A 270,560-nucleotide genomic window follows, 5' to 3' on the forward strand; every position below is an offset into this window, starting at 1 on the left:
CTTCTTTGCCTCAGTCTTTAGCGGCAAAAGCAGGTGCTCTCTGGATACCCAGTACCCTGAGCTGGTGGAAGGGGATGGAGAGCAGAATGTGGCCCTCACTATCCGTGAGGAAATGGTTGGAGACCTGCTATGGCACTTGGATGTATGCAAGTCAATGGGGCTGGATGGGACTCACCCAAGGATACTGAGAGAACAGGCGGAGGAGCTGGTCAAGCCGCTTTCCATCATTTATCAACAGTCCTGGCTATTGGGGGAGGTCCCAGTCGACTGGCGGCTAGCAAATGTGACGCCCATCTACAAGAAAGGCCGGAGGGCAGACCCGGGAAACTATAGGCCTGTCAGTTTTACCCCAGTGCCAGGGAAATTCATGGAGCAGATTATCTTGAGTGTCATCGTGTGGCACTTGCAGGGCAACCAGATGATCAGGCCCAGCCAGCATGGGTTTATGAAAGGCAGGTCCTGCTTGACAAACCTTCTATGGCTCCTTCTGTGACAAAGTGATGTGCTTGGTGGATGAGGGAAAGGCTGTGGATGTGGTCTACCTTTACTTCAGCAAGGCTTTTGACACCATTTCCCACAGCATTCTCAAGAAACTGTCTGCTCGTGGCTTGGACTGACGTACACTTTGTTGTGTTAAAAACTGGCTGGATAACCGGGCCCATAGAGTCATGGTGGATGGAGTCAATTCAGTCACTAGTGGCGTTCCCCAGGGCTTGGTACTGGGGCCAGTCCTCTTTAATATCTTTATTGATGATCTGGATAAGGGCATCGAGTGCACCCTCAGTAAGTTTGCAGATGACACCAAGTTAGGTGCGTGTGTCAATCTGCTTGAGGGTAGGAAGGCTCTGCAGGAGGATCTGGATAGGCTCCACCAATGGGCTGAGGTCAACTGCATGAAGTTCAACAAGGCCAAGTGCCAGGTCCTGCACCTGGGGCGCAATAACCCCAAGCAGAGCTACAGGCTGGGAGAGGAATGGTTGGAGAGCTGCCTGGCAGAGAAGGACCTGGGAGTATTGGTGGATAGTTGGCTGAATATGAGCCAGCAATGTGCTCAGGTGGCCAAGAAGGCCAACAGCGTCCTGGCTTGCATAGGAAGCAGTGTGGCCAGCAGGTCTAGGGAAGTGTTTGTCCCCCTGTACTCGGCTCTGGTAAGGCCGCACCTCGAGTACTGTGTTCAGTTTTGGGCCCATCGCTACAAGGGAGGGTGCTTGAAAGAGGACATCGAGGTGCTTGAAAGAGTCCAGAGAAGGGCAACAAAGCTGGTGAGGGGTCTGGAGAACAAGTCCTACAAGGAGCGGCTGAGGGAGCTGGGTTTGTTCAACCTGGAGAAAAGGAGGCTCAGGGGCGACCTTATTGATCTTTATAAGTACATTAAAGGAGGCTGTAGCAAGGTGGGGGTTGGTCTGTTCTCCCACGTGCCTGGTGACAGGATGAGGGGGAATGGGCTAAAGTTGCACCAGGGGTATTTTAGGTTGGATATTAGGAAGAACTTCTTTACTGAGAGGGTTGTTCGGCATTGGAGTGGACTGCCCAGGGAAGTGGTGGAGTCACCATCCATGGAGGTCTTTAAAAGATGTTTAGATGTAGAGCTTAGGGATATGTTTTAGTGGAGGACTTGTTAGTGTTAGGTCAGAGGTTGGACTCGATGATCTTGAGGTTTCTTCCAACCTAGACAATTCTGTGATTCTGTTATCTTTGTGCCTGATCAATGGATTGAGACCATGTATCTCATCAAAAAGTTTTGCTACTCTGGTGTTAGCACATAAAATAGGCTGTGATTTAGTCCACGCAGGCCCAGGAGCAGCCTGATCAGAGGCCATTTTTCCATAGTATCAATCAATGGAAAAAGTCTGGAAGTGGGAGAGGTTTGATTCCTACATCTCCATCCAAAGGCAGTGAACACTGAGATGACTAAATCTACTGTCTGGTGTATTCCAGCTTTTCAGTTAGCTCTTCTCAGCTGAAACTCAAGAGCAGAACAGTGTCACTTGTGTTGCCACTTGATTTGAAACTGTTCCACTTTCTTCAGAGTGGGCCCAGAGCTCACAGGGCAATTGGCTCGTCCTAGCTGGGAACTGGAAATGTATAGCTGGAACATGACTTAGACAGCTGAGCTGTCTTACACGTGAATGTGGGGTTTGATGCTGCACATGAGCACCTTACAATTAACACAGCAGTTGAACAGAGAGCTTAGGTACTCTTTGTAGGCCTGGCAGGCTTTTGGTTCTTTGGGAAGTGTGAACTTCCTATAGTGCCTGAAAACATGACCTAGCTAAAGCCAAGAGTTTTGAGTGCTGAATAGTTGCTGGGTCTGATACCTGGCCTCAACCCAGGCCAATGTGAATATGCCCTTATTAGTGTGGTTTGACAGGAATCCATCCTAGTCTCTGATCTCTGGTCTCAATACACAGACTCTCTAGCATGGAAAAACTCAGCTCCAGAAGAGCAGATTAGGGAAAAGTGTCAGACAACTGCTCATCTAGTAATATTAGCTTGTGTTCCTACGCTATTTTCTCTGTTCTGCACATGTTCATGACAGAAGCACAATAAACTATATGGATAAGCAGAATATGAGTGGCTAATTCAAACCTATTCACTGTATTTAAAGATACATCATTGCACAGGACATACAGACTCTGGCTGACTGGAGATATGTTTTCCCTTTGTTTCAATTACAGTACGTGGTATCCTAATTCTACAGTTAGAGAGGAGGCAAAAGATCATGCCATCCTGGCCAACATAAATCAAGTTTTAGGCCCTAGACATTTCCAGTTGCAACACTGAATGCCACCCATCCCCTGTCCTCCTAGGTCTTGTGAGTAGTCTGGAAATATCTGTAGTAGAATTATTCATACACACTCGATTCTGTCCTAAGTCACCTGAAGCCTTACAAATTCTGGACAAAACTGCAAGGCAGAAGAAGATGAGAAGAAAAAAAAACTTTGTAGACAAGGGATCCCATCTTGAAGGTGGTCTAAGGGTGCCTTTCAAAATGTGGTGGAGGAACATCAGTTTTCTGGTTCCAAATACTGCACTGCTGTTTTCTATCATTGGTAAAGGCAGATTCATTTTTACCCTAGAGGGTGGGCTTCCATTATTTTAATTGCAACAGTTCATATGCTACACAGAGTTTTATTTTTAACATATGTTCCCTGGTTCATCAGTCAGAATGAATTACACTCCTTTAAAAAGTCATTTGACTCAGTATGGGACATTTCTTTTTATACTAGTTGTTTGGAAATGTTAACACTCAAATGATCACAAGTATCCTTTGAAGTAAACACTGGCCTGGAGATCAATTGCTGAAATTAGCACCTTGGCTGTTATTGCTTTAGTGTGTCTGATTGAGGTCTCTACAGGACAGGAGTTGATTGCTTTACAGCTTGGAGGTTATCTTTGACATCTAAAGGGCCAACATTTTCTTCACAGAATTTCTAGGTTGGAAGAGACCTCAAGATCATCGAGTCCAACCTCTGACCTAACGCTAGCAGTCCCCACTAAACCATATCCCTAAGCTCTACATCTAAACGTCTTTTGAAGACTTCCAGGGATGGTGACTCCACCACTTCCCTGGGCAGCCTGTTCCAATGCCTCGCAACCCTTTCAGTAAAGAAGTTCTTCTCTTTCCTTTCTTCCCACTTGGGGCTTGGAAGTAAAGAAGCCCTCAATTTTGAGAATCTCCAAGCATCCCTGACAATTTTGATTGTAGCAGTTTTGTCACAGAGCTGTGACAGACGTTTCAGGCTTAGGTAGGAAATGAAACATGGAGGACTCTGAAGCACCAAGATTGTGGGTTATCTGCTATACAGTATCACCAATAAACTGTGCTGGAAATTGATGTAAGGGAAGGCTCTAGTGAGTTTGACCGCCTGTCTATGAGGTTGGCTAACACAAGGCACCAGCGAGGCTGCTGTTTTCAGACAACACCCTAAGCCCTAGAAATCAGACCTCCTTATGGAGTCTCAAGGCACCTACAGTCATCAGTCACTTTACAAAAAATCCTGACTCCTGTTTAGATAAGGCTTAAAGGATACTGCAAGGTTATTTGCTTTCTTGCTCCCTGCTCTTAGAATAGAATATGTTCCTGCAGAGCTTAATCTTATGGAAAAGCAACGTGTTTGCTGGGCTGCAGATCGCTCTTCAGACAATTCATACGCACCTTTTCAGGAAGCCAAGAAGGAATTTTACCCCCCACAAACATTTTCCTTCTTTTGCTAAGAATATTTTTTAATCATACCTGTGTATATACAAGAAGAAGTAAGACACACATACTTCACTGTGAAAGAGACATTAAGGAACTTGGGGTGTGATCTATTTCCTGCATATGTAACACAATATTCTATGAACTGTGTCCATTTTCTCATGCTCTGAGATGATGGCAGCCTGTGCATGCAAGAGCAATTAATCAATAAACCTTTATCTGGAATGCAGCAGGGGATTTGCATACAACAGTTTTGTAAATGTGTCAGAAAAGACAACTTTGTGAGAAATACAAAATATTTTCCCAAAATAACAGAAATGAAACCCGCTTAGTGCACAAATGGAAAGATTCCTTAGGATGTGTCTAAGTTCTTTCAAATAACATGAGGAGATGTCTAAATTTCTGGCAAGTTATCAGTGTCAGAAAACCACCACAAATTGTTCTGCAGAAATACCAGGTCCAAAGCCTAAAATAAAACTGACCTGAAGAGACCATCAAAGAAAGGTGTGATTACTCCATGTTCTGAGATAGCAGGAGGGAATGCAGATTATTCATCTGCAGTAGTTTGAAAGGTTTTAACTTTCTGCTAAAGCTTGTGGAGCTTTTTGGTATTGACAACAACCACTTTAGTTTTCCTGTGACTCTGATGCATTGTGTCCTTGGCAACAGTTAAGGAAAAAGGACTCATGACTCATTTGAAAGCTCTTCTGAAGGACCCTGATAGAGGAAAAGACTTTCTACCATTGCACTAATGCTGAGATTTTTGGAAGGGAGTTGTGCAGACCTGCTTAGCTTTTTTACTTCCTGGGCTTAATGTTTAATGAACAAGGAAGGAGCTTTTCTTGTGATTGCGTCCCTCTAGAACAGATTTGTTGCACTTGAACAGTGCCTCTGGTCACCATTGGAAACAAGATGTGAGCAGGATGATTCATGGAGGCAAAAATCTTTCTCCATGTGTTGCACTGCTGTGTTTATATGTAGGTCATACAAGAGGCAGTGGTGGCTTGGTTTTGTTGTACAAAACCTTTGCACAGGATGCAGCTAGCTAAGACCAGGCCAAAACTCCAGAAATCTTTAATTTACCAGTCTTAGAAAAAATATATATAAAAATAAGGGGAATGATTCTCAGGTTTCAAGCTCTCTGAGCTGCTCTTTGATTGTTAATTGACTTTGGTGGGACTAAAACCAGGCAAACACTCAAAAATTTTGCTGAATAAGGGTCTGAGGAATGTTAAACTGCCAGCTGGTTCTGATCTGAATTACTGACTTAATTAGTCATTCAATTAATTTGGCATATCTAAAAGGTGTCCTCACTCAGAGTAGCTTTCTTTTTCTTTTCACTGGCCTCTGTTTCTCAGTCCTCCTCCGCAGTTTAATCTGTTCTTCAAACATTATTAACGCACAAATGAAGAACGCTCTGCCCTTGTCAAGACTGAACCCTGCATAATTTTCCTCCCTTCCTGAATCATCCTTTGGAAGGATGTGAATCTAGGAAGTTATTTTTAAAATATTATCTCTGTGATGGAATATGGCATTTTTGATGTGGGTGACCCATTCAAAAAATACATTCTGCTGGTAAATTTTTAAGCCTCTCATTAAAGTTTAATCGTGACTTCGTGATATAGATGTCAATACACTTTATTTTAAGTTAAATGTCATAGATGGTTTAAGAGTTAGAAAAGTAGCTGACATTTCAGTGATCACATGTAACTGTTCTGGAAGAATAAAGCCTCAATGTTTTATTCTTCCACTATACAAGATTATGGTGTAACATCTGAGTCCTTTTCCACAAAACTCTACATGCATACATCATTCATGGGGCTGGCACAGGAAGGACACATTCTGTGATGACGGGAGGGTCTATGTCTTGTTCTCTTGCGACCCTGGTGAAAATCCTATGTGATTCATTCCAAGTCCATTTTTATTTTTGTGCCTTGTGAGCACTTGTACATCCCTGAAAATTTCAGAAGGCTATGACATAGGTGGGATTTGTTATGCAGTTAGATGAAACTATTCAGAGGACAAGGTATAGGAGAGATGAAGCCAGACTCCAGTCGTTTTCTCAAACTGTTTTTCTTAAAAAATCATGACGCCATGGATTCATGATCTTTAATGATTTCATGATGACCTATACGAACTGCTTAGCACAAGTCACAGAATTTATTCAATCAAAAAAAATTTTTTTCTTAAGCATGCAACTCAGGTGTATCTGTCTGAAGGACTATGGTAAAAAACTTCAAGTAGGAGAGAATTCATGCAAATATTCCTGTACAAATTATTCAGGTGGATAATTATAACTGCTGTTTTGGCTAAAGTCACATAGTTAATTTTTAGGAGAGATTTTTCTGTTACTGGGTACATGCAAACAGTAGGCTGAGGAGACCATGTGTGAGTTTCCAGTACTGTGTGGTCTTTCCTGTGATGCCTGACCTGATAGACTGTTTTGAAGCTGCCTTTTCAGTTTCATTCAGTAAATCCTCTAGGTGAAATATATGGTTACAATTCATTACTAGGCTAACTTCAGACAAGTAAATGGAACTGCACTATGAATAAATTTTACCCATTGTTTAGTTTTTAAAAACTTACTCCTCTTTTGATTGAGTACAAAGTTCACAAGGTTGCGGCAGTTCCAGAAAGAGCAGAGGCTGAGATTCCTTATGTTGTCAAGTGCCATGGATCCTGCAGTTGGAAGACAGCTTAATAATATATATTATGTTTTGCAAAAATCCATTTGTTAACTCATTTATCATCAGTTGATCTCTACTACAATTTAACTCGTGAGTCTTAACTGAAACTCTTTCCTAATGTTCCCTTATCTCCATCAGTTTTGGACTTTTAGCCTATGTGGCCAAATTTAAACAGAGAGGCTCAAAAGGAAAATAGTTTAGTTAGTAGATTAAGTTAACATGCAAGAGTAGGAGGAAGCTGTCATTTTATTTTGTATTTTTAATTTATAGCCATATCCTCAAGAATATAACCTAGGTTTCACCAATAAACTCATCTGGGGTACATGTGTAAGCAGTTAAAAAAGAATGCAGGACTTTGGCAGCACAAAAGTCCTAAATAGTCAAGCAACAGATTAGAAGTTGCTTTTTATTATTTTTTCACTACAAAACTTTTAAGATGAGAGCCTAAGAAGAAAAAAAAATCAAAGTTTTTAACCATATAAATGAGTTAAATTTCTACTGAGATTTGTAATCCCAAAAGTCAGAGGAACAGTCAGAATATAAATCATTTTAAATCTGCTTTTCCCCTCAGTCACATTGACAGCTCAATTTCCACAAAGTCACCTCCAAATGTACCATTTGAAGTAGAACTACATTCAACAGAAATCTAGGTACTTGGAGCTGTCCTGTAATTTTTCAAAAACATGATTATTATTATTATTTTTTTAAATAAAGACAACTTTATTACTGTTATATACTTATAGGAAACAAAAACAAACAAACAAACAAAAAACCAGCCATGATCCTGGAATAAGAATGAATTTTACTAGATTAGAAAAGCATCCACATTGAAGGACAAACATTTAACTAATTCAGATCACATTTTGTTTGTGCTTTTTTATTGCACTGGATTTTAATTGACCTAAGTTTGTGCTGGCTGCTATGTATTCAGATGGGTGTTTAATGGAAAAATAGTTTTTTTATGAAGACACATGACATTTCTCTTTGGATTACTGTTGACACTTGATAATTAATGTTTTCTGTTTTTATTCATCTTTCTAGTGTTTTATATATATATATATATATATATATATATATATATATATATATATATATATATATATATATATATATAATATTTTTTTTTTCTAATGCTGGCTTTGATTGTGCACCCCAGTAAGGAGGAGTTAAAATAGGAAATTTCTGTAGTTTGGGGTGGGGGTCAAAGGGCTTTTCATGTGATTCTTGTAACATTTATTCACAAACATAGAAGAAAATTCCATTGACAATTCTGAAAAAATCCCATCACATGAGAGAGAGACAGAGAGAGCATGCAAATGACATAGAAGTCATTTACTAAAATATACATTAAGATATTGATAAACCTTAGTCAGCTCCTTATAAAAAATGTTTTAGCAGCCAACATCACTGTGATTCACTGAGCTACCAGTTTTCTTTTTGCCTGCTTAAACCCAAGTGTGTTACCATGTTCTGGAACCAGGAGTGATTTTTGAGACACTTTTCCCTTGTACTCGTTAGAGTCAGTTTTTAGTACAGGAATTGTATATACTTACATCAAAACAACTTGTTGGATAATTGGGTTAGAAGGATAGAATCACACAGTATCCTGAGTTGGAAGGACCCACACAGCTCATCGAGTCCCATTCCTGGCTCCACACAGGAGCACCCGAAAAAACAAACCAAGTGTCTGAGAGCACTGTCCAAATGCTTCTTGAACTCCAGCAGGCTTGATGTTATGATTATTTCACTGGGGAGCCTGTCCCAGTGCCCGACTATGCTCTGGGTGCAGAACCTTTCCCTAACCCCCAGCCTGACCCTCCCCTGTCCCAGCTCCATGCCGTTCCCTTGGGTCCTGTCACTGTCCCCAGAGAGCAGAGCTCAGCGCCTGCCCCTCCGCTCCCCTCCTGAGGGAGCTGCAGGCCGCCATGAGGCCTCCCCTCAGCCTGCTCTGCTCTGGGGTGAACAAACCAAGAGGCCTCAGCTTTTCCTATATGTCTTCCACTCTGGACCCTTCACCATCTCTGTAGCCCTCCTTTGGACACTCTCTAAGAGTTTTATCTCTTTGTTATACTGTGGCACCCAAACCTGCACACAGTACTCAAGGTGAGGCCGAAGCAGCGCAGAGCAGAGCAGGACAATCCCTTCCCTCAACCAGCTAGCAGTTCCGTGCCTGATGCACCCCAGGGTGCGGCTGGCCCTCCTGGGTGCCAGCCAAATGGCTGGTTGAAGGAAATGACTGTGCCTTTACCTTGTCCTTTGTGCAAATGCAGAAGATTGCCTCTGCATTTCCTATGAGGTGGGAGAGGCCAGCTATTGTTTAGAATTGAAAAGAGTTTAAAAAGTCAAAAGCTTTACAGCATGAAACCTGAAGGCATCTGTGAGTCAACAGTGGTTACCTCCCTGTTTTCAGCTGTGTTCAGTGGAGTTTTAAAGGCCTTTCTTTTGATGGACACTGTCTTCAGTGCAGGTTTCCCTCTAACAGGTACTCTACCTTAGCGATGCCTTGGGAAGGACTGTCATTGAAGTCATTAAAATCTCAGAGCTGTGCTGAAAAGACCTGTGAATAATTTCCTAACATCTGATAGTAGCTACCTGATCTCTTGCTACTGCTAATCAGTTGTCCACATGGAGACAACTTTTATCATTGCCATCTATAGCATTTCTTCTCTAGTCTGAATACTTTGCAGGCTGCATCAAATAGTAAACAGTGTAAAAGCAGGTATCTCCCATTACATAGCAGGTACAATCTCTTTCAAGCCTCTACAGTCTGTACATGTGCTCAGACAAATCAGACTTATGTACGTTGCTACAAGTACACGAGCATTTTTGGCCAGGTTGCTTAACAGGAATGTGTTTGTCAACTGATTCTGTCTTCTCTTCTGTTTGAGTTGTCTTCTCTTCTGTTTGAGTTAAAAAAAAGTCCCATCCCCGTCCCGCGTCCCCCCCCCCCCCCCCACCTTTTTTTTTTAACTTGGAGAAAACAACACAAGAAGTCACCCTTTGTAACATCTGCTTGTCTAGATAAACATCTCAGTGACTCTGGCTGCTTTGCTCTGTCTGCTGGGCCTCTGCTGCCACCCACTGTGGGTTGTGGTGGAGAAGCTCCTGGTGTGTGGTCAGCTGGAAGTCTTTTGTATCTGTTATCCGGACAAATTGCAAAATGAATCACCAAACGATGTGATTTACTCAGCATGCAGAATTTTGCAATGGAAGAATTGTTTCTCTATATACAAGTAAATCTTCAAATCTTTTAAAGGGCTGTTTGCATTCAGAGGGGTTGCTGGATAATACTGTTTAAATCCTGTTGAAATAGAATTTGAAACCTTCTCAGCTAAACTTGAATGATGATCTCTGGAAATATAGGTGAACAGAGGCCAACTTTTTCTTACATTAGTCTCTGAGATAGCATAGGCATCTTTGAAAACATCATTCTGTGGTAAACTCCCATCAGTTGTCCCTGTTACATATGGAGCTGATATAAGTCACCACTCTGCTGTGATGTGACACAGGACTTTTCAACTTGAAACAAGTTTGGGTAATGATTGAAAACCATTAATGTCCAATAGTACTGAGACAATTACATTAGTTCCTGAATTATTAACCCTGTGGTTGGGGCCAGCCTGTTCCTCAGAAGTCACACCTCGTTTGTCATTAGTGGTATTCATGCTCCCCGTGTCCAGCTGAGCAGGTGACAGCTTTCACCCTGCCTGCGGTGAGCCTCTGTGGTGAGCCTCTGAGGCTGCTGGGGCCAGGGCGGGCTCCTGCACCACTCTGCAGACACTGCTCTCGTGAGCAGGTCTCTTCAGAGCTGTTCCCACGGCAGCTTTCCCAAACAGTAAATTCCTCTGACATAAAACAGTGCCGTGCAAATTTTATTATCTTGTGTCACTAGCACATGCCAAAACGGTGTTAGTGATGAATCAGTTAACAAAATCCTTCACCCTTTCCTTTTAGTGTCCCATCTTCCATGTAATGTTTGGGTATATGGGCTTTTTAAAGGCTCCGGTGATAACTTGCATGAGCATAGGTTTGTGCACAACCTTAGATACATGTGGCAAGAGAAGGTCACTGGCATGCTGGGAAAATATGCTGTCTCTTCACAAAGGGCAGTCCAAAAATAATATCCTAAATGGTTTGTATTAACTCTTTAATAACTTCATCCCTTCTCTTGTGCATATGCTTGGACTGCCTAGATCAAGTGAGCGGATATCCTGTTTTCCCCTGGAATATCTCAGAAACATGTAATCTGTTTTCTCATGGCTTTCAGCATGTTCAATTACACACTGAAGTGCAACCCTTGATGAAGAGCCACCAGAGATGATACTGCGGGAAGGTGAGCTCTGAAGTATTCATGCTTTAAATTCAAACACCTTCATAGAGGTCAGAGTCCTCTAGTGCCCAGAAAGAGGACAAGGAGAAGAGAGATAGGACTCCTGGGTAAAGACCTGCACCTTTGGGCAATGGCTCTTTCTGTCTTAATGTCTTACACACCCATAGCTAGGAGAGAGGAACAGCAATACAACTGCACACCACTAAGGTCTGCCTGGGAGGTGACAACAAACATCCTGTTGAGGTTGGCACAGCTCTACTCTTTGATGAGTTCACCTTAGGCAAATGTGATCCTGGCGTCAGGGAAAGGAGCTCCTCTAGGCAATGCAGGGCAGGAGTGTCACATTGCAGGCATTTCTCAGGACAAGGCATCGGCTTTCCTTTGATTCTGCCCCCATATAGCCTTGTTGCACTGCTCTGCAAATGATAACTGATGTCTCTGAGTGTTAGTCATAGGAGAACCTATCCAAATAAAGTGGACCCAACCTACACCCCAGTGCTGTGCTACATGCAACTGGTAATTCAAGTTTCCAGCATTGCAGATGACCCATTTTCAATTTCAGTGTGAAATATTTTCCCATCAAAGACACCTTCAGCAGCATCTGCATTTCATCTGATAGAGTTGGGAGAAAGTAAAACCTTTTTCCCCAGACTGTCTTGAGAATGCAAGAGAAATGCCCAGCTCCACTATGAGTTGCCTCATTGTAGATGTGAGGCACAGATTTCTGGCTGCTGCTTCTTGCAAAACTTCTATTTGGCATCAGAATGACATAGGGCTGAGATGGCCAAATTTCCTCTTGGTGGAAACAGGTACTTTGATCTGTAGCTAAAGGGAGTAGAGACACCCAAAGTAGTGTAAGGTAACATTAAGATCACAGATTAATTTTTTCTGATATAAGTTGTGAGGAGGGTTTACCATTAACCTTGCTGTATCCCCTGTAGGCTCTACAGAGTGGACGTGATCACGTATTTCTCAAACGGCTGCTAACAACAGCTCTGTTAAACAACAGATACCTCGCAGCACAAGCTGTTACTGTGCATGCTGAACTGAGAGAATGAAGGTCACTTATGTAAAAAATGCACAGTAATGCATACTTATTGATAAGTTGCAGACTACCACACAGACCAGTGAAAAGCTTTATGTGCTACTAGCATAAAACAGAGTTTTCAATCCAGTGACAACATTAACTCTTCTGAAACCCCTCTGGGTCAATCCTGTAAGTGTGTCCTCATATGCCCAGGATTCGTGTCTCTCTCCATCTGGCTCTTCTCTCAAAACAGTTTTATATTGTTGTAATGACTGCAATGCATATATCTCCATGGGAGTGGAACTGAGACAAGGGACTTCAAGATGAACCTAGTAACATTTTGAGTGAGACCAGGTGACAGAAAATCACCTAAAAATTAGCATTTTAAAGGGACATAGGGAAGGAATTTAGGTGTAGAGGAAAACGGTAGTGAAGCATACAAAAATAAATAGTTCTTTTGAGGATCCTGAATTAAAACATTATGGAGAAATGTAAAATTGTTTCCTTAAAAATGATTCAGAGCACAAAAGCAAGTGCTTGTGGTTTACAACTTTTAGGTAGGAAAAAGGGAAGTGATTTATCTAGGATTGCTAGAGGGCTATTAACTGTGGTCATTGAAAATGGGCTACTACTGATCATTTAAAAAGCTGGATGGACTTTTTGGATGTGTTAACCCAGAGATTGACTCCATATGAGTGATATGTGAGTGACAGTTTGTTGATTCCCTTCCTAGATGTGTATGTGACATGGTCTCTCATTGCCTTTTTACCTTTGGTGCACTTGGAGCTGTTAACTGTATTAAAATGTGGCATAGAGCATAGGGAAACAAACTTGTGTCTACTATCCTGGGAGCCTATCAGTCTGCATTGTATTGACACTCTCAAAGAAAGAGCTTACACAGAGTTTAAGATCTGTCATATACAGAGATAGCAGGAAATGGAGAGAGTCCATGAAAGCCGGTGATACCTGTGTTATGTTGGTCTAATGTACCTGGGGGCATTTGGATACAGCTCTGCTGTATGATGTCTACATACATAGATACAAGATGCTGAGCTCTGACATTTAAAAGAAAAGGCTTTTTGTCCCACTGTGAAAGCACCCAAATTCTGTCCAGGAGCCTTTTCTGTCCTGGCTAAAACTCAGTTCTGTGGTTTTAAGGTGTAAACCTGCAGAGCCAAAATCACCAACCATGATGTTGCTGTTTTACCTGTGGGTGGGCAGAGGTGGGCTCTTTGGGCAGGGCAAACACTGAATAGCAAGGGATGTGGGCTTTGATATGGTGGAGAAGGGCTCTGGAGCTGTCTTCTGAGAATAAGATCACCACAAGCCTGAGCAAGAGTTGCTTTTCAGCCAGTTGGATGTTAATAACTGATGATAGTTCAGTATGCTGTTTAAATTTCACCTCCCTTTCTTTTGCTACCTGGTTTTAATGAAGGGGGAACCAGAAAGTGCATATGAATTGGGATTCCCTGTGTGTGGACCTGATCAGCAGTTTTATACTTGAAATTTCTTACCACCTGGATGACTAGGTATTTGTATAGTGGGTATGTCATTCATCTGGATATCTTTTTCTAATTTTAAAAGTCCCTTCTAGATTACTGGTTATAACAGACACATTACAAAAAGGACCACCATATAGCTACCCATAATCATTTCACACCTATTCTGTCCTGAGGGTACCTTCCAGCCCCCAAACTCCAGAAACTCAAATTTCTTTATGAGTCTTTTACAAGATAATCAGTTATCTGCATTGGTTGCATTTTCTAATCGAGTTTTTGACCAGGAAATAATACTAACATTTTGAACAGGGGAGCAAGACACGGCTGTGATCCTGTATGAGACCTTTGGTGCCTGTCTGCCCAGATGGTAGGGAGCCCCTTTCTACTGTTGTATTGCATTCTTTTTGGAGAATTCTCCTTTTAGTTTAGAGAGGGCATATTCCTGTCCTACAGAGAATGGTGGTAAATGGAAGATGTTCACAGTGCCATCATGGTGCCATCAAAATGGACCCTCACGTTTGTTCATCCTGGGGGCAATGAAGCAAATCCTGCTTGACTTTTGTAGCAGTGGTGCTTGTGCTCTCATTGCCTCCCACATGAGCACAGCGATTCTCAGTTGGGTACAGCATCAGATTGCAGTGGGGTTAGCATGTGGCAGCAAGAATGATGCTGGGAGGCCTGAAGAAGGGAGGGCATTGCTCTAATTTTAAAACACCGATCTGGCAGCTTCATCTTAGATCAGCTTACCCAGTCTCAAGGGATATCAGTATGATCTATTTAACTGAAATTAACCTCTACTTATACGAGGCAATTACATTCCAAAGTCAGTGGTGAACTTCTGCTAATCAGACCCCATTTGACACTGTCCCTAGGTTTAAGAGCATTACTCTCAAGCTGTGAGAACAGGTTTTTAAACCTAGCTTCAGGGCTTCCTGAGTCCCAGCCAATTTGTGTACATCTGAGTGTGTGTTGTGCAGTTTTGAATCGAACGTATTCTGCCACGAGGTGGTTTGTCAGAGCAGACTGAGCCTGGCTTGTGACAGCTCACCTGGCTTCTGGGCACTTTTTGTCCTCAAGAGGGAGGAATAAGGTAAGAAACCTCCTTGTGTGTCCTCTTCTCATGTGCTGTGAGGTCACCCATGACCTCTCCCATGTGTAGTACTAGTGCTCGCGTGGCCTTCGCAGCCATGCTTTAAAAGAAGAGAGGAAGAGACTAAGTGAGGCCAGCACTAGGGACACCTACTTCTGGAAAAGGGCTAAACTGGCCATCAAATCAATTCAGGTTCACGGGTCATGAACAAGAACATAGGAGGAAATAGGAAACTGCCTTCTTTACATCCTCATTGAACAATGACTTACGGACACAGGAGAGGAAACTGTTATAGAATGTTAACAGCAGATGCCAAGTCAGAGTACTCCACTGCCTGAATAGGTGATACCCAGGGTTATCTTCAGAGGGTGGAAGGATGTCCTAGAAAAAGACAAAGGAGAAGATTAAGCAGGTCTGCTTGGCTCCTGAAAACCTTTCCTACCAGCTCCTGTAAAGAAACCTTCCTAAAGAGTAACATTGGACATGAGGATGTCTGGTCACCCTACAGTACCGTGGGTTTGAAGAATCAGGCAGACTTCTTGATATTTATCTAGATCTACCTGCCTGGAAGCTCCCAGTTTAGTTATTCATCTGGGGACAAAGGACATGCTAGCACCCACATGACCTCGTATTTTATGGTAATGGTTTTCCATTATCTTCTGGGGATAATTTTGGACTCAAACTATGTTTTACCTCTACTAATGATCACATTGCTGTGATTCTTTTCCTTATGTGTTTATTTATTTATTTATTTTTAATATCTCATGATGATAAACAAACTTCAAATTTTCTTTAAGTGGCCTTAGAGTCTGTACAAGTATTTCTTGATGTGTCTTGTTTTCTTATTCCCATCAGTGGCATTTCTTAAACTGTAATTACTGAGGGCTTAGTGCAACAAACTGTACTGTACTTTCAAGTAAAGACCTTCAAGTAAGTGACTATAAGGGAAGATGAATGAGAGGAGAAGATAAATATTGGCTGCTTGAACTTTCTAAGTGCAGCTGAGTTGCTAAGCTATTTCCATCTCATCTCCATGCATATCACCTTCACTCTCACCATCAAACCTCACTGGTATCGTGGTCAACGTGTGGTGGCCAGTGCTTTGCAGGGTTCTCTCTGGGTTGCTTCAAATCACTTGTTCTTCATCTTGAAGTTTCCTATGTGTTTCCTATGTGAGAGCCACTACAAAGTGGGGCTGAGCAGTTCTGCTTGTGTCACTTTATGTCCAGGGCTCAGGCTGTTTCCACGGGCAGCTCAGCATCTTACATGCCCCAGCTCATATATAGAGGAAAGCAGCTTTCTGAAGTCAAGACCAATAACCAGACCTCTGTATTTCTATTGAAATAGGAATGATGTAGGAAAAGATCAGTCTTTGTTTATTCAGGGCTGAGAAAAGATCCTGTTATGGCTGAGACATAAGGCAGCAGGATATATACATCTAAATGTAATGCTACTAAGGTGCTTGTAGAAGCTCAGTGCTGCCAAGCGTCCTGATTGCATTCTAGTGCCTAAACCAAACAGAGTGGAAAAATGCCTCTGTGCTTTAGTGACCTTTCCCGGGGTCATGTTCTAGTCCCATTCATTTGAGGATTGAATCCTTTTTTTTTTTTTTTTTCTTTCTTTCTTTCTTTCTTTCTCCCTTCAGCAAATGTTTAAATGTTACTGTTCATTGTGAGCCTTGGATGAATTTCTGCGCCCTTCCCAAAGCCCTCTGCAGCACCCCCACCTCTCTGCTCCCTGTCTGCTGACGCTGACCTGCTACATACGTTATTTTGTATGAACTCTCAAACAGTGCCAGTTTCAGGCTGCCTGCTGATCTGCTGATGTTCACCAAGAGGAAAAAAAAAAAAAAAAGCCGTAATAGTCACAAGAGCCTGAGTAAATATAGTGGAACTATTGCTCTTGCAAGATGGGATTCTCATGTTCTCAGCCCAGTTTGCTTATTGACTCGTTGGGTGACCTTGGAGAAAGTGTACTAGAACAGGGATTGACTTCATCCGGCTAGTGACTAACTCATCTCAGCCTTGTACGGGTAAAAAAAGGGCTTCTGTGTCAAAGAGATACACCCCCCACACCACCTCCCCAGTCCTATTCAGCTATTTTTACTGTTCATTGGGCTTTACTCTGAGTTTTCTTTGAAGAAAACAATGCCATCTTTTATGGATGAGAGGAGCAGAGTTTGTCAGAACAGAGTGATATAAGAGAGAGGTTTCCATCTGCCAAAGATTCAATCCAACATTGATGGGAAAATCTAAAAGCAGCTCCTCCAAATGTTACTGATTCATGTTGTAATATTATTTGAAAACAGAAGTATCTGCATGTTCGTCTCTCTGCATGTTCATAAAGGACTACCCTGAAAGGCTCACATCTCTTAGCCTTCATTATGAAAGAAATATCTAGTAGCTCTTTTCTGTGCTATATTTTGATAGTGAGCTTAGAGAGTGTTTGCGTTGGAAAAATGCCCAGAGAACATTTTATTGGTCACATTCAATTTTAAAATGGTTTGTATCTCCCCAAACCCCAGGTTTACAGTATTTAATATTACTAATGGGATGGTAAGATTGCCAAGCATTTATCAGCATAGAGATATCAGAATGGAAATAGTAAAATGACACATTAATCTTTGAGCTCTCAATATGTCGCCACAGAAACACCCGCTGTCCATTATCCAGCTGTTATGAAAATACCAAGTTCTTAATAACAGACACTTTGGAAGAGAGGTACAAGTGCCGGGGAATGAATATTGCAGTTGGCTTAAGCCTTCCTTTTCTTGCTCATCTTCAGTCACAACCAGTTTGGTCTCACAGGCAGCACTGCCTGCCTCCCATGAAGATAGGTCATTGCCAGGCTATATTTAAAAGGGGAAGACAAGAGACAGTTTGTATTTTTTTTTTTTTTTTGGAATATAGCCACACTAAGTACTCCTACACAGGGCATTTGGTCTGTAATGACAGCAGAGCTCCCACTGGCTTCAGCTGGCAGTAGATGAAACTTTCAGGGACCTGACATTTGCACACAGTGGTTAAAGCTTTAAAGGTGGGCAGGGGACAAAATCTCAGTCTGCCTGGTGGAAGGGCTGTGATTTTGCAGCTAACACCACTTCTAGGCTTGGGTGTCCCCCCTCACTCCAGGTCCTGACTATACTCATAGCCTAGTCTCTAAGGTATGAATGTGAAACTGCTGCATTCAAAATTCCTGGTGGCACATCTTTATCTGATGAGAAGGGAGCTAGCATCAGCAGCATTTTCAGCTGAGCCTGTATGAACCTAGATCCTTCTGCCTGCTCAAGCTGCTTCCTGCAGGCTTTATTGGGTAAATAAAGTTTAGTTAACTGGTACCTCATTAAAAAGCCTTCTTATGTCTGGATGGTAGAAGAACTGGAACTGAATAATGCAAGCGTGAAGGTGCTTTTGCCCTTTACTACTAGCAAAACTGATTGGTCTCTGTAGTAAGCAAATCCAAAGAGAATTTTCTCCCTTATGACTGGGGAAAAAAACTTTGTCTGGCATCAGATCTTTTTGGATATATCAATTGGTAATCTTTCTGTAGAAAGAGGGCCTCTAGCACATTTTCTGGCATACTAAGGAACAGGCAATCCAGTGTAGTAGGTTAAGGTCTTTTTGGCTCAGTTTACTCCTTCAAATCTGTGTTTAGTGAAGGAGAAGAAACAACTGTTCCCAAACTAGGGTCAACCCCCTGCCCTTGCTTGACTAGGAACTGTGCTGGAAAGAGTAGTGCAGTGCGCTGGTGGGTGGCTCTGGGTTGGAGCAGCATCTCATGCACAGGGTATAGTACCAGTATTTCCCAGAAGCTCTTAACAAGCAGTAAAGTTGCTGCTTTATTGTCTTCATGCAAGTGGCAGTGATTTTATTTGTGGAATAGGCAACAGGGTAAAACAGAGATTCCCTCTTTTTATCCAAATATTTTCAGAAATAGAAAGCAAAGAAGGCTGTACCCGAGTTTTGTCTGCTTTAATATGCAGCCCCATTTTTTTTTTTTTTTTGTGAGAAATGTGCACATGCACTTTCCCTGATGAACAAGGGATTTGATATTAACTGGTACATATGCAAGCTTACAGTTCTTTGGCATGCCTTTGTAATAGCACTCTTGGCCCATCTCTTCCAAAATCAGATCCCACGTGCAAAAGTGTGTTTAAGTCAAACTTTCTCTGTGAGACACTTATTTTAAGCTCCACAGAGGCTTTGCAGGTGTGTCAGAAATAACCAGAACTCACATAACTGCAGGGAAAATAAAAAGCTCTGTTTATTCACTTAGTGATCTGGCTGCTTGTGTCATCCACAATGTCAGACAAAAAGTCAACACCTCTGTTTAACTCATGTTTCTACTTTTTATGGACCCGATATCCTTAAGTACAACTGATACCTGCTGTATATCTTACAAGGAGTTAGGCATGTCTGAAAATCACAGCAGCAGTTCTACAAACGATCTGAGCATTTGTACAGTGCCTGTGCATTAACGTTACCACTCTGGGGCTATTCCAGACTAGCATGTGTACAGATAGTAATGATTCTTTGGGTGCATTCTAGAATGGAAAAAAGCCCCTTCTACCAACCTTGTAGATTCTTGGATGTGACTAGCCCAGAGCTTTTATTCAAGGATAAACACAGTGTCTGGTGATGACCTAACAGAGCACACTGTGGGGGAAATCACTAATGCCCACACATTTGTTCTGTTGGGCACTGTGACCTAAGAATAAAAAGTCATCTGTGGTGATGCATGTGCACTTTGCAGGGATTAGCCCATCTGTATCTTTCCATTTTTTTATTTATTTTTATTTTTTATAAAATGCCAGCTTCATGAGTGTTTCTGCACTCGTGATGATTACTGTATTGTGCATCTGTTAAAACAAATGATGCAAAGAATTTCCGAAGTTCAAGCACTTTCCTCATTTATGAAAGCTCAAATCTAGAACACTTCTGGGAACTGAATGAAAATTTCCAAATTAAATTAGTATGAAAATTGAATTAGGAGCTGTTTTTTGTTGATGATGTTGTCGTGTTGTGTTTTGTTATTTTTTTTTCATGTCTTCTATGAAATGAGAATTAAATGTCCTACCACAGTAGGATTACACATAGTAGACAAGAAATAGTAATAATTCAGAGGGAGGTAAATAAAAGGCTTGATTTCTGTTTACTTCTGCATGCACAAAATGAGTCAGTGCCTCATCTTCTCAATGATAGGAATTGAGTTTGTTTTTTTGTTTTAGTACTGTGGATATGGTATCCACTAGGTAATCCACTCCAGTTGTATATATGTATTTATTTAATAGGGATTAAACTTCAATTCTAAGCTTACAGCCTTGTCTAGATCTGTCTGTAATGAAGGACCAGGCTGCTCTCACCATCTCTGTGGTCAGCCCAATTTGTTTTCCTGACCTGATCACCTAACATAAGCTAACTGCAGAGGTTGACTGCAGCAAGGCGTCTATTTCAGCAGAGGGCTGGCCAAAGCAAGGAAAGTACTGCATACTGAGGTAGTGCATGGTTTGTGTTGCACTCCTGCTCTGCATTAACTCCCCATGTCAGTGTGCTCAATGAGCAGATGGTATGGAGAACAACTCCACTCTGAAAATACCAAACACATCTGGCTTTGAAAGCGAAGGTCTTTCCTTGTGTTGGCAACTGCAGGGTTGCAGTAGTGCTGATTTTTCTTGGTAAGAAAAAAGTTATTGTCCCCCACCACAGTACTCTAGAGCAAACTTTAGTCATCCATCAGCTAACCATTATGGCAGGTGTGGCCTGAAGATCCCAGATTCTGTATCTGCTTGGCTGCTTTTGAAATCAAATTCCTAGTCCAGAAAATCCCCTAATTTCCCAGTCTTAGGAAAGTTTAAAATTGAAGATTGCTCCAACTCTTAAGGGAAGGCAGTCTCCCAGTGAGCTGAGAATGAGACCAAGCTGGGTTGGACAGGTTTGACGGAGCACCTTACACACCTGCACAGAGGAAGTGATGTCAGCCACTGTAATTGCAGTTATATGATCCTCTCTAGTTAATACTGTCTTGCAGAGGCTCAGACACAGCTGGATAAAAAGAGATTTTGGCTAGGGATATCATTTGAAACTTTAGGAACAGTTGCTGAATAAAAGGCATTCCCAAATACTTTGTTTTGCTCCGGTGAGTACAGTGCACCGGCACAATCATCAGAAGTAAATTCCCTGTGTCCTTAACTTCTCCTCTTCACTTTCTATTTCATCCTTAGCTTTTGGCTTTCCTCTGCTTACCCACATCTGTGTCTATGGCAGCACTAGAAAAACTGCATGTTTGTGCCTGGAAAATGGTGGAACTGCAGCCTGAAGTATCTGAAGGTAAAACTTGCTCATTTGGGAAGCTAATGCTGTTTCACTCTCCCTCCCCTTCCAATATAGTAGTGGAAAGTATATCTGGTGAAAGAAGCTTGACAAAAGAATTAATCATTGTCTTAAAGTATTCACTCTTCTGACCTATAAGTCCTAATTAAAGAGGATCCTGAAAATATTTTCTGTGGGAGTATAGTCTTAATAATGTGGATTTTCCACTTAGGTTCAGAAGTACATCTAATGGCAGCAGGGACAAAGCTGAGTAATAACAAATTTCTGGATCATGCCCTAATAAAGAACAAGTTTGGGAACAAGTTTGCGCTACATTTGGGCACATCTGAACTGATGTGTTGAGACTGTCATGGTACTCCCTTGTCTCTAATGAAACAGCTTTTCCAGTCCTCTTGGCAGAAGAAATATGTGAAGGATCTTAAGGCACAGTGTCTTAAGGATCTTAAGGAGCAGTGTCTGTGGCTTGGCTTCACCTGCTCAGAGGTGTCTCACTAACACAACTTTATTCTGCCCTGACAGTCAGAAGCATAGAAATTATAAGCAATATCTTATCAAGCAGCTTAAAAAGAAGACCAGGACTTTCAAGACCTAAATAGGACGCTGAATGGAGATTAGCCATGCTATCTCCAGCCTCACAGGCATTGCTGCAGATAATTTGTTCATCTGCATTTCCGAGCTTGTGGCACACACATTTTTAATGGTCTAGGTTGCATTATGAACCGGACATCTGAACAGAAATGCAGACTGGCATGTTTAACAACCGCTTAGCACCAGACAGTCGTGCCCCTGTTCCAGAAGGCACGCAGCCCTGTGGTTGGAGGTGGCCACGGTGTCTCTGCGGACTACCTCAGTAGCAGGCTGCCACGTGGGCAGAACAGGTGGTTGTGGGTGGCAGTATCACTTACCCACTGCTATTGGGATGCAGTCACCACACCACACAGTGAAGTGCTTTAGTAGCAGGTGTCTGCCCAAGATTATGATCCACACAGGCATGGGATTAGAGCAGATTGCTGGTCACAGCCAACCGAGGCCGTAAGCAATTGCTGCTCATATGAGGAAATAGGAATTTTCCTGTGTTAGGAAATAGGCTGCTGTATCTTGTATTTGGTATCTTTCACTTAGCACAGTGCAACAGAATGCAACAGCTAGTGATCAAGAAACTTAAGGAAATGCTTTTAACATAGTAATAAATACATATACTGCCAAGAGGACATACAAGGAATTACAGGGCACAGATTGCTCTGTGAATGTCTTTAAGCAAACCAAACCTGAAAATATTTTCCATATAAAATTCTTTAAAGGTAGAAGGGAACAGATTAAATACATCTTTCCTGCAGGATGGAGCACTGTTCCATATATTTCAGCATAGTGCAGCCTTCTGTTCACTGCAGATATAAAGGCAAAGTTGGTGGATGGGATATGGCAAGCTCTGGATCTGCACTGGGCAGGCGTAGATGTAGCCTGAGAGCAAGAGACAGTGGAAATACTTAGTGCTGCCTGATCCAGTGCAGCTCCTTGCTGGGTACATCAGCACTGTAATGTAACACAAACATGTGGACAGGTATATGTGAGGCCAAATCTGTTCACCTGACTTCTCAGAAGATATGGGTTTAGCAAACACTCTCAGCTTGTAGACTCATCTTTCCACCTCCCAGAGTGCTGGGGACACTCTTTTGAGTCCTGTAAACATAACCTGTCTAGAGAAGGTCAATGGGAAAAGCTAACATTTAAGGATCAGCCTATATGGATTTGCTGTGAGCAGGGAATCAGTAACTACATTTCTCTTGGGTCTGAGGAAAAGTGACTGTTTCATTAGGAACCATGTGATAAGGCACAAAAAGTTCCCTTTAAATGAGGCTTAGGAGGTATGTGTACAAAACCGTGGAATAACTTTCATTATCTTTGAATAGTACAATACAGATTTCAGTTCACAGGTTTAACTTAATAATTTTCCATAACGAATTATAGAAGAACCACTTTGACAGGTAAATTCAACTTTGCTTTATTCCTTTTTTTTTTTTTTTATATATATATAAAAAGATCAGCACTTAAATTGCTTTTCATAGGAGCTGCATTGTACAAGGGATTAAGAATCTCTGTCACATTATTTAATGCTATCAACTCTGTACTTTTAACTACCAGTTTCCAGTACATAGGCAAGACCTTGCAGAATTCAGCTCAAAATAAATCTTACCAGAGAATACAGCATATTGTCTCTGAACCTGAAATTTCTGTGAATTTTTGCTACTTTGAGGAAACAGAAGTATGCTCAGCACCTTCCATTACTGAACATTAAAAAAGTGTCTGGACAATTCTGTAATAAGTGTTTCAATACCACAGTCTTTCTCTACTAGAGGTTAAGGATATCGAGTAAATTGCAGAACTGACCATAAGCATGGATTTATTTCATAGTGTCTTAAAAGAGATTGGTAACATACAATCATAGAATCATAGAATGGCTTGGGTTGGAAGGGATCTTAAAGATCATCTAACTCCAACCCACCTGCCATAGGCAGGGATGCCACCCACTAGATCAGGTTGGCCAGAGCCCCATCCAACCTGGCCTTTAACACCTCCAGGGATGGGCCATCTACAACCTTTTTGTGCCAGCCTGTGTATGTGCCTCACCACCCTCTGAATGAAGAAATAGAAAACAATAAATAGTAACACCTAACTAGTTTGCTTGTTTCCTTGCTTACTGCAAAAACTATTTCTAATGTACACTTACCTTAATTTATTTGTTCCTAAGGTCAACACACAGGTAGGTACAGTATGTCCATTAATGACACTTCTCAAACATATTTTCTGCTGTTTACTTTTGCCTCATCTGGATACTGTCTCTTTTATTAATGGAGATCCACAAGAGAAAAGCTCTTCAAAACCAGCAGTGGTCTTGCAGCCTCTCTTTCCATTGTAGGACTGCATGTCTGGTTTCTCCTGCTGGCACAGGTAAAGATCACAACAGGGCTGTATGCTACCCTTGGATAAATACTCTAAAAGCTAAGACAGTGACATGCAGGTGACAAAATTGCTTGACGTTCAACAAAGCTTCCATGGTTAAGCTAAAAGATTTTCTCTTATTTACTTGTGGTAGGGAGTACATATGAGGATAACTACAAAATGCAGAACATATGCTGGCATTTAAATGCTCTGATTAGATCTCTCTTTTAATTCTGGCCCAGGTGAGAAGCAGATCTGTTGCTATCTCAGTATTCATGTCTTAACAGCAGCAGAAATACACATAATGCACAGAAACCTGTCATGTTTTGCAAGAGTGGTGTTAATTTTGAAGGCTTTTGTGATTTCTGAGAACTTCCAGAAATAAAGCACTTCAGATTCCAAACTGCTGCCTTTGCTCTCCATTTATTATAGATGTGGAGGGCCAAATTTGGAACTGATGCAACTCTCCTGATTTTTTTGTGATGTGTCCGAGATAAACTTTGCCCTTTTAACTCTTGTTTTTCTTTCCAAGCTGTGTTGAAATACTTTATTTCTGTGTAGGTTTTTGTTACAAGGAAAACATACTTGTTCTGCACTTCTTCATATCACCATTTTGATGTGCCAAATCCTTCTTTTCTCTCTTCAGGCAGTCTCTAGAGTGCCTGGAAGAGCGTAACAGCTCATTGACTTGCAATGTGATTAATCCTTGGATTAGTCAAAATATGATGCAAACAGATCCTGACCCAGTGCTGAATGTTGTTCTTGCCTGTGCATGCAGTGTTAGGTACCTTACAACTGTCTCGAATTGATCAGGACATCCGGATTTTGTAACCTCATTTTATAACTGTTCCTCTCTCTCTAATTCCATCCTGTGAAGTTCTGAGGATATGTAACAAGAAGCCATCCAGTTACTATTCCTTGCAGCTATCAGCCAGTGTCACCTGCTTCTTTGGCATCATCATGCAAGCATGCACTGTCACACTCCCTGCTGGAATCTCAGCTCGCGGGTTGAGATTCACACCATCACTCAGCCTGACGAGAGTGTTGACTCCTGGAGCCAGAGCTGTGTTTGGGAGCACATAAAAGCACCGGAGTCCCCTACGTCTTGGCAGGACTTCAAGGACTATCCCAACGAAGCGATCTTGACAGCATAGTTGTAAACTCCACAGGCCCCAAGGGCTCAAACACCATGATATTTATGCTATGGACTGGATTGCCAAGATAGTATTGCTGTTTTGCAGACATTAGTCTCTGGGTAAGAAGTAGCATTTCTCACACCTGTTAATTGGCATTTGAAAAAATTGAGACTGACAGAAGTGGGCAGCATGGCTGAGAAAGACAATGCATGCAGAGGCTGTATCCGGTGTTTCTTCTGTGCTCTGTTCAAAGGGACTTCAGCTGCATGGGTACCACAAATATTTGTGAAAGCCAGTATTAACATAATGCATTATTGACATTCCTGATATATTTAGGACTGTGTTTCTATGGTCCTTTCAGTCTTTATTACAGCCTCAATCTATTAAAAAAAAGTGTTTCAGAGATTTTAAATTAAAAACAGGTTTAGGAAGCAGCTAACTATATGATAAACTGCTGTGAGATTTTAAGATTACATGCAAGCTTTCAAATTAAGCATAACCTAAGCAAAATACTTTTCTGAACTGTATCCTCAGTGGTAATACTACCTCTAAGTTAGCTTCTCCACAATGTTTCACCAGACTGATATGATTGTAGTAGTAAGCTCAGGTATCTTTGTGTTAGAAACAAATAACTAAGCATTAAAGCCAGAGAGGTGGAGTTGGATGCTTTTTGGCAGGCAGTGCTGCTGGCACTTCAGGTACTGCCAGGTAAGCAGAATTGCTGACTATTTCTTCTAAAACAACTAGCACTGAAATTAGTTCATGAAGTTAGGTATTGACAGCTGATTTCAGACTCATCCTGTTGAATTAAATAGGACAATTATCACCTTTGAGAACTGCCTTCTAAGTTCATTTGTTGGTAAAAGCCCTTAAGATCTTCAGAAGATATCTTTGCATTACTCAGCTGTGAACTCCAGTATCTGTTCCTGAGAACAGCAAGGGTTACATATAAAAAAAGTTGGATCATGGAGGGCATCATTCTGTGACCCATAAGATCCTTCTGTAAGCAGAAAAACAGAACACACAAAATCCTACTCATAATACTATTTTTCTAGCTTAAAGACCTGATTTTTTTTTTTTTTTTCTGAATAAACTCATTTTAATTTGGAACAATTCCATTCCTTCTGAACAAGCTATAATGAAAATACAGTCCGTGTCGGTAATATGAGAATTTCAACCAACGGGAAATCAAACCCCAAACCATCTTGAAATTATTCAGTCCTATGTAAAATATCTGAAGTGCTCTCATCAAACAGTCAGCAGCAATTCATCAGATTCCTAGGAAAAAATCCCCTCTAATGAATGTAAGAAAAATGAGAACAAAGAGTAATATTTTTGTAAGATAGAAATAGCTGAAAGCAGACATCTTAAAACATTCCATAATAAAACTGCTCTGGTTTTCTACTAGTGTGTCTCTACTTTTAATGAGAGATGAGAAAACAGCAGTTTAGGCTAAACTCAGACCTGTTGTCATGCTCGAGCACCCCTCCATCACCGCTCTGACTTTTTGCTCTTTTATCTGCGTTGTGCAGTGTCTACCTTTCCACCCTTCTCATATTCTGTATATATATATATATATACACATGTATATATGTTTTTTTTTTTTTTTTTCTATGTCTCCCACCTCATGTAACCTTCCGTCTTTCAGAGTGACCGGCTTCAGCTTTTGAAAACGGCACAAACAGGAGGAAAACGTGCTCAGGAAGCGGGATTTGGGGACAATTCCTCGCTCCAGGACGAATGAGCCCGGCCGGCCGGGGACCCGTCCAGCCCCGGCGGGGACCGCGGGCCAGCGGCACCCTCTGGCGGCCGGCGGGGCACGGTGCCGATCTCTGCCGCGGGCTGCCTCCAGGCACGGCTTGCAACTGGCAGACACAGCCTCGAAGCTCTGCTGCCGTCTGGCTCGAGGGCTCAGAGCCTTAGGGAGGTTTTGGCCCCCCCCATCATAACCATGGGTGAGGGCAGAGCTGCTTGCAGGTCTCTTTCAGCAGCTTCAGTGTAATGGCTTTTGGTTGTCAAACTCATTTTAGGCTTCTTCGTTAAGTCCAGTACTTACCCTGCGTTATATAAGCGCCATGAAAAAATGTTGGCTGTGTTAGGGGCCAAATGCCTGACATCAGAATTTAAAGTGCAAAAACGTTTACATGATGTGAGCCTACTATTTCAGCTGATGCTATTTTAAACCTACAAATCCCTATTTATTGACTGAATATTCTTGCCACATACACTTGTGTAGATTTTACAAAGGCGGGAAGTGCTAAGAGCCTCTGATCAAAGCTGTACTCAGTGCAACCCAAATTCTGAATGCTGGTTTGAATTTCTTAGGCAGCTCGTATCTTTAGAAATTGCTGCAGGTTTGCACTGAGCCAAAATTTCAGACATTGAACGCGGGAAATGTTGACCTTGATTGGGATATTTGCTCCTGGGCTTCTTTGTCTGGCAATAAGTCAACACGGAAGTTTTCAGCCTTTTCTGATATATGGGTCCTTTCACTTGTGACTTAAAACCATTGGCAACAGTCCTGTTTTCCTTAGAGGTCTTTCAATGAACTGCAAGCCTGAACTCCTGCACTTGCTGTGGTTGAAGTGATCTTATTGAACAGCCAGGCCTTGTTGCTCATCCAAATTATAAACCTCAACAGGTTACAAGTTTTGATATCTTAGTAGTGCACAGAACCACTTCTGTGATTCTATGATTCTACTTCTGTTTCTTCCAAGCCACTGTAAGAGAGCTGTTCTTTTCCATTCTTGCTGAAGCTTTGTTAGCTTGAAATGCCCTCTGCACAGTACTATAAGAAAGGACCTTGCTGTAGTTATTTGAATTCATCTCAGAGTTGAACATAAAATATTAGAAGGATTCCTTTAGCAGTGTTGAAATAGCATAAGTGGGCATATCCTATGCTGACCATGCATGTGATATTCCCAGCAACTGACTGACATACCTTCAAAAGATCAAATTCAGCCTTCCTTGCATGGTATAAGATAAAAATCTGGCCTAGGATTTAACTGTACCTGGTAATTAAGTTTAAAGAACAATAATGCCTCGCAAACCTCTCCAGGCCTACAGTAAGCATGCTGGAATCTTGGTTGCCATTTCTGCAAACTGTTTACAATTCACATACCTCTACAAATCCAGTCCCGATCTCAAATTGCTGCTCATAAACAACATAGCAGGGATTTGATGTATGAGGGCATGTTCTGAATTCCCCTTCCATAGCAGTAGCATGGCTAGCTTCTAGCATTAAAAAACCTCTTATGTCTTTTCTTGTTACAAGCAGTGCTCCATTAACTACTTGAATACATCTCGCGGCCAATTTTTTTTATTTATTTTTATTTTTATTTATTTTTATTTTTATTTATTTTTATTTTTATTTTTTTGTGACTAGTGGCAAGAAGGCAGATATAACATTTTATTCCCTTCTGAGACTGCTAGCTGTCTACAAATGAATATTTGTCACAACTGGAGGCAGCGTAGCCTCTGTTAACCATCCCAGAATTTATCTGGGATGAGTCCAGTAAAGCCAGATGTTGTTAAACTTCAAAGCATGGTACAAAAGTGATCCTTCAGGCTGTGTTCTTGATTAATTTTAAAGTATCAGTATTTCTTAATGAACCTCAGTAGTGCAATGTTAATTAAAACTATCAGGTAAACTACTGTTTCATGTGCATGTGTGTTTCACTGTTAAGTTGGGTGGAAGTTCTTTGTAGGACATGTTCAAGTAATGAAGGAATAAATTGTTTGTTTGCATTTACTTGAATTACACAAAATTAAGGGCTCTATCCCCAGTTACTAGCTGTTTCACAAGGGCACACAAATATGGTCCCAAGCCTGTCAATATTGAACAAGCATTTGGACAATGCTCCTTGATATGCAGTTTAACTCTTAGGTTACTCTGTGTGGATCCAGGATTTGGATTCAGTGATCCTCAAGAGTCCCTTCCAGCTCAGGATATTCTATGATGTTATGATGCGTTACCCCGGGGAATTCAAGAATTTGCAGAGGTGAAGTTTGAGCTGGTTTTAAAAGGAGCTGCTTGGCCACTTTCCATCACCTATCAATTGCCATGGTCATCTAGAGACTTCCCAGATGACTGGAAACCTACCAATGTGACACCCACCTAAAAAAAGGGTCATAAAAAGGACTTGAGGAGCCTGTCAGACTGTTAGCCTGAATGCAAGTCCCGCCTCACCGACCTTATCTCCTTCTATGACCCAGTTACCCACCTGGTGGATGAGGGAAAGGCTGTTGATGTAGTCTACCTAGACTTCAACAAGGCCTTGGACATGGTCTCCCCCAGTATTCTCCCGGAGAAGCTGTCACCCATGTTTTTGACAGATACACTCTTGTCTGGGTTAAAAACTGGCTGGATGGCTGGGACCAGAGAGAGATGGTGAACGGAATGGTGTTTCCCAGGGGTTGGTGTTGGGGCCCATCCTCTTTAATATCTTTACTGATGATTTGGATGAAGGAATTGAATGCACTCTCAGTAAGTCTGCAGGCAACACCAAGTTGGGGAGAAGTGTTGATCTGCCAGAGGGTAGGAAGGCCCTGCAGAGGGACCTAGACAGACTGGAAGATAAGCAGAGGCCAATGGGATGAGGTTCAACATAGCTAAGTGATGGGTCCTGCACTTTGGTCACAACAACCCTGTGCAATGTTACAGACTTGGGGCAGGGTGTCTGGAAAGCTGTGCAGAGGAAAAGTCTCTGGGGGTGTTGGTTGATGCTCACCTGAACATGAGCAGGCAGTGTGCCCAGGTGGCCAAGAAGGCCAATGGCATCCTGGCTTGGATCAGGAACAGTGGAGCCAGCAGGACGAGCGAGGTGATCGTTCCCCTGTACTCTGCTCTAGTGAGGCCGCACCTCAATTACTGTGTTCAGTTTTGGGCCTCTCACTACCAGAAAGATCTCGAGGCCCTGGAGTGTGTCGAGAGAAGCTAGTGAAGGGCCTGGAACATGAGTCCTAATTGGAGTGGCTGAGGGAACTGGGGTTGCTTAGCCTGGAGAATTGGAGACTCAGGGGAGAACTTATTGCTTTCTACAACTGCCTGAAAGGAAAGTGTGGGGAGGTGGAGGTCAGCCTCTTCTTGGAGATAACTAGTGATAGGACAAGAGGGAATGGCCTCAAGTTGCACCAGGGGAGGTTTAGGTTGGAAATGAGGAGACATTTCTTCTCAGGAAGAGCAGTCAGACATTGGAACAGGTTGCCCAGGGAGGTGGTGGAGTCACAGTCCCTGGGGGTGTTTAAGGAAAGGTTGGAAGTGGTAGTAGGGTGATGGTTGGACCAGATGATCTTGGAGGTCTTTTCTAACCTTAATGATTCTATGATTCTATGAAATATTCTAGAATGCTATGCTAGACCATAGTATATGTGTCCACAGAGATACTTGCTTGAGGATGACTGAGGGGGACAAATGATTCTTTATGATTCTATGATTCTATGAATTGTGTTTGAAGACAGCTTTAGGGACAGGAGAAGTGGGATATACAAGACTGAAAGAAGAATTATGTAAGGTCAAAAATGGGACCAGGTGTCTCTCATTTTACCTTGTTCTCATTTACCTGTGTTTAACCCGAGGTGCTTTTCATGAGTTCACAGAAATCAGGGGAAAAGTTCCTGTCCCTAGCTAGGGTTGTTCCCAGTGACTATGAATTTGATGACAAGTTATTTCTAAGAGACAAGTACTGGGAGCCTTAATGGGATGAGAGATTATGTACATCAACTATGTATTCAGTTAGGAATACCTTTCATAAATGTAGCCTGGATACCAGCTGTAAAAGCCCTTTGTCTTTGTCAGTGTTCTTAGCTTGTTATGTCTCCCAAAGGTGGCTTTTCTCTTGCCTGGGGCAACTGCTATGGATTGGGGACAATATAAAAGATTATGACAGAACAGGCAGCACAGGCAACTCACTGCAAAATGGCCTTTATTTTATTTCTGGTTCACAAGAATTGTGCTATAAAGACAGAAGTTTTTCATCTTCATTATTCTTCTCATGTTCATTTAAAATTGTTTTAACCTTTAATTGGTTAACTTTTTCAGTGGAACAAAATTGAGGTCTATGTTTGCACATCCTTGGGAAGTGGGTAATTAACCCTTCATGAGATATGTATATCTAGTATTTGGGAAATACATTAACAGGTCATACTTGGCTGGCACAGGAGCTGAGGAACAACAGACAAGTAAGTCTTAGTAAGTCTTACTTTAAAAATTAGTAGGAACTGCATTTAAAGAGAAGAGAATTATGTGTATAAAGGATGTGTGTGCAGAGAAGGATAGGCATAACTTTACAAAAACTAAATAATGCTTCAGGAATGTGTTGGAACTCTTTGAAGAAGCTCATGGTAATGTGATCATGTTAAATTCCTGCTGACTTCCAGAAGACTTTTCACAAGGTTTCTCATAGAAGTGCCCTAGAAAACCCCAATCTGTGACAGAACAAATTAAAGTTTCTTCATAGATCAATAACTGACTATAGGTAGAAACAAAGAGTAGGAATAAAAGTCAGTTTTTAGTTTAGGGAAGTCACCACTGGAGTCCTCTGAGGATCTGCCCTAGGCCCTGTATATTTTGACATACTCATAAATGTTGTAGAAGAAGGAAATGAGAAGGGGGGTGACAAAGTCTGCTTGTGATAATAAATTACAAAGGGCATTTGAAACTACAAACAGCTATGGAGGATTACTTGCCTTGCAGGAGGACCTCATGCTGGAGGGTACAATACCTAATGAAATCCAGTGCTGCCAAACATGAAATGATGCATATATGGAAAAAAAGAAGGCAAAAAATACAGGCACAGTGATGGAATTAGTACCAGTTATTAACTCTCAGGAAAGAGATTCATCACATTTCTGTAAAAATGTCAGCTCACTTTCTAGAGTCAATTATGCATAGGATAGTAAGAATTACAAGGAAAGAAAAAATATTCAAAAAAGGAAATAACTGTTATGCTACTACAGAAACCTGAACTGTATCCTAACCACTGTTTCCAGTTCAGAACTTCTGTCACTGACAAGACTTAAAAGAACAAAAATAAAGTATTTCAAAGGGCAGCAAAGATGACCAAGGATTTGCAACAACATCTGTACAAGGTTAAACTACCCAGACAAGTACTGTGCTGCCTGCAAATGTAGATACTTTAGAGAGGGAGAGGAATGAGATGACTATAAAACCATGAGAAGTACAGAGAAGGTATACAAGGAGATGGTCCACTTTTTTCATGATAATACCAGAACTGGGAGACATTAATGAATCAAGGAAGGTAGTGTCAGATTTGAAATTGAGAGGAGGTAGTTCTTCACATACTCTGAACATTGACATGTCTGTGAATGCTGAAAGTTAGTGTGGATTCAAGCATATGACAAAACACTGGAATAGAAGAAAATGAAAATTTTTCATAACAATAATATTTTTACTAAATAATTCATAAAATTTTCAAGAGCTGTTTGACACAAAGTAACATCTTTGCCATAGGTGTTTCTGAGCCAGAATCTGCTAGAGGCAGGGAAAGTACTGTGGGAAGGCCTGTAACTCTTCAGGGGCTGTTGTTGGAGATGCTGAGTGGGGCAGATCCACAGTGTGACCTACAATAGCATACTGACATCCTTGTGGCAAAAAGAGGTAGCAATGGTAACAAGGAAAAGGTGAGCTCAGAGCATGGGCTATGAAAGATCCCAGTAACATGCTGAAATTGTCAGCCCATGCAGACATCTGGGTAACAACATCGTGTAACAACAGACAAGATTACTGCTTGCAGAAGGAATGTATCACTGGTATTATCTCCTGGTTATTTTTTCCTTGTATTAGTGTATATTAGTGACCGAATATCCATGACAATAGCCTTTTTTTCCCACTAGATGTCACACAAAGCCCGGAATTGCAGTCATGCTGCTCAATTTGCACTTCTTTCAGATACAAAGCTTTAATAATTGCCTCTACGATGAAGAATTTTATTAAATATTAATGCCTTTTTTTTTTTTTTTTTTTTTTTTTTCATGTATATGCTGATATTTGGGGTAGTACCACATAGTATGCTTAATATTTATTTATCAATCTGGATTTCATTAGAATTTAGTGTTAGAAGCTGGAATTTCTTCAAGGATCCAATTCAAGCAGATTATCAATGTCTCACTGGGCCACAGTGGATATTACTGAACAAACCAGATTAGGAACTGGTGCTTCTCAGGCTTTAATGCAATTCAGTGCTGGGATTCTTTTTACAGTCAGTCACAACATGTTATTTTTAATGATGTTTTTGTTGTTGTTGTTTGTTTGTTTTGGAGGGTTGTCTTTGTATGGAAGCCTTTTGCTTTCAGACTTTCAATTCTTCTCTCTAAACATATATAAGATCTAATATAAATATCCTCTCTTGCTTGCAAGCTACCCTGCTTGAAGTGGAGTGATCTGCTCATTACCTTTTTCACTGATAGCCAAGAACTGCTGACTCTGCTTCAGGAGAGATGTCAGAGCTGGATGCACAAGATAAAAGCCGTCACAATTACTGACTCTATAATTACCATAGTGTCCTGGAATTCTCTTTCTATGGTACCCAGGCAGAAAATTTTGGGAGCCCCTGCTCTGAAATTTGGTAAGTTGTATTTGCAGTTAAAGGGGTTTTGGTACTGTTTTTGGTTTTTGAATAATTTAGCTTTACAGCAGCAATGCTTCTCTAGAAATTGCTTCCCTCCCCCTCCCCCCCCCCCCCCCCCCCCCCCCCAATAATATGGCAGATGGCCACAAAAACATTTCATTTTTTCTCCTCTGCAATACAGACCAGAGTTACAGCCATCCAATTGGTAATGGACCTATTCTGAAAGTCCTCTAGATCTGTTGAGTGAAGTGCTTGTTTGGCCAGAAGTGTTTTGTCCTAATGATTAATCATCATCACCATCTCAAAAGAAAAATTAAATTTCTTACTTGATTGATTGATTGATTTTGCATGAAAGATATATAAACAGAAAGTTTTGCATCTCACAAGTTCAGATTTTGCCTCAGTATGGCTAGACATGATGGTGAAGTAATATCATGCTGTCTGGAGAGCCTGGGAGATAGAGTTGGGGTGCTCTGCTGCTTGTTTGGGGCTCTGTCACCTTTGCTTGTGCAGAATATCCCACAGCCAAGCATAAGATGTGGAGGTCTTTGACTTGGTCCCTGTAAAATAAAATCAGCTAACTATATAGACCAAGGAATTCATGTCTTAGTTTCTAATTTTAAAGATAAAAGATTGCTCACCATAGAAACCTGCCACAGAGTAAAGCCTTTTCTCACACAACAAATTTAGGAACATTTAAAGGTAGGACATAGCAGTTTGGTGCAGAAAGTGGGAACACTTGGGTTATGTCCATGGAGTGCAAGCACAGGATGAGAGCCACATCTGGGTGCAGCACGTTGGGGACCATTCTGGTCAATTTTCAACCTGGAGGAACAAAGAATATGGGATGCTTGTGCAGCAGTGCCTTTTCAGTGCTGGCTAAGTTGAGGGTGCTGCTGCCAAAGTAATAACAAAACATACTGAAGTGGATTCAAAAGGAGTAATGCCAGATGGGATGACATAAACAATTCACTCACTTCCCTGGATAAAACCTTTTTTCTGCTTGAGTTGTGTCATAGTTTCTAGGAAGATACCCAATCTTCAGTGATAAGTGCAAATCCATTGTGATCATTTATGTGTTGTTCTGGTAACTGATTACCTTCATTGTTAAAATGTATGTTCTTCTCCACATTGAATTTGTCCAGCTTTATGTAGACACTAGACAGAATCACAGAATCACAGAATTTCTAGTTTGGAAGAGACCTCAAGATCATCGAGTCCAACCCTCATTATGCCTTTCCATGTATGTCTTTCTATAGACAACCAGAACCAATATTAAGGCCTAGGAATAAGGTAAATGTATGTGGTCTACAGGGTCACAAACTTCAAGAACTATCAGTGTACATGGTAGAAGTTTATAGAACAACACAGAATAGAGAGCCTGGAAACCAAATTTGGATTACTAGGAAGAAAGCTTTATGTTCAAAACTTTTGATGATTTTCTCTCCAAGTGTCTGTTCAATTTGAGTTTGAGAAAATAATATGAAAAATATTTAAAGTAGTATTTATTCCTATTTATTCCTTAGGTGGAAGAGGAAATCTCTGTATTTTCACTGCCCTGCCTGGTAGAGCTTTTGGTAAAGTTCAGGTGAAGAGAGTTATCTGCTCTATTGTATCTTTATCTGAAATTTTATTTATTTATTTATTTATTTATTTATTTATTTTCCCCCAAGGGTGATGGTGTCTGTGTAAGCCCATGTAACCAGATAAATCCAGGTAATCCAAAATATCTGTCCAATAACTTGTATGTGTTTCACAGCTTTAAAATAAACTAGACTAACAGCTTTCCATCCTTGCTGTTGGTTACAAGATTTTTAGTGCTCCCTGTTTTTTCCAGGGCCATCACAAAGTTGTCTTCCCTCTGGAGAATGAAAATCCACACATATTTTCAACTTGTTCTCAGCAGCTGCTGCCAAAAATCTGGAGTTCTTTGACTTCGTATTTTTGCTTATGCCATATCTCAGGGGAGGCTTTCTAGCAGGCCTGGGGTGAAAGAAACATCAGGGACTGTAACAATACAATATGTACTGAGGGGAGATTTACCATGTAGTGGCAAGAAAACTGTTGAGAAAGTGCTTTAGATACTGGCCTTCAAGCTAGAAAGGAGCAAAATCTGAGAAGGCAGAAGGAAATGTAGAAAAGTGTGTGAAGAAAAGAGCTTGTGAAGGATATTTGAGACAGGAATGGAAAGACTACTGTCTTGAAGTTTTGAAGGTTTTGAAGATACCTGAGTGAGCTGATGTGTTCAGAAGCACTTTGGGAAGGTGGGATGATGTCTGGAAGGGGCTTCCCCACTCAGTAGGGTTCCTGTGGGACACTATCTCACTTAATCTCAGTCCAGCTGTATTTTGACACTATTCTTGCCTCATGTCCTGTTGGAGGACTTGCTCAGACATTTTACTCCTTTGTTGATTACTAATGTTCTCTTCAGTTTCACATTAAATTTGCTCTGACCCTGTTTGCAACCTTTTTTTTTTTTTTTTTTTTTTTTTTATATATTAGCCCTGCCCTTTATTTAAAATAGCTTTTTTTTTTTCTCTCCCTCATTTTTTCTATGGCAATATAACCACACACAGAAATCATTCTCTTATTGATTTTCTTAAAGTGTTTAGTTTGCACTCTCTATTCTCTTGATCATCCATAATGCTGTCAATTATTTTATACTTTTGTGTCTTTATTTTCAATTTTTGGATTCATGTTCTTGCATCTTTCTTAAATATTTTCCTAAATTAATACATTCACAGATGTTTGAAAACCATTGCTGATTATCTGTGAATCACAGAATCACAGAACCATCTAGGTTGGAAAAAACCTCCAAGATCACCGAGTCCAACCTCTGATCTACCACTAACCAGTCCTCCACTAAACCATATCACTAAGTTCTACATCTAAATGTCTTTTGAAGACTTCCAGGGATGGTGACTCAACCAGTTCCCTGGGCAGCCCATTCCAATGCCTAATAACCCTTTCAGTAAAGAAGTTTTTCCTAATAACCAACCTAAACCCCCCTGGCGCAACTTTAGCCCATTTCCCCTCATCCTGTCACCAGGCATGTGGGAGAATGGACCAACCCCTACCTCACTACAGCCTCCTTTAAGGTACCTATAGAGTGCGATAAAGTTGCCCCTGAGCCTCCTCTTCTCTACACTGAACAATCCTAGCTCCCTCAGCCTCTCCTCATAAGACTTGTTCTCCAGACCCCTCACCAGCATAACATATTTAAGAAGAATTGGGGCTCTACTGTTGTAATTTTAAGTACCTGTAAACATATCTATTCTGTCAGATAGACACCAAATCTACCCCATGCCTTTGTAAAGTAGATTTTAAAGCAGGAGTAGGTTAGCTTAAGGACAGTGATTTTACCACTGGTTCTTATTCTACATTCTGTCCTCTATTCAGGTATTTTGTTTGTTATTTTCTACCATTACAGACTGTTCTTTTTCCATCTTACGTGGAGGTCCTGAACTTCCGTATCAGAAAAAAAAAATGCTTAATAGAAGTATTGTGTCAATTACTACTGCTCAACTACTGCATTTTGCATTTCAGAAGAACCTAATAGTTTTTTTTTTTTTTTTTTCTCCAGAGTTTGTTTTGCAGATTGAAAATGTATAAATGTATTTTCTTCACAAAATGACACCTGAGTAAAAAGTGCTAGGAAAATATCAAGTTTCCAGAGTTAAAAGAGTTTTTCTGTTCCTTTGGTGATTTGTTGCCATTGTTGAAAAAGGCCTGTTGGGGTTTTGTTCTTTTTATGTAGAGATATAGATTAAAAAAAAAAAAAAAAAGATGAATATTCTTGGTTTAATAAGTACACTCAAGCCTGATCCAATACACTGTGAAAGCAGTGGGAAGAATTCCATTAGCTTTTATGGGCCTGATTTGATGCCCTTTAAACATTAGCATATCCCCTAGTGCAGCAGTTGATAAACTGCTGCTGATTGTAGCCTTTGAAAATGCTGTATGTCAGGGTTTTTACAACTTCCAACAGGATTCTACCAAGTTAATCATTATGCACCAATATCCTTTTACAAAGCTAAGCAAGAGAAACATTTGCTCTATAGCGTGTTAGTTATGTTTTTCCTTTTGCTGGTACCCCTTTAATTGCACTTTTCTTTTCCTATTTATTATTTATCCCTGTAATTGTATTCTTTCAGCATGCATAACCTACTGGGATATAGTTTGTATGAAAGACATCATAGGAAATAAAGTTTTATAGCATAAGGAATTGTTTTTAAATGTTGGACATATTGGCTATTGATTTCATTTTTATTGCACTCCAAAATCATAAGCTACTTCAACAGCAAATTCTCATATCCTTAACAGCAAATAACCAAGGAAGAAATGAATAATACATTTTATTTATGTTGCTTCCTGCAAGTTCCATCTAAGCCCATCGGGTGAAGATTTAATTTTCATTGCACTGTGTAGCTAGCAGTCACACATCCATAATCTACCACAAAGTAAATAAGATATTTGTATTGCTGCATTAAAAAAATAAAAAAATAAAAAAATAAAAAAAGTGAGGAACTGTGCTCCCATTAAATAAGGCCCTTCTTTTTGTTTTAGAGTTCAGTTTTTACCTAGAGATCTCACTATGGCCAAGTATGATGAGCTGTTTGTTCAAATGGAGGTGGAGAGTGTTAAATTGTATTAAAGAAATGGCTTTGGATAGTCATACCATTAATTTAGGTATCTGACTTAACTAGCTTTGAAAATGAGGGTTATGTGACATCTTTGCAGGTGAGGTACATGTGCTAGAACAACCTCTTCCTTACTGCTATCACAGTCATTGGAGCATGTACCAAACAAGTCTTAAGAATTCTCTTTGACTATTACCAGCATTCTCATAGTTATCTGGATGGTAGTACAACTGAGTTACCAAAATAGTCCCTTTCCAATTCAACATTATTTTCCATAGCTCATTTCTTCCATTCTTCTTGCCAGCAAAAGGATCCAGTGGTAATTTGAGCTGTTTCGGTGTGTTTGTGCATGTTTTTAAACAAACATGGTCCTATCTACCCTTCATTGCCTTTGCTGAAAAGAGAATTTTTTGTTTTACTATCTAAATAGTAAAATATAGAGCATAGTCAATTAAAAAAAAGAAAAAAAAAAGAAAAAAAAAAGAAAAAAGTCAGAAAAGGGGACACAGGTAGGATCAAGATAATGGGTTAAAATACTGTTTTTGTGACTTTTCAGTCAGTAGAGACCTTGCAGTAAGCTACAGATCTTGAAGAACCCAAATACTTTTATTTACACTTTCCAATGAGTGTTTTGCTTTGAGTCTACTTGTGCTAAAGATGGAGAACCCAATGCAACAAAGAACAGGTTCTGAGGTGGCCTTTTTGATGCCTGGAACCACTCCTGTAGCACAGATGGGGCTGATGGACTTATGAGCTGGTGAATAATACCTGGTGTATAAGGTAGCTCATACTCTTCATTAATACTGTTTCTGGATATTTGTATCAGTTACTTCCATACCAAGAAGGTCCCAAAGACCTGGGCTCTACTGAGTAGCTCTGACCCTGCAAAGTTACTTTTCATTTGGAAGCTCACATCTCTAGAGCTCAGTTTTGTCAACAGCTATGCTGGTGTAACAGTCATGGCCATCCTTGTAAAACTCTTTCAGCCCCACTGGCAGCGATCTAAGAGCTAGGTACAGCCAGTACCATATCATCATAGAATCACAGAGTCATAGAATATCCTGAATTATAAGGGACCCACAAGGATCATTGAGTCCAAATCTTGGGTCCCCAAAGGAACACTCCAAAAATTAGACTGAGAGTATTGTCCAAATGCACTACCAGTACTGTGGGAATCAGAGCTTTCTTTGTTGCCCAGTATTTGTATATTGAAAAATTGTAAATGGATCATATAATCATAGAATAATGAAGGTTGGAAAAAAACTCCAGTATCATCTGATCCAAAAGTCTCCCTACCACCAATATCACCCGATATCACCCAATATCACTAGGGCCTCGTGAACTCTTTTTGTCCTACAACACCTTGTGATGCTTTTTCCAGCCATGTAAGGGCTTCCACTGAAGTATAAGGTAGCTCATACTCTTCATTAATACTGTTTCTGACTATTTGTATCAGTTACTTTCAGTCATGTTCCTGAGTTTTCCTTCTGATGGCATAGGGTAAGAACTGAGTACTCTTCAGTGTAAGCTGCACTGTTGGGTTAATCTCATGGTTCCAGCACATGTGGCTCTCAGTGTGGGATGGTAATGTTTCTAATAATGGGTTGAAGCAGACACTCGTGAAGGAAAAATGAAGATCAGATTAATTCGTATTACATTTTGGAGCAAGAAATTTCACTGATTTATGTGTTAACTAACATGATTCCTTCACCTGTGTTCACTCCTTGCTAACCATTCTTCCAATTTCCTTCTTTTTAACCATAATTAGTATACGTGTAAATGTCTCGCCTGCAGTTTGAAATAAATTCAAAGCTCAGATCTTCCCTCACAACTTCCTTGTCTTTGTGCTCCACTGCCGTTCCAAATCCCCACCGGGTTCCTGAGCCCATTGCTATGGTCAGCTGTTGTCTTTTCCCCATCTCTCACAGAAAACATTTCTACAGACTTAGTCAGTCTTAGACTTCCCTAGGTAAATGCCTTCTCAGCGCAGACATGATGTTCACAGAAAAGGAAATTAAAACTCTGAATTATTCTAGACCTTCCTGCACATTATTTCCTTAGAATGGCATTAACTTTGCTTCTTGTACAGGATTCTGTCATTCACCAGCTCTTAAGTCATCAGGGATTTAGCTGAAATATGTATTTCCCTTGAATATTATAGCAGAATTTAGGATACAGCTTTGCTGATCAAGCAGTGATATTGAAAAACAATAGCACCACACATGATCAGAAGTATTTTTCCAGCCAGAAGCTCTTGGCAGCACAATGCCCCCTCTCATCGTGCGATGCCTATGGATGTACAGAACACAAAGTCAGACTGTATGCAGGAGCTGTTTAACAGAACAACTCTATGCATTTTACCAACTATAGGAGACAGCGGAAAGGGGAATGGGGCATGGAAAGTCAGACTGAGAACAAAACTTAGTTCTTAGATAGGGAGCCCAAATCTTGAAACAGCTAAACTCAGCTTGCAAAGACCTGTTCAGTTAGAGCTGCTGCCCCAAAAATGCATTACAGGAAGTACTCTGACATGAAAAGAATATATGTATATCCTATTTAGAGATAGTAAATCAGATACAGCACATCTTTTGATCCTTCTGCAGTAGAGAAGCCCTGTGCTGTAGGAGAAAGAATCACTGAATAATGTCTGTGCAGTGATTTCTGAGAAATTGGCTCTAGATGGATAGCAGGATACAGAGCTGTGCAGAAGTGCCTTCCTCAGCAAAGGTGATTGATCCATGGTATATGCAGGGGTATAATATAATGCCCATATTTGACAACAGGTTTCTGCACCTATTCCACAGAAATTGCTTTTGCCTCTTCACCAGAGCTGCATAAATCATGTGAGAAGAGAGATGCATTTGGGAGTCTCCTTATTTTTTCTCTAAGCCGGGGCAAAAGTCTGAGACAGAAGACCTCAGAGGGACCATTCTTCATAAAAAATGCTCCTAAATTATTCTTAGAATTTGATGACTCACTTTCCATGTGAGAAATGTGGAAAAAGGGACAGTTAACTCAGAGTACAAGAAAGTTGCCAGCATATGCAAAGAAAAATTCAGGAAGGCCAAAGCCCGAAATAAGCTCAACCTGACCACTATGGTTAAGAATAACAAAAAAAAAGTTTTCACAAATATACTAACAGTGAGGATGCAGGGGGGAACAGGACTACTGAGGATGAGGAAAAGGCTGAGGTTCTATCATCATCTATCAGCCTGTCAGACTATCAGCCTGACCTTGGTGACAGGAAAGGTGATGGAACAAATCATCTTGAATGCAATCACAGAGCATATGTGGGACAACCAGGAGACTGGGCCCAGTCAGCATGGGTTCATGAAAGGCAAGTCCGGCCTCACCAACCTCATCTCCTTCTATGACCCGGTTACCCACCTGGTGGATGAGGGAAAGGCTGTTGATGTAGTCTACCTAGACTTCAACAAGGCCTTGGACATGGTCTCCCCCAGTATTCTCCCGGAGAAGCTGTCACCCATGTTTTTGACAGATACACTCTTGTCTGGGTTAAAAACTGGCTGGATGGCTGGGACCAGAGAGAGATGGTGAACGGAATGGTGTTTCCCAGGGGTTGGTGTTGGGGCCCATCCTCTTTAATATCTTTACTGATGATTTGGATGAAGGAATTGAATGCACTCTCAGTAAGTCTGCAGGCAACACCAAGTTGGGGAGAAGTGTTGATCTGCCAGAGGGTAGGAAGGCCCTGCAGAGGGACCTAGACAGACTGGAAGATAAGCAGAGGCCAATGGGATGAGGTTCAACATAGCTAAGTGATGGGTCCTGCACTTTGGTCACAACAACCCTGTGCAATGTTACAGACTTGGGGCAGGGTGTCTGGAAAGCTGTGCAGAGGAAAAGTCTCTGGGGGTGTTGGTTGATGCTCACCTGAACATGAGCAGGCAGTGTGCCCAGGTGGCCAAGAAGGCCAATGGCATCCTGGCTTGGATCAGGAACAGTGGAGCCAGCAGGACGAGCGAGGTGATCGTTCCCCTGTACTCTGCTCTAGTGAGGCCGCACCTCAATTACTGTGTTCAGTTTTGGGCCTCTCACTACCAGAAAGATCTCGAGGCCCTGGAGTGTGTCGAGAGAAGCTAGTGAAGGGCCTGGAACATGAGTCCTAATTGGAGTGGCTGAGGGAACTGGGGTTGCTTAGCCTGGAGAATTGGAGACTCAGGGGAGAACTTATTGCTTTCTACAACTGCCTGAAAGGAAAGTGTGGGGAGGTGGAGGTCAGCCTCTTCTTGGAGATAACTAGTGATAGGACAAGAGGGAATGGCCTCAAGTTGCACCAGGGGAGGTTTAGGTTGGAAATGAGGAGACATTTCTTCTCAGGAAGAGCAGTCAGACATTGGAACAGGTTGCCCAGGGAGGTAGTGGAGTCACAGTCCCTGGGGGTGTTTAAGGAAATTTGGATGTGGTGCTTAGGAACATGGTTTAGTGGTTGATATGAGTCTTAGGGTGATGGTTGGACCAGATGATCTTGGAGGTCTTTTCTAACCTTAATGATTCTATGATTCTATGAAATATTCTAGTAGGCTATGCTAGACCATAGGACAGTCATCCACAGAGATATTTGCTTGAGGATGACTGAAGTGGAGAAATCCTGGCTGCAGGGGACCACCCTCAGGAGTCCTTGCTTGGTGTGTTCATGTGTTGCCTTCTCTCAGCTGCCAGACTCCTTCACGATGAATACGAAAGAGCCATCTGTCCTGTATATCCAAAAGCCCACTGAATATCCGGTCTGTCAAAGAAACTTTCATTTCTGGAGGCTGGGTTTCTATGTACGTTTTTCTTTGTTTCTTATCATCACAGTGTAGTAGCAGCTGCACACAGCAACAAATTCAGCCTCCCTGCATCCATGTGCAGGAGGGCAGGACCCTTCTTGTGGGGCACAGAGATGAGGTCCCAGGATCACGACCTGTATTTTTAGGGGAGCATCAGGGTGAGGAGATAGAGCAGATGTTGCATCAGGTACTGAAACTACTTTTCACATCCTGGTGCCAGTACTTACACTACGTGTTAGCAAAGTGTATTTAAATGACTGGAAATTCAAAGAAAATTAGAAGGATGCACTGGCAAGGACATGACTAATGGTTGGGTGAGTCAGCTGGAGACAGTACTATGAATGCAGGAAAGTAGTTTCATCCTTTTTTTGCTATCATAGGTTTTTGCATGTGTGTTTGTGTGTGTGTGTATTTTTTAACTTAGCTTGGAGGTAGAATAAAACTAACTTCATTCCCTTAAACAAAAATATTAACCATCTGTGACAGCAAGTATACGTTCAGCAATTGCATTCCACATCTATTTTCTTTACTTTTTAAATTATTTATACAATTATACCACCCACAGCTTCCTGGCCCTTTGCACTCAATGAAAGTTTCTCTGTGGCTAGGATTCACTCTTTTGTCTCTGTCTCACCCACTGTATGTGGGAATTGAGGAATCCAGTATATAAAAATACAGTGCAATAACAAAAGAAATGACAATCAATGTTATGAGACATATGAGATTTATATAGCATGAATACTTCAGTGGAAAAAAATAAAAAGAGTGAAAAGTTCATTTCAGGGGTAGGGGAAGGTAAAACAGAAATAGAGAATAAGTGCTAATAAGGGCTGTAATAAAACAGACAAGTGGAGCATGTTCCTAGTCTCACTTTTCTGATTAATTCCTAATAAGACAACACATAAGTTTTTCTAGCAATTTAAATCCAATTGCTCTGTTAATTGTTCATCACTTATGAATTCAGACTTTGATGGCCTGAATTTGAGAGAATTGTGGAATATTCACACCCAGCATCATCTTGCTTAGTGAGACAGGTGATGTTCAAACACTGAGCTTAACCACACTTGTAGGTAATAACACAATTCTGAGTCTGCAAAGTTTTCCAAGATTTGCAAGGATACCATCAAATTTTGGATTGCTGCTGGTAAATCTGTCCTTGAAGGGCAAGTCTTTACCTCTAGTTGCTATCAATCCTCCTTCAGAAATGCACCTTTGGACTGAAACATTTTACTTTAAATTGATGTTTCCTTGTACAGTGATAATTAAATGACAGCCTGAGTTAAAACAGCTATTCCAAAATAAGCATTGACATTTTAAGATTAAGTATTTTTGGCTAGTTTCAAAATGTTGTTTTGGAAAATTGAAGTATTTTCTCAAAATTTATATTTTCCTATGGAAGGGAATTCTTTACGTTAGCATATGCAGAAAAACTCTCTTATAGTAATTTATCTACCTGGCCTTTGAGAATGAAGCTGAGGCTGGTATTTGAAAGAAAATTGAATGGCTAGAAGGAAGAATAAACTCTAGTCTGCACAGCGTTATTTCATACTGCACATTTTCTGCATTTTTATGAGCAGGATCCAAAACAGTGTTACGGATAAGGATATCCTGATTTTTGCCTCAAAAAGGACAAGAATCAGAACTGTTTTGTGCAGTGAAATGCAGCATTTAATGTGCCAATGTATAGGGTTTCCACCCATGACCAGGTCAGGTAGCTTAAAACACTTATGGTAGCCTTCTTTTTTTTTTCTTAGTAATAAGAAGAAAGTCCAAGGAAGTTCTCCTTCTCTATGGTATGTTCCAAGGTGCTGTAGTTGTAGCTGAATCCCTCATCTGTGTCATAGAAGTAAAGGCTAATAAATTTCATCTCTCCCTTCAAGACCATAACTTCTCTGTGCTGAGTCCAATATTCTGAAGGCTTTCTTGAGGTGAAAAGAATTCATGCTCCAGATGAGCTCAGTCTCCTTGTCCTGGATCCAGAGCTAATACTAAGCTTGCTAAACATAGGAGCTCAGCTATGATGTCTGGTACAGCAAACTGGTCTCATACTGCTCCATTTTCATAGAGTCATGTAATGGTTTCCATTGGAAAGAATCTTAAAGCCCACCCAGTTCCTACCCCCCTGCCGTGTGCAGGAACACCCATTGCCCTCATAGTAAAGACTTTCTTCATAATATCTGATCTAAATCTACTCTATCTTAGTTTAAAGCCACTCTCTCTTATCCTGCCACTACACTCCCTGATAAAGAGACCCTACCATCTTTCTTGTAGGCTGCTATAAGGTCTCCCTGAAGCCTCTTCTAGGCTAAGTAACCTAGAGAAGCCTCTCAACCTTTCTTCATAGGTCAGGTGCTTCAACCTCTTTCATAGGTAGAGATTGAAAATTTAACCTTAGATGATGATTTTCATCTGGAGGAACCACTTCTTTCATCTGGATGTGCTAAGGACACCCCTGAGATGAGCAACAGCAGCAAGATGAAACTGGTAATGACTGCCAGACAGAGCTGTGCCACGCATTAAATCACTGTCCCAGCCTTTGTGGCGACAGTGAGATACAGGGATTACCCTTGTAATAAGGACTGCACAAGGGCTGTCTATTTTAAAAATAATTCATTAATTTACAGGCTTACTCAGCCCTTTCCAAACCATACTGTCCTCTTCCTCACCTCTCCCTAGTTCTGACTTAGCAAAGAGATGTGGGCAGCCATCAAATGTGGCTTTCCAGTCCACTCCCACCACACTGCTCCGGGACCTGCAGCAGGCCCAACTCACAGCACAGGCAGCATGTGCTCTTGCTCCATCCTTGAGGCCATGTAGGTCAATGATTTTGTGTTTGTGCCTGCAGCCCTTTGGGAAGCCCAGCTCACTTCTCACCCATGGCCACCCAACCTCCATGTGGTGAGCAGGAACCATGGTGCCAGAACCACAGTGGCAACAAGATGTTTCTCTCCCTTTGTAAAATGACTCTGCAGCCATGTGCTTACTTTGGAAGAGGGGGGTTCACAAGGACAGGAGAAAGGTGCTGTCTGGGCACAGGCCAGCAGAGGCTGTTACACATGGTGTGGCATTATTCCGCTGATCCTTCCTTGGAAATGAGTTTGCTTCCCAGCTGTCTCTCACAGTTTCTGCCCCACTGCCAGTGCTGTTCTTTTTTCCATATCCTGCATTGTGTTCCTCCCTCATCCCTCCTCATTTAGGCTTTAATCTCTAACTCTTTCCTCACCCTGCTTTTTGGCTCCGTGACCACTAAGCCTGAGCAGGCTGATAGGAAAGCACAATATAGTCCCATATAACACGCTTCACTGGCCACTACTGCCAAGTAGCCAATAATGACTCTGTAGTGCATAGGAGAACCCAGATTTCCCCTGGGACCATATGCATCTTTCCTTCGGGTGTTGGTTTACAGGCTTTGCACTGTCACAAAATGAAATAACACATCTGAACCTTAATTTTACTCTTTATTAGTAGCAGTTGATGGTGGTAGCCGAGTAGAAAATAAAGACTGTTACCCTGAAATACACCAAGATGCAAACAGAATTGACAGTTGCTGCAGATACCCTGAGGTACCTTCTCATTTTCTCAGGGAGTGGGAGAAGGTTCATTTGTCAGTGCTTTGCTGTCATCTTGCCCTGTGAGTGAAAGCAAAGTGCAGACACCTGCAGATGTGCAGGTGCCAGGCAGCTCTCGGGGCTCCGTTGCACATGTTTGGTGTGGCACTTGGACATCCTCAGTCTTCCTTGCTTATTCTCTTTCAACAGCTGATGGTGCAAACATCTCCTTGTGAAGCCAAAAGGGCTCCCGACTTGCTGGTAAGCACTAAGTTATACTGCATAGGGCACAACCTATTCAGCAGGTCTCAGTGCTTGTGTGAACCCCCACTTCCTCCCCAGTATAAGTTTGTATGCGGCTGTCGTATTAAAAGGGTATTCGTTTTGCTCTTCTCATGCAGAACTTGTCACTGTCAGCATGTTAAAAAGGCATTTCAAGTACTGGTGAAGCAAGAAAGATATTTCACGTATAAGGATGATCTGCACTACTTTACACATTTCAAGATGCTTCTTCAAATAGTAATTTACATGTACAATGAGAAAGTCCCTAAATTTCTTGAGGAACACACAGATAATCTGTAAGTAGAAAATAAATTTACAGGCATTTTAAAATCTAGAAATATGTATTAAATTATGGGATTACCTGTATAGATTTTAGATTTCATTTGCTGCCAGAGAAAGACAGCTATTAAAGTTTACCAGGACAAGTAATCTGAGACTGGCCTTACAGCTAATATTAAAATAAATATCTTGCTGGGTGTTTTACTTGATCAAAGATGAAGAACTTGAAAACTCAGTTTACATTAAGATAGCTCTGGTGTTGAGATCTGCCAGTTACACTCTCCTCCAGATGGCACTACTTATTTGTTTTACTCACAAGACACCAATGAGTGTTTAAAAAAAAAATTGCTTTTAAAGATTTTTTTTTTCTAGTTGGTGTTGTGTTGCTTTTACATATCCAATATTTTTGTATTTTACCAGGCTAATTAATTTAAAATGGTTTTTTTTGTTTGTTTTTGTTTGTTTGTTTTTGTTTTTTTTTGTTTTGTTTTTGTTTTTGTTTTTGTTTTTGTTTTTGTTTTTGTTACAATGTGAAACACAATTAAACTCATTTTTATGGCATAAGGTGAGGCTGCTGCAGCCTTAGCGGGACTGTTAAGGAGTATAAACAACAGCGCTGGAGGTGTTTCTCCTTACTCTTCTTTATGACTGCCCTCAAAGAGCGAGTAGGCAGGAGGGGCTATGAATGTTCAAAAATAATAACATTGACTTGAAAATCATGTGAAAAATACCCCAGATAACTGTTTTGCTTCTCACTGATTGCTGTTGGATTCCTCAGGACTTGTGCATAACATTTTTTTCCTCTGATTGAAACTAGAGCAAATGTGTTTTAAAATGAAATCCTTTATAAATAAATGAAATTGCATAACTCCAGGAGCTGGAGCTTTGCAATGGACATGAAAAAGTAGGGTAAGCTGACAAACAAACAGGGTGGACTTCATTATAGAAAGGTAAAATCTCTTCCATCCTTTCCAGACCAGGCAGCAGCACACTGAGACAGCAGCCCCCGGTGACCAATTGGTCTCTGGTTTGTTGCTGAAGCAACACAGCTGTCTGGTGCTTCCTACCCAGGAATAAAGTGAGAGTAAAATGGGAGCCCAGAAAATGGTGTATTACAAAAGCTGTTATTAGATTGGTGCATAAGCGATGTTAGAAAAGGCTCCCACAAAGAGTCTGTTGTCTCTCTACTGAGTATTATGGTGTGGAGCAGCACTGAGCCTTTCACTGTACCAAAATTGCTCTTGTCTGGGTGGTTAATAACCCCCTTCTCCTACCCCAAACAAGCCACTCTCTCTTCCCATCCAGATTGATCTCACATGAACTGCTGGATGCTGCTCTCTTCAGTAAGCAAAAAAAATCACTTCTAACAAAATCTTTAATGGAAAGTGAGAGAAGTATTAATTCACTGCACTGCATGTATTCCATTTCTTTGCTGAAATATATATTAATTCCACACCTTAAGTCACTTTGGTATTCAGGCTTTATGGTTTCCTTTAAATGTTTCCTTTAAAAATTGAGAGATCCAGAGCCCCTGTAGCTTTCTCAAGAGAACTGTAGTTCTGAGCTGGTTCCTTTACTCTCATCTTTTACTTCCTATCTTTTAAATCTAATTCAGAATGAATGTTTCTTTCTAGCACACTCCCTGATCCTGTTCAATGTCCTCTGACCTTACATACCCTGCACACCTTTGCCCTGGAGTTTGCTCTTCACTGGTCCTGTTCCACCTGGCACTCACTTCCTCTGTCTATCAGGATGCATCCTCTTTTCAAATGTGCCTCTCAAATCTTCCTGTTTATGGTTATGCTGAGCACATTTCAGGACTGTACCCAAATACTTCCACCTTTGCCTTGCAAACAGAGTGGATTTTCTCTCTTCTACTGTTGCCTTTTTTTTTTTTTTTTTTTAAATTGCCTCTGTTTGCACAGTATATCTGTGTTTATATACCATGCTAAACTGACTGTTTTTCATGTCTGTCTGACAAACATTTTCTGTCTCTCTGGGAGATAAATACCACATAAGTGTAACTATAGTATTATGTTGTGGATGTTAGCACCATTTTCTTGCATGCATCCATTAGTGGTATTTTTTATTTTCTTTTCTCCTTGCGATTCATGGTGGGTATGGAATTACCTTGATTGTGCATTGGCCATGCAAATTGTTAATTAGGCATATTTGCATGCGCTATTTTAGCAACCGTGCATATTAATCTTGCTTTGCAGTGACAGTTTCACTGTTTAATAGATTAACTTATTACATTGAAGATCATGTCATTCAGTCACTAGAAGTGATCCATTGCACATCTCCACCAGCTGAAAATACACCCATTTTTACCAAACAGTAATAATCGAACTACACACATTTCTAATGGATGAAATGGAGACTGTCTTCCAGGTGAGATACCATACAAGTAAGTCAAAATTAACATGGCTAAATTGATGTCTAATCAAAGTCCTGGTCCTCCCTTGTTCTGGGGAGGAAGAGAGGAACCCTACTGCCACTGCTGGCATAGAAGTATTTCTCTTTAGCAATCCCTTCAGTTCAAAAGGGAAAAGTTTAGCTGTGGTATCCCATCTTTGACCATCCTTTCTCTGCCCATAGCACAGGAGGAGCAGCTATCACAATGGGTTGTTTATATCTTAGACTTGGTTGCAACACTCTGGGTTGGAGGTCAGGATGAAGGACAGCATCAGCTAAGCCTACCAATTGGTGCCAGATCATGAGGGAGGGGGAAATTTGTAACTTTCCCCATTAGTTTATTTACACAGATAGGAGTGAGTGGATGGGTCAGTCGCTTTGCTTATGAGAACTGCTTTTGAAAAGGCAGATGTCCCAGGTGCCTGCAGCTGTCCAACAATTTTGCTGATTATCCATGTGCATTTTCTCTTTCTCTCCAGTGTATTTTCTGGGGTTTATTTCCTCAGAGTTTTCCAGCCTTATTATCCTCTCCAAGATTTTCCATCAGAGAGACTAACTGACCCATCAAACCCAGGAAAAGAGAGCAGTCCCTAGGGCTGGATTGTGAATCTACAGTGTGGACTGACCTGGACAGGAGGAGGAGCAGAACTTTGGGTGGAGATCAAAGTGTAGACTTTAGCCTTACTTCCTGCTCCTCCCTGTGCTCTGGAAAAGCACATATCTATATCTCTCCTCTGTGTAATTCTTTCCTCTGTCTGTCATCAGCCCTCTACAGTGGCTGGTATGCTCAGGAATGGGAGCAACTCATTTTCCTCCATTCTCTTGCTGCCACTTTTTTAGATAAGTGGGACACAACTTTCCTTTTCATGGTACCAGAAAGATGTCTTCTTATTTACTTAGCCCACTAAGTCAAGGCCATGATGATTTGGTTCTCAAGCAGCATGTCACACTAGAAAATAAATAAACAGACAGAAACAATCCCCTCCAGCTTTCAGAGACCCGCACACTCCGGCATTCTGATTTCTGAGGCTCTTGCTGCAGCTAATTGAAAAGTTCTGTTTATAGTTTCACTACTAATCACTCTGCTTGACATACAAACTATCTTGTGTACATGGAACATAGGTAGTGAATTTAAATGCTTATAACATGTCTGGGTACACATAAGTGTACATGTGCCCATACTCCCACTGCATCCCATTTTTCGTTTGAAATCCTTCTTGTTCAGAAGACAACAACTAGACAATATTTTTATCCCCTAAAACAATTTTTCTTTTTGTTTCTCTAGCATTCATAAACAATAGGTTTGCAAATAGCAAGAGAAGTGGTTACAGCATGTGATTACAACCAGCTGCAAAGCATGTCTGGAAGGATTGCCACAGCCATAGTGACACCAAGTCTATCACACTTGAAGGTCATAGTCCTGCCTTTTGGGTACGGATGTCCACACTATTCCAGCTACTTCAAAGTTTGGGGCATGACTGCAGAACAGTTTGCTATCTTGTGGATATGTTTGTGAGAAAGCTGTGGGTTCTCTGGTGTGGGTTCTGGGCTCTGGCAGCGAGTGGTGCTGCAGGATGGCTATGAGCTGCAGCTTGGAGTGAAGGGTGGTGCAATGCCAGAGCATCCTGGGGAGATGAGAGGAGGCAGGGCGCTGTAAACACCCTCCTTCTGCTACAGCTTTCTGGTTGAGCTGGACGTAAAGTAGGAGTTATTTTAGAAGTAAAGTCTGGTTCAAGTTAGTATCGGTTTAATAGTGAGTGGAAAGGTTACAGTATTGGTTTTCAGCAGTAAATATTGATGCAATACCTCTTCAAACGAAGATGAAACCATGTTAGGCTCCCAATTATGTGCTACATGGGCAACACCCAACAGATCTGTTTAGTCAAGATCTGGAGGAACTGACAGGCTATGGAAGAGGAAGGCATATACAGCTTGTTGGACAGGAAGGTTAGAACAGTGACCCTGGAATAACTGGAATATTATTGCATGTATAGAGGACAGCATTAGACAGATCCAAGTATCTCTCTCAACAGAAAATAGCACAACTTACTTACACAAATAGAAATAAAGAAAAATGTTTCCCAGAAAGCTGTAGAACTATATTCTTGGGGGAAGAGACCTCATTATGCCATCAGCAAAACAGGGTTCAATACATTTTAAATTGGCTTCATCCAAGAACCAGCATGATGCCTCACAGATGTGATACAACAGATGCAAGCCTCTATCTATTATTTCTGCTAACAAAGTGCATCTGGAAGCCTGTAAAGATCTGACAAGTTTTATGGGCTTAAGTTTGTTTTGTATTTCTTTCTTCTGAAAATAAGTCTTTCTTTTTTTCTGAAGGTAGGTGAAGGGAGTACAAACATGCATATATTTTTTCTCTGTAAAGTAAAAAGTCAAAATAGTTTGTAATGTTAAATATCACATGAGAACATTAGAATGCTTTTAAATATTAAGAAGACATGGTCATCATTGCCTTTCACCTCGATGAGGTGAGAAAAGAAACCTTGAGGATTTTGAGGAAAAGTTTGGAAAAGACAAGCAACATCAACACCAAAATATTTTTTCATGTATAGGCTGTTGATTTCTAGTCCCCACATTGCTGTAGGCTAATGTGCTGAGTTCAAACCCCTGGTCACTGCAGAATACTGTTTTTTGTTTGTTTGTTTGTTTGTTTTTTGTTTTCTGAAGTTGATGTGGTCTCCAGGGAGCTGTCCTGGCATAAACCTACAGAGGATCTGGCTTAATCATAGAGTCATAGAATCACTGAATGGTTTGCTTTGGAAGGGACTTTAAAGATATCTAATTCCAACCCCCCTGCCATGGGCAGGGACAAGTCCTTCTACACAATGTTACCCAAGGCCCCATCCAACCTGGCCTTGAACACTCCCAGGGATGGAGCATCCACATCTTCTCTGGGCAACCTGTGCAAGTGCCTCACCACCTACAAGGTAAAGAATTTCTTCGAAATATCTAATCTACATCTACCCTTCTTCAGTTTAAAATCATTCCCCCTTGTTCTATCACTTCATCCCCTGACAAAGAGTCCCTCTCCATCTTTCCTGTAGACCCCCTTTATGTTGCAGGAAGGAGGCTACACAGTCTCTTCAGACCCTTCTGCAGGCTGAAGAGCCTCAGCTCCCTCAGCCTGTCCTCACAGGAGAGGTGCTCCAGCCCTCTGATTATCCTCACGGTCCTCCTCTGGACTCGCTCCAACAGGTCCATGTCCTTCTTATGCTGGGGACCCCAGAGCTGGGTGCAGAACTCCAGGTGGGGTCTCACAAGAGCAGAGCAGAGGGGGACAATCCCCTCCTTTGCTCTGCTCGCCACGCTGCTTTTGATGCAGCCCAGGACAGTGTTGGCTTTCTGGGCAACAAGAGCACATTGCCGGCTCACATTGAGCTTCTCACCAACCAGCAGCCCTCAGGTCCTTCTCAGGGGTGTTCTCAATCCATTCTTCACCCAGCCTTTGTGATTGAGATCACCACAGCCCAGATGCAAGACTTGGCACTTGGCCTTGTTGACATCCATGAGGTTCCCAGGCCCACCTCTTAAGCCTGCCCAGGTCCCTCTGGATAGCATCCCTTCCCTCCAGCGGTGTCAGTCACACCACACTGCTTGGTGTCATAAGAAAACTTGCAGAGGGTGCACTGAATTCCGATTAAACAGATGTTAATATATTACAAAAGACAGCATGGTTCATGTACAGAGGACATACATTTATATCCTTATTGGCCATCTGTCTGTTCAGCAGCAGCAGCAATGCTGACATAAGGAAAGGTAGCTGCCAAACAAATATATCTGTGGTATTTATTGCTATTGCAGGTTTAGATGAAGCCACAAACTGGAGAGTTACACAGCAAAATGTGACTTGGTATCTCCTCTTAACAACATCCTTAGAATTCTTGCACGCAGTGGCCATGAGATTTGACTTATTTATGTGAAGCATCCTTTTGTAAAAAAATAAAAATAATAAAAACTAAAAAGAGTATAATAGTGCCATCTAGTAATTAGAATTCTGAAAATAGCTCAGTTTATTGTGCTTAGTCTGTAGTTATTTATATGATCTTTGTTATTTATATTGCTCTTTTTGAGACTGATTCTGAACTGAAAAATGGTAGTGTAAATCTAGAATAACTCCACTGATGTAGTTACACATGGATAGATTATTCTGGGTATAAGCTGTTGTATTTTCATTTTTCAAGCTTTGTAAAAGTCTGTATTTATTTCCTTCTTCAAAGAAGGTCATTTATCTAATTTTTGATAGAACTAATCACTTACTAGAACATAAATGTGAAGTCGACTGTTACTAGATATAGTTAAAGCAACCATTGGTCTGTGTTTTCTTGTTCTATCTGGGAATTTTGTTTGGGCAATATTTAAACTTACTGACTTTTTCTAGGATTCCTGGGTATCAGCTCTAATTTAGCAGGCTGATTAGGCTGATGTTATCTTTTTGAATTTCAGCAGCTTTGATACTGTGTCGCAGTATCCCTCTGGACAAAATGTCCAACATACAGCTAGAAAAATACATAAGATGGGTAAATGATTGTTTCATGGATCAGGGTTCTAGTAAATGGGGTAACAACAGGCTAGTGGATAGTCACTAGTGGGGCTCTGCAGGGCTCAATTTTGGGGCCAGTTGTCTTTAATGTTTTCATAAATAACTTGGATACAGGACACAAATGCATATGAGGTATGTCTATGGACAACACTAGAATTGGGAGGAGCTGTTGAGTCCCTCAGTGGAAGAGAATGCTTACAGGGAGGTCTTAACATGACAGAGGGCTGAGCAATCACCAACAATATGAAGTTTAACAAGAGCAAGTGCCAGATTCTGTTCCTGGGATGGGTCAACCATAGCTATACATACAGGCTGGGGGATAAGAGGCTGGAGAGCAGCACCACAGAAAGGGATATGGGGGTTCTTGTCAACAGTTCAGCATGAGCCAGCAGTGTGCCCTGGCACCCAAAAGGGCCAACTGCACCCTGGGGTGCATCAGACACTGCATTGCTATCTGGTTGAGGGAAGGGATTGTCCTGCTCTGTTAGGTGCTGGTGTGGCCTCACTTTCAGTACTGTGTGCAGGTTTGGATGCCACAGTATAAGAAAGAGATAAAACCGTTAAAGAGTGTCCAAAGGAGGGGTATGGGGAAGGTCTAGAGGGGAGGATGTATGAGGAGCAGCTGAGGTCCTTTGCCAGAGGCCCAAAAAGAGCAGGCTGAGGGGAGGCCTCATGGCAGCCTGCAGCTCCCTCACGAGGGGAGCGGAGGGGCAGGTGCTGAGCTCTGCTCTCTGGGGACAGTGACAGGACCCGAGGGAACGGCATGGAGATGGGACAGGGGAGGGTCAGGCTGGGGGTTAGGGAAAGTTTCTGCACCCAGAGGGTGGTCAGGCACTGGGACAGGCTCCCCAGGGCAGTGGCCACATCACTGAGCTGCTGGAGTTCAGGAAGCATTTGGACAATGCTCTGAGACACTTGTTTTGTTTTTGGGTGGTCCTGTGTGGAGCCAGGAGTTGGACTTGTTATTCCTTGTGGGTCTCTTCCAAAGTGGGATATTCTGCGATTAAGTATCCATATCACATCTAGTACATATACTGTTTGTACAAGCAGAAAGCAGGCACTACACAATCCACCTGCAGATGTGTTTCTGAAAAGAACGCTTGGAAAAAAATCAACATTACCAGTGAAATGATTATATTATTTAGTTGTAAAACAAAGTATTTTTGAAACGTGGCATATTGTAAGGAGATCCCTCTCAGTTCCTATAATATGCAGTCTTAAAAGAGAAAAAGAAAAAAAAAAAAAGGAAAAAAAAAAAGAAAAGGAAAGAAAAAAGAAAATATTTTCCCCCTTTAATCTTTTATTTTAGTCAGTATTACAGCTGGTTTAGTTCAGCTGTCTTTACTGTGCTTGTTGCATATCTGTGCAGATTTTACAGTCTATAGGAGAGCCTATTAATCAGGCATGTACACCTGAAGAACTGAACAGGGCAGTGTATAGAAGCTCAGATCATAAGCTTCTTGTTCTCTATCTCTCTCTCTCATCTTGATAAGTTGAAGCATAATTTGTTGCTCTTTAACTTTTTATTAGGAAGTAAATTTCATTGGTTCTCTTTCCAGCAGAAGCTGTTGAGAGCAAAGTAGTTCAGAGACCTTCATACTTTTAGGTAGCTACATATGTGCATAGATCAGAAAATGGGAAAGGAAGTTTCTATATTACAGCAGCTGCCCTTTCTTTTCAACTGCAATAGGAGCAGAATGGTTGCAGCTTCTTGTTGTCACAGTCAGAGGGGTGTCATAAATTATGCCCCGAACACTTAACATCCACTTGACAAATGCAAAGTCCACTGAAGTCACTACAAGTCTTTCCATTGACTGCACCAGCTTTGGATCAAGCCCAGTAAGGCTATTGCATTAATAAGGTCTACAAAACTATGTACTCTGAGTTACAAACAATGTGTCTTTTTCATATTGGATCAATAATAACAAATACTAATTCAGAGAAAGGAAGAATCCATCTTCAAATTACAAGCTGAAAATATATTTCTGTCCATTCTCTCTGGCAGAAAATAAATCAGCAGGTTCAATATGATGAGCCAGAAAATGGGATATCTGGCTTATCATGTCTGTCCTCTTATCTTCACTTGGTGAGAAAGTTGTCATCTCTGTTCTGTGGCATCATGGTCTGTTGTGTGGGACAGGGATAGGCAGCAGTGTGATACTGGGAAGAGACTGCATATTCTGGAATTCCAAACATAACTTTTAGTTTAAAACCACTCTTTCACAGTACCTTTACCCCTGCACTTAGGATGCCATGTTTCTCAGCAGTGGGCAGCAGAGAAGCTAAGATTAGGAAGCTCAACAGTGAAACTGGGCTGTTAGGTTTTGTGGAAAATGAGCTCAAGATACATATGGAAGCAGTAGCACACTGTCATACACCCCACTACCCCACACCATGATGGGGAAATTGAGTAGAAATTCATGCCTCAAAACTGATCCTTGGCATTAGACACCTGTGGTGGAAAACCTCTGGCCTTGTATTTCCAAGGTTGAATCAAAAGAAATTGAGACAAAAAAACAGGCCAGAGGGCAGCACAGCTAACCAATACTTGATGTATATTTAAATACACTAGACTGGATATTGCACACAATGTGAGTACAGCTGTTCTGTAAAAATAAAATAAAATAAAATAAAATAAATAAAATAAAATAAAATAAAATAAAATAAAATAAAATAAAATAAAATAAAATAAAATAAAATAAAATAAAATAAAATAAAATAAAAATAAAAATAAAATAAAAATAAAAATAAAAATAAATCAACCAGCTTCAAACTTATGATTAAACTAGCAAAATAGTACCATGATCTTTGGAAATGGTGCACAGACCAGTACTATTTTCCACATAGTGTTTGGCAACTTCTTGTAACTGGTGAGACCTGAAACATGAATCCACTACATAGTCATTATGAATAAAAGTGAAGCTGGATGATGTTTTTTTCATAGCCCATACAATCTTCTGCTAAATGGCAAAGGTTTGTTAGTGGTCTTATGCTACATGGGAAACAAAGAATCTCCTGGCTCTTATATATTAACAGCCTGATCTGTTCATGTGCCAGCAATTGCATGCAAACAATTGTTTAATAACCATATATGAATGATTCTTTCCCTCAAGAATTTGGTGAAATTGGTATTAACCTATGTAAATAAAGCAAGAAGAAGTACTATATATATTTTGTAAAACATCTTTTGGCCCAAAGAACCATGACTTTATGATAAACTGAGTGTCTCCTTATTATAGAATCATAGAATCATTAGGATTGGAAAAGACCTCACCAAGATCATCTGGTCCAACTATCTTCCTACCACCAATATTAACCACTAAACCACTAAACCCTAAGCGCCACATCTAACCTGTCCTGAAACACCTCCAGAAACGGTGACTCCACCACCACCCTGGGCAACCCGTTCCAATGCCTGACCGCTTTTTTTGAAAAGAAATGTCTCCTAATTTCCTACCTGAACTTCCCCTGGTGCAACTTGAAGCCATTCCATCTAGTCCTATCAGTAGTTATCTGTGTGAAGAGGCCAATCCCCAGCCCTCCACACCTTCCTTTCAAGGAATTGTAGAGAGCAATAAGGTCTCCCTTGAGCCTCCTCTTATCATTAGCTCACTAGTTTCATATTTACATATGTAAAGGGCTTTTCTGATGCCAAGAAAAGGATAACATTATTTAAGTTAGTCTTACGAAATAAATAATGCAACTTTCTTGTGTATTCTTGGCCAAAATTGGAAAAGTTAAAGGTTTCTTGATTTCTTTACTGTGTAATCTTGTCTTGGTGCTGCCAGTATCTTAATGGCCTATTGATTGGATCTTGCTACCTGCTGTTTTTAAAGTATTATTACTCTGTTAGGGCAAACATGAAAAACTACTTTTAAGGATCTTTTAAATTTTTGTTTTTTCAAAAGCTCCTTATAGAGGCTTATCAAAATTGAAGATGGCTGAAGCTACCTCTACAGTATTCCCTTTGTCTTCATTTCTGACAGAATGAATTAATCTGTGGCAAATAAACTTTTCAGTGATCTTTGGGAAGAGACATAGGAGGAACGTCTGAGATGAATCAGTAAAAAAAAATTAGTAGGAGACCTCTTATCTTTCACATTCATGCAAGCTGGGAGACCATCTGATGCCTAGAAGTTTTTTAAATGTCAACCCTTGGAGGTGAGCTGGTGTGTGATGGAGTGTGTTGCATACGAGGTGATCTCACATTCAAAAATGGAGGCATCATGAATATGACTGGGCTCCCACAAAGTACTTGTTGCTCATTTTGAAGTTTTTGTCCTGATTCTCCAACTTAGAAAGAAAATTCAATTTCTTCAAAATTTATCTATTTCCTCCAGCACAACAGCACCCTGTTGAAGGAGCAGAAGAGGCTTCCAGAGTCTGTTCTAGAGACGAGAAAAGACTAGGCCGAAAGGTCTTGTGGCCTTCTGTTTCTCTTTCAATGGCCTTGCTAGGAACAGCATTCCTTCTGCAAATTCATCCATTACCACTCTTTCCTGCAAGCCCAAGTGGTGAATTTCAGAATATGAAATGGAAAATCAGGTAATTCCTTGGGGCACAATGAATTAGTGAATAGGTCCCACAAATGAATAAGGAAAATGAAGTGGCATACATTTGTTCTTGCTACCCTTTGCCTCTTAGAAATGGCATCAGCATAAGAGGGGAGTGATAAAGTGGGAGCAGTATTCTCCCCTTCAATCTTCATTTTTCCCTAGCAGAGATTAATGAAAATGATATTCCTTCTACACGTAAAGCGGAAGCAGACAATAGAGCACTTGTCTCTAGTGTATGGGTACTCCTTCCAACAGAATGGAAATTAACAGCCAGGTTGAAAAAAACATGAATTCTGTTACTTCTCATGACTTGTTTCTGCAGAATCTATCATCTCTCCCCCTTATTAACTGTAAATAAACTATGCAAGTCCAAAGATTTATGGTGTTCTTTGTAAAATCTGGATAAGTTTTTTGTGATCTGTCTCTTCTTTCCTCATTCTGATATCCTGATCAGGAAATCAGAGAAAATACCCCTAGGAGATTATGTTATAAACACAAGCTGTGTACCTGTCTGTGAGACTGACACGAGAGGACAAGAAGTGCATACATATTACATTAAATAGAAAAACAATGAAAGTAACTCTTTGAAGGTTTTTTTTGTTTGTTTGTTTGTTTGTTTGTTTTTGTTTGTTTTTTGTTTTTGTTTTTTTTTGAGAGCAGCAGTAAGACTGCAATGGGAAAACAAATACAAAGATGATGTTCTGAACTCCCCAAAGCACTGTCGATCGTTCATTTTTCTTTATGTCATGATCATAAACTGAAAAGAAATAAGAAAATAAGCCTATATTGGGCAATGCATCATTTGCCCAACACCTCCCAGACTTCCAAATACTGAACGTGTAATATTTGGTGCAAACAAGTTTAGGGAGTGTCTAAAGTAATGCTTATGTTTGTGAAAGAGCTCATTTCTTCTTTTTGATGCTTTTCATTACATTTACCGTAGGTCCCAAGTCTGGCAAGAATTCATTTGCTAACAAAAAGAATGTGCTCCATTAAATCACAATGAACATAACTTGTAAATAATTGACCTGAGATGAGATGATGAGAGAGATTTATAACAATACACTTAGATTCTTAGGTGACAAATTTTTGTAATTTGGGTCTTTGTGCTTCTGTTGGTTCTTTGTGAGATGAGTAAGTGACAACATAGACAGTTTTCTGAGCTCAGAACAATGTATTCTTCACCTTACCAAAACCAAGCAATAGAAGATAAAAGGAGAAGGAAAACACTTAGTAAAACTGGAACCTATAAATCCTCAAACAACACTGATAGAAAGAATAACTCAACAAATTTCTTATAAACCACGAGTGTAAGATTTGGCTTTTACAAGCTACTCATGTTGCTAGCCTTATTGTAAATGAAATGTCTCCTTGTGTTTATTGTTATGCCCATCCTGAGGTTAAATTTGTTCATATTGGGAGATGTTTGGAGCTTATATTTGAGCATTTTTAGCATACTGGCATCATAAACCATGGCCAAAGTACTGTAAAATAACTTGCTATACAAGTAATGAACAGAACTATTTATAAAAATGAACATGCGGGATAAAACTTCAGTATTTGAACACATAGACTACAACATACTTCTGGAGTCCCGGCACAAAGGAGTGATTGTGGTCACTGCTCATTACATTTAGTTTAAACTATAAACAAAGTAATAAAGTGGGGGCACAAGTGGAAGAAAGGAGCATTTAATGTTTATCCAGTATAATATTGTTGTTTTAACAGTATAATGCATACTAATTCTTAATTATAAATACACTATTGATGCTTGACAAAGCATCATCCTATGACTAATAAAAATATATAGCATGTTAGTAAAGAACACTTTATAACATGATAACCAATAATGTGATAATCACTAATGTATATGGGAAAAACTGAAAAGGAGTGAGGGCTGAAGAGTGAGATAATAAGGAACATGATAGCTTATAGTGGCCAGGTAACTGCAGGCCTATAAATATTAATCTGTTTGCTTATAATCTTCTCATTGCTCCTTTGTATTCTCAGCATTTACTGGCTGCATTGTCTAAAGTTTTGGGCACAACAAGGATATTTACATTATCTATTTGTTTCTGTGCCTATAACTACCAATCTTGACTGTAATTTGTAAATCTTGAAAAAGTAGAAGTAACCAGGGACATGTGGTTAGTAAGAATAGCCTGGAATATAGTAGGAAGCAGGGAAGCTCAGGGGCAGAGCTGAGAGCATAAACAAATCAAGGGACAAAAGACTGTAAAGACTCTCATCTGATGCAGATGTGGTCAGTAGAAGCCTTTTTCTGTATTCCTTGCAAAAGTATGTGATGTTCACATGAACTGAAATTCTGGCTATGCCACAGGCAATCTATATGAGAGGCAATGGAAGAAGGAAAGACTGAATGCTGGGAAGGTGTAATGGGCTTAAACTGCCACTATAGTGAGTAAATGTGTGGCAAATATTTATTTAAGAGTGGAAAGACAGAAAAATGATGTTTCTTTGTTTTTGTATATTCACCATTTAACACTTACAAAAGCGTAGTATGTCTCTGATATATAATCATTTTTATACTAATAATGGCAGGCAAAGTTTGGTTTGTGCTCTTCCTTCCTTCCTTCCTTCCTTCCTTCCTTCCTTCCTTCCTTCCTTCCTTCCTTCCTTCCTTCCTTCCTTCCTTCCTTCCTTCCTTCCTTCCTTCCTCTCTGTCTCTGTCTCTGTCTCTGTCTCTGTCTCTGTCTCTGTCTCTGTCTCTGTCTCTGTCTCTGTCTCTGTCTCTGTCTCTGTCTCTGTCTCTGTCGCTCTTCCTTTCTTTCCCGAATTAACTAAGTCTAGTCTCCACAGTTTCATGGAAAATAGTGAGGGAGAGAACAAGAAGGCTCAGTTCAGATCCAGATCTAAAATAATTAAATGGTGTCAGAAGTTAAGAACCTAATAGGATAAACTCATCCCTTTCACCGTTTGTAGTTGAAATTTACATTTGCCTCTATGTGTTTCCTACTAATATCCTAAGAAGGAAGCCTACGAACTCTGCAGGGAAACTGGTGTTTCCACAGCCCTCACTCCTAAAGTTTGCAGGGCAGCTTGAAATCCATTCCTGAACAGTTCAGCAGTATGCTGGCTGTAGTGCCACTTTCCCCTCTGGAAAAAAAGCTGAATTTTGGAGGCACTCTATATATGTGTTATAGACTTCTCTGGTATTCTGGACAAGAAAAAGTGCTCTTAAATACTCTCAATTGCTATCCTGTGTACAAATCAGAAATCTTTCTATCCAAGACACTCTACTTAGTTAAGCCAGAGGGAAATTGTATGCAGAAGAGTTATGACTTTAGATGGCATATTGTAATATGCACTCTACACGCATCTATGACATTATGTAAGTGATAAATGAAATAATAAATGTAAACAGCTATTAAATTTCAAGCTAATGAATTACTTATTTGTTTTTTTACCAGTTAGGCAATTATTTATTATAATGATTAGTAGAAGCAACAAATATATATATTCATGAAACATTACTGTTTTCTAATTGAATTATAATAAGATACAAATTACTGTGATTTGTTTGTTGTTGCTATAAAACTAAACATGAGCTGCTAAAATAAAGTTTGCTGGTTTTAACTGACATTTACATTTATCATGTTTGTATATGAAAAACTGGTAAGTTAATGGTCCTTCTATTTTCCATAAATTTACCAAGTTGCTAAAGTCATAAAAAGATCCTCAAATCTATATAATTCTATATATCATTATGTATGTATCATGATATAGTCAATATCTCATCCTGGAATTAGTAGCAGAATGGTAAAATAAGTAGAATGACCTTGGCACACTGAGAAGACCTTGGAAGATCAGGAGGTAAAATTTAAACAGGAATCTCTATGCAAATGACATAAAAACATCCTGTTTAGATTGTGATACACTCAGAGAATTTCATTTGGCAGGTTCCAACACAACTTTTAGAAACTCTAATCACAGTGGAGAGATAAGTAAAAGGAATAGAAAAGCTGCAGTTTGGAAGGAATGGGAGAAAAAATCTGTGAGATAAATGACTAGTTTACCTATAAGCAGAAAATGCATCCACCGTGTCTGAACTGGCTTGCTTTATGTTAACCTTTCTGACTTCCTATCATTTGCAAAGTCTAAGAGACTATGTATGCATGGTGAATATTTCCTAGGGTCTCTAAGAGTTTTATGTACTTCTTTTAAGAGAGATCTATGAAAAATTCCTGACAAAAATATATAGTGGATTATGGTTGAAGAGACATAATTTTATGTATTCTGAATTCACCTTTTCAAAATCTGTAGACTATAAAGAAAAAAAACAGAAAAGAAAAAAAAAAAAAAAAAGAACACCAAAATTTTTGAGCCTTTAGTTGAAGAGAAAAAAAGATCCATAATTTGTAATTAAGAAGATGCACAGACACATTATTCTTAATTTACTTAGCTGAGCCCTCCATTGCCATAATGAAAATGTCTAGATACATCTCCTATTTCACCATAGGTGCTTCCATTTCTGTACTTCTATTTCAGAAGACTTCTTCACTGATTTTCTTTTAATCTTATTCCGGACTAATGTGTCCACATATGGAGTTACTCTGGAAAATGCTATAAATTCATACACTCCTTTTATCCCAAATATCTTTCAAGTGAAGACAAGCCCTAAAGCAAAGACATATTTGTTTCCCTATGAATCACAATGGAAAAGCCTGCTAACCCCACTGGCCAGACTCCTATTCTCTGCAGCTCCCAGTCAGCTCACTTAACTTCCTGCACTTTTACCAAATAGTTTTTGGGTAGAAATCCTGCTTTAGCTCCTTTAACAGCAAACTGCTTTGTCAGTGACTTATTGTAAAATTAGTTGAAAATAATTGTATATGTGTGTGTGTATATATGTATGTTATTATATATGTATATATTGTGTATATAAAGCATATATATATAATGTATACATATATGATTTATAGCGATATATATATATATTTAATATATATATTTTACTGTGAATGAATAATGGTATAGGTCATTGCTAAAAACACTTTGTGTCATCATGAGACTTGATGTGCCCACTCTGATGTTCACAAAAATAATAAAGTCATGTTGCACCAGACCTTCAAAAACTGCAAGAGGATCTATTGCCATGTTTGAACATTTGGTGCCTTACATTCATTTTATTTTTATCTCTTACTTCTTCAAAGAACAGGGGTGTCTCTTGATTTCAGCACTTGCAAATTACATGTGACATACCACTGCAATGCAATTGCAAGCTGAAATGAGTCAGCTGTTCTAGACATAGAGAGCATCAGGGTACTCAGAAGTATGAGTGTTTCTTCTGCCTGCCCAGGCTGCCCTCAGACATCGTTCCTTGTATTCCTGTTCCTTTAGGCACAGAGACGTGTTCCCTCTTAGAGAAGAGATATGGGAGAAAATCTCTGTGCACTGTGTTTATCTCCTTACTTCCTAGAGTAAGACACTATGTAGACTGGAGCCTGGTTCCCTCCCATACGTACGGCGTGGAAGAAAAGAAATGGGATATCTCACCTGAACACAGGTCTAATGTACCCAGATTAGTGTGCTGATTTAGAGTCTTTCTGGTGGAGTATGTTCATTAGATAATGATGAAAAACCACTTCCACTCCCACCACTGGACTCCTGGTGTTACACACCCTTGAAAGGTTGTGTCTCAGTCCTTATCAACTATATGCAAATGCTGGTGAGCATGTGGTGAATAGTTTACACATCTACTTTTTCTTCATGGGAAAAAAAAAAAATAAATCTCATCACTGTCATGGAGATGGCTCTGAAGATAGATCCAATTGCAGACTATTGGCTAAAGTTGAATGCAGATGAAACAGAATTTCAGATAAGGACAAGGAGAAGCAACGATGCCACCACGGTGTGTCATTCCTGATAGCTGCACTTCTGTGACACAGCAGTCCTCCACAGTAAAGGCAATGTTTTTGTCTGTAAGTGGATGATGTATCTCAGAAAATGGGTTCAAACTGGCAAATGAATTCCTCCTAAAGCTCAGGGTCATCAGATGTACATGGTACACTTCTCTCATCATGTCTTCTCTGAGATGGGTGAGCAAGGTATATATTTGTCTTCTAAATCTAATTCCAGGTTTTAGTTCTAGATACTGCACTAAGACTTTTCTTCCTCTGGAGAGAGGTTGCAATAACCAATCTATGCCAAGTGTTAGTCATGTATGCTACTGGAAGACAACCAGTGACTATGCCAATGAGGACAGAGTAAAACCTTACCAGTGAGAAAGCCACTGGGAATCTTTATGTATTTTGGAGGAAACTCAATAAGCTTGCAGTGGATTACCTTTGTTGGAAGGATTTTCCACAACAGTAACTGTCCATGAACCCAAAACTGAATATTCCTCTTCCTTCTAGTAGAAGGCAAGCTTCCAGCATGGCTGCAGAGATAATCTTCCAAAGCTGTAATTAAAATTAAAAAAATGGCTGAATCTGACAACAGCCTGAAACTCAGAGGTATGAACTTTTGTAATATTTAATTTAGCCTCACTACGTCCAGCTGTTATTTTATCACAGATTACTTTTGGTAGGTAGGCGTATGTGAGAAAGAAGACAAACTACAATAGCAGCCAATATGAATGCTGCATGAGAGGGAAGAAGACACCAGAAAAAAGAGGAGTGAAAGAACTACAGATGGAGTTCAAAGAAGAAGAAACACGGAAGTAGCAATGACAGTACACTGTACAAATGCAAAACAATTGCTTGGACACTATATAAAGGACAGACTTAACTTTTGTCTATGCCTTGCCATGACCTCTTTGCTGCTGCTTGCCATGATTTCTTTGCCCTTTTTGACAACAAGTTAGCAATCACATGCAGCTTCTGGACAGACGTGGAGCCCTGAGTTATTTTGTGCCTTATGAAGTGCAGGAACAAAATGCAGTGCAGTCTGTGACCCAGCTGGGAATTCCTGCCATGGGCTCTGCACTTCTTGAACATGTACTGATTCCTCCAGCCCTGCAAGGCAGGCTGATAAGGGTGTGAGAGGAAAACCACTGGCATCTCAAATACGCTAACAGAACTATTCCTCAGATGTAAGTCCTACGGCCTTGAGCATGGTCTCCTTATGGAGATCTTTCCAAGACTGCCCTTTCCAGGAGGACCAAGCTTCTGTCTCCTTGCCTTGTCCCCGGGGAACACAAGGTCTGTCCTCTCCACTGTCTCCGGTGGGGACTTTGATTTCGCCCTTAAAAAACTTCTTGAGGTTCTGAGAGTGTTTTTACAGGATATGGGCTCCAACTCCCTTCCTCTGATCTTTTGTCCAAAAGGACTTCATCACCATTTCCTTGTCTTCTCTCGTACCCTGAGAGGGTACAGCTTTCCATATTTTCCTGTCTCAGCATTGTTCCTGCAGAGAGACAGTTTTTATTCTGATCCCCCCCTCCCCTCCACACCCCTCCCTATGCCATGCCATAAAATTAGAGCCTGAAACTCACTGAACAGTGTCAGTGTTATGAATTTAATAACACTCAGAAAGGGACTGTATAAATATGCATAATTTATATGGACATCAAAACCACTTGCAGCTATCAAAGTGAACAGCAAAACAAACAAATGAAGTTCATTTCCAAAACAAAGCCCACACAAACCCTGAAGACATAACAACTCTGATGTCTCGGGGTTTAAACTGATCTCTAACTAACCGAGATTAGGATGAGACCTAAAGCCGGGGGGCAGGCTTTTTTTTAATCCTGTGTCTGCCTAATGCGAAGTTTCTCGCACCTTCACTCTGTCTGTTAAATTTCAAAGAAGAGATACTGGGTGTGAGTTTTTGTCCCACCAACATTATATTGCTCCGAAGGGATGCTTTGGGTTGCTCCTGGCTCAGCCCTTCCTGTTTTTTTTTTGGGATCCTCGAACACCATGACTTTCCCTTGCCTTCCTCCCCCCATCCCCTCCAATCTTCACCGAGCTTCTATATTAGTCTGAGTGGCCGGGATAGGTCTCAGCCTCCATCTGGGGCGATTAAACTCACTTCATCCTCTTAACTCAGCAACAACTTCCTCACCGAATCCTCTCCCCGCCTTGCCCCGGGCTTGGCTTCCACCCCGGCCCCGGCCCTCCCAGGGGAACCGGGGAACAACTCCGGAGCCCCCCACCCGAGCTTCAGCTCCAGCGGGACGAGGGGCAGCCGATCCCAGGGTGCCGGGGACCGGGGGGGGGCCGAGGACACCCCAACCTCAGCGGGAGGGCAGGGCCGGGGGGGCGGCACCGGGGGCTCCCTGCGGGGGGCTCTGGGCGGTCCGGGGCCGCCGCCCGCCCCGAGGGGGGCTGTAATCCCATCAAAGCGCCGGACCCAGCCGCCGCCTCCTCCTCCTCTTCCTCCTCCTCTTTCACCTCCTCCTTCTCCGCTTCCCTTCCCGGCTCGGTAAAAGCCCCGCCGCGCCCGCCCCAGCCCCGCTCCCCGCCCGGCTGCCGAACACAGGGGGGACGCCGGTCCCGGCCCCCAGCCCCCGGCCCGGGGGGCGGCGGGGGATCGCGGAGCACATGGAGGTGCCGGGACCCTGTCCCTGTCCCTGCCGCCGCCTCTCCTCCTTGCTGCTGCTGCTGCTGGCTTCGTGCATCGGCTGCGCGGCCGCCCCGCGGCGGAGCATCCCCCGCCGGCAAGGTAAGGCGGGGGGAAGGGGGGGGCGGGGGGCGGATTTGGGGTGCCTGTTCTCCCAGGTGCTCGCTTTCTTCGGGAAGTTTTGCCACCCTTTAAAAGCAGAGTCGCCCCCCTCGGAGCACCCTTTCCCTCTCGGAGCGTCCTCGCCTCCTGGAGCATCCTCCCCGCCGGGACTCCAGCGGGGCCGTGCGGGAGCGCACGCCGGGGATAAATTTCTCGGACTTGTCCGTCTGTCCGTCCTGGTCCGTGAAGCACCGGGCAGGACCTCTGGCCTCCGTGCCAGCCTCCGGTCTCGGCAGCGAGGCTGCGGCGTGGGTAGCGAAGGATGCAAGGCAGGGAGCAGCAAATGTGGGAGAAAGCGCCAAGGAGGCGAGAAGTGCACCTAAACCCGCAGGTACCCCGAACCGAGGCATCCCAGCCGGGCGGTGCGCGGTCCTCGGCGAAGAAAAGTTAAAAGCCTAGACCCTGGGCAGCCGCCACAGCCCCTGCAGCCTGTGAGACGGGGAGGTTAAACCGAGGGGGGACGCGGAGCATGGTGAAATTTGGGCTTCCTGCACTTCCAGAAATCGCGGTGCGCAGCGCCAGGGACTAAACTGGGGCTCAGCGCTGGTTTGTGTCGCTGCCTTCAGCGGGATCAGACCAGTGGAAAGTTTAACAAGTTTAAGTACGTTTTGCCTTGGCTGTCAAAACGTTTGCAGGATGAGACCCTGTCTGTGATAAAACGTTTCTGTCGCTGTTTTTTTTTTTTTTTTTTTTTTTCTTTTTCTTGCTCTCGGGGGAAAAAAATATGCCCATACAGTTGGAAACTTAATACTTAAATGCAGCCTGAGCTTAAAGCCCTCACTGGACAGATGGCTAATTTTACTGGTCTGACCTTGTCTCCTAGGGATCTAGTCCCATGATCCTTGGTGATCATAATAGCCACAATTAAGTGCTTGAGGAAATTAGGTGGACAGTAGTTGTGAATGAGATGATTAACTGATTGCATTAAAATACTGGATTTGTGGAGTTGGGGGTAGAAAAGTGTAAATATTTTTAGAGATTTCTTTAATGTACTGGTCTACTTGCTTCACACCAGGACAAAAATGGTGGAAACGTATTCCTGTGCATTAAATTATAATAGTTTAAAGCTTGGAAACAAATTAGTTGAGGTACTGTGGAGGAGATGAATTAATACACTTGTGCTGTGTGTACCATACTTTTGTTAGCTACATATTATTTTTTTCCTTACTTATGTTCTTTCAGGTTTTGATTGATTCAATTATACATTTTCTTTCTCTTTTTCCATATAAGTAGTCAGTTTTATCTGGAAGCATTTTTCAAAACCTGTGCAAACATTTTAAAATCCACTTGTAGCAAGATTTGAAGAAGGAAGTCTCCCAGAGAGCTTCTGTGCAGCAGTGTATAATTTAAATCCCATCTGCATTCTGCCAAGGGCTATTGGAATTGCAGGCTCCCCAGAATCCCGTGGCTGGGTCTGTGCTGTGTAACGTCGTTGTCAAAGCACCGAGAACAGGTGTAGCTCAAGGTAACCCACATCTCTGTCTTGTTCCTGCAGCTTGTCATATGCTTGACAGCCAAGAGCAAGAGGGAACCGTCATTTACTTGCACATCCAAAAGTCGTGGATGAAGAAGAGAAACAATACTAAAAAGTTCTTTTAAATGTTTCTTGTTCCCCTTTCACTTTGCCTTTTTAATAGCACTGGAAGTTGGTCTTGCACAGAAGTTGTATCTGAGGTGCAAGCAAAAGGTCGTATTGAGAGAAAAGCAATAAAACCAATTTCCAATAATGGGAGCTGGCTGGCAGGTCTTGTGCATTGAAAGAAAAAAGGTAGCCTAATGCATCTCAATTTTTCCAAATTTTTCATTCAGAGCGCAGCTTACAAAGATCAATTTTGTAATTCCAAGAAAGCAGCAGAGTGAAAAATGTATTAGTGAAGTTAAAAATAAATAATATAGGAAAATTGCCATAAATGCAGCTTGTTAAATTCAGGAAAAAAAGCTGTTGTACTCAAATTTGAAACATCCTGATGACTGTTAAACTCATTTGAACATTTATTCACAGTTACAAGATACATTTGCTGGAGACAAGGAAATGGTATGCCAGACACTTTGGGAAGGGCTTAAAACAAATCCTTAGACACCGTGTGGTGAGCAAGGTAGTTGGGAACAGATTAGGCTGGGATTCTCTAAATCTTGTTCTCCCAGAAGCTGGCACTCATGCTGCTGCTTTTAAATTGTTTTGTTTTCCTTTTTTTTTTTTTTTTTTTTTTTTTTTTTTTTTTTTTCCTTTTGCCTTCCACAAAGCCACGGATTTTTCTGTTTTAAGTTTCTATCAACTGATTGAACGCTGAAAAGCCTAAACCTAGCCTGCAATGTGTAACACTACTACTGATATAAACATATATCATTGAATCTTAATGGTTCTATAATTTTAGGGAATTATAGAGGAAAGAGCCAACTCCTTAAGTGATTTCCCATGGATGCTCATTGCATGAACTTGTTGCACTGTGCTGTGTTAATACTTCTTTAGTATCAGAGTGTAAAGTTCCAAAGCCCTATAAAATATTAAAACCCTTGAGTTGGTCTGCATGGAGTAAATAAGATATTCATATCTCATGCTTTGGGATTTGTTGTTGTTGTTATTACGCTTACCAATCAATATAAACATAGATCGGACTTGAATTGCCTAGCTTGTAGCAGTTTCCCAGATGACCATACTGGTAGACTTGGTGTGTAAATGCAGGAAGAATCAGACCTATTAATGTCTGAAGAAGACTTTACAAGAGTGTAGCACTGAATATAAAGGCCAGATTTTCAAAAGGGCTCAGCTCCCAGGTCAGCAGTACAGTATACAACTTTTTTTCCAGAGAACTTGGCACTGAAGTAGTTGAATTCTTTAGAAAATCTGGCTATAATAAGAGCTGCTGGATATGGAACACTTTTGAAAATCTAGCCCTATTTAGATATCAAAATAGGTCAGGCTACCCTGAAAATCAGGCCTACACACACGGAAAATGTATCTGTCTTTGGGAAAGAAGGTTTTTATTTTACTTTTTAAAATATAGTAAATTTGGGGGAACAATACTAGAATGGGTTGTAAATCTCCATCTTATTAAATCTCACATGTAAAGCATGTAAGGATAAGGCTGACCTGCTGCTGAATCCAAAATCTCTTTAAGAAAAGGAATGAGTTTGAAGAAGGGATGATTCCTGATGCTAGGGCTGCAGCGCTGACAGAGACACTGTATATCTGCGACATAGAACCAATAAAGAAAACATGAAAAATATATCTGGGGGGAGATTAATATAATTTTTTTATTTTTCCAGGCATAGGTCAACATGTGCTATCAGAACACACTGTTCAATGTCTTGAATGTCAGTAAATTCAACAAACAGTAACTATGTATGGATTTGGTGTTGTTCGTCATGTAAGAGTATAAGTAGTGTCACAACATTGTGTGACATTTTCATTTTGCTTGGGCTTGGTGTTATAACTCTGTGGCCTGTATTCTGGTAATTGTTGCTAACTTTGATCAATCCCACCAGCACCTTGTGAAGGTGTTTCTTTGGGAGCTACCAGCATTCTCTTAATGATCTCTGGGAAAGAAAATAACCTTTTATCTGGGAAAGCACAAAATTATTTCACTTTAGCATGTTACTTCATATGCCACTGTTAGTCACTCATTTTGAATTATGTTTTCTGATTTTAGTTAATCTTATTCACAGCACAGTGTGTTCAGTTCTGTCCATCCTGAAGTCATTATCTTCCACTGTACAAGGAAACTTTGGCTAAGTGTGTTTCTTAAGCAGCATTTTACTGATGCCACCTCCAAAACTACAGTACAGCCTTCCACCACTACTCAGAAAGGTAAAACTAGGTAACAGAATTTTAAAAATTGGTGACATTATACCTGTACCAGAGGTTGAGTTTCCCCCAACCTTAGGAGAAGAGGGGTGATGTGGGAGATAAAGGTGCTAGAGTGAGCCTTGGAAAATCATCCTGTCCTGAGGCTGCTACAGACTTGCTTTGAGGCTTTGCCAGTCCTTCTCAGGCCAGGCTTTCTGTTTTAAAAGTGGAGTTAGGCTGGTTTTGTACTTTTATCCTTTTCCAGTCATGCCACATTAAAGTGTAGGAAGACTTTTATATGCTGGTCAACACAGCTCAATTTAGTCAAGGCTGATAGGCTTAATTAATATTATTACCTTACTAATATTGTGTAGGTGAGTGTCTCCGTATCTTGCAGTGTGTCTTGCAGAAAAAAACTCTCCTTTTCTCTGGACGATGCATGGTAATTACACTAATAACAGATATATTGGACTAGGCAGGGCACATTATATAGCCTGTATATCTCTTTATGAGTGAGCACATCTAATGCTCAAATTAATGTTTTTAAGGTTAAACTTAATGTGAAGGATTCTGAGTACTGGTCATCTGAGAGATCAGAAGGAGCAGGAGAAAACCCTGTTTTCTTAGCACAGAAAATTTCAATGGATGAGGTCTCTTCAGTGCTCCACAAACTCATCAGTTAGCCCAGAGTATTCCTGGGAGTTTCCCATTCCTTAGATCAAACTTATATTGGGCTCAGCCTATAACTGAGGGCTTACACCCCTTTGAAGTGGTTAATAATTTGATTATTTCATACATAAAAGTGCACAATTTGGTCCCCTGTTTGTTGGTGAATATGTAGCAATGCTCTGTGATTATGTAATAAAAGACTTCCTAAACCACAGGCATGCAGGAGACTATGTTAACTATGTGATCCTGATTCAAATTTCCTATTTTTTTTTTTTCCTGTGCAAACAAATGTTCTTTCTGGAAATAACAAACAAACAAACAAATAAATAAATAAAAAGCAAACAATACCTAAAACCTGTTCTTCATAATTAATTCCAACTGGAAGGAAATACTTTTGGCTAAGAACAGGCGAGAATTGATTTCCGCTTTATTTTTAGTAAAGATACTTACACATGAAAACCAAACTAGTTCTTTCATATAAAACAAAATCCCTATACCTCCTAAATGTGAACAACCAAGACACAGAAAATGTGAATGTTCTTTTTTTTTTTTTTTTTCTTCAGACTTTTCAGGGTCTCTGAGCTGAGAACAATCACAGCAGAGCTCATCTTTGAAAGAAACTGCTTCAGGATGGCATAAGCCACTGAAAATTGGAGGCTTAGGGGGAAAGCTCCATTGAAGCAGTTAGCTAACCCAAAGGTAGCTAATGATACGGTGTGTGGTGATCCATAAAACCCTCCAGGTGAGAAGTGTGTAGTGTGAAATACACTAGGTTCACAGCAGTTCTTCTACAGAGCACTGTGTAATTACACTCAGGAGTAAGGACTGCACATGGGGAATGCTCTTAAGGATTTTGGCCTTGAAATGAAAGAGATCCACACAATATTGACCCAGGGAACATTTTATCCAACAGGAAGAGGACCACTAGCAGGCTGTGGGGAAAACCATTTCTTCTGTTAGTGACTTGCTGGACATGTAATTGGACAATCAGAAGACACTGGCTTTGTTTTCTTAAAAAAGATCTTTCATTCAGGCATTGCCAAAAGTTATCCTGGATAATTTTTAGACCTGGAAGAGATGAACCATGACAAGGTGCTATCACATTCTGGCTTTTTGTGATTCATATGCCAAGTGTTGATAGATTATCTTCTAATATACCTTGCTGTGTTTTGAAACAGTGCAGACAACAGTTGTGTTAAAAGCAATAGCCCTGAAAAGGGAACAATGAGTTCCCAGTGTACTCAGAGGATAGTGAAGCTGGTGTAACTCACAGAGAAAGATCTCCAAGGCTGGAAGAATCCCAAGGCAAATTATCCTGCACACCTCTCATGATTTTTAAAGTCACTTAAATTTTCTGACACCTGTGAAAATTATGGTGCAGTCAAATATCAACATCTGTGTATGTTTTGAACTTGCAATTTGAATTGCCTTTCTAAAATGAGGGGAAATGAGCATGTTGTGAATGTTGAGCATGCACCTTTCAAATACAGAAATTATTCCAATTTTTCTGATGTGTCGGAGGCATTATTGCACATTATAAAGTTATAAACTGAGACCAGCTTTGTGTTGCTGGTCTTCTGAAAATAAATTAAAAAAAACCCTAAAGGCAAAGATTATAGAGAATTTCACTCAGATTATTCCTGCTTACATGACAAATTTCAGCCAAAAGATCATTTTAGGAAAAAAAATCGAACAAAGCCCATACACTGCAAATGATTGAAAATTAGGATCCAAACTTTTGTGATATAATAAGAGTTACCAGAAGCCAGAACTTGTTACTTGGAACAGAAATGTTAGTTCTGTTTCATATCCTGCTTTCTAGATACTCACAGAAGGCAACATCTTTCTAAAAATAAGCAGGCTTTTTACAAAGATAGCTGTTTTAAGAGGTGATGGTTTTGCAGCTGGTTCTCCAGTCATGTACATGGAGACCAGCATCCTGCTGGCATTTTTAGTTCACGTTCTTGTTTCCTGACATTCCTGTTCCTACATGATCCCATTTCATGCAGGTTGCTGCTGTTTTCATCTCAACTGCACAGTCATGCTAGCAGCACCATGGTATGGGGAGGTGTATGGTCAAGAACTGCAACTCTGTTCATATATACGTGTAGGTTAATGGACTTGGCTTGGTAGCTTGAGATGAGAATGTCTGAGCCATCTACATCTGTGGAGTAGTAAGACATATAAGAACAGTGAAAAAAGAAATCTGCAATATATTAGGGGAAGAAAGTCACAAAGGACTGGGCAATGCTTAAAATGATCAGAAATGGGTAAAGAAAGATGCATTTGAACCAGATAATGCCAAGAGAAGGACACAGCTTGTGTGGTGAGGCAGCTGCTCTGGTGAGGTTTAGGGCCAAGGACTTGAGTATAAAAGCTGTGGAAATCACCAGAACAGGGAACACTTTGAGAGGAGCTGGGAGTATTAGATATTAGCTCTGTTGGTATTGTGGCTGTGCATGGGTCATTTGCTGTTTGCTTTTGTAGCCAGTCTCTTCTTACACTGGGATGTATTTCCATGTCTCATTGTCTTGCAGCAAAGGTTTTTTCTCTCACTGTCACTCTCTCTGCTTCCACATACCAGTTCTTGATTCTGGTTCTTCTGATATATGGCCATGTCCTATGCTACTTTAGTGCAGGGATTCAGGTTTAAAAAACAAACAAACAAACAAACAAACAAACAAACAAAACCCTTCTATTTCTGTTACATATTATTTTCAAATAATTTTATTTTACTTATACATATATATATATATATATATATATATATATATATATATATATATATATATATATATATATATATATATATTCCTGTTAGAAATAGTTTACGGAGAGACTCGCTGTCTGCAGAAGATAGTGGAATTGTCCTAATCCTTATGGAGGAACTGATGTGGAGAATAATTTCCTGCTCCTTGAGAAGATGCCACATTTGTTCCCTGACCTGTCTTCCTGTAGCCTTTAATAAAACCACAGTTGCATTTGTGCTGGCTTCTCCAGTCATGTTAGGATCATTATACAGTGCTATCTAACTATGACTTTCTGTCAATGCACAGAAGTTATGGTGTAGGTTTAGTGCCATAAGTTAGTATGTTGTTACATAACTCTATTCTTGTAGAAACTCAGAAATTTCTAGTCCTTGTCTGAGTTTGCTTTTATATCTATGAGACCCTCTTCCAGAGTAGAGGGCTGGCTCCACCTAAGTGGTGCAAAAGCATCTTTGCCATTAGGTTGGATGTACCCATGAGTAGGGCTTCAAACTAGGAATGACAAAGGAGAGAAGATGCGACCCCACAGTCAGGCGAGGAAGCAAAGGGTTGGGTTGACAAGAAAAGCAAATGTGGGACCCTGAAACCAGCAACTTGGGAATGGGTCCCATCCCAAATGTATGTACACCAATAAAGAAGTGCAGACAGGACATCATTGTAGTGGAAACTTGCATAAAAAGAAAACATACAAGATGTGGAAGCAGGGTAAGGTGACCCAGGAGGAATACAGACTGTGTCTGAGCATGCAGTATTGGGGTTAGGAAAGCCAAAGTTCAACCTGGTAAGGGACATGAAGGGCAACAGGAAGACTTTCTGCAGTTGTCTCAGCAGCAGGATGAACTGTAGGGAAAATGCAGATGGAAAGAGAACTGGTGACAAAAATCATGCAAAAGGCTGAGGTGCATATTGCCTTCTTCACCTCAGTTTTTACTGGCAACATCAACTGTTAAATATCCTCATGAATGACCTAGGTGGTGGGACAGTGTAACCTCCACAAATTGCTGAAGATACCTAACTGTGAGGAGCTGGGTGATACATCAAAGGGTGGAGTCTGCCATTCAAAGAGACCTCAGCTGGATGGAAAAATGGTCTGACAGGAACCTCACTGAGTTCAACAAAGGGACATGTAAAGTCCTGCATCTGGAGAGGAACGGCCACAAACACCAGTATGTGCCGGGGGCTGACTGGCTGGGTAGCCGTGGTTGATGTGCCCTGTCCTCAGCCCACACATTTTTTGCTTGTTGTATGGCCAGCTTTGACCTCTTTGTACCTTAATCTTTATGTATGAGTGCCGCTGTGTGTGTGTACATAATACACTTGTGTTTGTGAGGTTTTTCTCTCTGAGAAATTTCAATTTTTCCAGAAGCCCCCCTTGAATTTTGTTTCTTGTACAAAGTGAACTACTCCTTCGAGAGTTCACTTTTGCATTTTGTATCTAAGGAACATTGAGAGAGAAATTTTTCTTAGGTAAAGCAAAGAGATTAAGAGACATCAAGGAGAGTATTTTTCAAGTAGCATGAACAATTTTGCTGTGGTTCCAATTGAAGATAATAAGCTTTGGATAGTAAACTCCTGAAAAAATACAGCTTTAAGTGTTATTTATTGATGGGAAAATAAAATTTCAAGTTATTTATTTGGCATTCTCATAGTTTAATAGGCCTTTATACATACATATATATATATATATATGAAGCTATTTTTTTTTTTATAATTAATATAGCCTTTGATATGTAGCCTTTGATATATTAATTTGATAATTAATATAGCCTTTGATATGTAGTTACCCTATACATTTACCCATAAGGACTAAGAAAAAAAGTAACAGTCTGATTTTCATCCTTATTTTATCATTTTATTTCAGAATAGTAAAAGTCTACTTAGTATGGATTATTTTTATCAGTAATGCCTAAGAGTTGTTTATGAGCTTTAAGCACTGAGTGATCAGCTTTGCTCATGTTCTCTGGTTTCTGCTTTTGATATAGTTTGGAGGGCCATATGTCTCAGTGTGGCTTATGGCAAACATGCTTGCCATAAACATGAAGAAAACTTCTTAATGTTTAGAATATTAGACTAGACTGAATATTATCAGTGTGGATAAATACTAAACCATTGTAAAATTTAATATAAGCTTCTTGTGATAAAATATAAAAGGAAAGAATAATAGCAGGAGGAGTGACCTGCTCAATTTAGGCACATAATCCATTTTTAATCTTTACGGTCAATGAAACAGTTTTGCTAAAGCAAGCTCCCAAATCTTCCGTGTATTTAATCAGTAGTGGGCACCTGTGGAGAGGTTCCCAGTGCCTGTTACTTAAAGAGGGAGGTGGGCACTTCAACCAGAACATCTGTTTAGAAAGGGTCCCTATCCCACCTGCTGTCTCCTCCCACGTCCTGGTGTCCTGTCACTTGCCCTGTTCTGCTTCTGGAGCACATCTCACAGTTGTGCTCCTAACATCTCAGTTACATATCCCACAAGAGAACAGAGAATAGCATTTTTTCTTCCGTGGAAGTGGGTTGAGTTCCATCAGATAACACCCAAGGCAGCACAGAAGGTGAGGGTGCAGCAAGGTGTCTGCCAGGCTGGTGCAGCAGAGACATCAAGAATTGTGGCAGCCTGCTCCAGAGCTGGGGCTTTGACAGATGAAGTGCAAGCCTGGATTTAGGATGTAAGTGTTAGATTTTGGCTCAGGCTTCCAGAAGTACACCTGATGTTATGCATCCTGAGTGTCTTGGTGGGGCTTTTAAAATGTGTCTATACCATGTCTGTACTGGAAGTAGGAAACACTTCCATTCGGAGAACTATTTCAATTAGTATCTTATATGTGGTTATAATTCATGTAATTATTTTAGCCTTCTCATCAGTAATTATCAGAGACAAAAGGTTGTAAGAGTTATGTGGAGATTGCCCTGTCTGTCCCTCCTCACAAAGGCAGGATAGGTACAAACCAGACCTTTATCTGGAGATAATGCTTTACCCTGCTTTTAGCCTTCAGCACCAGGAATTCCCCACAAAGCTGTGCCAGTGCATAACTAACCATGGGTAGACTATTTTTTTCTTATATCTAAGCTCTTCAGAAATTCTTTAAAAAATCAGTTTCTGATTCTTCTCACAGCTGGAAGGCTGGGTCACTGTGCACCATGCAGAGCTGCTGGCAGCAGAGCCTGGCTGGAGGAGCTCAGGGAGGCAGTGGGGCTTCTCTTCTCTGGCCTTCTTTCCTGCAGTCTCCATGGTGAAGGCAAACCAGGAAAAGCCATGATGAAGTCACCACTGACGTTGTGCCTTCTTGTTTTTAATAGGATTCCCTGTGTTGTACTGTAACTTGTTGGGAGCTTTGCCTCTTTTCTTCCTTTTCCTTGGGTTATAAAAACTCCCAAGAGCATCACCTCAAGTGTACCTGGGGCGGATAACAGACAATATATACTGCAACAGAAAAGCATCGTGTGGGTCCAAAACTGTCATTATGTTGATGTTGAGGTTTTCTGCTGGTTTTATTACAGTATTTTAAAGAACTGAGCAAGATGGGGCTCATCACTCCAAAGGTTTGTGCAGTGCAATCTGGATTGCTGAACAACCGTGCTGCCCCTGTAGTGCCATAATATCTGCGGTGTGTGCACTGTTGCTTATGGTGACGACGTGTAGGTGATCCAGTGGGTCTCCTCATGTCAGGATCCCATGGGTTAGCAGTGGTGTGAGGATACACGCTGTGCTCTGATCTGGGCTCTGCCAGGACTGTGACCGGGAAAGGAACCAACTTTCTGCCCCATGTGCAACATCCATCCCCTCTTGCATTACTCTCCAGTAGGCGACTCATGCAGAGCAGTGACCATCAAGATTACTGCATTTTCTGATGCTTTCCATGTTGGTGCTGCTGCTCAGTGCACCACGAGCAGGATCAAGAGGGACCATCTGAGATTCCCTTATTTCAGTCATCATCTTTTGTAATTATTGCGGTTGGGAGATTCTTGCTTTCTTATGTACCCAGCAGTGGGAGCTGGAAAATTCTACAAAGAGATGAAAAGATGGCACATTTTTTTCATTTAGGATTTCCTGACCTTTTTTGGTCTGTCACACTGTCTTCGTGCAGCTGTGGTGTTTACGTAACCAAGTTCAGTCTGTAAAAAGCAGAGAAAGGAAAAAAGACCCTATCATCATTTCAGTGGGAGAGTGTATTATGGGCCACAATACACTTTGTTTCAACACTAGGAGTAGATAGAAGTTTTTTCTCAAAATCAACTTTTCATGATTAAGTACCATTTCAATAAAAATCATTTTTTGATGAATTAATGAAATTAATTAAGTAAAGCTTGAAACAAAAAGAATTTCTCTTTCTGGAGAAGATTTGTTCTGAAAACTTCATTGGAGAATTAGTTGGAACTGTCTTGCATAAGGTTTTTATTCCTGTTTCCTTATTTCACGATGTTTGTAGTGACAGCCAGCATTTCAATTGCAAATTTATCTTGTTTCATGGGACACACATAGAAGGCACATCAACCCAGAAAATATAATCCTTCAGTCAGTACCTCTTAGCAGTTATCCAGAGAAATTGACAAAAAAAAAAATAATAATGAAGAAACCATTTCATTTTATTGACCCATAGTCTAAAGATTTTTTTTTTTTTTTTTTTTTTTTTTTTTTTCTGAGGAGGAAACTAATAAAGATGAAATGAATCATCTTGTTCACCTTAAATGAGTTACCACAGTATTGCAGGTGGCTTGTATCCCTTATATTATTTTTATATTATTTCAGGACCATAAGTACCTTTGCCTAACTGCAAGTCTTGAAACACCATAAAAGCTAAAAAGGAAAGAAAAGATCAAATGCATAATATAATAAAATTATAAACTAAAATATTACAACTCTGATTTTTCAGATATTCCATTCATGAATACTTTAAAAACCACCATTATCTGCACCGTTATAGCCTGTTTCCAGTGTAATTCAGAATGAAAATCAAACTTGAAATGTCCACTAAAACATGATGAGCTTTATCCAGCTCAGCTGAAGCACTTTGGTATTGAAGCTTGTAGACATGACGTATGTATTTGTTTTAAAGGTTATTTTTCACCAGATTTTCTCAGAAACTGCTCTCTTCTGTAGTAAGATTTTGGGGTCACCTCTTGACTGGGAGGAGGAAGGAACTTGCCTCTGTCTGCACTAGCAATTTTCTTGCCGTAGCTGGAGCAGGCACTTCTCTGGTAGCTACCTTGATGGTTGTGTGTAGGAGTTCAATGCACGGGCAGAGGACAAGTTGCATGCCTGTTGGCCTCTGGGGGAGAGCAAAATGCTGCTAGGCACATGGCTGATTTGCATGGATGTATCCTGACCTCCTGTCAGCACCCTCTGAAAGGCCACCAGCACCTCATCTCTCACCCATGGCAAGTGAGAGGGAGCAGGAGGACCATGTCATCCTTAAACTTCTAGGAATCTGTCAGTTCTTTGAATACAGATTGACTTCATTGTGAGTGTTTCCACTGTAAGTAATGGAGGGTGAGCTGAATGAAGGCTGGGGCAGGGTGAGTCGCAATAGCAATGACACCTCTATAGGTGGGATAAGGTAGTTATTTGTTTGTTTGTTTGTTTTTCAAACCATTTTTTATTACAGTTGCTCTTGTGAAGGAGAAATTTAAATAATGGTAAAATTAACTCACGTCAAGAGAGAGTATTTATGTATTCTTCTGCTCCCATGGAGAGCTTGTTTGCTTACTTCTTCACAGTTTTAGCTGTTTTTGTGTATTTTAGGAAGTACAAAACCAAATAGATCTATAAACAAGAAACTAAATAGCTGTAAATGGTGAAGCAAATATGAAATTATCAGTTCAGCACTGTTCATCTATAGCTGAGTCCTCATGCCCTTCTTGTATTTGCTATACTCCTACAGCACATAGTCCTAGTATGTGTGCAAGTGCTCCCCCTCGGTTAATGGCTTCCTTGCTTGGGCCCAAAGGAATTGCTTCCATTACTGGTCTCATCAAAGCATTTTGGACAATGTCAAACTTTCTGTGCTTGGCTGGCTGGAAAGGAGAATGACCATGTTTGCACAGAATGTGATTCATTTTATTTTTATATAAATTGTTCCCCCCTTTTTAATTAATTAATTAATTTATTTTTTAAACAGAGCTTTCTGAGTTATTCACAGGATCCAGATTCAGAGGACAGGACATTTGCAGGGGGAACCACCACTGAAACAGGTCTTCTGTCTGGCAAGAGCTGAGGCAGATGGACTTGTCTGAGGGACAGGAGCAGGGGAAACCTGTGAACATTTGTCCCTTGTTCCAGATGTGTTCCATGGCCCCACGTTGCATCAGCAAGGTGACAGTGAGTGGCCAGCCAGCAGGCAGGCTCTCCTCCAGCAACTCCTTTAGGTTTTGCACTGAGCAGGGTGATGCCTAATTAATTCAGAGAGATTTCGTGCTGAATATTGAGATGAGGGGTACTTCTGACCTAAACTGTAGGGGGAGCTACAAGCATCCAGAGTTTTACCCTTGAAAACTCTAACTGTATTTTATAATCTAAGCATGATCTTTGTATTATACAGCCATAAATGTTTAGACCAGTTTCCACGTCGTTTTTAGTGTGCTTACTACTTGATGTTCTGTAAAATCTTACAAAATACCTCAGGCACGCATTTATCTCAAAATAATGTGTTAGTAAAGCAGTAAACATATTGCAGCAGTTGTGATCAGCTGACAAAATGTTTTGATATAATGCTGCAGCATGGCTGTTTGGAAGCCCTGACATCTTCTGTATCTCTGTGGCATAAACATTGCTTGTGTCAGATCCTGCAGCCCCTTTGTCATGGTTACGAAGGAAACGTTCATCCAAAAATGGACATTCTTTGCTTTCTGCCAAGCTGTGTGAAATTCGGACTCTGGCAAGCAAGAAGCATCTCTGAATCCCCAGACGCCCATCAATAAGCTGCAAGATTGGTGGCGGTGACCATGGAAAGCTGTGAGGACAGCCAGGCAGCCTTGCCGGGGCTGGGTTTTCCTTTTTCTCTTGGCTCCTGGTTTGGTCAGGAGGCAGCTGGGTACCAGGCAGGGTAATCGCACACACTCCCCAGGTATTGCTCAGCCACTGACCATCAGCTGGGGCTGCTCCTGGAGGCAGTGCCAGGCTCTGAAGGCACCGATGCCTGATTCCCCAGCATGGGGAGAGATTTTTTAGGGAGAGTCAAGCAAAGGGGATAGAAGCATTGACCTCTCTGGCCCCTTGCTCTCATTTTCACCGGCATAAGTTAGGACTTTTCCTGCAGTGACAATTTACAGGCTGGTGTAACTTAGGTCAGTATTTGGCTCTCTGTGACTCTTTGATCATCTGCAAACTGAAGATAATAGTGTTTAGTAGGGCTGGGTGAATAATTCATGGTGCAGCTCTTTACCAACAGATGTTACCTCTCTGTGTTTGCAGATAGTCTGCAAATGGTTCGCATTTTTTTTCAAATTTATTTGTTGTTCCAAATTATTCACCACATACTTTCTGTAAATAATTTTATTGGCCTACAGTGTGTTCAGAATATGAATCTGAAGCTGTTTTACATGAGTATTTGCCACTGCTGGTTAAAATCTGTTATTTCAGCAACCGTGCCTCGCAGCAAACTTGTCTGATCGAACCTCCCCAGAAAGTAATGTATTAGTTTCTGGCACCTCAGGAACAAGTATAAAGGCCTGTGGGTTGCTCAGCTGCATTGCCTGAAGCACTGGCTGGTTGTTTGTTTAGGACGTGCTCTGCTCCTCCTCGTCCCTTCTCTGGGAGCTGGGTGAAGGGAGGTGCTGACCTGTCCCTGGGAAGAGGCTGAGGGAGGCTGCAGCTCCTTGCTTACTGCCTGGGAAATGGGACAGGCTGGGATGCAGTCTGGGAACGCGGCTGGAGGGTTGTGTTTGTGGAGTAATGCTCTGCTAGCACAGGCTGCAATTCTTTGCAATGCTTCCGTTAACTCTGCTTACACCGTCCTAGTGAATAAGGACAATTCATGCAGTTAGAGCAGCAAGCATGTTTTCCCTCCGTAATGTACAAGTGCAGCATTGTCCTATTACGTCCACAAGATGCTATAAGAGTGAGTTAGTTTTCAGGATTTCTTCCAGGCTGAATTGACAGGAAAGATTCTTGGGGTGTGTAGGAAATGCAAACCTGTAGCATACAACTGGTCATGCCTTTTTCTGAGAGTGTATAATTTGTTTGTTTTCCTCCCCTGTATTGTTTCGATAATAAAATAATTTTTTTTCAAAGACAATTCTTGATGAAGTGCCTGCTGGATATGGCCCTTGTACAGCCTTGCCCAGGACATGGTTACCTTGTTTCCTAGGGATTTTTTTATTATTTTATTTTATTTTTTTAAAGTAAGAATGGCTGAAGCTTCAAGCATAAGGAATGAAAGGGAAAAAAAGTTTGGCCCTCTTAGACCTCGTTTATATTTATCCTTTCATGATTGCATGTAGCACTCTCTGGGACTTCTTGCAGTGGGAAAGAAAAATAAATAGGCAAAAGGACCAGGAAAATAAGGGACTGATAATGTTAACTGAAAGACATAGACCCTAGCTGGTCACCTTTGTTTGTTGCAGTTTAAAAAAAATCATAAAACAAAAGGTTTCCTATCAGTGGGAAAATGCAAGATCACCTTGAAAAGGGACAGAATATCAGGTTTGTTCTTGGTTTAACTTCTTGAGTATTGATATTGATCAATACGCTGCAGAGTTTGTAAGCTGCTAAGTTTTGTATCCAGCTTCAAATCAAATATGTTGGTGGAAGTGACAAGTGTAAATCTGATGTGGGCTTGCTTCACATCTAAAAATGACCTTTACCGTAGCTTGGTTGCTCTTGATGGTTTGTCAGACCTAGGGGGGAAGAAAACATTTTTTCTTTGTCTTTATTTACAATTTTCATAGGTAAGAGAATGCAAAAACATAAATATAATAAAAACATTGTCTAGGAAAAAATGAAGCTGCTGTTAAAACATTTTAATCAGTACTTTGTTGCAGCTGTTTGTTGTATGGGTTTGTTTTCAAGACACTAAATGATGTCTGTTTGGAGAACTTGTGCTAAAAACTTTTGCCTGTTCTTTTCACAAAATGCAAACATGGTCACACCCAGTACGATCCCCACTGATTCACACAGGAGCATTGGTTGGGAGGTCGCCGCCTTGCATGATGACATGTATTGTATGGAGTGGCAAGTGGCTACGTTCCTTCAGGCGGGAGAGCTGCCCTTGCCAATGCTGCCTCTCTCCACAAGGGATCAGCTTTTGCTGCTAGCCCCATGCCACCATTGCAGCACCTTCATTGTTTGTTTTGCCCACAGAGGGCTGATGCTAGCCCCATGCCTGCACAACAATTATAGGAGAGGCCCTGGGCACAGTCTCCCTAGGTCTGATGAGAAATGGAAGAGTTTCTTCTCAGAGCCTCTCTCACTTTGAGGGATGACCGTTTTGTAACCAGCATAATTTTACTAGACAAAGTACACTCGCTTTTCTTTTTATAAACTAATGATATTCCTCAGTTAATTGATAAGGGTTTTTGGTAATACCATCAATGAAACATTACATATTTGAAAACCGGGAACTCCCTGAGGAATATCTCGGTCTCCTGTGTAACACAGTGAAGTTTATATTGCACTGCAGATTTGCTCCAGCTGCAGAGCAGACAAGATCCCACACCTGCCCCTTTCTCAGACATCAGATGCAGCTGCCTACATGATACCAGAGACAAGGAACTCAGGGTTTTCTCATCTTCTCACATTTTTTATTTGAAGCAAGAAAATTAGCCACTGTACTGAAAGGCCAGCCTGTTCAATGGAAAGATAAGGAGGTGGTACTGTGAGGTCAACATAGCCAGATAAAAGTGATGGCAGTGATGGCAAGACCAGAGAACCCATCACCATAGCCTGCAACCAGAGAGGGACAGCAGGAACAGGTCCTTTGTGCTCTTCTCATTGGGTTAAACTTTGCTTCTTCAGCGATTACCCTTTCCATGTATAGCTGTTGTGAAGGGATTGAGGCTTCAGAGGTGGGTGGTCATCAGGAGGCTTCTCAGTGTCTTGTAAAGGTGGATGAGGCAGGGGTTGGTTTGGATTTGGTTTTCCTCACACCAGGATATTTCTGTTGGACGTGGAGCTGCAGGGGGTGAGTTGTCTATGAGGTGTCCTGATCTGATTAACAGCTCCTTACCACCGAGGGGCTCTTCCTCCTCTCTCATCTCTCCTGGCCTCCCTCCCACTGCTGCCTTGGGGCAGGGAGGAGGAGGAGAGGGTTCATGCAGTGCAAATACAAGTAGTGGTCCATGCCTCATGGTTTTTTAAAGAGGTCAGCACATCTCTCCTTCAAGTAGTAGGTGCCATGTGAGCAAAAGGGTGTTTTTCTGTCCCATGGCTTCTGATATGCAACTGTTTTTTTTTTTTTCTTTTTAGTAGATAGACTGGGGCCTCCTCTGGACATACTTCTGGATTCACTGAACTGCACAGCCTTCAGTGTGCAATGGAGGATGCCAAAGCAGCATGCAAACACCATCACGGGATATACAGTAAGTGATCTCTCATGCTGTTAGCAGGGAGCTCTAGTGCTCTGCCTGGCCTCGGGCCTGTCCGCGAGCATGGCAAAGCAGGCAGGGGAGCCCATTCTCAGAAAATAATGCTGACATTCAGAAAGTGTTCAGGGAATGGCAGAATAGAGCTGACGGAACTGCAACTTTAAGAAAGAAGTGGCTTGTGTGTTAAAAGCAAGCTATGATGGGAATTGGGGTTGGATGCCAAAGGCTTATAGAGGATATAGATTGCTTTTCTTTGGTGGTTTTCATGCAAGCATCTCAGTGCTCTCTGCAGCTGATAAAGCAGTAAAATACAGCAGAGCAGGTCGATACTATGCTGTGCAAATGAAGGGAGTTGCATGGTGATTTCAGGGCAGCTTGGACCCTTTGATTCGTGCCTCCAGCCTAAGAATCTCTTTAGCAGGACTAGCTATTCCAGACTGTGCCTCTTCACCTTCCTAGCCACACAGCAGGTACAGGGAAAGAGCATTCCTGTGATAAACTCGGGTACTGCCTGTACTGATTCCCTTTTATTGGGAATAACAGAGTGACTAGCCAAAACTGGGTACCATTTGAGTGTGCACACAGAAAAACAATGAACATGAATCTGCCATTTAATTGTTGACAAAAGGGGTGTTTATTAGGTTTCCCTTCAATAGGTGTTTCGTGGCAATGAAACTCATGCCCCAAATGGAAGTTAGACAGGACTTAGCATCAAAGATGTGGGATATCATCTAGAATGGGTTGTTTTCCCTCTTTACCAAAAACAACAACAACAACAACAAAAATCAGAATCTAAAACTTAGTTTTATTTAAAAGGTGTGAACAGAAAACTCCTGACTACCTTTAGCATTAATGTTCAGTAAGAGACTGGAGGAGTGAGCAACTTCCCAGAAATTGGTATTTTTTGGTACACATCTCCCTTCATTCCATGGTCACGTAGATGACTAATGCAGCCCAACAGCAGAGTTCTTTTTATTGTTATGGAAGTGCTTGTACACAGAAGCACTTGCTGCAGTAATACTCTGCATGTCACTGCGATGATGGATATTGGAATACAGGAATGTTGGTAACAGTTTTGGTATCCGCTCCAAGAGAGGGATATTGCAAATTCTACCAGTTTAAGTGATGTTTCTGTGATTCATAATATTTTTCAAAGTAGTTACAGTGCTTTATAGTCACAAATTATATTATTATACTTATTATAAGTATATTTATATACTTATTATAAGTATTATTAATATAATCACAAATTTTAAGTATTTTTCATTGATCATTTAGTGGATCAAATATCCAAGCCCCAGCTTATTTTTAACTCTTGAGCTCACGCATGGTATGGTAATTAAAGCAATGACAAACCTAGCATTGATTGAGCTATACCCAAACCATCTTCACTTTATGTTAGCTTTTGGCCCTCTGGCATTTCAGTGTCTCTGTGTATAGGAAATCAAATTCTCTGTGGTTCGTTAGTCTTCTGTATGCGGCAACAGACGTGAGGAGAGACATTTGTGATACAGCAATTTTGATAATGGCATAATCACATAATGTCTTCCTTATATGAAATAAAATGCCAAACTCGTGCAGACCAGTCCCGCAAATCTGCAGCTGACCAAGCTGATCACGGCCAAATCACGCACAATTCAAGTTGTCAGCTCAAGTCTGCCCTTAAAGCTGGGCTGTGTTTCACATCAGATGAGCATAAACACCACAAGATTCTGTCTTTTAGTCATGCTGACAATTTCTGACAAATATGAAGGAAATGTTAAAGGGTGTTAGCTTTTCATGCATTTGAAAAGAGGGTCACAAGCTTAAATGCTGTCCACAATGTGATAACATTGCACTTGTTTTTAAATCATTGTGAAGCATTGTAGTATTCCTTAAACTGGCTTGATTATATCTTCTTTACAAGGTCTTCTACTCAGAGGTTGAAGGTGACAAAGCAGTTAAACAGCTCTCACATGATGTTCCCCTGAGTCTGGATATGCTGGGCATGGTGAGTGTTTCTTTTCATCAGCAGTAAGAGCACCAGAAGCGGAACTTGCAAGTGGGAAAATGTAGCTCCCTGGTTGCTGCTGGCCTGTGAATTACACCGAGGATCCAAGCCCCAGATTTGCTCTGGGCATAGAGCAAAAAGGAAGTCATAAAGCTTTTCAGTAATCCACGCAGAAAGCTGTGATACACTTTTGCTCCTCATTGTCTGACTAATTTATCACATAAAACTTTGGGAAGTTGCTGGCATCTTACTAACACTGACCTCTGGCTTCTACTGAAAAAAAGAACATTTAATTGTGAACGTCCATTTTCAATGAATGACTTCCACACATGGAAGGGAATTTGCACAGCCCTGCTGTTATACACAGCAAGAAACCTAAACATCAGTGCATTGTGATGCCTGACACAGTTGAGTGTATAAATTAAAGAGGACAAATAGCTTAGTGGTTGTTTTATGTGTCTGTGTCTGTGTCAGATTGTGGCCTCCTGAGGTACAGAATTTAAAATTCAATTGTGCTGTTTTAGTTGCATTTGTGCAAGTCCAATTCTTAGAAGATCCTTTCAGCTTCTTTTTTTTTTTTTTTTTTCCTTTTTTTTTTTCTTGTTTTGATTCTTACAAGCACTGACTTTTCTCATTGCTTCCTATTTTTTCCCTTTCATTTAATTAAGTTTTTCCTTTTATCTGTCCTTTACACTTTTACTTTGCTTGTTTCCCTCTCTCCTTCTCTCTCCTCCTTCCCTTTCTCTGTCTAGCCTCAGCTTCCTTCTCCACTCGTGAACAAATGCCTCCTGTCCTCTTCTGCTGCACTGCTTAGCAATTAGTGCCAAGATGAAAGCAATGCCTTGATGCTTCTGAGTAGTTTTAATACTGTCTGCTCTTAAAGGGTGTTCTTGAAACACACTGGTGTCTTGTCAGTGGGGGGAACCTGCTCTTTGAGTTCAGCAAGGCAGAATCAGTGATTTTCCAGCCTCTGCTTGGACAGAGGGTGAAGGAGTGTCTTGGGGTGGGTGCTGTGAGGGAGCACTTTCATATTGTGCTCTGCAAAGAGCAGAGTCTGCCCATAAGACAGTAATGCCTCCAGCACAGGAATCAAAAACTGATGTGTGCACACAGAGCATTGCAGGTTTCTGTGATCTTTATTTTGTGATCCTTCTTCACAATTTGATTTTTTTTTTTCTCCTTTATCTTCTGCTCAGCATTTTTCTTCTTTATTTTCTCACCTCTCTTTCCTGAGCCTTCCCTTCTGCTGTTCAATGATGTGCATTCTCTGGTACTTTCTGACCCGTGCTGGGCACTGCTCAGAAGCCTTCTCTGTAGGAAGCATGGGCGAGAGGGATGCTATGATTTCCTGCAATTTTTGGTCACTCAGTTTTGGTTCTGACTCCTGTAGGTTTCTGAGATCATGGTGAATGAAAGCATCTCATTGCCGTGATATATTATTTCTTTGTATATGTGCTATTTTCTCCCTTCTGGTTTTTATCTCTGTATTTCTTACTTGCTTTTTTCACCCCCCCCTAAAAAAAAAAAAACAACAAAAAACCACCACCACCAACAACAAAACCTTCTTGCTGGTAGTGCCAACAAAGATCAAACAGCACATTGTTGTTTTGTCTTAGTCCTGACAACAGTAGTTCTTTCTTACTGGGAGAACAGAGTCTTCATCCTTGTACTCATAGAGATTAATAACAGTCTCAAAGAATACAGTATGATGCAGCATTGGCCTTGTTTTTCTTCACTGACCCATTATTTATCTGTATTTACCATCACTTTTTAGTATGTTACTTCATTAACAAGTCCTATTTCTCTTTTTGCCAGGGTCAGCTTGAAGGACAAGCAATTTTTGTAAGTATTGCTTCACACGAGGTTCGGTCACAGCTGTGATTTAAAATAAGGCTGAACTTTTCTGATCTGGGCTTTCCACAGATTCACACGCCAAAACGTCTCCCTATTGATCTCCAATGTTGATTCTACTTAGCACTTAGACATGATCTTTTGTAGTCAGAATGTGACAAATAGTGGATAAGGCTCAAAATCCAGAGGTAAAGAGAGGGGACACTTCTGGGTGAAGCAGCTCCCGTTTGAGAGATGGGTAAACTTTTCTGCTAGTCTCCAAAAGTGTTTATGGATGGCTTGAGCAGAAGAAGTGAGCTATATTCAGGTGAAGACTTAGAGGAGACAGGCACAGTTGGGTAGACAGACTCAGGGTGATGGGAAAGAGCAAAGCAGCCTGGCAGTGGGAGATGAGATGGGGAGGAAAAAGTCTGAGCTCCTCTGGTGGGAGGAGATGAGGAGGAGCATGGGGAGAGAACAGCAATGCCGGTGCCCAGCAGGAGGGAGTGGGAGACCAAAAGCTCTTGTAAAATAGGTCTGAAATGGGTTTGCAGCTGCAGAATTATTCACATTAATTATTTCCAGCCCTGTCCATTCTGCTTCCTGTGAGCAGTCAACAGACCGGGTTTATTGTGAAGGAGGAAGCAACCAGGAGGTGCTTGCCTTGGGGTAGGGTACGGGCAGTGATTTTGGTGTTTAACTGAAATCCTTCATCAACAACCTCTTGCAGTTTTTTTTTTTTTTTTTTTTTTTTTTTTTTCCTGAGATATTTGAAAAACGGAGAAATGCTGGTGGATCCAGCAAAGCTTTCACTATCAGAACTAGCAGAGGTTTGGTCTGTAAGAGGCTGATGACCAGGCAATACCTCAGGATGTGCTTGAAACAGGACTGTCTGGTTCAATCCCAGCAGAGAAGAGTTTGGATTATGGCATTTTGGAGATGAGGTTCCACGCCGGGCTCTTTTTTCTGCTTGATAAAAATAACACTTGTGAGGAGAACATGTGGAGAAGTATGACTGACTGGAATTAATCAGCTCCCAGCTGTCATTAATCCTCAGGAAGTGGTGTTCTTGCTGAAATGCTTTCTGTTATATTCATACCAAACACAACAGAAATCTGCAATAGCTTTGTGGTTAAGTCTGCATAATTTGTGTTTCCATCAGTAAGCCTCCTCTGCCGGTGTGGGTACGACCCCGCTGCTTTCTCAGAAGCTTCTCTGGAACCTGCGAGGCTGTCATAGTGAGATGCCCTGTTCCTGTGCATGTGTGTGCGCATGTGCCTGGGCGTTAGTGAAGTGGATGGTGTCTCGTATTTGTATTACATCATATTTTAATATAGTACACATACATGAGAGCAGCCTGGAGAAACACAGAAGCAGTACCGTTTACTAAGGCTCTTGTCCTACTCTGCAAATATTTGTGTAGTTCAGCACAAATATATATACACAAACACACACACACACACAAAAAGGAAAAAAAAAAAAAAGGCAAGAAAAATTTGTGAAGTTAAAAAGTGGGAGGTTTTAGGTCTGGCACAGAGCCGTAGCAAACAACAAGCTCCCTATCAGATCACCAAACACACATACAAAATGGAAAGTGACCAGCTGAGACCAGGGAACAAGTAGTTAGGGATTCAAGTGGCATCACAAACAGCTCTGCTTCTTCTACACCTGTGTTGTAATCCAGATGCTTTATGTTTGTGGTTGTGGGTTTTTATTATTAATATTATTATTTTTATTAAAACAAAACAAAATGGAAAATGGGTTCCCTGGAAAATGTCTTGCAAACCAGGTTTCTGTGAGGCGGCTTACCGCACAGCCTCACAAAAAGTTTCAGCACAGCTGGAGGGAGCACAGGCTGCGCAACAAGGCAGGGAGGGGTGCATAGTTCCTGCCTACACCTGGTTCCCGTGCTGCAGAAAAAATATCACATTGCTTCATCCTGTTCAAGAATGTGAGATTTGTAATGAGAATACCAAATGTCATTTTGCAGGGTTTTAGCAAGGGTGTCATGTAAGACAAGAAATCGCATTTTTTGCTAGTAAAGCTTCAATATAGCACCTATATCACCTAAACCTTATCTGTAGTGCTGCTGTCTCCCCAGAGATGCCAAAAACTTGGTTTTAAGACCCTTGTCATAAATACAAGCAGAAGAGATAGGAAGTGGATGCTCAGGCCCCTGGACAGTGGGGTAACAAGGGATATGTTTCTTCTCCAAAATCTCATGTGAAACTGCCCTGGTGTGATCTGGAAATACCCTCAGATTGCCACAGGTCAAGGTAGCTTGATGATGTCTTAAACCTTTACCCACTCATTAATATCTTGATTTTAGAAGCTTACAGGATACTTTATCTCAAAGACAGCCTCTGTATATCAAAAAACTATGTTCACAGAGAAGATGTTGCTGGAAGAAAGGGGCAGGTAGACACCAGCATGTGTTAGGCAAGAGAGCATTTTACTGAGGTTTTGAGGATAAACGTGTTGAACTTATGTATCTCAATAGCACTTCAATTTTGATTGGCTTTGCAGTCAATGAGGTTCATTCTGTTTTAGTTTGTTGTAGTCTTGAGTTGAGAGGTAATAGTTACGAGGCAAATACATCAATACCATATTGTTTGCTGAGGCCAAGTTGATAGCCAAGTGTGAAAGCAATCAGACAGTCAGACACATGATGAAAGATTTTTCTTAGAAGAATTAGTGTAATAAAGAGGGATGCTTGCAGAAACAAATGCACACAATTCAAACACAGATGTACAGTGTATGTGGCATGGCAGGTGGAGTGGCAGGAGCAGGATCATCAGTATTGTCAATAGGAGAGGTGCTGGGTTTTCAGCAGCCGTCATTTCAGATCATGTTTTGAAAGACCTCAGTTACCTCAAATATGAGACTGAAAAAAAGCAGATAAATATTTTGGTTTGAGTGTTCTTGCTGCCTCTTTCTGGGCAGTTACTTTTTCAGTACTGTTATCATCTCTCTCAGATGAATCCAAATCATTGAAGCAGATAGAGGGTGAAGGATGGAAAAACAGGATAATGGTCAGGCAGCCCATGTTAATAGGAAATCAGTGACAGAGCTCCAAAACCGTGGAATAGAGAAATGACAGATGGCAGGGTGTTGCTAAATGATGTTATAGTAATGAAATATGTTCCCCAAAGAACAGAAAGGGAGAGTTTGTCCAAAAAATTGTCATAAGAATGTTTAGCAGATAATAAAATTTTAGGATTGTTTACTATTTTACTGCAACTGGAAACACAGGTTTAGACTCTGTTCCAGCTTGAAGAGAAAGGAGACCTCTTCATTTTCACATGCACTGTGAGTAATGTTTTTAATATCAAAGAACAAAAGACAACCAAATAAAAAGATCTCTGTGCAACAATTTTCTATAAATGCATTTTTTCACACCATAGCAATCTGTGGCATAGAACCTGGTATTTCTGTTTACTTGCTTTAGCTGTCAGAAATAATAAAACTAGGATTTTTATCTGTAGAGAGATTACAGGTAAAGAAGTCTGTTTTTTTATACACATGTGCTCATGCTCCATTAAAGGCCAAATCTAAACATCTGAAGCTGATCAAACAGTCACTAATGAAATTGTCATTGAAATGTAAGTCAAACAGTCACTAATGAAATTTATTTTTTTTGGCAACATTTGCTATTTCTGCAAGACTTGAGCAGGCTCCTCTGAAAAATATTCTGCAGAACAAGCTCTTCATGTGGAGGTTAGCATTGCCTTCCTTACAGTAGTTGGCTGTGTGTTAATCTTTCCATGTTTATGGCAGAAGGACAAGTAAAGGAAGTGGTTGCTTCAGGTCAAGGCTGGTAGCATGAAGAGAATTGCAGGCTAGGAATATCATGAGTGGTAATGGGATTTGTCTCTGCTTTATGAGAAATTAAAGATCCTCAGATCACACGGCTGCAAGCTGCTTCATTTTCAGAAGCTCCTATGGTCCATGCATTTAAAAGAAAAGAACAAAAAAACCCACCCAATTACACTGATTACAAAGCCCAGCAATTGGCTCAAGGGAGGGAACAGTACGTGACTTCAACTCCATCAGCAAAAGCATGACAGAGAATGCAAAATCTCTTTAACCTTGTGAATTATGCGGAGAAATGGGTCCAGGTCAGCCCCATGGATTCCCCTGGGGAGCTGCAGCTTGCGAGGAAGCACGTGGTGGTGTTTGTGGTGCTTGTTTCCGAGCTGAGCTGGGAAGGGGGACAATCTTCCCAGGAGGCTGAATGGAAAATACCATGTCAGATCACAGTGCTGCTCACAGTTGTGTGGGGAAGAGCTTTCACAATGCTTTTTGTCTTTTTTTTTTTTTTTTTTTTTTTTTTTTTTTTTTTTTTTTTTTTCCTGGCTCTGGTAGGAAGTTGTTATCGGGGATTTGAAGCCCGGCACCCCACATCGTGTTAGCGTTGGCGCCTATGGCTGGTCAGGTAAAGGACGGCCCAGCATGCCAAGAGATGTGACAACCTTATCACAAGGTAAACCCTCTCTACATGGCTTTCTTTTGCAAAGCTGGCAGGGCAGGACCAGTGCAGTTTTTTCACAACACTGGCAGAAAAATACAGACCATGTTATAACCTCAATTTGCCCAAAGCCATGGATGAGCAGAGGGCAAGATATATCTGTGATAGCAGTGATCAAAAATATGTCCTCATCCCTGGAAGTATTGAAGAGTTGTGTAGACATGGCACTGAGGGACATGGTTTGGTGATGCGACTCAGTAGGTCAAGCTGATGGTTGGACGTGATGACCTTGAAGCTTTTTTCCAACCTATGTGATCCTGTCATTATCAATGTTTTAAAAGGAAAGTGGCCATCTGATAGTTGGGATGCCTTATGAATCTTTTATAAATTTCTGCTAGACCATTTGAAAAAAACCCTTTATTTTTACCCCAGCATATATCACTTCTGTAAAACAACAGGAAATGCACACATAAATCCCTGTCACGTGTGGAACTGCAATATTTTATTAATATTATTATTTTTCTACAAGTGTGGGGCTCTAGAGGGGCAGCAGGGGAAGGAAGAAGCCTATAGATTTGATTCCTAAGTTTGTGAATGTTGGGTTTCTGTGTTTATTAGACAATCTGTACCTCTAATGCTGTTTTGTTTCTTCTGGCATAGATAACTGCATGCCCCCTGCACCACCCTATCAGCCCCAGATCGTTGTCGTCTCTGATTCAGAAGTTGCATTATCCTGGAAACCTGGAGCCAGTGAAGGAAGCTCACCCATCCAGTACTACGTAGTGGAGTTTATCAGGCAAGTTTTCCAGTGGATAACTGAACTTCAGTGTTGGTGTACTACATTTTTCTTTTTTCTAAGTTGTGCTATTGTACTGGGTATAGCTTCTTCTCATTATTTATTTACTTACAGTATACAGTACGCTAGGTTTTGCTCTCAATGTGTGTTGAATTACCATGAAAATTTAAAGACAAAGGAATAATCAAAACTGATGTAAAATCACCAGTAAGTCCTGCCTTCTGATTGAAGAAAAAAATGCCTAGTTTAATCTGTTCCCTCTAAAAAAAGCGTGGATAAATAAAGTTTTAAGTTTCTCCTGTCATCAACCTCTGTTGAATCATGCAGTGAGAAAAGGGTCTATGGCAGAGCAGTCCCCCTGAGCAGATGTGCCCTTGGCTGATATAGGGAAAAATCCAGGGACTGCAAACTCAGTATGTTGGGTGGTTTTAACTGACAAAAGCATTTTGAGTCTTGAATTTGCAGGACTCAGACTTGTTGTTTTATTCCAATGCTGATGAAGTGTCCATGAAGTACTGACCTTTCTTTTGAATTATGGATGTTTTGTGTTGTTTGGGTTTGGTTTTGCTTTTATGTTGAACCCTTTAAATTTTGCAGTAATAGACGTAAACGGTGAAAAGTTGCCAGGCAAGTTGCTTTTATAAGATACATACATGTATAAAGGGTCAGGAGCAGGTGATTGTATCTGGATGCTCAAAGACATATTTGTACCTGGCTGTTCATATGCACGTAGAAGCTAATATTTGCATACAAAGCTATTTATTTTGATGTGCTTACCCCTCTGTTTACCATCACTGTGAGTGCAAAATTCAGCTTTGGGAAGTTTAATCCTTTGGGTGAACACATGGTGACAGGTTTTAGGTGAGGTTGCTTGATAAGAAGAGAGAATTGCTTCTTTAACTACTCTGAGCTGTAGAAGTCAAAAAGTCACTCTTCAGAAAAACACATCCATTTTTAAAAAGATTAGTTGTTGTAAAAACAGACAGAAAGAACTGTTGGTTTTCAGTGCTTAAAGTATGATTATGGTCTAGGAGATATTGATATAATGAAAAGAATTCCCAGGCTGAAAGTCTGCTTGTGAACTTACGTTGCACTTTGTGTTTGAATTGAAATGCCCCATATTTAGTGGGAAGCCATTCAATGTTCACTGTGCTGGGAGGCAGGACACGAGGACTGAAGATTTATTATGGCCATAATGTAAACTCTGCTGTAGAATTATCATGCAGTTTCTTCAATATCTATTTTTCCAGCATAATCATTATCTGAGTATTTATCTCTTCTCCCCACCTCTTAACTTTCATTTACTCAGTGGATAGGAAAGGGATATTGTTGGGTTCTGACTGACTGCACATCTGTTGTTTCTGTGCTGTTGCTAGAAAATGGAGCCTGCAGGTTTACGTACACGTCTTCTTGGCACCAGGGGCCTGCTAATGGAAGAAGTGGGCATTGTCATTTCCACCTGGCATGTCAGAAGCGCACCTTTTTTCAACCAGAGAGTAGAAAGGTGCCTTCACTGTTTAAGTCAAGAGATATGAGTAATTGAAATTTCAGTGTTTCGTTGTTTTTAGACTTTGGGAAAGAATTTGCTAACAGCACAATGTTTTGATTACACTGTTTAGTTTGAGATTTAAAGCTAATCTTGAAGTATATTTGTTAAATTTGGGATTATACTCTCTTAGACTTGGAAGCTTGAGTATATATTTGGAGAAAGTTCAATGAGCCATAAGCCCTAATGGCAGTTAGAGGTAAAGATTTAACTTTAAGCTTCATTGTCTTTTGCTGCGTATAGCTTTAATTACTATGAAGTGTATTAACACAAGATAAAACTATTGAAATTAAACCAATGTGAAACCAAAACAAAACTGTGCAACCTAATTCAGAAATAAGTCCTCTTATGTCAAAGAAATACAATTCTGATACTGAGCTTTTGCAAAATTAATAACTGTCTTATGCAAATCTGTGATTTCTCTTGGGTACAGCACAAACCTCTAGAAACCATGACATTGAATCATTTTGTTCCCCTTAGAACTAAGTTTTATTACTTTTACCCTAGGAAAAAAAAACATGCTGGGAGACTGAGATGAGGGAAAAACACTTTTATTTTTTCAGCTGTGATATCAGGGATTAGAACCTCACATTCATTCAGTACATTAATTGTTTGCACATACCAGATTGTCATCAGAACCAGAGCTAACCTGCTGTCTCCTTCTGCTCAAGGGCTGAATTTGGGCCCTTACTTAGGCTCTAACAAGGATTCCCTTGGGAGTTCTTGGGAGCACTTGGTTTGCCGTAGGCAGTGGAGCGCCATGGATGATGTCAGATATATGGTGGGCTGAGATAACTCAGGCTCTGCACGCTCAGTTTGATTAAGTGCATAAAATCAGGATGATGAGTGTAGGTCTCACTGCTATCAGCACAGTTCATACAGAATCTATAAAAAACAAGTTGAACTCACGATGTCTTTGGAAGCTTGCAGACACAAAGTAAATCGTCTATTGGTTTATGCTGAGAGATATTTTATGGCAAACAGCATTCATATGGAAGTCCCTATAACATCCTGGACTTTAGTTTAGGTTTTTATCTGCAAGATATTATATATAATATATAATATAATATATATATATATATATATATATATATATATATATATATATATATAAATTTAAAAAACACCTTCTCAAAAATGCCCTAGGTATTTTCACCGGAATACCCAGATGTCTAACCTATTTAATGCCTACCAGTCTTTTAAACTTGGGGACAAATTTATTCAATTTTTTGTTGTCTTCTACAGAACCACAAGTGTTTCAGCAGCCTGTCTCTTAAAAGGAGTAGGTTGCTTTCTATCTGCTGATAGAGTCAATGGCTTTCATTGTTAGTCTTGACATGTATGAAAAACTTTTCAACGTCTCAGTAGTGACATGAGCCTTCTGTTGCCATGAACTAGGCAGCTTCTGCCGATAAAACTGGGGAGATTTATCAGTATTTTGATGTTAGGATGGAGGAGACTCAGCATAGTGGCATGGGCAGATTTCTTGATTAGTTTCAAGTCTGCCCTCCAAAAAAGGTTTATCCTTGAATCCGTTTTGCGTTGAGCTATCTGTCACTGGTGCTGTGCTGAATCAGTCATATTTGAATATCTCATGCTGAAATGTGGTCAAACCATCTAAAGGAAAGTTTGTCTCTTTCCCAGTAGAAATCATTTGAATGTACCAGTTTTCATCCCAGAGCTGGAAGAAAGCTGAACAAAGAAAAGTTACATTTTCATGTATGGCAGGAATTGTAATTTTCTAGTAAGTCAGCTGTGAACTTTCAGACCATGAATGCTGGTAGTGGTTCAATGGTTGCTTTCATTTGTAACGAACCCTAAACAACAGTTCAAATGGTGAAGACACCTCCTAAAGACCTCACCCGCCCCCCCCCCCCAAAAAAAAAAAATCCAAACAAACAAACAAACAAACAAACAAACAAAAACTACCACACACACCTTTTATACAGCTTTCCTGATGAATTCATAGAACAGATATATCTATTTCAACACTTACATCACTGTTTGGAAGGGTTAAATCCCTGAAAAGTTAATTAAGGAAGAAAGAGGAGAGTTAGATACAGAAATTAAGAAGGATATATTTAAAAAATGTTACCATCAGTATAAGATTTAACAAAGGAATATGTTTAGAAGATAGTTTACTTTTCTTCTGTTGACCTAGTATATTGGTTGGGATATTTTGTAAAAAGCATCAAAATAAAGCTAAACAGTAATAGTAACTAAAAATAATATCCTATAGTGCATTATTTTCTACATCCAGCATTTTCCACACCAAATAAGTACTTGTCACTGTATTTATTATTTGTAGGCATATCTTAAAAAGTATTTTGCAGAGCTGAACTTAGATGAACAAAAAATAGCACACAAAAGAGCAGTCAAATACCTTTTAAAAATTGATTATTAGCAGGTGCTTTATTCTTAAATCATTTCTACGTGATTTTTAAAAGGAAGTTCAAGAGGGTGTAAAATTGTTGTAATCCACATCAGAAAGATTTCCCTTCTTGAGCTGAATGATTCCCCAGATCACAATATAAAGCAATAATCCAAATGTTTGGGGCAGATTTGGGGCAGAATTCTACTCTTGGTTTTTATCTGTTCAGTCCTATCAACTTTACCTCTATGTTTATTATTTTAAAAACACTCTGACTCTGTCTCTGTTCAGATTCTTACTGCATAGCACTTCTGCATGGAGATGCACAGCTGTGACTTCTGCAGCAGAAAATGCCTTGTGCTCAGAGACATCCTCTGGAGCAGCTCTGCAGAGTCCCAGCTGGAGGCAAACCTGTACTTGGTCCAGGGAAGGTGATTCTGTGAGAAGATGAGAAAAGTGGCATCAAAATGAGCCTTCTAGTGTAAAAGTTGACATGAAGTGAAATTCAACAAAATTCTGAGCTTAGGAAACACAGGAGTTGGCTGCCCCGAGCATATTCACCAGCTGAGTTCATTGTGTTCCTCTCCCCATCTGTTTGCCATTTTATCGTCTTGTACTGATTTGTTCACACAGGGAACGTTCTGGAGAAATAGCAAAGGTCAAGCGATAAATCTCTTTTTCCCTCTCCTTCAGCTGCAGACACTTACACATTCACAGACGTTTCCTCTGTTACTCATTTCTGTAGAAGGAAGTCTTGTGAGAGGCGGTGAAATTGAAGACTAGCCTGTGGTTTGTGGAGTCGCGATGCTTTCTCCTAAATCTCTGCAGGGAGTAATGCCTCCTTTGGGTCCCTCAATGTTGGGCATTAATGCTGACACGCTCTGTAGCAAAGCCACTGTAAGGCCATTTTGAATGAGTAGGAATTCTTTGGATTGTAATTAGAGACAAAAAAAAGATGTGTGTAGGAAAACTGAGAACATGGTGCTAAGCAAGCATGTGGATGGAAGCAAAGTTAACAGCTTTCATTTGGAAAACACTTAAAATTTTACTTTTTTGGGCATCAAAAAGTTGGGAGGGGAACAATGAAAAAGCAGACAAAATAAATGCCCTCCTGTCTACCAGGAAACGGTGATAGAAGGTGACTGAAGATGGTCTGTTTAGCTGTCATTGCATCTTGTTCTTTTGTCTGATTTTATTTTTAGTGAGACAATACAATATTCGCATCCTGTGTGCCATTGCGTAGAAGCCAGGCAGCTGGGAGATACAGCTTTGTCAGTGCATTTGCTGTGCTGGCACAAAGAAATGAAACCTCGGTGATCAATAAATCCTGTATTGACTGATGAAAGAAAACATACATTAACTTTGGCGTTTCCTTCCAGCTGCAAATAAACAAATACAAAATGCCTGCCCTGTGCTATAATTTTTGTTGGAAGACTGTTGAAGTCATTTGCAGCTAGTCCTATGTAAACATCAGTAGCATCAGGGAGCATTTTGAGGTTATTTCCTGTAATAAATACCACAAGCCTATCTTAGAAAAGGACACTGGAATAATTTTCTCTGAAAGGTCATTTATATCCCTTTTTTTACTATCATAAGCTTCAATTCGAATATTTTGGGTGGCCTGGATTTAATGTTTACCTTTTGATTTTGTTTACATTCATTTACCTTCTCATTCCATATTCCTCCTTGATGAGACCACTTCTAGTGAGAGCAGAAATGGTGTGAAAGCATCAGGATGCTCTCTCAAAGTATTTGAAGTAGCCTTTCCCTTTCACATATTCCTCTGCAGCTGAACTTAAGCATTTCTAGTTTTCTTATGTTGGTGTTGAGATGAAACTGCCATGTGAATGGTTGTACTGATGTCAGCTGAATGGTAGTGGCATTTATCGGCAGCTGGCTTCCAGTATGGATCAACATATAAGTAGGCATAGCCCAAAGGCTATGGGATTAATTATTTAATTAATTAGTTTATCTGCATTATTATTCAGTATTTTTCTCATTTCTGGGGAGAAGGGTCTAGATCCAGATTTTCCAGTGTGGGTACATTAACCTAAGTGCCTGGGAAATCAAATGCTAGATTCCCATCCTGTTAGTGCGCTTGTGTATGTTTGAAGGGACTCAGTGGTATTAGAGCACAAGCTTTTAGGAATAAATCAGAATCTTTCCCTCTATTTCAAAGTATTGCATTACACAGCCAAAGAGGAGATGGGGAACTGGTGGTGATGTAACACCACGCGAAAACTGTGAACCCCAAATCCATAAAAACAGACAAACAGAACTTGATTTTCAAACTGTCCTCTAAAACATGTTCTTGGCTTTATAAGCAAAATCAGAACATTGTTTTTGTATCACCATGTAGTGCAGTGTTTCCATCTCACAGGCTTTTGTGGTTGCACAGTCTGGCCCCTTAAGAACGAAGGATTTCAGTCAAGATTTAGCAAGCTTATACCTCATATATTCGGTGTATTTCCCTGGAAAGTTTAAAGGCAATGAATTTCTACAGCTAGCCTTAATTATTTATGGTCTTTCTTTTTTTTTTTTTTATTATTATTTTTATTTTTATTTTATTTTATTCATTTATTTATTTTCTATTTTAATCCTGAAGGCCAGACCTTGACAGCAATTGGACTGTAATAAGAGAGCAGATCCAGATGGAGTCCATGGTTCTCAAGGGACTTCTCCCAAATACCAAGTATCAGTTTGCCGTCCGAGCAGCAAACTCCTATGGATCCAGCCCCTCCAGTGCACCAAGTGATGTTGTCCGAACATTCAGTGAGTAAAGACATCATTTTCTAATTATAGCTCTATATTGGGGGAAGCCTGTAGTGGACAGCTGGGGAAAGATTGCTTCTCCAAGTCAAGGGTGTACATGCACCCCTGGTCCAACACCTGGTGTTGTTCCTGTCCACAGCGCTTGCAGCATCCTGTGAATATTGAGCTGCAAGCAAAGATTTGTAAAGTTTTCATGCTGTTTCTCTGTTCTGGAGGTCACTGCTAGATATTTTTGGATCTCTGCTTACTGACTTTTGTGCCGTCTTCATGCAGAACTTACAAGTGAATACCACGGGGAGAAACGAGTAAAACAAGTCTATTGTTCATCTTTTTTATTCTGTTCTTTGAACTATATATAGTACATGTGTAATTTAAACAACTCTGACCAAAGTAAATCTATTGTGTTTTCTGAGTAGTTAGGCTGTTATACTGCTAAGAATAACCATGAAAATAATGATATAACAGGTAACCATCCCTTTTTTATCAGAAGCCATGTAGGAAAATATTAAGTGGAAGTGCATTCAAAATTTGCACTTACATTTGTGCAGCCATGCAGGCCATGCACATTGCAGCAAGGAGTAGGTCCCGTGCACATTCCTGATGGCCTTCTTAGGGTATAATCCTTTGCCAGGGATTGTATCTCTGTGGGCTGATTTGTAGATACTGTTGCTCATCATCTCCCCTTGAGCTGTAGCTGTGTGTGTGGGCATCCTAACCAAACTGACACAGAGCACATCCAGGACCAGTATGGCAAAGCAGAGTCCATACAGGAGGCTATGAAGATGTTAGGTAATGTGGACTAACAGGATTATATCCTTAAAGCACTAAACTTTTTTTTTTTTTTTTTTTTTTTTTTTTTTTTTTATAGCAGCTACAGCTTTTTATGGCTTCAGTACTGTAAGCCCCAGTTTTGAAGGTATTTACAGGGGATAGAACACCAGGCAAGAAAATGCCAGGGTATAGTTTTATCACATTGATGAACTCTAAAAAGGAGCTACAAGACTGGCTTTTTTCTTTTCTCACCTGTACACCCAGTTGCAAATCATTTTTAAGTAACCAGTAGAAAATGAGCAGCTGATATTCAGGTGGGATTGTGAACTCAGCAAGAACAATTTGCATACTGCAAAAATGTGGACTGCATCTTTAATGATCAATTTAACCACAATTTATATCTAGATTGCCTCCCTATATTGAAATCCCTTGTCTTCATTGACCCTTTAAGTCAGCTTTCATTTGCTTTTCCCCTCTGCCATGTTTTGAATCCCTTGAATGATTTGCATGAAGTTTATTGTGGCAGCTGAACTCTAAGTTTAACTTCTGAAGCAAATGTTTATAAAAATGATGAAGGTGCAGTGTGTTGTGGGATTTCTTGGTTTCAGATCCTCAAGGTTCAGCTCCCTCCACCTTAAGCACACTTATGTGCTCTTTAGTATCCTGTTTACATCTGGATGTGAGTGTCTGCATTCTTTGGTCAGAAAAGATAAAGCTAATAAGCGTGGAATAGTCATTGTACTGCACTTATTACTGTAGTGCTCTTGGAAAGGCACTTTGCAAGTTTGAAAATTGGAAACTGCCCGTTCTGCAGAAACCAGTCAAGATGGCTTTAAGCCAAGGATTTTTGTCAGCAGGGCTTAGAGTCAGACTCACACCTACTGTATATAAATGCTGATTTCTGGAGAGGTTCCTACTGGGCATGAGCTTGACTCGTGTGTCTGGATCAGATCTGAAGAACTACCATGCTGTAGTTGCACAGCTCCGTGAACAGGCTCAGAAACTGTTTGCTGGTCTGTGGTAGGTGCATGGATGAATCAGTGACCAAAAGGTTGGTTGCGTGCACCACAGAGCTGGCAGTGCTTGGAGAAGACCTTCATGAACAGACAGAGCTCCCACATCCCAGGGATGCTGCGTGTCCCTGAGGCGCTGCACCCAGCCCTGCAACTGGATACTTGAGGGCCTGCCTACACCTGCATCCAGCCCTACACCTGGCCACTTAAATTCAGAACTACTTCAGCAAATCCTGGGCCCTTTAGAGAATGCAAATCTGGTTGCTTTCCCAGTCTAGTGTTGGTTTTCAGGACAGACTTTACAAATAGGCTTCAAAACAGCCAGCATGCCTGAAAGCTGGTTTTAACTTTTTCTGGGTAACTCTCTTCACAACAGCCTTCTTTTTGCAGAGCAAGAAGTAGTGTTCAAAGGTGGCAAAGCATGCATGCCCTTAGAAATAAGTTCTGCAGCTTTCAGGAAGTATAAATTATAAAGCTCTCATTTGGCTTTAGTATGTGACGTCTGTATAAGAAAGTGGTTTGATGTTAACCAGACACAGGAGTACATTATATATTAGTAGGAAAGCTAAACTTTTGCTCTGAAAAAATGTTCTTGACTAAAGCAGTGCATAGACTGGTCATTTATTTTTCCCTCAAAACAAACAAACAAAAACCTAATGTGATTTATACAGCTGAAAAGTTTAATTTGACAGAAAAATGCACGTTCGGTTCAAGAATAATCAGGTAAAACTGACTCCTAGTTCATATTTTCTTCAGGTACTAAAATATCTTTCCCCATCTAGTAGCCAGAAGGGCAATTGCTGTCTTCTTTGGCCTATCTAATCATTCAGTTGTGTTGCTCAGATAATGACATTTGGTGTATTTGAGATCCTCTGGATTATACTGGCTGTTTTTTGGCTGTCACAACACAAGGCATGTACCTCCTAAACCTCTCCCAGACACCTGCAGTCCTCTGGGGATGCCTCATGTACCATAATGGATCTCAGATGACAGCAGATGGCTGAATCTCTCAAAGTGCCAGCAGATAGCTCTTACTCACCTACTGTGGTTGGAAAGGTGTCAGACCGGCGTCAGCATGTCTGAAATTGGAGCATCTTCCCTCTTCAGGGTGCCTGTTGTAGGAATTACTACCCTCATTATTACTGTGGCTCCTCTTCCCATGTAAGCAGTGGAACATGCCACACATATTTGGTGCTATTTTCTGACTGTCTGGGTATTCCTCAGAAATACCTGAAATATCTTAGGGAGCTGTCAGAAGTCCTTACAACATCTGGGTCCTTTGTACTACACTTTGTCTATACAGTGCTGGGGAGCAGGTGTCTAGTGTGCTTGGATTTTAAAATTTTGTTGCGATACCTTTGTGTGTCCTGGATGTTTTGCTTGTTTAAAATAATAAGTAATCTTCTGATGCTTATTTTAACTGAAAATTCCCAGCATTACCTCAAATGCAATGCACCTTCAGAATTTGTGTTGCATGGTGCAGTCCCTCGCAGCTTTTCCAGACAGGCTGTGACAGCGGTGAGTCCTGCAGACACTGGGTCCATGATACCCAGGCATTCTTCCTGCTGGGGCTTATCTCATTATGTTATTCTCTTACTTTGGTTTCAAAGATGGCTGGATTTGTAGTAATTCTGACTGCATTGTTTCAGGTCAGCATAGGAAATTGTTGGCTGTGCTTGCTAAAATGTTCCTCTGACGGGTTGTTGACTATCACCTAATGTGACAGACCTCCCAAGATCCTTGCAAGTACAACATGTGGCCTTGATTATCAGACTTTACACCCTTACCTAGTAAAAAAAAAATGCATGCTTGGTTTACGTTACATTGATCCATTTCCACAGAGGAAAGAGAGGGCAAGTTTCCCCAAAGGTTCTCATTTATTTGTGGTTTGTTTTCATTTTTTTTAATAGAAGGAAATGATGTAATAAACCAAGCTGTTGTTGCTTTTCTTAATTACAGACACAGGTTATAGTAATTTCACTAACACGGTTGTGGGTTTTTTTTGTTGTTGTTGTTGTTTTCTTTTTTTTCTATATCAAATCTTTCAAAGTGTCATAAGCACTTTACCTGAAAACAAAAGTTTTCACATATCAAGTTTAGTAATAACAAAAGTAACGAACTGTCCCAAAGAATCAAACAAAGTGTCCTCACCTGCATCACTTTAATACCCTTCATCTCCTGGGGAAACAGATGGGCTTTGCACTGTGCCTGGAAGGTCACCAGCCTTGAGCTTTGCCAGACCCACAGAGGAAGTGTCTTCTGTTAAAAATACCCTCCTGCTTGTCTCTGCAGCTAACATGACAGAAGTGGATGCTTAATTCAGGTACATCCCTTCCTCTGGGCCTGGCCATCACTGTCTGGCTTTTTACAAATGGGGGCATCCATATGCTCTGGCTCATGCTGAAAAAGGCATTGGCACAGGTGCTTAAATATTCTGTACACTGCTTGGACGTGTCTGCTGAGGCTCAGGCACAGGAAAAGAGCAGTCCCTCAGGCCCAAACCTTGATTTAAGTGATGGTGATGTGTCCTGAAGATAGTAGATAGAGAAGGTTTTCTTCAGAACTGTTTCCCACAGATCTCTGAAGGCTTTACAAAGGCTGCATTTGTATTTAATGTTTCCGTTATACAAACAGGAACAAAAAGCAAGAGACAGGCCAAGAGATATGTAGTGCTTCACTCTGAGTCACTGGCATGAACAAAATTCAGATAAAAATGCCCTGATGTATTTAAACCTGTTAGGCCTTGTGTGTGAGGGTGATCAGTCTGTTAACACTACATTCAATCTGCTTGCTTTGGTCTATCTTCTACCCTCTTATGCGTCTCCTAATCAGTATGTCTCTGGATTGGAATGTCGGTGGCCACCTAATTGGCAAAACAGAAGTTTGTATGGCTTTCTCTTTGTTTTGAAAAAGATATCTTTGGTATAGCTTAATCCCTAATTATTTGGAAAGAAGATGTCTTCATTTCAGGACCCCCCACAAGTTTTTCAATTAATTATAAAACAAGATTATAAGACCAGGTAGAGAGTCTAAAACAGACTTCATCTTCTTTTACACCGAAACACTGATTTAATAAAATATGTCACACATAATCTCTGGAGTTGTTTCAGCATTTGCAGCATACCACTTTGCTTTATTTTTGTTTATTTGCCACCCATTATCAGGTGAGCTCTCCAAAAAAGCTATGCAGTGCTCTCAAGAAGTGGGCTGGCAAGGAGGTTTGTCTACATCAAGTGCTGCTGGCTTCTCTGCTTTTTGTTTGTTTGGTAGTTTTGTTGCAACCTTGCATGTGGGTATCATGTCATATCCAATGAGCCAACACCAAATGCAAGGCAGACCAAAGCCATTGAGAAGACAGTGGGTTGTTTGATAGTCTCATTGTTTTTGTGTCTACTGATCTGTATGTATAGGTAGGAGTAACACTCTTTGCCTTCCTTGCTCCCAAGTGCAATTACATTACAAAAACTGCTTGCATGTTGGCAGGTAGAGTAATGTAGCATGTGCTGGCTGAAACTTAGATGGAGCTGGGAGAACAAGTAGGGGGATTTTAGGCCATGTTAGAGATCTGTGAATATTACGGCACCTTCTTATGCTATACTTTTCCTGGTAATGCCAAACTTAAATTCTGAAGGTCTTTGAAGAATGGCTTTTCTTATTGTGTCTTTTCTGTCAAGACACAATAAGCTGTACCTTCTTAGCTCTCTCAAGAATGTGAATATTTTGCAAGTTCAATAGAGTAAAAGAAATTACTGTCTATCTCAAAATTGTGGGTACATGCTGTTCCAAAGGTCTTCCTTTGGAAAAGCGCGGTACATCTTGGTTTACCAGGTGAAAGAGGCACAACTTCTGCTTGGGGAACTGCCCATGTCTCCTAAGTTACCAGGTCTCATTGAGTGTTGGTGGCTATTGATGTAGTTCAGTGATAATTTCACTCAAGACAGGAGAGTTACACTTGAGCAAAACAGCATGGCATTAAGATTGTGTATTATACATGTAAGCTGGTCTGCATATCTGAATGCAAAAGTAAGAACAAATATTTTTGTACATGTGAATATACAGATACTCCATTGTCTGCATTACTTCATCTGTACCATCCTTTCTGAATCTAAATCCATTAACCCAATAGAAAGTTTGCTTGAGAAGAGAAAAAAATGTGGCAAAATTTGGGCTATAACAGATGTTTACTTTGTAGCTTGTGCCTTTAAATTAGAAAATTGAGTTTATGTATCACAGCCTGAATACAGATTGGACTGTTTTCCTTGACAAATGATTGATCAGTAATGTGCAATTTTTTATTTTTTTTTTTATTTTTTTTTTCTCAGCTTAGTTTTATGACTTTTGTTGCTCTTAAGTAAATTACAGTTTCATCCATTAGAACTGAATTAGTTCTGAAATACTTTCAGACATGCAATATGTGCACTCTACTTAGAAGAGCAAGAAGTAATATTACAGGTCCGACTTAAAGAGTATTCCAATGAGCTGAAAATTGCTGCATCTGCTAAGAGCTGAGTTTGTGCTGGGCTCTGCTTCATTAATATACTTTCCAGTAAACTACAAGTGTCATTTATAAGGTTTCTATTTGGGCACATTGAAATTCTTTTCTAGAAATGAATGTCATATAAAATTGCATTTGCCAGAGAAAGAGATTCTAATGCAGTGATAGATGGAGGAGAAGTGACCAACTTGACTACCTGGAGTAAATTTTTCTGGTGGTGCTAATTAATCTTAGTGACTTTTCAAATGAATACTGGGAATATGAAGTGTGCTCCTGTTTTGCTAATACGTGTTTCTTTCCATATTGATTGCAGGACTGGGTTGAGTTTGTAAATCTGCAGCCAGTTTCTTCAAGTTGTTCTTTGCCTGTGCATTCACAGTCACTAGCAAAAATAATCTGTTTGTAGTTTGTCCAATTGGCCTCACCTCATCACCAGTTGTAATGCTATGAATTCTCTGCTTAGCTCCATTAGTAGGACTCTATGCTGTGTACTTCTACTTAATTTACAGTTAAATTGTATTATTTACAGATGATTAGGGATACATGTTAGAGTGCAGAAGCTTATACATATTATTTTCCTGGTCTAGCATGCTGCTTTGCTTGGAAATGTGTGTGCCTCATTACCTCTGCTTGTTTGGCTCTGCATTTTTTTTGTGCTGATGTAGCATGTGAACCCCACTGCTGAGTAGCTCTGCAGGAGCGTATGGTAGGTGGCCAATGAGCCAGCCAGGGCACGCACTCGTATCTGGTGCGCATATGCTTGATTACATAACTGTCCAAAAAGTCTGCTGAGCCTCGTTATCTTCTGCTGGCTCCATCAGGTTGTTCAGAGGTGGTAGTGGAGCTCTCACTACCACCAAGTGGTTTGCTCGCGTTTTTGGGCTGTCAAGTCTCCTTCCTGCAGACAGCCCTGGCCCAGCTGGACTTTGTGACTCAGCCTGTAGTGGTGGGAAGGACCTGATAACTCACAGGAAAACTTGGGCAGCTTACGGCTGCTAAAATAAGCAAGTACATGTGGTCAGCCCATACAGAGGCTCTGTAAAGCAGGAATTACCTGTGCTGTTTTTAAGTGACTGCAGCATATTTTATGGAAAAAGCATATGAAGTCCATTGTTTCACTGGTTACTATATGTTTTATACTGTTAACCTTACTGAAATGTCAAGGAATGGTAGTGATGCAGTTACCCTTATTATATTTCCTCATGACTTCATGTAAATTTTACTAGCTAAAAAGCAATGTTTAAACAGATCTGTTGTGTAAAGTGCAGAAGAACACAGATATTTTCTGCATCGATCATATTACATTTTTAAATGGCACTTCCTAGCATGAAGTCCTTCAGAGCTGCTCAGCACTCCAGGGAGAGGCAGATTGTGCACACAAAAAGCAAGTGGTGTTTGTGCACCTTTCTTGTTTTCCAGGTGCTACATTGCATTTTGAAATACAATCTAAAAATACACTTAGAGTATTAATTTCAGAAGCTTTGGAGCCAGTGTAAGCAGATCAAGCAGAGGGTGCCAGAAAAACCCCAGCTAGCTGTACCTCTGTGCTGTTCCAGTTATTTGGTTGGCAGCAGCGTGAACAGCGGACTGTGTATTTATAAAAGGGAAAGGTTTGGTCTAAAAACAATACAGTTATTAAAGTGTGGTTAATGCTGAAAAACATTCAGAGCCTTTCTCCTGGAGGAATGTAGATAAAAGTCAGTTTGCAGTGGGAGAACTGAGTTTTTCCCACTTTCTTAAAGAAACACAAGTGACTAAATGGAGGTCTTCTTTTGGTTTGTTGTGCATGTATCACATGTGCAACATGTCCCATCTTCTGGTTGAAATATGCATCGCCTGTACAGAATGAATATTAACACCACTTCTGACTTTAGTGTGCTGAGCCAGGGGGAGGTGAGATTTGAGTTGCTGTATGTAAAGAGAAAAAACGTATGAACTGAGTATATTAGTTGTGTCTTTTCAGGCTCCGAGGAATTAGGAAGTGGAAGCTATGGGCATCGGTATATCACCGAGACAGTCACTGGTGATGATGAAGGATTTGATGTTGATGACTCAGACTATGACATTTACATAGAAGAGGTAAATTTCAAGACTCCAGTTTGACATTTTTGTTTTCTTTTTAGTCTTTTAAAGTGTCTGGTCTTGTCAGACAGATATTATATGCTCAGATATTATAATGTGGTTGCTTCTTTTTCTTCAGTGAGTTGCTTCTTTTTCTTCAGTGTTACTTCTGATCCATGGCATGGAAAGCATTCAGTTCATTTCCATGTAGAAACATAAGTTTTACTGAATTTGTGTTTGTTTCTTTCCCTTCAGCTCAGACCTCTCCCTGCTATCAAAGGAGGCAACAGAAAATTTCTGGTTGAAACCAAGGTCACACCAGGGTCTAGTTCCAGGCTCCTGTCGCGGCTCCTTACAACCACTTCTGAGCCCACCACTTCCACTCCCACCACCACACGACCTTCTACCACAGCAAAGGCGACTACAGCCAGGGCCACAAGAAGGGGTGGCGTGTCTTCTGCACTGCGCCTCTTTGATCTCTCCTGCGATGAGACCATCTGCTCTGCAGACAGCTTTTGTGTCAACGACTATGACCGGGGAGGTTCGCGCTGCCACTGCAACTTGGGAAAAGGAGGAGAGACATGCACAGAAGGTAGGTTTCTGAATGCCAAGCTCCTTGTCTGACAGTGTGTGGGGTTGTGCTTTCTTACTGGCTTCCAGATAAAGTGTCCCTCTTGGGTTAGCTGACCAAATGTCTGTGGCCTCCGTGCAGTGACAACAGAATTCAGGAGGACCTGGCTGTGGCCCAGGCTGTGGTCCAGGCTGGTGCAGACCAGCTGGAGGTGGATTTCTGCTCTCCTGCTGGCTTCTGTTTGTCTGAGGAAAGGAGCAGCTGTGAGGTAAAACAACAAAAGTACATTTTTGGGATAGCCGGCTGAATTTAATAGATCCCTAAGTAAAACAGCAGATTCCATGTCCCAGTTCAGACCAATCCCCTCATTTTTCTTTCCTCAAGTAAGTTTGAAGAAGTTACTCTAATAAAATGGGGAAAGATTAATGCAGACCCCATGTAGCTGTGCAGGGGGAGGTTAATCCTCCTTCCCCCATATGGGAGAAGAGGAAGGGAGAAGCAGCCAGGCATGGTGGTAGGCACCCAGGCTTGGCAAGGTCCATACATGTCTTCCCCGGCATTCAGCCCTCTTGGACTGCTGCTGAGACCTCATCTCTCATTTTTGCCAGGTCTGACATCAGTGCTAATCACCTAATGAGCCTGGTCAGCTCACTTAGCTTGCCTGAAACAGATCTTTGTGGTTTCTTTTTTTTTTTTTTTTTCCTGATGCTTTGGTGACCAAGGGGTCAAATGAATATTAGAGCTTGTGGAAAATGAGAGGTGTGGCTGTGCAGGAGCCGGGGAAGGAAAAGGCACTGACCTTTTCTATGCTTCCTAGATCTGCTCAGCCCTAAAGGGACAGCTACATGAGGTGCCTGAGATGACCCGTCATGGCCCTTCAAAGTGGTGGGCTTACTTTCTCAGGCACTCAGCATCCCAGGCATCACTTCCCCATCAAGTGTCAAACTCTTGATAGCAGGTGCTGAAAGTCACAACAGAAGGTTTCAATCAATGGTAGTAACTAGCAAAAAAAAGTAAATGAGGAGAATGATAGAGAAATTATACCCCTTATATTGGGATGGTGGCATGACTTGTGTGTTATTGTCAGTGATGAATGCAAGTAGTGCTGAGGATCTGTCCTGTTACTGCTGGTAGTGTCATCCCACCATCTAAAGAAGACCACCAGGCACATGCATTTCTTCTGCAGGCTTGTTCTGAACATTCCTGATGTGCATCAGAGGTACAGGCATGGGAGTTATTTGAGCTTCTTCTCCCAGTGCTGGAGTAGAGAGAGTTCATTCTGAAAACAATCTGTTGTGACTCAGCCACATGGAGCAGCTGCAGATGTGATTTTTGGCCTTGATCAAGTATGAAAAGTCAAGGATGTATTTGAACTGACATAACTGTATACAGCCTGTAGAACTGGTTTGTTAATGTGAGTCCAAAACCACCATTTTTCACAAGGGAGTTTTTTATTCCTTGGTAAGCAGTAGCATCACGTACCAATACTGTCTTGTACCCTATTTCTCCTCAGCAGACAGTATTGTTAAATAATATATAAATCTGAATGAAAACAGACTTTTCTTTACAATCAATAGCTGCATGGCTCCCTGGTCCAGTCTGTGCTGTTTGTGATCAGGGCATGAGTTAATCCTGTCTGCTTATGGTTGCATTCAGGTTTATAGCACCAATTCTCTCCACCTCAGTCTCAAACATACTTTGGCTTAATAACAAACAAACAAACAAATAAAAAAGGTGAAACTATATCCAGATCCAAATATGCAAGTAAAATCCACTGAATATTCAAACAGCAAAGAGAAAGGTCATGTCTGTTGTCTGTGTTTGTTAGGAAAATGTGCTACAAAGGTAGCAGTTAGACCTCTCTCTATGTTGTTTTTCTACTGTGCTGGAGCTGGGATGGTGTTGTAACATACGACAGCAAAGGCTGAGGATCGATGATGCCAGCTGACAAGCAATATGAAGGGGCACTGCTACATCCAAGGATGGAGAGATGCCTGCAGGGACTCTCTTTTCCCCACCCCTCTCTGGACTGTTTGCTCTGAGCTAAATGAGAGCTGCTGGGCTCCTCAGAGCCACCCAAGGATTCTCCCGATGCTGGACACAGCAGCTATGGAGCAGCAGTGACTAATGAGGCGTGGAGCCTGGCCCAGTGCACATTTCCCACATATGTTTTTGCAATCCTGCATAACAGAAAATTACTTTGTTGTCTCTGTAATAAGTGAATCCTTAAAAGGAGATAAATATAGTAGTAAAGTAGACAGATCCTGTCTTCTGTAACAGAGATGAAAATCTGGAGATAGTTCCACTGAAACCAGTGATTAAATTGTTGAGCAGTATTTGGCCCTTAGTATCCTGTTTCTTTCCAAGTTCACCAGATCCTTGGGAATAAAGGAGTTAGTTGTGAAAGGTGGTGGGAGGACAAGGCAATAGGTTAACTGATTGTTGACTGCTACTGACTAATGGCCGTCTCTGGAGAAACTCTGCCTTGCATTTTCACCTGATGTTATTTAGTGCTAAATGCGTATATCGATTTTTATATGGGAGAAAACTGCTAAACCACATTTCTGTCTTTGCTTTTCAGATATTATTATCCAGTATCCTCAGTTCTATGGCTACTCATACATCACATTCGAACCACTGAAAAACTCCTATCAGACATTTCAAATTACCCTTGAATTCAGGGTAAGTTTAAGCAATTTCAAGCTCAGTTAAGAGCTCCAAATTTTATTGTCTTATTCTGATTTTACTGACACTGGAATGGTAACTTAGCTTCACTATAACTTATAATGTAATTGTGATGAGTCTATATGTAAACTTCATCTCTAAAGATCTGGCTTCACATCCAATGAATGCAAATTAATTTGGTAATCTGAGCTAAAATGTTTGTGCCCATTATTAGTTGTTAGTGCATGAGAGAGTCCTTGAGACTAGCGATATCAGGCATTACAGAGTAGTGGCAATGAACATTGACAGGTCTGTAGCCATGTGAATGAGCTACAGGCCAAAGTCCATCTGGGTGATTTTGTTGTACTGAGCCAAAAAAAAAAAAAAAAAAAGCCTTCTGTCCAGAGTTCCTTTCCTAAGCTGCAGTATATAAGTAGGCATTATTTCCCACCTCTGAAGTTTGGGACACCTGCAAGATGCTGGGCTACCTGAGCTATAGGTCTGATGTGGTAGGTGTGGTGGCTTTACCCAGCTGGGCAGCTGAACTCCACCACAACCAGTCTCTCACTCCCCCTCCTCTAAGGGAAAGGGGGAGAAAATATGATGGTGGGGTCTGGAGGGTTGAGATAAGGACAGAGAGATCACTCACCAATTATCATCATGGGCAAAACAGACTCAGCATAGGGAGATTAGAAAAATTTATTACCTATGACTAACATGCTAGAGAAGCGAGAAACAAAGAAATGAAACTAAAAACACCTTCCCCCCATCTACCCTCTTCCCCCACATCCCCCTGAACAGAGCAGGGGGAATGGGGGCTGCAGTCAGTCCCTGACACTTCATCTCCGCCACTCCTTCACGGTCGCTCTCTGCCCCTCTTCTGCTTGGGGCAGAGAGCATTAAGTATGTTCTCAAAGAGATGCAAATAATATCACTTATTGGCTTGGCTCTGCTCTGGGCAGCAGCGGGTCATTTTGGAGCCAGCTGAAACTGGTCCTTATCCAGCATGGGGCAGCCTCTGGATTCTTCTCACAGAGGCCACCCCTGCAGCCTCCCACTATCAAAACCTTGCCATGTAAACCCACTACAATAGGGCATACCCCACACGGGCTTGTTTGGTGTCTGTGTATTAGGACAGAGCTGATTAGGGCTGCTTGTAGGGAAGGTGGGCCAGCACGTCCTGTAGGTGAGCTCTCAGCTGCACCCCTGCTCCCATGCAAGGCAGACTGGCCAGCATCACAGCCTAGATATGAGCATTTCACTAGAGTAGTAAGCGATCTGTTGCCTCATGTGGTGATCCAACGCTCTTCATGCAATTAGTCAGCTCAAACTGTAGGATGGCTGTGAAAAGCCACTGTGTCTGCTGTTATGCTCATATGCAGAAATTTTGCCTGCACAGGTTGTTCAGCTTGAAAAGTGTGAGGCTCATTGAACATGTGAAATAGGGTGTGTGTATTCATGTGCAGCAAGTCTAATGTGTCTATGCTTAGCAGGCTTGCTAGGGTGTCCTTGCTAGACTTTGTGCTCACAGTTTTCACATTAGGCATTAAATCATAGAATCATTAAGGTTGGAAAAGACCTTTAAGATCATTTGGTCCAATCACCCCCTAGCCACCAATATCACCCACTAAACCATGTCACTAAGCACCATGTCCAACCTTTCCTTAAACATCCCCAGGGATGGTGACTCCACCACCTCCCTGAGCAACCCATTCCAATGCCCTTTCTGGAAAGAAATGTCTCCTCATTTCCAACCTAAACTTCCTCTCGTGCAACTTGATACCATTCCCTCTAGTCCCATTGCTAGTTATTTGTGAGAAGAGGCTGACTCCCAAGTTACCCACACCTTCCTTTCAGGTAGCTGTAGAAAGCAATAAGGATTTCCTTTTCTCCAGACTAAACAACCCCAGTTCCCTCATCCGTCCCTCACAGCACTTGTGCTCAAGGCCCTTCACCAGCTTCATAGCCCTTCTCTGGACACCATCAGGGCCACAATGTCCTTCCTGTAGTGAGGAGCCCAAAACTGAACACCATTCTCAAGGGGTGGCCTCACCAGAGCTGAGTACAGGGGGACGGTCACCTCGCTGGTCCTGCTAGCTGCACTGTTCCTGATACAAGCCAGGATGCCTTTGGCCTTCTTGGCCACCTGGGCACACTGCTGGCTCATGTTCAGGTGAGAATTGACCAGCACCCCCAGAGCCTTTTCCAGTGCACAGCTTTCCATGTCTAAGTTTTATTCTTTCAAGCTTGTTGCTAGATCTGATGGTATCATACTGTAAACAGATGTTTGTAAACCATTTAAGCATAATGACAATATTTTTTATGCTCTTCAAATGCAGAATTCATAATGGATCAACCAGTTTCTGATTTTGTTTGAAGCTTAAAACTTCATCTGAAAGATCTTGTACCCTTTCTGGAGAACAGTCCTCCAGTGCTACTTGTGTTTATCTGTCACTGTGAGGCTTAGACTTTGTTTTTTCATGCTTACATCATCATTGCAGGCTGAATCAGAAGATGGTTTGCTGCTATACTGTGGAGAAAATGAACATGGCCGTGGTGATTTTATGTCACTGGCAATCATCCGACGGAGCATCCAGTTCAGGTAAAACATTGATTTCTAATAGGCTCACCTCCATGCTAAATCTGATTTAAAGAAAAGGGGCTGCCTTTGGTCATGAATATCTGTCATGTCTATGACTTTTGCACAGTGTAGTGCTCAGAATGGATAGTATTGCTTCATGGGACAGTTCTGCGATAGTTTCTTCTCTCATCCTCAGTGTGCTGACAAGTGACCTTTTGAACTCATTTTACTCAGACCTTGGTGTAAAGGCAAAATGATCAGTTTGGGGTATTGGTCTGGGACTCATTGCTATGTCACCACATATGCCAGTGAGCCACTGTACTTGTTGAGCTTATGCTGTGTCAAGCTGTGCATAGTCAGTGTTTTTGCTTCACAGCAAAAGGAGCAAATCATGTAGCAAAATAAAGGACTCCATGCCACCAAGGGGCCTGGAGCTTCATCCCATACCCTTTGTTTAGATGGGAGTTGTAGATTTTTTTTTTTGTGACAATGGAGGGGGTTCCTGCATTGCTGTGGATACTAAGTGTGTGAGGGAGTATCTCAAGGCTCTCCTTATTTGGGAAGCTGAGTCCTTAGAAAGTGGGGAAAACCAGAGTGGGGACGTGCCCTGGCTCTGTTTCTGTTCACCTCCTGCACTGAACAGCAATTAGAGAAAATGGCACGTTTTGTGCATGGCCAGATCCACAGAGACTCTCCAGGAGTTCTCCTTGTCAATCAGCACTGAAATACATGAGTTTCGTACAGAATCCCAGAGTTTTTAATACAGCTCTGCCTTTCACTAGGGAGCTAGAGAAATTCCCAAGAGAAATTACTGTGATAGCAGGAACTTGTATTGTAATACCCTGCATCTTGAAACAATTTTAGCTGTGGGCAAGCTTTGCAATGCATGTGATATGGCCAGAGGATGCAAAACTTTCTCCATGACAGAAAGGGGAATAATAAAATTGGAAACATGTAATAGATCGTACTTAGACCTGCTTTCTAATTTGCCTGTTGCTTGTTAATATGCATTGTGAAAAAGAGAGTTTCCCAGGAGTGAAGGGAATATTCAGAGTCTAAAAACATTCAGTATTTGGTTAATGAAAAATTGTGACCCTGCCCTCTCTGTCTCCTGCTGCCAGGTTTAACTGTGGCACTGGAGCTGCAGTTATAACAAGTGAAAACAAAATAAAGCTGGGGAACTGGCATAGTGTCACACTGTTCAGAGACGGGTTGAATGGCTGGCTCAGGATGGACAATGATGCTCCGGTCACAGGAAAATCTCAGGTAGGTAATCCTGCACTTGCAGGTCAACCTGGGGCTCTCAATATTGAGATGAGTTTTTTTTTTTTTTTTTTTTTTTCCTTGTCTGTAGAAGTCTGATCAGATTTAAAAGATTCACTTTTAATTTTCAGCATTGGGACATTCAGTGAACCAGAATCAACATACAGATTACTTTTCTACATACATAATCTAGAATTCACAGAGATAAAAATCCCAATCCTGAATGCCATTCAGGTTCCCGTCATGCTCCCTCCTTGCTCTGCACCCTCCTGCTGCACTGTGCTGGTCTCACAGACAAGCTGCTGTGAGAAGTTTGCCAGGTTTTACAGCTGCTGAATCTGATTGCTTTCTTTTACAAGTCTCAGCTTCTCCCCTCCCTCAGACAGAAAAGACTAGCCATATGTGTTTATGTGTATATATTTATGTACAATATACATATGGCCACACAAGATTTGTATAAAAAAGTGTAATTAAATGTATACCATGTACATAGATTTAAGCATGGTAATGGAGATAGACATTTTGTCCTGACTGTTGGTAACATCAACAATTTCATTCAAGACCAAAATATAATAGAGGAAGATGTTTTGACTTGCTCATCTGTTACCAAACCAGAGAACAGAAGTGAAATTAAGGCACTGAAAAAAAAAAAAAAAAAAAAAAACCAAAAAAACAAAACAAAAAAAAATGACAATTACAAATTGGTTTGGATGCCTTTCCTCCTCTCTTTGATAACCACTATTAGCATGCCATCCCTGGACTTGAAAAAAGTGGCTTCAAACACCTTATTAATTTACACTTTCATGTGCAGGCTCTGAAACAGAAAAAAAAAAATAATCTTGAGGACTTGAGTAATAGGAAGAGGGTGAAGCCTGTCAGCTTAAATGCTCTATGCTTGGAGCCTAATGGCAAGAACTTCTGCTGCGCTTTGAGTGCTCATCAGCTGGCAATGACAGAGGAGAAGGATTTTAATGTCTGTCACGTGTCACTATGTGTTACCAGTGCTGTGAGGCCATGCAGAAGGCAAATGTGATTCCCAGAGGAACAGGAGATCTGTCCAGTAGAGACTAATGCTGTTTTTGTGAGACTGCATAAGGATCATACAGAGCTGTGATCATCCATACCCAAAATAGGTTTGATCAAAAAGTTGATCAAGAAGAGGTGCAAGAAGGTGGATTATGGTCCAAGAGGATTCTTACAGTGAACACACACTTCTCTAGGTGCAGTTACACCAGAAAAATAGTTAACTGCTCCAGGTGTTGCTCTCCACCAGAACTTCTTAGTTAAAATGACCTGGATTAATATCAGCAAATGATAGTCTTTTCTGACCTGGTTCATTTTAACTTGAAGGGGTTAGAGAGTTCCTAAACAAGAAGAGGAACTTGACTGATGAAGGCGGGCAGGAACATCAAAGGCAATTGGAGATGGCAGTCAGCTGGAGGCAGGCTGGAGGGCTGTGTGCCCTGGGATGTGTCCACCATGAAATCATGTAGATGTCTAAACTCTCTCTAGCCACAAGCCCCACCTGAATTATTTCACCCTCCTGAAATCTGGATCTCTCTGATATATTTCTGCAATGCACTGTGCTGTGAACACCCACAGACTCAATAACCTTGGCTCACTTAGTCTGGCCAAATAGAGCCTATGGGGCTTTATTGTTATTTATGGGGATTTATTGTTATAAATATCATGGAGGCAGGGCAGCAGTGAAAAATCCAGAAGGAGTTTGGCCTAACGATCATGATTATTGAAAGGCACATTAGCTTAAAAAAAAAAAAAAAAAGGCTATGAATAAAAGCAAGAATTGTAAATGTTTTCTTCTAAAGGGCACTGAGGTTTTGAAACAGCCTTTGAGTAGGAGGTGAAAGACATATTTTGATCAATTTATGAAAGGAATTATGACTCAGTTGCCCACATCAGGAAGAAGTTTGATTCAATTATCAAAAAAGTTCTGTTTAGTTTTCTTGTTCCTTCTTGTGCACTGCAGTAGTAATAGTAAACTAGTGTGTGTAGGTTTCCATAGTCAGATTAAGGTCAAATAAAAATAAATAAATAAATATTTTTTTTTTTAAAAAGGAGTAAATTTTGTGCTGTCAAAGTGTGCAGAATCCCACTGAAGTTGCAGCTGTATCATTTTTTTTCTTGTTTTGTTTTTTACTGTTCTTTTTTGTAATTTAATTATTTTTCAACACTTGGCATTTGCTGAGTTTTGTCCAAACGGCAGTACTACATTGGTTTGTGTCCCCCAGGGCTGAGTTGAGAAGACAACAATTTTGGCAAAAGCAAAAGAAGAAATTGCAGCAAAAAAACAGACACCAACAATGTGTCCTTAGAAGACAGTGATTTTTAAGCTTTTTTTATGTTGCATTAAATAGCTCATGTTATCATGATGGATGCTGGTGCAAAAAGTAACATTTAAGATGATAGACAGAGTGGAGGAATGAGCAATGGAAAGGAATTACCAATAAGCAGCCTTCATATCCCCTGGGACAAGTCTTCATGGAGAAATAATTGATTATGCACAGTGTGGCTTAATTAGTTATCCTTTGTTATGTCTGTTCTACATCATGCTGTGCTCTGTTTTCCCTTTAGGGCCAATACAGTAAAATTACCTTCCGGACTCCCTTCTATGTTGGTGGTGCCCCCAGCGTGTACTGGCTGGTCAAAGCCACAGGCACCAACCGAGGAATTCAGGGCTGTGTTCAGTCGCTCAGGATCAATGGGAAGATGATTGATATGAGACCCTGGCCATTAGGGAAAGCTCTCAGTGGTGCTGATGTGGGTAAGTGTAATGGTGTGGGGTTTAGCACTTTAAGCAGTGCTAAACCAATTTTTTGCTTAGTAGAAAAAATTGAGCAATGGTCCGTGTTTGAGAGGGGGAAGGTGTGGTCTTGACTTTTGGGGTAATACATCTCTGTGTCTTTGTGCGTTGCTGCAGCTATGTCTGTAGTAGGAAGGTTTTATAGCACTGTGCATGTAAATGTCAATGTGGTATACCAAAAACCCTTGTGGATACAGTTGTCAAACACAATTGTAAAACCAGCTCCCATGAGCAAACAGGAAACTCAGTGTTGCTGATATAATTATGTCTGCACCAGTGTTTCTGCCAGGCTACCTCTCTGTGCTCCTGACTGACACAGTCATCACCAGAAGTCAATAGTATGCATGCTGTCTTTTTGTAAAACACTATGAACACAACGAAATGTGTTTTGCCTACAGGCATCATTGCACTTGTCCAAAGCAAATCTTTCAGAGCAGTGCTGTGGCCATTAAAAGGGCTTTTCCCGTGAAACCCCATTACTGCTGAGGCAAAAAGGCCTTCAGGCCAGTTGACCATGTATTGACCATCCATAGGCCTGTCAACCATCCATTGCTTCCATTTCCAGAATCACAGTATGTTTAAAAAAAAAAAAAAAAAAAAGGAATCCATCATTTCAACATCTTTGTGGGGTCGCATTATAACATTATCCCCCTTCACAGATGAAAAGGTGAGTTAATTAACTGAGCCTGTCTTCTATATGTATTTATTAATCTCTGCTTCATGTAACGGGCACTCAGAAAAAAGATAGGGCAACAAAATCCCTTCTTTAATGACCTCCCAGTCTAAACAGTTTAAAGGGAAGGGTAAACCCCAAGTCAGAAAGTGAGTGTTAAATGCAGGAAATAGATCCCATATTGCTGAACTGTCCGTGCCATGCCTCAGCCACAAAGTCATCTTTTTTTCTCCTCTATAGCTTTGCATTTGTCATTCCAAGAAGGAAGTGATTAATGAGAAACTTCCTAACAATTGCTCTATATTCTCTAGATAGCATGACCAAACCTCTATGGCATACAAGGAGGGGAACAGAGCAGCCCAAGAAATAGATGCTGAAAAGAATAAGACTTTGGAGGCAGAGGGTAATTTCACGATAGAGTGAGAATCTATGGAATTTATATATAGATAGATAAAAGCCTTGCTAAAGTTCTCCGAGCCCTAATCTCTATTGCCTCTTGGGATACAGCTGGCTTCATTCCCATCCATGAATGCTTCACATACTACTGCATTAACAATCAGCATCACTGAAAATAAGTGCTGGGCTCTGCCATGTGTGACTCGAAAATGAGCAGTAGAGCCTTGCTGTCCTTATGTGGCTGCACACACTTTATATGATACTGCACCAGCAGAGATTTGCAAACAACATGTGGTATGCTAAACTTGAAATAAATAAATTATAAATGAACTCTGCTAGGGCTTAGGGATGTTTTTTGCTAGCCAGTCTTTTATTTCTTTTCCAGTGGTACAGTGTATAAATCAGGGGTGCTGTGGTACGTGGACCACAGGACTATGGGTGGGGAGGAGAGGGGTCCATACTGTCCCTGTTCAGAAGAAGCCTCCCAGCATATAATGTCAAGAGAACAACCTGTCCTTGCACACCAGGGAGCTACAGCTCAAGCTGTCCAGCTTGTCCGGCTGTTCTTATCATCTTTGTCCTTTTCTAGTCCTTAAAGATTTAGTTTAACTTTGGTCCTTTTGAAAATACTACCAGCATTGTTATTACAGCAGTTGCTCTAAAGACAAGCATCACATCTGAGTTTTTTGTTCACATCTCAGATTTGATGCTTCTCTAGTTCACCCACATGCCTTAGCTTGATTTCACCATCTGAAAAACTGAGCTGGTGCTGCTTGTTAATGTTGACATCATGATAAGTATTCGTAGCCATGGGGGATTTCAGTAGGGCTGGAGAGGAGCTTGAGGAAAGGTGCAGATTATTGTTTTAAAATGTTCTTTCTTTTGTATAAGCTTGGAAATAGGACTTGTATATGAAAGATTTTATTTAAATCCTATAGAAACTGTCTTTTAAATTCCACTGGAGTACAGTTAGGTAAAAAACAGTGAGGAGATGCCCATTCCCCTCCTGCCCAATTTCACTGTTGCAGTTCAGAAGAGGAAATGATGGCTAATTGAGCATTGTGAGCACCCATGATCCTGTGGCTGGATACAGGGCAGCCATTTGAAGGGGTAATTCCATGCTGAAGGAGAATCAGTTCCCTTCCAGAGGACTGGTGTGCTTTGGTTATGCCCCTTGTGTGAGCCCTGGAGCTTTGTTGTGTGTGCCACACTCAGACCTTCTCTCTGCAGTAAGACACAGGTCTGGCAGGGGATTTGTACATGTACCTGAGTGATACGAGACAGGTCTGTTTGGGCAATGAGCCACACCAGGTGCCCTGGGGGTTATCCCTGCCTCTGCAAGTCAGTAGGGAAAGGTGATTTTCCACCTTGGGTGACAGTGATGAGGATGAGCCAGTGCCTCAGCCACTAACAGGAGATCCTTCACTGTGCTTTCCTTCCTGAATATAGGATAGGAACGCTGATGCTGTATTGATACTAGTACCTTACTGAAGTTTTGTACAGCCCTGGTCTGGAAATTATCTTTAAAATCAGAGTACTGTATTTACACTAAACAAAGCAGAAAGGATATATATCCTACTTACAGATATTTTGTAAGATTTTCCTGAGTGAGTTCAGATATCAATACTATTCCCCGGTGTTTATTGTCAGCATTTCCTTAGCACACCTGTGTTATCCTGTAGGTGATAGTTCAGTCTCAAAATAAATGTGCAGTTCATAGTTTGTCATAAGCACTTTGCCCTTCCAAATGACGTACATACACTTGTGCACCATGAGTGTATTATGTAGGCTTTCTTAACATTTAAGATCAGTTCATAACTATCAAAAAGGGGGGAAATATGTAAGCAGAAACTATCTAAAATAAAGGAGAAAAAATCAACTAGTACTTTATCAGATGTACACATGACCAGTGACAAATCTAACTTTATAGACAGTGGTTTTCAGAAGAAAATAAGTAAGCTATTAATTCTATGACAATTCCAGTGTAACTCCAGCAAGAATAAATCATTTATTTGTTATTTCAGGTGATGTGCCAAAACAGTAGGAATACTTATTAAGAAGCTCATATGCTGATGATATGGATTCCTTGTAGTGCAGAGAGGAGGGCTCACAACCTCATTTTAGTTAATAAGATTAGCTGCTGCTGATTAACACCTCCCAAGCCTACCAAGGCAGGAATTTACAGCGAATAAAGAAGCACTTACGGTAACTGAAATAAAACAAGCCACAGCACATCTAAACAATCCAGAGAGTTTTCAATTTATGTTTAAGAGAAAATAAAGATAGGAATGAGGGAAGAAGAAAAATAATGTTTGGAAGATATGACTGTCATGGTTTGTTAGTGAGGGCTAATTTCTCCTATTTTAAATGTTTTTTCCTTGTCTGGTACAAAGCCAGTGCTTAAAAGCAACCTCCTTTGTCTGAACTGTGCATGGTCTGACATGCGGGGAAAGAACCTAGCTAGGAAAGCAAATTTCATTGGTTACTTGCAATGATCAAAAGCCAAATCCATCTTCTTTGACAAAGTCCTCTAATAAATCAACGTTGTGGCACTGTGTTTAGGTGAGTGCAGCAGCGGAATCTGTGACGAGGCATCCTGCATCAACAGTGGTACCTGCACTGCAAGCAAAGCAGATTCGTACATTTGCCTTTGCCCTCTTGGGTTTAAAGGTCACCATTGTGAAGAAGGTAAGAGAGTGCTGGATTCCTTATATTTCTTTTTATGCTTTTTAGCTTTCGGTGTGTGTTCCAAATAGTGGCATCCAAGAAGGTCTTATGCTATTATACTGACAGAAGACAAGTACTTATTTCACCTTATTGAAATCACATGGTGAAACCCTATCTCACCAATCAGTTTGGGGCTACATCCAGCTCCTATACAATCAGTGATTCTCAAACTTATTTCTTATTTCGGTTAATTATAATTAAGCTTCCGAAACTCGCTTTTCAGAAGTAACACTAACATACTCCACAGCTGCACTTCAACATTAAAAAAAAATAAACTAAAACTTTTCCTCTAAACAAGTGTCAGCAGTTTATTTTAAAGTATAAAGGGTAAATTATCAATTTCATGTTGAAATTGTAGAGATACAAAGAAATTGTCAAATACACACCATGAACATTGCTTTTCATGACACAACCCACTGTAGCATGCTTGCTACCTTGAAAAACACTGCAGCAAATCACTCCAGAGTAGTGGTTACAGAAAACGAGAAAGTTTTTTAATACATGGACAACCTTGGAAAAAAGAGGGATTAAGGAGATAAATGATGTAGGTTACAATTAAAAATATTTCTAATTTAAATGATGAAATTCCTTGGTTGTTTTCCTTAGTGTTACCTTAAAGTACAAAAGCGAGGGAATTGACATTGGTTGGTAGGTTAGTTGCTCCCTTACCTTTGAGCTTCAAGTGACCTGCTTGTGTATTCTGGATTTCCAGCACTCACCTTGGCCATACCTCAGTTCAACGAATCCTTAAGATCATTTGCTAGCACACCCTGGCCCTTGGAACCACAGAATTACCTTTCATTCATGGAGTTTGAGATGACGTTTCATCCAGATTTAGAGACTGGTGTCCTTTTGTATAGCTACGACACAGACAGCAAGGACTTCCTCTCAATCAACATGGTGGCTGGTTACGTGGAATTCAGATTCGACTGTGGTTCAGGAACGGCTGTCATCAGGTAAAACATCATTTCTCATATTTGTCTTCCAAGGATGCCAGAGTGCACATCCAGGAAAGGAGTAAGCTGGAAAGAGGAATGTCCTATAATGATATATGGGAGCCCATCTATCTCTCTAGTGCCTGTTTCTTGTAAGAAGGCACAGAAACACAAGGCGACAGGATCTTCTTCCTCCAACAGTTTGTGTCAAAGCATTGTCGTCAGTGTTACCTTGTCATGGCACCATCTTACTGCAGATGTTTTTATTTCTGCATGGTATTACTCTGTGACATTTTCCCACAGCTGATAAGGGATCCATAACTATTTTATACACATGCACTTTCTAGCCATAGGATTGTACAAGGGCACTTTTGTGAGCATCATCCTCCCTGTTCTTCAGTTCTGGGCAGTAGGTGCTGGACTGGACATGTCACAAGACTCTCCATGTCCCCTCTTTCCTCATAGTGCTGTTTTTCAGATGATCTAAGGGTAATATCCAATTTGCCTAGCTTTAGCAGTCTTAAAGATAAATACCTGGTTTAAATGAGTCATCCAGACTCCCAAAGACAGATCTCCTGGGAATGATTCATCCTGACCTAGAATGAAATCCTAGGACAGGAGCAAAGAGATGCCTCAAGATGAGCTTTTCTCTGTCTGTGTATGTGAGTGCCTAGTCCCTGGACAATTGTTCCCTGTGCTCTGCAGAAAAGGCAATGATTTGAACAGAGGCATTCAGTACCTTGGGTTTAGTCCAAGAGGCTGCCAATTTGACCAGGCTGATGTAATATATAGAAATAATCTATGTAAAGCTCATGAAAAATGTGTACACTGCCTGCAAATCTTGCATACCATATGTTTCATGTGGACATCAGGAATTTTGGCTATACTGTGATTGGGAGAAATATCTTGATTTTCCACTGAATGAGGACTCATGCAAACAAGCCCATTAAGATTATAAACTGAGAGATGAAATCTCAAGAGAACAAATGCAAAATAATGTACAAACCTAAAAATACACAGCTGTGGTGATGCTGTATTGTCAGATAAAGATCCTGGAGTTATCATGGTGCCCTGTACAAGCAACTCCTAGCTGCTTGGAGACAAATACAAAACTGCAAGTACAGTGCAGAGAATTCTTAGGAATGGAATAAAGAAAAATGCCGCTACAAAAATCCATGATCCAGAGTCTTGAAAACTTCCTGCAGTTCTGGTCACCTCATTTTGTAAGAAATAAGCAAAATTAAAAAAAAAAAAAAATAGCATTGATATCCAGAGAAGGGAGAGAAGCAGATTCCACAAGCACAGTAGGACCCTTCAGCTTGGAAAACAGTTTGGTGGAAGTATGATTAAGATTTATAAATTGTGAATTACATGGAGAAGAATAAGGAATGATTATTCTGCAATTTTTCATTAAGTGAAAATCAGAAGGAGCTCAGTAAAACTGTAAAACAAATGATATAAACAAAAATGAGACTTCTTTTTTTTTCCTCCCAGACAGCACGTAAATAAGTTGTGGAAATTAATTGTCACAGTACGTTACATATGCCAGAACTATAAATAGGTTTATAAAAAATAATAGACAAATTTGAAGAAAGATCCATTGAGAGAGATCAAACACATTTGTACGGATGCAGCCTCTGACTCAGGAAATTGCTAAATGACAAGTTGCCAGAAGCTGGGAGGATACATCAATGGAAGTATCACTCCAAACTTGCCCTGTTCTTTCCTCTGGCTGAAAACCATCAGAAATAGCTTATGTCAGAGACCTTTGCTCCAACCCAAAATGGCTCTTCTTACAACAGCCTTCAATCTCTTCCTGATTACATCTGTCTAATTCCTATTACTGGCAACCATAAAGTAGACTTTTTTTTTGGTCCCTGAAGAATACTCTAGCGCTGCAGAACACCTTGGATTAAAGTTCAGACACGATGTATGGAGCTTTTAAAATGCAGCAAGAGTTACAAGCATAGGTTTGAGGGTTGTCAGGATTGCTCCACACCCCAGAAATGTTGTTAAACTTAAATGTACATGTGTTTGGTGAATACTATGCAGATTTCAAGGCCAAGCACTGAGATGAGGAAATGCCGAGCTTGTAGTTGCCTGTGCACCATTGTATTTTACAGTGGCTCCATTGCTTTGGTCTTTTTTAGCAAGGTAATATTGAGGAGGCACACTGCTGACACACAGTGCAATCCTTTTGAGCCTATATATGTAAAACAAAACCCATGGATCCTGGTTCCTCTTGAATGGAATTGATTATGTCCTTTACACAGCATCACTCCCTCCAACTGGCTGCCACCTCTCTCCCTCCCAACCTGCTCCCAAAGCATGCATTCAAGCTTCAGGCAAGGCAGTAACATTTTTGGCCCGAATACTATGAATGTTGTAGTGAACTTGCCCTGGCTGACACACATCAGGTTACTATTTTTCCTGGTTTAATTAACCAAATCTCAGCTGCTGGACCCACTCACTTCCTCACGGACTTTGCACCTCTTTGCACATAGCCCTGTCTCCAGTTCATGTCCTTTTTTTGGATAATGTGGGCAACCTGCACCCTGTCATCAGCTCTGTCAGTGCTTAAAGAAGTTAAGTAGATTCCCTGTTTGTCTTGCCTGTTTAGGAAATCGCCACATAAAAGTCTGCCTTGATCTTGGTCATAATGCTTCACACCGAAACTTTTGGCCTAAGTGGAGGTACAGCCCTGGTCATCCTGACTATTTTTCATACAACTAGGCTGTTAAATATTAGAATATAATTGGAAAGCAGCCATAATGGCTTTGTAATTAAGGATGAAGTAAGCTCATTTCAGTACATGAACAGTAGCAGCAGGCAAGCTGACCTTGATGAAGGTTGCTTTTTGCCTTAGGTGAGCTAGGCTGGAAGAAGCACGGTGTGTGCAGCAGGCTTCAGGAGGAGCAGGGCTGCTGAGTGGACAGCTGAATGCAGACACTGAGCTATTCACCAAGATGAGAAAATTTGTCAAAAGAGAATTTGCCATCTCTTGGGATTTCCCATAGCCAGACATTGCAGAGTCAAGAACTTCACCACCTGGAATATTTCCTAAGGTTCAGTGTGATTGGGAAAAAGTAATCATTATCCCCATAGTATGTGAAAAAACAGAAGTTCCAGGGCCTGCAGCAAGCACTACCAAACTCATACTAGTTTCAAAAGGCCTGTGAATCCAAGAAATAGCTTATAAGTCTCAAGTGACTTTGCAAGGTGCATGTCTGTGTGTCTGTGTGTCTCTATGTGTCTGTGTGTGTGTCTCTGTGATCAAGTTCTGTTAGCTATTGATTTACTCAAGGTAACTAAACCTTAAATGCTACCAGAGAAGACATTGCTCAGTGAGTGATATATTTTCATTGAGGTTGTCAATGTAATATTGCCATTGTCTTCTGAATAGATGAAAATGGACTTTGAGAAAACTTAAAGGATCAACATAAATACAATAAAAATAATTTTAAACTAAAGTTCATTTTTCAGAAAAAAATAAAAAGATAAAATTGTTATTTTCATATTTTCAAAATGATACACCTTTTAAAATTAGCATTTAAGGCAGCCTGAAAATACAAAACATTATTTCACCCAATCCAATTTTATATACATATTTTTTTTCATGGAGAGAAAGCTAGGAAGTCTTTAGGTGTCCCAAATAACACTGTTTTTGATTTTTCCAGCTTGACCAGTGAATCAAACACAAGTTTTCATAGCTCCTGGAAGAAAGTCTGCAAGATAACATTTAGATGTAAATGTTTTAACTGGTGTAATAAATAATGCACACTTGAAAATAATATGCAAGGATCTGTATAACTGCTAAAGGGAGATGCATTTTTGCCCACCAGTTATGCTGCTATTCATATTAGTACTGAGCTAATAAGGATAGTAAGAACAGTCTTCAAAGGCTTCCATTGAGGCTCGTGAATGCTTTACACAAATGGGTATTATTGTTCCTATTCAGCATCTCATCACATCATTAGGATCATATTTTAGTTACTTCCCTTTAATGTATGGCAGCCAGGCCATGTGTGTATGCGTGTAGATGTCACTGTAACAGGCTGCATAATTAGAGCTGGTAAGCCATCACAAAGTACTTCTGTTTTAAAAGAAGGTGGAGAATGTGGGGCTCAACTGACCATTAAGTGGGAAATTTTTTCTGTGGGCTTATGGCATTGTGAAATGAGGATGTATAGCTGATCCAAAGATTTGCCTTTATGCCTTATAAATGACTGAGCAGAAAAAGTAGCTCAGAGGTAGATGAAGTGCATTCTGATTATTGAAATATTTCCTTTATAAACAAACTAGAGTGTTTATTGTTCAGTGTAGTAACATGATCTTATTTTCATTTTCTGGCAGGGCTCAGGCTGTATATTGCTTCCTTGTAAGTAAAGAAACTCAGTGGATTTTTTGTTGTTTTTGTTCTTGGGTTTTCTAGAAAGTCACTCCAAGAGGAACTGACCTATTAACATGGCAGTGAAATCTGAAAATATCAGAAAGACAGAAGTGTAAAACACTTAAAATTCTTCTTCCCCTTAAAATAGGAGTGAAGAACCTGTCAGCCTGGGTCAATGGCATGAGCTGCGAGTGTCTCGTACAGCGAAGAACGGTATACTACAAGTGGACAAACAAAAGCCAGTGGAAGGGATGGCAGAGGTGAGCGTATAGCATTAATATATATGTAAGTATATATATGAATACAGCTGTTAGTTTATAAAATGAATGCATGGTAAGCTGCACAGGCTGCCCTTAAGAGCTCCAAAAAGCACATGTGTCAGGGCAGTATTTTCTTAAGCCCAAAGAGGGAAATTTACACATGATGTCTTCCCTCTTAGGACAGGGATCCTATAAAATCAGCTGAAATCGTGGCCTCACCTTCTGTTACTATGTAGCTGAATTCACATTTTTGGATGTTCATACATGTTCTTGAGATTCTTTTCTTGGTACTTACTGTTTCTGGATGAGTTTGTTGCACAAGCTGTGCACCATGAAATGCTTATCTGGAGAAGGACGAAACAGAAAATTATGTGCACAAAGTCCTGTTTTTACTTTTCTCTGAACGTTATGCTGGATAGATAAGCCAAAAGAAAATTATTTCCTTGTCTTGTCCTTGCAAAAGTAGTTTTCAGGGTAGAGTAAGGGTTGGACTGCTGAAATAGTTGATGACTTGCATTTTATTCTTCCCTAACGTAGAGTTCATAGAGAGTTTTAATAAGATGAAATGCTGCTTGCAAGAACCCAGACACGGTGTTTCACTCAAAGCAGATGCACTCAATTGTGCATATAGAAATATATTTATTTTTTTATCCCAACAACCTCAGACTAGAACTTCTTAGAAAATATCTTTTATTCTTTCATAATGTAAAGTCTGGTCAGAAAAAGAAACTCCAAATTCCTTTAGCAGAAGAATCTCCCTTTCTTTCTTTCTTTCTTTCTTTCTTTTTTTTTTTTTTTTTTTAGTTCTTCTTTATATTTATTTATTTATATATATATATATATTTATTTAATTTATTTATTTAGTCATTTATTTATTTATTTTCCTGTGAACTGGGAAACTATTTAAAGGAAAGACTTTCCTTTAAAAATTTAAATTAATTGAAATGCCCGTTTTTGGTCAAGGAGCAGGTTGAGTGGCAAATATTCAAGCAGAGCAGTAGAGATGCCTCTATGTAGGTGGGTAAAGGTGAGAGCATGTTTTTCTTCTGTAAGTGCTGCAGTGCAGCTGCAAAAGAACGTTGGCTGGGAGCTGCCAACAATTAAATTAAATCTGGGATTGAACAGTTATCCTGTCTTTAGATATTAAACTACTTTCCATTCGTACCATGAAGCTGAGTAGACCCATCAGATCCTGAGCAGCTGCTTCTAGCAACTAATGTTTCTTCCATTTAGCCTTTATCTTCCTGTGGATTTGCTTTTCAGATGTTGGAAACATTAAACGAGTCTCGGTTGCATGGACCTTGATTTGATTTTAACTTCATGAATCTCATTTGAGTCCTGGATTTCCATCCATGTACCTCAACTCTGCAAATAGTTAGGTGTGCAGACAGCAATCAGAATGAGAATTGACTAGTGAGTAAGGAGAGAAGAAACTTAGTATTGTTTCAGAACTCTCCTTCCTCTATTCCTTCAGTTTTCCCATTCTGAAATACTTGGGTTTTTGCAGCTAGCTTAGCTAAGGGTAAAGCACATGCAGTAGAGTGTCCTGTGATTTCTTGAGAAAACTGCAAAAGAAAAAAAGAAATGCAATTAACGGAAGTAACAAGGCATCGAAGTAAGCTATAATATCTAATTTAAGCCAGTCTGAAGATACAAACTAGGTTCCAGCTACTCTAATAAAACATTATTGCTATGTTTCTTGCAGGGGGCTTTCACACAGATTAAGTGCAGCTCTGAGATATTTATTGGCGGAGTCCCCAGTTACGATGCAGTGAAGAAGAACTCAGGGATCCTCAGGCCCTTCAGTGGGAGCATCCAAAAGGTGTGTGCCCAGAGTAGCATGTTGAATGTGTTTCTTTTTATCTCATTGTATATCCTATCCAGTGGACACTTTAGGAGAAAACCTGCCCTTATAGCACTGATAATATTCAAAATAATCCAAGAATTCATCTCAGGAGCCCTCCACAAAGTGCTTAAACACATATTTGCAATGAAAGGTCTGTCAAACTTTAATAGCCAGCAAGTGTTACTGCTGCTATTCTCCCTATTAATTTCTGTTCTGTACTAATGAATGAGTTAAAGCCATACAGAAGCAAGTAGAGAGAGATGCCTAATACTATGTCAAGATTAGAGCCCTTGGAGTGCCCTTTAACACAATATATGAATAAATGAACAGAAGAGATGTTCAAATACTTAAAGGTATACACACTGAGGTAGCTATAAGTACAATAATGAGCAGAAAAGAAGGTGCAAATTAAAGTGGCTTCCAGTCCAGCTAGAATATTTTTATGCCACCCAAGAGCAGCTCTCCTCTCCACCTTCCCCTCTTACTCTTTTATGTGGGGTGCACGAATGGGGAAGATCTTCTTCATTGTTGGCAGACTCTAGGGACTATGTTCCAGTACAGTCAGCTTTACCTAAGTGAAATCATTTTTGAAAGAAAAAAATACATAAATTTGTAAAATATTCTGAATAAGTAGTCAAAAGAGAGCTCAAGTTGAATTAACAAGTGCTCTCCCTAGATTTAGCATACCAAAAATAATCTGGATAAAGCTCAAAGCTTGGCCAAAATCTTCAGTGTTTAAAATGAGAAATTCTTGTATGAGATATAATTAAGAAATAAAAAGCACTAGTAGTGAATCTAATTGATCAAGACAGAGATGTAATTGCAATTTAGTGTAATTGTTTTCATCACTTGGTCCACCTTTTTCAGTATCTTTGTAAGTTATCTAACAGAAAACATGAAAATCGGAGTCTGTAATAGCGGTGGAAACAGGTCAGTGACATGAATGTATTTGGAATGATGGGCTTGAATAAACAGTATGCAGCTTGGAGAGCGAGATAGGGTAGGAAGCCTGGGAACAAAGAACTTAGGTCACACTTACATGATATGGGACTGTACCCTAAAATACAGAGGCACTGATAAGGATTTGGAAATGCCGAGCATGCACTCATATTTTTTTTTGGTATAGTTAAGAACGCGGATGGGATGTCAGGGGGAGCACTGCCTGCCTCTCAGGTACTGCAAGACTCTTAGTTGACTGCTGTGTTCAAACACAGCAGGATATTGGAGGATGTTATAGAAATAAAGCTGTAAACATCACTAAGTCCTGGAAAACGTGCCAAGTATAGAAAGATCTCAATCTTAGGTCTTAGGAGACCTATGATCTCAATCTATTTAGGCAACTCAGATAAGGGTAAGAAGTGACTTTGTTGTGGCTTGCTAATTTCTACATGAGGATGGGATTTCTCTGAAACAATGCAAAAAAAAGGCAGAATGTGAAACAATGGCTGGAGGCTGAAAATAGTTTAAGTGAAGAAACAAGCATTTTTATAAGTGGGGGCTTGTTAACTAGTGGCACAATGTAGCTGGAAATTAGATAGAAGCTGGAAAGGTAATGAGCTCTTCACTGATCCATGTTTGTGACAGGACTGGATGTTTTTCTACTGTTGAAGTTGCTTAACGCTGTCTGAAACAGAGTATAGGCTCTCCTTGCAATCTTCCCTCCCCACATAAACCTCCCTAAGGTACATTATCTGAGTTATGTGGGAGCCAGGGTACGCAACTGTTATAATTTTCACTTCTGCCTTTAAAATCTATTTATTTGTGAAAATGGACTTCTTATTTTGATGTAGCTGAGATCAGAAGCTACACACACAGATGTAATTTCTGTGCTGAGATTTTGAATCTTGGATGAGATTTTACAAATGTCAGTTTTATTGGAGAACATATGTTGCCGACACACTGGAGAAATCCCAACATCTAACAATTCTCTTTGGTTTGTGCACAGACAGTTTTGTGAAGTCGTTAATTATGTTTTTCATCCATTCTTAACTCTAGCTTCTTTCCGGCAAAATGAGGTACTAGAAAGCAATAAAGAGCGTGAAAAACAAGCTGTTCTGCATAGTATTTGTGTTGTCAACACTGGTCTCCTGGGGGTTTTCCTGATCTCAGAAACGCTTTTTCTCAGCAGTGCTCATCTGATTTTACAGTCCTAGATCACGGCTTAGTGTTCAGAGACCAGACCGGTAAATCCCACACCACTTCTCTCCATATAGGGTTGCCTAGTTCTGTGTCACAAAACACAAAAGAAATTTCATCACAAATGGGTCAGGGTGAATGTGTTGGACCTGTGCCTCAAAAACATTCTGATCCCAAGGAACAGATTGTGGGCCAAATTTCTAGTGTTAACTTTCTCTGAAGTCTCATAAAGAAGTCTTCTGACTAGCAGAGCAATACAGATAGCCTGGAAGGCTTTAGCATGTGTTTTATATCTTTGTATCTTTCTTTTTAACACCCAGATTATCTTGAACGACCGGACAATTGATGTGGCACATGATTTCACTTTTGGAGTCAACCTAGCGAATGCAGCCCACCCCTGTGTGAGCTCACCATGTGCAAATGGAGGCAGCTGCATTCCCAAGAAGGACAGCTATGAATGTGACTGTCCCCTGGGCTTCGATGGGCTGCATTGCCAGAAAGGTAACAATACCCACATCTCAATCCAGAGTTCTTTGCAGAAATAGCAGACATTTAGCAACTGCAACTGTTGTACACATTCCTTGAAATAGAAACCCTGGAGGTCAGAGCTCCCTTTGCATCCATGCATGGTCCACCTACCCAGGCAAGAATTTGCTTTGTTATTTACGAACATCATAACTGTTTTCCCAGCACAGAGCAGTGATCCACAGATAGCAGCCCACTATCAGGTTGCTCACAGTGGACAGTACTGCACGCTTCATATACCTCCCTGGTTACGCAGTGCGTTACAAAAGGGGAATTCCTGCCAGCGTCCTTCAGCCAGTGATTATCTTATGTACTGAAGCATGAGGATTGATAACCCTTGTAATTTTATCCTCCCTAGAGCTAACAATAAATTTGGGTCTCATATACAGCAAGGTCTAATCCTTCTGTAGACTCTTACTGCTCTGTAATTTTATTGTCTGCACCTTGGTACCGTAGACATCTTGGTACCAGAGAACATCAAGGAGAAAAACCTGCTCAGGCACATGTTGTTTTTCTTTATTCAGAACCACTGCAATATTTCAAGCCTTAGACTCAGGAAAGTATTTTGACTGCATGAAAAGCCTTAAACAAAGGAATATATGTTGTACCACTAGATGGAGATGTTTCCCTTCAGTGTTAGGCTTGATTTTGAAAAACCCTGAGGAACTGTTGCAATGTAATAGCAAAAACGTTAAAAAAAAAAAAGATGAGTGACATTATTGTCTTTACCCACTCTTTCATTTATCACAGGCATAAACTTCAAAGTGAAAAATAGTGGTTTGATTTAAATCATGATGAATAGATTGGCCTTTTCTTCCGAAAAAAGACAGTGTCTTAGAACAAAAACATATTATTAAAAAACAATGCAAGAAACTGCTCTGCTTACGTTATTGTGGTCTAAGTATTAGCAGGAGGAATGTCATTTATCCTGACTTCTCAGTGGGGAGGAATTGTGATTTTGCAGGGTGCTGTGCTCCTGCTTTGAGACAGCATACCCAGGTCTCTAGGGCGGATTGAGGCAAGTAAACGTTTTGCAGCTTGAGTGTTGACAGAAGTGCAGATAGTATGGATGTATCTCCTTCTGCACCTCATTCAGGACAGCCCTGATGAGCCCAGAACAGATTTCTCAAAATAATCATTACCTGTACCTTGTCAGTAGTGTGTAGACACAGCTAAAGCAGGATTCATGTGTATGGATGCTGCTACTTTGGCACAGGGCTTGGCTGGTGCACTCAGCTGGTTTGGGAGAGGCTGGAGGTGCAGCCTCCATCCTGCTTGCTGGTGGGAGGCTGTAACCCCAGGCACTGAAAAAAACAAAGTGCTTGTGTGGGACTATGCCTCCTTCTCCAAAATAATACATGCACTTACAAAAATTCAACCTAAAGATTCTGGTATGTGATACGAGCTATCCATTTACACCATAATGGATCATTGGCTGAGGATTTCATCAGTTTCTGCTGGCATTGCTGTGTTTTATGTCTCCTTTCCAAGCTGTGATGAGTGTTTAAAAAAAAGTAGTTGTACTTAATTGTAACATAGAGTGGAATGGCAAATCATTGCTTTCCTCTGGGTACAGCTGATCTGTTCATAAGCCATGGTAAGTCACTAGCACTTGTAAACAGCAGAAAGGTTTAGTGCAGGTCCTACCTGGCTGCACCTTTGTGTGTTTTAAGCAGGCATATATATATATATGTAGTTGGGGTAAAACTATTGAGTGCTATTTTCGTAATTGATTACACCTGCCTATAGAAAAGGGAAGTGGGGTTCACATGTTTGTGGAAAAGTGGGCATGCCACTAGATGGTCGGTGGAAGGGAGATGCTTATGTTATAGAAAATAAAACCAGAACATTCTTGTTTTGTTTTGTGCTGACTCGCTGCAGAGTGTGGAAGTTACTGCCTCAACAGTAAGTACTGCAAATGATATGAAAACTGCTCTGTCATTGTGCGCCTGTGTCTGCTCTAGCAAGCTGGATGCTGGATTTCCATTAAGTCTGGCAATTTTCTGTCAACAATCCAAAACATTTTCTGGCATTATGTAGTACTTCCTTCAGCCTCATCCAGTCAATATTTGAAACTGCATCCAGAACACCTGCCAAGTGCAGCATGGTGGCTGTAGAGCTGGCCCCTGCGTTTGCAAAGCAGTGGGGCCAGGCAGGTGCTTTGCAGGGGTAGATGCTCCTTCAGGTCACTGCAGCTGCTCAGACTTTGCTCCTGCTTGTCATGAGAGCTTTGGTGCCTCTTGGCTGAATAGCAACGCGAGGGGAGTGAATGTGTTTGGTACAACATCTCTTTACTGGCCCTAGTCCTTTCCAGTTGTGAAGCTCCTGCATGCATTAAGGGTACTGCTCGAATTACCTGGTTTTCTGTGGTCACACTCCATGCAGCCAGTGAGAAGCACAGTGAAGAGCAAGCAGAGATAAATGGACATGAAGTGCTACTATGCAGAAGAAATCAGTGAGAGGGAAAGGGCAAGGGCTGTGCACAGCACCAGCCTATTCCTCTGCCGCAGGCAGAAGCAGCTAGGTGTTACTGCCAGCACGGGACACGCACAGGGAGGAAAAAGGCTCTGACACCCTCTGCCTCCATCCGCTGTGGTCGGAGACTGTCCAACACAGAAAGCATCAGAGTGAGCAAGCAGTGTCTGGCCAAGCCCAATGCATCTTTTGCAATCTTACAGCACTGCTGGCAGGCTGCGGGCTGTGGTGGTTTCTTTAGACACATTAGGCAGCTTTCCTGATTTCACTATGGATGGAAACAGACATTTGTCACTATCTAAAATTCTCACTCTTGGCACTTAAAGCTCAATTTTGTATTGCTGTTGTTGGCTGCCAGACTACAGCAATTGTTATGTATCTGTGTTACAGTGAGCTCTTAAAGCCTAGCCAAACTCAGTATTGCACAAAGAGAGCAAACATCCATGCACTGAAAAGCTTGAAATCTATATAGATGGGATTAGCTGTGGGTTGAAGGGATTAGTTCTCAATAGGAAAATAGGATGAAGTTAGCTATTTCAAGGAATTTATAAAACTGGCTTATATTAATGCAGCAGGCAGCTATGTGAGCTCAGCAGCAAGCTGTAGGATGCTCACTCAAAAGTAAATCTGTTCAGGACAGCACTCACAGGCTGCCAGCAGGTCTATGTCAGGCATGTTCTGTGATTTGCATCACACATCTGAGTTAATTTGTGAATGTTTTTTTTCCCAGTGGGAAGCAGTACATGAGCTCTTGTGCTGGTTGGAGTACAAGCTGCCCTCCCAGTGGGGACTGGGACTGCAAACCACAGCTCTGCCAGGGGCTGTCCCTGGGAAAGAAGCTGGGGGAACACCAGTGAGGTCTGGGCAAGACATACTTACCCTGCCAGACAGCACTGCTGTGCGTGCTGAATGCACGGGCCAAGAGGCTTTGCACGTTCAGCCTCTGTCCTACATCCTTTAGAATACTCTCGGTTGCTTTTGGTAGACATAATGGGATGAAGGGTGGCTTGGATGTCCTTCCCAGAGCTAGCCTCTTCCTGCAATGCTTCCCAGAGGTGCTCCACTGCACCATGGAGAATCAAGGAATACGAAAACAGGGATTAAAACAACAGCAATAAAAAAAAAAAAGCAGCATTTTCCCAATACTTCATATTTTCCTTTACTAATGTTTATGGTGGAACAAGACAGTAGGCCCATGGTATAAAGTCAATGGTTTGAAATTCCCCAGCTACTGCCCCTGTATTTATATACAACCTGATGGTTCCTTTTTGGAAGTCAGTGTCCGTGAGTTCAGCTGGCTTCTGGGCCATCAGCAGGTACCTGTCAATGCAGGACTAAATCAATAAAACAGCCTTTATTTATTTATTTATTTATTTATTTATCATTTTTTTTCCTTCTCTTTCCATGTCAGCTAACATACATAATTTTTATTTTTTTTTTAATACTTTTCAGCCATTACAGAAGCAATTGAAATACCACAGTTTATTGGTCGTAGTTACCTCATATACAATAATCCAGATATCCTGAAAAGGTAACGTATCTCCTGTGAGCATAAGTGATTGTACTGGTTCTTTACTGTTACAGTGTTGGGAGCCTCTTGTGGCAGGAAGTTGTATATTTAAGTGTTTTAAACTATTTCTGCCATAATTGTATATATTTCAGGAAATATATATTTTTTATACATTTGCTTATGGCTTAGCTTGTTACAATAGATAAGCATCTTGTAGCCTTTGAAGAAATATCAGCATACATCTGATATGGAGGAGGACTGGTGTGTGCTTTTTGAGAACAGAGAATAAACATACAGATACTTCATCCATTGTCCAAGGGTTTAAACTCTTACTCTAGACTAAACTTTAGGTCCTCAGACTTCTATTTGGCTCCTCTCTAAAAGATGTCCAAATTCCAGCAAATTTTGCAAATTTTATTCTAGCAATACCAGCCTCTATTTCGACCACTGCTTCTGGAAGGTTTGCCATATGTCCTCACCTGCAGATCCATACCTCTCACCTCCCAGGGCACCCAACCTACCAGACGTTCTCAGCGTCTACTTGTGAGACTGCATCTCACATGAGATGGGGAAAAAAAGTATTTTCTCTTTCTTGCATGGAATAACCCAGCGTTTGGGATTCTGGGGAACCAGATCCAATTCCACCACCCTGAAATGCTGGAAATGGGGCTGTGAACCACAGTCCCTCACAAATGAGAATGTAGGCAAGTTGTTAGACAGTGTCCAGCAGGATGGGGGGACATGAAATGCTGCATCATCTTCTAGGTTTGTTTGAAAGAAGACTGGCTCAGTGCAATATTTTACTATTATTTCCTTCTCTTACATTAAACAGGGTATCAGGAGCAAGAACAAATGTGTTCATGAGGTTTAAAACCACAATGAAGGAAGGTCTTTTGATGTGGAGGGGAGACAGTCCCATGCGACCTAATAGTGATTTCATTTCTCTAGGCCTTCAAGAAGGAGCACTAATATTCAGGTAAACTATCACATCCTTATTTTTACTGCATACAATGCACTCGGTGCTTGAAGGAACCAAGTTGAAGGAACTTCAACTTATGTTTTGTTCAGTGATAGATCCAGTTCTTGTCTGGGAAAGGATACAAGCTGAAGTAACACGTGGCCAATTTTACATCACTCTTCCTCTCTCTCTAACAATTCTTAAAACATCATATTTTTACAGTGTTTTTGGTAAAAGTCACCCTCAGAGGGTAAGAGTGCTGTCAGTAACTCCCCCCATTGCTCTTGCCATCTTAAGTAAGTAGACCAGGTGTAGGGCTTGCAGAGAGAATGAGGGTCAAGGAAAGAAATCCTTGCTAGTGCCCATGCTCACTGTAGGCTTAGTCTTCATTGGATACTTGGGTGTGCACATGGGAGCAGGACTCTCACCTTCTTAAACCCCAAAATAACCCTCCCTGTTACACAGGGACAGCTGGCACCAGGCTTTGTTACTGCCACCACTAACACAGCCACTTGTTTAAGAAACAAATAATATTATTGTCAAAAAGCAGTGTTGGGAAATGGCTTGTCTCCTGTTCTTGCTCTCCAGAATTGTTTTCACCCTTGCAGACAGTTAGGCAGAATCTGTGCAATGTTCTGCATGGTGCTTTATGGGACTCGTGCCTTTTGAAAACCATATCTTTCCTCATGATCCCACTTCTAGGTAGCATCACCTCCAATTTGTGAAGGTAGGCTCAGGTGTCTGGAACCCAGAAATTAAGATGCCTGAAGTGTGAACCTGATGGGGACGTAGTGTCTGTTGAGTAATTTCACTAGCAGCAAAGAAATACTGAGCTTCAAATGAACCCTGGAAGTTCATGATTATCTCTGTATTTATATCATTAGGTTTCATCCTTTCTAACAACACAGGTCTCAATCTTCTCTGTAATGCATGCTTTATTTGACGGGTAATAGTTTATTTAGCAATGGAGTTTAGCAACCTCTCTCCCATTAGGCCAAGGATTTGTAGGTCACTGACCATCACAACCTCCTGGCTCTGGGAGGAAATGCCATGTAGAAGCCCTCTCCTTGCTGCCTGTGCCAGTGATGATGTGGTACGCTCTCTGACCTGGGCAGAAGGGAGCTTTGTGTGTTCCTCCATGAGCCTGACTTTGCGAAATAAATGCATCACCACTGGGTTTCCAAAGGAAGTTATGTGCAAAATCTGATCCAAAGGGGGGCTCTGGGGGCTGAGCAGATGTATGAAGCACAGAGCTAAGGTGCTCAATCAGTGTGCAGGGAGACAGTCTTTGCAAGGGAGGTGGTGGTAACACTTTACATTATGGTTTGGCATGTGTGGTTCTTGTTTTTCATTTTAATTGCAGCTACAATTTGGGCAGTGGTGTTGCTTCCATAGTGGTGAACGGCTCTTTCAGTGATGGGCGGTGGCACCGGGTGAAGGCCGTTCGGTAAGTGGCCCCGCTTCATCCCAGAGGCAGCACCGCAGAGGAGCCACCACAGCTCCCTCCCTGTTCTCGCGGCACTTTGGGGCTGAGCCACGAGCAGCTCAGCTGCTGCAGGAGGGCACACACAGAGATCATTGTACTGGAGGTGGTGGTGCCAGCTCTGAAGGCCAGCACAGCTCCAGGCAGGCTGCCAGCGTCACGCGGGGCTGTTCCCAGGCGCTGACAGGCCGTCTCTCCAGCCCATACCATGCGGGTTAACTGCATTTCTCTTCAGCGTCTGCATTCTGAAATTCCCTAGTGAGCACTCCGAGGACTGGCACAAGAGCTGGAGCACGGACCGTGGATGCCTACTTTCTCTGTTTGGGGGAGGTGCAGGCATCTTGCAGTGTATATATAACTCACATTTATAACTCATTACCTCATGGGAGGCCAGCGTGCCCAGTGGGGAAAGCACGCATCTCTGTCCTTGTGAGATGTCAGTTCCCTGGAAATCACAGACTGATGTTAGCACGGTTTGTCACCAAATTCAGTGAGAAGAGAAGCTGACAAGTGGCTTTTCTGTCAAAGCAGTTATTAACCATTTATGAAGAGGAAGTGGCCTAAAAGCTCCATCAAGAAAGGGGCCGTTTGAGCAGGGCGCTTCTCATGTTTTACCTCAGCTTGCCTTTTTTCACCTTTCTTGTCTAAGCTTCTGCAGTTTACTTTTTATATCATGTCTGATTTTTAAAAAGCACATCAGCACCTGCCCATCCTCCCCTAGCTGTGCAATTTACTCCTTTTCCAGTTTATTTCTCCTCCAGAAATGTGTCCCCACCTTTGCAGGTCCCTGAAAAGAAACACCCTGAGGGGTCAGGATTGCCATAACCTGTCACTGCCTCAAATCAGCCCCATCCTCCACCAGGCATTGAGTCCCCTTGGCCTCCTGGCAGGGGGAGGATGCTGCTGCTTCTCCCACCTGGCTGTGGGCTGGATGCCTAAGAGCTGTTTGTTTTTCATTTCAGGGATGGGCAATCTGGCAAAGTAACTGTGGATGATTATGGAGCCAGGACTGGTAAATCCCCTGGCAAGATGAGGCAGCTAAACATCAATGGAGATCTCTATGTAGGTGAGTGCTCGCTGTCCATGTTCAGCACCCAAATGTGTTTTTGTGCTTGCAAGAGTGGCTACAAGCCAAGGCATTCCAGCTCAGTCTGAGTCCAGGTGAAGGCTCCATGCAGCAGCCTCTGATCCTCCACAGCCTGGTTTCTGAGGGAAGGGGAGCAGTGGTAGGAGAAGGGACTAGTACCAAGGTGCTCATTGTAGTCCCCAGCAAGTAACATTAGCTGCAAACCCTTCACATTAGTGGGAGCCTGGGCACAAGCTTTCCCAGTGCCCAGGCTACTTATTGCTACAGTTTCTGCAATAAGTAATCAGGATCCACTTTCTTTCTCTTCTGCTTATCCTCTCTGAGTGCCCAAAAGCTGTATTTAAAAAGCACAGCACAACCCACAGCACAAAAATCACCTCTGAGGTTTGCTAGGAAGCTGTATCTCATTGTTGGGCATGCAGTGGGCTGAGCAGGAGCACATGTTGGTGAAGAGTGTCTCATTGCTTCCTTTTCCCCAGGTGGCATGAAGGAGATCGCCCTGCACACCAACAGGCAGTACCTGAGAGGGCTGGTGGGCTGCATCTCGCACCTCACGCTGTCCACCGACTACCACATCTCCTTGGTAGAGGATGCAGCTGACGGGAAGAACATCAACATGTGTGGGACCAAGTGACAAGAGAGGAGACCTGGAGCTGAGGACCCATCCTGTGCTTGCGTGTGCAGCTGAAAGTGAGCTGGCTGCCGCAGCCCTCCACAGCCAGACCACAGTCACCATCAGAAGATGACAGAGCCAAAGGGAAACCCTAAAAAAGAAAAGAACATTTTCCCTCTCCTTTCCTCTGCTGACCAAACCAAACTGAGTATTTTGTGTAGGAGCCGTCCCCTTTACCCGCTGCGTGTTTAGTGAGTGCTAAAGGTCGTGCGTCAGTGCAAACGGCAGAGAACTGTGTGGTGTTATGAGTAGCTCAGTGGCTGTGTTGTGGTCCATAGGTTGTCTTTTTTAATGTCAAAAAGGGCAGTCTTTAAACACCTGCATTCATTCCACCTTGCAATGGTACAACTGTATTGTGCAACAGATACATGAGCAGGCAACGTATCTATGCATTCAAATATATGTCCCCAAATCAGCAGTTCTTCTCACCGCTCTGATTTAGCTAAGTTATGTTTCATCCCATGTAAATAACAGCTGCAGTGAGTGGTTTCAAAATGTTGTTGTTTGTTGAGGAGGAAAGTTCTTAAAGTCTACTTTTTTACTACAAGCAACAAAAAACAACGAACCAATTTTATAGGAGTAATTTTATACTTGTATATTTTTTATAGCAGCAGCAGACCTGCTTACATGGTATAACTTTTGACATTTAGGTGTACTATACAATTAGCTCTTTGCACACTTTCCTAAAAATAGCAAAGTGACCTGTGGTTTCAGTTGGTTATATGGAAGGCTCAGTGTCTGTATTATACAGTTTTGGTGGAGATACTTGTGAATTATAACCAGTTTTAAATCTTTTTTTTGTTTTGTTTTGTTTTGTAAATTTTGACAGTTTAAAATGTACATTTTGAAGTTTTCCTGGCTTAAACAGATTAAAAGGTTAGGAGGAAAAAAGTACAAACTCTTGCTGCTGTGGTATTTTAAATCACAATTTTTAATACTGAAAAATGAGAAAAGGGATGTGCAAGAGACCTCGGTAGGTCACAGACCTCTTAAAATAAAATATTTTCTAGGCAGTGGACCAACACTTGTGCAACCTTGATTGCCAAACTGTAATTTAAGCAGGCGAAAAGAGTGCTGTTGAGACAGTAAGGAAATGATCCAGAATTTCATAGTTTGGAGATTTCTGGGTTTGTTAACTCTTTGTCTGAAGCAGAACTATGAGCTGTCAAGGGGCAGAGGTGCCCGAGAAGCACTGACTTCCCTGCCAGCATGGGCTCACCTGAACGGCAACGTGCTGGGAGGACCTGATGTGGCAAAAGCAATGGGAAACAGGATCATTTGGCTGCTTTTTTACTGTGCCCAGGGTGCTCCCTGGGAACCAAAACACGTTTCTGAGTCTCATCCCATCTAGAGCTGGCTTTGAACAGCTGCAGACTGTAGGGAGCAAATGGCAGGTGGTGCTAGATGTGAGCACATGTGAAATAGCTTCTGAGGAGACCACAGCCCCTCTTGTATGTACTGATGGGAGATCTCAATTGTTTGGGGTGATGATCTTGTGCTCCATGCAGACCTGGCAGCAGTGGCCGAAAAGAGATGCTGGGAGTTAGAAACAGAAAGAAACAGAAGAATATATGATGGTGCCAGCATGTAGCATGTGCACCTGTGCTCCATCCCCTGCTGAAATAGCACTGCAGAAAAAATAATAAGGAGATAAAAAAAACTAATAATCTAATAAATAAGCAGATGGCAGATGAGCTGGAGACACACATAGCTTTTCTCCCAGGAGAAACAAAGTGTTTTTTTGGTTTGTGGAGCCCTATGGGGACAGAGGTGTATGGTCATGAATGTATGGTGTATGTGTGATCAGAAGAAAAAAAGGATAGCGTATGCATCAAATGACACTGAAGTACATTGTCAGGGTATGGCTTTAAACTGAAGATAATTGGAATTTGATGCTACTGGATAAAAACAGGAAAAGTGTTAAGAGTTTGAAAATGGGGTAAAAAGGAAAAGCTGCGGAGGCTTGCTGGCTGCTAGAGAGGAAAGAGTTGTGTTTTATGTGCACTGGGGTTTTCCCAAGCACCAAAGACCTGACCCATTCCAGCACATGGCAGAGAGATCTGGCCAGTCAGACCCCTTGTCCTGGGGGCCACTGTGCTGCTGGTGACAGGGGCAGCGTCAGTCCCAAAACTGCATCACTCCCTGCTCTGTCACGTGAGCCTCTTCATTTCCATCCTTTAGTTTCTGTTGCAGGGTTGGAGAGCAGTTCCAAGGCAAACATCTGGCAGGAGAGAACTCTATTTTAAGATAATTTACTGCAGAGTAGCTGGTGTTTTGGTACAAGGCAATATTTCTCCAGAACAAAAGCTACTCTTTGAAAGGCAGGGAGGGGGGCAGCTGGTAGGAAATACCTCTGTTGTTGTTGTGGAGAAGGAAAAGCAGCAAGCTGCAGCTCTGCGAACGCCTCTTCCCAAATGTGTGTATCACCACGCGGGAATTTGGCGCTGGCGGCATTGCCCCACCGCAGCGCAGGCTGAGCATGAGTGACACAGCTGCACGGCGCCGGCGGGGGGCGAATAGCAAGGATGCTGTGAGGCTTGATTGCTTTAAAGAAAGAAAAAAAAAAAGAAAGAAAAAAAAAAGTAGTGTTTTCTGGGACTTTTTAGAGTGAGCCTGAGAAAATTCCAGATGGAGAGCATCCCTGCACATGCATTTGTGGTCTTCCTGGCAAAGTTTGGACATGCCCCTGGGCTTCCAGCACTCAGCAGGCTGAGCAGAACACTGGTGCCAGGAGTGCAGGCGCGTCTGACCAGGTGCAGGGGCTCGGCCACCCCTGGAACTGGGCTAGGGCAGGAGAGGGTAAAAGGGAAGGCTGCATGGCAGAGCACTTAGTCATTTTCCCAGGAACTGGCCTTGGATGTGTTGCTTGCTTGCCAACGTTCTTCATTAACTCTATTATTTATCACCCAGTATATATCTGAGGCTCAGTGCAACCCTGGCACTGCAGCACAGCAGGATGCACTTGCACCCATTGAAACTCCTGTGTCCTTTTGCTGCAAGTGCCTGGCTTTTCTGGAGTAAGCTGCAGGGCATGGAGACTGCTCACCACATGGCCACCATTCCCATGTTCTGGCAGGACTTTCTGATGGGTCAAACAACAGGCTTTTGAATTTGGGGCAACTTCAGGGGCTTTTGCACATCCACTATAGCTCCAGAAGCCCTTGGAGCTGGTTTGTATCTCTTTGGTGGATTTTGTCACTTTTGAGTCCTGCTTTACATTTCAAATCCCCACGGCAGAGGTGGCATTCAGGGAATAGCTGTCCATGCCTGGGCCCTGCAGTGACCTGTGAGGTAAGTGGTGGCTCTGTGTGCTTCTGAGCAGACTGCTAAAAAAAAAATAAAAGGGGAGGGGTGGAGGGAGAGTGGGGGACAGACAAAAATTCCTACAGAAGAGCCATGGAAATGCAGCTTTGTATCCCCAAATCCTTGTGCCTCTCTTTGCAATGTAATCCCCTTCCTAAATCTCAATTCTTAGTTTTCTTTCTGATTTTCCACACTGATCCTGAAAAACCCTGCTTGGTGCCAGCCTTGGATGGGACAAAGCAGGGTCTGTGCTGTGCCTGGGAACCCAGGGGACAGTCAGGATAAAAGGGATGGTGGTGGCAAGGGAGAAGGACGCCCACCATCTGTTTTTGGAGGCCACTGACTGTTTTTGGGAGCTGCTGCCTGCCTTTCCTTCCCACAGGGCAGCATGCCTTGCTGTGACCCAGCCCGAGCCACCTCCCCAGGGTCCAGCTTCTTCAGCAGAAAAGCCTGCTGAGGACAAGACCAAAGGACAAGGACAAAGGCTGTTGAGGACAGGATAGTCCAATTTTTGTGGTAGGCAAAGCCTCACTTTGGTGGTGGTGTGTCCTGGGTGGTCAAATTGAGGGGCCAGGAGCTCTTCTCCATGCCAGTCCCCCCACCTTGGCCCTGAGGTGAAGAGGAGGGGGCTGCTAAAGTTACGCTTTTCATTACCCAGACTTTGCTTCTGGGAAAACACTTTAAAGCACCGGATAAAAATGCATCAGTGGTTTACTCAGGGAGAGCAGCAGCCCCATCCTATCAGCCGGACACTTCTGTCTGTCAGCAGCTTACTCCAGGGGCGGAGGGGGGGGGGGGCAGGCCTCCCACTCGCTCCCATTTTCCTGCAGTTTGAGTCACTGCGAGTGCCCTCTGTCCCCGCGGAGGGGTGAGGACGTGGCTGCCACCCCCGTGCTTGGGCTCACCGGTGAGTAAGCAGCAGCGGTGCCAGGGCCTGCTGCTCCCAGCAGCCTGCAGGCACTGGCCCTCAGCCGTGTCCCCAAGCAGGCCAGGATGAACCCTGCACTGGCTATGGTGTGTGAAATGATATAAAAGATCACCTCTTCAAGTCCCTTTTTCATCCTCAGCTCCACCAGCCCCAACTCATCTTTGCCCTCTCATAAAACCCTGCCATGGAGAGTGCCCAGCAGCACTGCGGGCCTATTATCCCCATTTCACTTGTATTTCCCCTCGCTGTTGGAGCATTATTCTTTGTTTATTGTGCACAGGACAGAGACAACATTGTTCCTCTTCCCATGTCTTTTTTAAGCTTCCTTCACTCTTCCTCTCTGAGGAAAAAGTGGTGCTGTTCTCTCAATGCCAGCCTCACCGGCTGCTTTTTCCTGCACTGCGCATGGTGGCGAGATGGCAGGAGTGGGAGTGGGGATGTCACTGAGGTTGCTGTGGGGCTGGCAGCCACAAAACCTCGGATTTGGGGACTGGGTGGAAGAAACAGGGCAGCAGAAGTCCTGTCCGGCTTGGAAGACAGCAGCTTTCAACCCCTGTGTTTGTTTTGCAAGTCCTTAAATATTTTCCAGTGGCAACAGCAGCAACTTTTGTTGTCACCTTTCATGGACACAGAATAGTTTCCCTCATTTTTTTTTTTCAATTTTCTTTATCTTTTAAAGACACAGAGAGGTAATATTTAAAATGTTCTTTACAATTTCTATTGCTTCCATTTTTTTCCCCTCGCAACATCTTTTAATTTTGGCATCAACGAAGCCGAATTCAAAAATGAAATCACCAATTCATCATCCAAACAAGCAGAATACTTTTTTTTTTTTTTTTTTTTTTTTTTTAGCACTAATAAGTGATTCATACACAGGGACTCTTGCCTTTATTCATGGGTTGAGAATAACTTTTTAACAGCAAATGCAGGGAAACACTGGATGCTACTGCTACAGGCAGTGATGTGTTAGGAGCAGCTAGCACTGACAATAAGCAAGAAATACAGTTAGGCAAAAGAAGATGGTACGTGTGGGAATGAGGACAGGAAATAATGACATCTTGAGTCATCTCTCTGCACTCATGTCCTCATGGTGAAGAATGGGACCATCCCAACTCTCCATCACTACCTAACTTTCAAACTTTGACAGTGTATTGCTACAGCACAAATCATATTCTTCTGAAGGCCCTAACACTATATGAAACTCAGAATCCTCCTGGCTCTGTGATTTTTAATTATGTTTTAAAAGTGCCTGTATTCATAGCTCCCAGGTAGCTCATAGAGTGTGAAATGCACTCAAAATGAAAAGCTCCAGCTCACAGCTGGCTTGAGGTATTTTCTCCATAGTGGCTGTAAATTGAGCCCAACGGGATATTGTTAATAACTGATATCTGCACTGGTTTCATGACTAGAAAACAAACAATGCTGGAGGTGAATTCTCACAATGAGAGGACGCGTTACACGTACAGTAAGGAGCACTGCTGGGCTATTTGCCACATTGGAGCTCCATGTGGTGGGGCAGAGCTGATGGTAGCTGTGAGGAGGTCAGAGACCACCTTGTGTCTTCAAGGGCCAACACTCTCAGCTGAGCCAAATTGGCTCTGTAGTGGTGGAGCTCAGCCCAGGCTAGCTGGTCTGCGTCCTTTATGTACTTGGCTCAGCTCTGGCTGTAAGGACAAAGAAACCCACTACTTACATGTTCCTCTGGTGCTGCAGTTGCATGGCTACCTCAGTGTGAATGGATGGTGAGCCCCAGCTGTCCAAGCTGTGCTAAGAACCAAACAGACTTAGGCTGGTTTTGCCAAGGTTTTAATGTCCAGTGTCTGAACAACTGCTGAACTGTTTGGAATTATTGCAATGCTATCACCCCTTTGCTTCTTTTAATCCTAAGGCCATAAGGTGATGGAATGAGACCTGCCTTGCTCTCATCCCTGGTATTCCTCCATTGGCCAAAACAGTTGTAGGGCTTGGGAGCAGCTTAGGGATTTCACCTTTAGAACAATCAAAACCTTTCCTCATTTCCACGTCTCTATTTTTTGAAGTCATTTTACTGATTAAAGGATTTAGTTCCCTTGGTCCCTTACCTGCCCAACATTGTGTGGAACTCAATGGTAGCTACCAAGGTAGCTCATGTCACATCAACAACTTGCCCCAGCCATCTGCTATGGCAAAGACAACGAACTGACTCCAACTTTGGAGACTGCCTCAGCAGAGATGGACTGAGTACAGTGCTGTCATGCAACCATGGCTTTTCATGGTTTCATGATGTGTTATGGCACTTGTCTGTCCACACGCTGAAAACCCAGTGGGTCGCTTGTGATTCAGATGCTGTGGTTAAATGAGCCACAAAATTCCTTTGCTAGTTTCAAAGTGCAGTAACATAAATAGCTTTAAACATAAAGCCCATGTTACAGACACCATAGAAGCTGATCATCTCACTATGAGAAAGTGTCCTCTATCAACCAAGCCAATCCCATGGTGTGCAGCTTGGACCCCTTCTTCCTGCATCGTTACATGCTGCGGATAGGAATGTCTGCCATGCAGAGCCATCCACCAGAGAGCTCTGGCGCTCCAGCTGGTCATTTCTTCAAGCCTTCAGCCCAAGCCTGCAGGGAAATCATCGCTCAACACCCCTTACCCCGTTGTCTTAGAACCACATGCCAAGGACATGGGTAAGGAAAGTGACCTTCTTCCTCTTGTCACATTGCATGACATGAACCAGGAGAACTTCAATGAACCATGAACATATGCACTACAAAATGCTGTGCTTAGGAGAAGCTGCTCAGAGAGTACTTGTGTTACTCTGCTGATCAAGAAACCAAGGCTGTGCTTGCCAGATCCTGTGGTTATTTACTCTGGCACAAAGTTAAAATATCTCTGTTTATGCTAGAGCATGAGCAGAATTTACTTCTTATTTAAAAATAAACATGCAAGCAAGAAATATCAAAACATGTAAGAGTGTAAGAAAATATATTTATTAAATTCCATGGCAATACTATGGTAAAATTGTTAAATACATGCGTATTTTTAGACACACAAGCAATACAACAGGAGTTACAACAGCCAAGCAAACTAGGCGTAAAATGTATGCAAAGTTGGTATCTTAGTGTTAGGTTAGTCTTACATATCATCTGCCCCACTGGAATATTATTTCCCCAACACAGTCCCATGCTTCCATTTTCAAACATGCATTTGTTTAATTGCTTAGCTAACAGATTTTTGTGTTGATACATGTTGTTGAATCACTATTCCACTTGGTATGCTACAACTTCATTAAAGTGCATTGTGATGATTTTGTTTAAATTGTAAAAGACATCTTTTTTTTCCATAACAGATCTGGAAGCTGGAAAACTTTGTTATCATTCAGCAAAAGAAATATGTTAAATGACTGATTAGGTTTAGTGTGTTAGGTTGGCTATTTTGTCAGTTTGATTTATTGATTTATTCTCAGAACTAATTTCTATAGATGACCATTTCAAATTGGGAAACAATATTTTCACTAGTATTCAACAAAAGTCCATTAAAATCTTTGTAAAAACATAACATAAAAACATCTCTAAACAAATTACTTATGCTGTAAAAAATATGGTATAAAAAGAGCTAAAAAAACATTGAACCTGTTCACAGTATATATTTTGAAAGTTACAGCATTATAGTACAACATTTTTTTTTTTCTTCAGGTGACCTGCATGACTTCACTAGCTCCACTGCTTTGTGTGCCATAGCCAGACCAAAGTTCAAACTATCTTTACCTTCAAGTAGGGTTTCAGATGAGAGGTGATTCAGTTATCTTCCTTTTTGGCCATCCCTGCTTTACAAATGTTTCTGGCAGGCTATGAAGCATACGGTGCTGTTCATCGTAAGCCATTCTTAAAATCACATTAAGGAAACACTGTCTCAGTGAAATTCAAGATTTTTATTTATTTATTTATTTATTTATTTATTTATATTACTACTAAAAACTGTGAGACCTTACCAGTGTCTATTTTACTTTGTCCTATTTGAGCTTTTGGAGCTTTTCTCAGCCCAAATAAGGAAAATGAAAACATTTCAGTTTTTACATAGTCTCTGGTTAAACTTTGCTCTCTGGGTACTATGGTTTTCACATTAGACCAAAGTGAGTTGAAAAGGTACTGAAACGTGTGGCAGGCTCATGGAAGCTGTGCATCTATTTCCACTGCAGCTTGCTTTCAGGTAACTCCAGTTGAAGTGCAGCTTTGGGACTGTCCAAAATCCTATCTTGAGACACCATCAGGTAACACGTTAAGAAATAAGGATGGCTTCTGCGCTGGCTCATGACAGAGTTACCCAGGCACAAGGGCAAGATGAGTCTGGCAAGCAATTAACACCATCCCTCACAGAGCACCCTGCTCACAGGCCAGCTCACCTGCAGTTGGAAGCTCAGCCCCCAACATATGAAATACAAATACTCTCTTTAGACTTTTTTTTTTGTTTTGTTCAAAAGAGAAATCAATTAATAGACATTTTTGTGGGGAAAAAGCATTGTTATGCACCCTGGGACAACTTGTAAAGTTACAGAAAACCCTGCCAAAATCATCTGAGGTTTGTTTGCATAACATGCAAAAAGGAAATAAACACTGGCTATCTTAGAAACACTGGGGAAAATCCAGAGTTATATAAATAGGAGAGGAGGGGAAAGAAAATTGTTATGGAAGAAACTGTTTTCCAGCTTCTAAGAAGGCATTTACAAATTTAAGACAGGCCTAAGCATGAGGAAATGAGCTTTTAAACACTCCAATGTTTCTGAATCTCAGCATTTGGGGTCCGGGACTGTGTTCCCAGGCTTGCTAAGGACAAGTCAATGAAGAAGCCAACAACGAATCCTTAGAACTGCAGACATTGTCTCTGAACAGCAGGCAGACAGGTCACTGCTAAATGCATGGCAGCATGAACTCTGTGTAGGATGGCAGGAGGAGTGTAGATAGCAACCATTTCCTCTAGGCGAAAATGCACCTCCGAAGGCATTCAAGTACAGGACTCAAAAAAACATCCTTAGGGAACCGTAAGCCAACTTCTGCAATACGCACCTAGTTACACAATGCTGCAAGCACGTATTTGCCTAAGGAGTTAGGACCTTACTTAGTGTTAAAAATACTAATGTCATTTGATCTGAAGTCTTCATCAAAGTCGTGGCGGAGCAGAGGATGCTATTTACATGGGAAGCTCCTGATGTATTTATGGTACAGAGCCTTGTTAGGAATCTGATTGTTCAAATACTACCCATATTTTTCCTATGCATTTCAAATTCTTTTAATATATTTCTATCTACTCATAGGTACAAATATTCTATTTACAAAGAAACAATTGTCTAAAAATAGACCACACAATTTCTCATTGCCTTTTAATAGTGATATCCAATCACCTCCCTCAAATGCATTCAATTGTCTTCATTTTTGCTACAGTTCATGTTCAACCAAGTGTCCAGGAGGACAGCATAAGAGGGAACCCCACAGTCTTCCACTTCAACTTTACACAGTTGTACTTCCCAAAAAGGGAAAGAAAAGGGGGAGAGAAGGAGGGAGAAAGGGAGAAGGAGAAAGAGAGGGAGAGGAGGCTTGAATGTGCCTCTTCAGAGCAGCTTGAAACTTGAGCTGAGCAGGAGTACTCTGCTGCCTGCCCTGTGCCCAGCAAAGAAAAGCTCTGGTCCCCCACATAAACCAAAGATGAAGAAACATGTTACACTTGCCAATTGTGCCGTGACAGACAACACAGCCACTGGTTCCCTTTAGAAACAGCTTACCCATGAAAGCAGCAGCTATGGATAACAGAGACACCTACAACAACAAATGTCAGTGATTAGGTCCTAAGTCTGCATATGCAGCCACCACACAGCAGGGGAGATAATTCACTGCCTGCCCATAACATTAGCTTACTTGTTGAAATATTAACTAGTAGTTCTGTGAGGTATATCACATTCAAATCAACAACTCCCAAATTTAAGACACAAAACCAAGATCCCAGATCAGCCCCTGCACATCAGTTAGAACAGCAAAAATAACCAACACGTCAAATAGGAGAGTGCATGATATTACATCAAACATGACCGTTGTTCCATGCATGAAGTGAACAGTACAAAAAAAATTACAAAAAACAAACCCAACTGTCACATTTGACAGGCATGGCTCAAAACAAAAAAGCAGCAGCACTGATGATTTGCTTTGGAAAGACATTGTTTGACATTGGCACCCTGCATCTCTGAACACTGATCCAGCCAGAGAACTGAAGCATTGAGTTAGGAGTAACAGTGTTTTGGATACAATCTCTTCTGCTTGTATCCCTTCTGGAAGTTTTTTTTCTCTCTCTCTTTCTTTTTTTTTTTTTTTCCTTCTTTTTATTAAAAAAAAAAAAAAGAACTTTCTATTCTTTTAGAAAAAAAAAAAAAGCAAAAATTTAAAAGGACTAAAACAAAATAGATGTTCAATAAAGGAATAAGATCTTTCAGAAAATTACTGTTATGAAATACAGGACTACAAGATTCCTAATAAGTTTTTTAAAATCAAGGAGAAGGAATTCTACTCACACCTAATTTGACTGAAGAGGCTCACTGGGAAGTCCAAAGGCACTAGTACGAGGAGTCTGATCCCCTTAAAGCCCAAAGTTTTAATCTTACAATTGATACCAGTACATCTAGAAGCTAAACAGCACCACACTTTGAAAGTGAATTTGGTATGGAAGACATTCTTAAAGATGCTTTAAAGATGGTTTAACATGTCACTCAGGCTCAGCCAGTAAGACTGTGCCCTGACAGTCCTTGTCATTCATTCTAACTACTGCATGCACCTAAGGGTGTCTTCATCTGGTTACTGAATTAGCACACATACTCTCCCTGCCCATCTAGTGCATGGATTTGCTGCAGAAGATTTAAGACGGGCATTTGAAAGGAGTCCTCACTGGTAGCACTGAATAGGCTCGATGGGAACCACATAGTGAAAGTAACTGACCTTTCTAGTGCTGGAATGAAGACTACTCACTGGTTCATAACCATTAAGCAACAGTAATCAATGCTACATATGCTGTGCAAGCCTGTGTCTCTCCCCTACTTGCCCCACTGTAGTGCTACTGATACAAGATTAAGGATATGGTAAGCCATTGCTATTAACAGGACTCTTCTGCCCTACATCCTGGAAGTCAGAATACCAGACAAATAAAATAGATATTCAAAGTTTAAAAAAAAAAAATAAATAATAAAAATAGCAATGACAGATAATTACATTCAAGTGCCTTAATAGCACTGAGGCAGACCCTAACTTTGGGGAATTTTCCACTACCTGATCACTAAGAAATGAAGCAATTGAAAGTGCTTCTGGCTTCACTGAAAAGGAAGAGCAGCGTGAAGGAAAACCTGAATATGTGATACTTGTGTTCAACTATCATAAGAGCACTGTGCAGGGTGTTAGGCTGATTTCTGTGAGCTCCAAGTGTTCTCTGCATTCAACCTGACTTTTAGTCTGGCAAGTTAAAATTTGACAGTACTCCCTAACTTCAGTTTGGTGTTACTTCTTGCAATATACAGCCATAAGAAAGCACTGTTGTTCTTCTAGATCAGTTTTCTTTTTTCGTATGAATCACCATACTAGAGTAATTGCTCCTCTGCACTGAGAAACAGCTCCATTAAACACAAACACAACAAACCACTATCCATGCACTCTGTTCTTGACATCTTCTGCTTCAATTAAAAGCATATGGCAGCACAATCTAAAATTCATCTTAGGAGATAAATATATAAAGAAAAATCTGCCTTAGTGAAAAGAAATCATTTCTAAATGAAGCTTTGTGAGCTTTGGAATAGAAAGAAAACATGGTTAGTATTAGGGTATACCCACTGCCCAGCTATAAAGCACAAAGAGCAGAACTGCTTCCATTTATGTATTATTTTAGTGTTCTGAATAATAGGCAGTAATAGGTTAGGCAGGAAACTTTCTCTTGCAGGGATGCCTGGTGACAGATGGACACCAGCTATGCACACTGCCTTTCTTTTCACTTGCAGCTCTGTTAATTCCAAGATTCATCCTCAAAAGCAGAATCCTATCTGCACTTTCAGTTCTTTCAGGCAAACTGATCTGGTTTTACCGGCTTCACATTTCACTCTTCCAGAAGGCCCACACAGGCAGTTGCTACTCATGATGATTTGGAAGCTATTTAGTGTTTTGCCTTTCTGTCAGTCTTGAAATCCCTCTGCATTTTCATTCTACAGAGATGGCAGAGACTTTCCAGTAACTGAAACCACACCACCCCTTGCTGTGACTAGGTTTAGCCTAATGCTTGTTTTTATTTTGATGGCCAGATAATGCAGTTTTGTAGACTGAACATCTGTTAAGCTAGCCATCCTGCTGGTCTGCTCACACACCTTTACAACTAGCCCCTTAGCCAACTCAACCAATTCAACCTCTTTATTTGGTCTGGAATCTCATTTAGAAATCCACTCATCTTACTTATTCCAAAAGCCACAATCTAGTTCAGGAAATCAAAATTAAAAAAAAAAAAAAAAAAAAAAAGAAAAAGGTTTAGTTACAACTTTATGAAGACCCTTTCTGATCAAGCATTTAAACAATTGATCTCTCATTACTGTGTTTTACTTATAAAGTGATAAGGAATAGGTAAATTAGAAAGTACTTTGTCTTGTAAGCTAGTGAAACTCATAGCATGCCACAGTCTGAAGTTTACAAAGTGAAATGTTACAATTACAGCTGCCTATAGATGCATATGCAAAAACAAAAATTTTCAAAGATGATTGTTCTGAACACTTTTTTAAGCACACAAATTTACATAATTTAAGCTATCTTCGCTTCACATGTCTGGTAAAGGAGAGGTAGAAGTAGTGGCACTAAAACCTCTTGGGTTTCTCCATGCCACTGGAGCAATCCCACTTTGTACTCCTAGATAAGGTTTGTAGAGAAGGTCCTGTTGTATAGACATTGTGGAGAACAGCCAGGCAGCAGGTGGCAAAGCTAATGCAATAAAGACCATCCAAAGAGCAATTTGTTCTCAAGGAGCTATAGTACTACCTCTAATTTCTGGTGCCAAACTGCTTGGACAACTAGTGTTAGTGGACAGAGACTTCCTCATGGCTTACATTACTGCATAGTCCAAAGACTGCTGAATACTGTGGGGGAATGGAGTATTGTACCACTCTGAGGCAGGAGATCTGGAGCTGAAACTATAAAATACAAAATGTATTAGTGCAATACATTAGGAAACATTAATTCCTTAACCCAAGGATAGAAAAAATATAGAGCATTCAAAGTGTTTCTTTTTTTAAAAAAAAGTTTAAAACTTCATGCAGTTCTTGCTGAGGTTTAAATCAGTGTTACACTTTTTTCCCAAGTTTGTACCCCTGAGTCAAACATTGAATAAACATACAGTAGGTACAGGAACTAGTGTCTAGTTAAAAAGCAATAGATTTGAAAAGCCATTGCTTCAGAAGTGTTAAGCAGTGACAATACCCTTTTGTATGGGAGAAAAAAAAAAAGTAGCACTTTGATTTGTTCTTAGTTTATCACTAGGTAAAAGATCTCAAGAGTTTCCAACCATATCCTTTCCATGCATTAGGCTGAGGTTTGTGATAAATGAAACCCTCAAGTGAGTAAATCTGTTGGGGATACACTGTTTGAGTATGCACGGTTGAGGACAACTACGACAAAGCAAAGCAATCTTTCCAAGTTATAAGTTGTATGAGACCATATTAATCTTGGAACACTATGTGAAGGTAGGCAGAGTTCTTTGACTACATTTATCAGGAGATCTAAACTCAATACCCCCTATATCCAATATGCTTTACTAGAGTAATAACTAAATTGCTATAACTTTGGCCTCTTAGCCTCTATTAAAATGGAACATCAACACTTTCACTAACTTAAACATGATAACATTCAGCTTACTAGAACCTCTGCTGACTGTCTCCGAGAATAATGCATGCTTTTTGCACTTTTCTTCCTCCTTTCTTTACAACATCAGGAATAAGAGCTTATTTAGAAGGCAGGTTCAGGTGCAATGTGGAGTCACTTAATCATTTGGTTTGTTCTGAAAGAAGTGTGTAAAGGACCACCCTATGTTACTGGGTTTGGGAGAATCTTCATCATCTTTTGGGGGAAGCAGAAACTGTCGGGAATTAATAGAGCAAGGGCTCCCAAAAGATGCATTTTCGTTGTTGCTTTCAACTGATCCAGGAGAGTCTGGAGTGTCCATGTTCCAGGCATTTGTGTTTGCTTGAGGTCTGTAACCTGCAGTTTTATCTGATTCTTCCTCTGCAGGTGAGCGACTTTCTATTTTCAGAGCACTGATAGGCAGCTGCATTTGTGGCTTATAGCCTGCTGTAGTCACTAAGTCTATTTCTGACTCCTCCTCTGGTTTAATTTGAGGCTGATACATTGACTGGATGTCAATGTAAACCACCTGAGATGACCCCACAGATTCATCCATAGGGGGATTTGAGATTTCCTCTTCAATGATAGGGGGGCAGTAAGACACAACCACATGGTTTTCTGTTTCTGAGTCAGATCCATCTTCAGGTACAACAGTGTCTGCTGCCGGGGACATCATCTCTGTATCTTCAATCTTGGGAGCTGCAGACCGTGTTTCCACCACTTCAACACTATTGGGTGTACAAGGGTTCATTTCCAGTGTTTTTAGAGTCTTATTTCCCTGAAGTAAGAAAAAGGAGAATGGCGAGAGACTAAACCAAAACTTGGACGTCCGGAAAGCAACAGTCTGCCCAAATTAAACCAGTATGCTGGCTTGTGGCTTGCATTCATTCCATTGCCATTAGTACAATATAAAATAAAAAAAAAAAAGTGTTTTACTTCTCATTTTCTGGCTCATCACAAATTCCTGTTAATGTTAAAGCATTTCAGCCAAGTTAAAGAGAGTCCAGATCTTGCAGTAAGTGTTTGAGAACCATTTCCCCAAATCTCAGCTATGTATAATCCATTCCAGAAGGTTCACGGAATCACAGAATCACAGAATAGAAAGGGTTGGAAGGGACCTCCAGAGGCCATTGGGTCCAACCCCCTGCCAAAGCAGGTTCCTTAGAGCAGGCTGCCCAGGTAGGCACCCACATGGGCCTTGAATATCTCCAGAGAAGGAGACTCCACAACCTCCCTGGGCAGCCTGTCCCAGTGCTCCGTCACCCTCACCATGAAGAAATAGGTTCTTTAAATGTTACACTCAGTTCCAACTATGGTGCCTACCAGAAAGTTGGAGATGTGGCACATAGACTTTCCACTTCTCCTAACACTGTGACAAAGATAACAACTAACGGGGAGTAATGTACCCATCTTCAGAGACTTCCTATTAGTGTGGCAAGACAGGAATACATTGCAATACATACAGAAGTCACGCAGTGTCTTGCCCTGCTCTCCTCTGCCACAGAGTTGTTTTACAACAGGAGCAGAAGACTCAAAACTTGCAAAAGTCTTCTTTACTCGCAATACCTCTTAGAAGTTTAAAATGCTAGATTTAAAATCAGGTTTACCTCACAGATGTTCTTCTGAAACTGCAGTGCCTTACTGTTCTCAGGATTCGGGATCTCTGGATAAAATGTTTCTTTAATCCTTTAAGGAGGAAAGAAAGAACTTTTAAGTTACTAAGCCCTGAAACAGATTGCCAATACACTGACAGGGTCAGGACATTTCCCTTTAATTCAGAATACTGAAGACATCTGGCATAAAAATTTAGTGTGTTATACTTTCACTGAGTATTTAATGGAAAGAACAGCAAACCATTTTTTTTTTAACTAGGGAACCTGATACGCCATGTTTACGAGAAACTGAAGATGGGATGTCTACCTGAGTGTTTGTGGGTAGCTCACAAATTACAATATGTTGCCAGCTTATTTCCATTTTGGAACTATTTATAAACAGTACTCACTGGGAGACAGGCCCCTGTAAAACCTTTTTGCATTCCTAACTCTCCCTTATCTCCAACTTAATTTCAATTTCTTCCTCACCTTTTATGAGGTGTTTTTACCACCCCCTTTTATGCAAAGGTCTGTAAAAGCCCACTGACATCTTTGGGTATTTGCAGAAAACAAAGATTAACACAAATAATGGAAAAATCTAGCACTGAAGCAAACACAACCAGAAGATCAGAACTGAATGCAGGCATTTACCATTCCCTCTTTCTATAGCAAAAGATGCTCGCCACCACTCCAAGCAGAACAACCACTGCCACAGGGATGAGAATTGCAATGATTAGTCCTACAGCTGGGGGGACAGAAAAAGAAAAAGACATTAAAGATATCATCCAAAGTTGCCAGCAAGGTTTATGCCTTTTCTAACAGTCCCACAGAGTACAGACCATTTAATCTAAGCAGAAACAGCTAACAGTGTCTGTGAGCAGTGACCTGTTCCATAAACTTCACCTTTGCTGGAAAGGCAAAAATCCATCTGTAAATAGAGCTGACTCAGTCATAGCTACTTCAGCATCAGCAGATACCTCCTTCTGATTGCTTAATTGTGAAAGGCTTCCATTGCCACTGATTGCCACTGCTCTCAGGAGGCACTGGCATTGCACTTTCAGGTTACTTGAGCTGACCAAATCTCTGGTAATGGCTCTTACAGGCCAACTGCACTGCACTGCACAAGTTGTGCTGCCTTTTAAATGGTTTACAGTGCTTCTAATCCCCAGGGTTGCTCTCTGATACATTCCCACTGTCTTTCTTCATGGATGTTAAGTGCTTTCATGTTTGACTTTTTTGTGTATTTTAGTTGCACCCCAGTGTTTAGTCCTTTCTTCCACATGGAATACTTTTTTTAATTCTTGTTCCCCAAAGTCAACATCTTTTTGTAACTGTCTTTCTGGGTTTGTTTCTGTCAGGGGATTGATAAAGCTGAATTCAAAGCAAAGAGGCATCTGTTTATAATTCTGAAACTGGTAAATATTTCCATAATGTCTTTCTTCCCATCACGTATTAGCAGATATTCATCATGGGAAACTTGACAAGAACAACTAGATGCTCGAGAAGAGTAAATTCAGGCTCTACCATATAGTAGTAGTTTAGAAGTTATTTTTCTTGCGTAGGTTACCAAAAAACTTAAGATAGCTGTAATAGGAAATTAGTTTTTCCTCACTCTGAACTGTAACATTTTTGTGTTTAAAAACAAGCAACTAAATAAATAAATAAATAAATAAATAGGCTGCAGGCCCAGTGTACATAAAGGGACCAGAAAAAAAAAAACAAACTCAGCTTTATATACACTGAACAGCCCCTATGCTAAAGAACATTAATGATCAGGGATATTCAACTTACAGTCTTCCTTTGTCACCACATAGAGGCTGTTAGGAGGGCTCAATCCACCAGCTGTGTAGGCTTGTAGATCCAGTTGGTAACTTGTTTTCCCTTGAAGATCAAGTATTTTCAAAGACTTTTTTGTTAGGTCAGTGATATTCTTAACTTTAAGTTCTGGATTCCCTGTTTGTTTAGAAGAAGAAAGAAAAGCATACCTTGTAAGAAAGGATTCAGGGGGACAGCCTCAGCATTAGCAAGACATTCTTGAAGTCAGCTTACTAAATCTGGAGAACTCTCTGTGTAACGACAAACTGAAACAGAGAATCCTGGTCATGCTGCTTGCTTGCACAGCAGCAAACAGCACAGGCCTGTGTTGAATTTTTTACTCTCATGCTTGTCCTCTTTTACTAATGTGTGTTATGTTTCAGATCTGTACAGAGTGTGCTCACAAGATGGGTAGTGGAAGAATATAACCTATTAGACATAGCCATGTAACCTCCCCCGTATGTCGTCCATCCGGGGCATGTCTACGTAGGGCAGTGTGCCACACTGCCACTTAGTCACTACACAGCTCCACAGCCTCAGTGAACCATATTTTTCTCCAATTTTTGCCTTATATTAAAAAACAACTGTGCTACCCACACAAGGAGTTGATTATTTCAAATGCCTTTGTCACATATCAGGGACCAATTATACCAGTGACTAATGCAACTGAATTATGATAAAAACATTTTTTTTTAAAGTGAAATTCAAGTATTGAGAAAAAGAAGAAGAAGAAAAAGCTTAAGCAAGGAAGTTACCATCTATAGATTTCATTTACCTGATTCCAAAAGTCTAGGCTTCAAGGCATCTTTTTCACCTTTTGCAAAGGAAAGACGATATCCTTCTAAAAACCCCTGACAATCCTCAATAGGCATGTCTTCCCATTTTACCAATATTGAATCTGAAGAAGTTTCTTCTACAGTAAAATTTGGTGCACGTTTTGGAGCTGTAAGGAGAATTATGAAGGAGAAAGCTAGTAAGATAAACCCTAGTACTAAATGCAGAATCTGGGTAAGTGTTGCATCAGTTTTATCTCAGGTCTGGCATGTTCAGCTTTTTCTTGAATATCTTTCCCTCACTCTCAAGAATATCGAAAACACTGAGCAGGTGACACTACAAAGATATAAGTTTATTGCTCTCCTTGTTATTAATTACTGCAATATTATCTACTAACAGAAGCTGAAAGAAAAATCTCTTCTTGGGCTGCCTTGCTAGAGACCCATACACATTCTTCCTGCAACTAACGCCAGAAGATTGCATAAACATTCAGAAGTTATAAATTGCCTAGCTTTTAAAGGCTTTAACTTTGTGATCACATAGCTTGTCTTCCAAACTTCACATTGCTACCATGGAAATCTATCTCTGCTTAAAAGAACTGCTTAGTGGGTATTTTAAGTCCTTACTGCAATTCCTGGACCCCACAGAAAGTGTTACAGCAGGTGTTGTGTAAGGTCACGTAACAGGACTTAGTCCGATGTTACTGCTGGTGCTGAACTCATGTTTTTGAATGTATCTATTTTGTCTTGATGGTTATTTGACCAAAGGCAAATCTGATGTTTTAGAATAAATCTACACTCTTGTGCAAAGTGAACATATTTCTCAGTTTCTAATAAATTTCCTCCATGTGTCCAGTGTATTCTTATTCCTACAAAAGCCTTTATCTTTTTTCTTGAAAGCTTCCAAGTCTGTTGAGAATGTACACTGAAAATTCTTCTGGGAGACTGTACATTATTTTTACAGAGATGCAAATGGCTGAAGGCTGAGTTTCTGGTAAAATCGCCTTATTCACACCTTCAACTTTAGGAATGAAATAAACAATGATATTTCCAAGGGATCAGATTAATTCAGCAGCAAAATTTTCCAAGCAAAGTGTCCTAGCAGAAAACACATCAAACTTCAAAGGAAGATGGGTGCTATAGTTACAATACACTTTACACAGGAGCTGTTAAAGAGTAAGACAAGTTCAGATTCCTGGGAACGAAAAGCATTCAGCCACTAATGCATTTCCATGTAAGTAAGCCTTGCTCTGGATCACAACCACAATAAAAGTGGTGAATGCAGTACGGGAAGTGCAATTCTCAGAGTGGTTTGTACCCTAGGGTCTAGTTCTGGTTTATAAAGTTCTTATACACAGAAATGTTGTAGACATCTTTTACTCCAAATGTGCTTTGACTTGACAAATCCATGCAAGCTGCCTCCTCTCCTGAAGAGCTGACCACATCCCTGTGGTTCACCTTGTAACTGTGCCTTCAGCTCTGAAGACTGCTGCCTACAGAGCAAACTTCTGCTCTGTGGTGGCAAACCCTATGCCACCATACAAGCTGAAGGACAGGGGGATATTTCATGCTGGGACCTGAAGTGGCTGAAGAAATATATTACAATTATACGTAGAGAATGAGCAGAAGTCAGTAGCACTGTATGGGGATTCTGGTCTCAATCTTCTGCCAACACTGAGCTAAAAATAGACACAGTCTAAATTCACTTTGTAAAGATCCTGAGTGATAAAGTGCACTTACGCAGCTCTTTCGTATACCCAGTTATGTTTTTCAGTAACTGATATCCACTGGATTTGCAACCATATAGTGAAAAGTTGTATCTCACTCCAGGTCTAAACAGAGCTGTAAGAGAAAATCAGACAGTAAGAAGATGTCACTTATAAAGTGTGATGCTTTTAACTTTCACATGGCACAGACTTATATAAATATGTATTAAAAAATGAGTCTTAGGCTACAGCGTTAGGTATAAACACTATCCATATTTGCAATTCTTATAAAAGAGAGGCCATCAGGTGCAGTTTAGGACCAGTAAGCAAATCTAGGTCTTGGAGAAATTTTGGTTCTAAACAAATGGAATTCAAAACAAGCTACTCAAACTGGAAAAATTACTCTTTCCATGAGGAAACACAAACTGAAGTTACCAGAAACAATCCTTTTTCTTTCCACCCACAGCAGCCATGTAGATCCTGCCTCCTCCTTGGAAACAAAAATGCATTTTGAAATACATAGACCTACTGCAACAACGGTACAAAAAAAAAATAATTCAGAGAACTCACAAAAGTGATACTGAAGCACTTCAGCAATGAATTCTAGGTCTGGAATGACTCCACAAAACCCAGAGAGTCATCAAACTTCCATTTTATTTGTCTTTGAAGGGGGCATAGGTGTCTGATACATTGAGTAAATGATTTACCACTCCCTGTGATTTCTGCAAGTCAATACCTTCACAATGAAAATCCATCAATCTTTTTCTAAACAAGATGCCACTGTGGACCACTATAGAAGTCAAGTGGATCTTGCAACAGTTGAGGTCCAGATGGAGAGATTCTCCCAGCAGGACCAAGCACAGAGGCAAATCTGCCAGCTTGAGCCCTGCCCTCGCAGCCTGGAAGCTCCACGCTGCAAGAAGCATCCCAGGAAAGAGCTCAGGAGTCAAGCAGTGCATTTAGGACAGACATGGTATTGTCGGCTTAGAAAAAGCAAGCTCTAGCCAGCACAAACAAAAACATGGACACTGCATTGTAATTACAAGCAGGAAAACATATTGCCCCCTTGACAAAATTTGCCCTCACCCTGACTTTCCAATGCACACAGTTCCGAGTTGATTTCTCTAATGGAGGCTTTATATGCTGAACTCTTCTTGAAAGCAAATATATATATCCTTTTAGGGAGCAATGAAAAATCCATCATCTTTCTTGGGTCCTCTCTTTCCTCTTCTGCTCCTATTAGTCCCACCGCAGCTGAGTCTCATTTCCCTGATCTGCCCACCAGCATCTAGAGACCTGGAATGTGCCCTGTTCCAGGAAATTTCAATTGCTGACAGCAAGCCAACACATGGAGGTCACACTTAAAAAAATCTGCCTGATGTAAAAACAACGGATTAGTCTTTCCCTCATCCTGAGCAAGGCTGTTTATGTTTAGAATCCAAATAAAACCCCACTCCCTAGATTAACCATTATGCGTTCTGATGAATTAAAAATTTGTTCAGTGTAGCTAGAAAAGGTAATTTTCAAAATAGTTAATAAACAAAGGATGAGATGGTATTTGGTTTTGGCATGGCTACATAAGAAATTAAAATAAATGCAACGCTAAGAACAGTTTCATTTGTATACATAAGCACACAGCAGTGCAACAATCTTTGATCTATAGTATTGGTGCTGCTATCATTTCACTTGCTGTTCAGGCTCTGACCAAGAAAGAATCACAAAAAACAATTTCTGACTTACCAGATTTTATCACTGCATCTGTTGTATTGGAGGGAAATTTCTGCCAGTCCACACTGCAGGGTTCAGACCCAGATGAATGACACCATTTTACTATATAGCCACAGGTCATGTTGGGGTAAGAATTCCAAGAAATATAAATTCCATTCCCCATTGCCACGGCCCGATCTGTTTTGACATTGTCTACGACAAAGACGACACAAAAATCCATCAGAGACTAGACACTTATCTGTAGTCCAAGCTGGAAGAAAGGCTTTCAGCCAGTGCACAAAGGTTTTATAAACTGCAGTCATTTCTAAGAACAAGAAGTGCACTCCTGGTACTGTGAAATTCGAAGCGGTGCACTCAGCTATGCTTTGTGAAATGCTGGAAATCAGATGTAGCCTGCAGCAATCCCACAGCCGGTCTTAAGTATGATGACGAGAAGTACTGCAGCTCAGGACTGGCTAAAAAAGCACTTTTTCAAGGTAAGGACTTACAGCAGATGGCAGGTTCAAATCTGACTTGACACCAACTTGGCAGGAGCCTGCAGCTATAAATTCCTGCTGTTATTTCATCTAACAGCTTGCTTTGTGTTCCTCTCAGACTGTCTTGCTGTCACTCGCCCAATCACAGACAACAATTACTCACTGGGAATCAACAGCAAGAGTTGAGTCCCGGGTGAGCTTTACCGAGATACCAGTCTCACCACCAGGGTGAACAAACAAACAAACAAAACAGCTTTGCTTTTAGTTCTTTTGTTTGTTTGTTTGTTTCTGATTATTATAGGTTTGGCTGCTCTTGAACTGATCAGATCTGGGAATAACTTCTGATTCCTGCAGCTTTCCTCCATGGCTGGCTGTCAGACGGGACCCTGCAGAGCTAAGGGATGTTTTCCAAAGGCCATCACAACAGCTGTGGCCCCACAACAGATCTTCAAAAACAGTCTCAGGGTTTGAGTTTTTCTCATTTATGCTCCCTACTGAGGCTATTATTTCATGTCATTAAAGCTATAAACCATGGAAGGCTGAAGGGCAATTTTTAAGAAGCAACATTGTGAAAACTTCACTCTCACAGACAAGCTGTGAATGCTGAAGGACTGCCTTATTCTAAATAATTTTAACAGACAGCTAAGTGTAAAATCCTTTTCTAATTTGCTCATGGCAAGAAAAACAAATACTTAAACAAAGTAAAGTCAATGCTAGAATCTTTCAATACTTTTCCCTAAAAAAATTATTACACATCCAATGAAATTACACTTCCATAAAGCTGGAAAAGAACATATTTCTAATGTTTCTGCTTTAATTTTCCTATTTACAGGAAATACTTTTTACAGACTGTGATTACAGCCTCTAAAATGCTTAAATATTCCACATTCAATATTATTTCCTGAGCCAGAAGACTAAGCTTCACCCAGGACAGTACCGCTCATTTTGGGGTATTTATAGCTGCAATCTACAGTAGTAGAAATAAGTACCAGCACTACAGCACTACTGCAGGAGGAGAGCCAGATTATGTGCCCCAAACTCTGTACAGCACTTTTCAGAGACAGTAACAGATTAATTAAGGCAGAGTACCCTTTGTTTGTGTTTTCAGTTTTCACAAAACCTCAACAGATCTCAAGCTTCAGAGCCACTGATCTCTTACAGACATTAAAAGCACTTACAGACTGCACACAGGAAGCAGCCAGAAAAGATGTTTGGGTAGAAATGTCATCCAGTTCAGTAAATGAGTCATCTTTCATGACTCCAGTCAGTGACTCAGACAATTCCTATACCAACTTGGGAGCAAACCTTCAACGAGTGCAAGTTGGGTAACACCAAGGAGAACCTCAGAAACCCAAGTGCTCATTCCAAGAGAAAGCTATAAAATGATTGCAAAGCTCCAGCTGCCATCAGCTGTCCCACACCACAAACCTATTACAGAGACCTCCCCAGCTCCCAAAGTCTAGCTCTCTTTCTGCTCAAGGAGAGCTACAAAAGCGTTTTCATTCTCTTATCTGTCCTATACTTTTATCTGTTCCTATTACTTTTCCCTCCAGGGAGCAAATTGAGAATACATTTTTATGTATTGCTGTTTTGAAAAAGCACAAAAAACCATTAAGAGCAATGATTTTCTTTTGCATAGAAACAAACTCAGTTTTTCTCTCGATGTGAATCTCATTCAAAGCATGCTTCTTCCTGCAAGAGATGGCATTTTCTTATCAGAACCTGAGTTGCAAGAAGGGTGACTGAGATATCTGCTCTCTGGGTGGGGAAGAAGAAGCAGTACCATACATCCTCCAGGCAAACCAACTAAAGGAGCCAGGCGTTTCATCTTTGGGAGATTACACTCTTCCTGGCGTGCAGAAAAGCATGGACTCTCAACAGTAATATGCGATATTATCTGCTCCACAAGCTCAGTGTTAAGAGCAGAAAATCATTATATGGCTCAGCTACTTTCCTTTACAAAAGCCCGCAGCAAGAGTGGCAGTGTTTTAATTGGGAAGCTGAAGTCCTACCTTCTTTTCAAACCCCAGCTCCCAGCACAAGGATGCCAACACTTTACTGGCCAGCCTAATTAATATTCTCCTGCAGAGCTCAGAGGCACTGAACCAAGAATTCCCTTCTTAAAAAGGCACAAAACACCACCAAATCCTTATTCTGATTCTCTTTGGCATGTAACACTTTTCAGCGTCTCAACAAGAATGCACAGAAATAAATTGAGATCCATAAATATCAGAGAACTACACTAATGCTTTGAAGCTTCATTCTTGTTGTTCCTGGGAGGTCTTCAGGAAAGTGCAACATAGGCTGCACACTATCACCCTTCTTTTATGCAGGGAGGGCAATTAATTGGAGAGACACTACCCTAAGAACAAAGCAGTAATTTTTTCCTCCCATCCAGCAGAACTGAGTGGGAAAAAGAAACACAAAACAAAATCAAACAAACAAAGCAAGTATCATCTAATTTTCAGTCATCAAACTCAACAAGGCATTCTCCAAACTTTGAAGGTGCTTAGCTCTCCACTGGGAGTACTCACCACTTGGAAGTTCTACAGTTGTTATCCTTGAAGGAGGAGATGAGCCTGCATGATTTTTGGCTACGACACTGACTACACAGTCATTTCTTCCAAGTTTTATCTCAGTACTGTTTGAGGGCTCTGTGACTTCTTTATACTCCAGTGGTTTCTCTAGCAGGTAGCAGGAAACTTCATGAGACACTATTTTTCCATTGGCTTCAGAAAGGGATAAGGGCTATGAACAGACACAGAGCACATTACAACAAAAATGGAAAAACAAACAAACTAAAAGAAGTCATCGGATAATATGAATTTAATGTCTCAGTCGTATCTGATGAATACATTGGACTACCAGGCAGAAAAGACAGTTATTCAAGTGTAACTTTAGAAATTAATATTTTAGTTTGTAAGTTTTTTGTTTTTACTGGGATGTATTAAAAATTTAATTGTTCCGATAAAATGCTTCTCAATGCAAACCTTAAATTATAAGACTTCAGTAACTTCCCGTTTGGGCGAAATATTTATCTCAGTGGATAGTTATATAAAAAGTTTTTTAAAAAAAAAAATCTGATTTATTGACTATAAATTTCATTCATTTATAAATTCGTAGGAAAATAGATTTTCATAGTTAGATTACACAATATATTAAACCTTTAAGTGTCCTATCTACCTTCCAGAAGATTTTTAGACTTTTTCCAGAAGGACTTCTCTCTCTCCAGATATCTGGTCCTCTTGCAGGAGCTAAGAAAAAAGAACATATTTTTTTTCCACACTGCATAGTAGACAATTTAATATCTGTCAGAAAACTGGCTTTTTAGATAGCTAATTTTAAAAATACTTGGCTTCACAAGTTCCACACTTTATCATCAAAGAATTGAATACACTTACGGGCTTCCAGTGTTGTGTGCTCCTCTATCCTGCTCCAGTCACTCCATCTCCAGAAGTGATCAGCAGCTGAACAGCGCACCCTGAACCAGTATTTGGTGTAGGGGTGCAATGTGTTCAGCTGAGCTGTATAAGTTGAGGATTTTCCACCAGGCATGGAGACATTGTGCTGTTAAAAATTTGCAGAATTTGACATGCTACATATATATTTTTTCCTTGTAGATTATGTTTAAAGTCAACATTTAAAGAAAGGTGATATTTTCCCCCAAGAATACTGACTGCGTGAAAAAAAAAAAAAAAAGCTGCAGTCAAACCCTACGTAGCTATTGCTTGCCTGATAGAAAGCAGTCTCTCCAAAGACAGACAGAGCATACAGAGAAGCAGTGTGAGAACCCAACTGTCTGTCACTGTGAGAACCTCAGCTCTCTGTCAAAATGAAGTCATATATAGCACAGAAATATGAAATACCAGTCAGTAGCACTTCTGAGTGAAAAAGAGAGAGAACATGGACTTCACTTCCTCTGCTATAACTGTTCCCTAAAAGTGTAAGCCTTCAACAGGATGAACTCTGCACGGAGGAGCAAGCTGCTGCTTCCCACCAACCTCGTCTAGGCCCCCTCTCTTCTATAAGCAGCAAAATGTTTGTGCAGGAGGCAAGCCAGGATTTCACCTTTGGTATTCAGAATCTGAACTCACATCGTGCTTGTGCACAGCAGACTGGGTGGACAAAGGACTTTCTCCTAAGACGTATTCACAGATGCATGCTAAAGGCAGTCCATCTGCACAAGAAGCTTATCATGCAACCTTCATACTAGACAGGGCTTCTTCCTTCAAAACATAGTATCCAAGTCATACCCAGCTGGCCTCTATTCACAGCTCTTACCACAGCACTAGTCTCTCCTGTTATTCTTAAAATGGTGCAAGTCTATAGAACATCTCAGTTTCACGACTACATAAAAATCCCTAAGCCTGGGAATATGTTTTACTGATTCTAATTATAACACATGTGCACCACAGCTGCTGCCAAAAACTGGACTCCAAGTGATTTTAAGCTGCAACTAATTGTGCATTTCTAAAGCCAAACGACAACTTGAAAAATACAAAAAAGCCAACAATCTCTCATATGGATGGAGAAGCTTCTGAAAACATCCTCAAAATGCCATGTAAAAACCCATAACAATTTCACAGCTACTTTTTTATTACAGAGGACACTTGGAAGTTTTTTATTAAGCAACCAAAGACAATGTAACAATGTTGTAAAAGCTTCTACCAAGCTGTGTGCCATGTTTCAAAATATCTGTAACACAGGGCTCTGATACAGGTGCAGAAAACTTTAAAGTTTGTAGTGGATGACCTTATAATCACTCACTGCTCCAGATTACTGACCCCATACCAGTGCTCATAAGCAATTATGCACCCCAGGCTTCAAGCAGTGCAATTCAGGCTAAACAGAACTATGTAAAACTTATTATTATTATTATTATTATTATTATTATTATTATTATTATTATTATTATTATTATTATTATTATTATTATTATTATTATTATTATTATTATTATTATTATTATTATTATTATTTTAAGCTGAGCTGGGGGTGGGTGATGCTCAAGCAATTATTTCCACTGCTGACTGCTTCAGAAACAGTAACTGTTGGGAGCAATGAAACACAGACAACTGTGGGTGAGGATATCTCACCACCACACCAAAATCCAACACAGCAGAGCTGTCAGAGTTTGTTATTTACATGTTAAAGCCAGTTTCTTCCTCTGGTAATTCCCAATACCTATGGTTTTCTCCGCAGTGCCTAGTCTCTGGGTACTACTTAGCACATCATTACAGAGCAAATACAAAATCTTAAGGCTTCCACACTCTGAAAATGCTTTGAAAGCATTTAAAAAAATACTCTTATAAAGCACGCATTTATTACCACCCTATTATTTTAGAGACAATGTATATAACAATTATGCTCAGTGTTAGCTGCATCACTTCTGTGGCTTGAGTGACTTCATTCAGGGCTGTGCAACTAAATGCAACTGGGTAAGAAAATACCTCTGCTAAAGATTGACCTGAGGAATAAGCATTGTTGAAAAGCAGCCTCTGAGTTTAATGTGCTCATATTATAAATTTGGGCTCTGTGCACCGAGACTGTGTAATTCAGCATCCACCTACCTGAGCTGGTCAGAGACACTCCATCTGAACACATGAACAAAGAATTTGGGGGTAAACCTCAGAAAAGCTGAACAGGCAGTTTTGCCATTAGGCTTTCCCACTGACACAGATCACCACGTGCTAAGTTAGGCAATAAGGATGAAGGGCTCCAGCCAGTGAGACAGAGCACCAACACTGGGCAGCAGCTGGAAACCCAAACACTAGGAATCTGAACCCCACCCAAAACCACCACCTCCTACCCAGAGATCCTCACCAGGGATTTACCTACTGATATGCCAGTGGGAGAATCCTTCCTGATCCTGCCTCTACACCACTGACACACGAGCAGGTTTAGCAACTCCGTATAACAGCCACACACGTGCCAAGTGCTGACAGCAAGCAAATGAAATGTTCTCTGAGGAAAATGGGGGGAAAAAAAACTAAACCAACTAAAGGTTACTAGAGGCAATCAGAAACAACCACTGTGGAAGTCTGCAGGGCAGCAGCAAGACCTGGAATGAATGAATGTTAATACAGTTTGCAACAGGAAGGACAGTCCGCACAGTTGGCAGATTGTTGTCTAAAGGGTCAGCATCAAGTGCTGTGCATGAAGGCATGAATACACCATCTCAAAATACCAAATAATACAATGGTTAAACTGACCTTCCCCTAAACTACCTAAAAGCAACCAACATAAGGAAAGCAGGCAACAATGGAGACAAGCACAACTTTTTCTGATTTTACTAGATGAGCTCCTAGTCATTACTGTATTCATCATTTAATAAGATGACCATAATGAAGCTCTGAAAAAGATCAATATTTGAGCCAAAATAATAATAATAAATCAGTAAAAACAACACTTACCAGTTTTTGCTCAGAGTGACCATTGCTAATTTCAATTTGACACAGAAGCCTGATCTCAGCAAAACTGCCATTTATAAACCAACGCAGATGGACGCTTGTAGAGCTGTTACCAGAAACAGTTAACTTTTCCGGAGTTTTTGGATGAACTTAAAAATTAACAAAAAACAAACAACAAAAAAAACACTTACTATAAGAAAAAATCATTAATTTCAGTTCAGAAAAAATGTTTTTAAAAGATTGAAGAGGATCAGAATAAATAAATTATTTGATTAGCACCTAGAATATCTTGGGCTTCAAAGACACCTGCAAGCAGCCTCATTCCTAAAATGCTTCTTAGTTACCAAATGTGAAAACAAATTTACTTAAGCTGCATGTTTTGGGCATGCATGATAAGGAGACGGAGATTCAAAAAAACATTTCATCTTCTATTTAGTTAATCAAAACAGTGAAATGTGGGGTATTTCAGAAGACCACAGTGACACATGAAATTCACCCAACCTTGGGAACTTTGCAAGTTGTAACTTAAAATCTTCAGACTAGGACAGGGAGGGACTCCTGGATGAACTCTCCCTGTCCCAAACTCCCTCCATGCTAAATTGACCTGCCAATTTACTCTTACAATTGCAGTTTCAAGGTAGTTGTCATTAGGATATAAAAAACACACAAACTTGAACTGCAAATTCAGTTTTTCAGATAGGTTGGCTGAACACTGTAAGTATTGTGAAGCCTTGAATACTAAGCTGTGATTGTGGAGACAGAAAAGGATGGGGAAGAGAGTCAGCAGCAGAAAGGTGGTTGTCTTCTCCCTTTCCTTGATTACACTGAGTGTGCAATGAAATAAGTTCATGACTGCAGATGATCAGGCTATTACCAACAGCAGGTAATGCTTCTGCTATTTTCTTTTAGATCCACTTCTTTATGCTTCAAATGCTTTTGATGTAAACCTGCAAATACTTCGCCTTATAAGCAGACACTGAAATACAGGGTCACTCACAGTTCATGAACTTATGCCTAAATTTTAATTATTAATGCATAATAGAATATGAAGCAACACATAAACAGCAGTTGTTCATTATTAGATCACTAGCAGCATTTATCCATCCAGCATTGTATCCAATCTGGTAGCACTGCTGGGGAGTACTGAAATCTCCTTGTACACCTAATCTTGCCTCAGGACATGCCCTAAGTTTTCTTTTCTTATTTTAAGTTCACATTACCTAAGGAAGCAAAATACTTGTGACAACAAAGCAAAATAATCACAAGCATACTATGTCAGATTTCTTTCAAACCCCAAATAAACAAATGTCTAGCATGCAGTAACCATATCTCTTTCCCTTTATAACTCTTACCTCTCTGACTTATATCAACCAAAAGTGATGCTTCTGTTTGTCCAATAGGATTGGAGACACCTAATAGGAAATTGTAGGTTTTTTGATCACCCAGTACTGGAAAGCCACAGACACGCTCTTTGTTCATTTCATTTACTTCACAGGAAACATTTTTTCCAGATATCCTACAAATCAAAAAAAGTGGGGAAACAATTTTTAATATGGTATTTTCTAGCAACAGTCAGAAGTCTAGACTGAAAACACTACAGAACAATGGGTTCACTGACACACGGCTTACAGAATGATTTGATTGCAGTGACATATCTAATACCTCAACACAGGTGAAAGTGGCATCAGTTGTGACTTGCCCTGTTCTCACATGAAACTCATCTTCCACTATCATAACATTTCCATCCTCTCACTTGTCAAAAGCTTGGAAAACGGGTAGGTCCTGTAAAACCACCTCACAAGCCACAAGTAAGACTCTGATTTGAAGTATCTTTGTTCAGATCAGCATACATTTGCATTGGAAGTATGTTCTTAATTGCCTTCTGAACTAAGGAGATATGACATATTACATCTTTCTATTGGCCCTGCCAAATGTAAAGTAAGATTTGTTGCCTGCGTTACACCCACAACTCCCAGCCATTTTTAAATCAAACGCAGGAGAGGCAGTCTGGTAACACCCAAGACCAGAGCTACATCTTTAAGGGTAAAAAACAAAGTGTCTACATCTATGTCTACGTCTGTGTCTATGTCTATGTATAGGAGTTGCTTTAATTACCATCAGCATAAACCTCTCATTCAGTTGCACAAGTTTAATTTCCTCCTTTGGACTTTTCTATTGGTGTGTGTTCTAGCTGAGCTTTGGGCTTTCTCCACGCCACATTCTCCATTTCAATAGCTCAGTGTGGGCTGATGACAAGGATGAGAATATTTATCCTTAAATGCATCATATTCATTTCGTCACAGCTTTGGACTGTGCAAAGCAAGCTGGAACTACATCCTCACTAATGAGCTGAATATGGGAAGCCAGTGACTAGCGCTCCTTTCCATTGAATATCTGCTCTGTTTCACCCACCTCTTTGTACTCTACCCAATGACTTTTTTAGCACTAGCATCCTGGACAATATGCGTGACCATAACACCTCATTCCTTCTGACTTGCTTCCAAAGCCACCATGAAACTCTATTTCCCATCTGTTGGGGTGACTCAGGCCTCTCCTGTCTCCCTTCCCTGACTGCTCTTCTGGCATTAAGCGGAACCCTCCTCACCATGGGAATTTTGTTAACTCCTCAAAAGCTTCTAATCATAACTACCATGGAATCCCATTTGCAAGTGGGATTCCAAAAATAGTAATGATTTTTTCCAGAGTAATGATTTTTCACTTTTAAGGCTTTAGATGGACTAGCATGGAAGACAAACTAGTAGAATATCAGCCTTTGCTTCTCTCTGTGGATGTTGCTGGTGTTACTTTTCCTTTTCAATATCTTCCAGGTATTGCGCACTTTGCTTGCTCTACACGCTCCAGTTTATGATGCTGGGAGAAGAATGGGAGTAGGCTTATTGCTATTTTCCTTAGCAGAGTTTGGGAAATGCCCCCTGGTTTGTCTTACAATTGCTCCTTAGTGAGTTTCTATCATCCTGCATAGCAGAAGCTCAGTAAATGTCCGAAAGATCTGACAAGGGCAGCGCATATTTAAAAATATATATAAATAAATAAATGAGTAAATTAATCCTTCCATCTCCCTGTTTTCTCATATTGGTTTTATTCACATGTTGGCAGCAGTCTGACACAATAAGCCCTTTATTTTGTCATGAGTCCATAATGGCAAAAGTCTTTGGGAAAAGCCATCTTTAATTTTACAAAACTAGGGTAAGGTTTCCCAATTTTGTTTTTGGAGTTAAGTTCCAGCTTCCACAAAATATGTTAGGCTGCAAACAATGGAGACTTTATCTCATTTAAGCAGACATGGAGCAATAAGTAACAGGCAGCAATGGATATATTCCAGTTCTACCTTTCCACTCCTACAATGCTGAATTGTTTTACCTTTCAAATAAGCTGTACTTTGTTCCTCGTTTTCCGTATAGTCCACTGGGTCTACCTGGTTTCCAGGTGCACTTTATTAACTCAAAGTTGGATGTTTCACAGCTGAGATTTTGGGGAATATCAGGGGCATCTGTAGCATAAAAGGAAACCAAAACAGTTAGACAATGTATTCTCAACCAAGTGTGACAGTTTTGGGCTATTAGTTTTCTGAAAGCATCACAAGTAGTTCTGTTTTTCTAATAGGTCTAGACTGTGTGCTGCAGAACACATAGTAATATTTACTCTCCAACCATATAAATAACATTCTTAAATGAATAAATAAATAAATAAATGGATAATTACTATCAGCCCCAACTGACTAACACTTGACTTTAGACTTCTAAGTGGGTGGGTAAGCTGGTAAATCACATGCAAATATGTTCACAAGCTCTAGGCTCTGACCTGGAAGTGTTTCACTAAAACTCTGCCAAGACATTTCCAAAATTGTGAGCGTCAGTTTAGCCACTGAGCAATTTACAAATGCTGTCAGTTACGTATCACGTTTTTTAATGTGCCATCCCCGCCAGTGCTTCAAATTCTTCAGCCAAGTCACGTTAAGAAGATGTTCCCTTTGGCATGAATTCCACACTGAGTTTGAAAGTTAAAGCAAGCCCTGAATGTCTCATTTTCACCTTTGCATTGAAAGTGATTATTATTTTTTTTTATTTTGTTCTTTTCTCCCATACTACTGTAGACTGCCCTCCTGGGATGGTAGCATAGATGGGGTAACCAGGCTGATGTGAGGCTGTGCAGAGCCCTTATCTGAACTCCTGTACACATTTCCTCAAGAGGTAGCTGAAAAGCATCCATGTAGCTGCCTTACCAAAGGGGTACTAACACAAGAGGCAACAGTGTCAGGTGTAGTTCAGAATATGAGCAGAGGGATAAAAAGAATACTTACTTTGCCAGAACTAAGCTAAGTGGTTTGGAGACACATTTATTTCCTCTACCATCTCTCCCTCAAATGTGTCTCATCAGCAAAAGCATCCTGACAAGTCTTCTCCCTCCCCACTAAGTAGGTACGCTGGCAAGTACCAGAAACAGTGACAAGAAACAGAATTCACCATGTCCCAGCTCTTACATTTTTCTGCAAAAACTACTGCATGGGAAAACCCTAAGGGATTGTCACATACTTCATACATGGAACACTGACATATATGTGGAAGGTTCTTGCATAGAAGCAAACAGTGCACAAATAATGTAAAAATTGCATCTCACTTTAAAGTCATAAAAGGTTGGATTCTGTTTTGCATTTGCTATCAGACAATGAATATGCAAAGTTGGTGAGAGGAGGCACAGCCTCAAACTCGGAACACATTTTCAAAATGAGTCCCTCAATCCCGAGGACCCTAAGTTCAAACATAAGAGTGTGCAATGGGGAACAGGAGCTATTGGAAGATGACAACTCTTGTAACCACTATGGGGAAAACACACAAAATGCTGAAGTGACCAATTATAGGAAAGAAGAACCATGTACTTTCAACAGTTTGTTTCAAGAGGTAGCTGAATCTGGAAGAGATTTCTGAGGCTGGCAAGGTTACACAGAGAAGATGCACAATGATTCAGCATCTTTAAAGAAACTTTTAAAAGAATATTTAAAAGATTATCCAAGGAAGATGAATTGTCAGCTGCATTCCTTCACTATCGTTAGTTCCCAAGAAGCTACTGCCTGGACGAGCATCTGTTACTGCTTCAAGTCTGTTTTATTACTTTCATTTGACTGGTTGGTAAATATTTTTTTTTCACTTACTATTCTTGCTTTTCCTCTTACTTTGTTAAGGACCAAACTGAAATTGATGTAAATTGAAAGTGATAAAAACTGAGTACAAATCTTCAACTGTTAATAAACTACTGAGTATTTCAGATAATGGTGAAGTGCATTATGAAGGGATATCAAGAAGGAAAGCTGACACTACACCAGTTTATAGGAGAATCTCACATGTAGTTACATGAATACTCCTTCCCCTCATCCTCTCAGCCCTTGTCACCTCCATGTGATGGAGTTTCCACAAACAAGTTTGATGGGTCAACCCTGGCTACACATACAGACTGAGGGATGAGAGGCTGGAGAGCAGCACCACAGAAAGGGAGTTGGGAGTTCTGGTTGATGGGAAGTTGGACATGAGCCAGCAGTGTGCCCTGGAAGCCAGGAGGGCCAACTGCACCCTGGGGTGCATCAGGCACGGCATTGCTAGCTGGTCGAGGGAAGGGATTGTCCTGCTCTGCTCTTCCCTGGTGTGGCTTCGCCTCCAGCACTGTGTGCATCCTTGGGTACCACAGTATAGGAAGGACATAAAACTGTTAGAGAGTTTCCAAAGGAGTGCTACAAAGATGGTAAAGGGTCTAGAGTCACAAGATGTGTGAAAAGCAGCAGTCCCTTGGTTTGTTCATCCCCGAGCAGAGCAGGCTGAGGGGAGGCCTCATGGCGGCCTGCAGCTCCCTCACGAGGGGAGCGGAGGGGCAGGCGCTGAGCTCTGCTCTCTGGGGACAGCGACAGGGCCCGAGGGAACAGCATGGAGCTGGGACAGGGGAGGGTCAGGCTGGGGGTTAGGGAAAGGTTCTGCACCCAGAGGGTGGTTGGGCACTGGGACAGGCTCCCCAGGGCAGTGGGCACAGCACCGAACTGCTGGAGTTCAAGAAGCGTTTGGACAAAGGCTTCTCAGACATAGGGTTTGATATGTGGGTGGTGTGGAGCCAGGAGCTGGACTTGATGATCCTTACTTGTGGGTCCCTTCCAACTCAGCATATTCTATGATTCTATGGCTGTAAGTAAAATCCCAGCTCATCCTCAGAAACTAAAAACCAGAAAATAGCAGTGAAGCCACAATAGCATCTGTTTACTAGCAGAACCCTAGGGTTCTCAAAATTATTTTGATTTTCGTAAGGTTAGTAAACATAATTATACATACATCCCACAAACAAGACAGTTCCATCCATCCCATCCTCAGACAGACTGCACACTACATTTGTCCCACTGGTGTCTGAAGCACTGGCATTTAGCACTCTGATTGCACTGCTCCGACTGCTCAGACGTATTAGTGGGTATACTTCTGGTCCATAAGTCATCCGTTTTATCTGCTGTCCTTCTTCATGAACACAACAAATTGTCACATCTGAACCAACTGCCACTACAGTGTCCTGAGGAAAAACCCCACTCCCATGGGGCTCAGTATCTTTTCCTAGCAGAGAAGGAAGAAAAGAAAATAAAAACAAAAACAAAACAAAATGTGAACAATTAGCTACAAATATGCTGTCAATCAGCTAAAACATGTCTCAGGAGTACATCAGTGCACTCAAATCAATGTTTACTAGGCTTCATTAACCAATGGTTACATCATTTCTCTATTCAAAATGCCCCCACAAGCAGCAAGTCATCAAAGCCTAAACACTTTCCCTCTCACTTTGGTTTAGTTTTCATAAAGCAATCAAAGTCTGTGTGGTCGTACGGGAACAAACATACCAGGGGACACTTCTACTGGGCTCCAGTCACTCCAATCCTTGTGGCCAACAAACTGTGTTATGTTAATAAAACAGCGAATCTTCACATAATGTGATGTACACTCCAAAGGCATATCTGATGTCCAGTTCCAAGAAAGAATGATGTCTTCATGGGTCAGTTTTGAATAATAAGTTACCTATAAAGTTTTCCCCCCAAAAAACAAAGAGAGCATATGAACAGTTGTTAACAAAGACATACGATCTTAGAGCTGTCAATGGAATGGCAAATTAAGTGAGGTAAATAACAAACTCCTGAGAGGTGGTCAGGGTGTCTCACCTAACTTTCAGTTTCTTTGTGAATTTACTTGAATAAAAGCCCGACATGCTAAACAGCCCTCCAGCCAGGTAAGCTACCTGCCAGGAATACCATAGGATAGACATCTGAGGGATAGCAGGCAGCTTGTCATACATTTCAAAAGGTCTATGTTGCACCCCAGAACACAGAGCTTCTCCTAGACTGGGTTATGCTCCAACATTTCCAAAACAAAATTCTTCCAAATTTCAATACCAGGCTACATATTTTGTAGTTTCTCCAACCTAAAAAGTATAGAATAGGTCTACAAATTCACCTAGAAAAAAGGTGGGTTCCATTTGCCAAACTCTGGTTAAATTCATGATATTGAGCTGTGTCCTCAGGATACCTGCTGGTATATATATATATATTGCCTAATGACTGCTGAAAAACATAACCTTTCAGAAAAGAGTTTTTTTCATGTAATGAAAGGTTACGGAATCTAGTGATTTACTGGTGAAAAAACAATGCATTGTTTGAAAGAACAGTTCTGGGGTAATTGGAATTGGCTTTTCTATTTATTTCAAAGAAATCAGTAAAACCTGAATACTCACTGTCAGAACAAGTGAAAGAAAGACCCATTTCATATGAAAAATCTATGGCTTCCATAAATAATATACAGAAGCATATTAATTTTGATATCTGTTTATCACCATTCCTGTAAGTGAGATGTTGCACAAATAACAGAAATTACAGCCCCTTTCCTAGGAATTTTTTAAAACTCCAGAAACTGATGCACAGCAAAGAGAATATCCTTTAAAAATGCATCAGAGACAAAGAAAAAATAATTTATTCCCCTGTTTTGAGTAAATTGCTTGGTATACTTAAATAGACAAAGAACTTATGAATTAGTTTGGCTACATCATCTGGACTTTTCTTTTGGGAAGGTATCACAAGGAAAAGTCACAAGGAAAAGCAAACAACATTCGCAGACCACCAAGACCTGAGACACTACTGGAGAAATAAAGCAGAAACAATCGTGTAAAATATCTGCCAAATTCATAAGCAAGTTCTAAATTAAAAAAAAAAAAGGTACTAGATTTAAAAAATAAGAAAAAAAGCTGTGTAAGTACTGACAGCATAACACCCAGTGTCTGCACAAAACTTTGAAAGCTACCAAAAAGTTACCTACCAGTAGCATGACTACACATGGGTTCTGCAAAGCCCTACAATCTGCATTACTGTCAGCTTTCTCCAAATGACCTCCTACATTACTGGGGGCAAAAACTGCATATATATGTTTTTCATAAAGGACTTACTTGTGTGACTTTTTCCATTGTTTCCTTACGGAGAATCTCAATCTGCCAAAAGGCATCCAGTCCATATGGGAAGATTGATCCGTTATCACTCCACTTCAGAGTTAATGTGGAAGTTGGAAAGTCAGGTGTTAAACTAAGAATGTGTGGAGCAAGTGGAATAAATGCTTGAAAAAGAGAAGGGGGGGGGAAAAAACCATATTCAAGTTATTAGTCAGCAACACTAACCCTACAGGTGTTTAACAGCCACATCTGTGCTCTGAATTGGCTACTAGCCATACAAACATGTAACTCAACCTCTGTGATTAGAACAAGATGTGCTCTGTCATTACTTGAACATCAAAGTTCCCAGGAAAGCACAGGTGCTGATGAGTCACCAGGTAGCAGTTTCTTCTAACATCTCAGCATGCAGACATGTGAGTAAGTGATTGTGAATATAACTCTTCATAATGTGCAGCAAGGAAGGCATGGTATTTTTCACAACTTTCATCCAAAGCCACAGAGAGTGTACATGATAATTGAAGTATACACAAGAATTCAACTAGGGAGGAGGATATAAAATCCTCCAAAGAAAGAAGGGAGTGTTCCAGAAAAGGGGGGATTCACAACAAAAGCAAGAGCAGAGAGATAGGAGAGCAGAAGCACAGTGTGCAAGAAGCTCACGTGAGGCTCTGGAGAGGATCATGAGGAATATGATTGTAAGCTACAAGAAATATAAAAGGCATGACATGGTGATGGGGACAGGACAAGGATGTTAAACAGAAGCATCTCTTCTACAAATGGGTGGTGGTGAAGCAAGAGGCTGAGAAGCAGGCAAGGTTACAGCAGTTCAAGTGGAATTGGGCCTGGTGCAGGATAAATCCTGTTTTTTAAATGTGTGATTTATCCAGCTTGGGTCCTGGCCAAAGCTTTGAGAGCCTGCAATATGTTCAGCACGATTAACACGCTATGCAGGATATCTTGTGAGGAACTGGAGAGGCCCATCCTGCCTGGAGGCAGCAAGATGCTGGGGGACCCAGTCTGTTCCCCACATATTTTTTAGTTCTGTTTTGTTCAAGGTTTCTAAGCTGCTTTCAGTGGAAGAGAAAACTGAGCCATGGATAAGAAGGACTACTGAATTTAGAGTTGGGGTGCATTAAAGGAATATGGAGGCAAGCAAAAACCAAAGAATAAATTATAAGCAAGTGTGGCAGATGGTGCCAATGCTTACAACTTATGAACCTGGATGATTAATGAAGCTGGAACTGGAACTGAGAAGCACCAAAAGACATAAAGCTGAAGGAAAAAAATAGCTGTCGAATAGTCCAGAAGTTTTAAGTTCTGCTTCTGTAAGAAACACTTGGAAGCAGCTAGTGATGCTAAACCTGACCAACAGGGAAAAGTGAAATTGGAAATCCACAGCATAATGCCAATGGCTAAAACCATTGGAACAGATTGCATTGGAGTAGGAAGGGGAGATAGAGATTGCTATTTTAACAAAACAGCTATAAAGATGGAGAATGCGTAAGTCTGTACACTTGCTGAAGGAAACTCAAGGCAGGGAGGCTGCAAGCATACATATTGACTAGGATAAGAGAATCAGCTTTTGAACACTGAAATCCAAACTTGGGGAAATTTCCTCAGAGCAAACCAAGCCACAGTGCTATCATCTTGGTAGGAGGCAATGTAGAGCACAGCTGCCTCAACCTGGAGATGCTTTCTTGCTTTTTTATACCTATAGAAGAAAGGAATTAGGAAAATTTCTTTGTCACTGACTCCAGTATGATTCAGCCCAGCTTCCATGCATAGATGTATTTGCACAGTTTCATATGCATTTGAACAGAATGGTTACGTTGAGTATATTTTAAGAAAATATGAGCCTGTGAGGAGTGACACTTCATATAACTACCCTTAAAGTATTGCAAAATTGCAGGAATAAACTACTTCATTCTGTAGTGGTTCAGCATTTCAGAGAGGAGAGAGGGCAAGAGGAAGTTTAATCTGCCTTTTGCAAGTCGAGTCTGAGCAAATGCACTTTATGCTCTGTGTAGGTACTTCAGAATGTGGAGTAGTAACTATTTTACTTTTTTTTAAAAAAACTTTTTTCTTTTAACCTATTTGTATTTAGAGTAGTAACTATTTTCTTTTTCCATGTAACAAGGAAAACAATTACACAGATTTATTAGGGTACTGTAACAGTATTGGGCTTTGTATTATCCTCACTTTCTGTCCCCCATTTCTCTGCTAGGATATATGCATAGAGTGGTGTTCTTTTTCTCCCTGAGGGAGGAGAGAAAGCAACCTTTTATATATGCATAGATTCATATGGACTTAGCACATCAACATTTTAATACAGGAATACTGCCAAAGAAAACTGCAAGCATATACAATCCAAGAGCATTTTTAATCATAGTATAAAGGCTTTATGTACGTACATAAAACCTGACACTTACAGATGTCTTTCTTGCGAATTTCAAATTCTCTGGTAGCAAAAGGAGTTCCAGAAATGCTGTTTGTGGTTATTTTAATGGTGGTGGAGCTCTCTGGGACTGGAATCTCGACCCTTTTCTCCTTAGTTTTAAAACACTCTGTAAGAGGGTGGTCACTGAAAAAAAGCAGAGAGGATTAAGCAGGTATTTCGGCTGATAGGAAGTTCAGACAAGTTAAGTCTTGTTCCTAGGACAGCAATAAAACACAAATTCCCTGAAATATAATGAAAAGAGCTCCATATCAAGTCTTATGAAGGAGTAACACTTGTATGGGCTTTGGTTAGAATCAGATTAACAGACCTTCCTTCTTCTTTCAAGACTCTTTTCATAGTGGCAGACCATGCACTAGTTGTATGATTTAGCTACCCAGCTGTTAAGAGAACACATCAAAGTGAAAAACTGACTTTTTAACCAGAATACACGTTTCTAGAACTTATAGTCACCATGAATCAAAATAAATAAATAAAATATCAAAATAAACTAAATAAAAAAGCAAAACTCAATAGTATTCCTGTTCTTTCCTTATATTTCCTGACTCCCTCTCCTTTCATTTCTTCCCTAAGTGATGGTATATGGATGCAAACCACATGTTCACCCATCTGTGTCCCCATCTCAAAACAAATTCTTCAGCTCCCTGCTGCTGTTCAGCTAGTGGGGAAAGAGCAGAGGGCAGGGGAGAGAACAACTAAGATTCCAGATGGAAATACAGTCTGCACATTATGTTTGTGCAGTGCTCAGCACAATGTGATCTGGCCTTTGTCTGGAAGTCGTAGATACATACCTAAAACAACAATGCATGGGTCAAGTCCCTTCGCTCATAATCATTGATATGCAACTAGAAAGGAAAAAAGTTTGGAAAAATCCAAATCTTCCTCTTGGGGCAATGATGGGAGGAAGGAAAGCAAAGAGAACAATGCCAGACTTCCTGCTGAGAGATTATTACTCACTTATGAACTGGAACAGGACCTTGGAACTCCTATCAGCTAGAGTCAAGAGCTTGAGTTGAGCTTTCCAGATTCACGCAACACACTGGACTAGTGAAAGCCAGTTGAGACCTGAGTGCTCAGAACAGCATTCATTCCTCTTCTGTACTGGGATATCACTAGAGATTGTTTGGGAAACTGAAAAATAAAACCTCTTTCCCTCAGGGAGGTCTGCACAAAGCTCATCCCTCAGACTCTGCTTTGGGGTCCCAAGCTTGCTCTGCTTTGCTAAGGAGAAACAGCAGCAGCTATTTAGCTGTTGTTGTTCTGAGGGCAGTACCTCGTCAACTCTGCACTCCTGAACTCTGGCTACAGTATCACATATATGCAATTTTGTATAGAAATGATAGCTGGCAACATGGGAGGAATAACTAGACAAAGAAAAGCATGTAGGTGGAAGAAGTGCAGCCAAGTCCTGGGACCCCAAGGAAAAGTCTGGGCTGCCTGCAGAATTTACAGGAAAAAAGACAGTACAAATATCTGGACTGGGGGCAGGATCAAGATGCAAAAAGGATTTGAACTCATCCCTAGCACATGATAAGTATTTGGCAGGCCCACAGCATGGGGAATTGCAGATGTAGTTCTCCTTAGTGAAAAACATACTGAAGATTCACGTTTTCTAATGTTTTTTGAAATTTTCAACTGTGTGTTTACTTCCAAGAGGCTATTGCAATTGTGGACTCATCTTCATGTTACCTCTAACACAATGATCTCCAGACGACTTAAAATTCATATATAAGACAGTCACCAAGAGATTTTTAATGTTTTTCCACGTGAATCTTGACACTTATGTCATATATTCTACCACTTTGGCACGTAACATCAGGATTTTCTTCTTCCAACTATCATTTCCTTTTGGATTGAGTATGGTATGAAGATGTCCCTTATGAAAACTCTGAGCAAGGGATAGGCAGACACACAGAGAAGTCTGAGTAACTGAGAGGATCTTCCAGCCCTTTGAAGAGAGCAAGCAGGAGATTTTGGCAAGAGAATTGTTAGCATGAAAAAAAACTTTGCCAGAAACCCCTCCATTGCCTGAATTAACATTGCCTGAAGAGAGCACCACCCAAGGACAACTGACAGGCAGATTCTTAGGAAACAACAGCATCACAAATTCCATGGGCTGCGACTGAGTCATAACTATACTTTCATCACAGTTTGGTAGTTTGCAACCAGGTATATATACTTACTTGGTAGTGTAACAAAAGTCAGTTTGTCCATGTCTTCTTCTAGAAGAGACATCCCATGTACAGACCATTTTACGTAAATTGTGTGTGACACATTTTAAATTCTGGGGGTCCTCTGGAGAACCTGAAATCATATAAGAACTTCAGTGAACAACTGCAAAACAACTGCTATTGTTCATATTTATAGCCATTAATTTTACATGTTTACTGCATACTTGTCTGACTGGTATTTTAAAACTGTTGTATGATTTTTGTGTGCCTTATTACAGACAGCAACAGACTGTGACAGCCACACTACTTTCTAGAAGTACAAGAAATCTGGGTTTATATTTGTGTGCAATGACACAGGCAGCTGTCTCCATTCCTAGCCTAGCCTAATAAGCAGGCTTGGGGCCAATGGCAAAACCGCAAGCTTTGATGATAAACTTAATGAGTTTTTTGCTCTCCTCTGTTGTCCCACATGGAGGCCAATTAATGATAGAAGGGCAATTAATGATAATGTGTGAAATTGTCACAGACAGCTGACATATACAGCAAGAAGGTCTCGATGCAGACATTTACACCAAGTGCATATGCAGGCTATCACAGTTACATTGTGCACCCCGTTTTGCACTGGTTTACAAAATGCCACTGGTTGCTGGAAAGCAGAGACCAGGCCTAGCGACACCTCTATCCTGTGGACAGTGGAGGGACCACAGAGGTGAAGATTTTTGAACATACATATACTAGGAAAGCAACATAATTAAGTGTTATCAGTACAGAGATACAGAGAAAAAGTAGATGTTGAATTATATACACTCACCTATCTCCTGACTATGTACTAAGCTTGTTAAACATAAAATAGCTAGTGCTAAAAGACAGCGGAGGCTTGGATTTTTCCTCATTCTTCTAGTGTTTGTTTTCCAAATGGCAGCTTCAAGTAGGAATAAGTGTCATCTTCCAACAAGCTGGTCAGTTCTAAAATTAAAAACAAAAACAAACAAACAAAAAAAACCTTTGAAATTCCAGACCTGGCACTCCACAAACAACACTTTTTGTTCCATCTATTTTTCTTCTACTGTGCTGCCCCCAGGCATAGTATTGCCTTTCCTTTCTTTGTCTGGCAAACAAACCTTTTTTGCTATTTTCACTGTCCCAAGCACTTCCTTGATGCATGTTTTTTCAGCAAGGCATTTCAAAGATAACTCTAGGAATCACACACATGGAAAATTCAACTGTCCACAGACCTCTGTCAGGACTACCTGATGCCAGAACAGAACAGATATGGCAGCATATTCCCCTAGAACAGTTTGTGTTTGCTTTTTTTTTTTTTTTTTTTTCCAATTTAGATCATGTGTCACATTTACAAATGGTCCTGGGTACCATGAATGCAAGTGTCCCCTGCTTTGGGTAAAGGTCTAAGGGGACAGCGTAGTTCAGATTTCCTCTGCTTGCTCCTCATGTTGTTGCTACTCAAAGCCATCGGATGCCTGAGATACTGCAGAACCAGAGCTGATCACCCTGGATACGTGCTGCTCTAAATATTGACCTTAAGATAAAAAAAATAATAATAATCTAGAATATTATGTTTAATGTGTTCTTTGAAGATTAATGAGTTGCATGTTTTCCAAAGAGAAGTTCATCAGGATCTGAGGAGCACATTCAGTTCCACCCACATACTGGCCAACATCAGGTTTTGTTCTCAAAAAGAAAACTGCAGGAAAGCTTATCTTCAAGCTCAGCCAGTCCCTGAAGCATTGTTTCCCAAACCACCTGAAAGCTTTGAAAACATGAGCATCCTCTCAGAGACCACTCCATGTATCAAAGGGCCTTCTTGTAGCGACAAAGATCAGGAGCTGGATAATTTTCACATAGGAAAACAGCCGAGCCACTGTGTCCTACAGAGCAGTCTTCTATAACTCACATTTTGTTCAGGCTAGTTCTTTCAAAATATGTCTCAAGTGGAAAAGCACCTGACCTTGTCTTAGAAGTCTTCCAAATCTAGATGTACATCACTGCCAGAATTACAAGCTTTGTCTAAAGGCTTCTGGTAATTTTAAAAGAAATAAAGTCCTTTTAGTCTTTATAAAGTCCTTGAGTCTTTATAAAGTCCTCTGCAGTCAACAGGAGGATGTTCCCTTGTGCCTCTTTTTTTTTTTTTTTAATTATTAATTTATTTTTTCTTAAGAAAATCTCCCTCATGGATAAACTGGTAATGCTACAAACGCTCTTCTGCCCATCTCCAATCTGTCTGTGCTATGTGAGAAACAGCAGCACTACATCATACAATCCAGACCTGTTCACAAATGGCCCCTTCTCTTGGTCTGCAATAGCCACACTGAGGGAAGGGCCCAGACAACACACAAGCTAATAGAAATGCTATGTTAAAGGTCAATATTATATTTGGAAGGAAGAAACACCCTTAAAACTTACAACTTATTCTATTTTTACCATGTTCCCAAGTGAGTTCTTCAGAACTCACTAAACATACGCTAATTTAAACTATAAAACTCCTAGACACATTAAATTCTTATTTTTATACATTCCTAAACTGTATTATCCATGCCACGTAATTTGGTAAGGGCTGTATAAGGAGTGAGGGTTGACAAATCCATATTCCGGTAAAGATGAATTAAGAACTTGCCAGCACTTCAAATTTAATACTCTCAATGGAAGAAGCACCCCACTTCATTTTGGCATCTCTTCGGGGCTTCATATCATATTTGTTCATGTTACTGATGGAAATCCATGACATAAGCTCCAGGCTTGAACTTTGCTCACAACTCTCTCACTTTAGCAGGAATGTGAAGACCACTTGGAGAGACTTGGGAGTTACGTGAACAAAATGACTAAATTCCATTTGATATATATATATATATCAAACAATGGCTTGTTTGTCAATACTTAAGGTATTTCTTCAAAGGCCATTTCAAGTTTGCAGAAAAGTCCATAAACAAAACTTCAAGCTTTATATCAAAATTAGATGACAGTGCCCTGTTAGCTTGTAGAAACCACGAACAGAATAGAAAAAAGGGAAAACACCGATACCACTTGAAGCAGAGAAAACTGTGGATTGTGAAGTTAATTAAACCTCAAACCACTCACTTTCTAAACACACAGCTGTACAGGACTGTGCGAAACCTGTTTGGTCATGCCAGGTTTCCGAGGAAGAGTTAGCAACTACATGTGTGTGTGATTCAAGAAAATCTGCTTCTCTGCACTCTTTACTTTACCCCCACATCAGAAGTTTCAGTAGTGACATTATAAAAGTGAATTACAAGAAATTTGAGTAATTTCTCCTAAATCAAGCACAGTTTTAGTTTCTGTTTCAGAGTTAGATAGAGGCACCAAAGGGAACCTACGTACTTTCAGGCAAAGCATGATGAGTATCTTGAAAACCGCAATGTTTCATAAGAAGTGTAGACTCCATGGCTCTTGCTGTCTCATAAACATATTAGAGCTTGCTGAAAAGTTGGCAATTGAAAGACTCATGTCCGATAATTAAATCCATTAGTCAGGAGAAAAGATCCCCATTTATAGGCTTGTTTTAATTATAAAGTTACAAAATAATTGGAATAATTTTAAAAGAGGAAGTTCACTATCTTTGGATAAAAGTTTCCTTCCATCGGTTCCAGGCTAATCCAAACAAGACACGGGAGTTTTTCCTTACTCTAGAGGGTACTGAAAAACATGTTACACTCTAGGTAGAGGTACTGTTAAGATGGCATTGGGCTATATAAGATTTAGAGATATAAATTTAGGACAAGAGAGCTGATCTTTGTGAGGGGATGGCAAAACCTTGACCAAGACTGGCTGGAGAACAACAGGAGCAGCTGCTGCTAAGTGTAAAGGCCTTTAAGTTTTCTTTTCTTTTTTTTTTTTAAATGAAATGAATCAGGTAAACCCAGTTTCTCCACCAGAAAGAGCAACTGCAAGTAAATCCTTTTTAATTGATGTCCATCCTAAAAACCACCACAGACAGGACATCCCATAACAATCTCATCTCCCTGGGCAATCCATTTGTGTCACTTCACTGGTACCACACTTAGGATTATTCCCCACCTGCTGCACAACCGTCTCTTGCTTCTTTTCAAGGACATTACTTCATCCTGTCTCCAGCAGGCAAAGCACTTTTATCATCTGCCTTGCAGCAGCCTTTTACACAGAAGATGACTGACACCAGGTTTCTACTAGCTCATCCCTTAAAAACTCACTTTTTTTCGCATATACCAGTCTCAATTGCTAGATTTCTGATCATTCCTGGAACATTTCTCTGTGGACAAAATCTGCTGTATTCTCAGCTTCAGAGTTTCTGTCCCCTGAGCTCTCAAGCATTATCAAGCACAATGAAAGAACTTTCCTAAGGCAAACCTATGCGTAGCACGTGTTTACACAGCCCATGCCATATTTGATTTTCTTTCAGTGTTCAGACCTTGTTGCCTCAATTTCAGTTTGTGATCCAGCCCCGGATACTGCTGTATAAAGCTGCCACGTAGCTGTTTATTTAGTACTTCAGACTCCAATCTCATTCTCAGATGGACTGCAAACCTCCTGATTTAGCATGAGTAGATTTGCGCAACAAATTCTTAAAAAATTGCCTAAAAAGTTCTTTCACTTTTGAAATTTTAAAATAAGGAAAACACCTCCATAATTCTATGCTCAGGAATAACATTGTGTGTGAATCCAAAAAATATTTGCATGCAAATGTATGCCATACAAGCAGCAAAGGCTTCAGTATATAATTGCCCATATTTAATATCAGATGCTAAAAATAAGATTCCACAATAACTGTGCTGAAAGTTATAATATACGAACGTAATCTAACTTCTGCTCAGGGCTCTGTGGTGTGGAACTGACCTTTTGTCCCTGTGGTCAGTCATTTTAAACTGCTTTTTATGCAGATAACCTAGCAGGGAACAAATAGATTCAGATTCTTAATCACGGAGGTCAGTGGGTGATGGCCCTTACAAAATTCAGCGTACACATGCACACATATGTATGCTCACAGAGGAAGTAGCCTCATGCCAGCCAAGAGAAGATCAATGCAAACTGTGGATTTTTAAATGGCTTTTAAAGATGTTGTCGTGTATACAGTGTACCTACTGGCAGATGAGACAGATTAGTGAGAGGAAATGTACTCCCAGGTCAATGTGCAAGGAAAAATATCTATGTACATCTTTCGTTCAAAATCTTGACAACCGTAATGAAAGTTAAAGGTTCTGTCACATGCTGAGAAAACAAGTGTAGCACCAAGTATCTATCAGTGACAAACTAAGATATTTCCAGCCTCTTTAGACTTAACCTTGCAAAGGGAAAACCAGAAGATAACCAAAATATCTCCTACGGACTATATTTCCTGTTATGTATTTCTTGGTTTAACTGTTTCTGTGTATTAATTATAAAATATAGCTGATCAATTGCTTGGTTCTGTTTAAAAAAAATAATAAAAATAAGTGTTTTCTTAGTCTGTTGTAACAGCTTAGTTCTCTAAGTGTAGAACTTCTCCAAAGCGGTATTAAGAAACTATGGAGAAAAAAAAAAAAAAAACACACAATTTTTTTTTTGTTGTTTTCTGGCCTCCGAATGTATTTCATTGTCAAGTGCTTGGAAACCACTTTGAACACAAACAAACAAAATTGGTTTAAAAAAAAATCAAAAAGTCTTTCAGGCCTGCTTCCTGCCAGCAGTCTGATATGCCAATTGCGACTCTCCAAATTTGGTTTAAAAATCTATGAATTGAGGATTAGTGGCCAGACTTTTCATACCTATTTTTGTGGTCCACAAGCAGCTATTTGAAAAGAAAAGGTTAAAAGTCAACTTATAGGAAAGTTTTAGGGACAATGGAGGATGCTAGATGAGACCATGAAGCCAGTAAAACATACATGTTAAACATAACAAATCTGTACATCGGTACATTTTCTCAAGTTAAACTATACTTCTTTTTTTCTCAACAGTTAAAGGTATTATCATAATAATTTACCACAAAGTAGAACATCAAATGGTCTCATAGAAAATGATCATGTAGGACAGCACCAAAAAATTGTAGAGACTGATGGCAGGCTCAGTTTTCAGAGATACTGAACAGCCGTCATCCCAAATGCAGCCAGGCAGAAACATGGGTGCTAAATATATGTCAGGACCAGAACCTCAATGCTAGAAGAAAAAACTATTTTGCTTAGCAGGTGGAGAACATTCATTCTACTTGGTTCTGACATTTTTTTTATTATTATTATTTTTTTGTAAAGGTACTAATTTAACCTTCAAAATGAGAGAAAAAGCTCCTATATTCATATGGATTTATCAAATTACACATCTTACTATTGCCAACACAAACCTTCCAAAGAATTCCCCTATCTGAAAATCCATGCCAGAAATACGCATTTCTGGGAAACAAAGCAAATTGCCAATGCAGCTGACAGTAAAGACAATGAACACAGAAACAGAAGATGAACTGGCTTTCTTTAAAACAGCTTTAGTGACCCCGCAGCCTTCAGTCTTTGACTCTAGAGATAACTGAGTAATATAAAGAAGAAAAGTAAAATTAACAAGATTTATTTGAGGGAGTTTTGCTATTTTTCAATTGAGTACATTCTTCCACCGCCTTAAAAAAAATCCCAGATTTGAGACAAAAATCTCTCTTTAGCAATCTGAATGCAGGCTTTCCCTCTCTGTTTTATAACATGGCAGCATTCCATGTTATAAAAGATTTGCACGGCACGAATCACTAAAAATGGTTTATAAATGAAGGCTGAATCCCATTTGGGAATCTGGCTTTCCCCAGTTCTGAGGAATTAATTTAAGAATCTACCATTTCTCTTTCAAAAGGCTGATAAAATAATTCAGGCTGCCTATCTGCACCAACACACCCTCCTAATCTGCAGCTGAGGAAAAGGAAACAAGGGGTGTTAAGATATTACAATGTTAATGTGCAGGAGTGCACAGGACCACATTTTCAGTCCTTTGAGACAAACTTTGGTGTGTTGCTTCTGCCAAGCACAAGTAGCAAAACTCCCTCCTCACTGTTTCCTCTGGCTGCCGAACAGCAGCAGCATCTCTAAGAGTCTGGGAAGCTTCCCCAGGATGCTCCGACTCTGCAGGGTGAAGTGAGACATCAGGACGCAACATACAAGCTCAACTCGAGGACTGATGCTTTCACAAACTCATTTTGAAAGCCACTGGTCACCATCACCATCTACCAAGCATTTGGGCAGGAGACTTCACCAACGAAAGTAGAGGTGCGCTCCAGATGAAGCAGCAAACATTTCACCTTAAACACTCTTTGGAATAAGATCTTCATGTGGGGAGAGTGATGCAGGTAGACTGCATGCAGGACAGAGGTGAGGTGTTGAGGAAACTTGATTAAGAAATCTGTGAACAAGTATCACAATTCAAGGCTGATTTTAGGAAAGTGTTTAGTACTTGTTTGACAGCACAGCACAAATATATGTACAAAAACTGAGACCCAGATCTGTTTTATAAGGAAATGAAAATGTACAGGAGAATCAGATGTCAAATAGTATAATCATAGTAATGGTATAATCTTGAAAAGGATTTGGGAAGTACAGTAAAGACTCCTTGTTAAGAAAACAGCACACAAACACACAAGAACAAACCAGATGTCTTATAGAGAAACTAGAGAAAAGCATCCCTACTGGGGTAGCCAGGCTGGAGAGAAGAAAGATGCATCAGTTGGGCAGAGCAATACCTGCACTGCAACCAGATGCTGTAGGAATCAATGGTTTATTTTTACCACAGCTTAAAAAGAACTTATTAGATGGCACTTGTGGGATTTTCAAACCAAATGTGTATTTTGTACATTTTGCCTTCTGTTCTCACTGAATTATTATTGTTTTCAGTTAATTTCTAGGTTAATTCAGGAACTGTTACCACTCACAGAGTTATCTACCATGCCTTGCCCAACACACTCCATGCAAGAGTGGTTCCCAACCCAGACATCGCATCTGATGTTTCCAGTGTGGGATCTTCAGAAGAACAAAGACACTTTGAACAGAAAACTGGATGTCTAACTCCTGGTCGTATCAATTACCATCAAGCATGTGGCTAACTACAGGTACAGTAGGTATAGGTTCTCCTTTACTGCTAGGAGGACACTGCACAGCTCTCCAATGGTAACAACAGAACACAAACACTTCTGAGGAACACAATGAACCTTAATACTACCAAAACTAGATTGAATACTTTTGGGTATATCGACAAGCCTCTTCATGATTTATTGCTGTTATGAATTATCCAAGTGTTAACATAGATTGAAGCTTATCCCCTAAGCCTTATTAGACATCACAGGAGGCATGCTGGAGAGGCCTGGATCGCAGTCCACGGAAGTCTGACTTCACCCTGCAGCCATTTCCTCAGTGGGGTCTCTATATCCAGATGCAGAGTTTCATAAAGCTTTTAAGGACATCTTATTTTGAGACCTCACCTCCTCATTCTCAGTGAAATGAACCTGGGCAGCGTGTTCAAAGGTTATGGCAGGGGTAGGAGGACAGACAAAGCATTATCAGATATGCCTGACTTCCTTAGGAAGTCAGCTCAAATTAACAAGCACAGATTCTTCTCCCATAGAGGTGCAGATGGAAAACACCTAATCATCTGAACAAAGAACAAAGTGGAGGGGTGAAGGTTAAGGGACACTATTAGCCAAATAAGAAACTTAACCTCCAGCTATTGTGCTGCGCAGTAGAAGGAAACTGCTAGGAGTCATTTACACTCTAGTATTTTAACCCATTCAAAAATCATCTTGATACTTACTACAACTGCCAAATTAAGACTGCAATAAGATGAAGGACTCAACTAATGTATTTGCGTAAATCTGATACAGCTACACACATTTCCTGATATGCTTGAATTTGGTGACCTCATGGTCACACTTCCTTGAATTCTTGCACTTCACAACACAGCATGGAACAAGTACACTGACCAAAGGCACATAAGTCAGATTACTTCGCGTATATACAGAACACAGCTTACCATGAATGCCTACAGCTATCTGTTATGCCTTTCAGATACTTAATACCAGGACAAATCATAAAAACAAATATAACCATGTTTTTAGCAGTGCATAAACCTAGAATCAAATGAAATTACATAGACAAACTTTTCCTCTTGTCTGTGTTTTGCTGCATTTTAGTGATTCATAACTGAAATAAAACTCAATATTCCACAGCACTTTTCATTTTTGAGGGTAATGTTAGTTTCTGTGTAGTTCTCAAGACAGCATCTCTTCAGAGGAAAACTTCATTTGCCCACATTGTCAACTGTGCTTTATTCAATGTGAGGCTAAAGAGCCAAAACACTGTCACTCAGGCTTTACAAAGAAGGATGCAGAAAAAAAATTGTTGTTCCTCAGACAAGTCATGTTTTCTACATAATTCTGTCCCTGCTGGTTCTCTTCAGATTGTACATCCTTATGAGCTGATAAACATTAAAGAAGCTGACCTTATTAATGAAAGATTTAATTTTCCTTAATCTGGTAATATTCAAAAACTTATTTTGAACTATATGACCTTTAATCTTCTTTCCATCACAGGAAAAGCCTATTTAGTTTAATTAGAGAACACTGATAATTATTGAAGGGATTCCAAGTGTGTTTTTTTTTTTTAAACAACCGGCAATGACCTGAGGGTTGGAATCCTTCTTTGTTTACAGTGAAACCTGTGGTATTCGGATTACTTTTAAGGTACAATGAACTGAATCCAAAGAAAGTCTGGCTTCATGTGTATGAACAGCATATAAATAGATCAAATGCTGAAGTGCGGCTTCCACATTAAATATATTGAGAATAATGAGCAAGAGTTATGCAATATCCTTTTAGTGTGAATGTAAGGAATGAGAGTTACTTACGAGAAATAAATTGATTTTTTAGTAGTCGAGGGAATGAGGGATTCCTGAAACTATAGATCTATGTTTTCTGATAAATTCCCATTGTATTAATCTTTCTTGTGTCTTTAAAAGCTCTCGTGCTCTGCTGTATTTCCACTCTGAATAAGTACCAGACGTATTGCGTGAAGGCACAGTGCAGCATGTTATGAGGTGTAGGCTTCCCATACACTGGGTTGACTGAATGCTTTCCTCTGCTTCGCTACACTCCTACGCCTGTGTTCAGCTGCTGCCATTCCCCTCCCAGCCTCTCCAAAGAAGGAAGATCTACAGTACATCATGACACTATGAGAACAAGCTTGTTCATGTGTAATCACATATTAGTTGGCATTTATTTGAGAGTTCTTGTTCTTCCACATACTGTTTTAGTTGCACCTTATTTCCCTCCAGCTTCGCACTTACGCATACGCATGCATATCCTCCTTTCATGGCAGCAAAGCGTACAAATTAATCTTAAGTACTCAGAAAAACAAATATTGACTTCTACTGTTGAAATACATCAGAGCCAGTCTCCTTCCTAAATAACTTTTGTAGGCCCCAAGAGAGACCACTGCCACACTATAAAGAATAAATATTAACTCCTGCATTTGTGCACATGTACACAGGGACACGGTTGCTGGAAATGGAGACTCTCTCTCTCCCACATGCAGGCCAGATCACTCTTTCATGACTCTCATTCTCTTGCTGATCACAACCTTCATTGCCAACACAGACCCAGAAGACATACAGAGACATCAAATCCATCTGTCTTAAGCTAATGCTGCTCGCCTTTGTCCATTCAACTCCTCTCACAAAGGTCTCCAGCCCTTGCAGTCATCTGCAAGGGACCTATTTGTGGATCAGTTCTTACAGCAGCACAGCTGGCAACCTGATGCATCAAAATAAACCAATTCATTCCTGTTACCCTTCCTACCCCCTAACAAACTTTGACACCCTGAAAATAGAGACACTGACAGCAATCTAGTTTTGGCATATGCTCTATGGCATCCACAGCTCTAAAAACAAGCAACACTTCCTCAGCTGAATGCTATACAAAATCACGTGGTTGCAATGCCAAAGAAACAAGATGCAGTTGTTTTACAATTAAATTAACATGTGATATTCCGTTTCAAATAATTTAGGCTGAATATTCAGTTTAGGCAGAACATTGTTTTAAAACAAAACATATAAGAAGTTCAAGTTTTGTTTTCCATTTCTATAGGATGACTTCAAATCCAATTCAAATGTAGACTGAGATGTCTCAGTCCATGAGAGTGAAAAAGATGCTAAAAGTTCTCAAATTTCTTTTGAATACTCTAAATGGGAAGCTTATATCTTGTCTGTTGATTGAAGTCACTAAACTTAGAAAGCTTAATGATTTTGGATGACAAGTATAAATTAACAGCTCCTTAACTGTTTTGTGGAGTGTCTCAGAATGGAAAAGACTGCTATAAAGTACTTTCCAGGGAAAGCAAACTGTTGAACAAACTGCAACATTAAAATAATGCTCAGCAAAAGGAATAAAACAAGGAAGATCTAGGCATTTTAAAGTAATAGGTAAAATAGCTAGGACCCATACATATTATTTTTTATTGGTGTAAAACACAGCAATGCTGTGTTCTGTCATTCCTTTCAGAACTTAGCAAAAGCAATGAATTGAATCTCTGTCAATAACACATCAGCAAGTGCTGAGACAGCAGCATCTGTAAGGCTAATGGTGTTGCACCTAATTTGAAAATGAGAGCAGCTCACAGAAAATTGAGACTGCTACTAAGAGGACATAGTGAGTCAGTTCCACAAGTTTTTCCTCAATAATCCCTTGAAAGCAAGATTATTCTGCTCAAGATCTTTTTTCTTTTTCTTATTTTTTTTTCTTTTCTCAAGGGTGAGTTTAAAGAAAAAATGGGCTGTTGGGAGAGAAAAACAACCTTGGATTATACAAAAGCAAGTCATCCAACTTTGCTGTCTTTGTTTAACAGGGTTCTTCCTTCCTGCTATTATTAGTAAATCTTATGGTTTACTTCTTCTACTATTGAGCTGGCAGATGATGTACAAAAGAAGAAGGATTTCTTGCTTATTAGATTCTGTCTCCCATAAATCCTGAGTACCTATACGCTGGCATGGAAAAATCCCTTCCTGTGGAAGGCTCTTCATCCCATTTTTCATGCATTGTTGCTGATATGTTTAACTTTTTTGTTTCACGACTCAGCAATGAAACAGCTATTGTTCCTAAACTGCTGAGCAAGTCCGACTGTGGGAACGAGAGACGTGCGACAATTCTCAATGGTTTTGCTAGTGGCTGCAGAGTGAGATGTCAGGGCATGGGGTGGAGAAGGTGGGGAATGGGGAAACCTAATTCCACAGAAAAGACGGACTTAATGGGACAAGTAACACTTTGGTGCAGTTGTAAGGTTGGCATGTTCTGCTTCAGTGCACTTTTACTTTCTATTCCAGACTTTTATTCCTTAGGATAATATCTACTCTTTAAGCATTTAATCGGATATATAGTACATGACTCACAAGGCCAAGCCTGTTCTTAAAAGCTTACCGTCTAAACCAAGAGACCTGTAAAACCTCTAACATAAATTTTATCGTGTGAAACATCAATAATCTCACTTCTGTTTTCCACTTTTGTGAAATCCTCTTCTAAAAAGCACCGACAATCTCACCAGAAAGCAAGTCATTAGAATTCACATACCATTTAAAAGTACCTCTACCTCAAACATCTTTGGAGAGTACCCTGCTTTTCCCAGTTCTGCAATCTTCTATACTAAAGAGCCACAAACTGGATCTCTACCAGGATTACATTTGCAAAATATATTTAAATGACAATGCATATGCCTCAGGGGCATAAATATTAGGCTTTAGAATAATATATACAGAAAGTCTTCGTGAGCAACAGCAGAAGAGATTAAAAAAATCAGAGGTCCATATATGTACCAGGAATGTACATGACAAGTATTTTTTTTCCAAATAAGAAAATTAAAAAGCTCCCAACCAACTGTCAGTAAAGATGGTAAAAATTGATGCATGTTTACTAACATTCAGTTAAATACTTATTAAAGTACCAGTTCTTCAGATATCTGGGTTTAGAATGCAGCAGCTTTTTTCTCCAGTCCCAAGAACTAAGCAGTTAAATGCTATCAGAAATCACCTGTGCCTCTGATGAGAAGGCATTTCAAAGCCATGAAGCACTGCTTGTGACTGTGCAGATAACTGCTGACTGATGCAAGAAAATAAACCTCAGTAACCATGTACATACACATTGCTCCCGAATATGACTAATTTGATCTTATGAGTAAAACTATGCATACACTTACATTTGCACTGCTGGCAGGAGCCCAGCTGCAGGAGCCCGTGGCAGGCTCTGTCGTTACTCTTCAGTGCAGGAGAGCCAAATGCTGAAGCAGGCAGTCACGTTAGGCACCTGAAGTTAAAAGATTCATACATGAATCGGTGGGGAAAAATGCTACATGAGAGGTTCACCCACAAAAGACCTGGGATGACAAATACACCTTCTGTGTCTACTTGTGTGGAGAGAAAAATTAACACTATTTCACTCAAAGCCTTTTAATGACCTAATTCTGAAGGTAGCTATTGTAACACAGAGGTCTTGCTTCCATAATTGTCTCCAACAATCACTGTCCAAGCTCATCTCCAATACAGAGCTACGTACCAATTAGCCAGCGAGTACACAGCAGGGCAAAAGGGTAAAAGAAAAGAACCCAATGTTTTCAAGGATATGTTCTTTGCATATTAACACCAGCTGCACTGCTGAAACATGGGGAAGCAACTGGAAAACAATCAATTTTCTGAGTACCAGTTATCACAGACCAAGCAAACCTACATAAAAGCTACTGACAATAAAAATGCTCAGAACTTAGCCTGTGTGGATGAGCTTACCTTATAGAAGCATTCAATCTAACAACACAAGAGAAACACTAAAGATTCATTAGCAGTGGAAATAGTCTAATCCAGTACAGAGTCAATTTATACCCAGAATGAAATGGTTACATACACCAGTCTGGGTCCCAGAGATAATCTGTTGCTGCAAAGCCTGAAACAATGTGACTATTTAGTTTAATGAGGTTACTTGATCACAGTTCTGAATTACCTACAAAGAAAAAAAGATAAAAATGTAGCCCTTGATATATGAGATACAAAAAACAATGCCGTGTAGCAGACCTTCACTGCAAAATGCATATATTTAAAAATAAAGTTAATTAAATGTTGGCAAAGCCCCTCAAGAATGGGATGCACTGCTTGAAATCTTAAAGATAAGATTGGATGCCTTCCTGACAAAATTCTAAACACGAGCTCAGCATAATTATTCTCAGGTTCACAGTACACCATCAGCCTAGATTAGCAGAAAAATCCCATAGATCTTATAACTGTTCTAATACTGAAGGAGGACAATATACAGTGGACAAACTATCAATTTTGTAGTAAGACTTAAAATATGGGTCTCATGGCAGGTTGCTGGATTTACATCCATGCTGATCTTGTCATTTGAAACACGAGGCAACATTGGGTAAAAATATCTTCTTTTGAAAAATTCCTAGCATTTCAGAGAAGAACAGGCCAATCACATTCAATTTGGAGGAGATGGCTGTTCTATATTGGGAATTGTGACAATGCTATTCCAGCAGATGAATTATGAGTTACGTGCCTGGAGACCTGTATACTGAAGGCTTCTCATAGCCATGACCTTTGCAGGAGTATGGAGCAGGGGTAAGGAGGGGAAAAGGAAGAGGAACAGGTCGACTCTAGGGAACAGATATTATTATCCTCAGAACCAGCAGAAACCTTAACAGAAATGAAAGAAAAAGAGTGTGACTATTACGTGCATCTCACACACAGTACTTTGGTGCTTGTTACAACTAGCTCAAGACAACACTGAAGTCTGCAATATACATAAATCACACTTCTGTTTGGCTTTCTCTCTCTCTCTGTCCCCCACCTAGGATTAAACATTAAAAGCTTATCTCCTTAGTTTTAGCTCCAGAGTAGCTGTAAAACCTCAGAGGTCAAATCTCTCTTTTGCTGCAAGTGCTGAACTTGATCCAAAACATGAAAGGCTGTGAAAATTAGTTGTAGCTGGAATACATATAACTTACATTCACCTTTGTGCTTCAGAGTCTGCAGGAACCCAACCTGTAATACTGACCACTATAATTTTCTACTGAAGTTCATTTGATTTAAGCAGCATTTTTGCCCTGCGGTATTATTAAGACCAATTATTTGAGAGAGAGATTCTGTAGCTCTGTCCTCACTGATTTTATAGTTAATTGAGGCCATGAGATCACCCAGTTCAAGAAGGGCAAATCCATGGACAGACATACAAACAGGGTTATGTCCTGTGATGAGCAGCAGGGCCGTCTTGGCACAAGATCTGGGTGATGGCCTCAGCCCTGATCTTAAAGGAATGAGGGCTGCCAGGCTATGGCAAATATCACCAGACAGCCCCAAAAGGCAGCTGCTTGCCCCGTGCAGAGCAGAGCCATGCTACTTCTCCCACTTGCCCAAATCTGCCTGTCTCCTCAGCTCTCCAAGACATGTGGGATGTGCAATGGGCTTCTCAAATGTGCATGTAATTTGAAATACAGCTTGTGAAACAGCTATCAGTATCACAGATATGCCAACCACCCTGGTGGACAGCATGACAGATCACGCCCGGCCTCACCAGTGCAGACTGGCTTGCCTTCGCATTGCTTGGGCCCAGTATGTCCGCATCTGGACAAGGCCTCCTCACTGCAAGCGGCCCAGGCCAGCCTCTGGCTCCAATCCATCTTTCTGCGTGCTGCTCAGTTCAAAGCTCTCGAAATAAAGATGAAGTAGCTTCCAAAGCTTTAGGCTGAAGTATGCTGCATGCCCAAAGGCACAAGTGAGGGGCATTTGAGGGCATAAAACCATCTGAGAAAGAGCTGGCTTGCTCTGCTCACTGTGCTAGCCAAGCTTGCCACAGGTCATACCTACACCATCCAGAATAAATGTTTAACCATGCTACTCAGTCAAATGAGCCTGCACTTCCTCTTGGAGGGAAGCAATTGATTTATTCATGGAGCAAAACTAGCTTAGATGGATGGCTGAGGCCCAGAAGTATACCCAGAAGTACAACACAGAGCGTGTCTGAGCCAGATCAACAATGTGAACCATCTTCGACCACCTCTATAAATTGCACTTTTATTACACCTTTAAGTGACTTGTGTAATAATGACAAAATTACGCAAGCATAAGAAACTTTACAGCATAATTTTCAGATGGTGTTCATCATCTATACAAATAGCACAAATACATTGCTTTACATAAATTTCATGATTATGCACTACAAAATACCAGGCCACCTAGGTACAAAGCTATCACCTGTGCAGCTACAAGTATATATACAGCAAGCACGGACATATATCTCTATTTTAGGAATATAGTTACATATGTACAAAAGAAAGTGGTTTTGACTGTAAAGGTGTTCAAAATGCAGTAAGTTATACTGGCAAACAACACTGGTATAATGTTGCTCATCAATATAGAAACTTCAAAACAACAACAAACAAACAAACAAACAAACAAAAAACAAAAAAAAAAAAAAAACACAAAAAAACACAACCTAACTGAAAACCCACATTAATTCTCTAATCAACGCCACTACATCAGTGAAACATTTTGGCTGGCCTGGAAGATGCTAAAGCATAAAAGCCACCCAAGGAAAGTCCTCCTTCAGCTACTTAAGCCTTCAGGTGGCCAACGCTGGCTGAAATGCTGCATGCACTCTGGTTTTGCAGGAAGCAGCCCCTCAACCCCGGGGATTAGAGGAGAGAAAGGAGACTCTGCTCGCCTACACAGGTAGCCAAGAGATGGGAGAGCCATCCTGGCCTAATGTGCTCCCCACACACCAAGCTGGCAACACAGCTGCTGGCTGTGCTGTGGAGCTGGTTTTTGGCACGGTAAGGAAGCGAGGCAGAAGGAGCAGGGAATTGCTACAGTGCCGTCCTTGTTTCCATGACACGTGCTTTTATAACTTGTGCTCCCTGAGGTAAAAGGCATAATTTGGACTCGGCAGCTGACAACTCAGCAGTTCTCTGCCTGTGGGATAAGGGAAGGCTGCATGTGTTGTAGCAACGCTCTTTGACTTCGCTCCAGTGCCAGCTCCAGACGGTGCATGGAAAGCAGGGGAGACATATGCCCTTCAGAACCTTACACCCTGACCAACATTCATACCGATGGGCTGGGAGTTATTTTTAGCCAAAGCACTTTCTCCCTGCAGTGAAACCCGCTACTAGGAGTGACTCGAGAGGGAGCAGCAGGGACAGCAGACGGCAATCAAGTGGCAAAAGCCCTTGCTAAGAGCTTCTTGTTCTTGCAGGAAGGGCAAGAGCCGTGTGGACACACAACTGGAGGGCTTTCACGGTCTGTAAATCTAGGAATTACACATTTTCCAGGAGACATGAGGACAGCAATGATCAGCAAAAAAGCCACTACAGAGAACAATCCCTGGGTATCTTTACTGTCAGTTTGGTATTGCTAGATATCATTAATTCTAATTAATATCTGTTGGCTTCCAAGTCAGAAAGCAAAGCAGACAAGGAACAGAGGAAGCTTAGTGTCTGCAGGTCATTTGTATCCCAGCTGTCCCTCCACCCCACAAAGGGGGGTAAGAAAGTAGCTCTGGCCGTCTAGGAATTTATATGGCCCCCATCACTGCCACGGTAATGACTCTGGAAGACATCCACAAGATTCTGGAAGAGATCTCTGGAGACACTTAAGCACCAATAAAACCAGAACTTTTGATGCTTAAACTAAAACAAACATATTCCAAAATCCCATTTAGCTGCAGCTAAGTATTAGTGGCAAAAAAAAAAAAAAAAAAAAAAAAAAAAGAAGGAGAGAGAGGTGATGACTAATTTTGTAAGCACCAGGATGCAGGGATGCAGATGGTCTCCAGTTTGATAGGTCCACAACACACCTGCCTAACGCATAACACTCAAGATTCAGAAAGCAATTATTCCCTCACCTGTGCCTGCCAGTGAAATGTGCACAGAACACGTCACATATAGCCCCAGCATGGGGCTCCTCAAATGAAAGCAGAAGCCATCACTTTTGCTTAAAGATGTGGTCAGAAAAAGAAAGCAGCAGTGATGCCACCCTTGATGAGGCAGACCAGTGACTGCAACCCATGCTAGGGTGTGGGAAACATCTGTGACCATGCTGAAGACAAGCAAATGAGTCGGGATGGAGACTTCTGCAGCCTTTCTGCAGATGGCATTTCTCTCAATGGCTCTGAGCATTTACTGACTCAGAGCAGGACTCTGTGTCCTTCTGAGAGGGACTGAGGGACCACAGGCTCCAGGCCCTGGTCCCAAGGATTATTTACAGTTTTTACATTAAGCTGTTTATGGAATGAAGTATATCAACCGGCCTTGGTGCATAGAGCATAATCACCTCTCAAGCTGTATGTAGAAGAAAGTAGTTTATTTTTCTTATTTTTAGACAGAAATTAGATGCTCAACAGCCAAAATGGATTCATAACTAAATCTCAGAAAAAAAGACACACTGAAACAAAAGAAAAAACAAACAAACAAACAAACAAAAACAACAAAAAACATTCCAATTCATTCTAGCTAGTTTTGTTAACAGTAGTAAACTGACTTCTGTACCTGTTCTCCATATCTCCATGCACATGGATCAACATATAAACCAGAGAAAGACCAAGTATCTGGTCTGAGTTCTCAACCCTTTCACCTATTTAAGTATCTTTAAACCTCCCTCATCAAACCTTTCCCTGCAGTGCTAAATAACATCCCTCCGCTTGAGTCATCTCTGTATTTCAACATCAATCTCAGTACAAGATCTCAGTATCTCTATTATAACTATGCCCTACATCAATTTGTATTATTGAAAATAGAACAAAACCAAGAAATTCCTGATTTCTTTTTTCTGTTTTCCCTTCCAACAGCTGCTATTCAACAGCTCTAATAAGCTCACTACAAGATAATACAAACTGTCATTTAAAAATGTACAAGATTATTTTTGTTTTCATCTAGAAAATGTATCAACACTCTAGGTTACAGAACAGGAACTGCTGAATTTAGCATCCCCAGCATTCCTCTGAGCACTAGGACACAGCATAACTGGAAAATAACTTCGTTTACCTGATCACATCATCTATAGAGTCATCTGCAGAAAAACATAATCTATCCGCATCAGCCTTGTGATATGCTGTACTCTGCAAGATAGAGTCAGCATTTATAAAAATCTCGATTGCCACAGACTTTCTTCTTGAGGTGCCATTTCATCTTTCAGGGAGAATTCTTACTAACACATATCTAGTCTTGTGTTTAAATACATCTCTTCACGTGGCACATAACCGGCCGCCAGACACCCACTGGATGAAACAGCACATGCTCTAACAGAGCTGCTTCAGGCTGATTGCACAGGCTCTGCTTTAGCATTACTTATGAAGATTTATACATTCAGGTGATTTTTTGGATGTTTACTAAAGCTCTTAGAGTAAGTCTGAGCAGCACGTGATGCTGACACAGATGTGACCTTATAGCAACAGATGGTAACTCATCAGGTGCTTGAAAAATAAAGCCCTATGACTTCTGTACTGAGGTAGCAGTAGCAGCTTTACCACCTGTGAAAATAAGTTTCTCTTTCTTGGACAGCATCTCCACCCATACGGCTGTTCCTGCATATTCCACAGTCTTTGGCAAGTCTACACGAATGCCCTCACTTAAAGGTTATGTCTCGCCCTTTCCTCAGCTCACCTGTAAAGGGATTTTGCACAATCTAACTCCTCCATAGGGCTTGCCACTGGTTGCTCTAAGTGACTGAAATGGTATGTTTGGATAGTGCACAATGGAAACTCTTATCACTTAATAACACTGATAAAAGTTTGAATAGGTGAAACAGTGATAAGATGAAAGGATGCGTATAGTAAATAAACAGAAAGCAAAACCAAAGAAAATCTGGTCACCTACTGACTATCTGAAAGCTATACTCTAAACCAGCTCCAAACTGGTGATTTTTAAGCCTTTGACATGTGGACATCTACAACATTCTCCAGTTTAGATACAGCAGACTTGCAGCCTCCTGACACTAAGCTTTCCTAGTAGACTGAGCTGACCTCTCAGAAGAAACCTGCAGACACCTACCCAACTAATGACAGGCATTTGATGCTCAGCAACAGCAACTAGACGCAGATACAGCACCGTTCACTCTGTGGATCTGCTACCTGCATTTGTTCTGCCTTTCCCACATCCTAATACTTCACATCATCAAACTTCATTTTTATTTTGATCTTGATTCACATCCTGGAGACTTTTATGTGCTTGCTTACCTTTACCACCAAAAACGTACAGAAATCAATGCTAATCTTTATCACCAAAACCATACAGCACACAGTGGTTGAGAAGTTAAGGACAAGCACAGACTTTCTGCAGACGGACCAGTTCAAGCATTTTTCCTTACAGGATGTGAAAAGCTTTATTTATAAAGCACATGTGCAGTGATGGAACAACATTAAACAACACACTGCTTCAGCTGGCGTTGGCACATGACAATTTGAGACGGAACGTGGCATGATATGGACCTTAATCTTCCCACAGCTACTAAACCTGCTAAGTCTGATTAACGGTCTGGGTTCGTGCTACAGGTTAAGGGTTTAATAAGAATTTAAAGAATTCTTTTATAGGAAAATAAAATTTTTATAGTAAGGAAAAAAAGCAGAACAGACTCCCAGATGAGATGTCACAAACAAGCCACATTGCCTTAAGTAACAACCTGCACTCAAACACAACAGAAAAGCCACCCAGTGCCTGTGATTCCATGTCAGAATTTGACAGGACACAGCCAACTTGGTTGTGGAAAATGAATATACAATGGCTTTTGCAACAGGGATTTTAAATGTGAAAGTCTGAACAAGAGAATTCAAACGGTAATTCCTACACCACAGCCACAGCCAGGCTCTCCCTAGCACTAGGTGATTACAATATTTATCTGGAGCTTGACTCCCATCTATAGCGAAGTCCACAGGCATCCACCACAGATTACGACTGAAAAACAGAAAAAACACCTACATCACCAGTTCCTGCCGAAGCAACCCCACAACATGCCAACACAATACACCCAGCTCAAATTTACTTACACACTGATCCTCAACAGGAGAATGACTCTCTCCAGAACCACCTTAGAGGCTTAGAGAGATCTTTTTAAAACCCCAGCCTCTAAATCCGTCAGAAGTTCAACCCCTTAAAATAGACACGGCAAGCTGCCACCCTGCCCCAGCACAGCCGGCGTGCGGCAAGGCGCGCAGCACGGCCGGATGCTCTCCAGCCACAGGGAGGGCTCCAGATTTCCCTCCCAAGGTCCCTATTATATACATATATATATATATATATATATACATATATATATACACGTGTGTGTATGTGTATATATATGTGTGTATATATATATGTGTATAAATATATGTGTATATATATGTGTGTGTGTATATATGTGTGTGTTGTATATATGTGTATATAGATGTGTGTGTATATCTCTGTGCGTATATATATATATATGGAAGGGCGTAGTTCCAAAGTATGAGTTTATATACATGTGTGTATATATATATATATGTGTGTGAGTATATATATATGTGTGTGTGAGAATATATATGTGTGTGTATATATGTGTGTGTATATGTATGTGTATGTATGTGTGTATATGTATTTATATGTGTGTATATATATATATGTGAGCGTATAATATGTGTGTATACATATGTGTGTGTGAGTATATATATATATATGTATATATTCGGAGGATGTTACCTCCAAAGCCAACCAAATGAAGGCACCCTGACGCCGAGGAGAGTCGCGCACACTTACCCCGGCTCCGCGCTCGCTCCGGCCAACCTGCCGCACAGCCGCTCTTTAAGCCCCGGCCAGCGGCGGAGCGGAGCCGCCGCTCTCGCCGCCGTCCCCCCGGGGGAAGGCAGCGCCCGACCCCCGCCGCGCCCCCACCTGTGCCCGCTCCGTGCCGAGCCCCCGGGGCTGCCGTGCCCCCCTCTGCCCGCTCACCCGCCGCCGCCTCGCCCTGCCCTGCCCGGCCGCCGCCTCATGCCGCGGGGCTGCCCGGCGGCGCGGTCCCGGGCGGCCCAGCTCCGGCAGGCAGCAGTGCGCAGCGCCGACAGGAAGGAGGGAGGAAGGGAAGAGAGGGAGGGAGCGATGGAGGCAGGCGGCGGGCAGAGGGAGGAGAGGGCCTGGCGGGCTGCCCGCGGGAGGAGCCTCGGCCGCGCACCGCCCGGCGCCGCGGCTGCCCGGGATGGCGGCGGCACCCCCCGGGACGGACCCCCGGGGACGGCGCCCCCCGGGCCCAAAGCTGAGGGGCAGCCGCGGCCCCGGGGCGAGCTCAGCGCCGGGTCCCAGCCGCTGGGGATGCTCGGGAGGTTTTCGCCGAGCGCCCGGCTAGGGAAAGGGCTCTGCGTGCCCCCGGCAGCGCCAGCCCCCCGGGGCACCCAGCGGTGGGCCCGGGGCACGGGGTGCGGGAGGTGCTCGGCTCGTTTTGTCTCCGTGTTTGCCTCTAGGCTTTGAGGTCTGGGGCTCGACCTCCGACATTTCTCTGAAGCCACAACAGTAACGTGCCAGCCTCTCTTTTAAATTAAACTCGAAATCCTCGCAATCCCACAGTCTCAAGAGTCAGGCAATTAAAAAAAATATATACCACGAGGCCCATAAAATCAGAAGAGTTGGCAGGCCTGTGGCTCCTCTTTTGTTCCCCAGTAAACCACAGCAAGACCAGGAGAAAAAGTCACTGTTCAGTTTTCCCTGCATTTTTCTGCCTATATTTTCCTACGGAAGGTTTTCCAAGTTGCTGTAGATTGCTTTTCTCAGAACATAGGTGACAAAGAACAGCGTATGCTTGCACGAAGATCCTGGGCTAGTCTTGTGTCCACTCCTGGCTATGTAGAAGGATTTCAGGTCCTCAAAGCCACAGACTCCTGCCATCCTTCACGTTCACCACGCAGGCTATGTGTATACAGGGTGTTTTGTAGAGATGAAATCTTGCGTCCTTTCCTTTACTTTCCAGTGTTTTCACTTGTGCAAAGACAATTGAAGCTTCAGTAGGCCAGAGCAAGAGAAGCATGAACCTTGTGGTTAGGTCTCTTCTGCCTCAAGAGCATGCTTGACTTCGGGCCTTGTATCCTGAGGCAGTTGTCTATCTGTTGACCTGTGTCACCTCCTTAAGAGGAAGCACTGACTCTCCTTATACACATACTGTTCTTGAGAAAGAAGGGTTGGAGAGAAACCCTGGGCTGTGCATTCCAAGAAGAAGATGATGTTTCCTCCTGACATAGGCTGAAATATTTAAAAGTCCAAGGATGGAGAGATTTTTGGAGAGTTCTCTCCTTAGTGGTCTTCTAGTCTTCTAATCAGTGGGTTTAAGCAGTTACTTTCTGGCATGTCAGTCAGCTCTTCACAGTCCCAAGTCTCTTCCCACTGGAAAGGCCTGCTGGATGCCTAATTCTGTGGTCTGAACTTTGCTATGCAGTTCAGGCACCAAGAGATTTGGTATGTCAGCTGCCTAAGACCATTTCTGCATTTAATTCCTTGTTCCTGTTCTAACCCTGAAGTTCTCCTGGCCTCTTTCCATGTTACAGCAGCCAGGGCTGCAATGTGACTGGGAATATCCTTAGCACCAGAAGGCCTGGGGAGAAGAAGGTGGCCATTTCACTGCTCTGACACACCTGAGGGAGGAGTGCCTCTGCCTTTCTGTATTTTCAGATCTCAAGAGCCGAAGCCTGGTGCCTTCCTAAAGCCAGCATCCAAGGCTGGAAAGGATGCAGCTTGTCCCTGTGTTATGGAGACTGCTCCACAAGTGCAGGTTTCCATCCATGAAAGGGACACAAGGACTCTCTTTTGAAGGCACTGAAAATGTCAAACGAAATTGTGCCACCTTTCTTTTCTGCGGCTCATGTTACTTTCCCCTTAGTAATGGCTCACAGGCGTCTCACTTGGCAGGAAGCCCTGCTGATCAAGGAATGTGTACTACGAGTAATTGCAGAAGATCTGGCCCATTTTCTATAAGACAAAATCAAATGGTATTCATTTTTACTATTTTCTCTTACTAATTAGCAAGGCAGCTTCCCTGTAATTTACAGGCATTCTGTACAGGAACTGGGTAAAGAGGTGTTCAGTGTTTTAGTTCCTGAAGTTATTTTAAGGCTTCGGTATTGTATTTAATGACTCAATGTTTAATGATGCAATTAGAAGTTAAGAAACTTTCTTGACCTGATGCTATTTGAGACAAGACTGTATAGTAAAAGTTTCAAGATGATAAAGCTGCGGATGGTTAGGTTTCAGTTATCTGATGGTTATACAGTGAAATATGCTAACTTAAATATAAATGTCCAATTGACTAATAGCTGATATAATTGTCCTTTCCCTATGACTTCTGATCCTCAGAAAATATGCCATCTATGCATCCTGTCTTATCATACGACTCTCACGTAAAATATCACAGCTGCTATATTTTACAACAAAACTTATCTGCGTGTACTACATATACGCAGTCCATTTATTCTGTTTCCTGCCTTATCTCTGGTTTCCAGAAAATTGAAGGACAGATGCTGGAACACACGCTGTGTCTTTATAGACTTACTGCTGCATTTTGTCATTGATTTTAACAGCAGCAGGGCTGTGCCTTTCAACATTAATATTTGGGCAGTGAGAGAGGAAGATTTAAGTCTCTCTGGACAGGAGGCAAGTTTTAGTTTATCTTCATTTATCTCAGTGCCTAGTATTACTTACAGAACAACTTATCTGCTCTCTAGGTCAGAAAAAAACTTCTCGGGGCAGTGTAAATTCCAAATGAAAGTGAGAAGCCCAGCTAGGACATTTTCATTAATGAGAGTTTCCTGGAGCCATTTAGTCTTGCTGTTAAGGGTGTGTTGGTTATTTATGGCAGAGGAAAGGAACGGATGTGTTGATGTTCTGGAACTTTTCCTTTGTGCATTGTTTCCCATTTCACAGTTGTATTTGGCACCCACTTTCCTCCAGCCAATAAAGAATATTAAAGAACTTCCTTTGCTGAGAAGTTGTGTGCATGTTTGACAAACCATGCAGTTTAACCAGAAGCGTGCGATGTGGTACTGCTACCTGTGTTTACAAACGCCAGTGATTGTAAATACATAGTATTGTCTAGAGAGATCTGCCAATGGTTCTGTTTACGGACCATCTATTCCTGTTTTCTTTTAAAAATGGTTATGTAATACTACCAACAAAGCAGATTTGGGTCTGACTGAATGTATTCAGGAAAGCCAATAACAAAACTCACACTGGCTGTGATAGGATGAGGAGGAGTAGCCTCTGTTCATGCCAAGAATAACCTCGAGTACACTGGATAGTGCAATATGTTTTGGTGTGCTCACAAAGCAACAGCTCTTTCCTATGAGGTCTCAGTGGAAGCATCCCTGTGTTGTCAAGCTGGATCAGAGCTATTCTTGGAAATGAGTATTCTGACCCAGGAGAAATAATCTCTTTGTAATTAATATTTTTCAAATCCAGGGAATTTTCTTCATCATTAGGGACCTATGCCTGCAAACCCCAGAGACATGATGGCAATATGTTGTTTAAGGGCTTCAAAAAATTCCCTGGTCTCCCATGTCTGCAGGAAAACCATATAGTCTGTTGTGGTTTGTGCATTTACAGGGAGAAGCAATGAAAGACTTTGATCTGCTGACCTGCACTAGCTTAGATAGTGCCATGAATTTTAAAAGAAATGGAAAGAAAAACATGACTTGCCCAAAACAATTAAACTGAAGGCACTTGCATTCCTTTCACTGGAAAAAAATCTACCTCAGATGCCTGAAAATACACTGCGTGGAATATATTGGATTCACTGCCAGTAATGAGACCCTTATGGTTAGCAATGAAGGTGAAGCTTCACCCACGCAGAACAGAGACACTAGCAGGTGGATCACTGCCACATGCTGCCAAGTGTCAAGATCTCTCTGGCCAAGGGGCCTGACCGGGTCACTTGTGTGTGGACACAGAGGATGAGGGGCACCAGCTCTTGAGTCCTCACTAGGTATGTTGGGTCTATCTCGAGTGGCAACTACAAATCTCTTTTTTTTTTTGAGAAGATCTTTTATATTTTACTGATTCAAGAATTTTTTATGCAGTGATTTTGCTGCAGATCCTAGCTTGCCATATCCTCCAGGAACCTTAGGAAAAGCTTCTGTCTATTGCTGTATTCCCTCATTTTGCCATCTTTATGGCCACTGTCTGTCTTCCTGTCGAGAAGATGTTATCTGAGTCCATGTTATCAGAGCATTTTTTTCTGTGACAAATTGCCTATGCTGTGACCTTATCAGAGCAACAAACCTGAGCGTTTGGTCTCCTGGTCTTGATGCAAACAACACACTCCTCACCATTCGTGCTTTGACTGCTGTCTTTCATGTCCATCCTCTCCACACTTGCTCTAATGTGTCTTCTGATACTTCCTCATGCAGGCATTTCCACTTGGACCTCATGTAGTTGAGTCTTGATACTTTGGCTACAAATATCCACAGTGGCTACAGTGAACTAATGACTGAGAAGCGACCTGCTGCTGAGGTTGCTCCTGCTGCAACAACCTGCCTGCTGTGAACTGATTAGCAGTCGTTTCCCGTCTAAACACTTGTGCTATCCTGCAGTTGATTATACTGGCAGTGTAAAGTTCAACACATGCTTAATCATCATGTTGGATGAGCCCCGTTGCTGGGTCCCATACAGTAGCATCAGAGGTCAGTCTTCATGTCAGTGAAATAAGATACAGCATAGTTCTTGGAAGAAAATGAAGCTAAATATAAATCTCTGAAGAACAGCATAAACACCAACAAATGGTAACAATCTTACTAACTGTGGAAGGGTTGGTGGAACCAGTCCTAGAACTAAGTCTGATTTATGGGTATGAAATTGAAGAGGCTTACTTTGCACAGTAGTGGAAGGGCCTAATTACACCACGAAAAAGAGGATTTATGAGAGCCACAAGTTAATTTAGACTTGTAATAGCCAGAGGAGCATGGAAATCTGCAAATAAAATATATTGAGCACATCTCAGACATACAAATACTCTTAATATTGCAAGTCCCGCCAGTGTCTCCCCAATACCAGTGTATCATATTCAAACATACTGCCTTGCTCTGTGCAACTTTCAGCTATGCTCCCTTTTTAGTAATTCTTGTCATTGTAGTGATGGCTTCTTTTCTGGTGCTGTGCCATTCCTGACAGTCTTATTTTTCTGTTCACCAATTTATCAGTCAGATATTGCCATGCTTTTTCTTTTTCTATGAGCTCCCACAAAGAAATGTCTTGTACTATAAAGCTTCATAAGTTGATGCCTGTGTGATGCTTCAGATTTTCTGTTCTTCAGTACATGGTCTGAACATGTCTAATGAATGTTGGATGAATTTGAAGCAATAACTCAGCTGTTACAAACTTTGCATGCACTCAAGAGCTGACCTCTGCACGGACAGGAGCCATTCAACCAGAATTCCTGTAACTCAGTTGAGCAGCCAGTGTCAGTGATTCCTGAATAAGTGGCTAAAATCATCAAAATTCTCTGTGCACAAAGTTTCCAGGCAGCAACACCCTCATACACTACTGAACCACATCCAGGGGAAAAAATATGTCTTCTCCCATACTATCCTTGGACTGAGCTGTAAACCCACTCACTGTGTGGAACCAAATTTCTGTGCATCAGCACAAAAGCAAGGACAAAGACAACTCACCCAGGGAAGAAGGTGGAGATACCTAGAGAATGTTTTGGAGGAGCATATAACACAGGTATAATAGCATGTATTTACCCAGGTCATTGCATTTGTCTTGTCAGTCTTTCCATGACATTTTTCAGAGGCCATAAAATGTGTTCAATCTTTAAAGCCCTGTGGGCTCCCTGTGTGGAAACTACAAGCTAAAGCACATTTAAGGATGTTAAGTCTTGTGATCCACAAACTTTTCTGCTCACATTGCTGTTCAGCTATCCTCATGGCTCAATGCATTTATCTCATGCACAAGATGAAACCCAAGATCTCTACTGCTGGACAAGGCTGCAACATGCATAGCCCCCACATCAATGTATCAGACTCTCACATGGTCCCTCAGAGATGGATTCCAGGGTATGTTCTGCACCAAGCCCAAGTTCAGGCTAACATGCGAAAGCTGTGGAGAGTGGCCAAACTGAAGAGTGGGACTGTGCACTTAGCTGTAACCACTGACTTCTATATGTAGAAGAAAAATTGGGTTAAAAGGTGTCTTTGGGACTTCTTGTGGGTTTCAGTACTACTTAGCAGAGTGCATCACGGCTTGGGATATTATCATATTAAATAATGTACAAATAACTACCTTAAGGCTTAGCTTTGGCAAAATCCATGTATTTGAAGCAGCTTTGTCCTTTGTGGGCCTGACCTTACAAATATTATTGTTTGGTGTGTCTCAGTCGTTCTGGTTAATCACTGTTCTCTTGCAGGCTAATGAAAGGTCTGTATTGATGCATAAACAGAAATTCTGACTCCAGCAAAGAAGGTAATCCTGGCATATTTGAAAGGCAGCTTTAGAGATGTCTTCATAAAGTCAGGTTGGCTGTTTGTATTAGGTCAAGCATTCAGGTAAATTCTGTATCCATTCCAGGGGTTTCCATCAAGGTAAAATTATTTTTGTGCTGTGCTGTGTGTTTATTTTTGTACGAAACCATCCCTAGCAATGACGTACAGTCCTAACCTAGTACCCACTTAATTACATATCTGCATACATCCTCGTGTCCTCCCTTCTGGTGCAACATGCGTTTTTGCTTTCACTAGCTTGCAGATTGGCAGCAATCTCCATCTGCCTGTCTGCTTATCCCTAGTAAAGCCAGGAGGCTGCCCACCCAGGGAACGATTTGTTGTATCATCACGGCTGTAAGATTAAGCTTCTTCAGGCAGAAAACTATTTTCTGAAAAACACTTAGAACATGTGTGGGCAGCAACACAGACACCAGGAACATACTTACAAGCTGAAAATTGTACTTCTGAGCGTGCTCAGTCTTGTGCCCTGTCTTTGCCAAGTAGGATGTCTAGGCAGCTTCTTTCCCCTCTTGGGTCACCTGCGATGCAGAGAACAACCATCCCTGTGTCAGACTCTCATTTGTTAACACTGAGCTAAAGCAGTGATTCACATCCACATAGCCGTGTTCAGTGTTCCCAGATCTGAAGCACACCTCACCGGTGAGGTAGTAGAGCATATATTTGAGACGGCTATGGTGAGTGCAGGACGCACAGGCTGAGTTCATGCATGTAGTGGCCTAGATTAGGGTTTGGCAGGTAGTTTTGCTGCCAGCGGTATGAGCTTGAGCATCCATTATGTCACTTTTATTATTCTGTGCTGCATTGTGTTAGTTTAAATCTTTGTGCATAGCCACACAGTAAGATCAAGGAAACAATTTTTTTTTTTAATTTTATTTTATTTTTAATTAACCTCCCCTCAAGGTATTTTTTAACTGAATAGTTCCCTTGCTGTCAGTTACACAGAATACAAACATCAATCCACTGGAAGACTGGTAGGAGGTCAGGATAAACAGGAATAAGCAGCCAAGAGCAAAGATTGAAGGGCTATGGAGCTGCCATAAATATCCAAGGGCAGCACTCTTGTCATGTGTCAAACCACAGTCCTGGGCTCTAGGCTGTCCTCAAACACGAAGAGGTGATGATCCTTCAGCTATGTGTCTTAGCCACTAGACTGGAGTATTTCAGGCATGGCCAGAGACCCAAACATACTTGCAATAGCCAGGATGGAGTGAGCAGGAGACTGACTGATGCTGACTGGGAAAAGAGAACTTGCCTTTTGACCATCATCTGAAGAAAGGCAGTGACAACAGATGGAGCAGAGCTGTGTTCTGATTGCAAAGATCTTCTTGATTCTTTTCTTGGAAAGTCCACACCTCAGCACATGAGAGCACTACCCATCCTTCAAAAACCTCTGTAACTACATCATTTGGATACATATATGGGAACAAACTGTCTTGGAAGGAGTACCTGGCTTACAGGAGAACCTACATCCAGAAAGACCGTATTGGGCTTTTAATTCCAACTTTGGAGGCACTTTAGTGAAGCCCCACTTTTGCAGTGAAGCAAAAGTGCTTTGCTTTGGCATGCTGGTGTTGGCAAGCTGGTGACTGTAAGCTGGCTGTTGCAAGTGCTGAGTGCCCCTACAGCCTTTACTTCTTCCCTGTTTTATGCACAGTGTTGCTGTGGAGTGCAGAACTCAGTGTTTTAACAATTCCTTATACTTGAGTTAGACTGGTAGTTCTCCTTCATGCAAAGAAAAATTGAGAACTCAAAAAAAAAAAAAAAAAAAAAAAAAAAACAACAAAGCCCCCACACACTCTTTGCTGCACCTAAAATGCATAATTACAAACCCATGCAGGCATCTAGTGAACATGTGAAAAAGCTCACAGCAAGCAACCTGCTGAGCATGAGGCATTTTTCCTAGGCAAAAGGAAATTACTGTTGTCTCATTTCTTTTCTTAGGTTTGCTTTCCTACGCAGCCCTGTAAGCTGAGGTTTTGTTGTCTTCCCTCTTTTGATATGCACAAAAGGGCAGCAATTCCACAGTGCCTTACTCCAGACCCCTGGCCACATATACATAGTCATCCTCCTTATGCCTATAATTAGCAAGACTGATGCCAAAGAAGGCTGTCTGAAAGCCTGGACCTTTAAGCTGTAGAAGATAAACACTGTGTGAAGTCACATCCAGATGGAGTCTTTCCTAGATTTGGAGATGTCAATGTTAATTTTTTGCGTTACATCCTGTGCTACCTATGCACAATTCTCAGGCCTCCCTAAATGACATTTTTAGCCTGAAATCCTCCCGTAGATTTAAACACCAGAGTGGGCTCTCTCCATAACCACACAGAAGAAAGAACAGATGCCATCACAGGTCAGTGAAAACATCACCTCCAACTCCAGAGGTGGTAAAAGGCTTGTTTGGGAAGCAGAGGAGCTGGAGTGCAATGGCCAAAGGTGCTCCAGATGTTTCCCATGTCCACGGAGTGCTCTGACCACCTCATTAGGCTAGAGGGCACTGTCCACTCTACTTTTGAAGCATGGCTATTCCTTAAATATCAAAAGTGAAGCTATAAGGTCAGAAAAGGCTGGAGCAGAAACTAGGGTGATGGTCTCAACAGCAGTGCTTGGGGAGGAGAGGTGAGGAGAGGAAAGGCAAAGTTCTCACTGCCACCCCAGGGCATGGTTGCACATTAGTTGTATGTTCAGGTGCTGAAGCTATGTGTTCTTCACAATGAACAATTAGACTTCCTGTATGAATTGGGAAGAAACCTGTATTTACCCATGACACTCACACTGTGATTCAGCCTGTCCCTTATTACAGGCAACAACCTTGACCAGCATTGTGCAATCTTACCACTCTTTTGGGCTTCAGAGGGAGGAACGCAACTCTTTGGTGTTTTATTCCAGAAAGGCCTGATTCCTCCCACAGAGAAACCCACACAAGAAAGCTGTGTTGGAAAGACTTGTTGAAGTTTCCACTTCTTCTAAAGGTTAATGTAAGTTGTGTCAGTAACAGGTTTTTTTTTCAGGGCACAAGTGGTAAAAATGTCCTCCAAACCTTCCACATCAGGAGGAAGCAGGAACAACCCCCAAGGTGCATGATGCCCTCTTTTCATATAGCTCTGCCTGTAGCACAGCCCCAGCAGGACCAACCACTGCCACTGGCTTGTGCCAACCAAAGCTCAGTAGCCATAATAAAATGTGTCTCTCAGAAAGCAGCAGCTGATTATACTGTTCTGAGTTAGGAGAACAGAACAGCAATGTCTTGCAGCAACACCAAAGTAGGCATCTCACAGATTTCTTGCCCACAGCTCTGTGAGTCTCCAGAGTCAGGAGACAAGCTTATACACTGCACAGTAAGGCCCACAGGTGACAGTGGATGCATAAATCATTGCTTTTTTGGAAGAAGTGGTTGCCAAAGACGCTGAGTTATTACTGCACATAGATGTGAAGTCTGTCCTGCTACTGCAGCTGGCTCTAGTTCTAGAAGGAGGGAGTGTACCAAAAGGCTTCAGGGAGAATGTGTACCAAGTCACCAGTGGGATGGGTTCCCACAGCTGGTAAGAGGAAGAACATGAATAAAGTCGGTTTCCAAAGGGAACTACTTGGCACAATCTCAGTGTGACCCAAAAACATGCATTTCTTGTAAGAAGAAAAAGGTTTGGCGACAGTAATACTTCAAGCACCAAAAAAAATATCTTGCTACAGCTCTCCCCACTATCTACAAATGCTCTCTCTCCTTGGTATTTTTTTTTTTTTTTCCTTCCCCCTTCTCTCTCTCCTTCCTTTTATTATTCTGAAGCAGGTTAAAGGACTACTCCCACACCTTCTTACAGAGAGCTACCCTCTGTCACAGAAATCTCTGGAGAGCTGGCCTTCATTTCATACTGCAGCAGTCACTGACCAAAAGTGATGCTATTCCTACCTTTTGAGATAAACCACAAGCTGCAGAAGCGATCTACTAAATATTCTCTCAGAGATGCTTTAAATCTTTGCTGCTAATTGCAGCTCTGTACGAGAAATAACTTTCACAGGAAATCTCTGTGTTGGAAACAAATGGGAAGTATCGGACTCTTAAGATTAGAGAGTAAAGGTTATCTTTGTGTTTAGCTAGTCATTTGCTGCTCCCAGCAGTTTGGAAAGATAAAGCTATGTAACTGTTAAGTTTTATTCCATCAAATTCCAAACAATTCCGTCTTTATTATCGTACTGTTGAATATCAAACCTGCCCAAGCAAAGTGAGTATGAAAAACTTGTCTTTGATTTATGCAGGGACAGATCGAGTCTATGCAAACCTTTGCTATCAGTATTGGTGAGAAAAGCATTGAACTCTCTACCATATGACCTCTGCTCTCACAAAGCCATTCCTGAAAAAGATGAATGGAGCAGAGGACATGACTTTAGTGACATTATCATTAGGAAGATTGATACTTTACCACTATGACTCATTCTTTCCCCATAATTTCATTCCTAAAAGCCAATTAATGTTGTTTAAAAGAGGTGCCTTAATGCTTGCTCTTGCAAACAAACCTAATTAACACAAATTTTTCTTTTGAAATGAATGGGACACTGAACAATCTACATCCACAAAATTTTACCAAAATTCCCGTCTATGCATTTAGTGACCTTCCAAATCTCATATTTGTGCTGAATCAGTTTAGCAGAATGAATCTACAGATTTTGAAATCTAAAATAATCCAAAATTAGCTAGATAATAAAGAACCTATGATATTCCATGAGCAGAAGAGGATCTCCATTTATACTGTTTTTGTATGACTCATTCATCTCACAAAACCTGAGGTACTGATGGCTTATGAAGAGCAAGAGAAGATGTACAGATCCCAACCTAGAAAAGAGAAAAGATATAGACCTGCTTTTGGCATTAACAGTCTTTCCCTCTCCAGTGCTTTTATGGACTGTGATCCTACTGACATTGATTTTGCTGACAAGAGCTTGGAATCCCTACAAAGCACATCTTTTGGCGCTGATCTCACAGCTTGCAAGAAGACATATGAAGATATAAAAGGCTGTGTTCTTTGTTTCCAGGTGAAATCACAGTTCTGATTGGGGTATCCCAGCAGTTCTGATTGGGGTATCCTAGAATTCTTATAATATTTACTCAGTTTTCCACTACTTTGAAACAGCGGAACTAAAACCAAAAATTGTCCAGGGAAAGTGTGAGTCTACTGCTCTCTAAAAAATAAAAATGAAATTTAAATTAAAAAACACCAGGATAAATTGTTTTAAACAAAAATATGTTTTATTTTTGGTAGAAGGATTCTTTTAATATATGTTTATCAAGGTCTGTAGAACTGAGAGACAAAAAAAATAAGTAGGAAGAAAAAGTGGCACGGAAATACCAGGTGTCATTGCAGAAGTGCTAGCCCCAGCAATATGAGACAAACGTTCGTTGAAGGCTCTGCTGAAAGGAAAAGAGAATTACAAGTAGTGACAGAGATTCCAGCTCCTGGAGCTGAATATACTTAGGGAAACCGTCTTACTAGGTTCTCTGCAAGTAAACTAGACTGCATCACAAATAGTCTTAGCCTGACACTGCTTTCTTCCCTTGATGGAAATCATCTACAACAGCCTGCATTTTGTCAGTTGCCTAAATGAAAGGGGGAACAAGAGAGTCAATGAGGTTTGGAAGGCTCATATAAGACTATCCAAAATGATAGGATACATGTATCATAGAAATATCCTAGATCCCCTATCCAAGGCACAAAGTATAACTGCTGAATACTGCTGCTCAATGTGCAAACTGATGTTTCAATTTTATGTGAAATAATTTCCACAGGTGATTTCTATATTGGAAGCTAATGGAAAGTATGAGAATGTAATGCTTAAGGGGACAAGGTGCAGGATTATTTTGAGGACAATGGACAGGGCTTTGGAAACTCAATGGCTCCCCAGTTTTGGCATAAAGTATTGCTGTGGTGTTGTTACTAACACAATAGATACACTCAGTGTAAAGACAAGGAGCTTAATGTTAAAGGTGATGGGCACCCACCATTCTTATTTTTATTTGTTGGAAATGCAAGCACAACAAGCCAATAGCTCTGAGTTGAGATACTTGCGCCCTCTGAAATAATGTGGAAAGTTTGCACAAAGGAAACTGAGTGAGAAGAAACAGCTGGGAAAACAGGAGAGGCAAATACATCCAACTGTCCTCACCAGCTTCTGGATACAAGCATGTTCATGCTCAGTTAAGGGAAGTATACTTTTAAATAATTTATAGAACATAACTCCAAGTTCTATTGCAGAAACTGTGTAGACATGAATGTGCCTCTGGAAATGTCAGTGCAGAATAAGGACTAAAATCCTTTAAAAGAGTGAGATGAGATGCTTTAGTGAGTTAAAACTTTTAAACAAATATCATTATTCTTTATGTCTTCTGTTTGACAGTTTTTAACAACTCTTTACCATTGACTTCTCTTGAGAAGCATAGCTGGACCATCACAGACTTGGGCTTTCAGCAACCAGTGATTCCCATATGCTTTCCATTGGAGTCAAGAAAAGAATTACACTGGTGGTTTTCATAAATGAGGGGTCAGAATAAGATAGGAAGTTTTGAATCATTTTAGACTTAATGACACAGATAGATGCCAGCTTGAATGTCTGAAAAGCCACATGCGGAGATATGCAAAAATTTCAGCTGTCACCTTATAAAGATGCTCATACCATACGTGAAGTTTATTAGCAAGATTGCTATGGTCAAAGTTTTTTTAAAATGATGTTTATGCTGTTTCTTTGTATTTTGTAAAAATCAACTCACACAGAAATCGCTATGAGGACATGATCCTGAAACTGTGAAGGGATGAATACCTTTTTCTAGGTCCAAAACCTTAAGTTGTTCAAAGTTCATTTCTTTGAGACATGATGCCTGCACCAGCAGATCTAACAGAAAGGGAACCTCCCAATGAATCCTGAGTATATTCATAAGCTTCCGAATGGTTCCAGTAAAAAGTCCTTGTACAGAAAGTTCCAGTTCACTTCTTGTTTACTTGGTTAGCTGCTGTAGAAGAGTCACATAGGATTTCCCTAACAAATCACATGTTCTCATATTGCAGCATCCTTGAGCCAAATGCATAGAAAACCTTGGGTAACCTTTTCTTCCTCAATATACACAGTAAGAAATAATCTGTTTTCAATATTTTTGGCTCCCGTATTACATAGATAGTAGCCAAATAATGACCTATGTCAGCATATTTTCTCCTCTACTCTAAACAGCATCTGTGTCGTTTTTTGTCTGCCTTATCCTTAATAAACAGTACTTTTACCTTTACAAGCAAGACTGCTATAAATGTAGTAACATTACACAAATGCAGATTTACAGTTCTGAATATTAACTTGCAGGAAATTACTTTGTGCCAGATGCTGTGAGCTATTTTCATATGCCTATTGAGATAAACAAACCTGAGGCTAGGAGAAGCTTTGAACCTTTTTATTTTTATTTTTTGAAGCCTGGTTTCCAATATCTGCTGCTTTCTTAGATGCTTCAAAGTCAGACATTGCCTCGCCCTTGAGCATTTGGCTCTTGTAACCGAGTCTCTGAGCTCCAAGTGGAGGGAATTGCCTTAGGTCAGTGTTCTCATTGCAAAAGATGCCTAAAGATAGCCAATGCAAAATAAGAATGTCATAGAGATGTCTGGATTCCTATTAAAATAGGGGAAGATAATGAGAATGGCATTCAAATGTGTTAAATTGGATATTTGCCAAGAGAAGGGGAGATCTGAATTCTAGCCCCTGCTCTAAGGACTGTTTATGCACTGAATCCAGTTACTGTCTTATATAAATAGCCCTTTAAGCAGGACCAGAACCCAGGTTTCCATTAGTCCATGAAAGTGCCTCAATTACTGCATTAAGGATTCAGGCTCTTATTCTTTTTTTTTTTTTTTTTTTTTCCTGCTAGATGGGACTTGAAGTCTTTCTTTACTCATTCTTCACAGAAAGGGTGAAAAACCCACTATTGTCCTGTTACACTGCTTACAGAATCACCTGCCTGGTGTATGCAGTTTCCATGAGCAAAACGCATAGGAAACTCTGGGGAACTATTTCTAGTTCAACACACACAAGAGAAAGATGAAGTTATAAGTTTTCTTAAAAGATACACCTATGGTATTGAAAATATACTGAAAAAGTTCTGAATATTCCCATGAAAAAATGCTGAAAAGTTCCAGTTCTTGCTTAGTTGATGAGGAAAGAGTATACAAATTTTCCACTAATGAAGTAACAACTGTGAAAGATTTTCACACTCCTTGTGAAGAAACAGGATAGCGCACTTACAGCTCAAGCAAATAGGTGAGAATTTCATTTGATGTTTTAGGGACACCAGATAGTTTTATGACACTTTATTAATTTTCATTGCTGTAATCATCCCAAACTTCTGTTCTTATGATCCCATGTTTAGCAAAACCTTCTTAAAATAAATATTATTTATTTATTTATTTATTTTAGGGGAGTAGTAAGCTAGGTTTCTTGTTTTCTTAATTTTACACAAAGTAATGCAGAAAATATGGGGGGGGGGGGGGGGGGGGGGGGGGGGGGAGGGAGGGGTATGATAGCTTTCTCACCATTGTGCTTCCACAGAAGGCAATGAATACCTTTGAACAGATATCACATTGATACTGATAGAATACATCTTTAAGAATAGCAGCAGTTCTCTTCAGGATTAAGTGTTACTACTAAAGGACTTATTCAAATCCCTTTCACAGAAAAGCTCCCTTTGAATTCAGTGAGCTTTGGATAAGCTGCTTGCATTTTGATGCCAGAAAATTTTGTTTACTGACATGGATTCATTCATTTTAATAAGTACCTGCAATGTTGGTATTATGTATTCTCATTAGGTGAGAAAATTTGCACAAATTTTAGTGATTTATTCAAGATAACAGTCTAGATAATGTCTCACAGATGCTCAACCTTTGTTGTGATTACAGCACTGAAGGGTTAATGCTTTCAGTATATTTCTCATTTCTGCAAAGCACAGACTTTGTAAAAGCACAGCATTTTGTTTAAAGGTTGTGTTTAGTTCCTCTAAACCAACAGAAATTAAAGGTTTTGGAAACCATGTCAAGCTCACTGTATAGACTGTGCACAAACGTTGTGGTTACTTTTGCCTACCCAGTGACTCACCCCTGGTTGTTTTGGTATTCTTAAAATATAGATTTAGCTTCAAATTCAGGTCAGCTTGTTTGGTCTCATTTGCTGTACTCTGTCTTCAAATCTGGAAGATATTTGTAAAATAATTTCTGTTCTCTGTGCCATGGACTTCCCAGAAATCCCTAGTATATTTTTTATTTCTATTTTCAATTGTAGATAGAAGACAAACTACTAGTTAAAAATAATTCTGTTATACAATCACTTAGAGGAAAGAAAAACCCTACTGTAGATTTCTAAGTCCAGAGGTAATGGACTTTCTTCATGGTCCTACAAAAATACATCATCAACTGTGGTTAACAGCACCTGAGAGGACAGCTTACATACGCCTGCATTAGATACATCAAGAAGAACACTCAAGCATGAACATCCAAAACTTAAATGTGATCTTCAAGGGAAAACAAACAAAAACACAAAACAAATAGACAAACAAACAACAACAGCAAAACAACAGCTGTTTGACATGATTTAGGAATGTGTCTTTGTTGCCTTTTTGTATTAGGATTACTACAATTTCCAATGTACACTTCTGTAATAGCTCAAATTGCTACAAAGGTATTATTCAGCTCCAGGGACAATGTTTTAAATAAAGTAGACTGGAGGAATTCACTGCAATGTATTTCAGGGCAGCAATATGTGCATTTGCAAATACTTAGACAATAAGACATAGTCTCCAGAAAATAAGTGGGAAAGATATTTTCTTCATAATAGCAATTAAGACTACCCTGAAATCCAAGCCTGCTTGATAATTCTGGGCAGATTAGCTGCTTGTGCAGCTTCTGCAGCATGTTTCAAATGAGCAATAAACTACTTTTTTTTTTTTCTTAATACTTCCAATATTGTGGCCAGAGCAGCAGTACACTGCATTATGAGCACCTAAAATCCATCTCACATTCACCTCAAACACACTTGTATCATCAACAGCTGAACTTTCCCCACATCTTTTTGGACTCAAGGAATATATTTACACTTACGTTCAAACCAAAGTAGAACTTCTTAGAATATGAGACTCAATTTCTGTTTATTTTAAGATCTAGATGAATAAACTCAAGAGCAATGTAAATGGTGATATGGCTTACAATTTGGCTTGCTCACCATTTGGCAGACCATAATCGCAATGTACTTGCCTGTTATAGGGCTGGTTTTGATTGCATGTGGCTATGCCTGCAGAGCATGAGTCTCTGCTGGTGGTCCATTTAATTCCCACATACTTGCTTCCTTCCTTCTTTAATGGTTTTAAAGATCATAATTATTCATGGATTCTTTCAATTTGCCCCAAACTCCTGTTATGGCATATTTTTGCATAGCTGATCATGTGTATTAAAAACACTATTTCAATTTACTGTTTCTACTTCACTTGTTTTTGATTGCCCAGCATCAAACAGCAGTGAAAGAACTTGTCTTTCTTTTGTAGTCACTAAATCCATTAATAACATCAGAAGGACTTCTGACAATCATCTAATTTCAGTCCCTCTTGCAAATTTTATAATTGTACCATGACTCCCAGGACACCTTAAGGAGACAAGAAGGAGTCAATCTTTCTGTCTACTCCCACTCTTATTTTCCAGAAACCACATTGCTATTCATTTGTTATCTCCTTTGTGTAACGGATGGGTGTATAAAATGTCACAAACAGGAATTAATAAACTGTACTGTGCAGGAAGTTTTGTGATCCTTTTTAAAATCTATTCCAACACTTTACAAAAAATGCTGGAGAAACTATTTTCAATCCAACAAAGTCATTTTAAATAGTCTTTAAGCTATCTTATCCCATCATCCCACAAAGTCCTTTCCATCATCTCTCTTATTTCAGTAATTCAGTTCTAACATTTCCAACCTTTTTTCCTTGTTGTTTCCGAGAATTCCAACTACCTCTTAAACTTTTCTCTTCTACAAACAGCTAAGCTATTTGTACTAAGAAAGTCATTAAAGAACTCCTTCCGTCTGTCAAGAACTGCATTCTTGCATTGTCCTTTTTCACACTCTGAATTGATCTTCTTTTCTCCATGTGTTGTAGCTCTCATAAATTACTCCTATGTTGTATGCATTTTACTCTGCATAGTCCTACTGGACCTAAGTACTTCAGGTCCTTCTTTGGTTTTATCACACTTAGCATGAGACCAGCTTGGAAGTTGCATTCTCACTTTGCATGTCAGTTTCCAATTACTTTCCCATGTGCTGTTAAATGATCCTTTGTTTCTCATACTTGGAATTCTCCTGAATTATCTTCTTTGATTCAGTCTGCCATGATTTCTTCTGAAGTCTATTTTTAACTGCTACCTTTTCATGCCTGTTTTTCATATACCTCTGGCATGTTGTGTTTTATCTATAACTGGTCTACTGAATTTTCTTATCACGTTTGTGCTATCATTCCATGATCGATTCTTAGGCTTCCAGTTTTTGCCCTGAGACAAAATATACAATTTGATTACTAGAAACCTCCTCTGTAGATAGACATATATGCCTAATAACATTTTAAAGAAAGTTTCCGTGCTATTCAACTGTGTCCTTAACTGCTACAAAATTAATTAATCTCATGTCATTGTTAATTGTTATGTCATAGACATTAGATCCCTTCCACTGTCTTCCACATCTTCCTTTTCTACTTTGCCACCACAGCCATCTACCACTACTTTGATATCACACCTTGCAAAATTCTTGAAGACTATATCACAATCAGCACAGCATTTATCTTTTATGATATTAGATATTCCTTTGCTGGGAGCACATACATTCATTCCTAATATACTAGTTGTCCCACTAGGTTGACATATAGCCAGTTTGCTCATTGTTAGCTTCAAAGACAGTAAGCCTCATCCTTGACCTTCTTGCAGCCTTCTTGCTACTAAAAGAACCAGTGACACTTCTTCCTAAGAAGCAAAAGTAGCTTTGGGCATCTTTCCATCCATTTGACATAGCCCTTAGGGACCACCTGGGATTGATACTTCTCTTTCCATGGCCATGATACCACTCACCATAGGGTTTGTTTCCATTAAACCATTTGTTGATTATCTTCTTTGAGTAAACGAGCAAGGATTTCATAAACTTATTTAGCAAGGCTATCTTGTGCATGTCATCCTGTATTTGATCCACTATACTTTGGAGTTCTCCTGGCCTGGGTAACATCATTACTTGTTTGTTCAGTGAGGCTTACCATGCAGCAAAGAATATTTATTGGAGCAAGGAGTAAGTCTAAGCTTCAAAACACCTCCAGAACAAAGTCCCCAACTCTCTTGGAATTTGACTACCTGCGCCTTTGCACTCTTGAAAATTCCAGCCCAGATGCAGCACTGAATGCAGTTGTCAGATACTTGAGACGTCTCACAGAAGATGCATTCAGTGCTCTTTTCTGTCAGCACTTATTATGTCAGAATAAGAAAGAGAGATATTGTCTTTTAAAGCAGATGCTATTCCAAGATTTCTTTTTCTTAATAAAATCAATTGAAATTGTTTAGGCAACAGACAGCATGCTCTCATCAATGTCGCGTCTCGAAGTCTGTGAGAATTCCTGTAAAGCAAAAAAACAAAAACAACAAAACCACCACCAACAAAAAACCTATGCATTCTTTTAAGTGAAATGAGCATGAATGCTCTTTCTCTATATATCTGTCCGTGTCTGCCTATGCATGTCTCAGGGTGGTATTGCTGCTATAGGTCTAATTTAACCCTTATGAGGAAAGAGTGACTTGGAATTTCTCTTCAGAATGTTGCTTTCTCCAGTTCCATTGTTTGTAATCTCAGGGCATGGCATCAAGTTGATGCTTTCCTGCTGTCGAGATGCCACCTTTGCATCTACAAAGTAGGAAATAGAGCAGTGTGAAGAAAAAGAAGGCCTTATTTAAGGTACTGATTCAGCAAATTATATGAGCAAATTTTAAATTGAATTTCCATTCAGTATCTTTGTTGAACAAAGATGGATTTGATAAAAGAATTAAAACAGGTCCATTCTGAAATGCCCTGTTGCATCATTATCTCAAAACTGCTAACAGGTTAGTGGGATATGGAAGATTTTACAAAGTCTTTCTATGAAGCCCTGGATCAAGTTATACTCCAAAATTGCACACAAAGAGCATCTCAAAGCATTTATTTCCTAGGGCTGCATGGGAAAGAACAGTCCAGTGTTTCCTCGGCTCTATCCCAAGACTGCCCAACAGTGCAGAGTTTAGTATGACTCTTACAGGTAAAAGTAAACAGAGGTGAGGAAAACAGGCCAGCATTAGCAAGAGGGCAGCAGAAGGAAGAGGATTTATCTGGAAAAACCTTTACCTTGCGTGCCAGCATCATGAAGTAGCCAGGGAATATGCTCTGCTAACATTGTGCACTACAAAAGCTCTCAGATTATAAAGGAGAGACACTAGTGAAAATGAAGAAAATTCTGAAATGGATAAGTACTTGGGACACTTCCTATGCCATTTTAATAGATGCAATTCTAATGGATTCTTATTGTAAATTATTATACATTAATACCACCACAAGATACTTGAATACAAATCTGCCCCCTATATACAAATCATTTCAGCAAGACAACAGATTAGTAGGGAGAAAAAGATCTTGTAGAGAGAAAGGTGTTAGCATGGAAATTACGTGGGCTGGTCTCAGTTTTAATGTTTCCACAGCTGTAAATCTTTGGGAACATCACTGAGGGTGAATACTATAACACTCAGCATTGATAATGTGTGAGTCCTTCTTCACCTAGAGAGAAATAACAGGCTTTGGCTAAACACCCAAGTGCTTCACACAACATCTTTTGTCTATGTCAGACCAAACAACAGGCATCCTAGAAGCCAGCACACTGATCCAGGAGGGCTTAGAGCTGACCGAGAGGAAATGACAGGAGGATGTGTATTTACCGGGTTTGTCATAGCCCCCCTGTCCCTGACACTGGTACCACTTACTGGGAAATGTGTTTCGTGTCACATGCAAGGGGGTCTGTGTACGTGTACCTCCTGTTTCTGCTTATCAACATCTTCTCTGGACACACTTGTGGCCAGATCAGCTGTTCTCATTAAAAACCCTGATAACTTAATAACTTGTTAATCAAAGTACCAAGACTGTGACCTAAGACCTCCTCTGGTTTGAACAGATTTTTCTATGTGTGCTCTGTTGTCAAGTGGGGTAATATTTTTATTTATATATTTTTTTCTGTTTCTCCTGTAGAAGTTAACCCTCTCCATATGAATTACTGAAATAGTCTTTGGGCAAGAAAAAGAAAACTGCTTCCTAGAATCCTAGAATCATTTACATTGGAAAAGACCTCCAAGATCACCAAGTCTAACCTAACACTGCCAAGTCTAACACTAAATCTTGTCCCTAAGCACCACACCTACATGTTTTTTAGATACTTCCAGGGCTGGTGACTTCCTTGGGCATTCTCCTTCTGTCTCTTGATGCTGAAGACACCATTTAGGAGCACTGGGATTACTATCCCTGCTCCAAGCAGTATTTCTGTGTTTTATGAGAAGAAGAAAAACTTGAACAGAAAAGTTTGAAACAGATCTATGTGGAACATGTCAGAACGCAGTGACTCGAGTGTTCAGCTAGGAGATGGCAGGATCCAATTTAAATTCTTTCCTCTTTAATTAATTTGGAGTATGGAGTTAAACACTGCTCCTCCATATACATGGACCACCTATTTCTGTCTGAGTTCTGAGTTGAAGCCTAGTGCAGAAGCCTAATGCCTCTAATGGCCGAAACATCAGAAGCCAAAAGTTTATAGGCATAAGTCAGACACTGAAAGATTTTAAGCAGCTTGACAGCTACAGGGTAAGTGACTCTGTTGTAGAAGTTCTTATTGTTAACATGGTATGTTACCAATGCTGCCACATGATATGTGGGCACCAGCATATAGGTGCTTAATTGTCCTTAGGGTCTGTGCTCACACCTTTTCCCTCTCCATTCTCTCCCCGGTAACAATCACAGTACTTCTTCATTGCCACAATCAGATGATCTTTCCTATTCAGAGTGAAAAATGTTCCTGGCAAGAATAGTCTGCTTGGTGGATTCAGACCAAGGTGTTGCTGAATGCAAAATAATCTTAAGGAATGAACAACACTCATTGCTTTACGTGGCAGTTCTGGGCAGGCAGTCCTGAGATACCCTTTAATAATGAAATGACAGCTTGTGTAACTATGCTGAAATTGTTTTGTCATGTACAATATAACTAAGCCATATTTAGTATTGAGGTTGTAAATATCCTTGTTGCATACTTTTTGGTCCAAAAGTTTAAAGGCAAGATTTTTGAGTGGAACTAATCTTGGTACATGCCCAAAATGCTTATCTGTTCTTTCCAGGCTGAAACAAAATGAGACACTGCTTTCTCCTACAATCCTTGCCTCATTTAGTGCAGAAATTCTAGCACAACTAATAATGAAGAATTACAGTATAACTAACTACATTATAGTTTTTATAACTACATAAAAGTAATCAGTAGTAAATTTCTGAGCTTTCTTTACCTCCCAAACCTCCTGTGGTAAGTAGGGTGTACTGAAGTGTCTTCTCTACTTTTGAAAGTCGTTATTCCCAAATAGGATTAGCTGATTAAAACAAACTCAGGAAATGGGATTATTCACTGTCCATGTCATATAAATAAAAATAAAAGCTTTGGTTTCTTTAGCACTTTTCACAAGCACTAAATAAGGAAAACAAAAAACACAAAGCATGTCTGTGCAAATCCTCTCCAATTCAAGTATACTATTGTTGAATATAGTTAGCATTTGGCAGAATAAACAGGTAGATGCAATGTGATTATCACCTTCCTGCTAGGAAGGTTTTCACCTTCCTAAACTGCTGTTTAGAGTTATGTTTACTGTGTGCATACTTCTAATGCTTGTACACACCAAAACAACATTTACATGCTTTTAGTAAACTCACTAACAGCTGCTGGTGAGCACAAATGTATTCATCATTAGTTATGCTTTAGAAATGTCTTGGATTAAGTGAATCTACTTTATTAAGCACCTTTGTATCTAAGGGCCAAAAATATTTGTAGGCAATTGCAATTTTATAAGCCATTTGTATTTTGCACTGGTAAAGAAACCTCGTCAAAGAGACCACTTTTTAAAGGTATAAAAGATAATGTAAACCCCAAATGTCATTTGAGAAGTCTTAATTGCTTCAAAATAGAGCAATTATGCACACTGGTGAATTGAACATAAAGGAGCTACGGATTATATTTGTACGTTGTTTGGCTCAAAGAAAATAATTATTGATAGGGACAGTAGATGAGATTGATGAGTCTGGAGTTGTAGCCACTAAACAGGATATGCATTCACCCTGAGTTCGTGTTTTCTAGAGAACATCTCTGAAATAACTAAGGAAAAAGAGAAATAGGAAGAAAAGGAAGCTCAGTCAGTCACAACAAGATTGTTTTGTAAAAGGAGAAAACAGGATTAACTATAATGAGATTATCAACTAATTCTGTGAGGCAACACCCATAAAGATCAACAGACAAATGGGAGGGAGCTGGACTCTGCAGTGTTTTTAACAGCAACATTGTATCAGTGACAAGATTGAGTTTTTTTCCCTATAATGTTGAATACTGCTGTAGTTGTAGGACTGAACTATAATCTCTGATAGCAAGAGTAATTTCTGTCCAGCACATAAATGGTGTTGAAGCTCAATGCTGAGTTTATAAGCCAAAATTTCTATAAAAAGTAGCCAGAATCACTTTTTTGTTTGTTTGTTTGTTTTGTTCTGTTTTTGTTAGTGGAGCAATGTGTTCAAGTAAAAGAGCAAGACAAAATTTTCCTTCATTGTTCCTTTCTACAAGGCACCATTCTGCTTTCTGCTTATTTGTCTGGAAGCTTACTATCAAATCTACACATGCAGCAAGACATCGAAACCTGGGCGAGCATGCGGTTTCTGTCTGTTATCATAGGACGGGCTCCATAATTAGAAGAGTATAATCCATTGTGGTAGACTTTCCTCTTTATTAGTGAGAGTCTACTTATATCAGGGTCAAACGTGTGTTGATATTTGGAGAAATAACTTGTCCCACCATCATTCCTGCCACCAACAGTCTGTTCCCTGGCTTTCCTCTTCCTGTGTTGTTTCTGGTGGACTCAGAGCTCATCATATTCCCTGTGCTATTTAAAGAACTTCTTGGGCTGGTATTTTATTTTAAGGCTTCTACTGTATTCTTTAAAATACCAACAGGAAACATTTATCCTCCACAAACCTTAGTAACTTTTCTGTTCTCAGTTCCTACACAGAGACCAGATTTGCCATATTAGGTATATAAAAAAGAATTAGTTTTAAAAACAGAGGCCCACGTAACATTTACCTCTTCTGCCCACTCTTCAAAGAGACTCTTTATTAGGGAACCTTGCCACAACTGACTGGGAAGGTCTTGGAATACAATTTCGGATGTGGCATGTGTATCATGCTGAAGAGCTCCTACTGTTGCAAAGGCTGCAGATATGATCCAGGAGAACAAAACCTGCAACTGCTGAGAGCAGATGAATGTAAAAGCAGAGTTGTGTCAGCCTGCAGAGTTACTTCAGCCATACACAACTCCATCTCTTAGAGATCACCAAGACATTCTTTTAACTACCTAAGATGTTCTACAACATTTACTCTACTTCCGATAATAAGATTGTCATGCCCTCTTAGTAGGGTCCTGAAAATGATTTATCCCTAAATTATTTTCACAGGAACTCTCTTCTCCTGCTGAATCTAAACAAGTGCAATATCAGCTTATTTGAAAATGTATCCTATTTTTCCTATCAAATAGGCAGAATTATGGCCTACTATTTATCTGGTGAATTTGCAAGGAAGGAAGTCTGGAAAGAATCTAAGGTCACTCATGAAAAACATCAGGACTCATTACTGCTACGTGTCCTGGATCATGGGCTACCTCTTTTGAGGAAGGACTTCTCTCAAGTATGACACAGTAGGGGAAGCTAGGCCAGGTGTTTACCAAACACGCTGTGTTACGAGCACCTCACACGTGAAATAAAATCTAATGATATTGACTCTTACTCATCCTTGCTATTAAATTTTTCTCCTTTGCTTTTTTAACCTTCTGTGTCTATGGCACTTAAAGTAACAAGTAAACAAAAGATCAGCTGAACCCAAACCAGGTTACTGGCAGCCTGGGATGATTGCTGGTAGCTGAAAAGAAGCCAAAAGAAGCTGGCTCATGGTTGTGCAAACAAATACCAGTAACAATGAAACATTTTTTTTCTCTGTTATTCCCCCTGCCTAGGAGGAACGTGGTTTGGTTTGTTCCACAGACCCAAGTCTTGCAAGCATTAGTGCTAGCCTGTGTGTTAATTACCCCAAAATTCAGAGAAGGATAAGCTGAAAGTGATATCTTCCCCACTGATCTCTTGTCATGTGTACAAGAACAGCTTCTTTCTCTTGAGCTGTGACAACCACAAATCCACAGCTGCTCTCCAGGCCCACATACACAGCATCACAGATTAGCTGGTGTTAGAAGGGAACTCTGGAGGGCATCTTGTCCAGCATCTCCTCTGAAGCAGGACTAATTAGAACCATTTGACCCAGACCATGTCCAGAAGCCTTTTGAATATCTCCAAGGAGGGAGAACCCACCACCTCCATGGGCAACCTGTTCCTGTCACCCACATAGTAAAGAAGTGTCTCCTGGTGTTCAGACAGAGCCTCCTGTGTTTCAGTTTGTGCCCACTGTCTCTTATTCTGTTGCTGAGCATCACTGGAAAGAGGCTGTTGCTCAAGTATTTATAAACATTGATGAGGTCTGTCCTAAGCCTTCTCTTTCAGGCTGAAGAGTCTCAGATCTCTCAGCCTCTCCTCATGGAGAGATGCTCTAGTCTTTTAAACATGTTAGTGGCCCTTCTCTTGACCTCTCCTTTACCTCCATAGGATTTAGTGATCTTAAAGGTCTTTTCTAACCTAAGTGATTCTATGATTCTATGATCTCATACTAGGGGACCCATAAAATATAGATACTACCAGCAACAGCTTCTTTTCATTTTCAGTAACAGCAAAGAGCACCCAATTGTCTCAGTGAAATTCTGTTTCCCTTCACAAATGTGCTGGAAGAGGTAAGATTTGTAGAACTCTGTCTTTGAATTCATTCCATCAGTGTTGTTACAGTGCCTTCCTATTCTCTGGTGGAGCTGTGCACTCTCCAGCACTACAGAACGCCTTCAAAAAACAACCATGTAACCATCCAAAAACCAAACAAAGCAAACAAGCAAACAACAGAAAAAAAATACTTCTGAGAATATTCTCACTTTAAAAAATCTAAAAAGACTATTTAGCAGAAACTTCCTCAACTTCCTCATTCTAGATCTTCCTTACACAACCGCCAGAATGAACAAAAAAAACATAGTGTTTGTTTCCAAATAGGATATCATACCCTTTTGTCTGAAACCATTTACAGAATTTATCAAAAGAGAAAAATATGTTCTTAGGTCCAATGCATCAGATGCTGACAACACATCACCATACTCAAAAATCAGACTAGTAGATGTGACAGAACCTCTGTTTGTTCTTTGCAACTTCAGCCAAGACAGCATTGTCTTTTTTTTTTTTTCTTTTTTTTTTTTTTTTTTTTCACTGCAACATCAAAACTGAAAACATGACAGCAGGACCCTGCAGATTTGATATATTCTCTGTGTTACATCTTCAGATTTTCCCTAGCAATTCCACCATTCCACCAGGTTTGGGGGTGGTTATCTGGAAGTCATGTTTTATATGTTTTTTGCAGGTGGTTATCTGGATGTCATGTTTTATATGTTTTTATTTTTTGTTCTGTTCTGTTTTATTTTGCCTTTTTTTTTTTTTTTCCTAGACGACAAAGTACTTACATGTCATTCTGCTCTTTTTAAGGGGACACAAATTTTCCCTTTCAAAAGCTGATTCTTCTCTTGCCTTTCTGTTTAGAATTAATCCATTCCTGCCTCCTAGCAACCACTTACCATTACAACTACGGCCAAGACAGCAAGTAAACATCCGCTGTGTAAGTACCTAATGCAAGTGGAGTTAATGAACTGATTGTAAGCACTGCTTTCTCTACGTAGTGCAGCCTGGAAATCTATCCATGTACCTTCTGTCAGCACTCTCAGGAAAGGGATCCTTAGATTAAGAGCAAACATAGAAAAATGCTGCTGACTGATAAATCCGTGCTACAGTAACTAAGGAAAAACATGCTTACCAAATGCAAATCTGATTCTGGACTTCCTATGGGCCTTACGAGTGCCATACAGTAACTACCAAGGGGCCAAGAGCAATAGTACCTGCATTGATCCATGTAGCCAGAGCACCTACACTCAGTGCTTAGTCACTACAGGATCCCTCTACAGTCAGCTGAGAGAGGCATCTATAGACAGCAGTTTAAATCTGAATCTGAACTGATCTCAGAGGGTATCCCTCTCTCTCTCCACTAACTACACAGGGAGTTAAGACAGATAGACTTCTGACATGGGCACCTCAGCATCTGATGTTTGATGCTGACATCATGACGGTAGAGTGGATCTGAGTACCTCAGATAACCCCTGAGTTTCAGCCATGCCCCTATCTCTGTGTACAAATAGGCAAAAGACTTTTAACCAGGCTGGTGTCATCTGATGTTTTCCTTTATAATATGAACCTGAACTCTCCTAAGCAGTTCAGAGACATGCATGATGTCATATAACAATTTTAGTCAGTGCCTATGCTACTGATATGTGCACATTTACATTACAGAGTTTAACTCCTCCTGGAGAATATAAAAAAAAAGAAAAAAGAAAAAAAGAAGTAAATCATTCAGCATGCAACAACTGTGTGCTAGACCAGTACTTTACACTTTCTCTCCAAACATAAATTAAAGCAGAAATATTGGTTTAAGAGATTTCTGTCCCTTCCCCCATAGTACAGGTAAGAGCTCTCTAAGTTGTGCTAAGAGTAATATCTGTGGGATCATTTTATAATCTGGATCAATAAACTAACTTAATTCTATAAAGAAGCTTCCAAAAACTGAAGATCTCTTAGACTGAACACTGCATTTGAGAAATTGTTACCCTCTGCAGTACATACTGGGGTTGTCTTATCGAGAAATCTGTTATAATCCTCAGTTGGATTCAGATCAGGTTTACCAATTGGCTTTTGGCAAGAAAACATGCCATGCACACAAAAAGCTTCATAAGCAACATATAATATGGTAAAATGTATGTGGAATACACTGGAGAGCTCATACAGGAAAGGAGGGATTCATCTCATTTCATGTTACACCTTGTGCAATATCTCTCTGCAGACCAAGAGGTTGCTTTATGCTCCTCTATATGCAATAGAGACGAAAAGGCTTTTAAAAATGTGATTCATTTCAGACGATATGATGAATTGTGTTCTGCTAATGGTTCTCACCATTGACTCCAAGGAAGTGTGGAGTGACTAGCTCATCTGCAGGCTATCGGTATTGTAGATAGCTATGATAGCTATGAATTCCTGCTTTTCCTTGCACAGACATTATCAGTCACACTGCTACTTTAATGTGTGTGCACATGTATTTATATACATATATATGCACACATATAAAATGTAATAAAGTTCCAATCTAACATACATGTCTGTATGCCCCCATGTACAAGCTCATTCCCCTCTGATCATTCTCCCAAAGCAGTTTTCTCTTTATTTGTGCTACAAATCATCTGAGCTCTTCAAAGCTGAGAAGAAAGGCAATAAATCAGGCTTCCTTCTCTTGCCATTGTCCTTCTTCATTCTGTCATATAGCAAATAAGCAGAAGATTCAACTACTGGCAGCAGCAATCTCTGTGCACGTAATAGTTGGGATTGGTTAAGCACAAAACCAAAGAAGAACCAAGTGTTTGAATTACCATTAAAAAAAAAAAAATAATAATAATAAAAAAGAAACAGCCAGTCCTTGGATCTCTGAGCTCCATAGACAGTTTAAACACATCTCCTCCTAAGCCCATTAAAATGATGCAAGAATGTACAAACTCCAAACTTCCAAGGTTCCCCTTTAACTAAGATAAAATTTTAAGTTAAAGAAGTTAGCTAATAACTACATAAAGAGTCAGAGGTTGTTTGCTGTGGACAGTACTCCCCTTGCACAAACTTTCATATCTCCTCCATCATACAGTACAAAGAACTAAGCATCCTTTCCTATCCCTTGTGAACTAATCCACTCACTGCAATTGCAAATGTCCAAAGAGGTGAAGGTGTCAGGACTTCTCCAACCTTTATAACTGGAAGCATCTCCTGAATCTGGATTATTCAGTCTGAACTTTACTGTTCCTTCTCTCTCAGTTCTCAGGACACTAAATGTGTTGGACCTGCAGAAATTAATGGCATGAGAAAAATTCCAATGCACTTTCATAAAGAGCAGCTAAGCATATTCACAGGTTGTCTAACATCTGGAGATTTCTGGGCCCTTTTAGCTACATGCTAAATGGATTCAGGAATGCAGAGGATAAAATAAAATCCCTACCTCCTTTCTGCTGCTTTTCTCTCTTTGGACTAAAACCAAGCACTGCAGCACACAACATATTGCTTGTCAGAGCACTTTCCTGCCAAAACAATTTACAAACTCAAATTATGCATCAAAACACCCTTGCAGGGTAGAAAGGATAATTAAAAAGCTGGCAACAAACCATTACTTATTGGAGCAATCTCACAGAGGTCAAAGACTATGTATGGTCTGAGGAATTTTAAGTAACGGGTCGTGGGAGCACTGAGGCAGAGGACAGAATATCCATATTTCACCAGTGTGCATCTATATGGAGGATCCTCAATGCTTGCAGGCTCTGGGGCTCTCCTCAAGCTTCATTGTTTCATCCCTCAGTGAATGCCAAGCACTTTTGAGAAATCAGGCTCAAAAAGCCAGACTCTTACAGTATGTAAAGCAGCAGAATGGTGACTAGTAAGATCTCAAAAGCACCTAGATTCCCAGCTTATGTGTGAAGTCCCACAGACTCCAACCTGGCTCCTTAGATGCTTAAATAATTTTAAAAATAAGGCTCATCAAATACAAATCTCAGAGGCTGTGATCTTCATCTTCTGAACAAACACCCTCCCCTCTAGATCCCATTTCTAACCCCTTGTATTGTCTCCTATTGTCTCCCTGCAATGTCTGCAGACACTGCGGCACCATTTGGGCAATCTCTAGTGGTCTTCTTCTCTGCCAGTTCAGTGTTTATAATTTCAATTTCTTCCTGTTTTTAAAGTGGCTTATCTGGCACAATGTTATTACAATGTTATTATTTTCTGGCCCAATGAAAGTATGATTAAAGCAGATAATATAAACAGACTTTGGAAAAAGATGTCATTTAAATCCTTGCTGATTAGCTTAATTCCTTTGTAAACTACCACTGAATTTGGTATGAGAGGTGGGCCTTGGTCAGTTTTAACACCTGGACCCAGAGTCACAGGCTAAATTCACAGTAATTCCTGTCTTTATAACAGAAAAAAACACTCACTTCTTTAACCCTAAACTTCCCAGGAATTGTTGCATTCAGCCTCCAAGGAGAACTCTGAAGTAAAACTCCATCTCTGTATCAAACAAGAGTCCAGAGCCCTGCTGCTCTGCAGCTGACTTCACCCTCAGGGAGGACCCTGTGTGAACATTTCCTAAGGTTACAATAAGAGAAGGGCAGGCAGGAACTTCCCGCTGATGAAGATGTGTAAAATGTCTGTTCTTCTACCACCACTACCTCACCTGAAACTCATCTCTCCTTCTGAGTGAGTTTGAAACAGAAGGAAACGCTTAGAGCTCATGGAACACAACCCTCTTTGGGAACTATGGAGTTTATTCATCAGGAATCATTCTCAGCTGCCCTTCCTGGGAGGAGCTAGAGAGGACAACTCCTATAGGCTTTCTGTAATTGTTTTGTGATGGCTCAGGCTCACAGAGCGTAAAATAAAGAGTCTTCTATTAGGCTTAAGTAACCTAGTCACTACTGCAAGGAAAAGCAAACAAAGAGCTTCCCTTAGCTCAGACACTGTGGTATTCTCAGCCTGTGAACACTGACTGACTTGATATTATGCACATATAGCCAAGTCCTGGCCTTCCCCACATTTGCCCTCTCATTAGCCACATCCTGGCTACCCCACAATGCACAAACCCAGCGTGGCCACCCAGGCCGCCTGTGGGAATGCAGATGCAGGAGGGGGGATAGCAGCTGCGGGCAGAATGGAGGAGCATGCACTACAAATGGCCCAACACGCTGAACAAAAGATGCAGACATGGAGAGGGCTGGAGTCCTCCAGGTCGAGGGAATTCTCTCCCTACCAACTTGGCTGGGATCCACATTCCTACATTTCTGGCCCTGCCACAGAACAAGGCAGTGTTGTATAGGAAAAGGATGAATACTTTGTTGTGGGTAATATACATCAGGACAGCCTGAACAGAAAGCCAAAGTTTTACAGTTCCTCTGCTGGCCAGGGACGTGAACGTATAAACACTTAACAGACAGCACCAGATTAAGTTATTCTATAGCATTCTTTGGTACGACCAACTGACCTGCAAACAGTTTCTCTGGACTGAACTGAATTTGCTTGGATGAAACTACAGCCTTCTTAACTCTTTTCTTTCTTTTTTTTTTTTTTTTTTCCTGACTTGATTTAGAAATGCCAAAACACTGAAGCATCTAGAACAATTTTCTGCTGAGGCTGCTAAATAGGTTTTACCTTGCAACTCAACCCTAAGAATTACAGCTCACACAAAATATGACAAGAAACTCACATTTCCACCAGCAGTTTATATGCTATGAGAGCCTGTTATTTTCAGGTGCTGAAGCAGTAAAACAGATAAGAAATTAACATGCATAGTGTTCTGGTACATACAATATTTTAAGAACCACGTCTAATGAATTAGCCACCCGCCCATTTTCCAAGGGAAAGAGTTTGAGATTTGGGAACGGTGTTTTCATGCATTGATTTGGTGGCTCAGACACACAGACGAGGAAAAAAATATGAAGTCTTGGTGTGTTTCTTGTCTTCTCTAAAAAAGGCAAAAAGGCCTTTCCCTTTTCCATGTAAGCCACATCTTTGTTAGGGTATGTGTAACTTGCTACTACCACAGCATCCTACTGTGTAGGTTCTTCCCCAGCTAGGTACGAGCTGGGGAAGAGGAGGTGGATACACCAGTATCAGGATGACACTTGTAATTACCATGTGGCGGCCAAGTGGGGCTCCCACAGACAGTTCCCAGGCATGCTCCTTGGAATCTGTCCTAATTGGTAATTTGGATTCAGCCAACCTGTTTTGGAGGGCAAAAGAGTTTAAGAGAATTGGCACAGTTATTTTGTGCCACTTAAACTCAGAACCAAAGTTCTTTGTTTCCTAGCATAGGAATTTGGTATTATACATGCACTCTTAGAAGCCTGGCCTTGCCACACTGAAGATGACAGGTAGAAATGAAATATTGAAAGGTTTGTCTTTTTTTTTTTTTTCATTTTTCCTTCCCCCATTCTCTCTGTCTCTCTCTCTCCCTGCAAAATCTGCCTATACATTCTTGCAGTGGCCTCAGATATGCAGAATTCTCTGTGTTATTAGGGTCCCGACCACAATAGGAGGTAAATTTAGGTCTGAGGAAAAGAAAAAAAATAAAAAAGAGAGAATTGTTGATCATGGCAATTTTGAAAGAGTGTGAGTGACAAACAAGAATCAGAACGGATGTTTCTGGGTGTGTGAGCAGTACAACTGCAGTTTCTGTTTAACAGCACATCCATCAGAGGCTCATTTACCATAAGCTGAGCCAGTAAAGTAGAAATCTCTATAATAATTTTTTTTTTTTTTTTTTCTCATTAAGTGTGCAATACAGGACAACTCCAAACTTATTGTTTTCAAGCACATTCCCTTCAATTTTTCATTCTGAGGTGACCAGATTCCAGCTCCTGAAGAAGGTTTATTTTCTGAAGCATGGTCTGAATCAAAGGCCATTCACAATCCTTTTCTTCATGGAAACATTTCTATTTCTGTTAAACTTGATAACAACTTGTTTTTACAAAATAAGACACCGATGCCAAATTGGAGCTGGCAGTATCATTTAAAGAAGTGTCATTCTGGATATAAACAGGAAATGTTTAGAGTACTGATCCAGTGATTAATGAATGTTTCCACATCCACATAGCAGCCAGTTTTCCCTTTCCTTGGAGGTTACTTCATTGCATAATCTACAGAAGGGCCAGAATTTTGGCCCCTCATATTGAAGTATATGAAAAATAGCATTTCTGTGCAAATGCTGGCATGTTTTTTTCCTTTTGAAATCAATTCCAGGTATCCACACTTACTCCAGTGGGAGTGGGAATCGAGACAAAGTCTGAAAGATATTTGCTCACACCTCTTTTTTTTTGGACCAAATCGGTTTTCTTCTGTAAGAATTCTCAGACTTCCCTAAGTTCATTCATAGACATAACTCCTTAATAGTCTGACTACAGCTGAGGGACAAATCCCTCATGTTCCTCCTTCCTATTTTTTTTTCCTGGCTGGGGGGGGAGGAAAGTGAGTTTGACTGAGTCATTCCAAACTGTATTGTATGGATCTAGCTAGACACCCACACTAATCTTTTTAGGCTGCCCATCATCTAAATACATGTTAAAAGAGAGTCTAGCAACAGAGCCCTCTAATTGCCTGATCTAATTGTCTGACCAAAGAGTACCAATTTAGGATAACAATAGAAGAGGGCAGAACTTGTTAGCTAGTACATGCTGTCCCCAGACCAGCAAAACAGTGAAAAAAAGAAAAATAGAGGAGTGTGTGTTTATGTCGTCTTTTCTATTCTTTTTGCAAGGTCATAGAAACCTCAGGCACTCAAGGGAGCACAAGACCGTCAGGACAGCTGCTTAACTTGGCACTTTAAGTTTCAGGCCAAGCATATCAGCATTTGTTTGGTGGAATTTCTGAGAAGCAGAAAGTGCGCTGACCAAAGCCTCTCTAGGTAAACTGAAAAGAAAAGTCAGGTGGAAAAATATACTAGTGCTTTTCTAATGAGCTCATAGACAAGTTTGGACTTACCCTTGGGAGCCAGCCAGGTGTTCCCGAGCTTCTGCAAGGTGTCAAGATATCTTTGGTTTTGCTGGAAGCAGCAGTAGTGAGAAGGACTCCACAGGAGACAGGATTAGAGTTCAGCATCTGATTTCCTTTTCTCCGTACTTTTTTTGGAGAGGTTTTTCTTCAGTTTCACCAAGCACAAGACTGCTTTGGTCCTGTTTTTGCCATATACTGGGCATGTGAACTCTCCAGTAGCTCTTTGTTTCATGAGGAGTGGAAATCTCTGTACAAACATTCACCTACAACATAAAGACCAACTGAGGTAATTACTTGGCAGAAAGACTCTCTTATGTAAGAGGAGTTGCCCCAACTTAAAATGTTTCTACCACTTAGCTTTCAGGAATGAAGGGTGTTTAAAGTTAATAACTCACTGTGTAATAGTTAACTTGCAGAAATGTGATTGTTCATATCTGAAATAGGTTGCCTTAGCACATTGGGAAGAAAAAATAAGGAAGAAAAAAAAAAAGGATGTGGCATACTTAAGCATCTTATTTAGTAGACGGGGAAAAGCTGTATATAATATATATCTTTGTTCCAGAGAAATACATGCATTATATATATATTATATATTTATTGTGCATACGTACCTAGGTAATACATTGCTTTCATTTAGGACACGACCGCAAGCTTGCTGAAATCCATAAAACTGCTATTGACCCAAATGTCTCTGGATAACTATTAGATCAAATACTTTAGAAGTTTAGAATCCTCCAGAAAAGCCTGTAAAATTAAGGGTTTAATGAAGGCCTCATGCTTAAGTAAAATTTAAGTGGGGCATAAGCACTCTGAAAGTCTGGCTCATTTCTTGAGACACATTGTCTTAAACCACTACTTCTCTTCTAATTTTAACCAAAAGACTACCTCACCTATTTGAAAAACAATCCAAGGCCCATGTTGTTCTTAATTGTGACATTGGCTTTCATTCAAAACCGAGTAAATAAACTCAACTCAGTGTTTATTGTATTTTTTTTTATTATTATTATTTTTCTGCATTCTGCTTGCATGTGTGGGAATGTGTGTATTTACATTTCTTTATTTATTTTTTAATGACCTTGTGTTTCCACAGCTTTCAGACTCAAACTTGAATGTTTCCATTATAGTCACACATTATTCAGGGAGTAGGCAAACTTTTGCTCCCCTGTTCAAACGTAGTAGCTATGTTGTCATGTTTCTGTATCATAATTTATTTTCCAAGAACGGACAGTAGCTTTTTCAGCCACTTGCCAGTAGACTTCCTCCAGTTTCATATTCCTGTTCTGAACTGAGCAACTTGTACCATCCTGCAAGCATAGTTCTTGGTATCACAGATGTAGGAATGACTACAGATGTTGGAATCTGACTGTAAGAACATGGTTGCATTATTGTATATATGCACACACGTGGCTATATTTTAGGAAAAAATAAGAATAAAATTTTATTCATATGTGGAAAATTTACAACCAAATCCCAACTTCTTGATATATTTAAGCATTTACATTTGAGTAACTTCCTTAATAATGCCAAATTTGGCTAAGGATGTGTATATAACTAATTGACCACTTGGTATGCATTTATTTGGGTACTTCCATACAACCATAATTTGGTAGCTTGATTAAACTTGAAGCATAATCTCTTGTGGAAAGTGGAATGGCACAGACTATAATGGAATCAATTTCTTCTCTCTCTCTCTCTCTCTCTCTCTCCCTCTCTCTCTCTCTTTTTCTCTCTCTCTCTTTTAGAAACTCTCTGGAGTTTGTTTTGGATCTAATAAAACTTGAGAAGATCTCTATTCTTTCAGTCATTCTTAAAGACACTGCTAATCTGTATTTTGTTTTGCTCTGGCCTCTGGTTTAACTATTTAACTTCCCTTTCTTGCAGGAGGTTTTGGAAATCTTTTACCATTAACAGATCTAACTTTTAACATAAAGAAAGATGAAATTGCGTCAAGATGAAACCTGTTTACATTCTTTAGGAGAAATTAATAAAATTTTCATTTCTGTGAGGATCTACAGTGGCTACTCGTCAATGCAGGAAGTTGTCATTCACATAAAAATCTCTGCAGCAGATCTGTTAGCAAAGAACATACACCTCAGCAAACAAGTCCTCCCTGTGACTGTCTTGGGTAAACACATGCCTCAAGATATCTGTCTAGAGAGATCTTCACGATGACATACTAATCTGACACGTACATTCCGTGGTAAAAGGGGAGAGTTAGGATTTCAAGTCTGCAAAACATAACCTCTGCTAAAGAGCTGAGCTAGCTCCATTGAGCTGATACATTAAGCCTAAGCAAAAACATTTCAGGAAAGAGATTTACTATTGTACTGTCTCCTAGAAGGGTTCTCAGTCTGAGAGTTAGGATTCATTGGTTTTAGCTCCAAAAGAACTACTAAGGCAGAAGTATTCTGCATGGTGCTACATTGTATGATGTATGTGCATGTATGTATGTACATCCTTTGAGATCAGGTGCCAGTAGTAGCTTCCAGTTTGGATCTCAACCTGTGTTTAGTTTGAATATAAATAACAAACAGGAGCATCTTCTGGGGAGCTGAATTCAGATGTCACTTTGAATCTGATTTTGGTCATTTTGATCTATTCTCAGGGTAAATTTGTCACAGAGCACCAAAAATTCTACATACATAACCAAACATGTAAATATACCACAGTAAGTAAAGTCTACAGTACATTAGACAAAGAAGAAATTGATATCACATCTTCTTAAAGGGCCTTACAAATATAACATAAATATTTTAAGCTTTGCTGTAAACTGAACAGAGTCATCTGGAAAAGCAACAGTGGCAACTGTGCTTTGGGGACATTTGTTAGGGTACAGCTGAGGGTGGCAGCATGGGGAGATTGGAGCTGAGCATAGCAACAAGGGTGGAAGGGGAGGGACATCATCAGCCAGGGCCCAGACCCCACAGTGTCGAAGCAAGGTGACCGTGGCAGACCAGAGATGGTAGCAAAGCTCAACAAAGGGCTCAGATCATCAGGCAAGTTCTTGGTGATACAGCAAGTCTGAGGTCAAGCCAGGAAGTAAATCCACAGGTCATGATCTGGATCATATTTGGTGAGGGCAACCCAAGGCAAAACACAGTTCAGTGATCATGAATAACAAAATCCATCATCTGCTTGAGTATGTATTTTATATATAGGATGTATATTATTTATAATATTTAAAATTTGTATATCATAATCACTTACACAATGGAACTATAATGTAATTTTAATGTAATAAAGGTATAATGTAATTTTTGGATAATAGAATTTTTGCTTAGCTTTTTTTTTTTTTTTTTTTTTTTTGTATAGCAGCTTTACTCACTGCTGCTCTCTCTGCTTTCTTTTCAGCTTCTGTTCACTCTCATACTGACATTATTGGAAGACAATTCATTTTCAGCAGCAAAAGAAAACATTTCTTTCTCCATGCCCTTATAACATTGTTCTTAGACCATACCATTGTTTTCAGTGCATTAAGCTGATCTGATGTATTATTGTTCATGCTTGATCAGTCATAGGTCATGCAAGAAGGCTCTTCAATCAGCAAATATTTGGATGGATGCTCAAGTCAAAAGCTGTTTCAGAAACAGAGATGTTACAACTGGTCACAGATAATGCATGTTCTAGTTTTACTGCATGCTCTGAGGAAGGCAGATATGAAAGTACTCAGTTACAGCCCTTACAATGGAGCGGATTCTCTTTGGAAGAAGCACAAGAAGTAACACTGCATCATAGACAAGCTGAAGAAAATAAGAAGTCAAATGAAAAAATGCAATGAAAGACCATTTTCTCTTTTGCTGAATTTCAAAGATTTTGAGAGCATGATTTTGTTTACATATAACTTTGTAAACGTTGGTATTGTGGAGGAGTGGCTGGTACCCTGAGAGCTGATGCTCCTGATGTTCTTTAAACAACTGTTGATTTCTCATGCATGTTCCCACTTCCTTGGGCCAATCTTCTCATGTCCAGGCTCTCTTTCACCTTTCCAGGTGGTAAATTGTTCCCCAGTTTCTTGTGTCCTCTTCAATGGTCTCTTCAGGGTATTCCCCATGCTCAGGTGTCCAGCTGCACATCAAGGACATCCGTGGCTCCCAGGCACAGTTCCCAGGCCAAAGGCCAAGCTCCTAGCCTGGACCCCAGCCTGGCAGACGTTGCTCTTGTCAGTGTGGAGCAGCCATTTCACATCAGCATTTTCACACAACAGTCAAATTAAATCCCTAAGTGCTGCCACCAGGGGCACCCCAAGAGACTTTTGATGTTACTAGAGTCACTGTCACCCTATGGCCTCACAAAAGGCAGCTGGCCGTAAGTGCCCTGAGCATCCAGCCTGTGTCCAGTCCAGTTGGTGGCACTTGAGAGCTCGAGATCCTAGTGCTGGAAAATGAGATTTGGAGGTGTTGCTAGTGGAAGGTGCGACATCGCGGTCATTCCGGTGGCACATGAGACGTCACAGTCCTTCCTGTGACACAAGAGTCATGAGGTCTCCTTCTGGATGGCAGGTGAGGCAGCCCAGTCCTTCTGGTGGAACCTGAGATGTCAAAGTCCTTCTGGTGGCATGTAAGATGTTGAGATTCCCCTGGTTGCAGGCAAGGCATTAAGGTCTTCCTGGTGGAGTACAAGGCCTCAAGGTGCTGCTGGTGGGCTGCAGCTCTCTGAGATTCTGCCAGTGACCTGCGAGGGAGGTGCTGAGGACTGGAGGCATTTGATACCTGCTTGTCATCAGAGCAGGGTCCCGCAGAGCACAAGCATCTCCCCAGCAGGACAGAGGCAAGCACCATGAGCCAGCCACACCAGGAGCTGCCAGCAGAGGTGCCCAGAGAAGAGTCGTGCATCACCTGCCTGGGCCCACCGGCTGACACAGCTTGGCTGGACCCCTGCAGGCACTCCTTCTGCACAAAGTGCATCCAGCCATGGGCTGCCCACAGAGCCACCTGCCCGCTCTGCCGGCGGCCCATCCTGGCCATCGTGAGGCTGGTGCTGCGCTCCGTGCGGGACGCCTCGGCTTACCAGCCCAGGGGAAGGGCCCAACACAACATGGGGCCAGGGTGGCGACAGCAGCAGCAGTGGTGGAGCCCCTCCAGCTACCAGTCCTGCAGCATCTTACCCAGGTGCAGGGAGCGCAGCCCCTCCGTGCCATGACAGCTTGTCCACAGCTTCTCGTGGCACTGCGAGCAGGATGGGTGCAGACGGCCCTGGTCCCTGCTGAACACCAGTGCTGGGGACACATCATGGCTGCGTAGGGCCGGGCAGGAGGAGCTGGGGGCTGGTGACCATGCAGGCTGCCAGGCTGGGCCCTGCACTTAAGGCGAAAATAACAAAATCCTAAAAAGCAACGCAGATGGAATTCATTTGGGGGATGGGAAATTATCATGGGATTGGGTAACTGGGTGAGGGCAGAGTGCACCCTCAGCAAGTTTGCTGATGACACAAAGCTTGGAGGAGTGGCTGATACCCCAGAGAGCTGTGCTGCCATTCAGAGGGACCTCGTCAGGCTGGAGGGTAGGACTGAAAGAAACCTCATGAAATTCAACAAGGGCAAGTTCAGGGTCCTGCACCTCAGGAGGAATAACCCCAAGCACCAGTACAGGCTGGGGGCTGACCTGCTGGACAGCAGCACTACAGAGAGAGACCTGGGAGTCCTGGTGGACAGCAGGCTGACCATGAGCCAGCAGTGTGCCCTTGTGGCCAAGAAGACCAACGGTATCCGGAGCTACGTTCAGGAGTGTTGCCAGCAGCTCAAGGGAGGTGATCCTCCCCCTCTACTCAGCCCTGGTGAGGCCATACCTGGAGTACTGTGTCCAGTTCTGGGCTCCCCAGTACAAGAGGGACATAGAACTACTGGAACGAGTCCAGAGGAGGGCTGCAAAGAAGATGAGAGGACTGGAGCACCAGTCGTACGAGGACAGGCTGAGAGAGCTGGGCCTGCTTAGCCTGGAAAAGAGAAGACTGAGGGGAGACCTTGTTAATGTGTATATATATCTGAAGGGAGGGTGTTGAGAGGATGGAGCTGGTCTCTTTTCAGTTGTGCCCAGCGACGAGAGGCAATGGGCACAAACTGAAGCACAGGGTGTTCTGGCTGAATATGAGGGGCATTTCTTTACTGTGAGGGTGACAGAACACTGGTAGAAGTTGCCTAGAGAGGTTGTGAAGTCTCCTCTGGAGATACTCAAAGCCTGCCTGGATGCCATCCTGTGCAGTGTGCTCTAGGTGATCCTGCTCAGCAAGGGTGTTGGACTAGATGATCTTCAGAGGTCGCTTCCAACCCTGCCCATTCTGTGATTCTGTGATTCTAGCATGTCTGGTTTATTTGCCTCTCCATATAATTAAGCAAGCCAATACCTCACATTAGCATTCATCATTCACATTACAGTCATCATTCTCATTTCAGGCTCCCATTCAGATTTAAACTAAGAATCAAGAATATACAGTCCTACAATTGAATAATTGAAAAGATCCTATGTCTACTGACATACAAGTGTACTTTAAGATGCTTCCAAGCACCTTTTTCTTGATTGTGTGTTTCCATGACACATGCACTGGGTACCTGGCATTGACCTACAACACTCTATGACAGGTTAATATGCATATAAACTAAATCTGTAAGAAACTGGAGAACTTACAGGTTTATAAATATAAGTACTAATATAAGATGTATAAATTGTAGACCTGTAGAGTTAATATACCCTGTTGTATGCGTTTTCAGCTGCTGCTCCACTCACAAGTGTCACAGGGGAAAGGATACTGTCATAAATCACTACGAAATGGTGTTGAATTCCATTCACACTGCACGCAGTTGCAGAAAGGTAAGCCAAACAATATAAGTGCACCTCCATTGGTTATAGTCAAGCATTTTCCCTACTAACTGTTACGATCATTTTCACTGAATAGTTCCAACTCTTGTTGCTTGTGGCCTTTTGCGTGACACTGAGATCTGAAATTCATTAGTTCAGCTACTTTCTGATGGTCATAAATCCTTGAAGTAGCATGATATCCCTGATTGCTTGTTAGGAAATGATCTGGAAAGCTTGTTTATTCTGGCAGTGATTTGCAAGCAAGTTAAAACTTAGTTACCCATCTCCTCACCTTCCTGTCTGTGCAGATTCTTTATGTGGAAAGAACAATTGTCTGTCAGCTGCTGTAGTCTGATGCTCTTTTCTAACCTGGAGAAACTATACTATAACTCACGAGCAGAATGCTTTTCCCACAGCCATGGCTTTTATTTCTGTACTCAGTGTGTCTGATGATTACATTTTGAGCATGCCCTTTCTTATTAAGAATTGCTAGTCATGCTTTTTCTATGCCTAGTATCCCAAAATTAGGAGAAAGGCTTCACTAATGTACTACACCCCGGTGTCTCACTGGTATAAAGGTAACAAGGATTTATTTTGGTGGGGCAGATAGACAAACACTGTTTGCCAGGTAACATATATGCTCCACATAGAGGTTAAAAGGAAAAAAAAAAAAAAAAAAAAAAAAGAGAGAGAGAGCGAGAGGGAGAGAGAAAGAGAGAGATCAAATATTCACTCTCCTTCACATTTTGATTAAAAAAAAAAAAAAAAAAAAAAAAAGTAAGGGGGCAAAGTGAAGCCTTTCCTGTAGCCAAAACCTTTCTCCCTTGCTCTTGAGAAAACCTCTGCTGTTCTGTATCCAGAGACTGGCAAACTAAAAAGGCAGCAATGATGGACTTTAAATTGCAGCTGAACCAATGAAGCTTAAACCTTATAGAAAACTTTCTTGTAGGAAAAAAGAGTGAAGCTCAGATGTGGCTTATTTATGAGCTGTGGAATCTTCCCTTTTGGAAGGTTTCATGAGCAGGTTATGCAAATATTTGTTATAACAGACAAATATTCTGTCATGAGGAAAGAGATGATCCTGCCCTGGGGAAAAGGAGAGGGACTAAATAGTCCCTCTAAAAGTTTTTTTCAGCATTATTTTTTGATTCTTTGTTTTTGAGTAGACATGATTCATGGCCTAGAAAATCTGCCTTAATTTATGGATACTTAAAAGAGTTTTATCTACTAAGTTTGTGAAAGAGATTAGAAACTCTGTCTTTTAGTACATGCCTACTCCAGGTATGGCCTCACCAGGGCTGAGTAGAGGCAAGTTAATCTATCAAAGTCCCAGGTGGTGGCAGGTTGTGGTGGTGAGAAGCTATACTTGGAAAAAATTAAAAATGATATGTCATATGTAGAGTTGATGGCATAGCTCCATGCCAGCATGTGCTGTGGGATTGCTGTATGCAAATCTGTCCTCTGCTAGTTGTCTAGGTTCCTTCTGGTAGTCAGTGGGGAGAGAGAGACAGCTCTTGGAGATGACAGAGCCCATCTTCCTTAGATATGCCAGCCTTCCTAAAGGGGTATTTCTCTGTGTTGACTAGAGAGGGAACCTGCACAGTCACCAAATACTAGAGCTGAAATTATGGTAGACAAATTTCATCCACAAAGTCTTCAAATTGATTAACTTTCTGGAAAATAGAGTGTAGTTCAACTGTAAGGAAGAGACACTGTCATTATTCTTTTATTGTTTGAAGCAAAATAAATTCCCACTGGTCTTTGTAACCTCTGTGTATCAGTCCATTTCTGCAAAACATCAGATTACATAATTACAATGGTCCCATCCAGACTTGAATTCTATTAATCAAAAAATTTGCAGAGGCCAATTAGATCTCATAGAATTTCTACAAATGGGACCTAACAGAGATATTAAAGATCAGATTTTCAAATGTAAGGGCCTATGCTATCATTAAATTTTTTTGCATAATCCTACAATTTGTGTGGTAACAGGCACCAGTATACAAAAAAGATTGACTGTAAGTTTGGATTTCATGGGGTTGATTTAGATAACACATTGTTTGAAAGATTCATTATTCATATCAACTTCTTGTATAGATAATACAGCTGAGAAGGTACACAAAATATTATAATCTACAAGAACTTGAAATGGCTAAAAAGACTGTAGTTGTAGAATACAGAGCATTCATACTAAAATAAATCCTGACATAATAAACGCTGCCATAATGATTCTGACTTATAAACACACAAAAAATAGCCTAAACATTGCCTATCTACTTGTTTTTCTTTTCTTCCTTTCTGTTTGTTCCTTTGCTTGTGCATATTGAGATGTATGCTTGGAAAGAAATCATTTAGAATACACATTTTTCATTTGTTTTATGGATAATCATATTTGTTAATGATTTACATAAGATCATATGCATGGCCACTGATGGTAAGCTGTCAGTGAATACCCTCTCATCAGTGCTCACAGTCCTCTCTCACAAATGCTTGGGAAGATCATGGAAAAGATCCTGAAAGCTGAGTGCTGCAGTTGATACAACAGAAGGAAGGGAAGCCAACCAAAGGGACTTGGACAAGCTGGAGAAGTGGGCCCATGTGAACCTAACAAGGTTCAACAAGTCCACATGCAAGGTGCTGCACCTAGGTCAGTGCAATCCCAGACATGAGCACAGACTGGCAGAAAAACCTACTGAGAGCAGCCCTGCAGAGAAGGACTTGGGGGCTCTGGTGGACAAAAACCTCGACACGAGCCAGCAGTGTGTGCCTGCAGCCCAGCAGGCCAACTGTGTCCTGGGCTGCAGCAACAGAGGGGTGGGCAGCAGGTGGAGGGAGGGGATTGTGCCCCTCTGCTCTGCCCTGGTGAGGCCCCACCTGGAGTGCTGCATCCTGGCCTGGGGCCCCCAGCTCAAGAAGGATGTGGGGCTGTTAGAGCAGGTCCAGAGAAAGACCACAAAGTTAGTCAGAGGGCTGGAGCACCTCTCCTGTGAAGACAGGCTCAGAGAGATGGGGATATTCAGCTTGCAGAAGAGAAGTTTGCAGGGTGACCTCATTGTGGCTTTTCAATACTTAAAGGGTGCTTATAAAAATGATGGAGAGTGTCTCCACTCACGCAGACAACAACAGGAGAAGGGGGAATGGTTTTAAACTAAATAAGTGGAGATTTAGATGTTAGGAAGAAATTCTTTACTCAGAGGTGGTGAGGCACTGGCACAGGCTGCCCAGAGAAGCTGTGGATGCCCCATCACTGGAGGTGTTCAAGAGCACGATGGATGGGGCTTTGGGCAACCTGATCTAGTGGGTGGCATCTCTGCCTATGGCAGGGGGGATTGAAACTAGATGGTCTTTAAGGTTCCTTTCAACCCAAACTGGAAAAACAAACAAACAAACAAACAACAATAACAACAATTCAGCTAATGACTTATCAGATGAAATTATCTGAGACTGATGACATGGTTGCATCCAGGAAGCAACTAGCAGGTTTTTAGATGGAGTTAGTATCACCAAGATGAGTGGCCAGAATTTGTTTGTTCAAAAGAATGTTTTCTGCTTTCAAAAATGTCCCATAAACAGCTTAACATTTCTTAGAAATAGAATGAGAAAGACTTCAGATGCTGTCTTGTCCTGTCAGAACCAGACATGCTGTAGTAATGTTTAAAACCCACCTGGTGTTAAACGCCACCTGAGACAATATGCCAGTGATATAAAAGTGGATGCCTTTGTAAAAACCCTATTGCAACACTGCTGATATGTTCTATGCAATGCCTCCAAAGTAACAAACTCTTTTGGCTCCGGGATGGTATTGTCTGCAGATTTCCTGACCTTGAAGATCACAGAATCACAGAATCACAGAATTTCTAGGTTGGAAGAGACCTCAAGATCATCGAGTCCAACCTCTGACCTAACGCTAACAGTCCCCACTAAACCATTTCCCTAAGCTCTACATCTAAACGTCTTTTGAAGACTTCCAGGGATGGTGACTCAACCACTTCCCTGGGCAGCCTGTTCCAATGCCTCACAACCCTTTCAGTGAAGAAGTTCTTCCTAACATCTAACCTAAAACTCCCCTGGCTCAACTTAAGTCCATTCCCCCTCATCCTGTCACCAGGCACGTGGGAGAACAGGCCAACCCCCACCTCGCTACAGCCTCCCTTGAGGTACCTATAGAGAGCGATAAGGTCACCCCTGAGCCTCCTTTTCTCCAGGCTGAACAAGCCCAGCTCCCTCAGCCGCTCCTCGTAGGACTTGTTCTCCAGGCCCCTCACCAGCTTCGTCGCCCTTCTCTGCACCCGCTCGAGCACCTCGATGTCCTTCTTGTAGTGAGGGGCCCAAAACTGAACACAGTACTCGAGCTGCGGCCTCACCAGAGCTGAGTACAGGGGGACAATCACCTCCCTAGCCCTGCTGGTCACACTGTTTCTGATACAAGCCAAGATGCCGTTGGCCTTCTTGGCCACCTGAGCACACTGCTGGCTCATATTCAGCCGACTGTCCACCATCACTCCCAGGTCCTTCTCTGCCTGGCAGCTCTCCAACCATTCCTCTCCCAGCCTGTAGCTCTGCTTGGGGTTATTGTGCCCCAGGTGCAGGACACGGCACTTGGCCTTGTTGAACTTCATGCAGTTGACCTCAGCCCATCGGTCCAGCCTATCCAGATCCTCCTGCAGAGCTTTCCTACCCTCAAGCAGATCGACACACGCACCTAACTTGGTGTCATCTGCAAGCTTACTGAGGGTGCACTCGATGCCCTCGTCCAGATCATCGATGAAGATATTAAAGAGGACCGGCCCCAGCACCGAGCCCTGGGGGACGCCACTAGTGACTGGCCTCCAACTGGACTTGGCTCCATTCACCACGACTCTTTGGGCCCGGCTATCCAGCCAGTTTCTAACCCAACGAAGCGTGCGCCAGTCCAAGCCAAGAGCAGCCAGTTTCTTGAGGAGAATGCTGTGGGAGACGGTGTCAAAAGCCTTGCTGAAGTCAAGGTAGACCACATCCACAGCCTTTCCCTCATCCACCCAGTGCGTCACTTTGTCATAGAAGGAGATCAGGTTCGTCAAGCAGGATCTGCCTTTCATAAACGTATGCTGACTGGGCCTGATCGCCTGCTTGCCCTGCAAGTGCTGCGTGATGACTCTCAGGAGGATCTGCTCCATGAGCTTCCCTGGCACTGAGGTCAAACTGACAGGCCTGTAATTTCCCGGGTCTGCCCTCCGGCCCTTCTTGTAGATGGGCGTCACATTTGCTAGCCGCCAGTCAACTGGGACCTCCCCCGATAGCCAGGACTGCTGATAAATGATGGATAGTGGCTTGGCCAGCTCCTCTGCCAGTTCTCTCAGTACCCTTGGGTGGATCCCATCCGGCCCCATCGACTTGTGCATCTCTAAGTGTGGGCATCTGGATAGGGAGTTCAACTCAGTAAAGACTTTGGGCAGATGGCCAGAGTGGAGGAAGCTTCCCATCGTTTCCCAGCCAGCTAACTAGCCTCTATTGACAATTCCAGTGCCAGGCCACAACACTGCCTTTCATTCACACTATGAGCTATAGTTTGTTCAGAGAACAGTTTCCTTGTTGCACTGTTTGAGGCCAGCATAGGACAGAATTGGCAGAAGGCACTGTCTGTAAGGGTGGACAGGCCTCCTTTGCAACCTGTCCATTTTCTGTGCCCAGGAACATAGAAAATAATTAGAAATGCCAAGGCACATGTATTAAGGTCTGCCAGGATGTCAAGAGAGGTTCACATGTACAATGCAGAAGCAGGACAGATTCCGTGTTCATAATGACTTTATTTCCCTTCATAGTGAGGCCCATGTCTTACTAGGATGTGTACTGCTTCCTTTCGAGCAGCCAATGCTTCTTAGGATTTGCTGATGAGAGCATGGTTGTGTTGTTTTGGAAGGAACTGGTGTGAAAAATGACAAGGTGGTGTTTTAACTCTTCTCAGAATTTCATTTGGCTTCATTTTGTATGGGAAACCTACTTTACTCAAACTTTCGGAGGTGAAAATAAAGTGTTCTTGCTGGTATTTTATTTTAGTTTTTAATAAAATAAAATTGTGGTCCCTCAAGAGAACTGTACCACAGACAGAAACCAGCTAGCAAAGGGCAGAGACAGCAATCAGGGATGATTACACCATACAAAAATGTCAGTGGCATAACATGACTTAACTGTGATTCCACAAATTATAGATGAATGCAGAGGCAGAAAAATCAAAAACAGAAAACACACTATACCCTTTATATTCAAATCCCCCAAATTTCACCAAATTCCTCAGACCAGTTCCAGACGTTTACAGAAAGTAGCTGCAGCTTTTTGCACTTTGTCCCTTGAGAAATGGGTTTAGGGTAGAAAAGCTGACAGGAGAACTTGAGATTAAACGTCCTCATCTTTAAAGGTCAGATAGGTTGTATTTACTGAGACATGAGAGAGCAGATTCCTACCCTAAATGTGCTGATGGAAACAGGTTGGAAGCTATGAGTAAAGGACAGAAAGTTTCAAAGGGTGCACAGAACGTGAACACAGAACACAGAGGTTCAAAGGGCTGGAACAACATGACCTCTAAAATTCTGCTCCTACCAAAACGAGCCATCAGTGCAAAGGTCTGGAGGAGGAGAAGGGAGAAGAGGAGGCTTGCGCTCAGTGTTGGTTTAGCTGCCACTTAGTGATAGACTATTGGCACGTGCTGCAGCTGAGGCCCCCATGGCTGCTAGGGACTGTGCCGGAAATACAGGAGGGCTCTGCCTCTGTTCTGAGGCAAGCTTATAAAGGCAGGAAGAAGTTTTCTCTTGAATTCATGGAAAGACCCATCCAGAGATTAGGATATTGTACATGCTGGACACCACTTCTCCTCTGAGAAATAAAAAAAAATTAAAAAAAAAAAAAAAAAAAAGTGGAGGCTTCACAATTTACTGGTGGTGGTATATTTAAGAATGAGAACTAGACTGTCATATTTTTCTTATAAAAATAATAAAAACCAGAAAATGGCACCATTGAAAGACTAAAAAATCTGTCTCAGTTTTTCATTTTGCCTTAACTCTCCTGACAAAGTTGTTTTACGTTAATTTTGTGAGCAAAGCAAGAAGATGTCTGACCACACCACAGCCTAGTGGTGGGATGCCAAGGTGGGAGCCTGCAGTGTACTCCTGTAGTCAGAGTCAGGCAAGACAAGTAAATGCTCTTTCACACTTTTCTGTTTCAGATTAGGATTGTGTCTGGCTTCATCCTGGACTTTAGCAAAAGTTTTGTCAGTTCAGGATAAGATTTGCAAAAGCTTTGCCTTTAAATTCTAGTGCTTCTCACCCAAAACAGTTTTCTACTGCTTGACAGACAAGAGTTTTTCTGACATTTTCCCAGGACCCTTTGCATTTTAAGGCATTTACACACACACATATATGATTCCTCCCAATATTTATTCCCAAAAGGAAGAAAGCATTGCTATCTTTTCAGTGCAGACAGGGAAGGGCGGGGTGTCTCAGGTAGTAGCAGAAATATCACCTCTAGAATCTATGCATTAGGTAGTATAAGAGGCTTAGAAATCTTTCTCTGATGGCAGATAGGTACTACTGACATAAATACTGTTTTGAGAAGGAAACAATTCTGAAATTGTGGAATACCCTGAGAAACAGAGAAAACAGTTCCCTCTCAGCAGCAGCGTACACTCAATGTCTTCTTAAATACCTTGTGATTCCTCACAGTCTGCATAAAAAGCACAAACATGATGTGTCCCACAGCATCTGGTAGGAGACATAACATAAGAAGATTATAATGATTACACTCTGGATGTGACAGGGCCATTGCTTCATAAGCAAGCTATTAACATTTTAAGGTTAATGCATGTCTCTTCATATTGTCGTGATGTTCTTACTGCAGCATTCTGTCAACTGAGCCTTTTTTCCTCTTGAATAATCCTACTGAAAATAAAATGCACGAAATCTAGGTGTAGTCTTGCCTGCAGCTTAACAAAGACTTTGAAGAGACTACAGAATCATATCTCATTAAGGAAGGCATGAAGTATCAAGATCAAAAAGCTTTGGCCAGCTCAACAAACCCTGTAAACAAGGGTGATGCCGTCAGGAAATGTGCAGTAGCCCATCATGACGGTAAACTATTTGCTCGCAGGTTGCTTTCAAAACAACCGCTAAAACTGCATAACACTGTGAATCTCAGCAGTGATGTACAGACCTGTCTGAGACAGAAAATCCTGCAGTTTCTAAGGTTCAGAGCTGATTGTAGCTGAGCCCTTTTGTCAGCAGTAGGGTGTGTGGTAGATAAATGGCCTAATTCTCACTTCTACCAAAGTGCCTATGCTGATAGAGCCCCTACTATAAGAGGGATGATAAAACTACTTGACAGTGGTACAACATTGTCCTCTTCTAATACAGAAACAAGCATTGCTGATACAGCTGCATTCACACTACGGCCAATCTAAACTTGGAAGTTTTACTGGCAGAGCCCTGTTGGTCAAGAGTGTGGGGAAAACATCACACACCTCTCCAACAATTGTGCTGGCAGGCACTCTGAAGGAGTCCTTAGATAGACAAAACAAGTTTCTGGAGGATAACTGTAGCTATCTGTGTATGCTTAACCCCCATGAGAGACAAGGTAGTTTGAATTATCTTCGCTCCCTTTCACTGAGACTGACATGAGGTCTAAAGCCATAGTCATACCAGCCTAAAAGTCATTAAAGATACTGAATCCAGGAACTGGTAAAAGCAGTAACAGCAAAACAACCATTTTGTCGGTGTACATGTCTTCTCCCCAAGGTGGAAAGTGCACCAGCATAACTACCATAAATAAACCCTGACAGTCCAGAAGCTGGGGTAGCCTGAGACCACTTCTCTCTTTGATAGCAGATGACTGCAGTAAGAGACGCATTAGGACAATGCATCAAAACAGTTGTTAAGCAGATCATGTTGATAAATTAAACCATGGGTATATATTAGGTAGCAATAACACTTGTAAGAGAGTAAAATCAAGAGGCTCAATGACAGAGAAACTGTACTTGAACAAGGAGGAGGATTTCAAAGGATAGCAAATTTGGACATCCCATTTGTGACTCAGAAGCTGAGGATGCTCCAGAAGCCTCCCTGCTCTCTTGTGGACAAACCTCTGTCATGTACATTCTTTCTCCCATTGTTTTACAGTGCTAAAATTAGTGCAGAGAGTGACTGTGGAAAACACATACTGAAATAAGGAGACTTGGCTAAACATGGCTTTGTTTTTCATAACTCCAGTGTTCTGTGCTCCATGAAACAAAATCAGAAAGAATTGCCTTTACTTCAGACCTTGATAATCCTAATGGACACCCTGTCTTTCTGCAGATATTGAAGCTTTCAAGCCCTCAACATGAGGGTATGTTTTCCCTCAGGATCTTCCCATGTCTTCCTACAGCCTGCCACCTTTCACTATACTCCCCAGCCACATCACTTTCATCCTTCCCAACTCACTCTTTGCCTTCACTGCTGCAATGGTCTCTCACAGCTCCTTTCTCTTCGGTAGCACTTACCATTGCTACCATAATATTCCTAGAGGGCTCTCAGGGCCACAAGAGCACCAATAGGCCTTAATTACCCTGACCGACATCCTTACACTCTTGGTTTCTCTATTCTCCTCCTCAGTCAGCTCCTTTCTGCTCTCTGCAGTGAAAAACAGTGGATTTTTTGGATGCTCTCTGAACTGGACTGGCATAAAACTATGGCTGAACTTGCAGTCTAAGTAATAAATTGCAAGCCATTCTTGGACAGCCTAGATGTGGAGATAACTTTAGGAGCCCAGGAGTTAAACACTACATTACAGAAACTGCATAGGCTAAAAGGGTTTGTGCAGACTCTTATCAGCGCTGGTACGTGTGGACTGGGAAAAGAAAAGGAGGAAATTAATGACTGCACAATAAATCAAGAAGTGCCAGACAAGTTTTCAGGGCAAATAAAAGTCTGTGTTATAACTCTGCCCACACAAACCAGTGGAGACAGAGAATGGCTTGTCCAGTGTTTCACTCCCCACAGCCGACAGCTCCCAAAGGCAAGCTTCACTGGGGAAGAGCTATTTGACAAAGGACTCGGGTTGACCCTGTTTTAGCACAGATTTCTGTGAAACCATCTGCAGCAGACAGAGGAAAAACATGTTAGGCAAAAGACCAGGAGAAGAATGCAAAGTCAACATGCAGGTTAACTGACTGGGACGTGGGAAGGTTTTAAGTCCCAGTTTACTAAAGTCTGTGCTTAACTGGTCTTCCCAACAAACACAACAGTGCACTGCTTTTACATTCCTATTTGCCAGTAAGTGTGACAACCAGGATGCCATGTCTCATAAGGGAGGCTGAATATATATTTTCTTTTCTTTATATCTAGCTGATGGCTCTCCTGCAAATTACGAGAAATGCAGTGCTTTCCTTTAAAAGCAAAAATGGAAATGGGCTTCTTGTCAGCAGAGAGACACTAGAACTCCCATTAATCTCTCTTTCTTGCCACTAAAAAGCAGAGTTCAAACATCCTGCAACCTCTACTGTTAGCTAATAACTTGGCTCTCTGAGAGCTAAGAATAAAAAAAAAAGATTTCTTACTGGAAAATCAATGTGGCCCTTCCTCTTAATTGTAGCATCACTGCAGAACCTATATTAAATGTAAAGGTTTGCACCATATTTTGACAGCAATCTATATAGTAAAAAGCCCAGCATGGGCATCTGCAGTATCTACTGCTGGGTTGGTGAAAAAGATTATATTTTTTTGTGTACTGCACATTCCTACACAAAAGCATCTCTACTGCTATTTGGAGTGCCTTTCTGGTTGTTGAACATTGATCATTCACAGCAAGCATTTGTCAAACCGATCCAATGCAGATGAAAATCTTTCAGTTGCACTGCTAAAACTGCTCCTGACTACTTCTGTATGTACTTTTCTTAACAGAAAAACATGATGGTTAGGCTGAAAAATGCAAATCCACTCTAAGTACGTAGGAAAACAAAATCTACCACTTATTCCTTGTAATTCATGTAGAACGTTTAGCTTTGTAAGTGTAATATAGCACTGTAAATACACAAATAATTGTTTGAGAAGTAGTCATATCAAAGGATGATGATAGTGATACATGAGAACAATGTTCTCTGGAAAGGCTGACCAATTCTTGCATTAAAAAAAAAAAAAAAAAAAAAAAAAAAAGATCAAATGCTCAAAATGCTCATAGGAAGCAAGCATCAAAGTCAAGGGAAAGTGGCCTGACCAAAGTAAAGTCATCACAACCTGAAGAACCTTTATTTTATTTTATTTTATTTTATTTTATTTTATTTTATTTTATTTTATTTTATTTTATTTTATTTTATTTTATTTTTAGTTAATTAAGTATTCTTTAAACCCTTCTGCCAATTCAGAACAGGCAGATTTTCTGATGGTATGATTTGAAAGTGTTTCATAATGTGTGCCACAACCCACAGATCTGTCATTTTGTTAGCCCTCCACAAAGGAAGAAGTATAGATGACTGACTGCCATCAGTGAGACAATACCTTTCAACTAGGAATGGTACCACAAAACTCTGTAAAACTTGAGCATCAAATCCACTGATTTGTGTATGTGGTAGTTCTTTGTTCCTGCCAGATGGGAGCAAAGTGCATTACTGAACAGCACCAACAATCTTTCACACACACACAGCTGTATGCACTTACATTCACCATAGAGTCCCCCAAGCCTTGAAGTGAAGGCAAGGAACCAAAATAAGCATATACAAATAAAATTTGTGGCATTTACATACACATATTAATACCTTATGGCCCAGAACCCATGCAGCGTCCCCTTGCTCAACAGACCACCCTTTCCACAGGATGTCCCACAACCTCCCTGTTGCCTGGTCCATTAGCCAGGCATGCTGCTTCCCATCACACAGCCACTCATCACAGGGTCTTTCAGGAGGACCAACAGTTTTATCTGCTCTACATGTGATCTGGATATAAGAAATGCTATTGGGACAGTGATAAATCTTGTCAATGTCCTGGATGTCATATATGTAGCTAGAGATGATGGCTTATTTAGAGGCACACCCTGGAAGTTCCACTGTCCCCTCCCAGACCCTGATCTGGGAGGAACTGTGGGGATGGGCTGTGCCAAAAGCTCTAAAAAGTATTCTGGGCTCATATAGAGGGTCATAGAATAGTTCTGCATCTGGAACATATGCCATAAATACTAGGAATATAAAATTTCTTTCTTTTATTTTTAGGCTGCTCTGGTACCTTGTGTATCCTCTCTCCAGTGTACACTCATCAGCCATAAGTGACTGCATTATTACTGTGATTATGTAAGGAGGATTACATAAATTCTTAGCCTGTACAATGACCTCACCCTCCCTTCAAAATTGGTTTTTAAAGTTTCCTCCTTTTAGCTAGACTTGCCTAGAAATCAAAGTCATGCTAGTGCAAGCAGGGTTTTGAAAACCTGCCTTGTTATCAGCAGCATCTCTTTCATGCAGACAGCTGTCACCTTTAATGTAAATGTCAATGGAAGGCTCACTCCAGTGCACAGTTTACTTCTTTCTTTTACTTTTCATTTCATTTATCTCTACAAAGATCTTATTTTCCTTTATATGTTTTAAGAAATAGGCGTTATCTTGTTTCTTTCCCTTCACATGGTTAAACATACACTTCCATAACTTTTTTTTTTAAATAACAATTCTTTTTCTATCAAATTCAATGATTTCCATATAAAAAATTAGGAAAAAAAGGCTTTAAAATATTTGGAAATAAATGTCTCTTTTATTGTGTAAAAGCACTGGAGTATCTCAAAGGTACTACAAATAAAATAATGTATAGTAAATGAAATTATTATTGCTGGGAAAAGGACCGCTTAATTCAGGTTTTCTATGGGAAAAAACAAATCATAATAATCCAATAGGGATGCTCAGAAACATACAGCATACATTAAAAGTTCTAAGGATCCAAAGCAGTAAGTGAAAAGTAGGTGCTGAGGCAGCAGTCAGGACAGGATTTGCCTGTTGATCCTTTTTTTGGGGAAATAGTCGTAGTGTCCTGAAAATGAAGATAGGAAGCCCACTTTATCACTGTGTTACTCCACAGTGACATTTTATATCAATTCATCCAACAGAGTTCCACCAACATAAATGTGGAGTCGTTCAGTTTTGAGCCTGGATATATGGAACTGAAATAGAAAGCGTTCAGCATGGGGAGGATGTGAATTACTGTCTGGATATCCCATAAACTGATCTGTGTGGCTGCCCTCAAGAAAGCTGTCATGTCAGGGTAAATTTGGCTCAGCACACCAGTATGGCAATCAGCTAGTAATGGCTCACTTTCCAAAGATAGCACTACTACAAAATTAGTAACTCAGCTATATAGACACATAACTGAACTGTTAAAAATACAGAATAAGCCTTGAAAATGATGGATAGGTGTACAATATTTTATAGGTATAGATGTCAAGGGGTGTAATAGAGGCTAGTCTGTACTCTCTACCCTTTCTGCTTTCAAAGTAAGACAGTCTTATCATTTTGTCCCAATGTCCTAGATGTTCTGCCAAAAGCTTCAGCTGTAACTCTTCAGTCAAAGGTGATGATGGCATTTGGAGTTTGTAAGATCAACAGTGCAACAAGATCTGTCACCTGGGTGTCAAGGACTGGTCCCTCCCCATAATAAAGTGCATGAGTCCGAGCTCAGTTTCATTCCATACTTGTGCTCTCATGAGCTCTGTTCTGGTTCTCCTGGATGGTTCATGAAGCACCATGGGATTCTGAGCTATTTAATACAAAAATTATAGATCCATCAAGCCTCATATATATGAAATTCATGCTTCCTTATCATTGTTCCTCTGTCTCACTTATTGAAGCACTACAAGGAAATGTTTCTGTGTTTTTTGACATTCCACATACCTGCTAGTGCAGAGCAAACTGATCAAAGTGCCTGTACATGGAGGTGGAGAAGTCTGAATGAGTTCTGGATTTCATCTACCATTAGCTTGCACGGTATGAATACCTACTCCGATGTTTAGATTACCATGTAAAGTAACCCTTTTACAGTTCGCACTTTGTAGAAATTTTTGCTCGTCACATGCAATGTAGACTGGAACTATTTAATCTTAATGAGAACTCTATCTTAAATACAACAACACTAAGAGGCAGAGGGATTAAAGATAAAATGTATTTGCCAACTAAATAAATGGCCTTACTACTAAGCCTCTTACATGTTGAACAGCTAAATATCATTTGGAGACAGGTTGCTAAAAAAGAAATCCATACAAGACCCCACTGTCAGGACTGTAAGTGTAAGAACAGGCCTTACCTGCCCCAACCAGCTTCGCCTGGGCTATGCAGTAAGTGTCCCTGTTCCTTTAGCCCTAACTTCTGAATGGCTGTTAGGCATATGTTGTAGCCTGTTTTAAAGTCCTGTCCATGGTTCCACCTCCTGAGGCTCCTGGCTAAGCTCCCTGGATGGACCCTGCATCTGGCTGATCATTTCTTCTTGCATGGGGCTGTTGCAAGAACCAGTTATCAGAATACTAACTCTGCCCTGCCTGCTGAGCTCTGATGGGACTGTGTTCTGGTGAGGACACAATCCGCTGTGGATGCACTTGATTTTTCCTCTCTTGTAGATTGGCTCTGCTCTTGCTGTTCCCTGACACACAAGACATATTTTAGGGATCTTCCCTACTAGAACAAGTGCGTGTAAGATCAAAACCAAAACTAGTGTTCTTTTAACAAATGCTTGCACATTTCTATTCAATAGATTGGGCCATCTGCAATCTCAGCATCTACACTATAAAAAGAGAGAAACTGCATTAAGTTCTCCTATACATAATGACATCTAAACAAAGCCAGAATCTGTCCAGAACAGAATATTATCTATGTAAATGATTGAATGAAAAGGGAATATGTCACTGATCAATTAAAAAGTAACAGATCTCCTTTGAAGACCTATGATATGGCTTCATGTTTTGTTTTGTTTTCAGGTAAAAAGATCTGATAAAAGCTTTGGGAACATGCAGGGCATTAATATATAATGAGAAGTTGCTCTTGGTTGATTACACGTTGAGAAAAAAAATCAAGATAGTAGGTAGGAAGGAGGGAAAAGAAAAACACTTATAGGAAAGCAGATAAAAAACATGATCAGAAAAACTGAAGGCAAAAAAAGTAAATTAATGGGACCTGCACAAATGAACAAAGTCAGGATCCAATTTGGCAGGCAAAGATGGTAGTAGAGATCAATGCAATATATCAATATTTTTTGCTTTATCCATTAGGGTATGTGCAGTAATTTTACTCAAATTCAACTGATGAGGAACAAACGTGATTAGAACATGCGGACACAGTGACTGCAAGAAATGGAAATTGTGCTGCAATTCTTAAAGGCATAAAAGATAGAAAAAGTATAATGCTCATAGAGAAAAACAGTGTTCAAACACCATTAGAAGTACATTTTCAGCTGAGGGCACGTGGGAATTCAGCTGAGAACTTTCATTAAGTTTAATTGGTGTCATGGTGTGAAGTCCCTGTGCATCAAGTTGCTAATGTACTCCATCAAGAGTGTATTTATGCTTCTGAAGGTGCACTGAGGAAGAGAGAGGAAACTGTGAACTCACCATATTATGGGCTCTGAACCTCTAAAGCCCTTTTTCTTGGCAGATATATTTTGTCAGTCCACTTTGACCTGCATGTTAGAAAATGACATTTGCAGCACAGAAAAATAATCAGTGTTGTTAACCATTCTGGACCAGGAAATGAGTCAGGAAGCAAATGCTTCTACTTTTGTCCCTTCCATTTTGCACTCGAGGGATTGTTTTGGCCTTTTCTCATCATGCTTATTAAATTTATCTGTGTTCACTCAATGAATATTCCCAATGTGGAATAAAAGCTCAGCTGAACAGTTTTCAAAATAGGCCCCATTTTGTCTAGCTAAGTTCAATATGTTGACTTCTCAGCTGTGACAACCTCAGGAGCTAGTGATTTACTGGCACCAGTGGATGCCAATGGAAAAAAAGGAACCCTCCCAAGTTAGCATTCCATTTCATTCTCCACAACAAATTGATGAAGTGTTGGAAAGCACTCTGATGGGGTTGTGGATTCAGAGAAAGAGGCATCTGAAGTGATTTATAGAGGGAATATATTTAGCACCATCAAGATTTCTCGCTTTTCTCAGGTTACATGTCTGTCTTTATCCTGACTGTCTTCTATCCTTTGCAGGAATGAAGTGGCCACTGAGAAGATGAGCAAGAAAGCGCGAGCATTTTTTATACATCTGCCCAATACCCACGTCCTTTCAGCAAATGTTTCATCTCCTTTTAAATATTTTATCTTTCTTTTGTGTATTCTTTATGATCTGAATATTTCTTTTTATAGACCTGAGAAATCAACTTTTATGAGATCAATTATGAAGCAAAATATACGAATTCAATGACAGAAGATGACATTCATGATTACATGAACTTATGTCTGCTAAGAGATAACTTTATGATTTCCAGGAAAAACATATTCACGTCTTAGAAAGCAAGAAAATGAAAGAACCAATATCATCATTTCAACCTCATATGGATAGTACTAGCCAGTGGGAACAGCACTGTAGTTACATGCAGTATGTCAGATAGCGTGGTGCTTGGCACACAAAATAAATAAATAAAAAATAGCTGTGTTTGGCACAGCTTGGTTCAATTGGGCCTATTAGAAGAGGTAATTTGAAAATCCAGTGCCTGCCATGACTGCATTACTGAGGTGGGGTGGCACGGGCCCTATTCCTGAGTACCATCCTATGTGATTTTAATGGTGACTAAAAGGAAGAAGTATAGGTGACAACTTTCACAGGGAAGTGGTTGTACAATTTTACCTTTTTACCAAATGTGCTGTTCAGGATGGCTGAAAGGTACAGCTCACATCAGTATTTTCTGAGTGTATCAGAGCTCAGGCCAAATGAAGACTTCATGATGTCCATGTGAAGGCATTAGCAGTTTGATTTTAGCTAAGGTTTAACAGTTTTGAGATGAAAGATCATAAAGAAGGAGAATAAACTTGGTTAAAATGGAGGAGTTCATACTGAGACAGTATAGATACTAAGAGAGTTTGTAAGTCATCTAATTACCTTGCTGTTTATCAGGCTTGTTCTTATTCCAGAAGTATAAGGACTTTCTGATGTGCAAGCAGTTCCTCATAATTCCTCAGGTTCATGCATAAACTGCTCTCTGTACCTCCTCCGAGGTCGGCTGGCGGCATGCTTCCTCTTCTTCTCATCGGCTTCCCAGTTTCTCTGGCAACATTTATACTAACAAGCAGCTCAAGGGCAGAGGCTGTTCCCATGCCCTGGGCCAAATGGTAGTGTCCACACTGTACAGAGCTGGCTCTGGGTCTCCTTTGTGTTCCATGTGGTGATTATATGGCTATAAAACATTTTTTTTGCATGCTTTTTCTTTCAGTTTAAGACGTCTAAGAATAGAAAAAGGGCTGTGTTCAGGGGTAGGGCCTCTGCCTATGAAAGCTTGTTAGGAATAGCCTGGCAAATGCTATCTATCTCCTGACCCATCCCCAAGCAGTATTCGGAGGGCGTTAGCTGGCACAGGCTAAAAGTGTACCACAGTGTGCTACCAGCCAAGCAGCAGCCCAGCACTTTGAATTCCCCTTCTAAACCCATCTCATTTGGAAACAGAAACACAGCCTTTGTGCACCTCTGTCTTCAGCATGCCATACCCCACACTGTGAGAAGTGCTGCCTTTCACCACCTTTCTCTCCTGCTCCTGGTCAGCACATTCCAGTGCTCTTGGACAGGAGTCATCAAAAGCAGACATCCTCTCTGCTGCCTGACCTGCTTCTTCCAGGAGAGTACACAAACAAGGCAAGCCTTGCAGGCTTGAGAAAGGATTTAAGAATATTACACTGAATCTGTCAGTGGCTGTTAAGCACTGTCTAGACACAAACATAGGCTGGGAAGTTCAGCTTCCAAAGACCAACTGCCTGGACGGGACACCAGGCAGCAGGTCACATTACTGTAGCTCTTTCTAGGCATGTTACCAGACCCTGTCAGAGACAGGATACTGAGCAAGAGGTCTTGTCTGCTTGACATGCTTGACAGTATGACAGCTCTTATGAAGCCGTCAGAGTAATCACTGGATCTTCAAGGGACGGGGAGGAGGGGAAAAATACATTTTTCATATGCCTACCACTTTGTTTTGGGAACCAGAACATGGTGGAGGTGGTCTGTTTTGGGAAAACTTGGCTGCCAGTTTCACATAATGGGTACAAAATTAATGTATTTTCTTACTATCAAGCATGTTCTTGGGTTTTTCATGTGTTTAGAAACACTGGCTTTTTAGGAAGAAAAATGATTTTAAATACAGGAAAGTTGTAACCTTAAATTCTCTGTTAGAGTTTTATTTTCAGCTGTTTTGTATACAAAGGATGACTCAGTTTTAGAAAATCATCACCTTTTTACAGACAATCCCTGCCCAAAGGCAAACTACACCAAAGAATTAGTCTGTCATGATTTTTCACATGCATTCACTCTTGCGATTATTCCAGGTATTTACTTGGTACTGGGACAAGGCAAATAGGTGTGCATAAAATCATCTTTCAGTACTTGATAATACATGCATTTAAGTTTTTATGAAGAGATAATCTAGCTTTATTCTCACCTCAGTTATTTTTAAAAAGTCACTTTAACGACAACAACAACAAAAAAAAGACATGAGATCTGTCCGTAGTGATATATGTCCATCATTTTATAATAATCTTGCTGATTTGGGCTTAAGAAAACTAGTAGCAGAACAAACTTAGGTATTCATTTTTTGTTCAGTAGCTGTACTTCTTTAGCTGTGTCACATTCAGGCTCCAGGAGTCACAAATAAAACCTCTGGGTAACACGGCCCTCGAAGATCATATCTTATATGGGAACTAAAACTAATGTACAATTGACACCATAAAGTCAGATACTGGTCTTACTGCAAATTGTAGATCTACTGCTATGTCTGAGAGAAGAAAGGAATGACTCAACATTTCAGAAAACTAGCTGTTCACTGTATGACGAATGCAGACTTTGCAGGTGACTTTCTGTTTGATATTGACAGATAGATTCATGCTAGGAAACACAAATGGGAGGGTTTCCTTTAAAAACAGAGGCCAACATGTGACACAGTGGGACAGGGACTGTGTGCTGTTCTGGAGTGTCAGGGATCCTTTATGTCAAAGCTGCTATGGGTTACAGACATCTTCCCTCTTTCTGTCCTGGCTGCAACACCTTAGGATAACCATTGTCTCACTAAGGACCACATGTAGAGGTATCAATAATTAAAAAAGCACTGACAAGGACAACCAGTTGTATCTGGTATGCAGAGCAGGAGAGAGGCCATGATGCTAAGCTCAGCTCTGAACAAATTTATTGTATAAAAACGTTACATACTTCTCTAGTTGGAGGACAGACAGTTGTGTCCTTCATAGCAGTGGATAGTCTTGATTTTGCACAGTATAGTGCAAATGGAAGGAACATGGGTTAGATTTTAAAAACATTTTGGTGACTTACACTCTTGGTCTTTTGTATTTTACAGAAGAAGGCCATGCACTAGGGGACCTACCAAGATCCAGTTCTTATGCTTTCTAAGTGTCTAGCAGCAAATATCACTATTTCTTTGGCTTACTTTCTCTCCTTCTCTCCCTTCCCTGAGTCACACTGTTAAAGGAGATGGTTTAGGTTTTAGAATTATCAGCTGAAATTGCACGTAATTTTTTCCTTTAACTTCTTATCTAAAATTCTTAACAGGGTTAACATTTTGCTTAATAATAATAATAATAATAATAATAATAATAATAATAATAATAATAATAATAATAATAATAATAACAACAACAAAGCAAAACTTAGGGCCACAAATAGTTTAGGCAAGTATTTGCCAGATATTGTCTGTCTATCTCCAACACCTCCAGTTCCCTCATACTTGTCCCCAGATTATCTTAACCAGAGGTCTCCGAGTGTGCCAGCTATTTACTTCCCTAAGAAGGTATGCAGGAGAGAGCCAACTGATAACAGAGTGCATGCCACTTGTCAGCCCAGAACTAGAACAGCGTTTCCAAATACTACATTATTAATAACTTTGGATTACCTGGCTGTTATAAGAAATGCAAAGGTCATACCACAGCCAAAGCTTAATTTTCACATAACCAATAAATAATCTTCAAGACAAAATTACCAAATCTTCTACGAACTGGAAATCAATTATTTGATTACTGTCTCTATGGAATGAAGAATTAAATGAAATTTACCATAAACAAGTCAACTGGCAATATTAAGTTGTTAAAGTAACATTATTACATACCTTCACTTTTTTTTTTTTTTCCCCCAAACATTAAAATGTTAACCATTCAAGGAATGTTGCTATGTTATTCTGGTTTGCTTCCAGTTTGGGAAACAAACAAACAAACAAACAAAACAAAACAAAACAAAACAAAAAAATCCTGAGAAAAATAAGGAGAAAATAGATTGCATTATATTTATTAATTATTTTCAAAGGATTTCCTTGTCAAGTACTTCAACATTTGGACTAAATCTTACAATACAGTAATAGGACAATCAGGGAATATAAGACCTTGCATTGCTTGCATGAAAATCTATCCAGATTTTGAAAAATCATGAACTAATAAAAATATAATTTGTAGGAATGTTTAGGAACATCTGAGCTAGGTCTGAACACAACGCAGTACCATTCAAAAAAGTTTATTTGGCTCCCAATCCAGCATCTCTGCATGCAATGCATAGTATATGCACCCTTAGATTGTTGCTGCCTAAATTTCTGTACAAGCTAAGTAAAATGAGCAAGCTCCATCCTGTTGTAACCCTTCAAGCATTTTCCCTAATCAGAGCTGGCAAAGAGTTTTATTCTTAAGCAAGAAGTCACACCATTGATTTAAGAAGTCTCATAAACACACATGACAAGATCAGAGGGGAAGCAGGGAGACAGCGCCACTTCAACGACCACCTCAGTAATGGACCAGGAAATGACTGTGGTAAAATGATGAGAGACCTATTTCTCCTTACTAAAATACTAACATGATAAGTAAGCTGTTAGTTCTGTACTGCTGGTATGTTACTTTACTGCAGAATTAGACAGATCCTTGGCACCTCTAAAATTCGTCTCTCCATAAACCATTACACATTTGGACTAGCTGCTGTTGGTTGGGGTTAGATGAGTCTTGAGTATAGGTTGTGGTTTCTTTGTTTCTCACAGACAGTCCTGATAATTACAGAAAAATAAAGCAAACAAACAAAAAGCCCACTTTCATACTGCAGCCAGAGATATGGTATGATGGATAGCTGTAAATGTTTTACAAAATTTCTTCTGCTACTAGACCCTCTGCTTGTAACCTGGAGACAATGTTAGCAAAACAAACTCAATGCAAACACAAGGAGAGAAATGAAACAATAAACCTCTTCATTATGTTAAGTACTGAAATTGCAAAGAGGAGCAACCTACCTTCCCCTTAACTATTGATTGTTGAAGGAAGGTTGAGAGGGGGAAAAAAACTTATTTCCCTGAGCAAAATATTCTGTGCAGCTCTCTTAAACTAAGATTTAAAGATTAGGAGAGGACCTTCATAAAGAGCTTCTAAAATACACAGCCATTACATTAAGTACACAGAGATACCACAAAAATAACTGAAACTACTGCTAGAAGAAAGCATAAAGTCATCTAAGTCGTCTCACTGCCCAAAGGCAGAATCAAAAGTATCTGTGTCACTCTCAGTGATAATTGTCTAATTCATACGTGGGTTCAGGATGTTGGGATTCAACAATATCCCAAGCAATTTATCCCAGTGACAGACTAAATAAATTTTACCTAATGCTTTTATAAAGTATCTAATTTTTTGCAAATCATACCTACTACTTGTCCTCACTGTGGAGGGCATGAAAACACATTTTATTCCTTTCCTCCTTTCAGCACAGTGTAATATATTTGAAGCTGTATCCTGCTCCTTCCTCAGTTGTTTCTCCTGCAGACTAAAAAGCCACCTTTATTTCCATCTTTTCTATTAGGCTATGTTTCAGACCTTTTTGACCTGTAGATTTATGGTAGCACTAACCACTCAAGGAAAATACTCCCTGCAATGATGCAATTTACATACACCAAGGTTCAGCTTGTTGCCCAGTGTAGGCAACCTGTTTAAAAACATGCACTTTAGATGCTGATCCCTCATTCCCAGCCTGCTATTTTGTCTGTTTTAATCATCTTTTGCATCTCATCATGAGCTTCTTAATCATCTTCTCAATACATGTAAGTAGGATGTGTACAGTGAGGCCACACACCTCCTACTGGGACTTTGCACAGACATCTGATAGCACTCCCAGCTGAAGCTGCAGTCTTGCAGTCTTGACAATGCCAAGTACCTCTTGACCCCTGGTGTACCTGAATGCATACACCATTTGTCTTTAGCTGCTCTCAGCTGGAATACCTGATCAAAGAACCTAGTGCTTTTTTAGAATTTCTCCCTGGCATCTTCCCAGCTCTCTGAGAGGAGAATTCGACCTCACTATTGTGGTTTGTCAAGTTTAACAGTTTTTCCTGCAATGCTTGTCCTTTTCCATATCACTGCACTAATATTTCTCATTATGGATAAACGTCAGTGTTCATCACTGCTATATGGTTAGATAGTTCTAGTCATGACTGCAATGAGTTTAACAGTGGTGAAGTGGGGAAAGAGAAACACACACACAGTTCTGAGATGCAGCATTGGTCGTGCTGTGTGGTTTGGGGGTGGAGTATTAGATTTAGCCCTTTGGCAGCTCTAACAGAACAAACAGTAGAAAATATGTGCACAGAGCAGAACCAGAACCAAGACATGTGGGAGCTTTATATTGTTTCAAATACCATTTTCTGATTCATGTATCTTAGGTTTGGCTACCTCTGCATTCAGAAAATGGGAAAATTCTTCTGTCTTCAGCAGTAGAAGACTTTGAGATCACTGAAAAAGCAGGTGGATAGAAGGTATTTCCATTTCTGTGGCACTGGTGAGATCCTACTTGTATACTTCTGTACACACGCCTAGTATGAAACTACAACAAAAAGCCAAGAAACACTGCTCTGAGAAAATCAGTTTCTTTTCCTTACCACTCAACTGCACTGAAACTTTTACTAGTGGGAAGCCAGACCAAAGGAAAGGAAACGTGTCATTACACATTAAAACAGTGTTTGCTTTCAGTGGCTGGAACAAGGCTTTCCCAGGAGACCTTACCACAAGATTTCTTCTCTCTTCTCTTTTACTCATGACTTTCACTTGCTTTGTCTTGGAATTTTTAAGCAAATTATTATTTTCAGGTTTCCAAAAAAAGAGTATTTTTCCAAAGGTGATGTTGCTAGAATCCTCAGACTCAGTTCTTTGCCAGTTCAGATGCAGAACAAACTTGGATAAAGCTCTCACTATCCTACAGGAAAAAGCAGATATTCTGATATTGTGACTACACCATGCTAAGCATAATTAATAATATATTGTAATGCTTCCGTATAACAGAAATTATGTACCCTTTTATAGAATCGCGTTATCATAAAACATCCTGAGTTGCAAGGGACCCACAAGGATCATCGAGTCCAACTCCTGGCTCCACACAGGACCACCCAAAAAACAGATCACGTGTCTGAGAGCATAGCCGAAATGATTCCTGAACAATGTCAGCTCAGTGCCATGACCCCTGCCCTGGGGAGCCTGTCCCAGTGCCCGACCACCCTCTGGGTGCAGAACCTTTCCCTAACCCCCAGCCTGACCCTCCCCTGTCCCATCTCCATGCCGTTCCCTCGGGTCCTGTCGCTGTCCCCAGAGAGCAGAGCTCAGCGCCTGCCCCTCTGATCCCCTTGTGAGGGAGCTGCAGGCCGGCATGAGGCCTCCCCTCAGCTTGCTCTGCCCAGGGCTGAACAACCAAGGGACCTCAGCTGCTCCTCACACATCTTGCCATCTAGACTCTTTGCTATCTTTGTAGCCCTCCTTTGGACATTCTATAGTAATTTTATGTCCTTCCTATACTGTGACACCCAAACCACACATAGTACTGGAGGTGAGGTTGCACCAGCACATAGCAGGGCAGGACAATCCCTTCCCTTGACCAGCTAGCAGTGCTGTACCTGATGTACCCCAGGGTGCATCTGGCCCTCCTGTCTGCCAGGGCACAATGCTGGCTCATATTCAACTTGCTGTTGACCAGAATCCCCAGATCCCTTTCCATGGGGCTGATCTCCAACTTCTCACCTCCCAGTCTGTATGTACAGCCAGGATCACCCCTTCCCAGATGCAGAATCCAGCACTGGCTCATTAAACTTCATATTGGTGGTGATTGCCCAGCTCTCTGATTTGTGAAGATCTCTCTGCAAGGCCTCTCTACCCACAAGCGACTCAATAGCTCCTCCTAATTAAATGTCATCCACAAACATACTTAGTATGCACTCAAGTATGCATACAGATCTTTTATGAAAACATTGAACAGAACTGACCCTAAAATGGAGCCCTGTGAAACCCCATTAGTGACTGGCCACCGGCCTGATGTAATCCCATTTACTAGAAACCTTTAAGCCTGACCCGTCAGCCAATTGTTTACCTATCGCATTATGTATTTATTTAACTGTATGCTGGACATTTTGTCCAGAAGGATACTGTGAGAAACAACATCAAAAACTTTGCTGAAATCCAAAAAGACTATCAAGTAGTTTCCCTTGGTCAACTAGATGGGTGACCTTGTCACAAAAAGAAATTAAGTTAATTAAACTGGACTTCCTTCTCATGAACCCATTCTGGTTATTAGTAATGAATGAGTTGTCTTTCAGGTATTCTTCAGTAACTCCCAGAATAATCTTCTCCGTAATTTTACCTGTGAGAATGGCAAGCCTGTAATTACCAGGGTCTTCTTATTGCCCTTCTTGAAAAGTGGGACAACGTTTGCCAGCTTCCAGCCAACTGGGACCACTTCAGATCCCTAAGACCACTGAAAAATAATTGAGAGGGGTCTCACAAGGACATATGCCAGGTCTTTGAGTACCCCGGAATGAATCTCATTGGGCCCCACAGAATCTAACATTCAGCTGGAGCGGCAAATTCTGCACATAGTTTGGAGTTGGTGGGAGTTTATCACTCCTACAGCTTATGGATGCTTCTGAATTT

The 270,560-nt window shown here is 40.9% G+C and overlaps 2 protein-coding genes across 9 annotated transcripts; one reads left to right on the plus strand and one right to left on the minus strand.

The window, feature by feature from the left end:
- The first annotated feature begins 67,232 nt into the window (after positions 1-67,232).
- On the plus strand, positions 67,233-142,319 carry EGFLAM (EGF like, fibronectin type III and laminin G domains). 2 transcript variants are annotated; one of them, XM_082782833.1, is made up of 23 exons: positions 67,233-67,532; positions 85,216-85,328; positions 87,241-87,324; positions 89,140-89,166; positions 93,520-93,637; positions 94,283-94,418; positions 100,941-101,107; positions 109,350-109,465; positions 109,703-110,039; positions 112,600-112,700; positions 115,184-115,284; positions 116,385-116,529; positions 119,119-119,308; positions 122,979-123,104; positions 123,856-124,099; positions 128,617-128,728; positions 130,434-130,550; positions 133,031-133,211; positions 137,163-137,241; positions 138,053-138,196; positions 139,542-139,625; positions 140,624-140,727; positions 141,228-142,319. In XM_082782833.1, the coding sequence occupies exons 1-23, from the start codon at positions 67,412-67,414 to the stop codon at positions 141,380-141,382; spliced, it is 3,102 nt and encodes a 1,033-aa protein (XP_082638959.1). In that variant the 5' UTR covers positions 67,233-67,411; the 3' UTR covers positions 141,383-142,319. The 2 variants fall into 2 exon arrangements, with proteins under 2 accessions (XP_082638959.1, XP_082638960.1); XM_082782834.1 differs by having other exon boundaries at positions 85,219-85,328.
- Positions 142,320-148,602: 6,283 nt separating this feature from the next.
- LOC309889912 (leukemia inhibitory factor receptor-like) lies at positions 148,603-238,924 on the minus strand. 7 transcript variants are annotated; one of them, XR_014319337.1, is made up of 22 exons: positions 204,863-205,002; positions 196,313-196,419; positions 183,940-184,094; positions 183,141-183,261; positions 180,932-181,083; positions 178,503-178,666; positions 176,914-177,088; positions 176,363-176,632; positions 173,415-173,544; positions 171,386-171,549; positions 170,037-170,182; positions 167,025-167,190; positions 166,807-166,877; positions 166,158-166,371; positions 163,160-163,339; positions 161,454-161,555; positions 159,716-159,883; positions 158,917-159,078; positions 157,777-157,870; positions 157,141-157,219; positions 155,549-156,311; positions 148,603-154,827 (listed from the first exon to the last, which is right to left on the minus strand). XR_014319337.1 is itself a non-coding variant. In XM_082783116.1 (21 exons), exons 3-21 carry the CDS (start codon positions 184,019-184,021, stop codon positions 155,673-155,675), a joined length of 3,279 nt encoding a protein of 1,092 aa, XP_082639242.1. In that variant the 5' UTR covers positions 184,022-184,094; positions 196,313-196,419; positions 238,656-238,924; the 3' UTR covers positions 148,603-155,672. The 7 variants fall into 7 exon arrangements, 6 of the variants coding, with proteins under 6 accessions (XP_082639242.1, XP_082639243.1, XP_082639241.1 ...); XM_082783116.1 differs by lacking the exon at positions 204,863-205,002 and adding an exon at positions 238,656-238,924 and having other exon boundaries at positions 148,603-156,311; XM_082783117.1 differs by lacking the exon at positions 204,863-205,002 and adding an exon at positions 212,007-212,055 and having other exon boundaries at positions 148,603-156,311.
- Positions 238,925-270,560: the final 31,636 nt, after the last annotated feature.

This window comes from Aythya marila, assembly GCF_965140915.1.
Source record: "Aythya marila genome assembly, chromosome: Z".
Taxonomy (NCBI): domain Eukaryota; kingdom Metazoa; phylum Chordata; class Aves; order Anseriformes; family Anatidae; genus Aythya; species Aythya marila.

Bases quoted from the DNA above. Each gene is read 5' to 3' on its own strand.
- EGFLAM (XM_082782833.1), top strand. From the start codon at position 67,412: ATGGAGGTGCCGGGACCCTGTCCCTGTCCCTGCCGCCGCCTCTCCTCC. The intron at 94,419-100,940 runs GCAAGTTTTCCA...TTAATCCTGAAG, and splicing joins TACGTAGTGGAGTTTATCAG to GCCAGACCTTGACAGCAATT. The intron at 133,212-137,162 runs GTAACAATACCC...AATACTTTTCAG, and splicing joins TGGGCTGCATTGCCAGAAAG to CCATTACAGAAGCAATTGAA.
- LOC309889912 (XM_082783116.1), bottom strand. From the start codon at position 184,021: ATGAGGAAAAATCCAAGCCTCCGCTGTCTTTTAGCACTAGCTATTTTA. The intron at 177,089-178,502 runs GTAAGTCCTTTA...AAAACTTTATAG, and splicing joins CAATGGAAAAAGTCACACAA to GTAACTTATTATTCAAAACT. The intron at 173,545-176,362 runs GTATGTATAATT...TTTATGCTACAG, and splicing joins AACTGTCTTGTTTGTGGGAT to ATGCCCCTGATATTCCCCAA.